General features: G+C 39.0%; 5 protein-coding genes across 6 annotated transcripts; 3 read left to right on the top strand and 2 right to left on the bottom strand.

Annotated features, from left to right (window-relative positions):
* Window positions 1-9467: 9467 nt before the first annotated feature.
* LOC121527362 (guanine nucleotide exchange factor VAV3) lies at window positions 9468-168542 on the bottom strand. Its single transcript, XM_041814298.1, has 27 exons — window positions 168132-168542; window positions 135139-135255; window positions 87065-87123; window positions 86873-86938; window positions 85460-85568; window positions 82706-82807; window positions 79102-79170; window positions 77590-77693; window positions 77200-77299; window positions 75446-75541; window positions 68814-68882; window positions 67419-67505; window positions 67239-67324; window positions 64389-64521; window positions 57864-57973; window positions 49717-49818; window positions 47364-47455; window positions 41809-41831; window positions 40777-40789; window positions 35149-35279; window positions 33902-33967; window positions 33247-33281; window positions 31569-31685; window positions 27152-27239; window positions 26396-26525; window positions 13024-13175; window positions 9468-10739 (listed from the first exon to the last, which is right to left on the bottom strand). Exons 1-27 carry the CDS (start codon window positions 168336-168338, stop codon window positions 10695-10697), a joined length of 2508 nt encoding a protein of 835 aa, XP_041670232.1. The 5' UTR covers window positions 168339-168542; the 3' UTR covers window positions 9468-10694.
* An 8563-nt stretch (window positions 168543-177105) lies between these two features.
* atp8a1 (ATPase phospholipid transporting 8A1) lies at window positions 177106-178668 on the top strand. The gene is given in 7 exon segments (XM_041814730.1): window positions 177106-177215; window positions 177332-177800; window positions 177802-177856; window positions 177859-178421; window positions 178423-178502; window positions 178504-178580; window positions 178583-178668. Coding segments are annotated over 7 exon segments (1440 nt in total).
* Window positions 178669-182078: 3410 nt separating this feature from the next.
* LOC121527450 (crystallin J1B-like) lies at window positions 182079-191692 on the top strand. The gene is made up of 10 exons (XM_041814411.1): window positions 182079-182168; window positions 182577-182646; window positions 182999-183178; window positions 185595-185693; window positions 186111-186203; window positions 186279-186435; window positions 186517-186632; window positions 187996-188073; window positions 188413-188552; window positions 191343-191692. Exons 2-10 carry the CDS (start codon window positions 182580-182582, stop codon window positions 191445-191447), a joined length of 1035 nt encoding a protein of 344 aa, XP_041670345.1. The 5' UTR covers window positions 182079-182168; window positions 182577-182579; the 3' UTR covers window positions 191448-191692.
* A 6936-nt stretch (window positions 191693-198628) lies between these two features.
* On the top strand, window positions 198629-212464 carry sh3glb1a (SH3-domain GRB2-like endophilin B1a). Of its 2 annotated transcripts, XM_041814161.1 has the most exons (10): window positions 198629-198845; window positions 199914-200055; window positions 201403-201531; window positions 203852-203985; window positions 205341-205433; window positions 208716-208805; window positions 209729-209789; window positions 209939-210039; window positions 210298-210535; window positions 211413-212464. In XM_041814161.1, exons 1-9 carry the CDS (start codon window positions 198783-198785, stop codon window positions 210493-210495), a joined length of 1011 nt encoding a protein of 336 aa, XP_041670095.1. In that variant the 5' UTR covers window positions 198629-198782; the 3' UTR covers window positions 210496-210535; window positions 211413-212464. The 2 variants fall into 2 exon arrangements, with proteins under 2 accessions (XP_041670095.1, XP_041670094.1); XM_041814160.1 differs by lacking the exon at window positions 209729-209789 and having other exon boundaries at window positions 198630-198845.
* Window positions 212465-225233: 12769 nt separating this feature from the next.
* On the bottom strand, window positions 225234-234401 carry nrros (negative regulator of reactive oxygen species). Its single transcript, XM_041814409.1, has 3 exons — window positions 234100-234401; window positions 231074-231188; window positions 225234-228647 (listed from the first exon to the last, which is right to left on the bottom strand). The coding sequence occupies exons 2-3, from the start codon at window positions 231173-231175 to the stop codon at window positions 226698-226700; spliced, it is 2052 nt and encodes a 683-aa protein (XP_041670343.1). The 5' UTR covers window positions 231176-231188; window positions 234100-234401; the 3' UTR covers window positions 225234-226697.
* Window positions 234402-238626: the final 4225 nt, after the last annotated feature.

The following is a 238626-nucleotide window of genomic DNA, read 5'->3' as shown; positions in this document are numbered from 1 at the left end:
TTTTCCTTTTTCCCAGGATCAAATCTGTGCTCAAAGGAACACATTTTGAATCTGTGTCAGAAGAACGACAGAGGTTCTGAGAAGACTGTCTGAAGAAGACCTACTGCACTGCTCCGCGGAAGACCTGAATGCAGAGGTGCGTTGATGCAGAATCTCAGTATACTGAAGGAGAAAGACATTGAAAAATGTTTTGGTTCAATAAAATTGCATCACGGCATTTCTTTTATTTTTCAATAGCCGTCCCTCGAACGCCGGCTCGCCACCATGTCAACCTAGGTCCTGTACTGCTCTGGCCTCCTTGTGGCCATCGTCAAGCGTCTATACCCCATCTCAGGTATCCTCCAAGCTGTCTCCTCCATGCTGCACGTGGTCGCCTCCTGCAACTGGACCTGCCCACAGGGTCCTGTGCACCCAGTATGAGGTTAGCTGGATCAGACCTGAAAAAAGCACACCAGGTGCCATTCTGAAAGACTTTTGGGTTGCAAGTTTCTCTGAACAGCAATCTTATAAAGGGGGACCAGCATCGGAATTCTGCCTTTAAGACCAACATGTCTGGTCTTAGCATTGTTAATTTGCTCCTGTATCAGGCAGCCAACCCTTCTTAGTCATGCTTTTCTTAGTACATCTAACCTGACATGCCAGATGGATGTGTTTCACACATCCATCTGGTAAACCTTACATAGGTGGCGTTTGGTAAAGGCAGAGTCTTTGAAAAAAACTCAAGAGAGTGATTGGATGAATGTTCAGTACGCTGATTGGTCCTGTCCCTTTCTAACTGGGCCCAGACGGTTCAGATGGGAGCTTTGCAAGATGGATTGGCCAGTGAGAAACACGGAAACGGGCGAACCCATCTGCTTTGCAAGGTTAACTGTACGTACCAGTTTGACTAAACCAGTATAGTGTGGTAAACCAGTGTCTCTATTGCTGCTCTCTGTTTCTTTTCAAAAGACAAATGGAACACCAAAAGGAATTGAGAAATGTCTGTATTTGATGTCCTGTAAAAATGAATGGGCAACACTCTCTGTGGATTTCAGTTGAAATAATGTGAAGGAAGATCTAAAACTTTAAGCTTCGGGACATACTGATAAAAAGGATCATTGAAATAATATATGTATTTTTTTTTTTAAATCTTTTTAAAGATTTACTCTTTTATGGATAAAGTCTGAAAATGGGAAGGAGGAGAGAGTAAGGATTGACATGTGGAAATATTGAGCCCCTTACAGCATTGGATCCAGGGGGGCACCAAAGAATTTGGGGCTCTGAAGTTGTCAAAATTTGATCTGTATATATGAATTAAAATGATTATAACACACTCGCTGGATGGTTTATAAAAAGTTCTTTTGGAGGTGACGAATGTGTATGGGCCTATTTAATTGGAACTGTAGGTCAACATTTTTCCAATACAAGTACGGGGAGCTCCAAAGAAAAAGGTTGGGAACCAATGCCTTAAGAGACATGGGACACATCTCATGCTTACGGGAAACTATTTTGTCCTCACAAGATTGTTTCTGTTGCGCACGAGGTCGTTTTTTTGGGAGCAAAACTATCTGGTACACTCCCGAAACGTTCTCATGCGCAAGAGAAAATACCTTGTGAGTGGAGAAAGTTTTGCCTGTGGACCAGAAACTTGGTTTTTACACTTCGTACGAAAAAAGGAGCCACAGACCAGATTTGAACTCTCCTCTGCTTGCACCCTAAAATAAAACAGATTTGACCGCTTTAGAACAGTTGTAACTGAAAAGCAAGAAAACGTTAAAAGCTTTGGACTACCTAACTTTGATTAAATCTGTTAGAATATGCATCATTATGTCCCAATTCCCAGCCTATATGTGTGTTAGTCTTTTTGTTGGCATTTCAGTCAGTAGATGCTGAGCTCAACATCTTTCCTTGGATATTTCTCAATAGCTGGCAATGTTTCATTGACTGCTGGGAACATGTTTCACAACGCCTACACAGAAAGTTACACAGGTAGAATTAAAGCTGCTCTCTGTGGAGCCTTACCTAAGGTGTCTATCACAACTATTAAAGTCTTTTCTTAGATTATCACGCAGAACTCAGAGAAAGTCTAACCTTGTCTTACTCTCAAACATCCTGAAGTTGTGCAGACGCTCTTCTTCCTCTCCGCTCTGTGACGCAGGCTGATGTCACTCTCTCCCAGCCATCTGTCACACTGGAGCACCTCCTCAGCTGGAGGTGGGCGGGTGCTGGATGCAGGCTGAGGTGGAGCTTCCTGCTGGGCGTTCAGAGCAGAGACTGACCCCCCCTGCAGAGCCAGAAACACTGACTGCTACAGCCTGCACCGCTCATCTTCTCTGCGTCCGAGCCTTCGTCCAACTTTAGCAGCGGCAGGTAACTGAGCAGCAGATGGCAGAGAAGACCACCACCCACACACAAAACCCACACTCAGACACACAGAGCGGCCACATGCACAAGCATCTTGATGAAGAAGCTGCATTAACAAACATATGTCGTGTGTCTCACACACTCTGTTAACAATGCAGGGAGTGGTTTTAAAATCTGCTTTTATTTGAACCTTCTATTTTTAGGAGTTTGGATACTCATCTTTTTTTATTGTCGGTGTGAGAGCAGCAGAGACCCTCTGTTTATCCCCACATTCATTCACACCTTTGAGCCAATCAGAGAGTGAGAAACAGCCCCCCACAGGCTGCAGGTTATTTCAGTCCTGTGGAGGGAAAAGCAACAAAACACACATAACACCACGGCACACATTTAATGAGGACTACTACACTTTAAGGACAGAGGACTTATTTTAGCCTCAAAGTCACTCACAGAGCTCACAGAGAGGAGACTGAAAGAGCCAAAATTACACTTTAATGTCTGATTGATTTACTGATGAGAGTTGGCAACGTTAGGCACAGTGTCCTCATTTGGATACCTGACTTTCATTAAAATAATCACACTGATATCTAAAGTGTTTTTGAAAAACCATTTTAAAGTTGAATAATGTATCTTTAACAGCCTTTTGGTTTCAGTGTACACTCCAAAATCTTGTTTGATATCCAAAGACTTAATAACATCAAAGGTGCATTTTAACGTTGTGAAAAATCTTGATTGCTAAAAGTGGCATCCAACACAAAATGTCTTTGCATTTGCTGAAACTTTATGATGGCCCCCACAGAGTGGGGTTCATCAGAGACTACCTCCAGAATTTCGGAGTGGAGAGGATGGAATGGCCTGCCAGCAGTCCTGACCTCAACCCCATTGAACACTTGTGGGATCAGCTTGGGCGTGCTGTTGGAGCCAGAGTGACCAACACAACCACACTAGCTGACTGGAGACAAATGCTGGTTGAAGAATGGGATACCATCCTACAGCAGTGTGTGACCAGGCTGGTGAGCAGCATGAGAAGGTGCCAGGCTGTTGTGGCTGTGGATGGTTCTTCCACACACTACTGAGGGTCCTGTTTGTTAAATTAATGAATTGTTAAATTGCCAGTTCTTCAAACTTCAATCATCCAATCCACCAAACAACACCACACAAGAGTCAATGGCATAATCAGCTGTTCAACACTGGCAGAGAAGAAATTGTTATGTGTGCAACCCACATACTCAGCTCTGCTGTTCTTCCCACAAATGCATGTTCCTTACAAATATGACACCATTTAAAAGGGAAATAAACAGGCTCTCCAACGGTAGATAATTTTATTATCTAGGTCAGTGGCTCTCTGCTTTTTCAGCCTGCAACCCCCAAAATAAAGGTACCAGAGACTGTGGACCCCCACTGTACCTGAAGATGGTCGAACACAAACATGCACAATCAAATGGGATAAATGGGAGTGTTCTGGGACCCAGCCGAACTGGGGTACCATGGAAATCAGCAAAATCATGGTCAATTGAGAAGTTAAGCTGTGCTATCCAACTTGAATAATTACAACTATCATCAAATAAACATATTTTTTTAGTCTTTTGTACCTCAGTTAACAGCCTTCTTAAAAATGCAAATCCCTTTTCTAAAAAACAGAATTAAGTTGGGTTAAACGTGGCTAAAATTGTTAAAAAATTGCAAAATTGGTGGAAAAGATGGTGAAATGGGGTTTGAAAGTAGCAGAAATGGGTTACAGGTGAGATAAATGAGATATAAGTGGCAAAAAATGGAAAAAAAGGGCTTTCAGAGGAAAAACAAGAAGTTGGCTGTGATTTACGGCCCAAAAGTTATTTAACTTGAATATCAAGTGTCCCTTCTTGCCATATATGACAAAGCTGTCCTCAGAGGATCAATTTCAACATCACCTTCAGGTTGAAATGTGGAGTTATTGGTCCCCCACTCTTCCTTCTAATAGATGTATTACCAGCAAATTATTTCTATGCTGATGACACAGTTATCTTCAAGATGTCACAATCCTACCAACTTTAACTCCCTGGCAACTGTCTAATGGACTAGATATTTTTGAGGACATAAAATTTTCTAATATTCAATAAACTCAAAGTAAATTCCTCTAGTTTGGCTGCCTAATGTCAGAAGTTTCTTTCTGAATAGTCAAGGCGAATTAGGATACAGTAACAATGTGTCATTGATGTTTAACAAGGAGCAGGTAGAGGCAGTTCAGAAGGAAGTCAGGAATTCAGTCATAATTCTTTTCAAACATAGAAGGTAATTAGGATTAGTTTAGTAAATGGAGGGTGTTTTTGAAAAGTAAAAATGAGTTGAAGCACATGCATGCCTCAAGTTCTTCCAAAAACCTGCAAAGTTGTCCTCCAATTTAAGCTGCAAAATTCACCGTCTCCACTGTGCAATTGTCAGCGCCGCTCTGAATGAGTACTGCGCTCTTGCTTTCAACCCACCTCCACCCCAGCATCCACCTGTAGGCTCCAACAGGGGGTATAAGATGTTATCTCATGATTCCTCAAATTATGCATGTAAAATAAATCTGTGAGAAGTGATGAAGCTGGACGACACCAGACAAATATGTTATGCTGCCATAATAAATGAGTACACTCATCATAAGGTACTTGTTTTAAGGCAGACCCTGATACACATTAGTGTATTTTCAACATTTCTAGCACTATGAATTAGAGAACTTCTCTATTTTTCAAACCACCTTGAGTGCTTGGACATGGATCATTTATACTGATGTTCGTTGGTTTTGAGTTTTACTCCCTTTTTTTTAAATACTCTCTTCATTGAGGGACACAATAAATGTTCCTGCTGTCTATCTTTACATTTTCAGTATGTTTCTATATCAAAAATGATAGGATATATTAGAAGAAGCATGTATATCTTTATTATGTGCTATGTACATATTTACAGTATGTTACAGCAACAATACACAGTAATGCTACACAGTAAAGATTGCACAGTTATAGAGTCAGGCCACAGCGGTCGGTACCGAGCTGATGAGACAAAAAAAAAAAAACAACAACCAAAAAAAACGAGCATACAGCGAACATCTTTGGCTTCAGAGGGAGGACAAAAACACAAACCATACAGAGCATGAGCACAGGGAAAGAAACCTTCAGTCAGAGGATGAATTATCAATGAATCACAGAGAGAGAAAGCATTTTATCACATATTTTCAGTCCTGGTTTCTGCAGAATTGGTTGAGGAGATTGTTTCTTTAAACCCTGCTGTGCTGAGACGTGTCCGGCCCTGAATCCTGTCTGAATGTACTTTAACACGAACACAGAGTGCGTCTCTCTGCAAAAAAAAATCTCTGCACATGTATGAGGAGACAGAATAAACCAGTCTTTAAATGCGTCATTTCTAAGTCTATTTATTTTAGTTAAACTAGTCCTTATTTTGCAGCAGTTGTTTGTTGAGATTCAGACTTCCTCTCCCTTCCTCTCCTGATAAATCTAAATCATCGCCTCCCGCCAACATACAGCCTGAGCTTCAGAGGTGAGGGACAGAATACAGACACAGATTGGATGAAAGATGGATGGAGAGGGAGAGCGGTGCAGAAAGAGAGAGAGAGAGGGGAAGTGACACGGTGAGATAGCGGCAGAGCGAGCGGAGCCGACAGAGAGATGGATGCGGAGAGGTCGCAGAGGTGAGGAGATGGTGTAATGATCAGATCACAGATACCCCTCGAGCCTTCCTGCAGAGCACAGAAACCTCAGACTGACTCTGAGAGGAGGAGGAACAGACCTGCTGTCAGAGTTCATGTGGGCGGAGGAGGAGGAGGAGGACGAGGAGGAGGAGTGGATTACAGAAGTCTGAGATTACAGAATCATGCTCTGCCTCAACACCTCTCCCTTGACAGGAGATGAGCTGCTGCTCGATCGCATCAGTGAGACTGAATATTTCCTAAAGATGTTATAAATTTAATGTTTGGCAGCTTAGAGGCTGCAGGAGGCAGAGAAATATCATCTACTGCGCAAAAAAGGTCCAAAAATATCAGGGAACATGTGAAGAAACTTTCCAGAGTGACCATGTGAGATTCTCTCTAGCGCATTAAATGTGTCATCTTTAAATCTGGCTCTGATGCTGAACACTTATTTAAACAACATTCACCTCCTCATTAGATGATGTCATCTCTAAACTTTTTAAGTTGAAGGTTACAGCTTAGAGAGGAGGAGATGTGTTTAGCATGCTGCCATCTAGTGGTCACTTAATGACACAGTGGAAAATATTGGGAAAAGGGGGACGTCAAAATGCAAAAATACATGAATACAACTCTTCTTCCCACAATTCTTCAGTCCGACAATGTAAGAACAAAGTGAGAACAAAAACTCCTTTACACATATGACAACAGCAGAGCGGGCAGGGAGATTATTTTTAACATAATAGCACCATTTAGAGCACACAAAAGCAGTCTTTACAATAAATTCAGCCTTCAATTCACAAAACATGACAGGGGAGGGTGATAGCTCTGAGTGGAGGGCTGTTACAGATGCAGCATTAGGTTTCAGGCTACATGACAGCAGATCCAGGTACTAAATACCAATACAAGCTGCTTCTGATTCAACCACCCCATTATGTGTGTTTCAGTGACAGATAGTTGATCTACATAGCAGGTTATATAATCAGAAGGCCCAAAAAGACAAACATTTCCCTCCTGTGATACTGAGTAAATATGGCTTGTTTTCTCACTTATTTGTCTTATTTTAGGATATTTTCCCATAATGACAAGCTTATGTCTTGAGATATTGACAATAAAATGACTAAATTCAACTCATTATTACATGAAATCCAACTTTAACATAACACGAGACAAATAATCTAAAAAAAAAAGAAACAAGCAATATTTACTCAGACTAAAATAAAATGCATATACGCATGTTCTCTTAGGCCTTCTGTGACATAAATAGTTTCCCTTTACAGAAAATAGATGAGCGCCTCGTAAAATGTCATGCTTAGGCGTGTGTGGGTGTGTGAAAGTCTGGCTGTGTTTCCTATACCTTTCTCCTTAAAGCAGTTTCCAACTAAAGTAATGCTCAGACCATCTTTATAAAAATGGCTCTTTTTATGATTGACTGTCTTAGGGAGATTTCTCCAAACAGAAACCATGACTTAAATAAAAAATCTCTCTATCTACATATTTGAACAAAGAAGTGTGTTTAGTTTCCCAGCAGAGAAATAACAAAAATCACATCCCGGCTGAGATTAAAATGCAGCTGCCACTGCTGCTGGGGGGTTTTTGGCCCCGTCTCCAGACAACGTAAGTTGCCGTCTTATTCTGTCTGAGTCCGTTCGTGTATCTGAGCGTGGCGACATGACGAGTGTTTTTCTGTAAAGGTATTTATTCCCTCAAATGTGGGAAAATCCTCTTTCACTGTGGATTAAGGAGACGGTGTGCATAATGTGAACAGGGGGTGAGGGTGGGACGCTGAGAGAGGGGAGGGGGGGTGAGAGGGAGGACAGAAGGGAGATAGAAAGCTTGTATTAGTTCTGTTTGTTTAAGCATTAAAGCATAAATACCACTGAAAAACTGAAAATGCCCTGTTTTTGCAAAATTACAATCATAAGAGGGAAACCTCTAAAGTGGACACCATTAGTAGCATCTGATGGAAAATTTAGATGCGTAAAATGGTAGGATAATGTTGAAATAAAGTCAAAAATTTCAATTTTATGCAATACTACAAATGCAATATATATCAATGTAATTATAGCTCATATCAAAAATAACTAAAGCTTTAAAGAATTGCTGAACTTCAATCATATTTCTGACCAAAACCTAGATCTAGACTAAATTTCACAAATACATTGGTGTTTTATTTCAATATACACTGCCTATCAATTACCCTTTTATTGATTTTACACATTTTACAAATCAAATCATGGTCAAAATATATTTTAAGGAAAAAATAACAAAAGAAATCTCTTTAATGTCGAAGTGAATAAAGGTTTCTACAAGTTAATATCAATTAAATAAAAAATATGTAATGTAAAATAAGTGACTGCATAAATATTTGGCCCCTTTAAAGTGACTGACCTAATTCAACAGAGGTCTAGCCAGTTGGTCCTAGTAGTCTCGCAGTTAGTGAAATAGGGACGTCTCAAATGATTGTAGACACCTGTGTTGAAAGCCCAGTCCCTGGTTAATCAGCATTCCTAGCTACCATTACACCATCAAGACAAAAGAACACTGAGCAACTCAGAGAACAGGTTAATGAAAAATGGGACGGATACAAAAAAAGATCCAAGGCACTGAACATCCCCCGAAGTTCAGTTAAATCCATCATCAAGAAATGGAAGGACTATAACATGTGGAAATTGAATAGATCATGCAGTCCTCACAAACTGATTAGCTGTGCAAGAGGGAGACTAGTGAGAGAGGCCACCAAGACACCTGTGACTACTCTGAAGGAGTTACAAGCTTTATCTGAGATGGGAGAGACTCACATACATACAACTGTTAGGGGAGAGTGGCAAAGAGAAAGCCACAACTGAAGAAAACTAAGATTAAATCCCCACCAGAGTTCACCAAAACTATGTGGGAGACTCCATGTCAACTAGGAGAAAAGTTCTCTGGTCTGATGAGACAAAGATGGAGCCTTTTTGCAATCAGACATTATGTTTGACACCAAACACCGCACATCACCACAAACACACCAAAAACTGAATGTGGTAAAATATAGGAAAGTCCTGGAGGACAATTCTATTCAGTCTTAAAGAACACTACAGCTTGGGAAATTGATTTTCCAGTGAGACAATAAAGAAGCATTTAAAGCCAAAACTACACAGAAATGGTTAAAAGTGGCCGAGTCAAAGCCCAGACCTCAATCCAATAGAGAATTTGTGGCTGGACTTTAAAAGGGCTGTTCACCCCTGATCCCTGTGCAACCTGAAAGAGCTTTAGCAGTTTTGCACAGAAGAATGGAGTAAAATTGCAGTGTCCAGATGTGCAAGCCTGACTGAGACCTATTCACACAGACTCAGAGCTGTGATTCCAGCCAAAGGTGCATCTACTAAATACTGACTTGAAGTGGGTGAATATTTAAGGAGTCACTCATTTTACCTTAGTTTTTTATTCAATTGACATTACTTTGTCGAAATCTGTTTTCACTCTGACTTAACGTATTTTTAAATTTAAAAAGCCAAATTATTTTGATCTTGATTGATTTATAAAGTCAATAAAAGGGTAAAACATCCAAGGGCTAGAATACTTTTTATAGGCATTGTACTACCTTGTTGCAAACATATCTGTGCAATTTATTCTTTATTTTAGTCTATAAAATGTTTCTCCAAATATAGGACATTAGCAACAATACTATTAAGTAGTATTATATCTAGGTTTAAAATTATGGTACTTTGACAGCCATATCTCACAGTTATTCTAAATTTAACTATCGGCCAAATTCCTGATAAAATAAATAAAGGGGATATAAAAAATATGCTAGAGACAGATGGAAAAAAGAAAATAAAATGGAGCTCAATGTCCATGAGTTTATGTATATTTCCTCAGGTACTCTCTGGTTAGTGTGATTCCCCGACAAGCAGCTAATGCCTCCAATAAGATAAACCCTTGGCGAGTGGGCTCCTGTCACTGATAAGAGCCGAGGATTGCTAACGGCAGAGACACGTGAAAAGATGAGAGTCTGGGCTGCAGATAAAGAATGAAGGAGGAGTGAGGAAAATAAGAACAACAGCGATCAATGCCAACTGTGAAGTGATGCTATCCTTCTACTACATCTCCTGTGAGAGTGTGTGATCATAATCTGAGGCTGGAGAGGTGGGTGGTGTGTTTTTGTGTGAATCTGGGTCATCGAGTCATCAATAAACAGCTGCATTAGTGGAGGAAACACAGACTGAAATCCTTTAAAGGGGGAGAGGGATGAAAGAAAGGGTCGACTCTGATTCCACAGAGGCTGCGAGGATGGGTGGATCAGTGCATGGATGTAAGGGTAAAGTTTGTGTCTTTTATGGACAGCTTGGGGATGGCCAACTTGGCAGCAGAAACAGGTGGGAGTTCAAGGATGAGAGAGAAGGAGGGAGAGATAAGATTGTGAATTATGGATGGACGAATAAGGTGAGTAAGGGGTGTCTGACTGGGGGCTTGTGTCCCGCTGTCAGCCAAGCTGCTCTATGGTGGAGTCCACACACAGCGAAGCAGAGATGACGAAGTGGCGTTCCAGTGGTCTGTAGCCCTTTTCTCTCCCCTGAAGGCCTCGGGGAGGTTTCAGATCCTTGGAGGAGACTGAAAGTTTCTCTAGAGGAATCAGCAGAAAGTCTCTGTCTTTGTGCTGCAGCACTTCTTCATTTATTCAACTCTTCTTCTCACCATGTGAGACCTGTCACTCCTCACCTTCCTCTACGTACGTGGATGGGAACCAGCCAACCTGAGGAGGGGGACACAGATGGGGATCAGTACTTATACAGGATAGGACAGTGGCACTTGTTATCGGTTGCATTCTTTCTTTACCTCCTTGCATTTCTTCCTCAGATTTTCTATAACAACCAGAATGCTTTTAGACAACTCGAAGTAAAAAGAAAGCCTCTGTTGAAGAAAACTCAGATTAAGTCTTGACTAAAGTTCATCAAAAGGCATGTGGGTGACTCCATGGTCAAGTGGATGAAAGTTCTTTGGTCTGATGAGACCAAAATGGAGCTTCTTGCCAGACAAGACACTCCCCACCTTGCTTTATATCAGTGGTGGCAGCATCATGCTGTGGGGGCGCCTCTCAGAAGCCAGTCCCAGAAGGCTCATAAAGGTAGTGGGTAAAATGAATGCAGCCAAGCACTGAAAAATCTTATTTTTATGACTTATGTTTCCAGCTTTGTTAACTATAAAGTTCAACAGCATGGTTCCACAAGCAAAAATCCCATTCATTCGCTCTATAGCGTGTTTCATTATTACCATAATGTGTGAAACCTCAAAGGTAGACTTACAACCAGCTACTTGAGTATGACATAACAATATAAGTTCCTGAAGTATTCAATGGTTCATCAGACCCTGTGCCCACCTGTTATATTATTCTGATGAGCGCATCTATTTGGACCAACACAGCTTTTTGACATTTACAGAAATCTATTTGGACCTGCTCAGCTTCTTTCATCCTTTTTTAAGAAAAACAGTTTATTTGTCATTAGCCCAAAATACTACAGTGCCTTCAACTGTAGAATCACAGCCAAATCTCTGATTGTTGGTTCCTCTGAGACACCTACTGAGATATGGAGTTCCTTCATCCTCACAAAAAATATGTTCATATTCTTGCACCACTACCTTTTTCTAAAATGTTGTGGTGGTCCAGTTCAGATAAAACTGATGCTATACTATGACTTCATCTGAACTAATCACCACAATAGTGGCAGACATTGCTACCAGCTTTCACTACTACTAAACCCTGCACATAACTACCGCCTCAGTCTCCTCAAACTTTGCTGATTGGTCTTTTCTGTTATCAGACCTGGAACAACTGTTTCAGAGTGGGGCTTGGCAAGATGTATCAGCCAAATGGCAGACATAGAATTTGGCCAATCCAACAGCTTTGCAAAGTTATGTTGGATTTTGAGATATGTAAATGGAGGATCTGAGTGGCGAATTTTACTTCCAGAACAAGAGCTGCCAGAAAAGTGGGCGGATCCTGTTGAGCTGTATAACAAATGAGCTCCGACTCATCTTTATGAGGGAATACAGAGTGTGAATGACTTACAGAGGAAAGTAGATGTCAGGTTACTTCTGTAACTTCACTGGGGAGAAGTGCTCTGAAACTGAGGTTATGGATGCAACTGGCACCATATACAGAGGCCCTTAAGGTCCAAAATATGCAAAAGTGTTGTGGATAGCTTAGAGTTGAATAAGAATTATCCGAAAGTGTCTTCTGATGACAAAAAAAAATCATGTTTTAATGTTGCATGTTTTCTGCCCTTTTCACGACTTTAACAGCTTTCCATGACACTAAACTGATATCTTCAGGTTATAGTGGTGTCATACAGTGTCTTTCTGTAGACATTTAGACAGTTTGTCTACAGCCTGCAGTTCTGTGTGTTGTTGTTTTAACTGTGTGAAGCTCTACAGAGACTCCAAGAGCTCTCTGCAGACTCTACACATACAGTTTAGTTTGCACCAGAGAAACATCACACACACATAACAAACACCGTTCATTTAAGACAGCTGTTCACAAAACACTGCAGCATGTGTGGGAGTAGGAGGGTGTACTTATATCTCTCTGCATTTAGAATTGGAGCTGCATGCTTGATTATAGAGCGCTTGTGGTTATTGGAGGGAAAATTAACAATTTAAACCACAGAAGAAGAAGTGAAAAAAAAAGAGTTGGAAAAATTTACATGACCGACTAAATATAGAAAAGATTAAATTTGAAAAGACCCTTCCGGGTACCTGTAGAGGAGTGTCTGCCAATTTTCTCCTCTGTAAAACATCTTGTTTTAAGTGTGTCCTATGATTGGATTTAATACTCTGAAAGTCAGCAAAAACAGCAAATAAAGTTCTCAAACTCTGCTGAAAACGAGACAATTGAATGACAGGTAGTATTTCATAGCCAGCTAACTTTTAATAGAAATGCAGGATGGATTTGTTGCCACTTCTTCCCAATATTACAAAGACTAAACTGAGAAAAAAAAGAGGAAAGACAAAAAAAAGAGAATAATAATCCTGTCACTCACTCTGCCGTTGACCTCGCCCCTCCACCAGCCGTTTGCGCCCGACTTTGTGTAGATTTTCACCACGTCACCTTCCTGCAGAGACAGCTCCCGCGTGTCCCGAGAGCTGAAGTCGTACCGTGCTATCGCTACGCCGATCACCTTTGGAGTAAACACTGAAAACAGAGGGAGACAGAGGGGAGAGTTAAAAATAGTTTTTAAAATGGTTCAGCGTAAACACCTACATGTACACATGCACAGATGGACATATGATGGTGATATTTTGATCTGAAAACCTGATGACCTATCAAACCATCATCTCTCACATACTCTCACATGTACCCCCCTTATTTGCAGAAATACAACACAAGACATCAGAGAAGAGGGTACTTCCATTACAGTATTTTAAATGCTTGAATAAACCCCTTGACAAGAAAAAAGAACAATGAATACAGTATGTTTGCAGTCTTTATTCAAGGTGATATCTAGCCAAGCTCTTCATCATTTCAACATCATCACATTCATTGTGATGGCTGTTCAGACACTATTGTAGTCTCTCATGTCTGTCGTTCAAGTCACAAGTCAAAGCTTTGGCTGTCACCTGTGCATCATATAATATGGTAAAATTCCATCCTTGTACATGTACATTCACTAGGGATGCACGATTTGGACCATTAACAGTATCAAATATGTTTATATTTCCACACTCAGTTTAGCCAATACTGCTTCCAATATATACACACAGTGTTTATCGTAAAAACCACCAGGAATCTCAAGTGGAAAGAGAGGCTCAGCCAAACAAATCTGAGAGAGAAAGAGAGGGAAGTAGACGTGCATGTCTATATGGAAAACAAATAAACAAACAAAAAAAAAAATGCATATTCAAATTAACACTGTTAGAGTTAATACTGACACTTTTACAGCGTCTATATGGGTCCACACCACAGAAAGTCGATGAGACTATTTTTTGAAAATTGGTACCTTAACACTTATTAAATGTCATTATGGACACTTCTGGAGTTGGAAATAAACTCTTCTCAGCAGTAGCCAGTGTTACTTTAGCTCAACACTTCTTTTTAGCGTTAAAAATGTACTCTCCAAATGGATTATTTAAACGATTAAAGTGTTATCCACATATTAATACTGTAAGTTGTAAATAATGATGTAACTAATTACTTTTTAAAAAAGCTAATTTTAACAAGCTGTTCATAATTACTAAAGAGTGATGTTTTGTCCTGGACACCTGTGGCTAAGTCAGGTGTTTTCTGGTAGGAATGGAGCAAAGAGACAAACGCTGAATAGATTCAGCTCACCGCTGCCCATGCCACTGGTGGGATCCCAGTAACTTGGTGAATAACTTCATGCATGGTGCAGAAGTGTTTAAGATAAAAATAAGCAAAGAAAAACCAGCAGTGATTGCTGTAAAACAGGCAGAATTTAAATATATTTAAACACAGATACATATACTGTATTTAAAACATCTAAACACTTTGTACAAGAGCATGATGGAAAAACCTGCCCCCAAAATATGGAATCGCAGTGGGCAAAGCCTAGATCAATTGACTCTACAGAGCAGAATTAACACTCCATGCATTTACACTGTCAGTTAACTCCATCATTAAAGGCTGTTTAACTCAGAATGGAATTAAAATTACACTTTGGGGGTTAAAATCAACACTGAGAATTCAACCCTCTGGGTTTTGCTGTGTAATGTAGTGGTTCTCAGCTGGTCAGGCTCAGGGCCCACCAGCACCCCCTAAAGAGAAACTGCATCTTTTTTTTTTTTTTTTTTTTTTTAATTGCTAACCACTAGAATGAAAAACATTGCAGTTTACACCCGAGATAGATCAAAAAATAACTAAACAAGGGACAGGACATGACAAACATGTTCAAACGCCCTTTATTACAGGAGAACATGCATGCATAAACCTAATTTTACTTAATTTTTCTGGAACAGCATGAAAATTTGGTAACTTCTTGAGGAACTTCCTTTTTATTTTAACTTTATATTCCACAGAAAATGAGATAAACAAGTACATCTCTTGAGGCAAATACTGGAATTTACTGGTTATTATAAGAAAACCTAAAAATACATGACTGACTTCACTCTAAATCCATGTAGGGCTTGACTACATAGAGTTTTTGCCATGTTTTTCCAGACACATATTTTCGGCCCACTGGAAAGAGCTTTGCAACCAACTTTTAAGTTCCCAAACCACCAGTTGAGAACCACTGGTTTACTGTGTGTATGGCCGATATAGCTGCCAGAAATATTAGCAGAAATTTTTATATCTGCAGATCAATATTCAACTTTTTTAGCTAAATGCTGATACTGATATCATGCCAATAATATTGTGCATGACAGATAAAAACCAGGTATGTGTATTTGCAAAAAACACATTGATGCATTCGAAGAAAGGGAAACTGTAGTAAAAAGTGCATGTATGTTAAGTATGTTGGAAAAATTCTGGGGTCAAATATTCTATAAATACATGCTAAATTTGTAGTTGTGCAGCTTTCTCTAGAATTGTAAAGGTCCAGGTGAGTTTATCTAGCAGCAGCTTGTGTGTAAATGTGTGCATGTCAGTGTGTAACAACACATAGTGTCAGGCAGACAGCAGTATAACAGACAGCTGTGGAGCAGGTTAGCTAGTTAGCCCTGCTCCATCCCAGCCCGCAGACTCTGAGCGAAACCAAGCTGAGCTGACAGGTGGAAATGGAGTGTCAGACCTCTACAACCTGACCAGGGGGGTGGAATATCTAATATAAAGGAGCTCTGTGTTTGGACACCTTTACCTTTTCTCTGATTGACACACACAGACACATTCCACACTAAGTCTCACACACTGGCATTTCCATGCTAAGTGCACAAAGGCACATATATAAACAGAACAGACATGCATTATAAAAACAAACAGCCGCTGTATTCAGCACACTTTATGATATTTATGAGCACACGACTATGCATGAGGTGAAATGGTGCAATGTGAGGCTGGATGGCAGATGTAAAGGCAGAGATGGAGGCGATGATGTGATTGCACTGAGCTGCAGCCAGCATGCTAAGCAGCCTGCAACATGAAAGCAAAGAGAGAGAGAGAGAGAAATACGGATACAGAAAGAGAGTAAGCGATACCTGTACCTGACCAGAAGGGAGCAGAGGAAGGAGGTACAAAGCTGTAGCCGGCGGGAGATACTAAAGAGAGGCCGCAGAGCAATGGAGCTATAGCGGGGCAGGCCAGGCAGGGAGCGCACGGGTGAGAGGGGGGAGGGAGGAGAGAGAAGCAAAGAAGAAGAAGAAATAAAACATGTTTTTAAAAAATCCAAAATCTTCAAAAGGTATAGAGAACAGAGGAGCTACAGCGAGCAAGAAACCATCCACACAGCTGCTTATTTTTCACCGGTCAACATTTCTTTATTTTTCCTGTAAGCAACTTAAAGAAAGAAAAATTAAAAACACATCAAGGTGGGAAGTTTAAAATTACTTTTTATTCCAACCTTGGTTTTTAAAAATCTTTTTTTTTTATCACTTTATCTATTTTTCCACCTTAAAATCTGGCTTCATCCTACTGTTTGTTAACCTGAAACGCCAGATGGATTTGTTTCACACATCCACCTGGAAAACCTCCCATAGCCAGTGTTTGGGAAAGGGCAGAGCCTTTGAAAAAAAAAACAAAACAGAGCAACAAAACATGAGATGTTGTCGCCAATACCGAGCAGTAAACTCCATAGTGAACTGCATAACGTGAACCATGGCGACTGTAGACATGTCAGTGTTTTCTTTGAAAAGAAAACAACTCAGTGCTGTTCTTTGTTCTTCTTTAACGAAGAAATGTCTTCAAGCTCTGATAAAACTGACACTATAGCAGCATCCATGCTAATGTCTTCCGCCATAATTGCACCGGCATCTTATTGCTGTTTGCTTGCGTCACGACTCTGCTGCGCCCCAAAGTACTGCCCAAGTTTTCCAGTATTTGTAGTTTAGACGAAAAGACGCTTCACTGATTTGACTCCCAGAAACTCTTTGGCAGTGTTAGTTAGCGTCTTACCCAAGGAGATGGAACCTCTAATCCTGATAGTTTCAGTTTTTTCTCCTCAATGATAAATTTGAGTCTACTGGGTTTTTTCTAAAAATAATAATGCCACAGTAGCATGAGTTCAGTTGGGAGAGAAAGTCGATACTTTTAAAGAGTTTCTGGATGGCATCATGACAGTGAGAGTAGTTTGCAAAATAGACACCAATGATTGATTTTATACTGAAAAGTTTAATTGGGTAAAAAAAAGTTAAATTTTGATGTAGGAATTAAAGCATTCACACATGAAAACTAAACTTGAGGATTTTTTCTTACTGCATCCCTGTTGTGACAAATAAATGTCTGAACTATATGAAAAATGTGACGCCCCAAACAACACTACAGGCTTATTAGCAGGCTCAGGTTATTGATATGCTGTAAGGAAAGCAGTGTATTTAATGTGAATGCTAATCAGCTGACTGAGACCGATCAGAAACCTCTGAAGGTGTCGAGATACAAACATGAAGAGAGGCTGTCAAATCTAAACACCAGCTGCAGTTACACGCTTCATTTTAACCTGATTAGTTGACCACAGAGGAAGGCATAATGTGATCTACATGTGCATACACAAATTCATCGTATCATTTCACTGGAGAGAGATGAGTCTGAATCCAATCAGCAGCTCAGAGTCCCTCACAGTTTGTTCATGGACACATTAATTTATGTCAGAGTTAACGCTGCTCGTATTGTACTTTGTGAAAAAAAAAACATCAATCAGTCGCTCTTCTTCTGCAAAGAGTTCCAGGAAACATAAAACAGAGCGTAAACATTAATTAGCAGTCCTCCAGCAGAGCTCCAGAAGATGGAAATCAAAACAGAGAGAGATTTAAAAGAGAGACAAAATGAAGTGTGCACACCAGGAGGAGTCTGCAGACGACACCGAGGACCTCACTGGAACAAAACTCATTTAGACTGAAGCTGTCTGCGTTTGTTATTCAAGGCAGAGTTTGAGCAATCTGTTCACATTTTTTTCCCTTCAGTATCATCGTCAGCAGGCTGAGACTCTTTTTTTATTTCTACTGTGTGGTGAGAAACACAGGATTCAAATGAAATCTTATTTAGCCACTGATGGTGATACACATTTTAAGCCTGGTGCTGCTCTCGTTCACTGTTTCACAACTTTTCTTATGCTTGAGGTCTTCAGATTCTGCAAGATCAACATAAGCCTGATAAAGCATTTCCTATTGTTGAGTTCCATAGTGAATTTGAAACCGACGGAGCTGTGCTTAGTGTACAATCAACAATAATTAAAATAAAATCATACAACAAAACAAAAATGCATTACATGGTTTTACAAGGACAGATCATCCACTTACTTGTCAATGTGGGATTGTGTTAATCTGTAGAATAGCACAGAGATTTTTTGCATGTGTCTTAATCAAGGTCACAAAGCTACTTTACCCAGATATGTGATGGCATTGGAGTGCTATCAAGCACTAAATATGTATCAAACTCAAGGTCTACCTTTTTAGCCTGGCTTTAAGCAAAATTTAGTTTATCCTCTTAATTTTGTCTGTGTTTTAGGTTTTATCTCATTATTTTCTAATTTTAGGATTGCCTGTTTGTAGTTTATCCTCTTATTATAACTTTACCAAGCTTTCTTTTTGTGTTTTATACTCATTTTATACAGTTTTATTGAGCTATATTTTGTTTTTATTCTTATTCTAGTATCTTCTCATTCTGTTTTTATTTCATTTACCGTGAATTTGTTTTAAGATTCGAGCCTAACCTCCAGTGTTTCCTCATTCTGAATTTTAAGACAGCGTTTCCTCGGTATGCATGTTCTGTTTGTAAGGAGTCCATTATTTATGACATAGTTGCCGATGTTAGATGTGGACTGGACTAGAGATTGGGGAAGAGGGTGAGGGAATAGGGTGGGATGGGGGTAATGGGTGAGGGATGGGGGTGCGAACTCATGTTTTTCTTTTAATTTTTTGTTTTGTGTAAATCATTTTGTGCCACATTTTAATGTATGAAAAGTGCTATACAAATAAAGATTAACTGATTGTTTGATTGATTGATTGATATTTTTCACCACTGTGATTGGTAAATTGAAATGAATAAAAAAAAATGTTGACAGCGCTATTACATATATGAATAAAAAATTGAAAGGCCTAAGATTAAAACCCTGACCTCCATTTCCCACATACAATGGCTACGCCACAATCTGCTGGTGGAAAAAATGGTTCCCTCTCAAGACAATCGGAGCCCATGCTTCTGTCCGGCCTCAGCGCGTGCCTGAAGTTCCACTATGCTCATTTAGTGGGAGATTCGCTCCAGGTTTTATTTTGGCACTGGCCACTGCCAAACCACGTCAATCCCCATAGAGCAGATCAATCCAAACTTGCAAACTAGAAAAGCACTCAGAGAGCGCAGACTTCTGCCATTAGCCCTATCTCCCAATAGTACAGAATCCTTTAAAAAAATTCCTGGATCCAGACGGTGATCTGGATCACTCCCAAAATCTAATCAGCTCTTCCTTATGCCATTTCTGACATTTCCTGAAAATTTCATCAAAATCCCTCCATAACTTTTTGAGTTATGTTGCTAACAAACTAACAAATAAACTAACAAACAAACTAACTAACAAACCCTGCCGATAACATAACCTTCTTGGCGAAGGTAATTTTCCAGTCAACTTTAACATACAGCACAATGCACAGACTCTGCATCAAAAACCTTCAATATATCAACATCAAGTCCAATCATCCTGCAGCACCAGCAAAAGGTCACTGGGAGGTCAGTGGGTCACAGCTATAACAGTGCCACTGACAAGGAAAAGTAAACTTTTGGGGTAAAAAGTCATCAAATTTTACAGATTGTTTGTAGCAAACATGAAACTTTTAACTTAGTAATGTACTCCCGCACCTTCAGTCAGAGCAAAACCACAGCACTGTGAAGCAGGGTATGTGGAAATTATGGGTGAAAGACTCCACAACAGAGAGTCATTGAGTATTTTCAATACAATATTTTGATAACATTGTTTATAATCATCATCATCGGTATCAATAAGTGCACAATTATTCATGTACAAAGGGAACTGACTGGAATTTGGAATGTGGTAACTCTTTCCACCAGATGAAGCAACAGAGGAGAAAAGTTTGTGATGAAGCGCCTGGTGTTAAGCAGCAGCTGGGAGCCAGTGGAGGGAGATGAACTATGGAGTGGCATGCAGTTTTGGGTAGATATAATACCAGTTGTGTTCTGGATCTGCTCTGGACCATCTGCAGAGCTTTGAAACAACTTATTAAGAACACAATACATTCATGCTTCTACACTGGCATTAGCCGAAGCTACAGGCATTATCCGTCCATCTGTGTGTACTCCTGTCCAAGCCATTCCTGTGAATGTGATACCTCAGAAACGTTCTGTGGAACTTCCTTAAAACTTTACTTTCTACTTTCTACTACTTTGCTTTCATTGTTTGGTAATTGTGTAGCTCATGGAGGCATTTAACGGATTCAGTGAGGCTCTGATAACCTGGAGTCCGACAGCTTGCATTAGCATCTGTAGCACAGTGTTGCAAGAGCGTTTGAGCTTCCCATCCTTGGTGTGAAAAGTCCAGACAAGAGAAAGAAATACTTTAAAGCAGAACTTTTTATGGCAACACAACTCTCGTGTAAAAATAAGGACTTTATGGTCCAATTTTTCAAAATACTTCAGTTCACAAGCTTCCAGACAGTTAAAAGTGAGGGTTTACAACAAACTTAGTTTTTTTGTTCCAACATATTATCAGCCAAGCCAATTTAAAAAAGAAAGAGATGTTAGTTTTCTTCTTTCGTTAGAATAAACTCTGAAACTTTTTTTTAACCCTTACAAAAACTTTAAATCGATAAAAGACTGTAGAAAGCTGAATCTTTTGCTGGAGAAATGTCTGTATCCTCTGGTCTGTTGACTGAGGGAAGGAGCTCTGCTCTTTCATCTGTAGCTTCATTTCAAACTGAAACATCCTCTCATTAAAATCAAGGTTCAAAGTCAAACAACCCACACCTGTTAAACTCAGAGGAGAGGAGAATCTCTCTGTGATGATAACATGCATCTGTAACACCTGATTGTTGAGAGGATTCAGGTTAGAGAGGCTAATGAGTGACAAAGTGACAGCAGCTGCATGAGGAAATAATCTCTGATGTGCTGTGTTACAGACACATGTTGCTGACAATAGCTGCATTCTCTGAAAGTGTTGAAAGGTTTAAACAAAAAAAAAATCACAGTTTAAAAATAAAATCACACAGCTTGAATCTTCTCACTGACAACAACTAGACAGCAAGAGCCACATGTTAAAAACTCTTTACACAAACACTAATAGATTGCTGAAAATGTCTAATACTGAAAAACACAACATATAATTTTAATGATTGGTTTCCTTGGGATATCACTGCAAATCCAGTCAAAGGGAATTGTAATTGTGTCAAGTAGCCTGACAAAGAGTAAGTCTGAATTCTTTCTACAGTCTATGGTCTAAAAGAAGAACAAACAAGTACGAAGGAGAGGAGGAATAAGGCAAAACAAAACACACGAAGAAGAAACGTCAGCTATGGGTGCAGCAGCAGCAGAGCAGCTTCCCCATGCTTCCAAAAAGCCTTTGGATGTAAAAGCAGAGGAGGTCAAGGACTTCAGTGACGCTCACGTATTTTAAAGGCCACACAAATACATACAGAAATAAAATACAGCTGCTACAAGTAATACACACTGTAGCTGGTGTTCTCTGCCTCTACATATCCCTGCATCACCTCTAATATGCTGTTTAATAACAACTACATGATGGCGTCACAGTACACCACATAAATCATAATCATGATAAAAAGGTTTTAAAATACGTGTCTTATTGTCATCATTACCTTGTATTAATTTTATCATTCTAATGTGATATTAGAATTTTCATTTGTCTGATGCTTTTTATTTTTCATCTTTTTAAAGTTTTTTTTTTTTGCTCTTTTTTCATGTTAAATACACCACAGGCTGCACCAACTATCACACAGTTCTAAATATAAGATCAAACTGTAAGCTTCACTAATGTAAGCTAAGGAGTAATAAATGCAAAAAAAACCTAGATTTAGGTCAGTTTATTCGGGACTTTATTTTTCTTTATTACCAATTAACCAATGATGATCCGTGACCTCCATGAACTGTTACACCACTACAGTCAAGTCGATTAGTCTAGAATTCAGTAAACACTCAGAATCTGCCTCCTCAAATGACTCTGACTGTTCCAGTCTTTCTCAGATCAGGCACAAATGTTTCAGACTGAAATTTTGCAAGATGGATTCACCTAATGACTGACATGGAACCTGGCCAATCCATCAGCTTTGCAAGGTTAGGAGATCACTGCATCAGTCAGTAAATGGTTTGCATGAATTGGTTTGCAGAGTTTGGTGGCAGTGTTAGCATGTAAACAATCACATTCTTGCTCTGAATGTGGTTTCTTATTCACCACCATTTTCTAGATCAAAATAGTGATAAACGTTGGTGTTCCTACAAGATGCTGTCGATGCTATCGTCCATCGTTGTTTACTGTACATAGATTCAAGAGCAATAGGGTAGCAAAGCAGTGGCTATTAACCCCAGATAAAGTGACCACTAGTGGACTAGTAACTCTGATGCTATCGATGCTATCTGTCCACCGTTGTTTACATAGATTCAAGAGCATCATGGCAGCAAAGCAGTGGCCATTAACTCCAGGTAAAGTGACTACTAGTGGACTAGTAACTCTGATGCCGACAGACATTCAATTGTTAAGCCAGCTAATTGCACACATCCCTATGATACAATGAACTGATTTTAATGTATCAGCAAAGTAAACCAATATAACTGATGCTTAAACACTTCAGAGAAAGGACTCCAGGGAACTGGAGATACTTTGACAATCCAAAAACACTTCAAAAAACAGTGGACACGGACAGAATGTTGCACCAGCTGTTTGCATTCATGTAGGCCGTGTTTTGGACCAAAGAATACAAAGAGAAGCAAAACAGAGGATACTATCAAAAGAAAGAGAATAATAAAGTATGGTTTCTACTTTTTGGCATTTTGAACCTTAAGCTGGAAGTTAGTCAAAGTTTTGTTTTAAAAAGTTTAAAACACATGCTTGAAGACACTTACTGGTCAGCATACTCTCATTGAATGCATTAGGTTTTTGCATGGCTCCTACTGTATGGCTCCTATACTAACATGCAGGTAAGTGTTTTCATCTCCTGAAGCTTTGCAGGTGAACGAAGACCACGCAAAGTAGCTTATGGCAACCGTTAGTTGGTAAATGTAGTAACACAACAACCAAAAAGCACTGGCAACTAGACGGTTTTGGTACTAGACCGACCAAACCTCAGATGTTAAAAAATGAAGCCAAAGCAAAGGTGCAAAATGTATCTTTGCATAAATGCATCTGTAAAAGTTATTTTTTAAGTTACTTTTCAAAAACACACAATTTGAGTTATTGAGAACGGACTTTCCAGTTACTTATACTTCTATTTTGAAGATAAAAGTGAAATAAAAAAAAAAAAAAAACAGTATAAACAAGTCATATTTGAGGTTTCAAAAGTACAAATCATAGAGGACATTTTTCCCACAATGTTGATGAGAATTAAACTCTCTTTCCCCATCATGGGTAAATGTCTGTAAACAAAGAGATCAGATCCAATAATAGACTGAGTCTGTTCTCAAACTATCGTCTGACAGTTTAGTCAGAAACAATAACTGTCAGACAGAACTGGACTGTTTTTAACTACAAATAAAAACCTATCATTACGGGGCTGTGAGGACGCTCCCATGTGGATTCAAACAGAGAGACAGGGGGTGATGGGTGAGAAAACAGAGGAGAGAGGAATCTGCAGAACCAGAAACAGCAGAATGTAAAAGGAAATAAAAACTATTAAGGATGAAAGAAGCGTGAATAATTAGTGAAGCAGATCATACAGTAACTGTTAAATGGCTACAACTAGGAAGGAATGGCAACAGATTTAACATTTGGAAATATGTAAATATTGGTATATTTGCTACTTGCAGCCTCTTAAATGTTTCAATGTCATTTTGCATCTGTTTGAATTGATATAAAAATAATACTAGGTTGCCAGTTGTGCCACATAAAAAAACGAAAAGGCTGCAATTTACAGTTATTTCCATTCTTGACTGATCTATTGATTAATTTAGGCGCTAATGTATTGGTAGTTTAGTAAGATAGTCATTATAATTCCTAAAGTCCAATTAGGTGCCAATAAATGTCCTCATTTTTTGACAACCCAAAAACAATTATTTTACTGTCATAGAGATGTAAAGAAGACAAAAATGTTCACATTTAACAACTGCCACTACTTATGAGCTATGGCTATTAAATAATGAGACTGCACTTATAAGAATAAAACCATGCAGTTCACTGTCACACTGAGTGTTATATATTAAAATTTGGGTATTTATGCACATCCTCTGTAACTCTGAAATAAGTGACGTCTTTAGTTCACTGCTAGATACTGACTGAAGTGCACATGTTTTTGCAAAGGCATCAGAAAATGACTAGCTTAAAAGTTGAGCAATGCACTAACTTGAAATTTTGTCTGAATTTGAACAAAACAACAGCTGAATCCTTTCCTTCATTAACTGAGGTGTAGGAATACTGCATGTCACGTGTATTTGAATGGCACGAAAGATTTTGTGAAGGCAGAGAGGAAGTCCGAGATGATGGATGTTCTGAGCGCCTATACATCAGAAACTTCTGAAAACATTCAACAAATTGAACAAATCATTCGAGATGATTGATGACTTTGTATAAGAATGATAGCAGAACTGTTCTCCATTGATAAAGAGACAAACAAAAAACAATTTTAGTGTGAAACTTTGAAAATGACAAAAGTGTGTGCCAAACTTGTCCTTAAACTTCTGACTCCTAATCAAAAGGAAAAATGCTAGCACATTGGTGGAGACATTTTGGAACAAATCGAAGGAAACCCAAATTTATGGGAAGGAGTGATTACATGTGATGAAACTTGGATCTTCAAACATGATTCTGAGCTAAAGACAGTCACTGCATTGGAAAACACCGTCACCAGGGATAAAGAAAGCATGTCAAAGCAAGTCCAAATTTAAGGCTATGTTGATCATTTTCTTGGACATTAAGGATATAACTTTGCAGGAGTGGGTTCCAGAAGGGTCAGCGATGAATCAGTCATAGACTGTAAAAAGAACTGGACAAAACCTGCGGGACGTCAGCTGTTTGATTACAATAGACAGACTTTTGAAGCCAATTGGTGGCAGCCTCCATATTGAAATTGCAGTCTCAACTGAACTTTGGATCAACCTAACAGCTCGACTTCCTGTCAGGTAAAGCCGGCCTTACATCAGAGGACTTTGCTAAATCTCTTGAAAGACTCTAAAAAGGTTGACACCTGAGACCCTCTCACATCTAGAGACAATTTGTTGGCAAGACTTTGAGTTTTTAGTCTCAGACTAAAAGTTTGCAAACACTCTGGGTCACTAACTACAAGACTAGAATACAAGTCCTCTTTAGATTATTTCCCATCATGCATATGGTGGAAATTCACAACAACAATTTTTGAGCAGAGAACAAGATGTAGATGAAGATCAAGATCGCATTTGAATTAATATCTCTTATAATCCAATGTTTCTAAACCATTTACATCGAGTAGAAACAAAGGGAAAGTTAAGCGCAACTTTGCATGTTACTGCAACAGGGAACCATCCTGGAAACACTTCAGAATAAAAGAACCATTTTTTTGTGTGTGTGTGTCTTTTTGCTGTTCCCTATGTTTTCCATAATACTGATGTTTATAGCATGTTCCTTGTGATGCCAAAAAAGCTGTTTTCAACCACTAAACTGACACAAAAAAGATACGTGGGAAGCTTTTATCAGTCTGCATCAGCATGGTGGTGTTGCATTGCCATTATACTGAGCCCACATCAGACAGGTAAAATGTGCACATGCTACTTTTTTTTTTTTTTTTTTAAATATATTGCAATATATTCAGACTTTGTGATTTCCCCTAATGTGATTTTGAGAGACTAATCTAAGAACTGCCACAGTGCTGAGGTCTGACCAGACTAGATGGACTTTTAGTTGCTGTTCTCATTCAGATATTCATCTCTTTGGACTCTAGATCTTAAACCTTATTCTGTCATATTCAGATTAAAATGTCTCCTCTCTGGTTCCTTAGGCTGAAAGAAACTAAGATAGCAGTGGCCGAAACAGTGGTAGATAAAAGTAACAATGGCTTTGACCACTGTCTACGTACAGACTTTATCAGCAGTCAGGATTTCACTTAAACCTGCAGTCTCTATTGTTGTATTATTCTTGATCTGTGTGGCTGTCCATATTTACTCACTATTACTTCCAGGTCTGTTGAGTCGTTGCATGGCGGCGTTTTCCGGTTCCCTGTATGGAAACTGCAGCGTTGTGTCCAGACTCCTGAAACCTTCCCTTAGGGAGTGATGTTTGTAGTACTCAATGAGCTCCTAAACACAGGAAAACAGAGGTATTAAAATCAAATTGAAAGCTATTAGAGAGCATTTACATGTGTATTTATGGCACATCATATTTCTATTAAAATCAGTTCATAAAATCAGATGAATGAATCTTTGATCAGCATGTTTTTTTTAACTTGTATGACAGCTGTTAGGATCAAATATTTCTACATTTATATGTCTGTCACATCATAAAGAGCCTTATTGAAATGTGAAAATTACAACACATAAGTTAGAAAAAGCCGGTAGTTTGACTTAGTGTACTGAACATATGACAGGTTTTTTGATCCAAAGTTAAAAGCACTAAATGGTATATTCTAGAAATACTGTTTAAACAGTCTTTGAAGGCTTTCCTTGGAAAAACAGTCTTCAACTGATGTGAAATATGCATTAAATAGTGAGTATACAGTCATAAATAAAGCTGTTGAACCCTTCCCTCTATGCACCACACTTCTCTATAATGCTGAGGCCCCGGGGCCCGTATAAACACGCCTCTAATCATGGTTATTTTTGTGCAAAGAGCTAAAATAAAATTCAGGGTTTGACACTTCATTAGGCTCACACACTAATTTATTTATGAGCTGCGGTGGTGGAATTTAAAAAATAAAGAGACTCACTAATATGCTCCTGAACTTCTTGTTCTCTGCGATGTGGAAGCAGCCCTCTTTGGTCAGGATCTTTATGTGCTTCACGTCGTTGTTGTACCTGTGGGCCATTGAATAAGTTATGAGTGTAATTTCCCTCTCTGATCACCACCATCGATCGGCCGCCCGCCCCCTGGCCTCTGAGGGGAGCGCCAACGTTGCTCTAATGCATGAGGTCCCAGAGGTCTGAGACATGTGAATGATGGGTGGGCAGAGGGAAATGTGGCCCCCCACCTACTTCCCTAAACACACATCACACATTCACAGAGGCACAAACTTGTGTTTGCTTTAACAGAGAGGCTGATGGAGCTCTGAGACTGTGGGAATAAAACTTTACACACACTTGAATCAAAATATAGCAGCCGCACATAAATACTGTATCTGTTACTGGACACCTTCACATGTTGTCTAAAAATAAATTAATACATTTTAAAAAACACCAAGATCACATGATGTGTCTGAAGGCCTTAAGATTCACTGGTCCTCATTTATCAAATGTGCGTACAGCCATTTTCATAGAAAGGTTGGCATTTATCACTTTCACTTTAGGCGTGAACGTACGCACACTAAAATCCAGTGTGGGCTCACAGCCTGAATCTGTTGGCGTTCGCTTAGATATGCCTTTAAAAATTTATCATCACACAAAACCTTTTACAATCCTTGCAAGGAACATTTCTTTAAAATGAAGTTGAACTGCGTGAGGTTTCAGCTGATTTCCTCACTATTTGTAATATTTAATGAACTAATGTTCAATTTACCTTGAAAATAAAATGGACAGGTTGCATTCAGTAATAATTTTTAAGCATTTAAGCTGAAAATGCAGTTTTTCAGAAAAAGAGGAAACAAATTAAACTTTCAGCTTCTTAAATAGGGAATATTTTAGACCACTGTAATTGGGTTAAGGGCTCAATGGGAAGGGGAGGGATTTATTCCAAATAATTTAACTGTATAAACCTGGAGAGAGTGTTTAAGAGCTGGCAATCAAAGAACACAAAACATCGATTTCCATTGGATCATAATCAGTCAGCATGTCTGAAAATTTAAATAGTCAATCTAATCCGCTGTGCTTCATGATGTGTGTAGATGAACGGACGGAGGCTGAAAGAGATAAGAGCTCGACCAGCACTCTGGAATATAAATATTACAATTGATATGTCTGAAATGAAGGCTATTCAGATTATATAGATTAATTATAACTTCATCTGTGCTACTGGCTACCCAGTATTTGAGGCTTTCTTGAGTCTCTCTTAAAGTCTCATGAACAGTCAGGAGAGAGCAGTTTATCTTTGCCATAAACAGGTATATCACTGTCTGCCCCTCCCTACCTACAGTATAACTAGCCCACAGACTTCCACTGACTGATGTAAGTTGCACATGGACAATAGATCCTCTTCAGTACAAGAGTAATTACAGGCCTTCTGCAAGGAATTGTACCTGTGTATGATGACTAATGTTGGGTTCAGACCCACCACAAGTAAAATCATTCATTACTTTGTGAGTTATTTACACGTAAAGTCATTGTAAAGATGTGAGTAGATGTGAGTTCACCCTGGGCAGCGTGCAAATTTAGCGATTAATTCATGCTAATGAGGCAAATTTGTGCCACTTTCAACACACTGTTAGCTTCACTTGCGAGAGTTGAAACATCTGAACTCTAACTCTAAAGCTCTTGAAAGAAGAACATTAGAATGGAAGCTTAGAGCTTGGACCTCATTAGCCAGAAATCAAGATGAACATCAGACCTATGGCAAGGGGAGAAATTACACTCGCTCTTGTTCAAGGTATCTGTTCAGCAAGAAGGCTTGGCTAACAGGATTAGGTCAGGTATGGGGCGTATGCTGGTTTGACACTTTGCTGCGTCAGCCTTGGTCCTGTACTGCTCTGGCCTCCTGATGGCCATCCTCCAAGCCCATGCCCCATCTTTCCAGGTATTCTACCAGCCCCCTCCACAACGCATGCTGCACCCTTTGCGCCTGGACCAGCCCACAGCGTCCTGGGCACACAGTATGCAATGAGCTGGATCAGGCCAGGGAAAACATGCCAGGTGCCTGTAAAAGCATAGCTGCCATTCCTGTACCAAGCAGCTGACCCTTCCCATCCTCACTCTCCTGAGCATATCAGCATTAGACACATGGTCTTACTGGCGATACCCATAGAGAGTTTGTCACAAAGGTGCTGAGGTCTCACAAGAGTATAGGAAGACCAGACTGAGGACTGAAAGACTCAGATACTGTACCAGAAACACCACACTTTCTTGCTCAGAGAACCCATCGCCTCATGAGCAAGTCTATTGTTGACCTCGGGTTCACAGTCAGAGGATTGACTGATTATTAAGGTAGGCAAACTGTTTTCCTCTTTATCTGGCAGCTAGGGTGCTAAGGGCTTTGCCCTGCCACCCTTATGTGACGTGCAGCTCATCTAACGGCTGCAGTGTCAGGAGTACTAACCCTGCGCGGATCTTTCATTCGTAGGTGTTTACGTGTGATGTAGTTTAAGGGCGTGAGGGTGTAAACCCCATTCCCATGCAGAGGCTCTTGAGGCAAGGGACCCTGAGCCCTTTTCAGCTGCATTAGCAACTGCTTTTAACCGGACACAAAAAGGAAATGCTTTAATTTGTTCTCCCTTTCTCCTCTCAAGCATCTGGATCAGACCCAGCCTGGATTCAGACAGGTTTTACCAATTTAAAGCACTTTTTGGTGAAAGCTAAGAAGCATGATATTATAGCTATCTTTGGTTTGATTTTGTTCACAAACCAAATAAATGTAGATGTAAAAAATAGACAGGCCATTTATCATCAGTTGATATACCTTTAATACATAGTATAGAAAATTGGGATTTTGTTACAGTCCCCCTGAAGAGAAATGCACCTGTCACCACTGACTAGACACCTTTTATGCTGAGCTAGGCTAAATGACACCAGCTGTGCAGTGTGTTCTATAATACAGCTACAAATTAAAAGCATTGAAGTGGAATTTTTTAATTCAACATTAAAAATGTCTTTTTAGAGAAATTCCAAAAGGGTACACATATTTCCACTGTGCGAGGCCCAAACTTTTCCTTGACTTTAGGGGAGAAAAGTACAAATCCAAATTATTCATTCTAATAAAACTTTGCTATCTTGGCTATTTTAAGACTATGTTGAAATCTTGTGCCATCTAAGAGGGAAAGGACATTTCATTTATGTGTACCACTTCTTAAATGTGGTTCCCACAGCACCGTCTCCTCCGTCTGCTCTGCCCTTTCATGAGGACTTTTAAATAACCTTGAATGGTCCCTCTCTCTTTCTCTCTTCACTTGGTTCAGAGCAGCTTGTCTGTGTGAACACGAGCAATTAAGACCTCAGCACAGGAGGACCTGGAAGAAATCCATCCTGAGAGGGAAAACAAGGCTAAATAAAGAGTCAATGTAGAGTAAATGAGAGTTTCTGTTGCTCAGACTCGACAGGACGGCTTTGTCTTCACTGTCTTGGTTTCACTTACGTCATTTATGCAAACTGAGAAGAAACAAGCAATGGCACAGAAACCCACGGGTCCTGACATGAACTTTGTTACTTTGTCATTATGAGGAATAAAAAGGCCAGTTTTATTCCAATTATAAACTAATGTGTTTTGTGGGTTTGAGGTCAGACCATGATGTTACATAGTCTAAATCCCTGCAGCATAATTAGCAGTCACTTTGGTCAGCTGTGGTTAACCACAGACTGAGCCTCCAAGGACGAGAACATCATCCTGCAGAGAAAACTATAAATCGCCCCGTCAGTTTCTGTATTTCAACTGGGAGTTCATGTAGAAGACGCTGCAGCTCGGTTAAAAGGATCTGATGAATCCAGCAGCGACACAGAACAAGAGAAATAATAAAAACTATTATAGCAAGTCACATGTCATCTGAAATCTGTCTTACTACAGTGCTGTGAACCCAAAAATAAACTGCTACTGAGATTTAATTGCATATAACAGACCAAAGGATGTTGAAATAACTACATCAGGATGATGGATATAAAAAAGTCTGGATTCACACGTTTGGAGTGTCTGACAGCAAGATGAGAGCCTGCTTTTAAGTTGTTTTGAATGGAGTGTGGTTCAACTGATTCTGATGCAACCTAAGGATGTCAAGACTCTTAAAGCTGTAGGTTTTCACAACACAATGTCATGAAAATTTCCCTCATACTTAAGAAAATACAAGCTGTGCCAAGACAGAAACAATAAAAGAACACAAAAACTTATTTCTGGGGATCCCTATTAAAAATGTTATTACAGAGATCATTTATTTTCTAGAAAAAAAATTTTTAAAACCTTGTTGATTCCTGCACACCATTCATTTCAATATGTATGCACTTTCGGTAGAAGGTAGATCTTTCATTAATGGCTTAATAGATGATTGTCAGACTCACTTTATACTGATGGCGTACTCTGTGTACTCTCTGCTGCGATGGCGGACCAGGTATGTGCTGTTGACTCTGTTGATGAGTTCTGCCTCTGCCTGGAGTCTCTCCATCGGACCTGCAAACCTAAAAAAAGGACAACAACAACAATGAAACTCGAGCCACATAAACAGCAGCTATGAGAAGTATTCACCCCCTTAGACTTTTTAAAACTTTCATTGATCTTATAAATTAATCATTATCAATATAGTTGGCTTTTGGACATTTAAACAAAAAAGTCTTTAATGTCAAAGTGAAAAACAGATTTTTACAAAGTAATGTGGATTAAATAAAAATATGTGTAGGCCTATGTAAAATAAGTGACACCTCATTTCAAGTTACTGACCTAATTCCACACAGGTCCAGCCGGCTGGTGCTAGTAGTATTACAATTAGTGAAATGTGGATCACCTGAGTGCAGTGTCTCAAGTGATCCAGTCACTGGCTAATCAGTATTCCTGGCTAACATCATACCATGAAGACAAAAGAACACCCCGAGCCATTTGGATGTCTCAGAGTTCAGCTAAATCTATCATCAAGAAATGGAAGGAATCTGGCACATATGTAAATCTGCCTAGATCATGTCGTCGTCACAAGCTGAGTGACCGTGCAAGAAGGAGACTAGTGAGAGAGGTCACCAAGACACCTATGACTACTCTGAAGGAGATACAAGCTTAAGAAGCTGAGATGGGAGGGACTCTGCATACAACTGTTGCCTGGGTTCTCCACCAGTCAAAGCTTTATGGGAGGGTGGCATGATGAAGAAACTCATATTGAATCTTGCTTGGCTAGAGTTTGCCAAAAGGCATGTGGGAGACTCCATGGTCAAGTGGTACAAAGTTATTTTTTGTCAGATGAGAACAAAATAATGCTTTTTGGCCATCAGGCAAGACGCTACATATGGTGGACACCAAACACACCCTCCCCACTGTGAAACATGGTGGTGGCAACATCATGCTGTGGGGATGCTTCTTGGCAGTTCCTTCCTATGCTGAAATGCATAGGAAAACCCTGGAGGGTAATCTTATTCAGTCTGCAAGACTAATACAGCTTGGGGGGAGATTTATTTTCCAGCAAGAAAATAACCTGAAGCATACAGCAAAAGCTACACAGAAATGATATGAAGACAAAACAAGGTGAATGTTCTGAAGTGGCTGAGTCAAACCCAGACCTCAATCCAGTAAAGTATTTGTGGCTGGACTTGAAAAGGGCTGTACACACCTGATCCCTGTGCAACCTGAGAGAGCTTGAGCAGTTTTGCAAAGAAGAATTGAGTAAAGTTGCAGTTTTCAGATGTGCAAGCCTGACTGAGACCTATCCACACAGACTCAGTGCCGTGCCAACTTTAAGGAAGTGAATATTTTTGCAATCACTTATTTTACATGACATATTTCTCTTAAATTGACATTACCTTTTAGAAATCTGTTTTCACTTTGACATTAAAGGGATTTTTGTGAATTTATTTTGTCAAAAAGCCAAATTGTATTGTGCCAGAAACAACAGCCTGTTTCAATGCTGCAGGATCAACATCTGGAGAAAGTCATTTAAACCATAAAACATGTCAAAATGGGTCAGTGATGTAAACTTACTGGCATAACCCTTTAAATATTCATGTAGTGAAATGCTTCAGTGGTGTTTAGTGAACTCACCAGGGTTGAGTGGAGTAGTCGACAGGTTTGGGGACCTTAAGCAAAGGGCACAGTGGTTTTTATTACTGACATGAAGCTTTCACTTTAAAAACCCAAACACAACATCATAATAAAGTCTGCACTGGCACCAGCTCAACAGTCCTGATGTTCTGCTCTTCAATAAAACTTTATCTTTTACAGTGTAAAAGTCCAATAAAGCAGCTTAATGCTGCTCTTATCTTTACAGCAAAGCAGATAACAGCAGGTTATCTGCAGGACGCATCATAATCCTGCAGTAGCTGGACACAGTGCGAGGTTCATTTTATTAAATAGAACAAGACAATCTGGACACGGAGACGTCTTAGAGCAAAAACAACTCTCTACTCCCTCTGAGCTTCACAGGTTCATTTCCATAACAAAAGTATTTCTTATTTTTTAAGAGAAGTTCTTTTGTTTATTGCGTCTTGTTGATAAAGTGAATTAGACAGAAAAACACCTTCATCATATTATAACTTCCTTATTCTGGGAACAGAATCTTTATCTTTGTATTCCAGGTAACACGGCTTACCCCTCCTCACACAAACATATTCCTGCTCTGACAATAAACATGCACAGCCACTTATGAGCAGCAACAGTAACTCTAATATAAAACAAAGGAGAGAGATACACTGCTTACACATGGGCACGGCTTCACAGCATCGCTGGGAAAGAAGCCGATCTCCTTGGTGGACAGGATTCTGCCCTGAAAACACAACCACAAATAATTGTGTTAAAATATGCATCGCTCGCTGTGTCTCCTTGATTCAGGAACAATTAGCTCAAACATAGAGCAATGTGTGTTAACAGACTGGAGGAATAATGGCTGACAGGAAGAGGAGGAGAGGAAGAGAGTTTATTAGTCCCGTGTTGACAACTCATTAAGTTCAGAGCTGTGATTTATCAACATGGGGAGACTCAGGTTCACTAAGCAAGTTTTTTTCCTCAATCAGAGATGCATTGTTGCATTATTGTTTCGATTCTTTTTCTTCTTTCTAACATTCACAGTTTGCTACTTTATCTGTCCAAATTACGATTTACCACGAAAAACATCTTTTGCAAGGTATAAAAATGTGTCAAATGCATTGACAGCACTACTACTGAACAGCATCTGCAGTGGCAGCAGGCCTCACTGCCAGATTTAAACATTTGACTTGATGTTTTAGGTTTCCCAGCTTGACAAGTCAACAGTGAATAAGAAATTGGTTCATAATTTCTGAGACAGAGGCAACAGACAACCTGCTTGGCCAACACCACTTTTTTTTTCTGATCATCAGCAGACACGTCTCTACATCCTCAGGTTTGTATTTTTTTAACATGTCCTTGTGGAGCTCTCCGCTGCGTCCTCGCTGAGGGTCTGATCATGATTACAGCGGCAAACATCGACACGGTAAACAGACGGCAGCTGGATGAAATGAAATTACAGAGATCGATTTTATTTGTCACACAGCCTCCGAGCAGAAATGATTTCAGTCTACTGATACAGAGGTGAGGGAGAATCAGTGATTGTTTACTGAGCGGCTGCAGCAGAAACACAGGGTTAACATGGGGTTAACAAGGGGCCAACATGGGGTTAACTGGATGATTTACCCTTCAATATGAACTAGAGACTGATTTGCTGTTGGTTTCAATATTACACATTGTTTAAAGTACAGCTGCTGCAAAGAATTTAACCTGTAGTGTAGTTTCTACGTAGTGTGTTTAACTGGTGCAAGAGTCTTTAAATTAATGAGGTATAATTTTTTGTTGGAGGTAAGACCTACTGACTGATGCATCAGGTTTACTAATCTGAAGTAAGCATGAGGGATTCATACATTAAAGTGGAGGGAATTAGAAATGTCAGGTGTGCTGTTAAATCTAGGATAAAAGCAAAGTGTTGCCTCTTACCTGCCACCAGGGGCTGTGCAGGTCAGCACAGATTAACTCAATGATGTCTCCGGTCTGGACGCTGAGAGCTGGACCAGACGTGGGGCTCGGAGCTCCAAAATAGTTCCTGATGACGAGCATCTTAGGTAGACCTGCAGAAGAAAAAACGTCAGGACCCACTCACTGTCTGCACAACAGGTAGAAGTGCCTGTAATTTGTGTTGAAAATAAAATGTCATGCTGCATCCACCTTCTGAATATTAAATACTGTTTTTCATGTATATACAAATAAACTTGACATTTTTTTCTTTTAATTCTATGTTCACGTTTTAATTATTGCACCAACATATATCACTTTCCTGCTTGTTTCAGTCTTTTAGGATATTATATATATTTTTGTCGGTTTCTGATTTTATTTCCTGTATATTTCTTATTAGTGGAGCACATTGAAATGCATGTTTTTGTGTTTGAAAAATTTCATACAAATAAAGAATATTTAAGCTGTGTTTAGTGGAGTGTTTTTAATTCTACAGTTGCCAAGAACTGGCTTCAGAAAGACTTTGGTACATTTTGTCTTTGCTGTAACATTATTTCTTGGCAATAAATCTTTGGAAAACCCTTTATGTCCCTTCTAAATGGTGCCACATTTCTAAGGAACATGCATTAGTGGGATGAGCAGCAGAGCTGAGTATGTGGGTTCCTTCCATGAAAAATTTTCCAAAACTTCTCTGCCAATGCTAAATAGCTTATTCTGTTGCTGACTATTGTTTTGTGCTGTCAGCCTGGTCACACACTGCTGTGGGATGGCATTGAATTCTTCAACCAGCCAATGTGGTTGTATTGGTCACTCTGGCGTGAACAGAACGCCAAAGCTGATCCCACAAGTGTTCGATGCGGTTGAGGTCAGGACTGCTGGCAGGCCATTTCATCCTGTCATTTTAGCTTTGTAGTATGAAAGAGAGCTACATTTTTAACCACCAAGCCAAATTTCAGTAATGAAAAACTAAGTTTCATAACAATGAAAAACTAGGCAGTAATATCTGACCTAGAACTGTCAGCATTGGTCGTCGCTGCACCAGAGGCTCTAAATGTGTATGGTGTAAAAGTGGGGTTAAAAAATTTAAAAGTAGTTTCTAATGTAGATTTGAGTTGATTCAGAAATTAAATATGGAAACAATTCTGACTTACATTTGCATTTTGAATTTCCTCTTTAATCATGTGCAGACATTAAGTGTGTCAGAGGTTTGCCATTCTTTCTTTGTGTTTTTCACTACTTAACTATGTAGAGTCATTATAGTTGATAATGAGAGTGAGTGTGCATGTATACACATATGCACACATACCTGCTGTCACCTGTGTGCTGCTTTTGCAGATAATTTGGACCCATTATAAAAGTACTGATAAGAATGGTGTACTATACTGTCTGCAGGTTATCAGCCAGAGATAAAAGATAAACAGGAGTGTGTTTCAGTGAGGACACTTTTTACTGCTGCACCAGGTGATCTGTGCTGCAAAAGTTCAAGACAATCAGTCTGTTGTTTTCAATTTGTTTCATATAGTTAACATTTCATCATACCTTTTCTCATATGATGTCTTAAATGTTACATTTTTGTTTTATCATGCATAACTTTTGCAATCCTATGGCCTTACCTATGGGGATTTTAGGCACTTTAAAACTCAAACATCAACTTTTGTACACTGTGTTTTAGTCTGAAAACAATACTGCTCGTATGAACCATAATAGCTTTATATAGCTACTGTTAACCTACACAGATACCTTCCTAAAGGTTTTGAAAACTTGTTGTTGATGCAGGCACCATTTCTAGAGTTGAATTCTCATGTGAGTATTCAAGCAGAAGGACTACAGTCGTTTTAAGTGGGAGAACCAGGGCCTGTTTAGACTGGCACATGCATTCCAAGTAATATTCATGTGATTATGGGTTTTTGTGTGTTAGCTCATGCAGAGATTAGATCTGAAATGTTGCCAAAATGTGAAGGATTGCTTCAGTTTTAAAAAGGGATTTAAAATTAAGAACAAAAAAAGTTGAAATGTAGCCTCAGCAAGCTCACTGTTTGCACATAATTCCCCCCTTTTCTGCAGTTACCTGTGCATGAACTGAAATAAACACACCTCTCCACAGGTGATAGATCACATAGCAGTGAGTGTTTGCACTGGCACTGGTTGGAGGACATTTAAATCAAGCTGAAGTTGTTTGTTGGAATGACCTCACTCAGCTCCACTTGATTCTGCACCACTTTGATCCCATTATTAAGCTGCATATCAGTGAAATTGAAATATAAAACGACTATTATGAAGCTTCACCCATGCCAAACACATCCAGAGCTCATATCTCACATGCCTGACACAATAACATGAAATGTGCATTTCTGTGTTTGCATTGTGCACAACAATATGAGAGGGAGAAATTCATGTGAGAGCATGACAAGAGGGGGAAAGCTTTAGGCAAACAACAGAGGAGTCAACAACAGCGCGTTGAAAGCTAATACATCTCTATCTGCACCAGCCCGACATGTGCGAGCTCGCCTCAGTGCAACTTCTAAAGACACGGGGCTGTGGAGAATCGAGTCTCGGGGGCATGAATTGCATTCCTCTCCTCACAAGGACGAGCCGAGTGTTAGTGCACCTTTGAAAACAGACAAAGAGCGGCGGCGAGTATTACAAAAAGCCGAGGGCCGGGGCAATCAAACGCCTATTGATTTTAATGCGTCTTCAGTCAGAAATGATTTTCTGCTGTATAATGGATGGAGAGGTGGAAAAATGAGAGTTGAAGGCAGGTTTATGAGAGATTAAAGGCCCTGCTGTGGTGTAGGAACACGCACACAATACTAAAGAATAATGTGAGCTATTCATAATGTGTGTGAGGACGTGAGGAGGGGGGCATAAACACAGTGACTACATTTACTGTACTCTCCTGTTTTATGCCCTCTGGCTTTAATCCAAATTAAACTGTTTACATGAACCTTTTATGAAAACATACTACATTTACACAGTGAAATATTGAGTCTCTGCTGTACAAATTGGGTCTTTTCCTCCTCTATGATTTGGCTAGGTCACTTTCTGATTCCAGGAAATAGAAATCATGTTTTAATGCCAGGAACAATTGATGCAAAAACACAGCCAACCCTGATTGACAAGGAAGGAGTGTGTGTTCTTGCTAATTTATATAATACAGGGTTGTAGGCTGAGGCATACAGGAAAAGGATTCAAATTAATCCAAAAGAAAGAAAGTCCTGACTTTAACACAAGAATTTGATGGCACTCCTACAGGTGCAGTGCTAAAAAAAATTGCCTGCTTATTCATAACATGAGAAACAGAAAATGCAGTGCCTTAAATGTGATTTATTGTGTGTTTCCTACTTTTTTACATTTGATAACCATACATCTGTATGTCTTTTGGCTTTTTCAAATAGGCACCTGAAGCTTTTTTGGTTTGTGAGTAGACTTTTTAAGTACTTTAAAACTGCTGACTACTTGACTAGTCATCAATTTGTCATCAATTCATCCATTTTAGCACCTATTTAAACTGGTTAGAAATACTCTTGACTGAACAACAAAACACAAATAGGCCTGATCTATTTATATATATCGCTTTTCATTGAAAATTTTTATATGATAAGGGAAAAAAGCTGTCAAAAGAGGCCTTCATGGGATGTAGATGGCCTAACTGGTTTCATCAGAACTGCTTCTATTTTTCATGGCATAGTTTCAACAAGGTGTTGGAAACATTCCTCAGGGATTTTGGTCCATACTGACATGATAGCATAATACAGTTGCTGCTGAGTTGTCAGCTGTACATCCATGATGTGAATCTCCCGTTCCACCACATCCCAAAGGTGCTCTATTGGATTGAGATCTGGTGCCTGTGGAGGCCAGTGAAATACAGTGAACTCATTGTCATGTTCAAGAAACCAGTTTGAGATGATTTGAGCTTTGTGCCATGGTGCATTATCTTGCTGGAAGTACTGTAGCAATCAGAAGATGGGTACGCTGTGGTCATAGAGAGATGGACACAGTCAGCAGCAATACCCAGTTAAGATGTGGTGTTTAAAAGATGCTCAGTTGGTACTAATGGGCCCAAAGTGTGGCAAGAAAAAATCTCCCACACCATTACACCACCAGCAGCCTGAACTGTTAATACAAGGCAGGATGGATCCATGCTTTCATGTTGTTTACACCAAATTCTAACCCTACTATCTGAATGTCACAGCTGAAATCAAGACTCATCAAACCAGGCAACGTTTTTCTGATCTTCTATTGTCCAATTTTGGTGAAAATTGTAGCCTTAGTTTCCTGTTCATAGCTGACCGGAGTGGCACCCGGTGTCGTCTTCTGCTGCTGTAGCCTATCTGCTTCAAGGATGATATTCTGCATACCTTGGTTGTAATGAGGGGTTATTTGAGTTACTGTTGCCTGTCTATCATCTCGAACCAATTCTACCAATTCTCCTCTGGCCTTTGACATCAACAATGAAATACATCCACACAACTGCCACTCACTGGCTATTTTCCCTTGTTTGGACCATTCTCTGTAAACTGTTGAGATGGTTGTGCATGAAAATCCCTGTAGATCAGCAGCGTCTGAAATACTCAGACCAGCCCATCTGGCACCAACAACCATGCCACGTTCAGAGAAACTCAAACCCCCTTTCTTCCCCATTCTGATGCTCGGTTTGAACTTCAGCAAGTCATCTTGACCATGTCTACAAGTCTAAATGCACTGATGTGCTGCCATGTGATTGGCTAATCAGCTATTTGTGTTAAGGAGCAATTAAACAGGTATACCTAATAGAGTGGCCCGTAGTGCAAACCAGGAAGGCTACTTTTTAACAGCTATTCTCCCTTATTATTCGAAATACATAAATAAAACAAAAACGTTGGTTTACTATTCATATACCGTATTGAGTGAAATTCTTGTTGAACTGAGTCCTCAATTCAAAACAAGCAGTAAACAGCAGAGATGTGCAGAGCTGAGCAGCACTAGTCTTGACTTGTCATATTTTTTATTACTTAGACTGGATGGCAGAATTTACATTCTATAGTTTACATGTCATTACATTATGGATAAGTACCCGTGTAGCTTTATTAATAATGAACATGTGTTTACCAACGCTTGCACTAGATTTTTGCTTGCTTAGCAACTGAAGCTTCGACTGGAAATACATTGTCAACAAAGTCATGTGATGCAGAGAGAATGCGCTTTTAAGTATTTCGGAACAGAAACCTAACTCCTAGCTCAATATGTGAGGTGAAGTATACATATTTGACTATGTAACTGAGGGAGTAAATACTATATTGTTGTGGATACAGCCATTAAAAGCAACACTAGCAGTTAAAAAAAAAGAAATTATCAAATGAAAGTTTTGTACCGTTTTGTAACATTTCCAATTGATTTTATTGATCATATCAGACAAAAAATCCTTCCTTGTTGCAGCAGCATAGTTATAACATATCGCCTTGAGGTAGTTTTGTTTTGTTAGTTTTATCTTTAAATTATGTAGAATAAGATATGATAAAGCAATAATTTGAAAGCTGGATTTTGCAGATTGACATCACCAGAGAGGTAGAGTTTGATATAAGAGGAGAAAGTGGAGGATTTGTGAAAGGTGGAGGTGTGTTTTGGGTTTCTCACCTGGATCTCTTCCCTGAAAAGAAAACACAAAAAATTACACACAGAAAAAGCAACTTGCATGAATATTCACAGATATTAATGCACATTAAGTATGCATTCTTAATCACAACTACAGGCAAACTGCATGCATGCTGTAGGTGTAACCTTAACTAAAATCCACACGGAGCTTAGTTCTGACTGCAGAGAGGTGAATAAGTTCAGACATGCAGACTAAAGCTTTGAATAAAACCTAAAACTGCTGCACACAGGATTAATATTTCAATCCAGCTTTAACAGTATACCCCCCGACATGCACACATACGCAAGCAGCAGAGCGTGAAGCACACAAGATGACATGTTAAAACTCAGATCACATGCACAGACAGTGTGGGAACATGACTGAGAGCCCTACTACAGCAGGAATGTTCAAACCTGCAGGAAAGTTGTGCAATTCTTATGAATCATGCTTTTTTGCAGATGCAGTAATGCAAACAAAGTATTAAACTCTTTAGGTGACAAACTGCACAAAGCTAATAAATCAATACATGCAATACCATTTATGCATGCATGCAATTTTCTGTGAATTGCCTCAAAGTGGTTGGCTGCAAAGTTTCTGCAGTTTTAGAAAGTTTGCATGTGGAAGTTTTAGAAAGTTTGCATGTGGAGTTTTTGAGACGCTGTTTTGCACAAAGAAAACGTACACAATTCTGACAGCAGAAATGAAGAGGTACTTGTCTCCTTCTGCTGGTTTATTTTATTTTAAAGCTGAGCTGGGATCTCTTTTGCAGTTTTAGCCTCACACTTCTGTAAACAGTTGTAGCCCAGTCTAATTTCCTTCCTGTATAAACTTTTGAGTGCTGCTGCCGTAAAGCAAACAGAAGTTTGACAAACAGCAGAGACAACTGAGGCTAAATCTGCAAAAACATCCTTGTGTCTCCCGTCAGGTGGGCTGCAGAAACTTAAGTCAACCCGAGTCTCTTTGGCAAATAGCTGCAGGAGAGAGCAGCCTTCAAAGTGCAGTACACACACACTGAAACACACAGAGCGGCTCACCTGAGTTCTGACGGAGCCCGGATCTGAAAGAAGTTTGAGAACAGGCATGGTGAATGACGGGTGAGCGGGTGCACACAAACACTTGCACACGCTCGTCGGAACAATACAACAGTCCCTCATTAGTGAGGCGGAGGACGCCCGTGTCTGACCGCGCTCTGCTTTGTTTGGCTGCGTGAAGCTACCTGACAGCCGAGAGAGCAGGTAACGAGGAAGGGAGGGAGGGGGGCAGACCTGAGGTTTTTGCTCCACCAGTTTCTTTCATTGGCTCCCTGAGGGACGGGTTACACCCCCTACATGCACACACATACACAGCTCTACACAATTCACTGCTGTTCCAGTACAAATAGAGCAGTTGCATAAACACTCAACACATTCCTGCACACACAGTACCTGCACACACACCTGCCGTTCTTCAGGTAAACTCTGACCTGTTACACAAACATGTGGAGAGAGAGCTGATAACAGAGACAAATGCAGGTAAATAATGGCTTATCTCTGAGACAAACATGCTGCTGTGACTGTTGTTATTGACAAATCTGCTCAGGTGAGGACTGTCGAGGCTCTACGAGCTTTAAAGAAAGTTGTGCAACCAAGAAAGAGGAAACTGATTAAAGGGCAGTTCTGATGTTTTTTAAACCAGGGTCATACTATTTTGATAGAGTGAGGTCTGAACGACTAATAGATGTGAAATTTGCAGTCATTATAGTTGAGATGAAGCACAGTGAATGCAATGTACAGCTATCTCTTGATGCTGGGGGTGTGAAGAGACACTTTGCTCATGAGAACAAGATGAGATGAGATTTTACACTATTCTTTAATTTTGGTAATAAAATATATGAGTGGAAATTGGTCTTTTTTCAACTTAAAGTCACAAATGCATGGGTCCACTCAGAAACATTTCAACGAATCCTCTTGTACTGAGTATCACTGCTTAAACATAGTTTAGGTCTTGTCCAACTCTGACTCTGCATTCACATAAATATGAACTCTCTTTTTATTTTGAAAGTATTTTAAAACTCTATACAACAGACTGAAAAATAAAAAGCTGCATTATTACAATCACGTTGTCTCATCCTCTTTGAAGGACATCCATATTTCATACATAAAGAAATCTTGAAGTGAAACATACGTTTGTATGGATATAGATTTTTTTCAACAGCAGTTCTACAGCACTCAAACGAAGTTTGTTTTGTTTAATGCTGCATTATACAACAGCCCATTGCTCTACATATGGTAAATGAAGTTTCTGACTGATGGTTCTTGCAATCAACAGCTGATGAACTTTCGGCTGACACTAAAGGTGAGATGACACTAAAGGTTTTTTATTAGGGCCCAACTATCGACCTCAGAGTGAAGACTATCGTATCTGTACGTAGATATTAATTTTCTGACACTTGTTTTGGGGGCCTTAACATGACCAAAATGTCCTAAAAACCTTCCAGAAAATTTGATCCCTGCTAGAAATTTTCCCATTTTAGTGGAGTTATGCAAGTCCATTGCACAGGGGCCTGACAGGGGCCCCAATCAGAAATAGGGGACTGGGTAAGAGATACATGCATTAAAAATCGGTACACATATGTTTCATGATAAGTCGCAAAAACATCTCTTGGGGCTATCCTCTAAAACCTTGGTACCCCCCTTGGGGGGGCCCAGAGATTTCAGGGGGAGCGTGAGGGTCCGTCTGCTCTAAGGTTGTGAGAATTAGGTTCACTCAAACGATCTCAAATCATGAAAAAACACATACAGTATGAATGGTTCGTACAAGGGTTTTTGGTAATAACACTTGTGTTTTGAGCTATTTTGCTTAGCTTTAAACAATAAAAACAATTTAAATTGGTATTTTTTTTTAACAACAATGTGTGTGTGTGTGTGTGGAGGGGGGGTTTCTTCTTAGATGCGTGAAGTGGGGCTCAGTGGAAAAAAGGTTGGCAACCATTGCTCTAAAATATACTGGAAATGCATAACAAACATTTGAGGTCAAATATTCACTGTTTTTTTAATTGCTGTTTTGGGCTGCATCACTGAGGAAAGCATTTCGATTTCTCGCCAAATTGACAGAGAGTTGTACTTATTCTGATATGAAACATCTGATTTGCTTTAAAAATCAAGTGTCTGACCCTCAACCCATGTAAATGTTAAATTTGTGTTTTTGCTTCAGCACCACCTAATGTAAGACACCAGTAGCAACTCTCACATAATACATCCCATTTTCTTTGTATTTTACACAATAAATGTTAGTCCTGCCCTGATCACCTCTACATATCAGCATCTTCTTTTGTAATAGTGCCACCTTCTGTTGACAGGCAGGACTACCTCATATACAAAGTTCCATGTGCTCATTATTTTAAATTCACTGAGCATCCTGGGAATATCTACATGGTCTCTTTGCTGTGCATATGATTATTCCACATCATTATTCATTATTTTCTATCCATTCACGGGTCATGTGCGGCCCCAAGTAGGAGGAGGAATTAGGAGCGGTGATCCGGACAGGTCACAGATCAGCTCCATTTCTTCCCCAGCTGTCATGCCAATGATTTTAAAGTGTCAGGGGCATCTTTGTGATCTTTCTAATTTCCAGTTCTGTACTGTGATATGTCAGGCAGCTGCTGCTCTTCGTTTCTGTGGCATATTGATCTTGTGAGACAGCTTTCACCTCAACAAGAAATCTTGTGATGTTTCAATCTTGCAAGATCATGGGCATGAGATCTCATCACACCCCTACTTACTGTAAAAGCCACTGGCCAAATCCTCCACCAGAAGTTGTTGTTTTTGCCACTTACAGGCTTAAACTGTTATTCTAAGAATCTGACATCATAACAGAAAGGATCCCTACAAAGATAGATCCTTTTCTTAAAGAGAAAGAAGATTTTTTTTTTTTAACAAATAGTTGTTATTCACTCTACAATCACACCAAACTACACTGAGAAAAAAGAACTTTTAATCAGCAGATAATTTTCCATGCTGGGGCCTTTCCCATGAAGCAGAAATCACCATGGTAACTTAGTCTGAACACCTCTCCTGCTCCGGGGCAGGTACTGCTCAGGATAAGACATCAACCTGTATGACACTCTGCTCACTGACCAATCAGATCTCTTGATCCAGGAACTATGTGAGCTGATCAAAAGTGGGAAGGAAGGAAGGAGAGGGACCGACAAACACTTTGTCCTCTATGTATAAATTTACATATAAAGCAGCCCGTATGGTTGTGAAAGATATTACTAGTTTTGCAGTTATCATCTGAGACTAATCAAAGCACTGACCTCTTTATGTGTATACTGATAAAAATTAAATCAAGCATAGCCAACGAAGGTTTATGTTAGTAAACATGCTGGGGTGAAAGTATATATCTTAAGCCCAATAGACACCTATGACACTTTTTTGCACATATTGAAAAATGTTTAATAAATGCTGACATTCCTTTGTCCCCAAGTCTTCATTTGTTGTTTTGGGTTTTGAGATTTTGATATAGTTACATTCCTAATCAATATACATACACACAGAGATGAGTATGACAATCAGGTACCAATATGGTACCAGTACCAACACATTGGATACCTTCTGAACCAAATTACAACACAGGTATCAATACTTTCATTCAACAACCACCACCCCAAATAAGAGGCAAGAAAATCATTATGGAATTTGCGCAATTTATGTGTTAAGTTACACCGGTTTCCATTTCTTATAATATAATCAACTGGCACTTTACAAATATGTTTCTGTGACTCATTTACCATACCCAGACAGGCTTTAGTCTCCCACTTATTTTCAACGCACTTGTTTGCTGTTAAAGTATCAATTCATTCACCAGTAAATGATACCTATCCCTACATACACAGTATTAATGCAGTATGCAATATCACAAACAGACCAACCAATCAAAGCAGGGTTTGATTTGCAAACCTTCTTCTTAATGTAGCTCTATGGTTACAAAATAATCTCTCTCTTTAAAAAAAGTCTATTTCCTTAGGGATCTTTTCTATGATGGTGTAAGACACTAAAAAGTCATTTAGGCTCTGCGTCCAAGTCCAAAATAAAAAAAAGACAGAGCTTTATTCCCGCTCTCTAAATTTAACCTGTTTATATTTCTGCACATTTTCTTCAACTTTATGAATGCAGACCAAACATTACAATTTTAGCAGGAATCATGGGGGCAGGGTTGAGCAGTGTAGCCTCCAGTTCAAGCCAGACCAACAAAACACAATGAAGAACTTTGGAAATGGTTCAGAACTGTTAGATATTAGCTTGCTCAGGCGCAGGGACGATTATCTTCAAGAGAACAACTGGGCCAAGATCTGACAGGAAATGAATGTCGACTAAAAAGGACTGAAATCATGCCCTCTAGTGGATGATTGACATCCACACCAACATAAAGGGTCATCTGATAGTGGCAGTTTAATTGCTTTAATTGTATCTATTTGACCTAAATTGAGCATATATGAGCCTTTGGAATAACAGTCAAAGCCTGTCAGTGACAACTACAACTTTTAGTTGACAACAATATGATTCATTGCAGACATTACAGCCTGTTTTAGTGCTGCAGGATGAGGAAATGAACTGGGGACATATAAATCTTTAGATGTATCTACAAGGTATTTGGACCTACATATGTCCGGAGTTCCTTTCTTGCTGTACTGGCGTATATGCTACGTTTCCTATCTTACCACTGATTGGGCGAATGCCACTGTGAATTCAGACAGACATCTCAGTCTGCAGCAGCTCTCCTGTTGTTGGTTGGTGTTGGCATTGCCTGATTCTGCTCAGGTACACTCTGAGCACAGGTGGTTCTGGCAGTGGCGTTATTGCCTCTGCGACCTGAAAGCACCGTGACAGATGTCCGGTCCAACCGGGGCTGGCAGCTCGCCACAGGGAGCACAAACACCGCCAACACACATATATACTGAGTGTTATAGGAACAGTGTGTGTGAAGGTTTTTGCAGTTTTGGTGCAGTGAAAACACAAGCCTGCAAATCAAGATCATTCAAACTTCTGCAAACAAAAATGTAGTTTTCTAACTCTCTCTCTCACACAGACACACGCATGCAGAGGACATGCTAAACTGGTTTGTGGCGGTCTTCTCTCCCCTCATCTCTCTGAGCTGTCAGACTCTGCTCGGGGAGCTGAGTGACAGACGCACCACAGAGGAAGAGGAAAAGAGTTTCTTAAACTCTTCAGTAAAACTACGATGAGGCTGTTGGGGATCGGGAGTGCTGACACTCGGTGACATCGCCTTTAAGCAGCTCTGAAGTGTCAGAAACACCCAGAGGAGCGGGGGAGGCTTGGTGAGAAAATCTGAAAAACTGATCGAATACGTGGACGACCTTCATGAGCACGAAGACGAAAACTTTTATTTAATTTTGGAATGCCACAATGCGACAAACCTCCCTGAAAACAGTAAAATTTTAAAGAAAGACACATTTATATCAGTGCTCATGCATGATGATGTGTCACCTGTCATCATGTTCATATACTGCTTCATAAGTTTCAATTTAAAAACAAACCAACGACTGCTGCAGCTTAAATGAAACTGAAATGATGAAATACTGTGCTACCTGTTTTTCCACAGGAGCCGAAGCGTCCCAGACATTCTTTATGAGCTCCTAATCCACACTTGGAGCACAGGTAGCCTTGATTGAAGATCCCCCTGCAGAAGAACCAACAGGAAACTTTATCATCTGAACTGTTTGGCATCATCCACACAGCTTAAGGATGAAAAAAGAATCAAACTTTAGTCCTTAAAACACACTTTATGGAAGGAGGCTGAACATAGAAAAAGACCTCAGTGAAGGAAAGTCTGTTGGCCCTGCCTAAAACTCCACTCACTTATTCATACAGTTGATACTGCCAGTATTTAAATGTATTTACCTCCATCCTTGAGGTATGAATGCAATAACTAGGGCTATCAAAAGATTATAGTTAATTGCAATTTACTGCAGCCTTTTATAGTATTTTAAAATTCCACTATCTTTCATTTTAAACTGTTTTTGTGTCACAGGGCTTCATACATTAAGGATGACGCAAATAAAGGCCATGAAATGCATTTAATCTGAAGGTGAATTTTGTCGTGCCTTTCTATGCACATCAGGAGCACTGTGATTTTGCAGATTAATTACGTAGATTCTAAAAAAACATTCACGCCGCTCCTGGCCTATGATAAACAGTGATATACAGTATATAAGAACAGGAGATAAATGAGGTTTCTCCCTCTCTCTCCTCTAGTCAATGCATAAAGACCCCCTTACACATAGCCAGGAGGTAAGTGCAGTATTGTTTCACTTTTTCATTTACTGTGCCAACCCAGTTTACCAGGAGAAGGGATTGGCTTTTCATTCATTCTATGTTAAATATTATTAATAACAATATAAAAGGCAAAGTTGAGGTTCCCTGTGAGAGGAGTTCCCTTCACAGTGAACCGCTGGCTCACCTGTTTGTGTTACAGACTGGTCAGAGGAGTAATTTCAGTCAGCTGACTGATCCATCATTGGAAATGTCACACTGCAAGAGTGTTTGCTGTTCCTGACGCTTATATTTGGACCTAATGTCTAATACAGACAATACAGCCAAAATTGCCTGAATTGTTGTCATCTAAGCCTGCCTTAAGACACATTCTGACCTAAGATATGCAATACAGCAAGACTGTTTTAGAGCATGACTGGCAGCTATTGCAGTTGTCTGACCTAAGCTCTGATGATGGCCTGATTTGAGCTTATATGATTATATGATTTGGGAGTGCCCAGGGAGGGGAGTTTGCACTTTATAATCACGTATCTTGGTCAAACCCATTCCATTATCACCATGTTCTTTGTTTAATGACAGCTCTGATTCTGAGCTTTCAGTTAAAGAGAAATGTGTCCTTTTTGCTGGCCTCACCACTGTCTAAAGACTTCCTTCTTTCACCTTACTTTTCACCTGTGCAGGAATGCACCATGCCAAACCTGATAATTCAACATTTTGGTTTGATACCATCACTAAGGCATTACTGTGCGCAACTTCTTTACTTGGTGTATTTCCTTTAACTCATTTGTGCGTCCGTGTTGTGACGATCGTGAGCAGAGATACACTACAATCCTGGTTTTCCCTGCAATCGCTTTTCGCCTACAATCTATCGATTCTTTCTCTGATATTGCTGCTCATAGATGCAAATAATCCCTCTTTTGTATACTGGTTGCTATGTTATGGCACTCTGTTCATCCTTATTGTGAATTTCAATAGAAATAATTAAAAAAAATGATCACAAAAAACTGAATATTCATTGTTCTTTATGGATTAATGCACTAATGATGCGAGACAAGTTTCTGAGTTAACTGACATGAAAGCATTTTCTTTATTTATCTAACCACATGATCTTAAAAGTCTAACTGTGTTTGCTCCGAGAGCTGTAATAACAGCCAATCAGGCATCAGTTTCACCTCTTCACTGTAATCTTTGGTTAAGTACAACTTTAAATTTCTGCATCAATACAACAAAAAATAAAATGAAAAATTCCTAAAAAGGCAACATGCTGCAGAAAATAATGAAACGCAGCTCTCTGAATGCAGTTTGAGAATTTTCATCCCTGTTTCTCTCTCATCCTCTCCACAGAGAATGTTCCAGCTCTATATTTTCACAGAGCTGTACCTCTCCCTCCTCTGTCCATCGCCGTGAAGAGGTACTCGAGTGTGACAGACGTTTTTCTTTGAGCCGTCTGTAGGTAAAGGCATCCAGTGTTTCCTCTCAGAGAGAGAGAGAGGCTGAGAGTGGTCCTCTGGGTGCGGGAACCATTCAGAGAATTCAAAAGAAAGAACTGTGTGACGAAGACGAAGAGAGCGAGAAAGAAGAGTGACGGATAGATTTTCAGGGTCTGCGTCTCGTCCTCAGCCTTTATGTCTGACCCCTGAAGACATCTACGTGCGTGAGCTCTCTCACCTCAGCAGCATGTGGCAGGAGTTACACGAAGTGATCCTCTCAAACGTGTGCATGCGGAACTCGTGGAAGTTGTTGTTGGCGTTCTCAGGATGGATGTTGGATCTAAACAAGACAGAAACAAGACTACTGAATACAGGAATTATTTGATTTACAGAACACAAATCTTTGACGCTGCTGTAAACATTATGTGATTGACCAAACAGCAAGAGAGGAGAGGTGGAATATTAACATAGTAATGCTGTAAGATATGAATGTTGAACTACAAGCACAGACAAACTGGAAAAACATGCAACATTAAGATTTAACAATGAAGAACTGAGCTCCATCTATCCATTTTCGTCACTGCTTATCCCATTTGGGACGGGGCAAGAGGTGATGAACACCCTGGACTGGTTGCCAGTCAATCACAGAGCTGACATACAGATGAGGACGGGGCAAATAATTTAGACCCTGGTGGTTTTTGTTTATTAATTTTGTTTCTGTGTGAAAATGATGTAGGCATCTAAAATAAAATAAAATGTTTAGAAAAGCTGTGTTATAAATTCCTTGCTCTGTTTGATAGCACTTGGGAAATACTTCTAAAAAAGTGCCATTTTCATAACCTGGCACGTCAGATGGATATGTGAAACACAACCACCTGGAAAAACACTCAAAGACAGCGTTTGGGAAAGGGCAGAGCCTTTGAAAAAAACTTGGAGTGTGATTGGATGAACGTTCTGTCTGTCACATCTTTACGGGCCAATCAGAGCAACAAAACACGTAACATAGCCGCTACTAAGCTGCACCCCTACCGAAGGAGTAAACTCCTTACAGAACTGCATAACGTCAACCGTGTCAAGTGTAGACATGTCAGTACATGTTTGTCGTTTTTTAAAAAAGAAAACAACTCAATGCTGTCCTTTTTTCTTCTTTTAACAGAGAAATGTCGTCAAATTCTGATGAAACTGGCACTTTAGCAGAATCCACGCTAATGTCTTCTGACATACTTTCACCGGCATCTTGTTGCTGCTTGCCTACGTCATGACTCCGCTGCGCCCGAAAGTACTGCCCCTCAACGCTGTGTTGGTCCTGTCACTTTCGGGCCCGAACTGTTCAGACGGGAGCTTTGCAAGATGGATTCGCCAGTGAGAAACACGGAAACGGGCGTATCTGCTTTGCAAGGTTACCATTTTCATAGAGGGGCTAATAATTTTGTCCTAATCCGTATAGCCACTCATACATACACCTAAAGGCAATTACTATTTAACCTTGGACTCTGGGAAGAAGCAGTTATATCTTGAAAGAAGCTGCCTATGCACTGGAAGACCATACAAATTCCAAACAGAAAGGTCCTGTCCAACTTGGATCTGAACCTTCTTGCTGTGCGGCATCAACTCCTGTACCACCAAGCTGATCTATTATCAATGGCACTTAAAATCAATGAATATTGCCATTTGATTGTTTTCAGGCTTGTGTTTTCATCATGTGTTCATTTTTGGTGTGATAGGAGCTAAAATGAGAACAACTTCCTGTTTCATGGCGAAGCATGAAAATTTGAGGGCTTGTCACAGCAACACCGTTTGAGTGATGAGAAATATTTGACAACTTTTAATAATCAATATCTTTTCCAACTTTTACACATTTTTTTTAGCACCATCAGATTCTTCCTTTAGGAGACTTATTTTCAAGTATGACAGCTGGAAACAGGCAAAAAATACCTCAAATATCAACTTCCTGCTGGACTTCCCACTAAGTTTAGAGTTTCAGAACACAGGATGTTTTTGTACTACTAGGAATCATACATATGTCCACCAAATTTTGTATATGTAGGTGAAACACACTGTGAAATGTATTTGATGGAGGATATAAATTCTCACCACTTCCTGTGCAAAGTTTAATGAGCTTTGGAGTATGTTTAGTTTGTCACTGACTTGATTCATATGGCAAAATTCAGTAAACTCTTTCCAGATAACAAATAATAGGGCTTTGACATCATTGGGACTTAGCAGTTATTAGTTAGCACTTATTGCTATCGTGTATGTTAGTGGGTGTGGCTGTTCTGGGATCCCCCTGCCCTGCCATGAGTCTTCGTGGAAAGCATTAAGCAAGATCAGAACATGTTCCTGCTCTTCCTGCACTGATAAGGAAAGCATAAGGCAGGGAGAGGCAGCAAAAACCCAGAGCAGGGCAGGCATCAATAACAACAGAATCACATTGATTAAGCCAGAAGCAGAATGAAGGAGGAGCTGGGGTGGAGGAGGGTTGCAAGAGCAGCTTGCAGAGTGAGCGTAGCCAGGCAACAACAGTTTAAATAAGGCAGCATGAGAGAGAGAGCTATTAGCCAATAGGGTGCTTGGAGCATATCAGCTGGCTTTCAGCTGATAAGGGCTTGCAGGAGATCAGCTTATCTCAATTATATATCCTTGACTCTGTGGCCTGCCTGAACGATTGCTAAACGCTCAATATCAAGAACAAAGAGAGAGAAAACACTACATTGTCTTAATTTTGAGATTGGATTGTTTCATGGTTAAATTCATGTATTAAGATCAGTGTTTAAGATCTTTCTTACCCCTGAAAAAGATGGACTCTACTGGCTTCACACGTCTGTAAAAATAATAGAAGACTAAAAGCAGAACATGATGCTGTGTTGGACTGCAGAACAAACACTGAATACTATTTTAGCCTGGACCGTAAGTGACAGGTGAGTCTATGAATTAAAATGACCTTTAATTTGTCTATTTTGATTCAAACAGCTTCATTCTTTGATGTAAACATCTTTAAAGCAAAAGCAAATATTTCATTTGAGCAGTAATTGCAGGAATAAAGCTGAAACAGGAACATGCCACTGACACTTTGAAGTGAGAATAAAATTACAAGCAGACACGTACATGAGAGCAAAGCCCCCTGGGATATAGATGCACGCATGTACAGAATTTACATGTGGGCAGGAATGTGTGTCAGGATGTGTGTCGTTACTATGCCTGCAGCAAAAGTCCTGTCTATTTTAATTAAAATGTTCTTTTCTTGTCTTTTTAACGAGTGTAAAAACTGTAATTCTTGTTATTTTTCTGCTTAATTTACTCAGCTCCTGTTGTTTCTATTCACATCTTGAAACTGACAAACTTCAGCTCTCATTTATCATTTACAGTTTTAATTTTTGTTGGACTCACTACTCAAAAACATGACTTTTAAATGAGACATGACAAATAGGATAGTATTTTTTTATGTTTTGAGATCACATATTTAAAAATGATACAATTGCTGATGTTTGCATGACAGATTGTTAACAATAAGGTGTTTGGAAGAGGAATAAATTCTTCAAAAATTGCAATCAAATTTTTCACTGATATACTGACAATGTTTTAGGGAAACATATTCTTTGAGTTCTACTAGAATCATCCATCAATCGACTATGATGTAAATGATGCTCAACTGGTGGGTTGGGTCCTGAAAGTGGGTCACAGAGCTTTACGGTGGTTTGCAAATATTTTAGAAAAAAGTCTGTGATGAATGGAAGCCCTAAGCAGTCATACATGTTTGATGTTACTCCATTTCTTGCATGGTTACAAGTACATTTTGGTATTTTTCACAAGATATATCTTACTTATCTAATTATTATGTGATAACAAAGCTTATTTTCTCATAACTGTGAGTGATATTAGAAAGTGGAAGCATTTTGGAACAAGAGCAACTCAACCTCAAAGCGAAAGACCGCGTACAATCACAGTTAGGGTCAATGACTGCTGAGGCCCATGGTGTGTAAAAGTTGCCAATGCTCTGCTGTTTCCATAGAGTTCTGAACTTCCACTGGCATTCATGTAAGCACAAAAACAGTGCAGCGGGAGCTTTATGGAACGGTTTTCCAAGTAAGCCCCATATCACCAAGTCCAATGCCAAGCGTTGGAAAGAGTGGTAAAGTACACCAACTGGACTGTGGAGCAGTGGAAACATGCCTTGTAGAGTGACAAATCATGTTCTCTGTTTGAGTTAGTCTGGGTTTGGCGAGTGCTGGAAGAACGTTGCCTGCCTGTCTGCACTGCGCCAACTGTGAAATTTGGTGGAGCAGGGATAATGAATGGGGCTGGTTTTCAGGGTTTGGTCCAGGGCCCTTGTCTCCATTGAAGGTTAGTTTTAACGCTTTAGCATTTCAGACAATGCTTTGCTTCCAACTTTGAGGCAACAGTTTGAGGAAGCCTCTTCTCTATTCCAACATGACTGTGCCCTAGAGCAGTGGCTATCAACTGCTCTAGTCTCAGGACCCACCAATATCTTTGATGACACATTGCAACCCAAATTTCCAACCATTTTCAACAGTGCACATTTAAATAAACAGAAATATTGGACTTAAGATCTTGGATGGAACAGAAATTATGACAGTAACAAGCAACAGGACAAAACTCACATTTTACACCCCAATTTCCCCATGATAACATGTAAATTTTAGCCAATTTTCCAGAGATTTTGAAAAATTACTCCATTATAGGGTAAAAGCAGCTCTTTTATTGCAAGAAAATGAGATAAATAAGTTAAAATATCAATAAAGCACTTAAATTTACCCAATATCACAATAAAACAGAGTAAAATAAACGGTATGGCTGCATGTTTTTCATAGACTTTTGCATCCTTTTCCCAGACACACATTTGCGACCCACTGAAAACTGCTCCGCAATCCACTTTTGGGTCCTGATCCACCAGTTGAGAACCACTGCCCTATAGAGCACAAAGCAAGGACTGTAAAGATATGGTTTGGTGTGAAAGAACTAGACTGACCCCCATACACCCTTGACCTCAACCCCATCAAACACCTTTGGGATGAACTGGAATGGAGATTTATGAAGTCAGGCCTTCTCATCCAACATCAGTGCCTGACTTCATAAATGCTCTACAGAATAAATGGCCACAAATTCACACAGAAACATTCTAAATTCTTGTGGAAAGCTTTCAAAGAAGAGTGGAAGCTGCTAAAGCTGCAAAAGGGGGACCAACTCAATATTAAAGATATTTGAATACATTACAATCCATGCTGGTGTGATGGTCATGCAGCTGAATACTGTTATCCATACAGTGTACAGCCCTTTTTACTTAAAAGATCACTAATACCCAAAAATATTGAATCTTGCAGAGGAATGCATTCATCAAAAGTTACAGGCAAACTCCTACATACAGTCTATATTGTGAAAAATATCTAAGTATTTCAACTTCTGGAACAGCTTGACGTATTTGTGAATTGAACAGGCAACTTATTCTTTTTCATAAAACGACTGAATAAGTTGCATCGTACCAACAAAAAGGAGAGTCCATTTGTGCCATTTAAGAGAAAATGTCTTTAAAAATGTTGAATCTGCTGCTGTGTTGGGTTTAAGAAACCTCTTGAGCTTCTCCTTCTTTAACTTTTACAGAAAGACCGGCCTCTCCCAGTTCTTCTTCTCTCTGAACCGAAACTTTAAAACCCGTCCGTTGAAACTTTGCACCTCTGAGAGTTCATCTGTTTGAGTCTGTAGGGCTCAGAAACATGATGTGACTTTATTCACAGTCTCCTCCTGACTCAGAGAGGAAGATTTCACTCTGAGCTGCAGATCAACAGTTTGTCTTCACTCTTTGTTTGTGCGTTTGTGCAGAGCTGTGTGTTTTCTCCCTCCATGCCGCTGAATGTGAGCGGAGCAGTAAACAGTGGGAGGTTTAGAAATAAAATCAGCGTGTGAGGAAACAACTGTTCACACATTAGCTGCTAGAGAAACGTCTCTCTGCTCTCACAGCTTGTTAGTTTAATCACTAAACTTTAATCAAACCGAGGCGCTGTTTTTAACACGGCCTCATTCATCTTCATCATCCTCACTTTCTGTTCGGGCCTGTTGCTCCTACTTGTAGCTTTCCCTCTTCTTCTTGTTGTTTGCTTCGTAGCTTCTCAGTTTGTGTTTGTGAGAATCTAGTTGAAAGTTTTTAGGCCTGTTTTAAAGAGATCCAGGAGCTGTAGAGGATTTTTTTCATTCTGTGAGGGTTCAGAACAGAAAAAAGCACACACTTATAAGAGTTTACTTTTTCTTTTCAAAACCACTTAAGGTAAGCAATGTGTTTCATTTATTGTTCATTTTAAAAGTTTTGTTGATTTCCACTGTAATATTTCCTGTATGATGTTTGCAATGTCAGTTTTATAAGGAGCAAAACACTGCTTGTCCTTTTTTTGGTAGTTTTCAAATGCAGGCTGCTTTTTACCGAGAGTTTGGGATCTTTAAAGGGAGATTAGTGAATTACTCATCAAATATAAGGGGATTATAGATCATTAGTTCCCAACTTGGGTTCTGGTCACCCCCAGGGGGGCACCAAAGATCTCAGTGGGGGGCTGTCTACTTTGACATTGTCAAAATTAGATGTGCACATGTATGTTTTTTCTTTTCCCAATATATTATTAGGACAACCCTAAAAGAGGAAAAAAGAGTTTCTGTTAATCAAAAAAAAGAGTTTGAGATTATGAAGTCTGCTATTAATAAACTCAGTATTTCAGAGTTTAAAAACTAAAAAAATCTATTTTAAAAAGCCACACATTTCTAAGAAAAAAGGGAAATTTCCAAGTTTAAAAAGTTGTAAATTTTGGCTTTATAAATCAAGACTTTCAACATTTTAAAATCATGAATTAAGAACTGTAAAAGCTGTAAATCCACAAGAAACCAAAATAAAATACATACTTGGATAGCTCCATTTTGCAACAATATTTCTTCTGAGTCCAGATGGTAATAATAATGTGATGATTCTGGGCTAAAACCACAAGTATTTCGTTCATGTAGGGTTCGTTTCCACAAAGCAGTCCGATTGGGTTCAGCAGTTTGCCATGGTTTCGCTCATAAATCTCTGATCCTGCCCTCATTTCCTCAGCTGATATCCGTCTAGAACAGTGTTTCCCAACCATTTTTACTTGGAACCCCCCTACATGTCCCTAAGAAAAGTGAAGCCCACCCCCCCAGGACCCAAGAGACAAGAAAAAGTGACACACTGCTGCCAAAAATCAACACAGATTTGATTTTTTCACTGATAAATCCTAAAAAAAAAGGCCTGTGCATTCTTTCTTATCAAAAGACCCTTGTATAAACTACTTAATAACTGCTTAATCATGGTTCTAGTCAATAGATCTTTGGCAGGGTGGGGTCCCAGACCCCAGGTTGGGAACTAATGGTCTAGAATATCCATCTCTTGAAAAAGATCCAGATCATCTGGCTCAACTCAGAGCTGTTTGGCCCCCTAAAACAATTCGGCTTTTTAAATGTGGACTGAATAAGACAAATGATAGAGGAAAGAAATCTGTCACTGCGAGCTAGCTAAAGTGGCTCACATTAAAAAGAGCCATTTCGTAGAACAGTAGATGCAGCCAAAGTATCTTTGGCTGCAATCACAGCACTGAGACAGTGTGGATAGGTCTAAATCAGGCTTGCACATTGAGACACTACAATTTAACTCAATTCTTCTTTGCAAAACTGCTCAAGCTGTCATGTTGCACAGGGATTAGGTGTGAGTCCTTTTCAGGTCCAGCCACAGATTCTCTATTGGATTGAGGTCTGGGCTTCGACTTGCCTGTTGTCTTTAAAACAATTTCTGTTACTCTCGCTGTATGCTTCAGGTCATTGTCTTGCTGGAAAAGAAATCTTCTTCTAATCCATAGTTCTTTTGCAGACTGAATGAGATTGTCCTCCAGAATTGTTCTGTATTTTAGTACACATAAAGGCTTTCCAGGGAAGGCTGCCAAAAAGCATCCCTACAGTATGATTCTGAATCAGCATGTTTGAATCAGGTGAATTTGGATCCAGTACATGATGTGGTCTGGCTACTGCATCTTAACATTTAACATTGAATCAAGCATTTCAGTTTAACTGTTCTCTTCTGGGTATGTTGCCTGAAATTCAACAATTATGGGAAAAATGGACCAATTTTTCTCAAGCATGAGTGTCAGGGGCCATTCAGGTCTTCATTTCTGCACTTTCAGTCAGTTTTTGCTTTGACAGTCCTTGTGTGGATCCTAATCTGCTCATTTCTGTGTCTCTGCGTCATGTCGCTCATAAATCATCGAGCAGCCCGACTCGACTGACAGGATGAGCAATGATTGTGCGCTTTGATGCTGAGACAAAGTGACACACACTCTTATCACACTGTCACGCATGAATATGCACAAACACACTCACATGGCCATGCCGAACTGCTCCAGCCACTTCTTTTTCAGCTCTTTGGTCTTGAAGAAGAACTCGAAGCCGTTCTGGCCCTGGTTGTGTGTGAGGTAGAATCCGTAGGACCACTGCAGGAAGAAGGAAACACAAAATCACATTTAAAAAACATCAAAATAAAAGTATGAGGAATAAATAAAGCAAAGGTTTTACTCATGATGCAGCAGGAGGAGGCGGGCGCTGGAGGAGACAGGAAGCAGGGAGACAGATGGAGACAAAGAGATGCTAAATGAAAGAGGGACGCCTGAGGGAGAGCAGACGCAGGCTGAAGAGATGGAGACACACTGAGACAAAACAAAGAGGGAATGCATGAAGAGGAAGAGAAGTATTAAGTCTGAAGGGTTGGAGGGCTGCAGAGCGAACACAGAGACAAAACAGAGAGGAAGAACATGAAGAAGAAGAGGAAGAGATTGAGGAAGCAGAGTCATCTATCTGCAGGGCATCAGACAGCATGTGCAGACCTAGCAGCATGCAGGCCTGTAATCATCCACTATTAGCACATCAAAGGCTAAGTATTAGCCTGTTAGCCTTTGTGTGGACATGTGTGAGTAGGCTTCATAGAAAGCAGCACAAACAGATGCTCCTGAGATGAACTTTTTTTGGCTCCTGGTTGCGGTTTTGAACTCCTAGCACTCAGCTCTGAAGGCTGAAAACACACTGAGCTCACAGTGCTGTCAGACAAACTCGTCTTTTCTATGAAAGCAAAGAGAAAAGAGAAGCAGCTCTACAGACGCACAGTCCCAGTGGACATAGAGACGAACGCTCTGAAAAGATGTCTCCAGCTACCAATTTGTAAAGAAGAGCAGGAGTTTGTCTTTTTCTGTCAGTTTAGCTCCTCTTTTACTCAGTTTACCTTTGAGTTTTAAATGTTCACACAGAGACAGAGTGGAAGGTTTTTCATTTTTCTTGCTAAAATACAATTATTCTAACCTTTCCTCAGGTCATTCAGAGTGTGGATTTTTATTCCCTGGTTATCTAAAAAAATACAGTTATCATTTGACTTGAATAAACAGCTTGAGGACAGCAGAACAAACAGCCATGACCTATTGTTTTCCTTTGATTTAATAGCATAAACTAAACTTACATGTGGACATACCCTTCCTTTAAAAAACGAAAAAACCCCAATGGTCACTGGAATAAATTGAAACTGACAAAAGTAATAAAAAATAAAAAATTACAGATAATTGACTGATGAAAATCAGACATTGCTTTTGAGCTGTGGTTCAACAGAATCATTAAAAAAAAACAAAACAATGAAACCGGTCTAGACAAACAAACAAACAAACAAAAAAAAAAAAACAAAGGCAATAACTGCAATCAAGCAATTCCTGTAACTCTCAGTGAGACTTCTGCACCAGTCCACAGGTATTTTGACCCACTCCTTGTGGGAGTGGGTCAAAATACCCGATGTCTCGGGTTTGAAGAGTGCCTTATCCAGGCTGCACATTTCAGCTCCTTTCACAGATGTTCTATAGGATTTACATCAGGGCTCATAAAAGGCTCCTTCAGAATAGCCCAATGTTTTCTTCATGTTTTTAGCTGTCTTTTGGGTCATTATCCTGTTGGAGAACCCATGACCAAGCTTTCTGACACTGGGCAGCACATTTCACTTCAGAATTTCTTGATAGTCTTGAGATTTCATTGGACCCTTCACAGATTCAAGACACCCTGCGCCAGATGCAGCAAAGCAGCACCAGAACATCACAGAACCTCCTCCATGTTTCGCAGTACTTACAGTCTTCTTTTCTTTGTATAATTCATTTATGCGTCTGTGAACATAAAGCCTCGCCAAAAAGCTCCAGTTTTGTCTCATCTGTCCAAAGGACGTTCTCCCAGAAGCTCTGTGGCTTGTAAATATGCATTTTGCCAAATTCCAGTCTCGCTGTTTTTATGATTTACTTTTAACAATGGAGTCTTCTATTAAGTCCACTTTGGCTCAAACAGCGAAGGATGGTGCGTTTTGACACTCATGTATCTTGACCTTGGAGTTCACCTCTAAACTATTTGGAAGTTGTTTTGGGCTCTTTGGTTACCATTCTTATTAACCGTCTCTTCAATTTTCCTCTTACCGTCTCCTTAGCTTTCTGTGCTCCATGTTCAGTGTGGTACCTGCAGAGTGAATACTTTTCACCCAATAGGCAGACTGAATGATTACAAGTTTGAAGACACTTGCGATGCCTATTTCAGGACACACCTTAGTTTAACATGTCCCTATGGTCAAATAATTTTCAATCTGTTCTAGGGGTACCATCAATTTTTTTCCAGGCCAATATCATTAGTCTATTTTTAAAAATAATTCTGTTTAACCAAAATTCAAAAGAAATGTCTGATTTTTATTTGTTAATTTTCAGTATTTTTTATTATCACTTTTGTCAGTTTCATGTTATTTTAGTGACCCTTTTAACCATTGTATGTGTAATACTGCAAACTAAATTTAGCACAAAATGTAAGGAAATTTGTGTTTGGTAGATTATTTCTTTGTTGTAACAATGCTTCTTGGCAATAAATCTTACACTGTTGGAAAGCCTGCTCATTCTTCTTTTAAATGGTGCCACATTTGTAAGGAACATGCATTTGTGGGATGAGCAGCAGAGCTGAGCATGTGGGTCGTGACCATGAAAAATGTGCCAAATCTTCCCTGCCAATTTTAAACAGCTAATTTTGCTGTTGCTATAGAATCCTGAGTTGAGCTTCTGGTGCTGACAATCAGGATCCTGTCACACCTTCCCTCACACACACTTCATTACCCTTATACATCATCAAGCAAACATCACGTCCATTATATTCCCATTACACTGAGGTAACATAGAGTTTACTTCTTTGAGTCTGCTAATGTGTGCTGTTTACATCATTATTACACCGTCACTGTCTCCTGGCAAGCCTCACATATCACTCCTCATTATGATTGGCAACATTTTCCCTGCCTGCCACTTAGCATTCGCTGTATGTGTTCACTGAGCGTGTGCGGATGTGTTTTAATGATAACACCATCTGGGAGGAGGCAGGCTGCTGTAGTCTGACACTGTTTCAGTGTTGTGCTGCTAAATGAACAAGACAAAGTAAAACACGAGCCGGAACAAGCGTGCACCAAATTATTAAACACTCCGTCTGTGTATTCATCATGTTTTTGTTTGTGATCTGAAGTGGAAAGATCTCTGCATGTCGCTCATTTCAGCAACGCGTCAGAGGATTCAGATCACAGAGGAGGGTTTGATGATTAAAAAAACACGTCCTAACTGTATTCCCCCTCACGTTTACAAACCTGCATTTATCTGATTAATTGTTCAAGCTGCTCATTACGCTGCACTAACTCTGATAATTGGTTTGTCAGCAGTCCAACAGGGTTCTGGAGCTGTGCTGACTCAGTCATAAAGAGGCAATAATGGACTCAATAGTGCAAGACGTCCCTCCATTAGAGCTGATTGGATATAATAAGAGATGCTTGATTTGCTCTTTTGTTTTACAGCATGTTAAGTAGCATGTTCAGCTATTAAAATATAGTTTATGTGTAACAGTTACAGTCAGAGGGAAGGTAGAAAAGAGAGCATGACTTCTACATCTGGAATGACATGGAGGGAATCATTCAGTGGGATCAGACATTTTTATGTTGCTTTAGCTTTAACAAAGTCAGAATAAAAAGTATGATTGTGGTCATTTATACTGATGATTGACTTTGTAAGCTAATATCTGCCAATTCTGATATCATGCTGATAATATCATGCAATCTTAATGATCTCTACATGACAGTAATCTATAACGTAGTTTATCTCTGCGTGTACCTATGAGGACATTACATCTTAGCCTTTTAACAAATAATCATTTCTGCTACTAGAATTTTTGAGATACAGTAATTATCCAGAATGTTTGAAGTTTAAGTAATTTGCTTTAAATGTTAGGAGAATCTGCCAGTGCATTTTCAGGAATTCTCATTTATAATTTGGGGAGTTTGCTTGCTTTTCAAGTATTTCAATGGAAATTTTTGGCACATGTTTCTTGGAGTAGGAGAGTTCCATTGAAAGTTTGGGTTAAATTCTACTTGTATTTTTTTAGTATTTTTATGGGAATTTGGGAAATTTGTTTGGATGTTTTATGGAATTTGGAAAATTTGAGGGGATTTCTGTATAAATTTTGGAAATGCATTTGTAATAATAAGGAAATTTATTTGAATTTTTTGAGGAATTTGCTTTAAAATTGCTGGTATTATTCACAGAAACCTGTGATTTATTTTAACTGTTGTGACTTTTTTTTGGAATTGGAGGTGGTCTTGTTCCTTGCAATTTTGATCCAAAAAATTATAGAATTTGGAATTTTGGAAGAATTTCTGGCTTTTTCATGAAATTCTGGGGATGTTTTTGGAAGTTATTGGGGATTTTTGACAAGATATTTTGGGGGGAAATTTGCTTTGAAATTTCAAGGAATTTCTGTGAAATTTTCCAGGAATTTACATGGATTTTTTGGAGATTTTGAGAAAAGTTTTGGGGAATATTTGAATTTGGGGTATATTTTATGGGATACTATAAAAAAATCAGAATTTTCCAAGAAATTCTAGATAATGCCTTTGAAACTTTCGGGAATTTGGGTGAATTTTGGAGAGGACCTATCCCAAATAGTGGAAAAAACTAAAAATGCAAAAGCTCAGGTCTCAGGAATAATGATTATGATGTAAGTATTCAGAACATTCAAACAGCTATTCTACATGATGTGCTTTCTTTAATTTTCCTGTTTGACATGGATAAATATGGTCTCATTCAAACACACTTACATTTGGTCGTTGAGATCAATATTGTCATTTACACTAGATTTTAGGCTTGTCTTATCTGTCATCTGCCAAAATGGTATTTGATGGCTAAGGAAGCTGTGAGTCAGGGAATTTGTTCAAAACCTATATTTAGGACAAAAGTTAAGATTGTTTAGTAGATTCTTTGTTGTACCAATGGTTCTTGACAATAAATCCTATACTATTGGAAAGCCTGTTTATTTCCCTTTTAAATGAAGCCACATTTGTAAGGAACATGCATTTATGGGATGAGCAGCAGAGCTGAGTATGTGGGTTACGCCTATGAAAACTTTGCCAAATTTTGCCAGGTAAGTCTGCTGTTACTATCAACTTATTTGGCACTTCTGCTACTCTCAGGTGATGGCAATCAGATGCCTGATTGTCATCATCAGAGGCAATCATAATGCAGGGACATATTGAGGTGAGATTTTGCAACCAGTGGCAATCCCATCCCTGGGACTAAACTCACGCCTTACTAACATTTAAGATGTTGCACCAGATGAGGTAGTTTCAGTGTAAGCTGAGGTTATAACATAAGTATCACACCTATGTCCTACTCGGTGTAAAGTCCTACCCAAAAAGTGGTTTTGAAAGTTGAAATAACTCAGAGGATAATGAGGAGCTGAGGATCATAAACACTGTTTCCATGAGCAGAGATATTTTCCGCTGTCCACAGTTGAATTATCTGGTGTGATTGACAACAGCAACACTTTATGTCAGAGTTGTTATTTCATAATGGTTCTAGGTTTAGGCTGTAGGCTTTAATAACCACCTATCCGTAATCCTTTGTCATATTTTTCATATACTTGTGGTGCTGTTTAAGGATTAACCGAAGTTCACAGAAGCTATTTTCATTCCTTGTATGAAGTTGGATAAATGATTTTAACAAAGTTTGTTTTTATAAAGAAGTAGAAAAATGTTTAAAAACAAAGCATGTGCCAATTACAAAAAAATAAATGTCTGAAAGTTTGGCAGGAAAAGCTATGTGCATTGGACTTGGGTTTGATTTTATTTGAAGATAATTTTTCTGAGGACAAACATCCTGACTGTGTCCTCGCCAGGAGGCAATCTGAGATGGTCTTTGCAAGAACCGAAGGAGAAATGTTCACAAAGACATGAGCTGCAGCCAAAACACAGAAATGACTGAAAGATGTGCAAATATCTTTGTCAAGGTGAAGACCTCATCTGAAACTTTAATAAAACTTTAAATCCTTCCTGAATTTCTGCAGACGTGTGCAGACTGTGATGTGTTAGACAGTATATGTGCTTTTCATGGCTTTCAGTTACAAAATATGAGCCATTGCATGACCCAAAGTGGTTTTTTGTTCTTTTTCTGATTACATACTGGAGTGTAATTTATCTCTGTCTTGTCATACATGTCTGTGATTCACTTCTCTTTCAGGCAAAACCCTTAAAAACTCACTGTGTGAGTTAAAAAATGCTTCTTATAGGCACGCACAGGGTTCAGTTACACAGGCTAAACCAAAATCATTAATTTCAAGTGTCTGCAATCAAAGGTTTAGTGTAATGAAGGGTCTGTGAACATAAAAAGACAGGGCTATTATTCATGCTGTCAAAATGTCTGCAGCACAAAAAGCCATTTTCCCTCCGCGCATGTCCTCATCAGTGTATAAAAAGTTCTTAAGCAACATTCAGACCCTTCTGATGCTTAGGGAACATTAAAAATGCATGTCCATGTGCTCTCTGACCTTTCTGTTCTCCCTGTCTGACGTAGGGTTGTTGGTGATCTTGAACAGATGCAGGTCGATCACCTCCTTCATCTCATAGTTGTCTCCTCGCCGCTTACAGACGATCACCGCCGCATCAAACAGGAAGATGTGTCTGCAGGACAAACGGCATCAAATCAACATGAAGTCACAGCCACTGAGAGGAGACTTTATGAGGTGTTTTTCAAAGGAGCAACTTCCTCTGAAGCATTTTTAGCCACTTTAATGAAAGGATGGCTGTGATGATCTGAATCATCCACCAGTTGGTTAAACTGCCCCAAATACATCCACAACAACATGGAGGACAGCATAAGAGACATGTGTGGTGTTTGTTGAGTTTCATGACAAAAACAAAGTTAAAAAGGAGACAAATTTAGATTCCTTTGTTATTCCATCTGTTCCTGTTTGGGTCTGTTTATCAAGGCTGGAGTTGTTTTTGAAGACGCTTGTTGTCTTTTCTGCATCTGCTCATGTGTTTCACCAATCAACACACACTTCTGTCATTTAAAGTTCCACTTTTTATCAGTTTTAAGGAGTTCTTGATCTTGAAGGCCCATAATTGCACTGTCTAAATTCATTTAAAAATGGCGACATGTGGAACAAGACAAGATAGGAGCTGCTACTGGAAGCTGCTGTTCTGTTGCAGTATCTTGTGGGATTTTTGCCAACATTGACACTTTTAGGGATTTGTATCGCCTATGTTTGAAAGGACTATGCATGCATGCAAAATGCTCTTCTACTTATGTCATCTAAACTCATCAAAACCCCACACGGTGATAAAAGTAGACTGTACATGTATGAATGGTTGCCTTTAATCAAACATAAGCACAAAAAGATTGCAACATGAGTTAATACAGAAAGCACACCCCTCTTTTCTGTTTATTCCTTGGACTGTGAGTTCAGACTATGAACACACATTCACAAACAAATTAGATTCATAACAACAATAAGACTGGAAAAAGTATTCAACTATAAATAAGAAGTTATTCTTCATGGGTCACTGCTGTTTGCAATGCAAAAAGGCATCTGCACAGTCATGTATATTTTTTTTTGTCTGTCTGCATACATTTGCACGCCACACCTTTGCTCCAATTGTCCTTGATGCCTCTCAGAAGATTTCTTGGGTGTACTAGTTCAAAAATGGTGCCATAAGAAAATCATAAATATGTACAGACTTTCAATAAAATTCTAAAATATCATAATTCAGGGACTCCCTCCTGTGTTATGAAGTGACTAGAGAATGTTATTGCATCTTAGTGCCAACAGAGGGCACCAAAACAATATGCAAAGTATGGGTGATATGTGGCAGAACTGAGAAAGCTGGCGCAGGACTGTAACTTTGGTGCTCCATTGACAATGGTGTTAAGAGATTGTTTGATCTGTGGCATAAATGAAGACAGGATACAGTGGAGGCTGCTGTCAGAGGATGGACTGTCTTTTGAAAAAGCACTCAAGTTTGATTTAGCAATTGAGGCGGCAGACTGAGAAATTGTGTCTTTACATGGCATGAAAGAACATGGTAAATGGAACGGAGCAACGGGGTTGGTTAACAAGGTCAGCGACAGATTCCCAAAGCCCCTGCTGGACAGTTGAACATGCTACAGATGCGGTGGAGAAAACCACCTGGCCAAAGATGACACGTTTGCCAGTGAAAAATGTCACAACTGTGGAAAAGTGGGAAGCACTAAAAAAGTCAGCAGAAACAAAACAGGGGTAAAGAATTTAAATGACTAGGACTGACATGAAAAAAAAAAACGCAAAGATCTAGCCTGTTCAGAAAAGGGGTTTGAAATTAGTGTGTATAACATTCCAACTGTTTTATTATACTTATATGGTTTATATCTGGGGGTTTTTTGGTTCATTGTGAGCTTTATTTTCTTAAATTAATCAAGACATCTAATATTTGTGTTTTTCTTACATTTTCTGGTAGAATTATAAGGGGAAAAATCTATAAGTAGTGAAATATATGTGATTTTAGTCAGTTTTACAACAGTTTAACAAGTTTATTAAACTTAAATGGGATAAATCAGTTCTTATTTTTATTGTGAGTCTCATCACTGCTTAAATTCACTTAGTAATTCAACATTTGTGAGTATTATATGTCCCCTGTTTGAATTATAGGATGAAACCAGTGGTACCATCATTACTTATTCTAAAGCCAGTCAAGTCCTGTCTCCAAAGGAGGTCAGAATATGAAGACAACCTCACCAACTCTGATGTCTGTGTGCCTGTCAGGAGACACTGCAGCCATCTCTGATGACTCTGTGAGTTGTCTCTGTTCCATGTCCTAAGTTTTCTGGAAAAGCAGCGTGTTGATTCATATCTAAAGTGTCATTATGTTCCTCAAAATAATTGTGTATAAAATGTTTTGTTTTTGGATATTTTTATGTGTAAGTAAATACTCTTTGACTTTATATATGTTGAATAACATTTTTATATGCATACACTCCATGGACTCTTTTTTTTTTTTTTTACCACATAGGTACAAGGAACCATATATGGTCACTTCACTGACCTTTAAACTTACCCTGAATATTTTTGAAAAGCCTTTATTCTGTGAGTCAACAAAGTTTGTCTTGCTGATTTACAGAGTTGAATCAGGTCAAACTCCTGCTCTCTGTTTATTGTAAACACATCGAGACCGCAGCGTGCTTCTGACAAACGTAAGCCTTTGGCAGAAAGACAAAACTAACACTACAAAATCTGCATGATGAAAATGTTCACCTTCAGGACACACAGGTTTAGTTTGTTGTACAGTTACACAAACTCTGGCACAATTTCAAGATGAACAAGACTCTGTTTTACCACCTGTCAGCAACTGTGACACCTCACCTGTCCTGTTTGGCTCGTTTGTCCACTGAGGCCACCCGTACCTCCCCGTCCCCTTTGGGTCTGCCGTAGTTACTCAAAGGCTGATTCTGCAGAAATGAGACCCAGAAAAAGACAGAAGATTTTCAGAGAACTGAAGGGCTGTGATTAACATTATGTCACATAGAAAAACATGTGGCTCACCAAGTTCTCGATGGATTTCTGATACTGGTCTATTTCTCGTAACGTCTCGTTGTCTCTCTTCACCTCATTTACATACTGAGCCAGGTCCTGCACAAAGAGCAGGGAAATAAAACACGTCTTTGAATATCGAATCCACGAACACCCCCCACCCCCCACCCCACCCAGCGTTCAGAAAGATGCATTTTGTGTGTTTTCCTATGCTTGTACAGCAGTTGTCTTTCTCTTTTGCTTATTTTTCTTCACTATCTTGTGCTCCACTGAGACACTGTGCATAGCTTTAAACCTAAAAGTAAACCATGATATATCTGAAGACTCAACTCAGCTTAACAAAAATATGAAGCATTCAGTTAAAGACTCACTTAAATATTTTGCACATGCATTCATTCACAGTTATTGTGCAATATTTTTAAGTCTCTTTTTAAGCATTAAATGCAAACCTATGATATAAAATAAGCTGTTGAAGCAGCTTATAAGAGTACATCCCAGGTATTGGTAAAATACATTTGAAAACACGTATCATAACTGTTCAAAGGTACAACCAAAGGACCAATGGTTCTAAACCTTAAAGGCTGAAATTCTCACAAAAGCTAATTGAAAGCTATTTGAAAGATGCAGGAAAAAGGCTAAAAGTAAAAAAAATATATATATTTAAACTCTATTAGGTGAGTTACTGGGACAACATTTGTTTCTGGAGCTGTGGATGTAGCTGCAGCTTGCAGGTGTATGCTGTGGTACAACTGGATAAGCAATTATGGCACTGTATGTGAAAATAAAAGGGTATGGTACTACATTGTTTACAATCATGTCTTATATGTTATTATTTGTTATTGTATGTTATCATATGGAAGGTATGGTATGGTTGGCATGGCATGGAATGGTAAGGTATGGTGTGGTGTGGCGTGGCGTGGCGTGGCGTGGTGTGCTGTGGCGTGGCATGGCGTGGCGTGGCGTGGCGTGGCATGGTGTGGCGTGGCATGGTATGGTATGGTCATATATGGTATGGTATGGTATGGTATGGTACGGTATGAAATGGCATGGCATGGTTTGGCATGGTATAGTATGGTTTGGCATGGCATGGCATGGTATGAAATGGTACGGCATGGTATGGCATGGTTTGGTATGGTATGGTATGGTATGGCATGGTATGAAATGGTATGGCTTTATATGGTATGGAATGGACTGGCATGGCATGGCTTAGCTTGGTTTGCATGGCATGGCATGGTATGAAATGGTATGGCATGGCATGGCATGGCATGGCATGGTTTGGCATGGTATGGTACGGTACGGTACGGTACAGTAAGGTGAAATATTATAGTATGGTATGGTTTTATATTGTTTCATGATGTCTCGTTTCATATCCTATCTTATCTCGTCCAGTGAAATCATTTGTTCTACCTTCATCGCATCTAAAGCCGTCCTCAAGTTACTCTTGTCTGTAGCATCATGAGTGTGTTTCACCAACTCCTGTTGGACAAAAACAATGAAAAACACACAAAAATTAGGAAGAAAATATCAAAAAGTAATGTCTCTTCATAAAAATGTATTCATCGTCAGTCTTAAATGCTGAAAACAGGAAATGTAGCAAATTTACTTAATAATCATAAAAGGAAATAGGCACATTGTCAGGCAGGTGCTCCTGTCCTGTCTTGTTACTACAGGTATGCCACACTTAAAGGGAAGAAGCCTTTAAAGAGCATATTTGATGGCTGATTACAAACAAAACGTCAATAACTGTCCCGTTACAAACGCTCCTTTAAATATGGCCAACAAATGCATCTTTCTTTCCCATCCAACAGAGGACAGATCTAGTGGATCTTTCGTGGCCCAACATAGCCCAACATTTACAGCACTTCCTAAGTATTTTGCACAGTCTGTCTTGACTGGTGAGCCAGATTTATGAAGGAGCTGAGAGTTGCAGAAAAAAGACATAATTTCAAAACAATCTGGTGTGTTTTTATTGTAAACCCAAAAGTAGAAATTGAAAAAGCACAGCTATCGGTAAGCTGTAAATAAAAAATGTTTAAATTCATGAACACTGTTATCACACTGCAGACCCGCACATGACAAAGTAAAGCTTTCACTCCAGATATGAAGAGAAAACTGCAAAACAAATCCTGTCCTGGAATAAATTAGGTATCCTGTGTGTGTGTAGTTATCTATTTTCCCCGTGTGTGTGCAGGAGTGTGTATCTTAAATTGGCTGCCTGTGTCGCTGCTGCGGCGTAAACAAGACATCTAGACCCCAGCAGAGCAGGATAAGGCGGGATACCAAGCATGTCCTTCACACACACACACAACCGCACAGCCACACAGCCACTAAGGGAGATATATACGTCTGCCCTGTACTGTTTAAATCCCCGGTGTCAGTCAAGCTCAACCTGGGTGTTATTATCAGCAGAGTCCGTTTATCTGAACCTGCTCCACCTCACAGCTGATACAGGGCTGTGTTGGCAGGGGGGGGTAGCTGGGACCACATATGATGGAGTCTGTGAGCGAATCATGTTGATGTGTGGAGAAATGATGAGCAGAGGCAGTGAGGAAGAAAGAGAAGATGGATGACAAAAAGAGAGGAAGAGGGAGTGAGAGTGAGAGAGGAAGTGACATCACATTAGTTGGAGACATTCAGGTTATTCACTTGAGCTCATCAGCAGAATCATATATGCTCTGTTTGCAGAATGCAATGACTTGTGAGTCAAGTCAAGTTATGAAGTACTTTACAAAACAACATGATAAAAGAGCAACAACAAAAATTTGTACAATGAGTTTTAAAAACACAGAAATAGTACAAAAGACTTAATTAGATTTGAAGGACTAAAAGGTAGACCTTGATCTGAGGACCGTAGGGTTCTAGGGAACACAATAGACAAGATGTAAAAATTCAAAAGCATGAATGAGGTTTTCTACCTTGGCTTGTATGTTAATAATTTGACAACTTTATCAAAAAAAAGATTGGTTTAAAGTCACTCCAAGGTTTTACAGATTTGATTTTACTGTTACATCCAAAAGACATTATGGCTTCTTTAATGCTTAATAGCAGACAGTTGAGCAGTACATTAACTTTCATTTCGTTAAGCTTAAAGGAAATTCCCAGGTGAATGTCATCAGCATAAAAACAATATGATATACCCTGAAATCTGCTTATAACATGGCCTAAAGGCAGCATATACAGAGAAAATAAAATAGGGCCAAGGACAGAATACTGAAGCACACCACAGGACAAAAAAGACAACCCAATTTTGGGACATTTTTAGGACATTAAATTTATATGAAAACAAAAGATCAGTGGCTCCAGATAGCAAATACAACAGCTTGAGAGGTGAATGACAGACAGCGCATTCAAATACTGGAGATCCACTTTCTGACTTACAACAACATATAAAGACTGAGAGACATCAATGAAAACAACACTTTAAAAAAGGAACTTAGTGTTACTTCATGCAGGACACGATAGTCATACGCCTAGCTGTGATCAGCTGATGGCCAGCTGATCCCAATTATCGTCTCACAGCTCCCAGAGCCAATCACAGCTCTTTCTCTCAACACAGCGGTTTATTCAAACATGACGTTCTTCTCACTAATCCCTGCTTGCATTAATGCTGGTGCACTCTGCTGCTGGCAAAGCCTTACCTCCTCCACCCCAGCATCCTCCTTTATAGCAAAAAGCTTGTTGCACCCTTATATTCAGATTCATACTATTATTGATTAATTGCATTTGAACTAATTTTATTGTATACAATACATATAGTAATAAATGTATGTATCCATACAAGGGTTTCTAGCCATGCACTCCCTGGAAAGTCAAATTCAAACCAGGAACCGTCATGCAGCTAACTACTGCAGCATGCAGCCCTCAAGGAAATATGTCCTTTAATGTTTGTTCAACCTGGACGTTTCCTCTGTTTTACACAACAGCGCATTGAATGTGAATGAAATATGTAACATATCACTGGTGTCAGGACAAAACCACATATCTCCAAAATCACCACTTTTCAGGGAATTAAAAAAATGCTGAGGATTTCAATTAATTAAAAACTGAAAAGTAATTTCTGACATGTTTTTGACACTTTTTATTGCTTTAAAATTGTTTAAAACTCACTGACAGGCAACAAAGTGACCAATAGCATTGACTTATGGAGAAAAAAAAAAAAAGAAAAAAGAAAAATAGAGATACAAGGTTTTGGCTCAACACCAGCGATATGTACTACAATACACAATTATCATCACTGAATAATAATTAATGAAAATCCTCAGGGACAATGATAAGTTGAGTTCTTGTTTTAAAGAGCCAAGTCCCATCATGCATTGCTTCCCCAGCTTTGCAAACATACAATTCACCATTTACTCTGACTGAAATAATCCATCCATCCACGGTCTAACCACTTGAGGCGATGGTATTAACCACTAAACCACTGTGCAGCCCTTGACTGAAAAAAAACTCTGAATTTGCAGACAAATTAATTCTGTAAAATATATCTCACTCCATATCATCATAGTATCATAGTTTGATTAAATGTTTCCACATCAAATCAAATTAACTTTAAGGTATCAGTGTCTTTACAGCATCAGGTTTTATATTTGCTCTGGCTGCAGAGACACAGGAGACAGAAGTCTTTATGCGCTAAATATCAACATTTAAATAGAAGGATGGAGTTCTCTGTTTGTATTTACTGTAATCCCTGTTAAACTTTTTAAAATTTATTGAAATGCATGCCTACTTTAAGCATGCAAACCAAGTGTTGTTCAAATCACTGCAGAATAAAATTCAGGTTTGGCACAAAATTGGCAAATTTCTTGTTTAAAAATACATCATGTGAATTAAAGGCTCAAAATTCTGCCCTATCTAAAAGGCATTTTGCACTGGTTAAAAGTTGCACACATGGAGATGTTTCCATCTTCAGAACTTTCCACTGACTTTGTCTTGAGTTTCAAAGCCTTGGCTTTAAATTCTGATTAAAAAATATTTCACCTTTCTTGCAGTCTTTAGCTCTCTGTTTCAGTCAGCACCTCTCCCCACTTCCCTTCACTGTTAACTGTTTTGTTCTGATAATTAATACATGTGGGCCATAGAGAAACTTCAGACACAAAATCAAAGGACTCTGAGAGCCTGGGGGACGAGAAGCATGGATAGAAGCATGATGAGCAGCACCACCTAGTGGCAGTATTTGTAATTACTCCTAAAGTCTGATAGTCAATGAGAAAGCCTCTGATGATCTACATCTCCTGAAGGAGCTCTGATACTGAAATTTCTCTTTAAACTCAGTAAAGACATCAGTTAGGGGTGACCCTAAATAGTTGATGACTTGTTCAGAAGAGCTATGGACCCGCCAATCTTATGGTGAAACATCTGTCTATGACCCATGGATCGTTCCATTCAATCTATATGGGGGTGCGTAATGTCTAGTTTTACAAAGATTTGCCTGTTCCTCCAAAGAAATAAATACTCATGGCCTATGCTGGAATAAGTAATAACCCATTAAGAGTTACTAAAGCAGTGCTGAAAATAAATGGAATCTTTAAATCAATCACCACTGCAACATAAGAGATAAGAGACCACATAATGAAGCTCAATAATTAAATTCATTGGACTCATTCTGTCTCTTTGCTGTTTTTTTGTTTTTGTTCTTGCTTTTTCTTAAAGGTTTGGTGTAGTTCTTTCAAAAGAATAAAAAAGTCACATTTTTTCCTTTTATTCTGCTTTGTGTTGCCGGTGCTCTACACTTTACAGACAAAAATAAACATAAAATTTGTTTCATGTTTATGTGAGGTTATCCCTGAACACATAATGTTTATTTCACATTATTGTTGACTAAAAGCAGGGGTTCCCAACCTTTCTCGTTGAGGACTCCCTACTTGAAAAGCTAATCACCCCCATCCAGTATTAAGATGGCAAATAAGGGCCACTCTAAAAATTAGGAGCCTGTAATTTTCAGGACAATACTCAATTTTTTTTTATATTTAAAAAGCTGGAAATTTACATGAAAAAAACCCTTGTAGTTTTCCACTTTTAGAGCCGTTCATTTATGTGAGCCAAAACGTGAAATTTTTGAGATCATAAAGCCAAAAACAGCTGACTGCATGGAAGAAAATCAGACCATATAAAGGAGCGTTCCTGCAGTCGAGAGCCTAATGAAATTATAGTTTTACTGGAACTGAGAGAGAAGGTGGTACTTGTGGTTTTATCCCAGAATAATCACATTACCGTTATCATCTGGATTTAGAAGAGACATTTCTGGAAACTGGTTTTATCCCACCAGTATTTTCAGTTTGGTTTAAGTCATGAATTTTTGACTGTACAAAGTCATAAATTTATGACTTCAAATACTTGAAATTTGGGGGTTTATACTGTCAAAATGTACAACTTTTATAACGTGGAGATTTAAATTTTGTTCTTGTAAATGTACAACTCTATAATCTCAAAAATGTCTTTTTTTTCTCTCAAAAATATTTTAGTATAGCACTCTGAGAACAATCTGCCCTTTCAGCGGTGACCTTCTGTGGCTTACCCTCCTAGTGAAGGGTGTCAATCATTGTCCTCAGTAGTCTCCCCTATCATTGCAGTTGTGTGTACTGAGCCAGACAGAGAGAACGAAGGCTCAGGAATCCTTTGTAAATTGGACTTATCCACAGTATTCTAACATTTTTTGATATAATGTTTTTTTTGTGTGTGTAAGTGAGCTGTCCTCTGTAATCCCTATAATTCAAACAAAAAAAAAAGTTATTGAAATATTTAACTTTGTATGTGATGAAAAATGAACCCTGGCCTTCTTGGGTGTTGTTAGTTAAAGCTATGAGCCTTCTGTATCATAAATGGATGTGGGTTAAAAGGTTATAAGGTCAAAATAAGGCTAAATTAATCTGTGAAAAAAAGGATGAATCAAGTCCTAAAAGATTCAATTTTTAATCCAAGACTCAAAAATATATTCCTCAAATGAAGTTATTATCTCTTATGTTGCAAATCACACTATGGATCAATAAGCAGCACTAATAAAATAAAACAAAAGCACATTTTAAAATATATTTTCACAGTCAAATCTGACCAATCACATTCAACCATGTTAATCCTAGTTTGGGACAACAGGGATATTGGATTACTGGATTACATGCAATCATGCTTTAACATGAGAAAAACATTGTAATATTGCAGCTTGGACTGCTGAAGATGAAACTGATTTTTAATCTCTTTTTACAGAGGCAGATTGTTGTGCTTTAAAACTGGCGGAACCTTAAGGATAACATGTAGAAAATACAGTTTATTTTTCCCCATAGGAAAGAGAATATAAAACATTTAAGTCTATTAATATTTAGTTTTATCGCTGAACTTTAACAGTCAAAACAGAGTATATTTGCAAAACGAGTGTAGCAAGTTTACCTGACTATGAAAATGGATTTGTATGCTATGAAAAGGACATTTTAAAGGCTTTTAATCAAGAGATGAAAACAATAAGCCCACGCAACATTAAGCTAATGTAGGTTTCCCTTATCTTTGATGGTTTCTATGTATGACAAATGTAAACAGGATTGTGCAGAAGGCAGTCTGCTCTGGCCAGACTGCAGCCACCTCCAGACACCTGGGCATTGTCACCTCATTTAAATTTAATCTTTTGTTATAAAACCATTATAAATCCCACAACGTAATGAAAGAGTCAATGATGTCTGTTGCAGAAGAATAAATATTCTGTTGTTGTCATTTCTGTGACTGTCTGGCTAAATGAATCACAGAGAATATAAATAATTCAAAATAGAGTTATTTGGTAGGTACAAAAATCAGTAAACTGTGAAAGTCTAATATCAGCACTGAACAAGGGTACTCATATTCTCTGTACAACAGAAAAAAAAGCTGTCTCTGTAAATTAAAGTAACCTGGTGTGTTTCTAAAATGTCAAAAAAGTTTGACCAAAATATAAAGTCACTCCTGTTAAAGCTGTCCTGTTTTATATCAGTCAAAACACCAAAAACACATGATTTCCTGGAACAGCAAAAAAGAAACAGTGTATAAAGTGAAGTTAACATTTCAGGTGTGGATTTTACCTGCAGGAGGAGGTGATACTTTAAGACTCTCTGCATAGGAACCACCAGCAGATCTCTTAGAGTGAACTTTCCATAGTTTGCTCTTTTTGAACACTCCTATAAGAAGAAAACAAAGGATATCAATACATCATATTTTGAGTTAAAGCTTTATTTAAAAGGGGGTTTCAATTAAAGTTAAAGCAAACAAATACAAGATAACCGCATACTTGCTAGAAATGAGTACAAACAAAGAGAAAGTCTCAAACTCTATCTGAGCTCTAGTGAACTGTTATATTTCCCTGTAGTACCCAAGATTCACACTGGAGGGCGCTCTCTGACTGTGTTCATATGCTGATAGATGAGAACCAGTCACAGTCACTCTAAACCAGTGATGGTCAACTTTTGTTGCTAAGGGGGGCACATTTATCTTATAGTCAATATCGAAGGGCAAAACTGCAAGGACTGTTGGATATTCTCATCTTAACCCCTGTGATTACTATAAATTCAATGAAAGGAATAATATGTTGCTTTCATGATCATTTGCTTTACCAAAAGGTAGGTTTGTAGGTTTTTAAACCTAAGAGCAAAGAGAGATTATTTAAAGAGAAAAATTGAGAATTGAGTCCATTTCAAACTGCTTTGTTTCAATCCAGAGAATATTACACAGACTTGGTATCTTACTTTGATATTTTTTATAACTGAATTTTCTATGCATACAAAAAATTATGGAAAAAATCCAAGCCAATTAAATCTACTATAAAGAATAAAGAAATAACTCATCAAAAACAAAAATAAACCATGAATTAATTAATAAAAAGATTGCATATATCATCTAAATAAAATAAAGTATGAATAAATACATTTTCAATTTTTAATAAAATCAAAAACTAAAAAAAAATCAAATTGAAAACAATTAAAAAAGAAATTCACACAAATAAGAAATTAATAACAAAAAATAAAAAAGATAAAATTTAAGGACAATTTCAAAATAAAGAAATAAAAAAAACTGAAATAAAATAAATTAAGAACTAATACATTTTAAATTTGTAATGACGTATAGGATATAAATAATATCGTACACAAATTTAAAAGAAATTAAAATTTAAAGAAAAATTAAGACAAAAAATGAAAATTAAATAAAAATACATATAACAGATAATTACAAAATAACAATTACATTACACTTTTTTCATGAAATCAAAGAAACTAAAAAAGTATATTTAAACAAATTAGAGAAATTAAAACAAATTAAAAATGAGCAAGTTACTACAAATAATATATATATATATATTTTTTTTTTTAACTGACAAAGGATGGAACACTGGTGGCCTAGAGGATAAAGGCTTGCCCATGCATGTGGTATGTGGGGTTCAAACCTGGCCTGTATCACTTTCCTGTATGTCTCTCCACAGCTCTCTCACCTCTGTTTCTGATTCTGTCCACTGTCATCCTCTATCAATTAAGGCCTAAAAAGCCCAAAAATAAATCTTTAAAAAGAAAATCAAAAGGTATTAAAAACAAATTTTTAAATTGTTTAAATTAAACCATCAAAATTAATTGACCATATATCAGTTGTGAAAATCATTAGATAAATGTTTGTTTTCATACTTTCATGGCAGATTTAGTACAGTTTTCTCATGATTTATGATTTATTTGGATTTGAAATTTACTTTGGGACGGATTGAATTAGGTGGAGAGTCGCATGTGGCCCCCAGGCCGCCAGTTGCCCAGCCCTGCTCTAAACCACCATTGACTGCCATAAAAAGCAGCTTTACCTCGAGCTTCATGCGGACGTCCTCTCTGTCTTTACAGATGTGGTCCAGAGTGGCAATGGCTGTCTCCACATGGCTGCAGTATTTCCCATAAATCAACAACCTAGGAGACGGAATAAAAACCCATGAAGAAAACGAGGGCAGAGGGGCAAGGGCGGGCTTGTTCAAGGAATCTAGACTTAAGTAGATATTTAACTTGAGACTTAAAAGATCCTTTCAAACTTTAGAAAAGTTAGAGTAGAGGGAAATGTTGCTAAAAAGCTTAGCTCTGAATAGATTGACAAAAAATCAATATGAAAAGATAAAAAAAAAAAAAGATTTTTAAGTCACACATGGATGAAAATGACATTAAAGACATTTTAAGATCTGTCATTTGACCCAAACACATCATACCTCTCTTTGAAGGTGATGAAGATCTGGTAAAGGTCCTGAGCATTTCTGCTCAGCACCGACTCCTTGATCTCATGCAGCAAACATTTATGAACTTTAACCAGATCCTGAAACACAATAAAAACATTCATTTCTGTATCTACAAATAATGACAAAAGTAAGTTACAGTTTGTTAAAAAGTGCTTTAGAAGTTAAAGTAAAATGGCAACAAATCAACAATAATAACAAAACATTTAAATATGAAACATAAAGAAAATGCAAGTGACCAAATAATGTTATAAATCAGTGATACTCAACCCAAATCAAGGTAAACTCGATCATCAGCAAAGATTCATTACAAGCCACATCAATAAATCTATTTCCCAACTAAAGACAGACTTTAATTGCAAAATTTAAATGAAAACCTTCATTTTATTATTTTTTCCATCTGTATATTATCACTGCCGAGTGAGTGCACAACAGGGGAACATGCATAATCAAGACAGTAGAGGAAGTTGCTGGTGGTGCATCTCTTCACTAAGTTAATTTACTGATGTGTGCTGTCTTGTGTTCAAATTGAAGCTTCACATGTCCTTGTTTTAACATTTTTCTTCACTCACTTCCTGCTGATGCTCTCACACTCATGTTTTATGATGATTATTGCGATACGGGTCTTCATCAATGAGCCCTTTGCACACGGATCACATGTTGAGTTACTTGTCCAAACGCAGCTCTCTTATTTGAGCTTTAATTTACTACTGATAAGAAATATTGTCAAAAGAGCAGAAAAAGAAATCCAAAGCTGCAAAATGAAGCAGGGCAGAACAAGACGATGTTAATGGGAGGGCTGCAGCTGAGTGTGTGCAAGGGTAGTTTTAGTCATTTGGAGGCCCAGGGCAAAGACCAGTACCAGTCCGCAGATCTTCATAAAGGTAAGCTTCTGATCACAATTCATTCCATGGAGATCCAGCTTACGGTCCCAGAGATATTGTAAACAACACATGCACTGTCACTTGGGATCCCCTGTGATCCCATGATGTTCAAAGTGTTTTAAGTTAATAAAGCCAGAGAACTACAGCAAGCGTCAAAACGTGAGGTATAAAACAGCCAATCATAATTCATCAGCTCTTTGAAAAGCATCTAATAGCTCAAACGTGGGACAACCTAACATGTGGCGAGTCTTAGGCCAGACTAAACTTTAGTGGTATATCAATCTTTCTGACACTACAGTAGCCTATATAGACACTTTTCTGCCTATTGCATCCCATTTAACCACACAGTAATTCACCAATTCCTTGTTTACTGGACTTGGGGTCTACCTAACTTAACCCCTGCTCCTGCTTTTGGATCGTGGCTCTCACAAAATAATTTTTCAGACACTATGGCTCTATGGTAGAATCAGGTTGAGTACTACAGGTATAGATATTCAAAACCAGTCTGAAAAGATGCATCTTAAGCTCCTTCTTGAAAATATCTGCTGAAGCTGCTGAAGTGGAGAGACTTCCAAAGAGTTGGCAACACAACACAAAGACTTACCGGTATGTTCACAAACATCTTCTCCATCTCTGCCAAGGTTAGAAACATGGCGAGGGGCGTCATAAAGTGCTGCGGAGAGAGAACAGAGAGGGGGGAGGTGAGTGTGGCTCGTCCCCTGTGCAGTGAGAGGAAGAAAGTCATTTTCAGGGAAGTTATTATATCATAGAGCCGACTTTAAAAGAGCTGCAGTCAGCAGAAACAAGCAGACTGTGTGTCGCCACAATAATCTCATTTTCAGACTTTAATGATTTCCTCTCAGAAACTCTCTCACCTCCACATCTCAGAGGAGCGAAGAACGCAAACTAAAGTCCACGAACACTTCATATCCAAAGTCATCTACAGAGAGAGTCCGCTGGGAAATCTACAGCGCTCCTTCTACAGACGTGAGGTGAAGTGGGGGGGGGGACGCCTACAGTACAGTGAAAGTTCAGGCCAGGAAGAAAACATCTAACAAACAGCTTCTCTTCAGTTTGAACTTCAGTTTCCTCTGCTGGGATCACTTATAACCCACAGCTAATTTAAAAATAATAAAAAATATATTTCCTCTCTATTACTGCTTTCTGGGAGCACAGATTTGTCACTGAACTCATTATTTTTTTCATCATCATTTCTTTTAATCTATGTGATAAGGACACAAATTTCCACAGCTCTGTTTAGAAAGTTAACTTCATTTACAGTAGTGATTAACTACAGTCGATAACTCAGATTATGGGAAATGTTAAAGGTAAACAGTTGATGTCCAGGTATTTCAAATGGATTTCTATTTCATTAAAAGTTATAAAAATGCATTTTTGTTCTTTTGATTAAGTCCATAAATATGAGAATCTGACAGAAAGCTGTATAAAAACAAGGTTTCATATTTCCAAGATAAGAACAGGTTGTATTCTGCTTTCAGGGAGACTGAGCTGAAAAATGGGCTTGAAGTAAGTAATTTAATTTAGCCAAAGAGATCACATATCAACTGAATCATGACTGAACTATAACATAAAGTTGTAGCACAAGTGCTTTGGTTATAAGACAATCTTAAAAAGAGAGAAGCTACTCTTACAAAATTAGACGCATTGAAAGAATAAATACAGGCCCTTTAAAAAAATTTCACCCACTTGGACGTTTTACTCTTTTACTGGTTTAATAAATCAATCATGGTTAGTCACTGGTTAATCAGGATTCCTGGTTACCATTACACCATGAGGAAAGGAACACCCAAGCAACTCAGAGAAAAGATCATTGAAAAGTGTAAGTCAGGGGTTTTGGATACAAAAAAAACAAATTCAAGGCTCTGAAAATCCCCCGAGACGTCAATTAAAACCATCATTAAGAAATAGAAGAAATATGGCGCATGGTTAAATCTTCCTAGATCAGGCCGTCCTCACTAACTGAGTGACCGTGCAAGAAGGAGACTAGTAAGGAAGGCCACCAAGACACCTTTGACTACTCTGAAGGAGTTACAAGCTTCAGCAACTAGTCAAAGATTTGTGGTACAGTTGCAAAGAGAAAAGCAGCTGTTGAAGAAAATTCATATTAAATCTCGACTAGAGTTAACCAAAGGCATGTGGGAGACTCCATGGTCAAGCGGGAGACAGTTCTTTGGTCTGGCTGGCACACGCCAAATACACATGTCACCACAAACACACCATTCCCGCTATGAAGCATGGTGGTGGCAGCATTATGCTGTGGAGATGCTTCTCAGCAGTCAGCCTTGGAATGCTTTTAAAGGTAAAGCCAAAATAAATGCAGCAAGATATAGGAAGATCCTGGAGGACAAACCTACTCAGTCTAAAAGAGATGTACAACTTGGGAGAAAAAAACGATTATCCAGAAAGACAATGACCTGAAGCATGCAGAAAAAGCTACACAGAAATGGTTTCAAGACAACAAGGTGAATGTTCTGGGGTGGCCAAGTCAAAGCACAAACCTTTATCCAATAGAAAATTTGTGCAGGGACTTAAAAAGGGCTGTTCATGCTGGATCTCTGTGCAACCTGAGATTAAGCAGTCTTGCAAAGAAGAATGACGTAAAACTGCAGTGTCCAGATGTGCAAGCCTGATTGAGACCTATTCACACAGACTCAGTGCTGTGATTCAAACTGATTCACATTACTTTGTAGATATCTGTTTCACTTTGAAATTATAGATTTTTTTTTCTTGGTGAAATAAGTAAAGTTATATTGGCCATGACTAATTCAAAAAATCATTAAAGGTGTTAAACAGCCAAGGGGGTGCATACTTTTTATGTGCACTATACATGTTAGTCTCTATATTGAATAATGCTGCAGGTTTTTTGCATTTGTTCATGGTGGGTTTGATACTACTACTACTAATAATAATAATAATAATAATAACAATAATAATAATAATAAAAAAAATAATAATAATAATAATGAAAAAAATTATTTGTGTCCTTTATGATGGAACTAGAAAATTACTTCACCAAGGTCACAATGAACTCTGAGTCCTCACAGTCAAGTCTGCAGATTTGTGAGTCTTGGAAAGTGTGTAATTTGGCTGTGTATTTTTTTTTTTTAATTAGTCAACACAAACCTAATGATGCGACAGTGGAGCGACACTGAGCACACACACAACAAGCCTCAAAGTTAGTGAGTCTGTGAGCATGGAGATTGGGCTTAGGCCATAGACAGCTGACATTTCTGTGTGTCTGGTGGGGCCTGTGGTTATCTTAAAGGGACTTCCAGTCTTCCTTTTCTGCATGTTGGCTTTGTTTGCAGTCTGACAGCAATTTTAGAATGAGGATTTTTAGCTGCACAAGCACAAAGATGTCTGTTTATTGGCAAATATTAATTTAAGTTGTCCTCAAGTGACCACAGATAGGTTTCAGGAATGCATCACAGCTGATTAGTTCTGCCGCTTTTTCTCTGCTTACAGACTTTAACTGTAGTCATTTCAATTCTGCATACTATGTATAGAAGCACTGCAGCAATTTAAAGGGGACATATTATGCAAAAATCCCTTTTTCAGGCTTTTCTAACACAAATATGAGCCCCTGGCCTGTCCACAGTCCCCTCAAATACCAGAAAAATCCATTCCCTTTCCCCCTCTCTTTCTCCACCTTTCAGAAAATGTGTGCTGAAACAAGCCATTCTCAGATTTTACACCTAGTGACCTTGCCACGAGCATAAGCACCCACCCCCAGATTTGGTTGGCCCTTCCCCACTTGGAGGAAAGATCCACCCTCCTCTACTGATCCTCCTCTCAGCTACCAGCTGAGATGCTGGATAGCTCAGTGGGTTACCCTGCTGACTATGGTCTGGGAGATAGATGTCAGTCAGGTCCTGAACTTTGGATAAAAAGGCCTGTAACATCAGGAGTGCTGCATCCATTTCCTGAGAGGGGTGTGGTCAGGGGCGGAGTCAGACAGCTCATTAACATATAAAGCCACAGACACAGAAACAGCTTGTTCTGAGCAGGGCTGAAATAGAGGGGGTTTTAGACATGCAAAAATTCAATACTGGAGTGTTTTTTCAGCAACAAACTCCACAGGCATGTTTTGAGGACCTCTGAGAAAATATGTCACCTTTAATGCATAAAGTGTTAAATTTGGAGCCACAGTGTTAAGATGAAGGCATGATAATGAGCCCTGTCTTTACCTTCTCTATAGACTCCAGGGTCTCAGTGTATTTCTCCTCCGTCTGTTTGATCTCTGTTAGACAGCAGCTCCTGATGTCAGTCTCTGCCTGCTTCTGAAAGGCCTGGATGCACACAAAATCACACATATACACAAACCCACACAGACAAACACAAGGATAGATTGTTAGGTCTTGAACCAGATGTTTCTGTTGAGCTCTATAAGCAAGGTCGGACCCATGCTGCATACATCGTCAGCTTTATTCAAAGTAATGGTAGGACAAATGGCTAAACCATTTACTTAAATCAAATAGATGACAAAATTAATTTTCAACCTGAGGTGGGACTACATACATATTAATTTCCAAAATATCTGTTAAAAAGAAATACTGTAGCTTACAGATTCATGTAGGCAGCATCATTTACACACATATCTTATTTCACAAATACAGATTCCAGCAACAATAACCTCTTTCAAAAAAATCATCACTATCTCTAATATTATAAATTAACTCCTAATTGCAATATAAGTACATAAATCAAAGCATTTGTATGATCCTATATTGCACTAAACAGACGAAAACAAAAGAGAACACATACAGTGCAGTCCAGAAAGTACTCAGACCCCCTTTACTTATTTTGTTTTTTCTATGTTCTAGCCTGATGCTACACTCAATCAAAAAAAATCAACTTTATTCTCATTAATCTACACTCAGGAAGAAGTTTGGTGTCACCAGGACTCGTCACAGATCTGGTCGCCCAGCCAAACTGAGCGATGAGGAAAGAAGGGTCTTAGTAAGAGAGGTGACCAAGACCCTGATGGTCACTCTGTGTGGAGATGGGCTTGGCTTTTTATTTACAATACAATACAATACAAGAACTTTATTTAACCCTGAAGGGAAATTCAATATATATATATTTATATGGATATACAGATATATATCAATTTGGAGTGTTTTGCAAACTCCAAGGGGCTCTCGTGTGTTTTGCACTGAGGAGGGGCTTTCATTTAGACACTCCTCCATAAGCCCATACTGAAGGAGGACTGCAGTGATTGTTGTCCTTCTGGAACTTTGTCCCATCTCCACACAGGATCCCTGGAGCTCAGTCAAAATGACCATTGAGTTCTTGCTCTCCTCTCTAACTAAGGTCTTTTTCCCTGATTGCTTGGTTTGGCCGGGCGACCAGCTCTTGGAAGAGTCCTGGTCCTGGACCTCCTCATTTGGAGGATTATGGAGGCTACTGTGCTCTTGGGAACTTTCAGAAATTGATTCCAGCCTTCCCCAGATCTATGCCTTGCAAAAATCCTGTCGCTGAGCTCAGAGATAGGAGCCTTTGACCTCATGGCTTGGTTTTTATTCTAATATGTATTGTCAGCTGTGACGCCTTCTATAGAGTTGTAGGTGTGTTTCTGAATCATGTAAAATCAACTTCAATTACCACAGGTAGACTTCAATCAAGGTGTAGAAACATCTCAGCAAAACTCAAGAGAAATGGGAGGAACCTGAGCTAAATTTCAAGTGCTTTTTTTTAACCAAAATTCTGAATATTTACATCAATGTGTAATTTCACTTTTTTTACTTCAATAGATTTACAAACATTTCTAAAAATCTGTTTTCACTTTGTCATGGTGGGGTAATGAGTGTGGATTAATGACATTAAAAATACTTTTTTGGACTGTAGCATCAGGCTGCAACATAAGAAAAATTAAAAAGAGAAGGGGATCTGAAAGCTTTCTGAATGTTCTGTAATGTGTCTAAACAGGGAATAATTTGGTGTAAAATCTGACAGAAAATGTGTCTGTATGCAGGATGACACAAACTACTGAATTGTTAAACCCTTTTATAAATTTCTTTTAGATATCTTGAACCTTTGGTGTTTTATTTTTAAATATGATTTTCTTACAAATGTATGCATTGTGAATGTGTTTTATTGTATTTAATTCATTACTTTATGTATTTTCATGCTGACCCATCTTGTATGAATTTAGTGGGCTTTCTCTGCACACTGCCTAATGCCAATTCTCTCTCTTGACACAGAACATTTCTAATCTAACATAGTCTAATGCAATGCTATCTAATCTTATGAAATCAAATATAAATTTACCTCATTATATGTAATCTGATCCAATCTAATTGCTTGTTTAATGGAGTTTGTGTAGCTTGATGTTGCAGCTTCAGGAAGTGAGGAGAGTTTCTCAGCTCACATAGGTTTAAGTGAATTTCACTGTTAGGTTGAACACATCCAACTGTGTTTAATAAATTGCTTTTACAAAAACTAGTTAAGGGGGCAAGATTCATTTTATTTTATTTTTTACAGACTTATAGGTTATAATTTAAGCCACTGGATTGAAACTGTTAGAAAAAAGAAAATGGCTGAAAAAAGAGTCAAACATGTGACCTCCAACAGAACCAAAAGTTTTCATGTCAGTTTTGAAGCAGAGAAAAGCTGGCCTCCAGGGTTAATGCTGAGCTAAGCCAATCATCTCCTAACTAGATTAAACTAGATTTACTCTTTTAGGTCTTATTGTGTGTTTTAGCTTACACTTACTACTGCTGTCTTTGTCACTGTGTTTTTATCTATGTTTTTATGTACAAGCTGCTCTGAACCAGTTGCCCCTTGAGGGATTAATAAAGCTGTTGAATTGATTGAATTGAATAAAATTTATTAAGAAATGAGAGTAAAGCCAGTATTTCACTAAACATCGAACTACTTTATCATCTGAACAGGTATTTTGTGGAGTCATTGGGAGAAAAGGAGTAGAGAAGAGGACTGACTGGAGGAGGGAGAGCTTCAGTCTTCATCAGGTCCTCGTAGATTTCTCCTCCTTCTTCATCATCATACACGCAGTCATACAGATCCTCCTCATCCTCCACACCCTTCTCACTGCAGAACACAGGAAAAATTATTTTTTTAATATCAAATATGTATTGATGCCTGGTGAAAAATAAACATCCTAAAAGCTATTTACTCTAAGGACAAATTGTGTGTCTGAGACAATTTGTACTGAAAGTTATCAAAGTATCCAACATTTTGATAACCTCATATATGAAAGCTGAGGTGTCTGACTGTGAGGAATTAACAGCTTTTTTACTACAGAAAAAAAAAAATCACACAAGTGGATTTAAATATGATGCTGTGAATCCTGTTAGTCAGGGCCAACACTTAATCCACAGCTGAAAGAGGCTCACGCTCACACTGAAGTAGAGACCTTTATACGTGTAGCCACAGGCCTGTTCTCTGTATTCACATCTGAGCCAATTACAGACCGAACCTAAGCGTCTGTGCTAACATGATCGCAGCCAGGGCTCTTATGTGTTTAAATACACAAAAAAGTTTTTGGAATGTCTCTAGTAGATGCATTCATCCTGCAGCAGTAAAAATAGATGTAATGTCTGCACCAGTCCTTGATGGATCAAAGTGTTTCCACTAGAAACAGCTGAGTAGATGGTGACATCTACTATTTCAGCTAGTTATTGTGGACCTAATAAATAAGTAAGCAGCTAACATATACTGAACCATAAAAAAGAGACCAAAATGGTGCTTTATGGCCATGAGACAAGACGCTAAGTGAGGCAGACACCAATCACTGCACATCACCACAAACACACCATCCCCAATGTGAAGCATGGTGGTGGCAGCATCATGCTGCAGGGATGCTTTTGGGCAGTTGGCCCTGGAAGGTTCGTAAAGGTAGAGGGTAAAATGAATTTGGCAAAATAAATTCTGAAGGACAATCTTATTCAGTCTGCAAGAGAACTACAGCTTGAGGGAAGATTTATTATCCAGCAAAACAATGACCCTAAGCATACAGAGAAAGCTTCACAGAAATGGTTTAAAGACAACAAGGTGAATGTTCTGGAGAGGCTGGATCTAAACCCAGACCTCAATCCACTGTAGAAATTGTGGCTGGAATTGAAAAGGCCATTATTGCCGATCTCTGTGCAACCTGACAGAGCTTGAGCTATTTTGCAAAGAAGAATGGAGTAAAATTGCAGTATATAGGAAACCTACAGAGCACTCTGATGCACAGCACTATCCACTGTGCTGTCACTCAGACCAAGCAGTTGAAGTCTGAAAATAAATCTTTTGTTGTTGTTGTTTTGGTTTTTTGGATAAATCACTAAAGTTTGCCAATGTTAGCATCGTTAAAACAGTAAATATGTTAAAAAAAATAATAATAATAATACTCTATGAGGTCCTCCAGGTGGTTATAAATGTCTTCGTCTTCAACACTCTCCTCTGACGGAAACGGCCTGAAAACACAAACAGACATGAATTGAGCCATATTTTATTCTATTTTAATGAATTTGAAATTTAAAGTGAAATATCTGTAAATCCAGTGTCATTGTAAAGTAATATATAAATTCACATGGTTGTACCTGATTCCAGTCTGCTGAGCTGTGGCTGTGTGAGACAGTTTGGAGAGAGTGTCCATAACCTGCAACAGAAACAACATTTTATCAGTGCTATCAACATTACCAAAATAAACACAATCATTCTGAAAAGAAAAAAGATTTTCTTTACTACAGCTGAGATAGGAGGTTCTGTTGAGGTCTTCCATGGCATCATGTGATGCTGTGAGTATCAAAGGAGGACTTAAATGTTCTGGTATCTGAATCAGTTTAAGGGGAATTATGCCAATAAAGATATAATGTGTTTTTAAACAATAGCTACTCCAGCAATCGATGCATTGCTGTGCCTCACTGTTGCAACACTCAGAGGAACCACCAGAGGGCAGCATTCTCTAACAAAACACCACTCTGACCACTCACACTTCCTATTATTGTGGGGTTTAAATATCTATGTGAAAAACAACAGATTCACACTGCTCACCACAGACAAATACTTAATAAGCATTTATATTAGTACACTAGCATACACATTGACTATTTTTACTTGTACCCAAAATAAAAGAGTGACTAGAGTGAGAGTTAATTCAGTAAGTTGACTATGAAATAACTCACATCTTTAATGCAAAGAAAGAAATATAAATATTTTATAAAAGTAAAACAGCTTGACAAATGTGAATATTTTTGTTCTTTCTCTGGACACTGAATATAATGGAGTTGTTGATTAAAGCAATACATTTAAGGGTATTTTTACTGTAATGCTGACCAAAGATTTCTGATTTTCTGACATTTTAAAGACCCAGCACCAAACAATAATTTGATACGGAAGTCATTTTTAATATACTACAAGCTTATATCACAGGAGCAATCGTCTGATTTCACATAAAATTTCTCCATATGCAGAAGAAGCATTTTATTGCCTAGAATGAGTAACAATTATCCAGTTCAGCAAGCTAAATTCTCTTTTTGAGTTTCTTAAATCAGAAGTAACTCACTTGATATGATAAGCAATTCAGGCCTTGTTCTTGCCTTTGTAAATCTTTAAATATGAAGATTTTCTAGATTCATCAAGACAATGTGGCTTGAAATAAGAGCAATCAGATATTTTGGACTGAATTAAACAAATACATTTGGTTAGGTTGATGCAGAAGACAAATGATGCAGCTGCAGATAAAAAGCCTGAGTGAACGCACAATAAAGCAGTGTTAACACAGCGATCATTAACCGATCGTTCTGTGAAGTTAAGCGTGTGCTCTCATTGGCTGACACAGTTGTTATTAGTATGACATGTAATTTCACGCCGCTGTGCTCCGAGCTGCTGCTGCCCTTGACCCCTCGCTCTCGTGACCTGTTTGACTAATAATCACCTGCTGCATCATGAATACAAACAATACAGAGGAAGAGTTTACAATTCAGCTGCATGGATTTATGATCTGGATGCACTCTCTGCAGGGAGATCACTTCCAACATAAGCTAGTCAACAATCAACACATGCTGATATAACATGCAAGCATGCTGCACATTCCCTCTAACACTCAGATGTAACAAAGACACATTAGGCTGGGAGCACAAGCTCTGAGAGATCAATACTGATCACACAACAGGCTGACCCTCCCCCATAGCGGACACTGCTGACTACCTTTAGACTGTAAACTCAACAGTGAGACTAATAATGATTCATAGTGAGAGTTGAGGCTCATTTAGGTTTCAATCTTGAGGGTTTTTAACCACTAAGATTTTTAATCTACATGAGCAGACAAGTGTTGATCAAATGGACAACATGTAAACAATTCAACTGCATCACATCCATCAAATAAAAGCTAAAAAGACACTGACTAGTGTTTTATAAATTCTAATAAATCATACGTATTCATGCAAAGGTGTGAAAGTAACACTGTGAGTTCATCAGGAGTTGGAACTGTGCAGATCTATGAGTGGCGGAGCTACGAGAAGCTCTGCAGAGATCAGGAGAGGAAAAGCAGAGGTGTTTCAGACCTGCACTGATATGTTTAATAAAGTCAAAGTGAAAATACATTCTGAGGATTGTTCACTACAAATCTCATTCAGATTCAACCCCCCCCCCCATACAAAGGAGTTATGTAGTATTCTTTAAAGCCCTACTGTTTACAGCTCATCCTTTTTTGCAGCATAATGACTTGAATGCACCCTTTGAGGCAAAGCCCAAGGCAAACAAGGCTTCACAACTGTTCTGTGTGCACTTTGCATTGTTTCATTTATTTATTTAAAAGGATAAACACAAAAGCACCTCCTCTGTGAATGTACCAGTGTAAACCAGTCTCCTCATTTTAAACAGAAGTCCTATGATGAGTTTATTTTATCCAATCATAAGAAGAGAAAATGTTTATGGGTCTCAAGAGGTTAGAGGTCTGCCTAAAGGGCTGGCTAGCAGTGGCATGGACCCACTTGAAATCTGACTGGAGATTCTCCAGTTATATTCTCTGCCTAAACCTAAGCCTCTGACATGCCATGCAGCCTGGAACCAGGATGGGCCAAGATCCCATCACCCTCTCCCGGGTCCAGGCTGGGTCAGGCTTGAAGGGAGTCAAAGGTGGCCCGTCAGACATGGCAGCACAACTACATTTGACTTTAGATTTGATCTACTTTTCTGGCAAAAACTTCAGAACACAATTCAGTACAAGTCCTTGTACTTTAAGATTTAACTATAAAAGCCAACTTATTAATCAAGGTTCAATGGCTTGGGTAGGATCAGCCTGGAATTTTTGGGACTGATCTAAAGCACTGAATCCAGCTGACACCTAACAACCATCAACTACAAATATCTATTAGCCTTATAGAGGGAAATCTATGTTTAAATCAACCATTTGGAATGTGCTGCAAAAGATTTCTTTGGTGTTTATATGTGGTAGAGTTTCTTCTGTTAGTGCTATGAATTTTGACTTTAAAGAAACATCTTCTGAGTCTTTAAATACAACCCACATTCCAAAAAGGTTGGGACGTTGTGGAAAATGTAAATAAAATTCAGTGATTTCCAAATCTCATAAACCCATGTTTCATTCACAATAGAAAATAAACAACATACAGGATGTTGAAACTGAGACATTTTACCATTTCATGAAAAATATTAGATCATTTTGAATTAGATGGCAGCAGCAAATCCCAAAAAGTAGAGACAGGGCAATGAAAGGCTGGAAAAGTAAGAGTAAAAGTAACTAAAAGTAAGTAATTAGGACTGGCATCAGGTCAGTAACATGACTGGGTATAAATTCGCAATTTAGAGGGCAGAGTCTCTCAGAAGTAAAGAAGGGCAGAACCTCACCAGTCTGTGAATAACTGTGCCTTAAAATTGTAGAAAATTTTCAGGAATATGTTCCTCTGTGTATAAATTGCAACGACTTTCCCACCATCTACAGTACATAATAACACCAAAAGATTTAAAAAACAAACAAACAGAAAAAAACCCTGCACAAGGGTTAGGGACAAAGGTCAAAAGTAGATGCTTGTCATCTTCAGGCCCTCAGGCGGAAACAGGCTTGATTCTGAAGTGGACAACACACCATGGGCTCAGGAACACTTCTAGAAATCACTGTCTGTCAACTCAGTTTGCTGTGCCATCCACAAATCACTGGCACTGGGTCAAAACCTTGTACTTTCAAAATAACTCTTTTTCAGGGAATGAAAAAACACAGTATTTTTCAATTAATTTACTACTGATTGGTCATAGTCAGTATCTCTTTTACACTTTTTATTGCTTTAAATTTTGTTAAAACCCACTGTCAGATGTAAAGGGTGACTTCTCGCACTGATTTATAAAAAAAAATTTAAATAGTGAAAACCAGCACAATGCTAAAGTTGTGTCATGCAAAGAAGAAGTCATATGTGAACACAATCCAGAAACGTCGCTGTCTTCTCTGGGTGTACAAGCTCATTATAAATGAACTGAGACAAAATGGAAAACTGTTCTGTGGTCAGATGAATGAAAATTTGAATTTTTTGGGGGAAATTATGGATACCATGTTCTGTGGACTAAATAGGAAAGGGATCATTCAGCTTGTTATCAGTGCACAGTTCAAAACCCTACATCTCTGATGGTATGGGGTTGCATTAGTGCCCATGGCGAAGGGCAAGTTACACATCTGGAAAGGAACTATCAATGCTGAAAAGTATATAGAGGTTTAAGAACAACATATGCTCCCATCCAGATGTCTGGGATAACACATATTGGCCCTGTCCCTACTTTTTTGAGATGTGTTGCTGCCATCAAATTCAAAATGAGCAAATATTTTTCATGGAATGGTAAAATGCAACAGTTTCAACATGTCATTTGCATTCAACTATGAATAAAATGAGTTAATGTGATTTGCAACTCATTGCATTGTTTTTTATATTTTACACAGTGCCCAAACTTTTTTGAAATCTGGGTTGTAATTCAGCTGAAAAAACTCACCACTCTGTCACATGAAATGTTTTTAAAGCAAATATATATGGGTTAAAGTAGATGTGACGACTGGTGTATTCAATCTTTATGCCTCTCCATGCTAATCCAGTGCCTCAGATGTGCCATCCTCATTCAAAAGAGCATTTTAAACCTCATAGAGCTCTGAGTTCTCGCTCTGATAATCAACAAAGTCCTCTGCATGCGGAGGCTGTTTGGCTCGTACAGCAGGTCCAGAAGCTGCAGAGTGCTTATGAACACGGCTCTGGACCATCTCCAGTCTGAGCTGGCAGTGATGTTTGAGTACGAGCTGTGATTCTTTTGCTCTGTGGCTTCACTGAATCCTGAATGAGTCACACTCTCGCTCAACAGATCTGACCATCTGCACACAGCCAGGATGAGTTTCTGAACAGTGACAGGCATCACACTATCTGTATAAATGTCCAGAAAAATGTCCACAAAGGAAGAGAGAGGCTTAAATCACCAGGGGGGAAATGTAGTCATCAGTCAGCAAACATAAATATAGATGATTACAGCTGCAAGAGTTAAAAATAAATCATGATTCAGAGTCACACGGACTCAAATGCAACGCCGGTTCAGTTTATGTTCTTTAACGCTGCGGTGAGCAACTGTGTCAGCACAGGAAAGCACAAACTGAGGACTGTTTCAGTGTTTTATGCATTAGAAAGGTCAGAGGTCATGCATTACAAGCAGAGGAGTGGGGTTTGATACTCTGTTAGAGGCTCATAAACCCGCAGCACTGCTGAGTAAATGATGGACAGGAGAGTGGATAGCAGGGTGAGGGATATGTCTGTAATGACAGATAGGAGACAACAGTGTGTTGTGTGTGTTTATGCATGTATGTCAGCAGCAATCCATCTCTAAGTGCTAAGGTCATGAATGATTGATGTGCTTAAGTCAGGAATCATGGCTCCATCAGTTAAAATCGTTAAAGTTCACACTTTTTTAGACAAAACAGCTAAGAAGCAATGCACTTAGATTCTTCCTTAAAATCACAGAAAATATTCTAAGCATAAAAAACACTAGTCATAGTTATTTTTTAATCAGCATGTAATCATACATCCAGTATGATCGACCGCAATGACGCATCATTAAATGGGGCTGCAGCAAACACGGATGACTTTTCATTGTTTGCACAGAAAAATCAATAATGTCCTCAGTTATCCGACACCACTGAGCTTCAAAATCTGGTTTATAAGTTTAAGTAATCAAACTTGGGATGGCAAAAAATATTCAGTGTCACTGCTCAAGTAACACTTCCGCAAAAAAAGTTCAGATAACTCTCATCTCTCCTTCATGAGTGAGGGTAGAATAGAGTGACAGATGGATTGGTGCAGCATGGCCTTTGCAGGCTTTATAGAAGACTCTCATGGTAAAGAGGGAGCTGAGCTGGAAGGCAAAGCTTTCAATTTACCAGATGATACGATCCAGCCTTCACCAATAGGCTATAGAGACCAAAAGAATAATAGTCCAGATATATGCAGTCAAAGTGACATTCCTCAGAAATGTGTCTGAGCTTAGAGATAGGGTGAGGAGCTCAGACATCCAAAGGGATCCCAGAGAAAAGCCTCTGCTCTTTTGCAGTGAAAGAAGCTAGTGCAGGCATCTGCTCAGAATGCCTCTTGACCCCCCAGGAGGAGCTGGAAAATGTCGCTGGGTAGAAAGATGTCTGGATTGTCTTGCCTCAGACAAAAAGAAGAGGATGGCTGGATGGAAGTTTAGCTGACTTGCATGCTCCATGTCAGCCATGAGCAGGAAAAGTGATTTCTGGAAGTGCTTTGAACAAAAGACTACAATAACATGCAGCGACTAACATATCATAGCGATAACACTTAAAGCACAGGCAGAAACCAACAGACACCCAAGTCAGTCAGTGCTTCTTGTTTATTTTCAGTGGGAAAATTCCCATACTACAACTTTTAAACTTTTACAGTGACAACCACTGGAATAGTTATTGGGTCATGTAGCCTTTGCCACCCTGATTTGCAGAAGGTACTGTCAAATTGGTATTTTTAGCTGATACATGTGAAACATGGTTTATGACTCAACATTTCTTTCTATATGAAATGACGGAATGTTTTCAAAAATGCCATGATTAATAGAAAAAAGAGGAAGTCCTAGACACCCAGTATTGGGCTTTTTACCATCAAACATGAGAGACAAACTGTGATACACTGTCTAAACTGTAAAACAGTCTTTCAAGGCAGTCAGGTTGCAGACTGCAGGACCCATGCACACCACTGCGGTGAGGTGCCACTTCTGTCTAGATGGAAATACATGCTAAACTTTCAAAATAAAATTGGATTAATGTTCCAGTTAGGGTTAGGAAAAGAGTTGAGGTAAGGATTAGGCTACCAAAAGTTATAAATATAAACTTTATCTGCAAAACCTAATGAAAAAAGGTTTAATAAATCCAAATCAAGTTTGCTTACAGGAAGAAAAAGGTCATCCTCCATGGAAAACACTCTAACACAGCTAACATAGCTAAGGCTAAGCTGACAAAAATAGATTAGCTTCATAGTAACATAACTATGCAATTAACATAGCAAAATCTAAAGCTACAAAAGCTACATTTACTATGTAAGCTATATAGGTTACAGAGCTAAATCTAAAGCTGATGAAGCTTGTTCACTACATAAGCTACATAGGTAACATAACCACATAACTGACATAGCTAAGGCTAAGCCGTCAAAGCTTCATTAGCTTCATAGTAACATAACTACAAAACTTAGCTAAATCTACAGCTTTCCAAGCTTCTGAAGCGACATAGTTATGCTGATTATGCAGCTATGTAGCTAATTCTAAGCTACCGAAGCTATGTTAGCTACATAAGTAACATAACCCCATAACTAATGTAGCTCAAGCTTAGCTAAGTTAACTGCCCTGGATAATGCTATATTTGCCAAAGCTAGACCTGTTTTAGAAGTAGTTTTGCAAATGATGGCTCAAATTAGCTTTGTTAGTTTTAGCTAAAGCTATAATAGCTATTAGGCAAAGCTACGATAAGTAGCTACGATGGCTGCATAGGTATTATAACGACATAACTTACATAGCAAAGGCTAAGCTTATGAAGCTTTGTTAGCTTCATAGTGAACAGCTATGAAGCTAATGTAGCTAAATCTAAGGCGAATGAAATAGTTATGAAATAGCTTTAGACAAACATTAGCCAGTAATGTTCAAAGTAGTTATTTCATGAATGTAACCGCCCAGACTTCGTTTTTTGTAAGTTGTATTTTTAAAAAAACCCTCTTCTATGAGAGATGTGGCGTCTCACAGTTGTAGTCTGCAAGAGGGGGCGAGATCTGCGGTCTGCAGCCAGACCCCTCTCAAAAGGTTGGCAACATTTCTGCAATTCCCATGATTTTCCACACTAAATAATATTAATTTCAAAATGATAAAATCCCCTTTGTTTTGACAACTGGCGGCATCAAAAATTAAAGAACTCTAATGATCCTCAGTCACATTTTTAACAAAAAGAAAGTGAGCACTGGAAAGGATCAATGCTTCTCTACACAACCCAAATATGTCGAGTACAGAAATTTACCTGCAAATGTCAATACTCCTAAATGAAATAAAATGAATAAAATGATAATTACACATAAAACTGAGCAATTCAGTTCAGAATCTTTAAACTTAGTGTTTGGCCTTTTCAATATCTGATTATAAAATACACTGATACAGTATATATTAAGAATCAATTATATTGCCCATCTCTATATGCAAGGTGTCTATGGAACCGCATTGCTTTACTCTGTTTCAATACAAACATCGCGTTATAAGTCCATGTGTTTCCTTCAGCATACTCATTAAAGTGCAGATGTATAAGCTGGCAGAGAACATCTCCAGGTAATGATTAATAAAAATGACACCCCTTTACAACCAATTCTGGTCACATCCCTGAACATAGAGCGTTTCAGATCAGTTATTAACCTAGCGTTAGTTCTGAAGGTGATCTTGCTAGGTTAAAAGAGAGCCAGCATCATTAAAGCTCAACAGAACAGTGTTACACTGTGATCTCACATCATGGTACACCCCTCTGCAGTTGTTAAATGCATCCATTCATGTAAAAATCACACTCTATTAGATCTCATTGCATGTAAACGGTGTTAATTAGGAATCTCTAAATAGAAAAATTTCACTTTGACAAAAACAACTTTGCAAGTATGTGCAGCTCCTCAGAGAGCGTCTGATATTAACATGCAAACCCACCAACAGCTCATCTTTATTTATTCTGAGACGTCCTCTACTGTTTCTCCTGGTAGAGGACAAACACAAAGAAACAGTGTGATGCATGTTAGATGTGTGTTACTGTGTTTCTGATTTCACACAGCAGTATGATGTCCCAGATTCACACGCTTCACTCCCCCGCTCTGTGGCTCCTTTATTTCATTTTTTCCTTCTGTTTTTTCCTTTAAATTACTGATTATGAGCTAAAAATACAGCCAGCGAAATAACCCAGTGAGATATGGTATTTCTTCTTGTAATTGAATAACTTTGCCTTATAAACCCAGATTAAATATATATACACCTCTCTTTCAGACATTTTAACCAAGCTCACCTTCAAACCCTCTGCCACACATCAGAAGGCTTTTAAGATGTTAGAAGGAGTCAAATCTGACCCCCTCTTACATCCAAAGACTAAATGATTTAAAAAGAAGGTCACTATTAAAAGAGCACATCTAGCTTCATGTAGAATTTATTCTCCATCATGCTTGTACAGGACTAAAAATGAAAAAATGGAGCAGAAACAGGAGCAGCTATTGTCTACAGCTGTTGTATGTGGTTTCAGTTCATGTCGGCTAGCACTGAGAGCCATTTTCTTCCTCACCGCTTCAAACTTTCACGTTTGAAACAGGTAAAAGTTTAAACAGACGTCCAACTATCACATCACATGACAACAGCAGCCCTCCATGTCTCTGATCAATCTGGTTTACTGTGATGTGTTTAAGAGCACTCTTATTATCTGTTGCTGGAGTACATGCCATTTAATTTCTTGAATGAACTTGAATGAGCTGAAATGAGAAATTTCAGATGATGGGACAGGACAGGGGAAACTCAATTTTAATACAGCTCTCAAAATGTTCTTATTATTTATTGAAATAGTTTACAAATGCTTGTTTGGAGAGAATTTTTGTGAATCCAAAATTCAAAAGCACAATTCAAATCTGCCTAGATCAGTCCAAGCAAGAAGGAGACTAGTGTGAGAGACCACCAAGACACCTATGACTACTCTGCAGGAGTTTCAAGCTTCAGCAGCTGAGATGGTAAAACTCTGCATACAACTGGTTTCCAGGTTCTTCACCAGTCAAAGCTCTATGGGAGAGTGGCAAAGAGAAAGCCACTGTTGAAGAAAACTCATATCAAATCTGGACTAGAGTTCACCAAAAGGCATGTGGAAGACTCCATGGTCAAATGGAGGAAAGTTCTTTGGTCTGATGACAAAAATGGTGCATCCCCACAGCATGATGCTGCCACCACTGTGTTTCACAGTGGGGGGGATTTTAAAAAATACCCCAGTTCCCCATCATGTTTTATGCAGAAAATAACTCATTTTTTCACATGTGTGATTTCATACAACAGTGACACCATGTATTCAAACTGGCATTTAAAATTCTGGGATAAAATCCTGAAAATGATTGCATTTTTTGCGTGTTTTGCTCTGAATTAAGTTGATTGAAACATTCAAGCCAAGTAAAGAGGAAAATATTCATCTGTAACATTTTCATAGCAGTTTTTGTAGGTGGATATTTTTGTCAACAAAGGAGTTAAATTTTAAATTGAACACTAAACATAAAACCTTTGATATATCCAGGATTATGCTTATGACATTTATTGTTCAGAAAATAACTCCGTTTCAGTTTTTTTAAAACTTCTTAAGACTTCTTGCAGTCAAAGTGGCACTTAAAGGGTTAAAATCCTCCAAATACTCAAATATTTGGTGGTTTTGGACAGGACTGAAGTTAATGAAATAATTACATAAAATGTGAAAAAAATACTTAATATAATTTAAGTAAAGTACTTTAAAAATAATTTTGAAATTTCAATATAAAGAAAACAACCTTCCTACAAAAATCAGGCCATTTGCAGCACCACAGACAAAATTATTGCAAAATAAAAGTAAAAAATTCACTCTTTTGGACAAAACAGAGTCAAATCCAGAAAGTTTACAGGGTAAAATAAAGCCTAACTCACAGATTTTTTTTTTTTCTACAGTACGAACCACTGAAAAACATTCACATGAATGCGTGCTGTGAGTTTGTATCTACAGTAAGTGAGACTGCTCTGGGATCAGCTGTTGGCCTCAGGGTTTCTCACCATGGTGTATGAGATAAACCATGAAGGAAGCACTCTGAGGGCCGAAGAGACCACAGCTAACATGCAGGTGAGACCACACCTTCAGAAAGTGTTAGCATCATCTGCAGCCTCACTGACCTGACAGCCATACAGCAGATATTACACAGCGGTGTGTTTGGAACCCAAACTCAGCATGATGCATTCAGAGAAGTTTATCTAACATCCGTGCAAGAAACTCTCCAAAGACCCAGGAGGAAAATCCATTCAGTTGGCATTCAGTTTGTAACCTCTCACTGCAACAGAATGAAATTCAAAGGTTCTTGTTCTCAGCAGTTCTGCAGAAGTTTGTGCATGCATTAAAACCTGAAAAACAGATAAAAATGTGTGCTGAATTTGAAAACAGTCTGTCAATTGCAAAAAACACCAGTCAAAATCTCCTTTCAGTACAGTGTCTTGTATTTAGGCCGTGCTTGATGAAACATTCATAAAACCCAGGAAAGCCGGTCAGTTAAAGTGTGTTAGCAACAAACAGCTCAAACATGTTTTACATCAAATATTTTGCTGCTGGAACAGAAATCAAAAACACATGAATGTTTAACAGTCTCCTCTCTCTCCCTGTGTTTGTGCCCGATGGCAGACAATTCACTGAGACAATTAAAAACACAACATTTACATAAAAATACAAAAAAGAGAGGGTGCCTGCAACGCCTGCTGGTTACAAATATGTGTGGTTGTGTGTTAATGTGAGTGCTAATTGATTTATTTTGTTTCCTGTGTTATGTGTGTCTCTACACGTGACATTGATTACTGTCATTGTGCGTACATGAATGTGCGCTTGTGCTGGTGTGACAGATGCAGCGTGTGTGTAACTCACCCAGAGAGGGGCCAATAAAAATCTGATTGGCTCCCAAAGAGAGAGAGAGAAGAGAAAGACGCTAATGTTTGCAATCATCTCCTCAGCTCATTAACCTCCATAATACATAATTAGAGTGTTTGGATTTACAGACGTGATTTGAAGGCGACACACGTTCACTCAGTCCTCTTCTTCCTGCATCATTTAAACCTCAGCTCTGCTCAGCTACCACACTTTACCTGCATTAACCTGCATGCATTAAAAGAAATGATACCTGTCTCCATCATGTCAAAATAGTGTCATGTCTAAGACAAAATCAAACAGCTTCAAAGAAATTTTGTATATTGCATAAAATGCTTGTGCACTTAAAGTTGAATCCAGGGAAAGTGGTAAAGCTGTGTAAGGCTGGTGAACCTGCTGAAGTCACCAGTGCATTAGAAGGATGACAGAGACACCTCTGAGCAAGGTGTCTCTTCTCAAAACTACAGTAGGTGGCATTTTTACAAAGAAAGATGCTAATATGTGGAGGTAATCAGGGTAGGATCAATATTTACTGGGTAAAATACAAAGAGAATGGGATGTATTACGTAAGAAATGCTACTGGTGACTTACAGGACGTGGCGCTAAAGCAAAACCATGTAGAGGGCCAGACCTTTAACACACAAGTGAAATTTTAAGCAAACCAGAGGTTCCATACCAGAATTAGGCCAACTTTCTGACAAATTGGCGAGATATCCAAATGCTTGCCATCTGCAGTAGGGCATCCTCTAACAAGACGTGTGGGTGTAGTGGACAAATAATGAGGGTTTTCTATCAAAATCTGAGTTTACTGTATTCAAATCAGTTACACAAATGAAGAAATTGCCCAATTGTGTCACTTCCTGTTGCCAGTAGGTGGAGCTAACGGAGATTGATAAAATTAACCTTTCAATGTGAACTTGATCACATATGTGAAATGTGAAGACGTTTCACATCGGAGTTAACTTCCTGTGATTTTTGGTAAATATAGAAATGCTTGCTTTTGCCAGTAAGGTGTCTATTTATCAAACATGTCAGTGTTGTGGACAGTTATTGAGGACTTCAGTTGAACAATCTGAGCTTTACAGGTTCAGCACAGTAAAACAAAATAACCATTTTTGTAACTTCCTGATGCCAGTAGGGGGTGCTACAATGAGATGTTTGCATGTGGGAGTGTTCAGTGTGTCATTGCTGTCTTGCCAGAAACTGTAGAAGACCACAGAATGATGTACACAAAGGTTGAAACAGGTTAAAGTCATTTGGCACCATCAAAAATGCCTTATTTTGAAATAGAGATGAAGCTGGAGGACTTCCTGATGGGATTTGGGCATGAGTCCCAGAGGCATTTTTGTAGGTCTGATGATGATCCATAAGCAGACTGAAAATCATAAGCCTAGGTTGCATGGTGTGCAGGGGCTGGATGTTTTAAAGTTGTTTTTTGAAGGAAAAAATCAAAATTCAAAGGCCGAAATGTTCAACTGGCAGAGGGGTGGGCTGTGTCAAAGTGATGATATTGATGGATAAATGTATTCAGGATCAACGTGTGATTATCCCTGTGTAGTTTGGTGATGATTGATATAAGCCCTGTAGAGTAATCAAAACAGATAGCACACTTGAAAAATATCGAAACAAGGTTTTCCATCTTAGAGCCCATTTACGGCCCTTCCCTATGTTGTAATCTCACAGTTTGCACAACTTTAGATGTCTATCTTGTCTAGAATAAGCACAACAATCTTTCTCTTTTACTTCGTTGCGTTTGTGTTGTGATCTGTGTCTCCACACCTGCACTGCAGGTGAAATACCATGTAATATATCCAATATTTTTTTTTAACAACTGCATTCTTAAGGCAGCTGAAGGACATCTTGCACCCTTTCAAACGAAAGGTTTTTATTCTCAAAAAAGGAAATAAAAGGCATCACAAAAATACCACAGTTAAAAAATAACAGATGACAGAAAAATAGTTTTTTGAGGCAATCTCCTCTCTAAACCTTGACAGAAACTAGATTAAATACACCTGTTAAAGATGCTTCATACTTTTTCTGCTCCCCAGCATCCCTTCTGCTCTTTAGTTTCATGTCAAATTACACTGATCATGACCCTGAAAGCAAACACTATCTATAGTGTCAAACACCGTGGTTTTGTCGGCTGTTTTGGGTATTGCGTCAACATTACGCTGTGACCCTGCCTCTTAAGAATCCTGCATGTGTAAGAGCAACTCTGGAGATTTCAAAGAAAGGCATATGTGCCTCTGTGCATGGTTGGAATCAGCTTTAGTCTGAGGCCCTTAAACGCTAACTTCCAGATGCCTCAAAAGTATGCCATCACTCCCAGAAAGTCAGTTTTCATCCGATTACAGCCAGTGTGCTTGAAGATTACTCCCTACCTCAACATGAATATTCATGCCTACACTGTTACTAGTGGAAGGAGGAATATTTTTATCGACCATCTATGCTCTCACCAGAACTGACAGTTCTGTAAATTAAAGATCCATTACAGCAGACAGCGTAAGGGACCTCTAGCTGAAGTAGAGACTGAACTTTAGGTGATCTGTAGTCGAGTTCAGGAGGGCTAACAGCAGACTGAGCTCTACGATCCTGAATCATATTACACAACAAACAACACAGCAGCTTCAGGTCAGACAACAAGGTCATCTCTGCTGTCCAGGTGCATCACATCAACCTGCAGCCCCCCTCAGGAAACACTCACATGCACATGCATACTACCTGAATGCATCATATCACACATTAGCATGGATTTCACACACAAACACCCCACAAGCATTCTAATGTTTCCCGTGCAGCTTCAGGCCTTGAACACATCCAATCTGACACATCATCACCTGTCTGATTCAGCCGCAACCACCATCTGGATCTCACACTGCCTGATTGAGAGAAAGGCTCACTACTGACCAACAATAACCTCCATCATAATCTACACAAACAAACACAAATAAACACACAGGAGGCTTACATGGTTATTCATTTAGTCAGAAACATACTCCAAGGGTATGCAATCATTTGCGCTTTTATAAATCTAATGCTATCTTATATTTCACTTTCATTATCTAATTTTTGTGTATGAATGCAGACATAAAAATGCAAGATTCAAAGGTTTCTCTTTATCTAATATCACACTTTTTTACACTGTTTAGAGGTACAATCCCAGAGATCCCAGTGTGATTCTGGGAACTGGTTCTAACTGCAAACATGAGTGTATGAAGCTAAAAAAAGTGGACAGGTCCATTTAATGAGGAGTCTGAGGGTCTTCCATTCTAAATAAATATTGAGTCATTGAGAGACTTCCACGTGCCTTAAAAAACACGGTCAAATGAGAGGCAGTATGCACCAACAAGAACAGAGAAGTCAAGGAAGCAAACATGGCGGACAGTCACTAAAACAGGCTAAAATAGTTGAAAGTGTCCCCATCACAAAATGATTTTATGCAAGGCGTGCATCATTTTGCACAAGAACGGTTAGTTTTGTACAACATTTTAATTTAGATTTTAATTTATTTTTATACGGCCAGAGATCTAGGATCCAGAAACTAGTTTTATACTTACTTTAATGCTTTATTAAAGAAAATGAGCAGTAGTATTGTATTAGAATTCAAGTTCAGAGATTGAAGATCCAGGAGTTTGCTTTAACTGGGACAATTTCAATATAAAAGAGAGTTTTTGTATATTTCAGAATGTTCTCCCCCCTTAACACTTAATTTTTAACATTTTTGTCATCAAAACTGTTTATTTTAGCCAGTAACAGAGCTGTGCTTGTCACTGACTCTCACTGAAGGTGGCAGGCATCTTGTTCACTGTTCAGAGAGAAAGAGACTTAACAAAATTTGCGTTGTTAACAGTGAAAACCTATATCATCTACTTTTTCCACAAGAAAATTCATAGGAAGGAATCAATAAGGGACTCGATAAAGATCAATAAGAAAAATTGATGATAGCATTAAGATCAATCAAATCTTATCATTCCCATCCCTAACTATTGGCTAATAGCTCTCATGCTGCCTTATTTAAACTGCTCTTGCCTGGCTATGCTCTGCTGCTCTCTCTGCAAGCTGCTCTTGCAGTCCTCCTCCACCCCAGCTCCTCCTTCATTCTTCTTCTGACTTAATCAATGTCATTCTGTCAAAGAGAGAAGCCTAATAAATTTCTCCACAGAACATGTTTCCACTGCTCCACAGTCCAGTGTTGGTGTGCTTTATAGGACTCCAACCGACACTTGGCATTGGACTTGATGATGTGAGGCTTGCTTGCAGATGCTCAACCATGGAAACCGATTCCATGAAGCTCCTGCAAGTTTTTGTGCTTATATTAATGCCAGTGGAAGTTCAGAACTCTTCATCTATGGAAACAGCAGAGCATTGGTGACTCGTACGCACTATTTGCCTTAGCAGTCGCTGTGATTATAGGTGGTCTTCTGCTTCATGGCTGAGTTGCTGTTGATCCTGAATGCTTCCAATTTCTAATGATTTCACTTACAGTTGACTGTGGAATATTCAAAGGAATGAAATTCGACAAACTGTCTTACTGCAAAGTTGGCATTCATCACAGTACCACGCTTGAAGTCACTGAGCTCTTCGGAATGACCCAGTTAGTATCACAAAGGTTTGCAAATGGAGACTGCATGGCTATGTGTTTGATACATTCGTGGACAACTTCATTGTAAATGTGACACCATCTGATGTACTCTTACGCCTCTGTTTGCATCAGCTCAACATATAAATACATTTATCTCTCTGCAAGAGCAGAGAAAGTTTACAGGGTAGTAAAGTGAAAGCAAAGAGGAAAACTGCAAGGAAATGCAGAGATGCTGTTGATTATATTATGCACCAAAGTCATTTTAAAAAGCTATGGCTCAAAGATTCTTCTTTAACAATGCAATGTTTATCCAGAGTCTTTGAATTATTGATTTACGTTCTTTTATTTCCCCCAGCCTTTCAAAACATAATGGTTGTGTAAATGTGACTACAGAGAACAGACTGATTGTTCTGTTCAGCTGAGAAAGCTGGAGTGGTCCCACAGCTCCACTCTTGGTGTTCCTGCTGTTTTTATCATTAATCCTCTGTGATCGTCGAGCTAAAGACATAACCTCATCTCTACTCCCACACTCAAGCTAAAACACATCTCTATTGTTTCATCATGTTGTCATGATGATCTGAAACTGGATCCTGCAGTTAAGTGACAATGAAATGAAGCAAACAACGTGAAATAAGTTTCCCAGTGGAGAGCTGAAAGCTACGATACAGTCTCTCAAACGGCAGCTCCAGAGTTATCAGGAAACAGTATAACAGCAGCTCCTGGTGGGCATATTTCTGGAAAAAAAAAGACTTAAGAGACTCCCAGAAACCCTCACTGAGAGTGTGAGGGATTGTGAGTGGGCTGCTCGCTGTAAACTCAGTCCTGAGGCAGCAGTGAAAATCCATCTGGACATTCCTCAGACTCTCTTGACTCTTTGATCTCAAGCTTCATGGACCCCACACTGTAGATTTACACTCAAACTGGTGGCATAGATGTGGGCTCTACTCCTCCACAGTGTCACATAATATGAGGGTTAACTGATGTTAGCATTACTGAGCATTATGAATATTTCTACTATAAATGTTTAAGCATGTCTTTCATGGTAACTGCATGACTGTACACTATGACATTTTTATAGCACATCCCACAAATAGGCTACAAAATGCACTACAACATTAACATACCATACTGCAGAGGTTACATGATGTTGGGATTGATGGCCTGTCTTATAAGTGGTTTCATGACATTACTCCATGTTGCTCAGGCAGTTTCTTAATTTTTTGGTGAATAATATTATTCGGGTGAACCCAGCCTTCACCATCCAGACCGCAAGTTTAACTAATAACTTGCTCTTCCTTGTACTATTCTCCAGCTTCACCTGGAATTCTGTGGATGCCCAGATTGCAACAAAACATTTTCTCTCCTCAGCAGACCCCTTTTCTCCATTTTCCGCTCATCTTCACAGCCTAGAATATCACACGCCCACTGATGATGTCACGGTTCATGAGGAAGGACCAACCACTTTTTGGTTCCACCTGAGAATCGACTTTTCAGGTTCCATAGTTGGGAGTTAGAATGCGCTGGTCGGTTCAAAATTAGGTTTGGGAACCAGAACTGGGACAGAGCCCCGCTGGTCTGAAAGGCCTCTGAGTGAGGCTTTCACTGCAGCTCTCTAATCAGAGCTGGTGTACACCTGAGACTAGAGCTGAGATTAATTACTGTAAGTCTGGAGCAGGATAGACAGAGGATCGGTGCCGTTTAAGAAACATTCACATACACCTGTAAATGTATACAATTCTCTTACACCCATACAAGGCTGCCCATAAGAGGCAAATGAAGAGGAGAGAGAGCTTTCTGGGACCCAGACAAACTGGGGGCCCATGGAGGTCAGCAAAATCATGGTCCCCTGGAACCTGAATAATAACCACTCTTATCAGAGCAGCAAAATTGAATTCTATTTATTTATGCTGTAGTAAAGTAAAGCCTTTTTCAAAATATAAACTCTTTTCTTAAAACATAGCTACCTTTTTATTGGTGGTGTTAACTATGTGGATGGGCACACTGAACTAAAACATCAGGAAAGTAATATCAGACTTCAGAGCTCAGCCATGCTGTGCACAAACGTCAGGATGCCAGACGACAGGACAGAAAAAACTGAGACAGCTTTAATGGAAAATAAGGAAATGTTATGAAAAGTGGCAAAAATTGGTTAAAACTGGCAAAAAGAAGTATCAAAGATAACAAAAATAGGCATAAACTGGCAAAAAAATAAACAGCAAGCAATCGAAACAGAAGCAAAAATGGTGGAAAACCAGCCAAATGGGTTAAAAGTGGCAAACATTGGCAAAAAGCCCCAAAATTGGGTAAAACTGGCAAGAAAAGTTGTAAAGATGGCCAAATAGCAACAAAACCTTATTGAACCTAGTAAAAAAAAGTGAAAAAAAAGGCCAAATAGCAGCAGAAATTGCTTAAATCCACCAAAAAGTTGCAAAAATGAGCAAAATGCAGCTTGTATGGGTGAAAAAAAAATAAAAATGCGGCAAAAATCCATAAAAAGTGGCAAAATGAATTTAAAGCAGCCAAATAGTTTTAAGAGCAGAAAAAATTGGCAAAAAGCAGTTAAGTTAAAAATGGTAACAAAAAAGTGGCAAAAATCAGTAAAAAGTGGGAGAAATTGATTTAAACCAGCAAAAAAGTGTTAAGAGTGGCAAAAATTGGCAAATAGCAACTTAACAGGTTAAAACCAGTGAAAAAAAAAATGGCCAAAAATTGAAATGCATGAAAAGTGGCAAAAGTGCATCCACCATATTGATTCAGTTAATAATGATAACTGGGGAGGGCCCATTCTCTGTCTTTTTAGGGGCCCAGTCAATTCTTTGAGCAGCCCTGCACCCATAGCTCTTCACCTCCTCATGGGTCTGTCTCTGTGATGCTCAATAGAAAACAGATATTTACACTAAGTCAGTAAACAGTGGTGGGAAGCATCACCAATTATATGTTATGTACCAATATAGCACACAATCATGCCAGCAAACAGAAACACAACAGTGCCCTGAGCCAATATTAAAAAATACACCAACTTGTAGAAATATAGCAACCATATAAGTACCTTTATAATGGAAAACAGACCACAAATCTCCTTTTTTTTTCCTTTTAAGTTCAAACAGAACACACACCAGGTCAGCCTCAGCCTCAGTCAGCATCAGTCGTCCTACTTTATTTTTCTTCTGAAGTCACGTTAATCAGTGTCTGTGAGATCTCATGTCTGTGACATTGACTCTGTGAAATCCTTGCAAACGGCACATGTGTGGTCTGGTCTCATGGTCTGGCCAGATCATCGTTCAGAGGGTTATGATGTTGAAGTTCTGTCGAAACTGTCCTTATGTCTGTCATGAGATGAAAACCACCCAGTATGTAGGCAGCCTAACTTAACAGGGACTGAATAACAGTGATATGAGGATATTCTGCTTCTAAGAGAGAATAATGAAACGATCTTCATCTGTAAGACCGTGATTAAATTAGTGATAATAATCTAATCTCATCAGATAAAACTCTAACCAGTATTGTGACGTTAATGAGCTCAGATAGATATAGTTTTAAACAGCAGACTGTGTATCTCTGTCTGTGTTAAATTACATTTACAGCTTCACTGCATGCAGGTAAACAAAGTCCAGAGCAGGGTTATCCATCTCACTACTCCTCAGTCTGCTATTCATCACACCGGTCTACACGTCAGCCTTTTTATCACCCTCCTCCCTCCATGCTGGATTATTGTGTGGACCAGAGTCATAACCAGCAGACGCTCAAAGAAATGGAGACATAAATCACAAACCTCTGTGGGGAAAGGTAAACACAAAGACACCTGACCCTAGAACGCCTGCAGAGGAAACGAGGAATGTGCAGCATTAAATTTAACATCTTCTTTTTCTCTGTCATGAGACGCTGTTTTTATGATCTTCTTTAGAGTATTAAATATTCAGAGGGAGCTGTTAATATGTAAGAAGCTTCCCGTCTAATCACCAGATCAGAAAGTGGAGCTGCAGCAAAGTTGAGTCCACTCACTGATGTTCAAACTCTGATGTAAGTTTTAGTAAGAGTTTGAAATCCTGATGATCATAAACATGACACATAAAAAGATGAAAGAGAAAACTGTCTTCAGATCAGCAGGAAACATGAAAAACCAAACACTCCTCCACCTCTGGATGTGCTGCTGAAGCTGTGGCCACAAATAGCCCGGCTGTCACATCTATATGGCAGAAATGGGTTAGCATCACTTAGCATACCCTGAGGAGTTCCCATTATGATCATGAACAATTAAACACGCACTGTTTCAGTCGCACTACGCTGCACGTTTTGCATGTTAGTCATGCAGCTGTTTCCTTCTGGAAACTCTCCCTGACTTTCTTGCTTCAGTAACTTCATAGTAAAATTCCTCACTTTAGTACAAGTGTGCTCTTTTTACAGAAGCTATAATTAAAGAGAAACATGTTTGTTTCTCCAAGCATCCTGAACATTTAGGGGGATATTTTTAGTCTGTCTGATCTTTAAATGGATGATATGGAGAGTGACTGCAGAAAGCATTGATCTCATTTGTCTTTAAACCAAATCCTCCTCTGTAAATTAATTCCTCAGCCAATAAAAAGCTACAGTGCACTATCGTGGGGACTTATCGGATGTCACTCTGGTAAATTATGATAAGAGCAAATGCTTTCCAACTGGTAGGTGTCAGGGTTCACATCGTTGACGTCATGTCAGGTACCTAAGTCGATGATGCAAGGAGAAATCTGAGCTGCTAGTCTTGTTAGATCATGGTCCTGGGGCTTCTAGGACATGTTGTTAATCATGTCACAATACTGTTTGTCATTCCTGATGCTCATAATTCAGCTTGATGTTTGATGTTGAGCTGCAGCGTTGCAGTTGAGCCAAAATCTGTCTGGCATGTAGTCTGAGCAGGCCTGTATCTTGGTAACTTTTAGGGCTGCATATTGGCAAGAGTCTGGTGATATACGTATCACGATACAGGAGTGCCAACACAATATTTTGCAATACCATGAACTGGGTGATATATGTGGTTAATATCCGATGAGGTGTAGCAACATGAGGGCTTGACTAATACCTGTAACAGTCATTCCAATCCCAAAATGTTATTAGGGAATACATAGTTCAGTACTGCAGATGGGCCATAGATATAAAGTAGCAATGGCACAAAAAACATGTCCACTCAGCAAACTTTCTGAACAGATTTATCGATGAAAAAGGCATGAAAATGAGGGAGACGGAGAGTCATCTGTGATCAGATCTCTGTACTGCTGTTTATCTTGTCTGTCCATTCATTCCAGGCTGACATAAAAGGTTTGGTAAACCTCCACTGGGATTTTCAAAGTAAAAGCCTGATCAGCTTGTTTCTGTGGTGAGACTACTTAAGTTTTCCTATGGTACTTTTATTCTGAAGTGTTTCTGGGATAGTTCGTTGGTTGTTAAAGTATTGTGCAAAGTTGCTAAACTTTCTTTTAATTTCTACTTGATGTAAATGATTTAAAAACATCGGATTATAAGAGATATAAACTTATATGCCATCTCCATCTGCTTATACATCTTGTTCTCTGCCCAAAAATTGTGGTTGTGAATTTCCACAAGATGCATGATGGGAAATAATTTCAAAGGGAACCGTACCCTAGTCCTGTAGTTGGTGACCTCCAGTCTTTGCAAAATCTTAGCCTGAGACTAAAAACACAGAAACCTGCTGAGAAATAGTCTTGAGAAGAGAGAGGGTCTCAGATGTTGGTCATTTTAGGGTCTGGTGTTTTGCCGGCATCAACGACCGCTTGGTGGAAATGCTGTTTTACTGCAAGTTTGGTAGCTTAGTTTGGTAGCTTAGCACTTAGCTGCTGAAGTGAGTATTGACAAACAGAGCACACAAGACGCTAAGCCTGAAGGTAAAATAATTAAGTCTAGTTAAATAATGAAAAAAGATTTTTTTTTTTAAATTAAACACGTTTCCCTCCCCTTCTTAAAATGTGCAATCCTGCCAGATGACCTCAGTGCTCTCTGTACAGTTCTGATGTGATAAAGACTATAGATGAACACTTTGCTGTAGACTTAAGCTGATTTACTCCAAAGAGTCTATAACATTCAGCTGGTGATCATAAATGAAGCTGTTGTGTAAATTACTTATTATGTAATGGTAAAACATTGTGTGTTCATGCAGAATATGGAAATGTAGGTTATTGATTAAAAGAATTAGGAATTAACTGCATTAGGATTCATTTAAGTGAAAGTTTTTGGGTCAAACAGCCGTAAGACTGAGGCATAAATCCTACTAAATCATTATACTCATGTAAGCCCTCCAGTAACAAGCACAGTGATCGGGTTTAAGCTGTTTCTGAGCCTTTGTGGATTATTTCTGGTTAACTAATTTAAACAGAGATGAATAGTTCAGTGTAATCCTCATCAGTAAAGCTAACCACAGCTCCTCATGATCCATAAATCAAAGCTTCTGCTCCATCTATTATTTTATCTCCTGCATGAATTCAAACTTCTCTCCCTCTGATGTAAACTGTTTCGTCTTTCTGGATATTACATAACACAGAATGAAAAGATGAGAGGAGCTGATGGTGTTTCTAAACAGAGAGTGGAGGATGGAGATTAGAAATGTCCCCACTCTGACTGACAGCTCATCCACCCACTCCACCTCCATCCCTCTAAGAAGAAAAGACCCCAAACCCCTTCCTCATAATAAGAGCAGCAAGCGCCTGGAAAAAAACATCTCTGACACACATACGGTCCCATACACAGCTCATGAACAATCTTTGTTTTAGAGAAGAACATCTCGGAGAGATCAGGAGAACATAAACGTGTGAAATCGCTCCTCGCTGCACAGATGACAGACGCCACCTCCGGCTGCTCATCAAACATTTAGAGCAAAGTTTGAAAAATGTGCCAGACACAAAATAAAATCTCCCTCTGCTGGCCTCTCAAGAAGAAGCCTGCAGGTGCTGGAGGAAAATGTGCCTCGCAGCGAGGAGAAAGTGGACCGGGGAGAGAGAAATAAACATTAATCCATCTGAGCGCATCGTCCTCCATCTGGAAGAAAATGCTAAACGACAGGCAGCTCCTGATCTGAATCTAAAATCACCTCGTACAGTCATCTGAAGCCCGTCTGTGTCTAACGCAGACAGCGAGGCTGTCTGCTGTCTCTTTTAAAAGTCTGGTAAAAGCTGCCAGCAACTGCAATGAAAAGATCTGATTTATTATCAACAATATTCTAAAAACTATGCAGTGAAAATAACCACTGACATTTGAAGGCCATTAGTGTTGGACTGAGTTCTCTGATGGAGAACTGTTTAGTCTACACATTGCCACAAATATTTCAGCCACAGATCTGTCTTTTCAGTTGTTTCTGCAAGAATGGCTAATGTGCACACTTGCATGGTGGGATATCATCTTCTCTACAAGCTAAAAAAAAATCCATTGATGAATGTTACATTGCAGGTGGGGTGCATGGTCTGTGGTGACTGGCTCAGTAGGTAGAATCCCTTGACCAGGTCTATCCCCAGCGCCTGCAGTCACATGTCAATATGACTGCAGGCGCAGTGATCAGTGATGAGTCCAGATTCTGCCTACAGCAGTTGGATTGTAGCGTCAAAGTGTGGATGGCAAGCAAAGAACGCTATTGTGATTGCTGCACCAAAAGAGTAGCATCTTTTGGCAGAGGCAGACTGATGGTGTGGGGCGGCATCTCTCTCACTGGGAAAATGAGAATTGTCATCATTGGAGGCCCTTATCTCCACAGTCTGGGACAGAACTCTATCCTCCAAGATGACAACGCTCACCCCTACAGAGCGGGGTTTATCAGAGACTACCTCCAGAATTTGGAAGTGGAAAGGATGGAATGGCCTGCCAGCAGTCCTAACCTCAACCACAATGAGCACTTGTCAGATCAGCTTGAGCTGTGACTTATATTAAATGCTGGCTGAAGAATGGGATGCAATCCCACAGCAGTGTGTGACCAGGCTGGTGACCAGCATGAGGAGAAGGTACCAGGCTGTTGTGGCTGTGCATGGTTATTCCACACACTACTGAGGCTCCTGTTTGTTAAATGAATAAATAGTTAATTGCCAATATCTCTTGTGACTTCAGACTTCAATCAACCAATCCAGCAAACAAGAGTCAATGGTAGAATAAGCTGTTTGATGTTAGCAGAGATCTGGAAAATTTTTCATGGGTGCAACCCACATACTCAGGGAAATAAAAAAGGCCGTCCAGTGGTATAAGATTTATTGACAAGCAGCATTGTCACAACAAAGAAATGCTCTATCAAACACTAATATCCCAACATTTTGTGCTGCGTTTATTAGCAATTTGGTTTGATGCATTTTGGTACTCACTGAAGGTCTCCAAGTGCAGCTGCATTTATTTATTAACAATATATATCACAGAAGGAAGTTTTATCTCAGCGTCACTCTTTTCCAACACCCTTCAGAGCGATTACAAGTTTGTTTCCTTTTGAATCAAACAGCATCACCTGTGAACCCTGAGAGGAACAGATCAGAGCAGAGTCAGCATTCACACATCACTTTATTCTGAGTGTGTTGGTGTGAGTGAGCTGCAGGTCTGTAGTTAAAGGCAGCAGAGGCATTTGGTTAGAAAAAAAAAAAAATCAGTCAGAAAGTAGGACAGCAGGGGGTGGCAGGGGGTGTTAGACCTGCTCTGAGTCTTTGTAGTCTTTGATCCTGACCATGGTGGCTCAGCTTCACACTCAGCAGAGGACAGAAATACCTGCATGCCTTCTCTGCTTGGTAACCTCAATACGGACTGTGAGATGCATCAACACACCCTGAGGTCTCTGCAAGAAGTAATACTGATAACTTCACACAGAAGTTCCAATAAGCAGAATAAATACTGACGGCTGCCAATCAATGCTGAATCAGGACTACAGAGTATATAAAGATATAATTATATGACATTACTCCATCTCTAGTTAATAGTTTGTGTTACACAGTGTTACAGTAATAAACAGAAAAAGTCATTATGCTTTCCATTATTTACACATGAGCAGACTCAGCATGTCCCTCCTGAGTCTCTGTAGGATTACCTGCAGTGTTTATGTGATACTCGCTCTATGGGAGGCATCCTTTGAACTGGTGAGAGGAAGAAATGAACAACAAACACTTTCCAACACACCTACATGCAACTCTTTCAAACATTAGACGATGTACAGTTTCCCTAAGCCAGTTTTTCAGCTGGAGCACAGTTTGGTCTTTCTATTCCTTTATCCCTTATGTGTTCAATAAAAATTTTTCAGGCCCTTAGATGACAAGTATAATATTCAAAGTTACAGGGGATGGCGGTGATATTCAGGTTAAAAAAATCCACAATTTCAAGATTAATTTTCTAAATTCATAACAAAAAAGATTCAATATTTGTAAGGAAAGAACCTAAACTGTATCGAGTCATATTTCAAAAAACGTATTCTAACATTTTGTGTAGTTTTGTGGTCAAAGATTACAATGCTTTGGTTTTGAAGTGTTAAATGGAGAAACTATCGGTTTGATTTCTCAGAGGAGCAACTAGCTGTTTGTTTCAAAACCCATCAACTAGGAAAACTAAGATTTTCTTGTAGCTTGACTTAAACTGTAAACTCAGAGTGCACCTGAGTACATTTTTCCAGTACTGGTATCAATACTGTCACTGTAATCTTTTCTGCCATGACATCTTTCTTAATACCACGATCATTAGCTTAAACACAAGCAGTTGGTTGTGGTGAACACGCCAGGAAAAATCAATGCCAAAGACAGTTCAACTTATTACATCCAAATTTGACTTGCATGGCTGCGCCACTTCCTCTGTACTCAGTTGGAGCAGTTCCTCTGCCACTCCGCGTAGACAAGATTTTTCCAAACAGTCGGAAAAACATGCAAAGTAACCGGTCATCTAACAAAAGATAACACAATGCACCGGCTCCCAATCGTAAACCACCACTATATCAACTTTATGCCTCATCCAGCAGCAAGAGCAAAAGGTCATTGGGAGATCAGTGGGTCACAGAGCTACAACAGCACCGTTGATGAGAAACCTTTGGGGTAGAAAGCCACAAAATTGGACATGAAACCAATTCTTTGTAGCAAACATTAACCCTTTTACTTCATAATGTGCTCACCCATGGCAGGAGAAGTAAAATTTGAGAATCATATCAAAACTAGAAAAGCACTCCGAGAGCGCAGACCTCCGCCATTAGCCCTATCTCCCAATAGTAAAGAATCCTTTAAAAAAAAATTCCTGGATCCAGACGGTGATCCGGATCACTCCCAAAATCAGTTCTTCCTTATGTCATTTCTGACATTTTCTGAAAATTTCATCAAAATCCGTCCATAACTTTTTGAGTTATGTTGCTAACAAACTAACTAACAAACAAACAAACAAACCCTGCCGATCATAAAACCTCATTGGCGGAGGTTATATGACATGAGAGGCAGGCATGTTTAGTCTTGGAGCAGCGCTAAAAGGCATGAAAATTTACGCACAGAGGTGGCCTAGCTCATAACGCGTGCACGGATGTCAGGGGGATTCAGAGGGAACGAACATGCAGAAGAACGACTGTTGGGGCACAGACATGTGCTTTAAAATCAAGTTTTCACTCAACAGGTGAGGGTCAGTAGCTCTATGAGTAGTATGTGTATTTATATATATATATATATATATATATATATATATATATATATATATATATGTATATATATATATGTACCCGCATGTTGCTAAAAAAAAAATAGCCGTTTTCATTGGTTTCATAATGCCATGTTTCCTTTTTTCAATGAAAAATAAATAGATTGTCTTTGTCTCTGTGCTGACAAGGTCAGAGTGATTTGAGACGGACAAGACTACTGATCTTCACCACACCACATCTTCCTATGATGTTAGCAAATTACAGCACCAGTGTCCTCACTTACAGTGTGTCCCTTAGACTTTAATTCTTACTGGACCTGCACTTTATTACAATGGTTCTTCCTGTTTGATTCGATGACTCTAATCTTATGTCCAAAATGAGTAATAGAAGCAGGCTGTGGCTCTGATGGTGGACAAAGAAGTCACTGTAAATAAAGTACCTTTCAAGACTCACTGCTAACCATAGGTCTGCTAAAGCTCAGTTAAGTCCCTATAAGAGCCATACGGGAATAATATTTTCAATAGCAACATCACACAGAGAAACTTAACTTAAAGCCACAAGGATTCGGCCGAATGCAAAAACATAAATGAACGTGCAATGACTAAAAGCATCTTCCTTGGTTTTAATGCTCAGACATAAGATGAGAACATTTCCACCAGGCGTGTTTGACAGTTTTATTGCAATTATTTCATAAAGTCTTCTTTGATATAAATTAGCCATATTAACCACTTCTTGTTTGTAGTTTTGGTTGCTAGCATGCAAATTCTTGTCTCATTATTTCCTGGCAACTGCAGACTTCATTATGTTCAGAGCCTTGTGTCCTTAAAATTGAAAACTATAATCATCTTAGTTTATATTGTATCTGAAAAACTCCATTTCATGGCATTGTGTCTTTTAAGAGTGAATGATGACAAAATGATTACAGGCTTCATTCACCAGTATTTTGTGGTTGCTCCACTGAGTGCAAGTAAGATAACTTTCCAGAGTATTTTCTTGCAAATAAATTACATAACTTATGTGAAATTGGTCTCACTTCTAGCAAAGCTGCTCCCTTTTCCTGACGATTTTACTTTTTCTTCTGTACCCAAAAAAGAAGACTTAACTTTTCCGTTCACTTTGTCACAGTGACACACTTATTTCCAAATCAGGGGCTGGGGCCCAGTTACAGGAAGAGAGGATGAACTCTGACAGTGAAACCAGCTCAGAAAACCAGGGGGGAAGTCCAGCTCTCGCTGTCTGACTCTCACACATACAAAATGTAGGTCCTGACTGGCTTGTGTATCCCATGAGGTCTGGAGAGTGTTACAACATAACAGGAGTTGGTTCTGATTCCTACATCATGAATTGTGTTGAATCTACACATGCATGGTCAGGACGGCGGTTACACTAGTGTGAGGCTCAACCTGAACAAACACTCCGTCAGTGAGAAAGGACTCTGGGGGGGTCCTGTGTGAATGTTTCCTCTTCCTGTTTCCTGCTGAGACCTGAGATGAGTCAGTCCTCAGGAGAGACATTTACATGTCGGCACTCACAGACCCACGACAACGCTAACCACTTCACTTATTCATGTCTTGTCCCACCTTTGTTTCTGCAGTTGATCTCAGCACCATAAACTTGGTTTTTTGACACGTACAACTCTAACAGATGATTAGTTTTACTCCTGTACAACTTTAAAAACAACACAACAATTGTATTATTGAAAGGTTTCTGTATTTAATAAAAGAAACAATCTGGTTTAACAAAAAGGAAAAAGACAGTACTTTTTCTGAAACCTTTCATAATTTTAATGAAATTTCTTGGCCTCTTTTCCTATTTTAGAATTTTTCTTGCACTTATTTACACATGTGCACTTCAACAGATATCTCTTCCCTGTATCAGTCCTTCATGCCTTATAGGGGCCTCTTAAAGTGCCATATAATTCATCTGTGGTTTTGTAATAAATTATGAAATTAAAATAGTTTTAATCTGTGGGAAATGATGGTAAAGTTATTGTCTTTTTTTCTACAGCAATCTTGATTTTGATAAATGAAGAGGTTAGTAGGGCTGGGTATCCCCACTGATTGAATCAATTCAATTCAGTTCTCGATTTGATTTTATCTGATTCGATTCACTGATTTGAAAGGAATGAATATCTTCTTTTCCTCGGCTGCAAAGTTGAGCTTTTAGCAACTGCTGTTGTCCCTTGCATTTTGAGGATGCTGCCATGGGCGGAAATTGTTAACAGGCATGTGGGGGATTTTAAAATAAAAGCATGGCTTAAAGGTGATGATGTAGATCAATGTTTTGACTTTCTATGTGTCAGTATCAAGCCAACAAGATGCTCATCAGCGGTGCTTATCCCTGATACTTTAGGCACACAGAATCAGAGAAAACGTCATGAGAATAATCCAGCTTGTTTAAAGCATATTTAAAGCTTGGATTTATAATCCTTGAGGGTATGCAAACTATTCTCATCTGTTTCTTTTAAACTGTACTTAAAAGGTTACAGCTTTTAAGGATTGCTAAGTAATTTATTTAGTTGTTATTTTAAAAAAACTGCTGTTGAAAAGCAATACTATCACATCAACAATATACAGATTTTATCTAAGAACACAGTGTATGTTTGCTTTAAAAATCAACTTCAAGTCAAAAAAAGGCTACAGACGTTTATATACTGTATACTACAGATCTCTCAGTAAAAGCAGAAAAATGTATTAACACTTAGAGGAACAACAAAACTCTTCAATGCAACCTCCAGAAATGTAGTAACAAAAAAACTGCAGTTCCTCTTATCTCCACTGGAGGCTATCTCCTGCAGCGAGTCAACCCCTATAGAGCAGGGGTCATCAACTCCATTCACACAAGGGCCAACTTCTTCTCCACAGGTGCTGTGGGGGCCGTATATTGAAATAAACAAAAATATAATTTAAATTTTGGTCTAAACAGCATATTCTTGTAAAAAAAAAAAAATGTTCCTTTCCTTCCAAAATTAATGGAACTCTAAACTGGGAGATCAGCCTCTATCACCTATACTGCAGCCAGCCACAAGGGGGCGATTGAGATATTTTAGCTACATATTTCTGGAGCCCTCATGATGTTTGTCACTGAGTTTGTTGCTAATATGCTGTGTTGTGGTTGGCAAAAAAACACAGCCAGGAAATTGATCTTCTGTGTAGATTCCCAGAAAGGGAACCTGCACTCTCAAAGAGTCTTATGTGAAAAATTGATCCATAGAAATGCAGCTTTTATCAAGATAAGAATGATAAGTCTGCCTTTACTGTAATTACAGAAATAAAATACTTGTGTGTTTTTTGGTTGACGTGACTAGGTTGAAAGTCTAATTTGAACTTCAAGAAAAAAAGTTAAACAATAGCATGCCATAGTTTTCCTTCTCAAATTTTCTGAATTTAACAATCCTCTAGGGGCCAGATAGGAAGCCATTGGGTGGCCTGATTCGGTCCCCTAGCCTCTGGTTGATGATCACTGCTGCAGAGCATCATGTAAAAATGTCCAACTTCACAGCAAAAAAAAAAACATGTTCACAGCATGGTACAAAAACACTCTTAGTCTCTATAGCTTATTTCACTTTTCATGCAACTGAGATGTCTTTTTTTATATTTATATATATACAACTCACCTGTTTACTTCATATTAAAGGCTTAAAGTGATGCAGAATTAAGGGTGTGGCTTCATTGAGTGACATGTGGATGCTGTTGGCCATGCAAGGTGTCACTTTAGCCGAACTTCTGTAAACTTTTGGGCAGTGTTTAAACTGTTTTGGTGATGTAGTCTCATCTGAATTGACCACATAATGCTTTTTGTAGCTTTATTGAAAGAAATGGGAAAAATGAAGTTCTGGTTTTGTAACATACACCTCACCTTAACTCATTTTTTTTTTTTGCTGCAAAAAAATCAAGATAATACCATATGTTTTGTCAGCATTCTAAAGAGGAATATCAAATATCATATTTCTTTCTTTCCTGCATTTGTTGGAGTGTGTGTCTGAGTGTGTTTTTTGTACAGCAGAAAGGGCATTCATTTACACATGAAAAAACCAACAACTGTATCAGTAGGGGTTGGTGGTTTGAAGCCACGCAGGGATCAAACAGTCGTCCGCATGCATCAAAGAAGTTCCCCTCTGACACCCTGAAACAATCACAGAGATGACCCAGCTCCACAGCAAGCCAACACCGCGCCCTGACTGAGCCATCTGAAGAAAGTGTGTGTGTGTGTGTGCCTTCACGCTCGAGGAAAGCCCGCTGATATGAAAAGTGTTGGTCTGTTGAAGCTGCTGTCAGTCAGTGAAGTCCATAAATTATCCACAGAGCTCTAAGCAGCTTCCTTCACATTGTGGAGGAGAAAATTCCAGAAGCATTGTGGGTGAAGGTAGGTGAAGCGTGGAGGCTTTTTCTCACACAGCACGAGCAGCGAGTAGGAGACTCATTGTGAACTCAGAGCAAATATTTCTACAATAACAGACGGAGAAGGGTGTTTTTTTTTTACAGTGCTGAGGGCAGCTCATGTTGGATCACTGTGAGGACTGACTCAAAGCTTTCACTACAAAAATGTGAGTCACGGTGGATTACAGACCCACAAAACACCCAGAGGACTGACTGTGAGAATGTCTTCACACTAGAAAATCTGAACTTTACACGAACAGGCTGTTGGTGGCTACAGATGGAGTTTGTGAGCGTGTGGTTACATCTGAACCTATGTAGGCAACTTGCAAGAGAAGCAAACTGAAACTTTTTTTCATGATCTTCTTTAAGAAAGGTTATGCGCTACATTTTGTAGACTTGCTGCATAAATGTAGCCATTTTCCATATTTTTCTGCCCTCAGATTATCCTTTGGTTATTGTTTTAGGGGGGGAAATAAATTGAAGAAGTGGACAAAGCCGCATTATTATGTCAGACAGAAATGTGTTTAACAATAGCCAGTCAAGAGGGTATTTCTACTTTAACTGGTACTATGGTGTTTCTCTAAATCTACCAACTATCCATCCATCCATCCATTCATCTTCAATCGCTTATCCAGAGCCGGGTCATGACTCTATCCACTGTCCTCCTCTATCAATAAAGACACAAAAAGCCCAAATTCAATCTCTAAAAAAAAGGCCCATATCTATTTTCATGTGTGCATAAACTAATGGACCAACAAACTGGAGGTATCAGCCCTTTGAAATGCATTCTGGCCCAGCATAAATAATGGTACTTCTGTCGTCTACTGCAGTGAGTAATGTCATGGTTTACATATGTCTAAAAATGTCCATACACTATACGAAACACTCCAGGGACTACAGCATACCTCAGTATTATCATTAACAGATAAATGTATATAGAAGGCCAGTGTCAGCTTTGAAAGAAGCATGCTTAACTTGTTTGTTTGGTCTTTCTTTGAAAGGTATCTTTTGCAGTGATTTAAGGGATTTACAATGGAGTATGGGATGCCTAACAACTTTACTACTAAAGGAAAATTTGTCCAGTGTTTATTTGCCCCATTTTCCAATCAGTGTTTGCACAAAATCGAACGTTTTTTCTAGTCATGAGTATTCATAAACCTTTTTGGCTTTCAGGATTAAAAATATTTCCTGAAATGGGCAAATTCATTCCAAAAACCAGAACCAACAAAATGGTGAGCAGTCACTGTTGAGCTCTATCAAAAATGATCTAAAGTACAAAGTATCACATCTAATAGAACTTACAGTCTTTATGTTGTATTGGTTCATTGTTCAGGTTCTGGGTACATGAAACATTTGAGATAGTTCGAGAAATAACCTCATAAATAGCAAGACTGCCAATGCAGGAGTTGGATGACCATTTTTTATTGCAGAGGGTTAAGGGTTATGTGCTAGCGGAGATTACTCCATTCAATTTATCCAAGCGTGCATGATAAAATACAACTGGAACACAGCCATCGGTGCTTACTCCTGTGTTTAACAAGTGAAAATGTCTGCAGAGAAAGGTCTGCAGAGCGTCTGCCAAAAGAATCACACTAATTGTTTCTGCATGTGTTGAGCCAAGAAAACAAACCTGCAGGACACATCTGCAGAAAGCAGCACAATCTGAAATCATTTCACTGTTTCTCTCAATGGATAATAAAGCATCTGGAACAGAAGTCATACCATGATGATAAAGTGTAGCTCTGCTCTAAGCCCAGACTAATGAATGTGCTCAGGAAGGTTAATGGCTCTTTTAAGGTGACGGCTTAATTGCATGTTTAACCGAATGACACCTACAGAGCTCTAAATTCAAACCTCCACCACCACGCTGAACACACTGCTCTGGTAATCCTCAAGAAGAGAGCTTTGTCTGGGAGGAACCTCCATCATTTTTAGAGGAGGGGGATTCAGACAAGCTTAAATACGACCTTTAATAAAAGGACTTAATTAACTGGATAAATTGACCATCCGTTATAAATGCAAACCTGCCTTTAACGCAGTCTTTCTGCAGCCCAAAGATTGACCCTGAGTGTCCATTAGCACGTAGCAGACATCTGATATCTGATCACACAGATCTGCAGCAGGAGCACAGCTGAAGGACAAAGGAGAGACAGGGGGAGGGGGGTGAAGATGATGATGAAGATGAAGAAGAGAGGGGATGCGTCGGCCTTTGGAAGTTAAATTTATCACAGTCAACTGAGCAGGAAGACACTAATCAATAAATGCTCTCTGTCTGTCTGCATCCTGTTTCCATCCCATCCCCCAGTCGGCTGTTTTCCATCACCACCACCTAAAAAAATAGCAATCAGCATCTTCATCCTCTTAAAATGTTCCTGTTAGGGGACTGGAGATGGCTAAAAGGACACTGTTTGTATGCAGAGGCTTATTTAGAATCCATCAGCGGAGTGAGTCTGCCTGAGGCTTTCTAACATGTTGTACTCATGACTATTTATGCAAAAATTTCCCTGAACATTTCCTTAAATTTTCAAGTGACCTGCATACTGAAACACAAATGGCTAAATTTTTCACCAGTGACCATGCTCTTTCTATCAGCCCCCTGTGGTTAAATTTCCACACAAGATGAGCTGATCAGTGAGCACAGCAGAAAATAGTCACCCTTGCTCATGGTGAAATTTCCCTATGACGGCTGATGAGCAACTAGTGCAATCTTCATGCACATAATGAGGCTGCACCATACTCTTTTCTGCTCATTACTGTATTCTTTAAGGCTGTTTACAGTGTGAATGTATTCAGTCCCATGTAGAATTGATAAAAAGATGAAAACTTCTTCAGACTCCTGCAACATTTTTTTTTCTAAATCTACTCCAAAGCTGACTAGGGTAGAGATGGGGATCTTGGGTCACTGTCAGACTGAATGAAATTGTCCTCCAGGATTTTCCAATATATTTTACTACATTAATTTTACCTTCTACCTTTACAAGCCTTCCAAGGCCTGCTACTGAGAAGCATTCCCACACATGATGCTACCACCACCGTGCTTCACAGTAGGGATGGTGTGTTTGTGGTGATGTGCAGTGATTGGTGTCCGCCAAACATAGCATCTTGTTTGATGGCCAAAAAGCACCATTTTGGTCCCAGCAGACCAAAGAACTTTCTTCCATTTAACCAAGGAGTCTCACTCATGCCTTCTGGCAAACACTACTCGAGATTTAATCCGAGATTTCCTCTACAATGGCTTTTTCTTTGCCACCTTAAAGCTCTGACTGGTGAAGAACCAAGGAAACAGTTGCTGTATGCAGACTCTCTCCAATCTCAGCTGCTGAAGCTTGAAACTCCTTCAGGCATAGGTGCCTTGGTGGTAGCTCTGACTAGTCTCCTTCTTGCATGGTAGCTCAGTTCGTGAGGACGTCCTGATCTAGGCAGATTTACACATGTGCCATATTCCTTCCATTTCTTGATAGTGGATTTAACTGAACTCCAGGGGACGTTCAGCCTCAGATTTTTTTTGTATCCATCTCCTGCCTTACACTTTTCAAGAAGTTTTTCTTTGAGTTGTTGGAGTGTTCTTTTGTCTGCATGGTGTAATGGTAGCCAGGAGTACTGATTAATTAGTGACTGGACCTTCCAGACACAGGTGTCTTTATACTGGAATCATTTCACTTTATTATTAAAGAGTTGTGTTTTTGGGTAAAGAAGCCAAATTAAATAGACTATGATTGATTAAAAAAATCAATCAAAGGGTAAAGCATCCAAGGGGGTGAATACTTTCTGTGGGCATTGTATTTATTTGAATAGATGCACAAAAAAAAGTCAAACATTCATAAAATTTCATAGATGGTGGTGTTGCAGTTACAACAAGGTAGGAAAAGTAGAAAAGTTATGGGTTAAGCTGCAGCCACTCTAAAAAAGCCTGTATGTTTTTGTGGTAAACTGACATTACACAACAGATTCAGATCAAACACATATTTCTTTCTTAAGTTCTAAATTCACACATCACAACTCCATTACTGTTCCAATGAGCTCCAAACCAAACGTTTTGCCTACTATTTGGTAATAAAAACATTTGCCACCCTATGCAACTGTGAAAAGAGGATTTCATCAGCTGCCCATCCTGAAAAGTGATTTTTTTTAAAATACCTCTTGATTTCATACCAACTAATTTACTGTAACAGAATTGCTTAATTTACAGCAATTCTGTTCAAGTGATTAGTTCTGTCTGATCCGTGTCCCCTTATTTCATTAGCACTACATCAGTGTTAACCAGTGCCTATGTGTATGAATGTATCAGTTTATCACTGTGATAATGAGTGCAGATTGAAGAGGTGGGAGGATCATTTAAACCTCTTTGTTTCTGATTAATGGTTTGTCTCACTGTGTCTGCAGACGTATTTCATTCCAGATGAACAGCATGCAGCTGCAGAGTGCATTAGTCTCTTATTACACATTATTTGCATATTAAACGGATAAATGCACGCAGGTGTGGCTCCTTCTGACACATTTTAAGGAAGCTGTAGAGAGAAAAAATTTTGCATGAAACTTAACAGATGATCTGGGGTTACTTTAGCTTGAAGCCCACAGAATTCATCAATCATCCAGGTGTGCTGTTGTGTCTCCAATGCCTGACTTTGACAGTTTAAGTACAGTCTTTCATCCCAGCTTTCATGTGGAATTCAGGTTTTATTAAAATCTAAATAAAAAATGGGTGATTCTTTGAAAGAAAAGATTGTACTGAATGCATATGAATGTGCAAGTGTGACATTTACCCGGAGAAGGTCTAATAAGTACTTTTAGATGGAGGAGGCAAAAAGAGTGCTTTTCAGCACTCTTGTGTGCGTCTGTCAGCCATGCACATTTGAGAATAGTCATGTGCAGACAAGACCTTTCGTAAAGGAGGATACAGGGGAGAGTTTTCAGGGGTCAAGCCAAACTGGGGGCCCATGAAGGTCAGGAAAATCATGGTCCACTGTAAAGTTAAGCTGTGATATCCATGTTTTATTTAATAATAACCACTTTCATCAAAGCCTCAAATACCATTCTTTTATAGATTTGTGCAGTAGTATGTAGCCATCTTAAAAATGAAAAAAAAACTGAATCAAAATGAGTTATAAATTGCTAGAATGGGTTAAAGTGGCAAAACTGGCATAAAAGGAATATAAGAGGAATATAAGGGGCAAAGATTAGTTTAAAGTGGCACAAATGGGTGGGAAATTTGGTGGAATGGGATTCAAAAAAGGGGAAAAAAAGTGGTTTAAACAGGCAGAAATGGGTTAACTGAGGCAAAAAAACAGGCAGAAATGGGTTAACTGAGGCAAAAAAACAGGCAGAAATGGGTTAACTGAGGCAAAAAAAAACAGGCAGAAATTGGAAAATTGGCAAAAATGGGCATAACAAATAGTAAAATGCGGTTAAAATGGGGAAAAATGATCATAAAAAGGGGTCATAGTGGCTATAATGGGTCACCAGAGGCATCAATAGGTGGAAAGTAGAATGAATTGGTTTAAAAGTGGCAAAACGGGCAGAAAAAATGGTGTAAAGGGTTAAAAAGTGACATAAGTCATAAAGCAGGAAGAAATGGGCAGAAGAGGTGGTAAAATTGGAATAAAGTGGAAAAAATCTGTTAAAAATGCCAGAAAAATGGTGGGGAAAAGTGATAAAAACTGGTAAGAATGTGGACAAATTGTGTGAAGTGGCAAAAATGGGTAAATAGATGCAAAACATGGGCACAAATAATTTAAAATTGATGAAAACTAGGAAATAATAATGGCAAAAATAGGTGGGAAAAGTGGTTAAAAAGTGGCACAAAAATACTTTTAACATAGGAACCCAATAATAGTTTGATGCACTTTTCAACTGTTATTCAGGATTCTAGCACCAATGTTACCGATAAAACATGTATCAATATTATCAATAAATCACAGCAGGGGAGGCCCATTCTCTAGGTTTGTCAGCCAATTCTGTGTGCAGACTTACTTTTTACAGCTTTTTTGATTACTTTGATTTCAGCATAAATCTCACTAAATGACCATGTTTTAATGGGTAAAGTAAACAATTTGAAATCATTTAAAAATATTCTTAGTTTTTTAAGGCATCTGGCGACCCCCTCCCAGTGTCTCACAACCCCCACACTGATGTAGGGAAGGATGTTACCATTCAAAGCTTCTCATATTTACTGATGGGCGTCTTACAACCAAGCAGCCTGCATATTACCATGACAATTAAGGCCTTTATATTTCTGTTTTACTGTTAATGAAATACAGAATAAACTGGATGCTTTCACTGCATTGGCACAATTTTGCATTCATAAGGATTTAAGGATGACAATATGTGTGACTGAATGAGATTAATCTGTGACAGCAGCTGGAAGGTCAGTAAGGACGTTGTACTGTCGGTGTCAGTAGAAAGTGGGCTGCATTATTTAACAGGTCAGTCCATGACACTCACTTTTTCCACTCACATAGGAAACTGTCCATCATGGGACTGAGAGAGTGGAAACCTTCTGTCAGCACTTTGATTTCAAACAAGCTGATTCAAAAAGACTGAAATTAGCAATAAAAAAGAAGTGGACACTTAGTCATGATGATGGCAGCATATTTTTAACAGGAAATATGACGTCTTTAACACAACAGCAGAGGTTAGCTGTGTTAGAGTTACATCTTTGAAATCTGTCTAATAAGAACTTTATTTTTAATCAGTGGAAAAATGACAACAATTTCCTCCTGGCAATGAATACTTTAAAAAGCACTCATTGCTGTTTTAGCCAAGGCTCAAGGAAAATCCAACAACCATCCTAACACCATGTACGACAGCCAAGGATAACAACAGATAGAGAATGAGCCAACAAGCCAGGCATGGTTCTTACAGACCCAGGTTCTAATTGTTGCTGTTATGTTATTAAAATACTGTTATAATGAAGCTTGTTGCAGTTACTTAAATAAAAGACCTCAAGGCCAATTATTGGTCTCTAATGTTTGACACGGTTTTCTTTTTTGGCCCCCAAGATTAAAGCTTGATTGGACTATAGATGTGGATCACTCTGACACCTTTTAAGCTGGGGATGGGTGCAATTAGATGGCCGAACAGTGAAAGTCAGATCGCTTTGTCGTCGGCAACCGAATAACAAGTTGGCTAAACTCATTATTAAAATTTTTTAAAGTTATTTAAGGAACACAGTCAGACCCATTGCCACTGATGTTTAAAATCAATCACTTAGTCATGCAGTCCATATTTGCATATATTTGTGATGCAAAATGAGTCGTTCTAAAGAACTTAGTGACAGTTTGTGAAATTTCATCACTTACAGTCAACTGTAGGTGGTATTATTAAAGTGGAAGCATTTTGGAATAACAGCAGCTCAGGCATAAAGTGGAATACCAGGTAATATCACAAAATTAGGGTCAACAATTTCTTAGGTGCATGGTGCATCAAGGTCGCCAATGCTGTGCTGAATCCACAGCTGAAGAAATTTGAACATCCACTGGCAGCTCCATGTAGGCCTCACATCACCAAGTCCAATGGCTTATGCCAGGAGCAAACTGTGAAGTTTGGTGGAGGGGAGGTAATGGTATGGAGCTGTTTTTCAGGGTTTGGGCTAGACCCCTATCTCTGGTGAAGGTCAACCTTAACGCTTCAGCATAACAAGACATTTTGGACAATGCTATGCTTCCAACTTCGTGGATACAGAGAAAAGACAAACCTTTTAAAACATTTCATGCATACGCCTTGTTTCACTCCATTTTCTCAAGACATTTATTTTAATTTTGGTAATTTCTTGAGGAATTTCTTCTTATCTTGGGAAAACCGGCTTTAAAATCAAAAGCAAAGTAGATAGTAAAGTAGAAATCTTGAGAAAAAAACTGAAATTACTCGTCATCTTAGAAAAAAAAAGGATGTATCAAGTTACTGTTTGTCCACTTTGAGCATCCTTACATAGATTTTTTTCCTCTTGGCACAGATTCACAAGGTACTGGACTGAGCTCCGCATCCCACTTTTGGGTCCCGACCCACCAGTTGAGAACCACTGCTTTACAGAATGAATGGGAACAAATTCCCACAAAAACTCTCAAAAGTCTTGTGGAAAGCCTTCCAGGATGAGTGTAATCTGTTATAGCTGCAAAAGGGGGCCAGCTCCTTATCAAAGTGCATGTATTTGAATACATTGGCATTACAGTCCCTGTTGGTGCAATGGTCAGGCGTCCAAATACCTTTGTCTATATAGTGTACCTGCCTGATGAAATAGATGTATTCTAAAATATTTGATGGTATTTGATACCGTCAATCATGAAAACAACAGCTATTTTGGCATTCTAAAAAAACTACTGAAATAATATTAACACATATTGAAGTATGAAAAACTTTAAGGCATATCTCACCACCTTGATCTCTCTCTCTCTCTCTCTCTCAGGTGTGTATCACTGTATGTGTGTGCATGTTTTCTGCAGCCAACTTCCTCTTCTCCCTGCAGACTCTGAAACCCTGCATGTGTCTGTAAGACAGATGTGCAAACCAGATGTTGGTGCACTGAGGGGAGACGGCTGAGCACAGACAGACAACCGTCTGTGTTTGTTTCTTCAGACAGACACAGTTTGGATCAACAACCAGTCAGAATGTGTTTTTCAGCTTTGTTAGAACAAATAAAAACACACCGTTTCTTATACCTTTAGAGACGCGAGACTCATCAGGGAACAGAGACGAGTGTGTAGGAATGCTCAGACTCAATGTTAAAGTTTGTGTTCTGTGAGTTCAGATGAAAGCACGTCCGGTACGACAGCAGGCAGGAAAACACCTTCAGATGATGAGAGAGCTGACCCAGCTCTGCTCCCTCCAACATACACACACGGTATCAGGATCAACACTTCATGTTTTATTCACAAAGAGACCAGCAGATATTTTTAAAACTAAAATAAAAGGAAGGACCTCAGGTGAATGAAAGCCTCCCTCACATCCTCCTTTCTCTCTATGAGTCTCTGCAGAGTCAGTCAGGAGAGGATTACAGGGCAAAGTTATGATGCTACAGATTCACTCTGTGCATTGTGGGATTCACTCAGGGGAGTCTTTAAAGTGCTGAGGATGAACAAACTACAAACATTAAGGGAGAAGAATCACACATTATTAAATTGAATAGGAGTCTGTGCAAACTGTTCACCATGTTTTTATAAAAGATATCAAAGAAATTATTGATCATTTATGATCAGATTTCTCAGTGATCAGTCCAACTACCTGTTGAATGAGATTCTGAGGGTCCATGCTTATTACAGTGTACATTCTGACAGCTATTTTAAAGTTAGTCTTAGTCAGATTGAAACTCCTTTTAGTATTAGTCACATTTTAGTCATTTCTACCCTTGATATTTTTTGTTTAAGTCAACAAAAGCTAAAAAAAAGCCTAGCTTTATCACATAAAAACTCTTCTATTTAAGCCAAAAAAAATTGTGTTCTCTGCGCCCTGCAAAACCTGGGATCCCTGCTTTCTATAGCTTAAAGGCAGAAGAGCTGCATATTCAGCCTACCTAACTGCTTGTGCTTTCTCATATGATTTTTGAATGTCCAAGGAAAACTGAATTACATTTTAGTGTGATTTACACCCACCAGCTTCTTTACTAGGTACACCTGTTCAATTGCTTGTTAACACAAAAAGCTGATCAGCCAACCACATGGCAGCAAATCAATGCATTAGGCATGTAGACATGGTCAAGACGACTTCCTGAAGTTCAAACCGAGCATCAGAATGGGGAAGAAGGGGATTTAAGTGACTTTGAACATGGCATGGTTGTTGGGGCCAGACGGGCTAGTCTTAGTATTTCAAAAATTGCTGATCTATTGGGATTATCACTCACAACCATCTCTAGGGTTTACAGAGAATGGTCAGAAAAGGGGGAAAATATCCAGAGAGCAACAGTGGAGAACAGGAAGACTGGTTTGAGATGATTAATGCAACATTACCTCAAATAACTACTTACAACCAAGGGATGCAGACTATCATCTCTGAACGTACAACACATCAAACCTTGAAGCAGATGGGCTACAGCAGCAGAAGACCACACCAGGTGCCACTCCTGCAGTTTGCACAGGCTCACCAAAATTGGACAAAAGAAGAATGGAAAAATGTTGCCTGGTCTGATGAGTCTAATTTTCAGCATTCAGACGGTAGGGTCAGAATTTGGCATAAACAGCATGAAAGCATTTATCCATCCTGCCTTGTATCAACGGCTCAGGCTGGCGGTGCTGTGATGGTGTGGGGGATATTTTCTTGGCACACTTTGGGCCCCTTAGTATCAACTGAGTATTATTAAAATGCCACAGTCTACCTGAGTATTGTTGCTGACCATGTCCATCCCTCTATGACCACAGTGTACCCATCTTCTGATGGCTACATCCAGCAGGATAATCCACCATGGCACAAAGCTCAATCATCTTAAACTGGTGTCTTGAACATGACAGAGTACACTATACTCCAATGGCTTCCACAGTCACCAGATCTCAATCCAATAGAGCAACTGTGGGATGCGATTGAACGGGAGATGTGCATCATGGATGTAAAGCTGACAAATCTGCAGCAGCTGCATGATGCTATCATGTTAACCCAGTACTAGCAAGGCGTACCTAATAAAGTGGCCAGTGAGTGTAGTCTCATTGACAAAAACATACTTTTTGTACTTGAGTTTTTGTCTTCAAAGAGCTACTCTTTCTCATGGAAAAAAAGGTAGTCGACAAGCAATTTTAGTCAAAGTTTTAGTTGACAAAATCAACACTGGCTTATAAGACAGAATGTGCACTGAAATGAGACAAACAGAACAAATGCACTGATATTAAACTGGGGAAGCTGAGCTCTGTAGAAGTTGATGGACACTCATTTTTCTACCACATTCTGTAAATATCAGGAACAGAATCGCCACAGTCAGACAAGGAACGTATTATACTGTATATTTGCCAATATCCGATATGCAAATATTTCCATAGTTATTCTTCCCATATTGATACAATACACACACTTTTTATTATAAAAACCACCAAGTGTCTCCTGTGTTAAGCATCCAATGATAGCATCATTTGGAAAACACTGTTTGTTGCAGCATAAAAAAAAACTTTGTTAAATCACTGACACACAAAAGCAAGGTAGAGATATAGAGTATAATTTTATCTATCTAAATAAATTTGATTTAACCCCATACTAGAGAAAACTGGGCTACTATTATTATTATTCCCTGGATGTGTATTTTTATACATAATGATGCAGTGAACCTCTGTTGTGAGAAGATCTCCCTGTGAGGGGTAAAAGGAAACCTGCCTGCAATGTTAATGTGTTTAATTATAGATGCTGTAATGAACAGATGAGTTAATCTTCACAGCTACTTAATTCAGCTCGGCACGACACAGAAAATGAGCAGATAAAAAACTGCTGACCGTATCTAAAGCTCTCTCACTTTCTCTCCTTTATTCTTGGATATATCTGCATTAATGATCAAGTTAGCTTGTACTCATTTATCATCAACACTTAATTTCAAAGCCACCACTAATATAGCTTTATCAACACTAAGCTTCAGTTACATATTTGAAAATATATGACAATATTTGAGTGTCAGATAACTTCTTTTTACAAGACTAAGAGCAAAACAGTCAAAATGATCATCAATTTTGTTCTAATCAATAAATCGGTGATTAGTTAAACAGTATGAGCCAGATGAATAGATGGTGTACCTCGTAAAGGTGGCGGTTTCATGCAAATTCAACAAAATATGCTTTAACTATTACACAGGCTGTTTTTGTACTGCCTGATGTTAGCATTCGTGTGAAAAGGGAAGTTATTTAGTCAAATATTTATCCCCTACATCATAAAAAATCATAGTAAAATTAACATTTATATAAGTTCCCCTGTATTCTAATCCAGGGCACAGTCCATGTTGATATGGTGCTCTCATAAAAAAAGTAGTGTACTGTTCCTTTTTATCGACAGTGGGTTCAATGTTTAACTTCTGATAGCATGGAAATGAGGCTGCAGGTCAGCTGAATTACTCTTCATGCTCTGTAATAGAGCTTTTTCTATATTTCAGGGTTTCAGATAAAAATATGGGCTGTCAAAAACAGCAGTTATTACCCTGAGATGCTCATTTATAATCCTTCTAAATCTAGTTGAAATTAAAACCCAATGAAATATAGTTTTTGATTGAGCTATTATGAAGTCTCTAGTGAAGAGTGTAACTCTAAAAATTATAATCACCATCCTCACTCTTGCCACTAGCCTCTAGTGTTGCCTTTTAAGGACAATCTTGGGGCGGTAATCGTGTTAGTTCCCTTTTATTCTGAAATAATCCATTTGAACTGAATGCATTTATTCTTACCAAAATAAGCAGGCATGTGGCATTGCCATGGAAGATTTTGGTTACATTTCTCCACGCTTCACCGCCAGCTTTGCCAAATATAGCCCACCCAAATCAGCCACTCAAGCATCTCATTAAATAAATAAATAAGTAATGCTTACAGGGAAAGGCTATGAATAAAAAGTTAATGTATAAATAAATAGCAATATTTGTATGCGTGTAGACAAGATGATATGCAGATATGTCATTTGAACAGATTTAATCCCTTCTAGGGTGCCCCACATTTTTGAGAAGGGCAATCGAAGTGATAAATTAAAATGGATACTGTTCATGAATGCCTGTGATGACCACAAACAAGACAGAAATACTCTGAAGTTCCTCCTTCAAGTGTCGGAATGACTGTGGGTCTATCTGACAGAGTTACACAAGCTCAAACACAAAAAAAGCGATTTTGTTATTGCCTGAAAAGATGTATTTTTTAAAAATGTAAATAATTTATTGATGGCTGTGATATTAATGGAGCTACATGCCTGATCAGATTTAAGTTGAAAATTTTATGTAAAACCTCCAAAAAATGACGATTGAGCAAAGTGTTAAATAGAAATGTCCAGGCGAATTTCTAAATGACTATTCTGAGATTGTGCATGGACACCTGGTGACAAAATGACATCAGAGCTATGTAACATTACATTTGTGCGTCAAAACAAAAACATACTTAGTCCATTTTAGGTTTTATTTCTTTTTCGGTGACATTGTACCAACAAAAAGCCCTAAAAATTTGGCCAAATACTAACATTTTATGATTTCTTGTATTACATTCATGATGAATTATTTATCAAGATAAACAAATGACCACTTCATATATTACTTCATATTTGCATTGTTGATGAACATGAACTGTAAGGGGTTCACCACCATATGGTGCCCGTACTGATGCACCGGCTCAAAAGAGTTAACAGGAAATAAAAGTGATTCACACATTAGAAGTATGAAAAGGAAATTCTAATCCTGTGTTGAAAAATATTAAATTTAATCTAGAATAGTTCCTTGTACACTCCTTTATTTCTAGCAGGTTGGATTCCTGCAGCGGTTAGTTTGCTTTTCTCTTCAGTGTGTTCAAAATGCAGCTGCAAGAATTCTTAAAAAAGCTAATATGAGCACATTACTCTACTCTGGCTACCTGTTACACAAGGAACTGATTTTAACATATCTGTATAAAAGCCTCTCCATGGTTATAATGCTTACAAATGCTATTTCTATATGGCCTGTCTAAGCCATGTTCCAACAACCTTTGGGTTTCCCATTACAATCTGCAAGACAGAAGTGCCAGTACACTCTGTGTGGAGTCTATTTTCAACAGTGCCTGCCCATTTTAGCCTCACACAGCAGATGGATTGGTCAGATTCCATGTCTGTCATCTGGAAGATCCATCTTGCAAAGCTCCAATCTGAAACAATAGTGCCTGGTCTGAGAGCAGGCCCGACCAATCAGCATCATTTGTGGAGAACGAAGAGGTCGCTACAGGTGGAGTTTAATTGTACAAAAAGCTGGTAGCAATGGCCGCCCCCCATGTAGCAGTTAGGACAGATATAGCGGCAGTTTGATCAGAACTGGACCACAGACCGTGGAAAGGATTCTTTTACTCTTCTACCCACCTGCTTCAGCATGAGTTTACAATAGTTACAGGTAGGATTTAGTTGTACTTGTATATGTAAGGGCTGGTGGTGTAGCAATTAGCTTGGATGCAGCTACAGCGGCAACTTTTTATCAAATATAGATAGTATTTCTTTAGTGAAAGAGGAGCAAGGAACTATATTGAAACCTTTCCTGGGGGAAAATATGTTATTGTACTTCTGAGTCCTGACTGACCTCAGCATGAGTTTTATCCACCAACAAGCTTCATTGTTCATGTAGCCTAGCTGCTGAACTCATGTAACACATTGGAGATACAAATGTATACCACCATATTTTGTCTTCTTGCGCTGATTGGCCCATATTGAATGACAGACAGAATGTCCATCCAATCACCTACCTAGAATTTTTTGTTACACTTTATTATGGGAAGTTTTCCAGATGAATGTGAAAAATATCCCATTTAATGGCTAGTTCTGTAGTGCTCTGATTTAAGGGTTTGCTGGAGGATGAAGACAGCCAATCCATCAGAAAGTCTCCATGTCTCCTTTCCTCTGACATAGACACATAGAGTCAAAGGAGTCTCATAAACCCTCACATCATGTCCAGAGTGTCTCTCTACTCCACTCAGAGCCTCTCCTTCTAATTAAACCTCTGGGGGTTTCAGAGCTGTCAACGAGCTGCAGACAGGTTCGCAGCAGAGAGCGACAGTCCGATCAAAGTAATGAACCTCGGGGCAGATTTTTTAACCCCTCGTAAAGCTCAGACAGTCTCGCTCTAATGAGAGAAAGCGATTAAACTGCTGGGTCATCCTGCTGACTTCAGCTGCACAGTTTAACAGTGAGAGGAAAAACAGCCTCAGAGTGAGTTTATTAGCACCTTTAATGAGGGCTGCAGGGTAAAATCTTCCTGATACAGGATCACTCTAAAACACCCTTAATAATGATTAGCTTGGCATATTTACACTCAATATTAAAGAGACCAAACAGGCTCTCACAAAGCAAGAAATAAAGCTGATAACACATCCAGCCAACTGTTTTCTCATGGTGAAAACTACCTCTGAAGTGGATGAAGGGTTTCACTCAGATGCAGTAAAGTTGAGCTAAAGATAACAGCAGTTCAGCTCACAGCTCATGCATTTGAGCAAAAGTGTATCAGAAATACATACACATAAATATTACCCAATAATGAGGCATTTTACCACTATTATAAAGAATGTCTGTATAAAAGGAGGGCTGCACAGTGGCACAGGGGTTAGCACTGTTGCCTCACAGTAGGAAGGTCCCTGGTTCGTTCCCTGGTCAGGGCCTTTCTGTGTGAAGTTTGCATGTTCTCCCCGTGCACATGTGGGTTCTCTCTGGTTACTCCACCTTCCTCCCACCACCAAAAACATGCTCTTTGGTTAATTGGTGACTCTAAAATTGGCTGTAGGTGTGAATGTGAGTATGCCTGTCTGTCTGTCTCGGGACAAGTGGTATAGATAATAGATGGATGTATAAAAGGAGGTGACCTCTTTTGATCATTTGGCTCCAGGCAGAAACTTTTTACCATGAACATTTAAGGAATGACAACCTAAAACGCATAGAATTACAATGGCAGCTCAGATAGAGGCCCCGACTTCATCGTCTGCACTGTAAGATTGATCAATAAAAGGTTGTGTTAACTGAAGCACACACAAAACTTTTGCACCCAGTTAAACCAGTGAGAATAAGTCAGAAGAAACCATCTAATTTAAAGCACAAAGTGATGGTTCATTGCTCAGCAAACTGTGCTGCAGAGCAGGGAAATGACTCCCTATTCATTACAGAGTTAATATGCCATTTTGTTGTGTTGGTCGGATTCTGAAAGAGCACTGTAATTCTCTATATAGTGCACTCATTCTATCCTATAATGCATTGTGAAAAGAAGGGAAGAACTGATGTTTTCGATACACAACCGTTGTCACTGACATCTAAAAGCCGTTGCTGCAACATGTTTTAATTTTAAGACGGTGATGACGGCATTATCTGCAGCTGGAATAGTGTCCAAAATAATTTTCGTGTGTCCAGATCAATCTCTTTATGACCTACATGAATATATGACTTTGATATTACTATTAAATTATGGGGATAAATCATTTTGGGGCCATCGACAGTGGTGCACTTCATCCACATGTATGGAGACAGCCTTGAGCCTTTACAATTACAAAGACGTAAGTGTTGTTTTTTTGTCTTTGATGCTCCAGTTGGAGCTTTGTTTGAAACAATGAAAACATTTAAGTGGCTGGACTCTAAATAAAGCATAAAAGTTTACCCTCCCCTTTTATCTCATCATGAAGACAGAACTGAGCTCCATCAATATGAGAGCTACAGAGTAAAGGAGCAAGCAAGTTCTCTCAACTGATAGGCACAAAACAAGAGCAAACTGCATGGAAAACAACAACTTTCTTGGTGTGTTTGGATATAAATACTTTGTAAAGTAGATGTAGACAGAGCAGACAGTGGAACAAAATGACGCACTACTTCTGGAGCTATTGGCAGCCACACTCCATTCTTTGTAATTTAGACCCTTTATGCCAAAGTTTAGATTAATACCATCTGGTTTCTGCAGACCTCTGTTGGTATTAGGGTACTCCAAAACTGGCTGCATCATCACTTTTATCAAAATATATCCAAATAAATGACAAACAGATTGCATGCCTGACTGCTCAGTCCTTACAGCATCCTTCTGGGGATACTGTAGTAATGAGCCACAGGCCACTGAAAGTGCTGGTGCAGTGTCATAAATTGACTAAGATGATGCAAACTTTAGTGAGGATATAAAGAACAAGCTAGCATAAACTCTGCGATAACATGGCCACAAACAATGTATTCAGAAACAAAGATGCAATCTAAAACTTATGGAGCTCAAAAGGAGCACAGAAGTTCTAAAGTGTTCACATAAAACTAGAGCAAGAGTTCAGCCACTCTGTGTTGGTTTTTGGATTTTTCACTTAAGGATGCTGTCTCACCTTTCCGAAGTCTCTGAGGTCAAACAGGTCAAAAGCCTCGAACAACTCGCTCTTCCTCATACTGAATACGTCGCTGCATGCCGCCAGGAATGTCCGGATGTTCTTCAGACACAGGAACTGTAAGAGGACAGAGAGATTTGTCTGTAAGCATGATATCAAGAAATATGACCTGCAGAAATTATATCATGTGCTATTATCCTTTTTATCCTGTATGTGTTCTTTTGGTTATTGTTGCTGTGTCGTGCTGCAGATGAAGTGGAGGAGCACAGCTCTTTAAAAGAAACATGAATCAGTGTTTATTGGCTCCATGAGAGCAGCCTGCATCATTAATGTGATGCATTTGTGCTCAGATGGTGCAGAGGAGTGGAGTGTAATTAGAGAACGATAATTTACTCCTGTTGTGGCTGTACAGTGCAACCACAATAACAATCAAAGATTGAGTTTTTTCATATTGTATCACCCTTTTGAGCATCTGATATCTTGCTTTTCCCTTCTTTGTTGCAAATTAATTGTAATAAACAACTGTGTTCTTGGAGAAGCTAATAAAAAAATCTGAAAAATAAATTAGATCTACTTTAGTGTTATTTCTTCGTTCTATACTTTATCCTTATTTACAACAAATTCAACTGTTACAACTTAATTAGTCCAGTTAAGGCATACAAAGATAAATCTCTTGCATGATCTTTATGGTTATTTTGTCTGACTCATCATTTCTTGCTTTGTGCACTTGGTCATGAGTTTTCCCTCATTCTGCTTGTCAGTGTTCATTTCCTTATTTTATTCTTGTTACTCTCCCTTCTTGTTTCAAAAGTGCAGACAGAACCATTTCCAGTTGACTTGACCCTGTTTTTGAGTTGCATGAGTGAATCTGAATTGGGCCTGATTTCAGTCTTATTGCACGCCGTTAGTAGTGCACTATACCAGAGAGCACTACAGCCAATTAAGGCCTGATCTGTTGCTCCCGGTCAGACGAATTTCTGGCGTGTTTGATTTTTTTTGACTGCACACACTCGCTCAGCGAAAACAAAGAATGACCTGATTGCAAACTTGAGGGCTTTTTTCCTGATTGCAAATGCGCAAACTGTCAGACAGCATCTGAAATAGCAACAGCTGGCATGCCTCAGAACAAGCTATAAACACAAGAAACATTGGTTGAAGATTTCATCATACCTCCAGCTGTAGGGGAAGATTTGTGTTTGTATTGTAGCCATTCATATGAGACAACTGAGGGACCACTGTACAGTGCACACCAGGCTTTACTTTATTGTAGGGATGTGTGCAACTAACCAGCCAAACGGTTTGATTTGGACCCCATTTTTTATTGGCACTAGGATTACCAATCGGTTAAACAAATTCTCACATTTTTTATCAGTTTAGGCCCAAAGTCAAACGCTACATTTAAACTGTAATACAGCAACCCACCATTACTAGCCACTATGATTGGTCCTATTGACTACTGCCTTGCTGCCACAATGCTCTTTAATCCAATATAAACAACCACTAACTGCATAAGCACTGGATATAACCTGACACAGCTTCTATGTCAGGTAATACTCATGTATACCTGAAGCACTAAGTGATATTCAGCTTAGGAATGTGGATATTCATCCGCAAAGAGAGTCGAAGGCCAGCAGTCAGGTCAGGTCAGGTATGGGAGCATATGCCGGTTGGCATGTCATCACGTCAGCCTTGGTCCTGTACTGCTCTGGCCTCCTGATGGCCATCCTCCAGGCCTGTGCCAGACCCATGACCTATCTCTTCAGGTATCCTCCCAACTGTCACCCCCATGACGCACACGGTTGCCCCCAGGCTCTCAGGCCCAGGGAAGCGCGCCAGTTGCCTGTAAGGGTGCAGCTGCTGTTCCTGTATGAGGCAGCTGACCATTCCCATCCCTGCTCTCTTCAGCCCGCCACCATTAGTTACACAGTCTTGCAAACAACACCCAAAGAGGCACCGAAGAGAAGTCGTCACAAAGGAGTCAAGTCAGCGCCTCTGCAATCAGTCAACATCGCAGCCTCATATGAGAATAGTAAAACCAGGAGGACCAAGACCTGAAAGACTGACTTAAGTCTGCATGCTCAGATTCCAGGAACGCTACGCTCATCGAACCAATCACCCCATACGTGAGTTCAAGTCATTGGTTGATCTCAGCCTTGCAGTCAGTGGATGGGTGGATTACACTGCCAAGGTAGGTGAACTGCTTCACAACTTCTACACTCTCACCATTCACAGACACAGATTCAATGGCAGCACCCAAGTTGTCCCCAAAAGCCACATTCTTTTCTTTGGCCCTGGATGGCATGTCCCAATGCTTCAGCCTCCTCACTTAGTTCAGAGCAAGTATCACAGCATCATCAGCAAAGTCCAGATCAGCCATAAGGACAACACCAAATGACACTCTTGCTAGAAGCACCCCTTCCTCCCCTAGGGCAGACATCAGCTGGATGAGCACATGTGGTATCCCACAGAGCTCCAGAATCCTCCAGATGCTGTCTCTACCCACTGAGTCAAATGCCTTCTGGAAGTCAACATAGCCTGCAAGGCACCCTCTATTGAATTTCCAAAAGCGCTCAGTGAGGACCTGAAGTGCCAGGATGCAGTCTACTTAAGACCTCTAAGGTGTAAAGCCTCACTGTTCAGACTGCTGGTGTTGAAGCCCGGATCCTGTTCAGTCATATCAGTGCAAAGTCCTTGCCAGGCACTAAGAGAAGTGTAATCCCTGGTAGTTGTTATACTATTGCACATCACTATTGCCCTTCCAAATTGGAACAACAATACCCCTATTCTAGTCATGCCTGTTCTCCTGTTCTCCTGAACATCTCAGCCTGGATTCTGCATGCACCTGGTGCTTTCTCTGTCTTTCGTGTGTTCACAGGCTGTTGAATCCCCTCAACAGTTGGTGGATCACTGTTTACAGGTGGGTGAACAGTCACGCTGCTGGCGTTAGCAAAACAAAGTGATATGTGACTGAGAGCAGCTCAGTCTGAGTCCAGTCATCAGCACGTTTCACTTTGACCTCCACTAAAGAGCAGCCAGATAACAACCCTTATGTCACCCACTTGTATCCGTGTGATAAATGTGTTCTCTTGCCCTGAAGTAATAACAGCAGTATGAAGCAAGTGTAAGTTTTTTTTTCGTTTTTTTTTTTTTTTTTTAATATGGTTTCAGATTATCCTCAAACATATCCTTGGGGATGCACAGATGTCATATGATTTTTCAGGGAACAGACTTGGATATCTGAATAAACTTACATGTTTCAGATCATGTTAATATATGAGTGTATAACAACTCAGATGTACCAAAGTAAACATTTGATTAACACTGGCAATTGCATTCATAAATGTACTCTAAATGACAGACAGTGCTGTCTGCATTGTCAACAAACTTCCACACTCAGTATTTACGCTATTGTTAATAAAATGCTACTGTGACAGACAAAAACAAAGGAGTCAGCAAACTCTTCCTCATTTTTATCCACAGTGAGCTAAATTAAAGCTGAGTGTGCATTTTGACCTTGGAATATTCAATCAAATAATCAATGAGTTCCTCCTCTCAGACATGAGGTCATGACCTCACAATGAGAGTGTTTGGTGCCTAATCAGCAGCTCAGATCTTTCACTAATGATGTTAAAAAGCTTCATTTAAAAACCATTCATCCACATCTACTAAGCATTCATTGACATGACACTTCAGTCAGCACAGACAGAACAACTGAACCTGAACCGACTTCTGAGGTTTGAAGAGACAAGCTAACAGTGTGAAGGTGTCCAGATTACAGTAGTTAGCCAACATGCAGGAACTGTGGTTTACACCAGTTCCTGTAGGTGATACAGGAACACAGAGGGGTGATGATGAAACAGAAGAGCTTCTTAACTGTCCACCACAGAGCTGCAATAAGATTTCAGCTGTTAATGTGCATTTTGCCGCATAAATGTTACAGTGAAATAGCTCTTCATTGTCTCTACCTGCAGATATTTGCTGCAGTTCTCCAGCTAGCCATTACTCTTGGGTAAGATGTTGTTATACAACATGTTTGCTCTAGATGCTCTCTGTGACATCACACTCAGGACTTTTAGCTCAGAAGCTGCCGTTTGAAGGATAAAGGTATATCAAAGTGTTCCAGGTAATAAATCTACGAAATACAGCATCTGCCAAACCTGACAATCATTGTAATGCCTTAATATGGTATATTTGGTATATTATCAAAACTACATATTTGAATGAATGAATACTGCATGACCATAGGATGCAGCACAAGAACATTTTTAGACAGAAACATCATGTTTGTTATACTTCCAACCTTAATTGTAAGGTTCCGAAATGGTTTTAGACACAATAAGGGGTCATGTCATGTCAGTCAGTCATGTCTGCTATGGCATTGGTTCCCAACCAGGGGTCTGGGACCCCCCAGGGTCCAAAGATCTCAGGGGAGGGGCACAAGGCTTTGTCTGCTCTGAGGCTGCCAAAATTAGTTTTGCAAATATTGACTAAAACCATGATAAAGCAGTCATTAAGTAGTTTATACAAAGGTCTTTTGATACGAAAAGCATGCATAGGCCTTAATAAGGGTTTTATCAGTGATACAATTAAAATCTATGTTGATTTAGGGGGGGCTCCAAGGAAATATGCTTGGGGAACACTGTTCTAAAGTATGTAATCACAACAGATTTTAGACTTCAATATGATTCTAGTAGAGATCAAAGATTAAATACGTAGATTTTTTTGCACTGAATTATTAATTAAAAATTTGGCCGTTCCTATGTTATATAGTGGTGTTGAAAATGATGATTTCTACGATGTATTGCAATACAGATGTAAATGATTCTGCATCAATGCAATGGCAATCTAAAATAAATGCATATGGACGATGCTTGTATATTTTCTCCCTGCAGCTGAATCTACTATAGGTGCCCGTGTCCCTGCCAACAGGGCTGCTTTCAATGCCTTTCAACACTAGTCTATTTTAACGGCAAAGCTTTTTCTGTCTTTGTGGTTGTGCTAAAGTTTACACAGATGGGAAATTCTTAATTTTATAACTGCAGCAGGACATGTCTTCTCAGAGTGGCTGCCATAAGTTGCAAGTTCAATCCCCCAAGCTCACCTCTGTGACATGCACCCTCCACATCCAGCATTTCTAGCGAGTTTAGACCAGCACCCCCCACCTCTGTGGCCTCCTTCTCTGTACTACTTGCTTATTTGAATTGGGAACTCTGGTCAATGTGCAGTGGAATAATGTGCTGGAAGTGACTTTAGAGCTGTGACACACATGGGTAACAAAAAAGCTCTCAGACTGATTTAACTCCTGGATATGGCTTAGCAACAGCAATGGCAAGTAATATTTATCACCCTTATTAAAATATATGTTATCATCATTCATTTACAAGCCACACTGAGGTGAAATTGTTTCCTGATCTCTGGAAAGTGTGTGTGTGATAAAAAACTACAGCGCATTTCAGTCAGCTCTCACAGACAGTAGGCTAACCTTTACTCTATTCACGCTGTGCTATCACTGTCCCCATCATTTCATTAAAAGGGGTGTTTTTCTCAGATAACTGCATATGAGCTCATTGTCTCGGCGCGCTGGTGCATATGTGCGGTGTTATGCCAACAATCCAAGAAGGGGAGCCTTAATGCTGTGCCTTTTGACTAATTTGGTGCGCACACATTTATGCGTAGCTTTAAAAAAACATCAGACGGCCCACCTGCTGTGTGATGTGGCTACGAAGAGACACAACCATATTCAAACATGTTTACACAGCACTGCAACTACAGCTGACACAAAAGCAATTAAACCATGATTTCCCAGTGAATGATTCTAACAGCAACATGTGACATATTTCCTGTAATATCTTGTTTAATATGAGCATAGAGAAGTGCTTTAAAGAGAACCTGATCGGGAATTGTGGCGCAGGTGTTACCATCTCTTTTTGTTCCGTTGTTTTCCAGCTCTTACTCTGACAAACTCTCTGCAAATTGAAGACATTTAACTTGAGTGTGATGTCATTCCCAGCTTAGTCATCCAACATAAATGGAACAAAGCAGGAATCCCTGAATGATGACTTTTCAAAACATATTGGGTTTTTATAGAAAATCTGCACATATTTGATTTTTCACGGCTCTACTATTAAACCAGTTCATCCAAGAAGTTTTCTGAGAGGTTTCAAGGACAGTTGGAGCAACAGTGTGGTGTGCAAATCAACACAGACACTCCACCAATTATGGTGTTAAAATTTTATCAATGAAACCAAAACACAGGTTCACTGTTCAGGATGTACAGAGTATAATCTTTTGTTAAATTGAGTCCAACAGTTAATTACATCTCTACTCGTTCTCTTTTGTTTTATTTTGTTTTATGTTGTTAGTATTGTTTTCCTACATTTCCTCTCTCAAACATTCCATGACCCCCTCTATGCCCCCCTGGCATCCTCCCAGGAGTCAGGACCACCACTCAGAAAAAACACTGACCTGGAACACCACAGTGCATCACTAACAGCATGGTGACAGAGGAAAGCAGGTGCCATGAGTTAACAGTGAACACTGGAACTAATGCAGAGCTGCATTAGTGTCAATAACAACATGCGGGAGACAAAGAAAACAAAATACTATTATAAGTTCTACAGGACTAACTGGGTGCTTTGTGTAAATCAGCAGCATTGGTGTTGATACAACTGCTGCAGAAAATATGAGCCATCATGTAAACCAAGACAACAGAAAACACTCAGCAGCTGAGTAGGAACAGAGCACAAAAAGTCCAACTGGCAGCTGAACAGGGAAGTTAGCCTAATGTGAATATAAGTCAATGTCAGCTTTGAAAAATGTCACAATATTATGTAAATCATAAAAACATGCTGTTGCCTAGCAGCAGGGGAAAAACAGCTGTTCATAACATCATTTCATCCTCCCTCAACAAGTAATAATGATATTTTCTGTTTCTCTAACACCTGCTTTCTGAATTTATTTCACATACTCCAGAGAGGAGTTTCCATAAAACAACAACCCTCCATCATCAGCTTCTCCTTCTTCTTTCTTCTTCTTGGGTAACAGTTTACAGGATGTGGATTTCATGAGCTCCTTCCTGTTTCTTAAAGAAACCTTAGCTGTTCTGTGAACACATGAGTCAGTCAGTTTTATTTTAGAGACAAAGGAGAGCAACAGCTGGACTTGTTCTTTTACCCGCTCCACACCGTCAGCCTTTCGTTACAGAGTGATATCAGATGAGTGTAAACAGGCTGTGTCCATGAATCAAATATGAAACATCTCTTCAGATGAATTAGTCTGCACACAGAGAGAGGAGCCCCCAGCTGCAGATAACAGGCAACCAGTGAGTAGCAGCTGAATAACACTGAGTGTTTACACTTGTTCACATCACTTTCTTTTATCAGACGAGCACATCTTGTCAGCCTGGAGTGAGTGTGCACGGTCCCACAGGAGCAGCGAGGATTATCAGAGGGAAGCAGCTCCTCGTACCAAACACAGAGTGTGTGCACGCCGAGCTGCAGACAAGAATATTATTAGCAAGAGTTACTGTTCCACTGACAGCGCTTCACTGCATCACACTGTCTCGAGGGCATGGGGGAGTGTACTGCTCAATATGTGTGTGTTTATGAGCATATGTATCAACATGCATGTATTGTAGCTACATGTTTAAGTGCACAAACTGATTCATTCATGCTCATAACAAACCTAAACCTAGCATTTTACTTGTAAAAGTTAGCTTTCAGAGGTCAAAAAGTTTAGGGTGTGACTTCCAGTTCTGAAAAAGTTTCTGTTTGTGCTAAGCATCCTGTTTTTAATAAAATACACTGTTTACAAATCCTGCTTTAGCTGAAAAATATGCATTTATTTGACAAATTACCCTAATTGGTACTCTGCTTATCCAAATAGCACTAGCTGATATCCTAGCATTTGCTAATTTCTCCTCTCCACCTCCACCCTCCAAATACAGTCACTATGGCTCTAAAAATCAAGAATGCTTTAGCCACAACGCCAAGCTTGAGGCACTCTATACAGACAAAAGTATTCAGCCACCTGACCATTACACCAACAGGAACTGTAATGACATTTCATTCAAATACATTTTCTTTAATGTGGAGTTGGCAGCTATAACCATCTCCACTCTTCTTGGAAGACTTTCCACAAGATTTTGGAGTGTTTCTCCAGGAATGTGTGCCCATTCATTCTGTAGCACGTTTATGAGCTCAGGCGTCGATGTTGGACGAGAAGTCCTGGCTCACAATCTCAGAGTTACAGTTCATCCCAAAGGTTCTCAGGTCAGGAGGTCAGGGCTCTGAGCAGGCCAGTCAAGTTCTTCCACACTAAACTCATCAAACAATGTCTTTACAGTCCTTGCTTTGTGCACTGGGGCACAGCCATGTTGGATTAAATAAAAAGGTCTTCCCAAAGCTGTTGCCACACAGTTGGAAGCATAGCATTGTACAAAATGTCTTGGTATGCTGAAGCATTAAGATTGTCCTCCACTGGAGATCAGGGGTCTAGCCCCAACCCTGAGAAACAGCCCATACCATTAACCCTCCTCCACCAAATGACTTGCCCATCTGACTGCTCCACAGTTCAATTCACTCCATCTGACATTTGGCATTGAACTTGGTGACATGAGGGTTGCAGCTGACCTTTTCCATCCCCACTCTCATTAGCATGGCAGTATTAGACATATGGTTTTACCAACGATACTCAAAGATGCCCCAGGAGATGTGGTCACAAAGGAATCCAGTAAGTGCCTCTGGCCTTAAGTCCACTTCCAGGCCTTACAAGAATATAGTAGGACTGGAGGACTAAGGACCAAAAGAGACTTGACTTTTGCCTGCATGATCCGATACCGTGAGCACCACACTGTCTTGCTCAGTGAACCCACACACAACTCCAAGTCTGCAGTTGAGCTCAGCCTCGCAGTCAGTGGATAGATGGATTACGCTGCCAAGGTCTCACAAATCCAGATCTCTAAAAAGAGTTGGCATTCCTTCCACTACAAACATAGTATGATGGACATAAATCAGAGCTATGCATTTTGTTTGACACCACAGACATCCAGGGGCGGTCTTTAATGCGTGCCATTACACTCTGGATTTACCAGTCCAATCCAGATGAAGGCATCCTAGACCACCTCATGTGCAGACATCAAACCGTTCTCAAAGCCAACTGAGGTTTGTCTACACAAAGCATTTAGAATTACCACCTTGCATATAAATGCCCAAAAGAGATATACATCTCTGTATGAATGGCATCCACCTTCAGCTGAGCGCCATGCTTCTGGTTACTATTTTGAAAAAGGGCAAGATTTTTCCATAAATTCTCTTGATATAGAAATGAAACTCAAATGTGCTTTTTTTCTGTTAAGCAGAAATATTTCAAACCTTTTTTTTTTTTTTTTTAGTTTTCTAGAGCTAGGGTTGCCCTTAAAAATAACGGTCCAATTATAACCCTGGAATTGTTCAATGTGCCTTTAAAATGGCAGTAAATCCAAAGCAAACATGGCCAACATTATTAGCATGACTAATTCTGCATTTGAATGAAAGCTGTAAATAACCCTATTGAGCAATAAAGGCATTAAAGATAGATTATACAGCACCATCTCAGCAGGATCCTCCAAACATTCACAGTTTCTATAAAAAATGAAAATCTTAAGAGACCATTCTTCTGCTGAGGGTGGAGGGCTTAAATCCCAGCAGAGTATTACATCTCTCAAACCAGCCATCTGGAATATTTAAAGAGGAGAAGTATTCCTGTAAGACAAGCCGTCTCTGCTGAGTGGTGATATGAGCCTGCAGGTCGTGTTCTGTGTCCACAACAACCATCCGTACTTTCTGCTTATGTATTCATCTGAACCCGTCACAGCTCCATAGCAACAAGATGGAGCCTTTTTACGGCCCCCAAGAGTACCGTGGAGCTTAATGAAACCCTGCTCCTGCTCCCTCGTAGATCCACACTGTGACAGACTGTGTTAGAGGGACTTAAACCCTGTCTGTCGAGCTTCATTAGCGGCATCAAACTGACGTGAAAGTCAAGGTCTGTGCTGGGAATCTGAAGGCCTTTTCTGTGGCACAGAAAGATTTGTATGTCAGTTTGAACCCCTCCTGTATGACGTAGCTCAGATTGTTTGTACTGAATGAGCTCATACACACTGATCTGTTAAAGTCATTTCCAGTAAATGAAATATCACAATTCAAACCATAAGGTCACTTCCGTGTCATGTCGGAGCGTCCGACCAGGAAACAGGGTCTGCATCTGTGTAAAGGTGTGTTAAAATGTGACCTGATGCATCTTGCTGATGTTTTTCCAGTCTCGCTTTACCCGCCCCACCCCCCCACCCCCCCCTGCCGTGACTCTGAATATCCTCTGCTGGTCACTGACAGCCTCTTTATCACCTCTTTATCTCATCATGTTTCCGCTCAGGGACTGCCGTGTTTTTTCAGGAGTTTTTGGTTCACTGGTCACCTTCCTCTCAAGGTGAGGCTAGAAAGCAGAGAGCTGTATGTGAGGCTAATGTTAAAAACAAACAAAAAAAACATCCCAGAATAAGATAGAAACATGCATGACGAGGATTGGCTTCCAAGTTAGCAAATCCTGCTAGAATGTGAAAGTTGAAATGGAGCAGCAATTTGATTTTTCTCCTCTGGTGACAAGCTCAAACTTGCCTAGGGGATGAACCAGTGCCTGAGAGCAAGGCTGCCCACAAGGGGAATAAATGGGAAAGCCATGGGTAAGCAAAAACTTAGTCCATTGTAAAATTAGTCTCCGAAAACCATATCTTATCTTTAACCTGAATGAAAACCTCTCATAACAACGCAAAAAAACGTGAATTTTATTGATTTATGCTGTAGTACAATATAGCCTTTTTCAAAATGCAAACCCCTTTTCTTAAAACATAATTGCCTTTTTACTGGTATTGTTAACAATATAGCTGGGCAAATTGAACTAAATGATTAGGAAAGTAGTACAAAAAAGAGCAGAACGCAGCAAAAAAAAAGGGGAGGTAAAGTTGAAAGAAGTTAAAAATTGGAAAAAAATAGGCTAGAATGGAAAACTGGTTGAAGACAAGGGAAAATAACAAACATGGGTTGAATGTAGAAAAAATAGGCTAAATATGGCAAAAATGTGGTAAAATGGCCAAATAGAAATGGAAAAAAATAGGTTCTAGCTGGCAAACAGGGGCAAAATTTGGCAAAAATGGGTTAAAAGGGGCATAAAGAAGTAGCACAAATGTATGAAAGACAGCAACAAAGGTTTTAAAGTGCCAATAAGGGCAAAAAGGGTTGAAAAGCAGCCAATATGGTTAAAAAGCAGCAAAAAGGTGGCTGAAAAAGGTCAAAAAGTGGCAAAAATGGCTGTCAAGTGGCAAAACAGTGAGGAGGAAAGTGTCAAAAAGGGGTGAAAAGCAGCAAAAATTGGTCCATTTGGAAAAGTAATGCAAAAAGAGCAAACGCACCAAAAAAGTGGATTGAATTGGCAAAACAAATGGCAAAAATGGGCAAAAGCAGCAAAAATGGGTTAAAGGGCAAATTAGTTGAAGAAAAGGGTGAAAAACAGCAAAACTGGGTTAAAATTAGCAAAAATTGGCAAAACGTCGGTAAAATGTGGTAAAAGTGCCAAATAGAAACAGCAAAAAAAGGGTTTGAAGTAGCAAAACTGGGGCAAAAATTGGCAAAAAATGGGCTAGAAGTGGTCAAAGAAGGTAGCAAAAATGAAGCAACACAGCAAAGAGGGGTAAATAGTGGTAATAAGGGAAAAAATGGGTGTAGGGCAGCCAATATGGATAAAAAGCAGCAAAAAAGGTTTTTGAAACTGACAAAAAAAAGAGCAAAAAGTGGCAAAATTGGCTGTCAAGAGGCAAACAGTGAAGAGGAAAGCGTCAAAAAGGGGTGAAAAGCTGCAAAAATTGGTCCAATTGGGAAAGTAGTAAAAGCAAACGCAATAAATGGGTAAAGTTGCCAAAAGAAACTGCAAAAAATGGGCAGCTCAAATAGATTAAAATGGCAAATTAGTTGAAGAAAAGGATGAAACGTAGCAAAAATGTGTAAGGGTTGCAACAATGTGCAAAATATGTCAAAAATTGTGTAAAAGGGCCAAACATAAAGGTTTGAAATAGCAAAATTGTGGCAAAAATGAACAAAAATTGGCAAAAAGAAATAGCACAAATGTGTGAAAACATGATGAAAAGAGGCCTTAAAACGTAGCACAAGTAAATAATTCCAATATACATATAACCTAACAAAGCTTCACACACTTTTCATTTTTATCACCACTAATAATGCAAACAAGCATTTGTTTGTTTCAGCCCCTAAAATTGCTGAAATTAAACACCTGGTGGCTGAAATGGAGATACTTACTTTCCAAAGAGATGAAATAATTTAGTTATGCAATGTTTCAGAGAATGACTTTGATGAATATAGCTGGAGAATAAATGAGGTTAGACTGTGTGCATATAAACTGCTTGATACATCACAGAAAAATGAAAGCGACAGTATTACAGCCTTCAAAAGTTTGCTCAAAGAGCTGCTTAAAATACCTGGAGACTTTCAAGCCTCTATATATAACCTTTCCAACAGCAGCAACACAAAGAAGAAAACTAATATCACACGGTTGACTTTTTGGGATCTGGAGTTTGCAGAAATTAAAGCAGACCTAAAAGAAAACTGACACTGGACCTTCATGAGTCAGGTGACCTGGGGTCTTGTAGACTGATGCAGGGCAGTGGCCCAAAGTCATGTTTTCAGATGAAAATAAATTCTGAATTTCATTTGCAAATCAAGGTCCCAGATCCTGGAGGAAGATCAGAGAGACATAGAATCCAAGGTGCTTGAAGTCCAGGGTTTTCAGTTCACTCATTCAGTGATGGTTTAGGGTGCACTGTGCTTTATCAAGACTAGAGTCAACGCTGTCAGCCATCTACCAGGAGATTTTAGAGCACTTCATGCTTTTGTCTGCTGAGAAGCTTTATGGAGACACTGATTTCCTTTTCTAGGAGGACTTGGCACCTGTCCACAGTGAATCCAGAACCACCAGAAACTGGTTTGCTGACCGTAGTATTGCTGTATTTGACTGGCCAGCCAACTTGCCTAACCTGAACCCTGCAGAGAATCAAGAGTTTGTCAAGAGGAAGATGAGAGACACCAGAGTCACTAATACAGACGAGATGAAGGCTGCTATCAGAGCAACCTGGGCTTCATAACACCTAAGCAGTGCCACGGACTGATCGCCATCCATGCCACATTGCATCGCAGTTATTTGTGGAAAAGGAGCTCCAACTAAGTACTGAATGCACAAATGAGCATCACTGTTCAGAATGTCATAATTTCTGTAATGTACAGGGGATATGATGCACCTTTTCATGATATTCAGATTTTCTGAGGTGCACCTGTACATCCATCTAGTTCAATGCTGCACTGTTTGGGTACATATTTTGTAACATGACCACAGACTTTTAGCTATCAGCTCAGCTTGAAATGCCCATCCCTATAACTACTTCTGTTCCAGCTCTGTTTTAAGTTCCTCTTGTTTTTTCCCTTTTTGATCAGTTGTAACACCTATGAAAGAACAATCCAGAAGCATTCCTCCAGAGTTTCCTCACAGCAGTTGTGTTGCCAACTTGTCTGAAAGTCTTCTGTAGTGCATGCTGCTCTCTGATGTCTCATGCAAAGAAAAATTTTTTCTGAAACATACTTTTTGTGCTTTGTTGAAGTACTTTGTTCACATGGTGAACATGCATTTACAAGTCTGCAGCAAACCAAAGTTTAAAATAGATCACTGTACACAAAGGCACGCAGCAACTGCGAAGGAACCACTGAACCTCTTCCTTTTTCAGAGCAAGCATCTCAGCTGGTTAAACCTCCGCTGTCTGCTCCTCTTCTTCTCTGACACTGTGTTAACCAACATGATGCAGGTGTTTTCTCTGACATAGTTTAATATTTACATGGCTGCTGATCTCTCAGTCACGTTACGTCTCAAAGTCATGCTCAGATATTTCCATAAATAAAGGTTAAACTGAATGACTGACAGCTCAAATGAACAATCACAGAACTGAAGATGACAGAACCCTGGCCTCTTGACATTTCTGCTCCACTGATCATGTATGAGCAGCTTTTCTGTCCACACAGGAGCTGAAGCTGTGCTCTGAACATGATATACAAAGACACAAATATATTGCACAAAAAAGGTCCCACCTGAACCTCAAAATCCCTTATATATTAAACAATAAAGTAACCACCCCTGCCTTCCTGTGTGTCTCCCGCACATCACCACTAACAGTCCCAGGAGCTGTTTTCCATTAAATCCTGGTTTTAACTCCCTGACCCCCCCACACGTATACACAAAGCTCCTCCCTCCCCCAACCTGATAAGGGAATTGAATTATAGCTTCTGTGTGAGATATAAACCTTGCAATAGATTCAGCTCTGCTGTGTTTGTTTGGCTAAAAAAAAGACAATTTTATAGAGAGTGATGGAGAAAATGGAGAGAGGGATGTCATATAAACAGTGTGGTACATAATGAATGTAAAAACACTGAAGCATGAATGGTGATCAGATTGAATCCTCCCCCTCCTCCACTCGTTCTCCCTCTCAGCCTCTTGATCCTCCTCCACATTTCTCTCCTCCTCATCCTTCTTTTCATTCTGCTCCTCATCCTTCTCAACCATTTCTCATCCTTTTCCTCCTGATCCTACCTGGCCTTGCACTCACCAGGCAGAGCAGTAACAGTAAAGGCAGAACAACTGTCAGTGCTGATTTAGGGTTTTAATATCCATCATTTATGATTTGAAATGGGAATTTGTGCTCTTGCAATAGAGTAAAGTGTCCCTTAGGGTCATACTGTATGTTGGTAACCATATCTTTCAGAACACTGTTGAAATCTACCCATCACATGGCATATAAAGTAAGCACTAAAAGTAAGGAAATTTGTGTTTGGAAGATTATTCCTTTGCTGTTTCTTGGCAATACATTTCACACTGTTGGAAATTCTGTTCAGTCCCCTTTTAAATAGCCCCACATTTGTAAGGAACATGTCTTTGTGGGATGAGCAGCAGAGCTGAGTGTTGGTTTCACACATGAAAAATTGCCAAATATTCTCTACCAATGCCAAACAGCTTATTCTGCTGTGGCTATTGACTCTTATTTTGAGCTTCCAGTACACCTGTAAGCATGAGCCCTGCCACAGTGGTCAGCAGGTACCTGCTCCAGGAATCAGCATGCCACGTTTGACTGATCTGGATAAGGCAACTTCAAACAAGTTGCGGCATTATTTGGAGTGAGCCCTAGCACCATCTCCAAACTGAAGGTTAAGCTTCATCTAACAGAGGATGTCAGGGACAGGCCGAGAACTGCACATCCCAAGAAGACAGCTTCCTCACCCTGTCAGCTCTTAAAACTGTAGGTTGTCTTCTACAGATTTGCAATCAAGGCTTGCAGGATAATATGGCCGATAGTTCTCTGCCCAGACAATCCAGAATAGACTGCAGCCAATCTCCAGTCTCTAAGAGCTGCCAGGAGGTCTGCCATGACTGCCTTTCACCAGCAAGCCCATTTGAGCTGGTGACAGCAATACGAGCACTAGAATCTGAACATGTGGAACATTATGTTCAGCTGTGTGTCCAGATTCTACTAATGGATTGTAGGGTCAAGTGTTGAGAAGACGTGGAGAATGCTTTACTGATTGCTGCACCGATAGCGCAACATCTTTTGGTGGAGGCAGTGTGATGGTGTGGAGCGGCATCTCCCTCACTGGAAAAACAAGGCTTGTCATTACTGGAGAGCGAGAGATCGAGATGAGAACCAGTGCCAATCACACACCTTCAGAGTCTGGGACCAACTAAACTATCCTCCAAGATGAAAACTCTCGCCCCCACATAACAGAATTTGTCAGAGACTGCCTCCAGAATTTTGGAGTGGAAAGGATGGAACGGCCTGCCAAGAGTCATGACTAGAGCCAGACCAATATGGGATTTTTTTAGCCGATGCCAATACCAATAATGGGGGCAAAAAAAAAAGCCAATATCCAATATATCGGCCGATAACCCATACATCCAACAATTAACAGTTGCATATATCTTTTTTTATCTCACAAAGATGCAACTTGGACAACGTTAAAACGCTGTATAATAGTCTTATATTAGATAATGGTGGACATGTGAATTACAGTTGCATTTATCATCGTTCATTTCACAAAGATGCAACTTAGATGACATTAAAACGCTGTAATGCACGCTCTAAAACTTGCGTGAAAAAACTAGCATGTTCTCCTTGACGTGCCCTAACAGCGTGTTTCCACAAGGACATTATTGACATGGGGCACTAAAGTGTAGTGTTACATTGTTTTATAAAGTCACAGCCTACCACGGAGTAAAAAAAATGCGGTTTCTCTCGCCGTTTCTCTGGTCTTTGTCCTCTTCTCTGCTGCAGCCGAGGCTTGTGTGTAAGGGGGAAGGGCCAGGCACTCGGGCTGAGTTCAGCAGGGACACACAGGAGCAGAGCGACAGAATCCCCACGCAGCTAAAAAGTTTATATATCAGCTACATACTGTCCGATGTTGATTAATCTGTGATACGCTACAATCGGCCCGATTAATCAGCCAGCCGATCAATCAGTCGGGCTCTAGTTCTGACCTAAACCTTACTGAACACTTGTGTGATCAGCTTGGGCATGCTGTTCATGCTAGAGTGACCAACACAACCACACTGGTTGACTTGCCACAAATGCTGGTTGAAGAATGGGATGCCATCCCACAGCAGTGTGTGACCCAGCTGGTGACCAGCATGAGAAGGTGCCAGGCTGTGGCTGTCTATGGTTCTTCAAAGTGTTTGACCAGAAATGTGGGCCTGGACTGAAAAGAAATATATTAAGAAATTGTTTTTCCAGCTTGTTGGTTTGGTGCCAACTACCAACATAATGATCTTCATTTAACCATTAAGCTAGCTATCTACTGTATGTAAATCCCTGATTAAACAGCTATTTAAAAGATACTGTGTTAGAAAAGCATCAGGTGGTATACAACGATGGATTTTGAATTATACACAAGGTACCAACATGGATGTGACTAAAGTTCATGTAAAATAAGTTTAAACTTTCCATGCTGTTCTTAGACACTTGATATGTCAGATTAAAAATATAAAGGTATTTATTTTAAATCTTGCTTTTTCAACATGTTTAACTATAAAGCTGATGAACAGCCAGATGATTTTCAATAACAAAACATATGCACAATATGAAGTCCCATAATAGATCAAAATAAGTCTTTTTCTATCTTGCTTTCAACCTGCTGAGCACTTCAACACATCAGTATTAGAGACCTGGTTTTATATATTTCCTTTTTCCTGGCTTGTTTCACACTTTATGACTACACTGCACAGGTGATAACCCTAATATAGCCCCGTACATACAAGCCCTGTTGGTTTCTCATTCTCCACATATGTGTAAAGCATGTAAGGAGTCATCCCTCCTCCATGCTCTCTGTCTCCATCACACAAATAAGGACATTCCCATTCCAATAGACAGCACTCATCCATCAGCTCCACCCTGAGGAGGACGCCCTGAAGAAAAACACACAGCTGTATTAATCTAAAACAGAAGGTATCACATCCAGACTATACACCGTCCCACTGTATCTCACTGGTTTAAATCTGACTGTACAGCTTCTGTTTGAATGTGTATTTTTAGCTTGATTTGGAGCATGGCTCCATGTTTCCAGCACAGTGATGCCAAGAGGAAAAGGTTGCACACAGACACAGTCTGCTATGGTCGGTTTCACCCTGATGTAAACCAATGATTCCTAACGTCTTAAAGAGCACCCTGACATTCATACAAGCTAAACTGCTACTAGTGATACAATTTAAATGTTAGTTATTTCACTTTAATCCTTAGACTCCACTTTAAATCCCTCCTGATGATGTTTGCCAGTAAAAACGACAGACAGAATCGACTTTCTAGATGCTTCCGAGCACTCGGCCGTGATTAACTGAGCCTGAAGTTAGTAACATGATAAACATTGATCTCAGGTGCATCATCCCCTCCTGAATATCTGCTAATAAAATCACCTTTAACATTATCCATACTTTAATGTGCACTGGAGCCAAGCCTGTGCTGGTTGGCTATGGTGCAAGCTGGTTACCGTGGTGACGGTGGAAAGGTCAGTTCTGTATGTGCACGTGTGTGTGCACATGTGAGGTGCAACATAATCCTATCTGTGGAGATGCTTGTGTTTGTGTCAGAGTGTGTTAAAGCTGCACATGGATGTGATGTGAAACCAGGGCAGCTGCCTCACGCTGAATCACTGTGAAGTCAGTGGAACCTCAATCTGATGGTCTCACACCTGCAGACAGGTAAGTCTACCCTGACTACTGACAATGTTGTCACAATACCAGAATTTAAAAGTTTGACATGATACAATAACCTGGCAAAGATAGACTGTTTCATATATACATTACATGGAATATATTTCACATTTACCTGGGAATTCTCGGAAGGTGACTGGGCTAACATTCTGTCTGTCATATTCCTTACAAGCCAATCAGAGCGACAAGACTAAATGAGGCACAGCTTCAGTCGTGACCTGAGCTCAACAGGGTGGAGCCACCATAGTTTATGAACAGTGGAGCTTCCTGATAGATAAAACTCAAGGAGTAGTGTAAAACCATCTCGGATTTTTCTATAAGATCCTTATAGAGATCCTTTTCAAAGAGGCGATGGCCTTTGCTCGCAAACACACACGCTTCAAGACAGACACCACTGTACACCGTCTCATTTGTCCAGGTCATTCTCAGACCTGGCACAGTTGTTTCAGAGTGGAGCTTTGCAAGATGGATTTGCCTGATGACAGACATTGAATCTGGCTACTCTATCTGCTTTGCAAGGTTAATGATACATGTAAAAAATACTGAAAATATAAATACCAAAAACAGCGGTCTGAAACACCCAGCGCTGTTTTTTTATATTTTAATTTTTTTTCTTAACTAACAACATTTCCAAGAAAATCCCTGTAGAATATCTAAACTGCACAAAAATATTTCAGTGTTTTCCATGTGGAAACCCAACATAATTTTCATGTGCACCTGACGTAGTTTTATAAAGGATTTGGTGCTGTCTTCATACTTTCCATTGATTGAAGCAACCAAAATTTTAACATTTTCCAAAATGGTATCAAAAAGTATTGAAAATTTTGACTACCTTTACACTGACAGATGCAATACTCATCCTCAGAATGAATGTGGAGGAGAAGCAGAGCCCCAGAAACACAGTAGGAGTAATCAAACACACAATGCATACCAATAACATATGAGTATTATCTTTATGCAAATATGTGGGTGTGCATACAATATAAATGAGAATATTAACTATGAAGTGTGGCACCATAAATCTGACCCATGATTCTTATTAAGTATTATTGTTCCCATGGAAACAGGATGGTCATTTCTGCATGAGGAAGAGGACAATAGAGGAAAGAACAGTGGAAAATACGAGCTTCCCTGCAAACCCTTACTTTCCCATGCAAACATCCACTTCCATTTAAAATTCTTATTGCATGCTGCATAATTCAGACTCGGTGCTCGGTGATCCATCAGTCTGTCTGGTCACTTTCGACCCATATCTACTTAATAAAGTCAGGAAAACATGTCAGTTAAATAAATTGCCAAAAGTTCAGTGTTTGTTTGAAATAGGGCTTCAACCCCAGACTCCAGTGAAAGGCATGGCTTTCTTAATGCTTATTGCCTCACAGGAGAACTACATAGAACTACTGTAGTTTCTCTGAGTCTCTTATAGCATTAGCATTTTTGGTTTTCATTGCAAAAGCATCTGCAGGAGGTCCAAACACAAAGCCCGATGTGACAAAACAATATAATGGCTAATGCTAAGCTAGCAGCAGAAACCATCAAAAATGGATTAAAACTTGATTTAAAAAAGACGTTCAACACTGGAGTTACAGGTGTGAATTTAATCTTTAAATGCCCTTGAAAGTCATCCAAGTTCCAGGTTCACTACAAAACATCTGTAAGGGCAACAAAGGCATGGCTAGCATCATTAGAATGGCGAAATGGATGGCTTTTGAAAGTTAAAAAAAGAGGCTAAGACTTATGGTTCAAAAGATATTTAGCTTTAAATAACCTCTGTCTCTGTTTAAATGTTAATGTATGAAAAAAAAAACTTGGAAAGATAAATAAAAGAATAAGAATAAGTAAGAAGACAGTATCACATACAAGCAAGTCAATAAAGAGAGTTTTAAGAAGTGTTTAAAAGCAGTCGATTCTGCATGCCTTATCTCTTCAGACAGGCGGTTCCAAAGTCAAGGGCCTTGATAGAAAAGGTCCTTTCACCTTTAGTTTTAAGTCTCGACTTTGGAACGACCAAGAGGCCCCCATCCAAGGATCTGAGGCTACAGGCTGGGTATATAGCTTGGAACCAGACCCTTTAGTGCTTTAAAAGTAACAAGTATAATCTTAAAATCAATTCTTAAATTAATAGGAAGCCAATATAGAGATGCTAAATTTGGGGTGATGTGATGCCATCCGTTAAACCAGTTAGAATCCTAACTGCAGCATTCTGTACCGAATAGAGGCAAGAGATGGATCTTTGAATAAAACCAGAAAGAAGACAGTTGCAATAAATAAAATGGGAAAAGATTAAGTGACTTTTCCATGTCTGACTGGGGAGGATCGGATTTAATTTGGAGATACTGCGTACATATAAGAAGCAAGACATTACAACTTTCAAAGTGAACTCCTAGAGTGGACCTGTTGACTTGAATGAAGGTTGCATTTGAATGTTTCGACGGATGTGGAATATTGAATTAAATTATTTCTGATTTGGAATAGTTGAGTTTTAGGAAATTCTGTGCAGTCAAACAGTTAATATCGTCTAAAAAGTCTTTGACAGCAGCTAGGTTTCTAGGGTCCTCAGGGGCAGGTATATCTATGTGTCATCTGCATAGCACGGGAAGGAGACTTTGTGGTTCTGAATGATTTGGCCAAAGCAAAGAAATAAAAAATAAAATCAGACCGAAAACCAAACCCTGCGGTACAACACAGGTAAGGGTAGGGTTGGGTATCATTTGGTTTTTTTCTGATACCAGGGCTAAATTGATACTTTTAATACAGTGCCAGTGTCTTAAAGATCCCTAAATCGATACTAAATCAAACAAAGCCCATAAAATATTTCTTGTCTTTAATTTGGGGCGGCAGGGGTTAACAGAGGCGTGATGGGGTATCAAAACTAAGTATCAATACATGTGTTGTAATTTGGTCCCAGTATTAATTTTGATGGCTGTTTTTTATTTTAGTCTCAGTCCTAGTCTTTAGATTGGATGCCTTTTAGTTTTAGTCACATTTTAGTCATTTCTACCCTTTATAGTCTGTCGACGAAAACTAAAAAATATTTTAGTCTAGTTTTAATCCATGAAAAGTCCTGACATTTTAGTCTTAACTTTAATCCAATTTATTATTTTCTTGCCTGAATTTGGTACTAAACCATCGTAGTGTGTTCTTTGAACCGTGCCAAACCTGGGGTCCCTGCCTTCTATAGCTGAAAGGCAGAATAGCTACAGATGCATTGTATTTTGACTGATTTTGAATGTCCGATGAAAACTAAATTTCCTTTAAGTCTAGTTTTAGTCATTTGGAAAAAAACTAAACTTACTTTTAGTCAGTTTTAGTCATCAAATATCTATTTTTGGCAAGTCTTTCTCATTATAAAAGGCTCATCTAACTGATGAACAATTTTAGTCATAGTTTTAGTCAACGAAATTAACACTGCTTGGTCCAGTAGGTATTGGTTGTGTGGGTACAGGACCCATGTTGGTGCCAGATTTTGATACTCATCCCTAGGTAATGATGGAAGTAGAGGAGTGATCGCTTGTGGTTCATCAGGTTCTGAACTTGTTACATTTCTAAATAAGCTCTTAACAATAGGCTTCAGTCATTTGTATTTAAGCTCTAATCTCAGCCTTTACCCTACGATAGTCACACAAAATGTGTCCTAAAACTAGCTCCTTATGCGACAACATTTGGAGCATCTTGTTTCATCATTAAACACAGAATCAAAGCCTGTTATGTAACTAAAAGTTTTAACTCCAGTTTTTCCTGAGGTCTCGTTCTGCAGAATGAAAAGAGAAAAAGGATGCTCTGAGTCGCTCTTGTTTCTCCCACGCTCTCTCTGTCTTTTGTCTCTGAGAGCGTTGTCTTTGAAGCTGCTGTACGGAGGAGAAGAGTTCTCCCCTCGCTGTTTCAAATCACTGAAATTTGGTCACAGCCTGATAAAATATACAGGCGCTCAATGTATAATGTAAAGTGAGAACTATGAGTAGAGATGTGTTACACCTGATGAGGTCTACAGAAGTCAAACTCAGGTCATAGTCATCACAAGTGAAGTTTAAGATCACATTATGTCATATATGTGCATGCTTTAAAGCCATATTCACAAATATATGCTCTGGTTGTGAAACATGTATTCTGCATGAGTTTAAAATAAACACATGATTAAGAATTCATGGCTTTTCTACATGAATCAGTGTTGTGCTTCAGCAAAAACTGTTAAAATTAGCCCTGACTATCTCTCTCTCGTCTTCTCCTCACTTTCTCTTTCCAAACTGACTAAAAGGCCTTGATGTCCTTGAGCGCTGCATGATAAAAAGAAGAGAGAAGGGTTTTATTTTTTGTTTCTCTCCGTATGAAACACGAGCCGTGTTCTCTCCTCGTTCTCTCTGACGTCTCATTTCTTCGCTGTGAGCTCGATCGAGGGCATGTTTAGTTTCACTTCCTTCCTCTATTCCATTTCCTGATGTTCTCGCTCATGGTCTGTGTGAAGCGCTCAGCAGCTCGAGGCTTTGCAGTGGTGTTTCTCACAGTTTATGATCCCAAAAACAAGACAACAGGAGGCTCAACAAGTTCAAGCTGTCAGAGCAAATTCATAACATCATTATAAACTATAGGAGCCAAATAAAACCTCAGTTTGATGTTTCTAAGCTGCTGTCTGTGTGGTGAGCCAAAATGCAGTGTCGTTGTCCTCTTCTGGCCTCTGGGCTAGTTTCTGTTTGCTGCTCCTGTGTTAGCATGATGACAAAAAATACACCTATTCAAGGTGGCTAAAGATGGTTCTAACATAAAACTCCAGGCTCTATATTTTATATATACAGGGGTCCAAACATTGCTGCCTCAAACCAACGTCAGTGGCTGGTTCACCTAGCATATCTAACAGCTGGTTCAGAGGAGAGATTTATTATTGTTACCTGTTGGACATACTCTGATCAGTTTTCATGGTCAAACATGAGAGAAAATGTTGGCTTGTGAGAGTGTAACACAAAAAACATCTGCATGGGTATTGTCTATCAGCTAAATTCTCCTTTTAGACATAGGTATCGGCATCAGCCTGTTTTCTTGTATTCGACTACACACTAAACATTCTCAAATTTCTTGTTTTAAAGGATTAAAATTCGCAATTACCTGGTAAACAAACTCGTTTGACTGTCAGAATTGCACCCATGTATTGCCAATATTTCTGTACTGGAATGTAGACAGGGTGTAAGAGTAACGCTGCAATTTTTAATGGGCTCATTCCTCTTAAGCTGTGCGAATTTTATCTGATTCAGCCACGAATTTTGAATCGCACCACTCATTTGGAAGTCGCACCAACTTTCAGTCCGATCGGGTGTTGTTTGGTGCTGAGTACAGGGGATACGACAGCTGGCAGCGACCCGATCATAGCCTGACCAGCTGCTCCTGACTGGTCATGTGGATTTCCGACATGTTTGATATTTTGGTCACACGTCTCCAGACACGTAAACAGTCAGAGCAGAAATGCGAGCAGAATAAACAACTTTGGGGGATTTTGTTTCCCTTGTAAACTGTCAGACAACATTCTAAACTACAATGACAACAGCTGGAATGACTGTTTTAAAGGAAATAAACAAGCAGGAAGTAGTTCTACCAGTGGACCTGCAGCAGACATCGACGGTGATGCTGTTTGTGTGTAGGATAGAGAGAGAGAGAGGGATAGAGAGGATATGACTGGAAACACTTCATCCTCAGCGTGTGAAACTTTTTTAAAAAGGAAACTCCGTTGTTCAGCAGGTCTGCTTGTTTAGCCACCAAATGGCTCTTCATTTGGTACCACTTTGGATTTTAAAGGTGGATTAAGTAACAACAAAGGATGGAGGAAAGGAAACTGGCACTCAAATGGGAACTAGCTACCATGGCTAAAATTAAAGAGCCGTTTTGTGCCAAGGAATGGTTTGTAAACAGATCATTATTCAGTCTTTTACCCCAACAGGTTTATCGGTTGAGACTCTGTTTCAATTAAAGTATTCTTATGAAAAAATGAATATTTTTCTAATATGTTAAAGGGGCTCAGTTAGCCTCTTAGCTCAGTACAAGACTCGTCATTCCCAAAGTCTGGGCTAGGGCCCAAGGGTGGGTTGCAGAAGGCGCCAGGTTAGGATTTAGTCTGGAATTAACGGGACCCTACCAGCTGAGGACAGCACAGAAAGAGGGCTTGAAGAGCACAGTCGTACGGAAAACAAAGTTGTTGGGTCACGATGGCTTGTACCTTCTAAAAAGTGGGTCACCAGGAAAAAAGTTTGGGAAATACTGCTCTAGACTCTTGTCTCACTTCATCTGGCTAGATGACACCAGACACTAGGAGGTCTGCAGGACTGAGTATTTGTTTTATTGAACATCCATGCCAGGAAAATCTGTTGGACTGTGGAACAAATCACTCTTTGGTCTAGAGATGCAGCGTATAGGCCCATTTTGAATTGTTCAGCATTAACTTTCCTTCATTCCCAATCATTCCTAATGGCTGTATCCCACTTCCTGACCTCCAATGGACATTTGGAATCACGTGATTGCAAACAACCTATACTTCATATGAACACAGGGCTATAGGAAATCAGGCATTAACCTGTGCATTTTTCTGAGACTTAAAAAGGTCAACATCAATATTTGCCTACCTAAGAACTTCTTTTTATTCTATCAAATATACCATCATCAAATATATCATCAAAATAACTGAGATTTCATCCTCTCAAAAGATGAAGTACCTGGGTGCCAGTTCAGCTACATTGTTAGAGACACACCCTAATTACAAATAACTCTGACCCATGGAGTAGTTTTACAACTATTTCCCCCCTTGTCAAGTGTGAACTGACTGAACCTTTTTATAAACCAGGCTGTAAACAGGTTTTTTTCTGCTGTCAAATGGACATTTTAACATGGAAGTTAAGTGGACTTCCTTGATTTAAATGGACATTTAAGAAACTGCAGTTTAAAAAAGCCATCACCAGATTTTACAGTGCTGAAAGTGCTTGGTCAAATGTTTATCATTTCCTGGTGTGTGTTTTCTTAATTGAATTATCCTTGGTATCAGAAGACACTCAGTATGTTTCCGAGTTTTATCAAGGACGGGAATTATGTCAGAATATCTTACAATAATTATATAGTTAATTGTATCAAAAATATTGCAAAAACACCAGAATTACTTTGTTATGGCCCCACTGTATTACTAGGGCTGTCAGCAGAAGCAGACTTTACCATTAGGCAAAGGTAAGCTATCCTCTGGGGCCCTGGACTACCAAGGGCCAAATTAACTTAACCCTTTCTCCTGCACCAGCAGGTATTCTAGCCATTTGGAATTCAAAGTGGTTAATACAATCGTTAAAAGTGTAAAATATGAAGTTAATTTAGTCATGTTTTAGACTGTTAGAAAGAGGAGAATCTCAAGATTGTAACTAAGTCCACCAATAATGGCTAAAAATAAAAACAACAGAAACAAGCCCCTTAGTGTGACGAAGACACAGGACAAAAAAAAACAAACTCTGCCTTCTCTGTCATATTGTAGTGCGGAAGTCAGTACAAATCCAGGTAATTTTGGCTGATGAAGATAAGGATCCAATAAACAAAACTAACAACTTTTAATCTCATTTAGTCCCAAAAAGTGCTAGCTTTTGCTCAAAAACACTACAAAAACTAGGAATGCACGTGGTTAAACAGTTCAATTCATGTATCAATATAGCCGGTGCAAATTGTACATGTTGGTTAAACTAATTATTCATCTTTTTTTATAAACAGGCTTGAATCTCTATTGTAATGCTCTTTTAAACTGTAATGAACCTCCCACCATTAGAAGCCACTGTAGCTTCAGTTGTAACAACTCAAGCAGAGCGATAAAAGGCCACATATCAAAGCACAATATTCATCTTCAAGAGGAACGCTGGCGGAGCTAGCTCCTAATGTTAGCCATAATCCACAGAGTATATCAGGCTCGCATCTTACAAGCTGACAGTTACAATCTAAATGGTAAATGGAAATGAGCTTGCACTGTATAGTGCTTTTCTAGTCATCTGACTACTCAAAGCATGTTTACACCACAGGTCTCATTCATACGTCTCCTATCCATTTAAACACCACTGCAAATTGACGCAAACTGGAGCAAATTGGGTGTTGGTTTGGTCTGTGTATCATGTCTGACAGGGGTTGTTAATTTAAAAAGTTCACTCTGTCTGTGTCTCAGAGACTCTGAGGAACAAAACAAGCGCACCCATCACCCTGTAGCCTGTTCTAACTGAGAAATGCTGGCCACTTTTTGAGTGGTTTTATTTGGTAAAACATGACCAAAAAGGAAAAAAAAAATCCAAAACTGAACAAGTAAATTGTCCTTTTTTTAATTGAAATAAACATGCTAACTTAGTATGCTTATGATAAATGTCATTCAGTTAGATTCTATTTTGAAATCACCTGGACATTTCTGTACAAAAACATTGCTAAACAGTCATTTTTGGTTTGTATTGCAAAAAATTTAAACTTGAATACGATCAGGCATGGGGCTAAGTTTTAAAGTTAAAATATCACAGCCATAACTAAATAGAATTTAACAGAGTTCAAAACAAAATACTGAAAGCACTGCAAAAAGAAAAAAAAAAATTATTTTACACTAGAAGGTAAAAAGAAATATAGACAATTATATATTTAAAGTTTGTATAGTGAGTACATTTGTTTAACTGTTTTCATGTTGTTGTTTTTTTACTTTTTAACCCAGTTGGAGACATCCTTACATCATTGCTGATTAAAAGAAGAAGTTACAAGGAGGTCTTTCTTTGATAAATAAGAATTTAAAAAGGGGAGAATAAAGGATGTGGAGGGCCCCCATGCCTGTGTTCACCTTGGGGCCCAACATTGCTAAGTCCACCACTGGCTGATACCAAAGGTAAAGATGGTCAAGGTAAAGTAGAGATTTATAACACTAATTTGATCCAAATCGCAGGTTTTTTTTACATTTTATAGATTGAACAATAATTAGCGAAAGTAACCGAACATATTTGAAAAACATAGGCCAGTGTATTTAAAGGAAAAGGGGAATGGAAAAACGGCATGCTGCATGTTTGACCACACGGTCCACTCTGTTTCCTCTTAGCGTTGAAGAAAAAACTGCTGATTTTTACCGAGTGAGACAAAAAAACAACCTCTGATTATGTGGTGCTTTCTCTGAATGCAGCAGTGCGGTGGCTGAGCTGCGTCTAGACTGAGTAATTGTTTCATTACAGCCTGTAAAACTACGATCAAAGACATATTTGTTAAAACATCCGTTTTGGAGCTTTTTGTTTTAAACAATTAAAGCCATGTAAGTGCAGATATATGCACAGAGAACACTTACACAAACTGGACATGTTTCTTCATATTTCACCATTGTTACATCAGAAAATAGAGTGGTCTCAGAGGCTTTTGGGTTTACAGTAGTTTGCAGACTACTGTCTGCGGCCAGTTGAAACAGAACTGACTCACAAAAAGCTGTGAAGTTAATGTTGCAGAAAGAGAAGCAGCCCATCCTGATGCTTTAATAACACAGCCAACATCACAGCAGGTTTTAACCCTTTAGGGCTATCTTTATGCCCTCAGAGGAGCGTCTGTGGAGGGCAGACAGGCTGTTTGTAGCCCCGCCCCCTTTCTGCCTTTGTCTCTGCCTCCCAGAGGTCCCCTGGGTGACGTCTCGTGCGTCCCGTGTTCTATTAGTGGCCAATGATAAAGTAGCTGCCATGCTGCTCATGCATTATGCAGGATGAGGGGGAGCAAATGCACCCTCAGTTATGTAAATTTAACTTTGAGGCGGCACAGGAGGGAAAAGTTGCTGGGGGGGTGTTGACATCCATTTTGAACCGAGCAGGGATGTGTCACGTGGTGTATGTGAAAACAGAAAGCATGAGTCTTGATCTACTGACACACATTCAAGGCAAAGTTCAAGAACTTAAAATCATAAATAAAAGTACTATTAATATGACACGTAAATGAGAATTTTACAATGTTTTATCTCTCACAGATCCTAAAGACAGGTCATGACACAGTGGTGAACTTTCATTAACAGTTTCTGATATCTGCCCTCTTGTAAGCAGGAAGTAATAAAGTTGACATCACAAACTAAGGACAAAGTACACTTTAGAGGGAGTAACCAACACAAAAAACGATAAAGAAACAAACTGAAGGATTAAATATCCTTTACTATCTCTGCATTAAGAATTCTATTTTCATTTTATTTCATACAATTTTATTTTGACCACAGTACCAGAGCCTACAACAGAGTTTCTTCATAATCCGTTGTTCTTTGGACGACTACACATTTTCCAAAATATGTGCCAAATATGTATTTTTAAAGGCTGTCATGATATCTAACTTATATATTTCTGTATGAGTCTAGTAAAAATCTAATGTTATGGATACCTGCTGGCTATCAGCATAACAAAGATAGAAATCCCTAAACCCACTTACCGGGTACTTCACAGTTTTATAATTCCCAGAAACTGCAAGCAAACTCTTGCTCTCTAAATCACACAAAAACAGTGGCAACGTTTTTCGTACACCATTGTTGGATAATCTTACTTATGTCTAACTGATGTAATAGCATTACGTACTGAGACAAGTAAAGCATTAGTGTGCTTTTATGTTACGAAAAATTCAAACCCTTTTTGCAATTTCTATGTCATACATGTTGGTATTTTCGTGACGGCATGTAGGCGACTGTCCATCTATACCTTCAAAGGTGTCAGCTCATAATCTGTAACTCTGCAGCTTAAAATCAGGAATCATAAATGTCAAGCAGAGGGGCCCTTGCACCCTGGTGCAAGTCAGGGTGTGTTGCAACTGCTGATGTGTAGCAACTGCTTGCAGTGTGCTTCAGTACAGCAGAGAGACCATGTAGATCATCCCAGGACAGTCATTAAATCATAAATAATGAGCTTGTTGCACTTTGGATATGAAGTAATACTGACTGTCAACACTAGGTGCCAGTATGACAAAGCAAGATGGTAATCTGTACGATTTATCTTATAAATCAAAAGAAGATGAGACAAATTATCTTAACGGTGTTACTGGCTTTGTCCAATAGGTGGCGCTATGGAAAAATAATGAAATAACATTTAAATGTGTAAAGGGGCAGACACTGATCATACATGTGAAATTTGAAGGCAACCAGATGTTTCACATGAGAATTGTGAAAACTTCCTGTGAAAATGGCGAGATATCAAAATGGAAAACCTGGATGTGGGTTGGACAATTTTAGAGGCCTTTCTCTCAATATAAAAGCTTAAAAGGTTAAGCACAGCAACAGGAATGAAGCTATGACCCATTTGTGTCACTTACTGTTGCCACTGGGGGAGTTATGATGCTTTGTATGTAGATGAAGCTTGTGGACTTCCTGTTGGGGTTTGGGCACGGGTCCAGGAGGTGTTTTTGTAGGACTGATGATATTGATGAGGTTGAAGGGTTTGGGGATTCTGAATGATAAAAGCTGGTTTTGAGATAAAAATCAAAATTCAAAGGAGAAAATTTCCAATGTCAGTGGTGTGCATTGTGATAGAGAACTGATATTGATGCATAAAGGTATCAGCATCAATGTGTGACCATGCCTGTGAAGTCTGATGATGACTGATGTAAGCACTGCAGAGTTATGTACAATAATTCGACCTAAAAACAGCAATAAAGAGAAAATAAACAGTTTTCCAACTATGGCCCCTCATGGTCCCACCCTCAGGCAAAAACTCAAGCTCTTGATAACTTTTGATCTCTAACTTGTCTCAAGTGAGCAAAAATTAAATAAAAATCTAGTGCTGGTCAAATGAAATCCCTCAGAGGAGTATGAACAAATATAAAAATTGTGAATCAGCAAATAGCCTATGCCTAAATCTGACAGAAAATTGTTTATAGTACTTTACCTGTACATTTTAGAATATTGTCACAGAGACCTTTTTTGCCTTGTCATGATATATTTGTGTCCCCATTTTCATATATTGCTCTTACCCAGTCCCCTATCTCACGTTTGGGGCCCCTAAGGCCTTGCACAATTCCCCTATTGGATAAAAATTTCCACTGGGGGACAATTTTCTGGAAGTTTTTTTGGACTGATTAGGCGTGATTGGCCCCCAAAACAAGCTGCTAGGGGATGTACTAATAATGTCTAAGAATGCTAACAGTTTCAAAAGGGTTTTCGCTCCAAGGTCGGTGTTCAGGTCCTTACAATCGTTGCAGCACTTTCATATGTTCACAATCTGACAGTGAACTGTGCAGAGGAATTCTCTATTAGCCACTGCGATGAAAACAGTAACTTGGGTACTTAATGTACATTTCACCTTGATGTTCTTGCCACTGTCATATAAAAGTTTCACATAATGGGGATATTTCCACAAAGTAAATGCCGTCCTCTGCTATAGATTTTTGCATAAAAACAATTTTGAAAGCACACGTTTAGTGGTTGCATATCTAAAAAAAGCAGAAAATGAGGGCAATTTTCACTTTCTATGCCAGAAATGATCTTGGATCATTATGTAACATCCATATTTACTGATGCATAAGAGCTAGAGTTGCAAATACAAACTTGCACACACCCTGTGCCCACAATTAGGATAAACTACTTCATATTAACAATGTTCCTTGAACTTTGATGCTCTTTCTCATATTTCTGTCGCAGTCTGTTGTCCAAAATTTGAATAATGTTTTAAACAGTTGCATTTTAATACAAAATGCCTTTTGGAGAGCTCACCAGTCACTGTGACATACTTTCTGCTGCACAGAATTGTGGGTAAGAACAGCCAAAAAGCATGCTGGCATTCATTCCACTAAATGTGACAAGATCCAGATGGACATCCTGGTATATTTGACGGACATGTATCAGGACATACTGACTCAGTTTCTGGCTCACTGCTGAGTTTTAAAGTATGGATTTTTGAAAACAGGGAGATGATTTCTGGATAATGAAGTCCACCAACATTAAAAACCCTCAGCACTAAAAGTTATGCATGCATACACACACATATATGAATTTGCACCTGAGCTTTGGTTTGCATAGCTCTGACAGTAAGCTTTACTACAAGTGATTTGTGTTTCTGCAGCTTGATCACAGGCCGGGTGTGAGTAAGACACTCAGCCATGCATAAAACAAACCCCACTATAAATAGACTAACCCGGTCTGGACCAGGCTGAGCATACAAGATCTATAAACACATGTCATTATGTCACCACTGACAGAAAACTATGATTTATTCATGATTCCTCATCACTGATTATATTCGAGGACATTTTACAGTAAATGGACCAATCAGCTTCTCCTCTTTCACTCACAATCTTGTTTCACTGAGATCCGAGTAAACAGATCCTGGGTCAGTCCCCCGTGATGATATTACAATCCAGTAAGCTTTTCAAATTATCCGCCTACAGGTTGAACAGCAGAGACTGGGATGGACTGAGAGGAGCAGTAACTGCAGATCAGATCGAATGTGATATGAGAGCTTTTACCAGGAAATGAGCCTAATATGATAATAACCTGTCTCCATCAGCTGTGCAGGACATCCATAGTCCTCATTTTCAGGCTTTAATCACCTGTTTCACATCAGCTGAGAGGATGAGACAGCTTATTTCAGAGTAATACTGTATACTGCTGCCTGCATAGGCAGCAGGTCTACAGCTCAGTGGGTGAGTGTCGACCTCGCTGTTTCCTGACAGTGAGCCAGACGTCCAGATTCTCTGTTCTGAAGGAGAATATTAATCTGGTCGAGGCTCCGGCTGTCCTGTTATTGAAGCAGATGGTATCTGACACACAGGAGCCACGTGGACATAGTGCTCAGCCTTCTCTGTACATATCCATAATGCTACATAATAAAAAAAAAATAAAGGCACAGACCAAAACTGCCAATCAGAACTTTGGCAAACCAAATGAAAAAGTTTACCCCCATAATTTAAATACTCAAGCACAACTTGAATATTTCAAGTTGCTGTTAAGCCTTTGAGGTAAATCTGTGATAAAGACTCCTAGCCACAACAAAGCCCTGTCATCGCTTCACTTTTATCCCCTCTTCACTTCAATGAATGACTGAGCAGGTTCATCTTCCTCTGTGCACTCAACTTTACTACTGACCTACACTGAGTCAGTGAAAATTACATGTGGCATATATTTTGACATATATTCCAAAAAAGTTTAGAAAACAGGCGAGAAAGTTTAAAAAATCGTCGTTTAGCTGGTTTTTGCACGGTCACAATAAGTCCACAAAATCCCATAGGTTTTTCCATCAATTTATTGTTCAATAGCTTTCTGTTCAATAAATCCAAATCAAACAAAAACAATTAAGAGCTTCACACATAAACAAAGACTATAATTTTCATTCGGCGTATATTTCACATACAATGATAAGCTTCAAGTGATCGAAATTTGTCTGAAAATATGTAGACAGCATGGGCTATCCGTGCCTATCAAAACAAACTGAGGGGGCGGTCACGAGCGGTGTTACTAAGATTTTAAAAAGTTACATTTCACCACCAGGCAAGAGGTTAATCCGAGGAAATATACTGCCGAACTTATTATGTTGCTATTTTTATGTGGACTAGGCTTCATTCGTGGCAAAGTATGTTTTCTCTGCTTTACAAGCAGCCATGAAACTTCAAACAAGCACAAGTCTAATGAGGTCTGGTAACACTCGGTTGAAGTTTGGCTCCGAAGAGAGAGGAGCACACATACTGGTTTGTCAGCCTACCTGTGACATCTGTGGTCGGAGGTTTATCTCCTTCAGGTTAATGGACTGTGGTCTCAGGTTGTTGAGCAGGTGGCAGAGGAGGACTCCATCCCGGAGAGTCTGAGCCAGGTCGAACACCTGAGCGGACTCCCAGGTGACGCGGTGGTTTGCCGGGAGCACCTTACAGTTGATGAGCCACAGCGCGCACTGCCTCCAGTACTCCATCATGGTGAGCAGCTCAGCAGCTTTGACAGGAATTATGTTTCTAACAGCGTGAATTATCAGATGGCGACCCGGTGCTTCGCTTCAGAGTGGGTCCATGATACATCCGAGAGAAGAAACACGAAGAAGAAGGAGAAGAAGAAGCGTAGAGCGCGAGCTCGGTGGAGAAGGAGCACGGGCTGCTCACAGGATGACAGTCCGCGAACTGAGGCTGTGGATGGAGAGCAGCCTCTCTCTCGCTCTCTCTCTCTCACACACACACATACTCTCTCTCTCTCCCCTCCCCTTCACACACTTCCTCACCTCTTCCGCTCTCCACACAGCTGACTGGATGTCAGTACAAACACAGAGCTAAATAGTTATTAAAAACATTATCATCACAGAACAAATTTCTAATCTCCATAAAAATATCCTTACGCATTTTAAACGATTAAACAAACCAAATAGGTGTTTTATTAGCTACTTAACAAAGAAACAGGTTTCATCTTCAAAGAAAGAACACTTAAACAACAAACGTGTTTGTGGGGTCATGCTTTATCAACTATAAACAGTGTTTGGAAAGTGACTTTTATGTTTTTATGCTACCAATGACGTCACACTGACAGGAGTAATACACTTAAGGAACGTATTGATGGAATATATGTTAGATAAAACTGAATAAAACATTATTGTTGGTTGTAAAGCGTCACAATGAATTACAAACATGATAAATGAAACATTGAACTTCCTGTTAGTTTAATCATATTGTGTGAAAAATTCCATATTCACTATGCAGAGTAAGAAAATGTAGGCTACCCATACCTGTCCTGGATTCCCAGATTAAGTACAACAATACATTCCAACTCTTAAACTTAAAGACAGAAAAAAATAATGGAACAGTTTATATTTAGTGAGACTCTTTGAATCGAGTAATGTGACTGGATCTGATGAAACTCGTTTGTTTGTACTGGCCTATATTGTTCAATAAAGATATAACTGTTTGAAAAAGTTGTTAAGCTAAAGTAAGAAAACACATTTTAACTGAAAGAACAAAATGTCAATTTTGTGATACAAAATTAGCCTAATTTTGTCTTTTTAAGGTAGTTTTAAAGACAAATATGCTGCAATTTTTTGCAAATGTATGTTGTACAATACTGAAAAAAAATTTTTTTAAGTTTTTTGTTACAAATTAAAAACATTTTAATAAATTCCCACGAAGCTAATTATTAAGTTTCATGTTTTTAAATCCAGACTCTTTACTTTAAGTAAATCATTAATAGACGACTGCAAAATAGCAGTCGTCTTTAAAATTCATATCTGATGAACTGTTAACAACTAGCAGGCTATAAGTCCTTATATGATAACGTGATAGTACACTTTTCCCTAGAACTCCTTTATTTTGATGTCATTTGAGTTTGTAACCTTAGACTATGTAAGGGCCATTTTGACTCCATCATTTTCTCATTTAAAAAAACAAAAGTGGCACAGTTTCAGGAGGTTGAGCTATTTTCAACTGCTTTGAGGGGCCCCTTTGGCTCAGGGGAAGGATTGGGAAAATTGAAAGTAAAAACCTGATTACAAAATGTTTAATAAAGCTAAATAAACAGAAAAAAAAGTTTGTCCTCCGTGAAAACACTCCAAACCAGCTACATTAGCTAAGGCTAAAACTAACAAAGCAATGTTAGCTACATAAGCTTATGCTGTGGTTACTAAAGCTAAAGTAGCTACATTAATTTAAGCTACATTAGCTACTTGCTACGTTAAATTTAGCTACATTTGCCCAAGCTCACATCACATTGCTAAAGCTACAGCTAATGTAACTAGATTGGTTTATGTGGTAACGTTCACTACATAGCTTTAGAAAATAAGAGCACCATTGCTGTCATGGTTTGGAAATAACCCTTTATAAAAATGGCAGTGATTACACAAATTAAAACATTTCCTAGGCAGAGGCAAACAGTCTTTTTATTAAAATGGTAAGACATTACCATTTCTCACATGTTCCTTCTGCACATAGAAGCATAAATGTCCTGAGCCCATAAATGTTCTGACTGAGGCTGCTTTATCTTTTATTGCCTCTGTGAGAATAAAATGAGGAAGCTCTGCTCTGCTCTGACTGCTCTTGTCAGAGATCACATTACATCTTTAAATGACTGCAAACTACAGGGCATGTGGGGCGATATGGAGAATGCAAAGCTGCATTTTTTATTTATCTATACCCTGCACCAGTATGTTATTGACACTCACAGTTAGCAGATGGGCCGAGCTCTTAAAAGCATACAATGAAAAGCAAACTGAGTGGATCTGCAGAAAGTGAGGAGAGGACTGCAGGGCTTTCAGAACCTGCAGTACAAGTTTTATTGATCCCTGATGGACGATTAGCACCACAAAAGAAATAGCCAGTGTACATAAAGACTGTGGAGTCAATCAAGAACTGGTTCCAGTGTGCAGAAAGAGATGCAAGTGTCACAGCAACTAACATCGCTAAAAGCAACAAAAATGACAGAAAGGCATGACGAAAGGTGGGTTGATGATAGCAAGGACAGGTGTAAGAAAAAGGATGCAAATAAACAGAACTATGTACTACTCAAGCTGTGCTGAAATGTAGCACTCATTACATGAGCAGAGCTTTATGAGGTCATACTCACAGTTTATGCAGAAATAAAAGAAAACAAGTGAAAAGATTGCACAGCTACCAGATAAATGTCCTTCAACAGACAACCATAAAATCTGCAGAGGAGGAATCTCACAGAAACAATGTAAGCAGATGAATCATACCCAGTATATTTACATACAATGAGAGAAACAGGCCTGTGAGAACAATGGGGATTAGACTCAGTGTGACGTAGAACTGCTCAGTCTGCAGTTTCTCTTCATGTATTATATCATTCAATGGAACATTTTATCTCTTGTAAGGTGTCAGAAAGCTCACAGGATTTCAAAAATTCTTCAGATCTTCACTCATATTTTCAACTAAAAGCTGCAGTGATAGAAAAAGAACAATATTATGCAATACTGGGTGCCAAGGACTAGGGTTGTCATCATGGGTGGTTTTACCATAAGACAAAGGTAGGAAAATCTGTGGGGTCTTATGCTCTAAAGGGCATTACGATTTTAAACTCTGTACAAAGCAGAAAAAGTAAGGAAATTTGTGTTAGTGTATTTTTTCTTTGTTGTAACAATGCTTTTTGGCAATGAATCTTGGGAAGCCTGTTTATTTTCCTTTCAAATGGTGCCACATTTGTAAGGAACATGCATTTGTGGGATGAGCAGCAGAGCTTAGTATGTGGGTTGTGCCCATAAGAATTTGCCAGATCTTCTCTGCCAATGCCAAACAGCTTATTTCTCTATTGCAACTGACATTTGTTTTGAACTTTTGATATCCAGGTGCTGCACTTGTGAGCTACAGTGGTCAGTTGGTGCCACACGTTGGTATTAGATATCATGACTTATATGCTGTTATTTGTCGGTAAGTCGCTGGTGCTGTGTAAACATGTTTGAATATACTATATGTCTGTCTCTGTGCAGCCAAACTGTGTGATGCTTTGTTAGAGCTCCATGGTGTCCTCTAAAAACGTTGTAAATAAGTCAAAAGATACAGATTTAATGCTCCTTTTATTATGTTGTAGGCCAATCATTGCACACATGCACTGGTGCACTGAGATGCTGAGACATTATGCAGTTATTTGGGGGGGAAAAAAAAACACCCTTTTCCATGCAAATTGGCCTTTGCGATAAGCATCTTATGATGAGGATGGTAACAGCACAGCATTCATAGAGTAAAGATTAGTCTACTGACTATGAGAGCTTATGAAAGTGAGCTGCAGTTTTTGTGACGCATGAACTTTCCAGGGATCAGGAAACACTTCCACCTCTGTATGACAAAAAAAACTGATAATAAATGATGTGTAAGGTTGGTAAACATCACTTGAACAATGCTGTTACTAAGCTATAACCAGGAGTTAAATCAGTCTGAGGTTTTAAGCTGTTTATATCCATGTGTGGCACCTTTATGCATGATAAGGATGTGACTGTTGTTACTGCATTGAAAGAAAGGCAATTGGCAGGTCTTTGACTTAACTAAGATTACATGAGTTTATGTAACACAATAAAATCACATTCCTTATGTGAACATCGTTTAATCAAGTAAATGTAGCATGTTAAAGAAGAATGTATAATTTATGTATTTGTTTTGAGTCAACTGAAAGTGATTTAATCAAAAAAAAAGAAAGCCATATAAGCGAGTTTGATCAACACATAGCCAATTCAATGACTGCCAGGACGTGCCATTGGACAATTCTGTGTGGTGGGTTGTGGTAAATAAAGAGGCACACCCTTTATCAGGATACATTAACCGCGAAAGTCATGGAGCAGTGTGGAATCACACAAGCTCCCTTTCCAAACAGACTAACTGAAAAAGTAAGTAAATAAAAATATTTTTCTGCATTTGTTTTGTTATTGCCACTAGTGATGCATAGTTTGAAACAAATTTATGGTTTCTGTACGCACTTAATCTACTGTAAAGAGAAGTTTATACTGGGTTTATGAATGTCTTTGCAGTCATTAATCTGTCCTGAGGATGCTTTTAAAAGCATAGTTGTAGCAAAATAACAATGTGTATTTGGTATCCACTGCATCTTATGTGAAACTTGCAGTATTTCTGTTAAGCTATCACTCTTACAATAGTAGTGCTTTACTGTTTTATTAAAAATTCACTGCTGTTGATGCAGGGTTTACAGTTTTGAGCTTCAATACTGAAAGCAGAGCAACTGCACTGAGAATACTTACTCTGTTGGGTAAAGTATGTCTATTAGGCCAAGTTTTAAAACTCTACAGAAAAAAGTTGAGTACATAAATTGTCTGACTGTTTGCTTGTTTTTGTCAATGAAAGTTATTCTATCTGTGGTGATTGTGCAGTTTCAATTTTACTTTGTTGACTTCCGGTTTGACCACTTCCTGCATGGAGTTTCTGCTCTCTCTTTACAGAGATTGGGTGCCCTCACTTGCACTAATTCTCCTGGCTCCTGCACACCTGTCATTCATCACTGCAATCACCACCCTGCTCTTAAGCTCTGCTCTGTGCCTTCACCAGTGCTAGACGATTCCTACTCTCTCAGTGGTATCGGCTGACTTTTAGTGCCTAAGTGTAACTCTGAGTAATTCTCTAGTGATTGTTACTACATGTGTTTTTACCTGAGACTAATCCTGCCTTCTGCTCGGTCTTTTCCGGTGCCTCCATGAGCCGTCAGTGCTAGCCTAATCTCCGCCACGCTGCCGCACTCTCACACCAGATTCACTCACAGCCTCTCTCGCCCTCACCTCATGTCTTGAGCCCTCTCTCCCCGGACCTTGGATTCCCCCCTCCCGCCACTGCCTGTTTCCCCTATAATAAATCCTTTAACTGCTTCACGTTGTCTGGTTCTGCATTCTGAGTTCAACATTAAAACCACGATCATCAGATCATCAAACTATCATTGTTTCATATTTGTGATTTTACATTTTTAAACATAAAAGTGCCTATAATAAATTTAGGTAGATCTAAATGTAATTATCCAGTTAGATCTACATTCCTTACTCTTGTAGCAGAGACATAATACATGTGCTTAGAAGTAATGTAGTACCTTTGTGTATTATGAACATGATAAAATTAAGTTGACGTTCCATATGAAAATCAAAGATCCTGGACATAATAAATTACATTAGAATTACACTGTTGATTGGAGCGATAGTAACTTGAAAATAACACGTTGATTCAAAATGATTCTTTTGAACAGTCTAATTTGATTGAAACATTTTGGTCTAAAGAGTAATAGTTAGGTTGTGATAAAGAGGAAAGGGATGTCAGATCTACACATTTTGATTGTGTGGGACCGATGTACACATTAAAATGAATCTACTTAATTTTAATGTGCACATTAAAATTAAGTAGATTCAAAGAACTTTTTCTTTCAGTGTGTTTTTTTTTTTAGACTTTTCCTTCATTCAGTTAGGAAACTTTGCCAGGATGGTACTTAAGTGAAAACATTAATATTACCATTCATTTAAACACACTGTCTGTTATTCTGAATATCTAATATGGATTGTCAGAATCTCTGCAGGATGTAGGCAGGATTGGACAGACCTGTTGCAGGTGTGGGCGGGAGTTGATGGCATATGCTGTGTGAGTGGGCGGTAATGGCCAGAAATCCTGCAGGAGCGTGTGGGAAAAATGATTCCCGTACAAGGCTCTAGTATAATTTAAATAGAGTAGGTTTGAAATTTGAATAAAATGTAAAACGGATGACCCTGTTAAATACCAAAAGCCAAATCATGGTAGTCTTAAAAAGTATTCTCTACATGCAAATGTTGCTGTAACTATTTGCTTCTTTAAGACTTGATTCATCTTCTGTGCACCCTGAAAGTTGATGTTGTGCCAGAAAACCTTCTCACCAAAGGCAGACATAAAAGAGGCATTTAAAAAATAGTAAAACCCTCAGGCTGTGCTGAAATGTCCTGTTCGCTGAGTAGATTTACATACAATGAGTGAGTAAAGGCCTGCATGAACATTGAAGATTAGACTCAGCGTAATAGATCTGCTCAGTCTGTAGCTTCACCGTCTGTTTTCTGTCATTTAGGACATCTTATCTCCTGTAAGGTTGTAAGGAATTACCATACATAGATACTTTTTGAAACCATGTTTTATCATGACATAGTATTATTTCAATTATCAAAGTATTTTAAAATGCATTCAGTCAGACTTTTAACTAAAGGATGGACATCAGCTATAATGTGTTCAGAAAAAAATGGGCAGAAAAAGGTGAAAGCTGTTGAAAAGTGTCAAATAAGTTAACATTGGCAAAAATGTATTAAAAGAGGCAAAAACAAGATATTCGATGCAGAACTAGGTTAAATAAGGCAAAAATAGTTAAAAATAAAAAGTAAGAAAGAAAAGAAAAACTGTGAAAAGCAGTTAAAAAGCATCAAAAATTGGTTGAAAGTGGCACAAACAGCACAACAGGTGCAGAGATGGAGTAAGATATGCAAAAAATGGATAGAAAATTTGTGAAAAGCATTTTTAAAAACTGACAAAATTACCCTTTTATTACTTAAGTTAGCAATGTGGGTGGGCACACTGAACTTAACGATTTGGAAAGACACGTTAGACTACAGAGATAGGGCATGTTGTGCACAAGCGTCAGAATGCCAGAAAATAAAACTGAAGAAACTTTAATGGAAAATAATCACAAATTTGATGAAAGGAGGAAGAAGAAGCAGCACACATGGGTAAAAAATGGCAAAAAGAAGTAGTAAACATAGGTAAAAATGACCAGAATCAGTGAAAAAAATAAAATAGCTGAAAAGCAGCAAAAATTGGATATAAATGTCTAAAAGAAATTGCTAAAATTGGCATAAAGCAGAAACACTGTGGAAAAGTGGGCAAAAAGTGGCAAAAATGGGTGTAAAGTAGCTAAAGAGCTGCAATGGAGGGCAAAAAAAAAAAAATACTAGAAAAAATGGGTTAACAGTGGCAACATAGAAAAATTGTCTCAAAGGGGCAGAGATGGGTTGAAAGGGACCAAAAATAGAAAAAAAAGCCCAGCCAAAATGGATTAAAAATGGCAAAAAGTAGTTGCAAAAATGGGCAGAAAAAGTGGTGAAAAGGACTTAAAAGGTCATAGAAGATAACTCTAGCAAGAACCCAGTAACAGTTTAACACACTTTTCTAGCCCAAAATGAAGTAACTCTTAGCCAATGCTAGCGCCAATTGTGAAAAAAGAAATGTGTCCATTTAATGCAGGAAACTGTACAAAAATTACAAAAACAGAAAAAAGAAAAAAAAAGCCAAAGTGATTCTCAGTTAATTGTTATTACTTGTTTACATCACACCAGAACAGTTTGCACCGAGCAGCTTGTATGAAGCAGTTTTCACTCCAGACAACATAGAAAGCACATGTCTGTTTTATATATATATATATATATATATATATATATATATATATGTATATATACATTTTTTTGAGTAACTGTATGGCTGTGTTGAAGTAATATTTTTTATTTTTTAGACTTTTTTGTGAATTTCTAAGCTAAAGGCAGGTAGCTGGGCGGGTAGGGGAACTGCTGGGGGTTTGCTTGGGGGATCTGGGGGTTTTTCGTGCCTTCGGCGGCCATGTTTGGAGGCAGGTTGAGGCCCTCGGCTCTCATGGCCATGCTGCCCTGCTGCTGGACCTGCTGTGCCTGCTGCTGCCGTTGCTGCAGGTGATTACTCAGCAGCTCCCGCTGACGCTGTGCCAACATCTGAGCATTGATGGTCCCCTGGGAGCCAAGGAGAGAAGAGATGTGCGAGAAAGGAAGAAAACAAAAAGGCGTCAGAGATACTGTATTCATTATTTAAACATAAATGTGCATCTGAAACTAAAGCCTTAAACATCAGTCAACAGTTAAACAAACATTACCTTAAGTCATAACAAGTCTGTGCAGATGAATGGTAAGTCCATGTCCACTCCTAATACCGAAGGCGTCTATCAGCTTTACAATCCTCCGTGTCAACCAGGATGCAGGCAGATCCATGAAGCCGTGGGCTCCTGGGCGTGTTTCTGTTACTATCAGGGAATGAATGTTGTTTATAAAACCTTGCCTTTACCTCTCATTAGTAGTGAACATGCAGCAGTATCCGCATGAGAGAGACTCCACTGTTGATTTTTTAGTCATTAGTTTGAAATTCTTTGATGGTTGTGAAGAGCAGCGGCACACATGGAGCAGAACTAACAAGCCACGGTCGCTTGACAGGTGCCGTTGCCCAGCTCTGCGTGGAGAGATGCCGCCCATCCAGAGAACGATGTCCAATCTTCGTACCCGGGCAGAGGGGCATGAAAAGACAGAGGACACATTAGAAAAGACGTCCTTAGCTGACCAAGAAGATGCTCGACTGATATATTATATTTATTATTCTTTATATATTGTTTATTATTTTTGATGTACTCTGCTTTGGCAACAAAAGTGTCAGCGATTCATGCCATTAAAGCATATTTTGAACTTTGAACTTTGATATACCTCAATCAGCTGCAGTTCACCAAGTTCTGCAGCAATCGGGTCAGCACAGCCAAATATACTGTCCTCACCTTCCTCCTCAGGTTCCTCTACTCACAGTTCAGGAGGGCGGCCAATGCCTTCTTTCTCTTCATTGCACTCTTGCAGCAAATCCTAGGTGTGTCTCCCACTGATCACTGGACCACACTGGTGCTGCTGCCCTTCATCCTGATGGTGGCTGCTGTCAAAGAGATCACTGAAGATCTGAAACGACATGCTGACAGTGTTGTCAACAAAAAGGAATGCCAAGTACTGAGAAATGGTGCCTGGGAGATGGTGCACTGGGAGTAGATTGAAGTTGGCGATGTTATTAAAGGAAATGGCAGTGATTTCGTTCCTGCGGATGCTGTCATTTTATTGTCCAGTGAACCACAGGGTATGTGTTACATTGAAACATGGAATTTGGACGGAGAAACCAACCTTTAAAATAAAACAGGGTCTCCAAGTGAGCACAGACTTAAAGGACATCGACAGCCTGATGTGCCTGAGTGCAAGAGCCCAAACCGCCACCTCTATGAGTTTGTTGGAAACATCCATCTGGATGGGCAGAGCACCATACCACTGGGTCTGGACCAGATCTTATTGAGAGGAGCTCAGCTGAGGAACACCCAGTGGGTGCATGTTGTGGTGGTCTACAAAGGACATGACACTAAACTCATGCAGAATTCCTCCCTTCCTCTGAAGCTGTCCAACGTGGAGCGCATCACCAACGTTCAGATTCTTGTTCTGTTTGGCCGCCTGCTGGCCATCTCTCTGGTCTGCTCCATTGGCCAAACCATCTGGAAGCACCAGTATGGCCACAATGCCTGGTACATGGATCTCAACTATGGCGGGGTGGCAAACTTTGGCCTCAACTTCCTCACCGTCATCATTCTCTTCAACAACCTGATCCCCATCAGTCTACTGGTCACCCTGGAAGTTATCAAGTTCATCTAAGCCTTTTTCATCAACTGGGACACTGATATGCTTTATGAGCTGACAAACACCCCTGCCATGGCACGGACATCCAATCTGAACGAAGAATTAGGCCAGGTGAAATACCTTTTTCTCTGACAAGGCTGGGACCCTAACCTGCAACGTGATGCAATCCAAGAAGTGCACCATAGCTGGCGTGACTTATGGGCATTGCACGGTCATCAGACAAAGTGGGATTCAATGACCCCAGCTTACTGGAAAACCTCCAAAGTAATCATCCTACAGCTTCAACAAATGGCTAACAATGAGCAGCATTGCACACAATCAGGAAGAGGAAGAAAAGACAATGAGGATGGTGCCTTTCACATCCACATAATATCTCCCTAAAAGGACTCATGAATGACTTTATGTTATAAGTAACAGTACATTAGTTTGGATCTATATTTCAAGAGCCTGCAGTAAAAGGATAATACTTTGGTTACTTTTACCTTAACTTGACAACCCTGGTGGAGTGGGGGGTTTCTTACTACCCATCGGTCTGCACGGTTGACTTGTGGAGGCAAATAGTAATGGATTAGGGACTTCTTCACTGAGCGCTGATCCTCTTTATAGGGCACAAGTATCTTGTGTTTTATTCAGAACTGATCAATAAAATCACCTGGGACTTAATACACTTACAAATCTAATCTATTTTTAATAAAGCTCTTGACTACCATCCAGTTTATGTCTCATTTTAATGCCAAACTTTCATTTGTGACCTCTTGAACAAGATTTTGGTTCATATACCAACTTTAAACCCCATGTGACACCACAACCATCAGTTTTCTTGCAGTATGACACTCTGAGCCATGTCACAGAGCACACAGTGAAGCGTAGCAGCTTTTATTCTCTGTTTTCTCACTAGTATTGACTGTCTGACCCATCCCTTGCTCTCTGTTTTGCTGGTTCAGGAAGTTAGAGGAGAAATCGATGGATGGTTGGCCTGGGAAACCTGTGAGAGGTCGGGGATAAGTGGAGCCCTGCCAGGCCTGGCAGGGTTTCATCAGAGCTGGAACAGAGCAGGGATCAGCTGTGAATAAAACGGATGGAGGTGATGGAGTGGAAGAGATACAGACAGAGAGCATGACTAATAAAAATGACAGACATTGACGCTGAAAGCTGTTTCAACTTAGAACGTATTTATTTTTCTCTCTGCTGTAGCAGTAGAGTTGTAACATGAAAACAGACCCATAAATAAAATGTTACAAAGATACATCAACTGAAAACCAGGCTGGGTTAGATGGCTTCAGAAAAAAACAAATTGGAATGATCTCCTCCAGCGTCAGACATCATTTTCAAACTCAGCTGCTTGAGTTCTCACTTGATTAGCAACATGAAAAGTTGGATAGATTGAAAAAATTGTAAGTTAAAGTATTATGAGCCAGCTTCACTGAAAGGACTGCACAACTTGCACAACTGCCAAACTTGTGTCAAAAAGACAATCCATAAAACAAAAGGTTAATTACTCCCCTAAAGCCTCATTTATGCAGATGTGACTTGCCAGAAAGCTCCAATTTTGTTTAATTTGTCCAAAGGACATTCTCTTAAAAACTTTGTAGCTTGTCAATATGCACTTTGGCAAAATCCATTCTCTCTTTTCATGATTTTCTTTCAACAATGGAGTCTTCCTCATTAAGTCTGACACTGATGTACCTTGACCTTGGAATTCACCTCTAATCTCTGGAAATAGTTCTGGGTTCTTTGGTTACCAGTCTTATTATCCGTCTCTTCAATTTGTCATTAATTTTTCCTCTTGCACCACACATCCAGGGGGGTTGGCTACAGTCCCATGGACCCTAAACTTCTGAATAATATGCGCAACAGGAACTTTAGGCTGCTTGTAGATGGTCTTATAGCCTTTACATTTAACATGCTTGTCTTTCTAATCTCCTGGGACAACTGTCTCCTTAGCTCTCTGTGCTCCACATTCAGTTTGGTACACACCATAATAGCAAACAGCACAGTTACAACTTTTCAGCCTTTCAATAAGCAGACTGACTGATTACAAGTTTGAAGACAACTGTGATGTTAATTACAGGACACACCTTAGTTAAACATGTTTCTATGGTCACATTATTTTTAACCTTTTCTAGGGTGCAATCAGTTTTTCCAGGCCAGTTTCATTAGTTTGTTTTATGAAGTGATTCAAAATTCAAAAGCAATGTCTGATTTTCATTAGTTAATTTTCAGTTATTTTTAATCTGTTATTGCTTCTGTAAGTTTCAACTTATTTCAGTGACCATTGTGGGTTTTCTTTCTTTAAAGGAAGTGTTCCAACAATATTGTCCATATATGTATTTACACTAGTGGCTTTTTGTGAAACAACTGGTGAAAAATGAAACATATTTTATGTGAACTGACCTAGCCAAATTAGTATGCAGTTGCCTGAAAATGTCAAAATTGTTGTTGTTTTTTTTTTTTTTTTTTTTTTAATCAATTAATAAGGCTTTTCATCACATAGCCTACCATGGAGTCTGCCATCCTGGATTTTTGCATCTTGCACATTTTCACATGTTGGTACCCTTTAACGGAAGGGTACCAACAATTTTGTCAATATGTGACTGTGCTGCAGACCAAATAGTGAATCTCTGCCCCGGTGTTATCTATGTATATCGAAATTATCACTGGGCCCGTATGCATCGGTGTGCAATACCGCTACTTCTAAAATTCACCCCTCGGTGGACCAGGACTTTTTCTGACATACTGGGACTATTTACCAGTTGCTGGCATTCTCTCCTGTCTTCTACATCGGCGATTCCCAACCTTTTTCCATTATTGCCCCTTCACATTTTTAAGAAGAGCTGAGGGCCCCCAGGACCCACATGAAAAAAGATGGCATATTGCTTTTAAAAATACACCTAAATTTGAATTGTTTTCATCGTTTAAAGCCAAACACAATAGCCCAAACCACAAGTGTCATTAGCAAAAGACCCTGGTATGATCCATTCATCTGGGCTTTATCATGATTTTAGGTGGTTTGAGTGAACATAATTTTAACATCCTAAGAGCAGACAGGACATCGCCACATCTCTGACCCCCCCCCCCCCCAAAGGGGGTCCCGAACCCTGGGTTGGGAAACAAGGCTCTACATCTTATTGCCTTTATGAATGATACATGAAAGAATCTAAATAGATGCATTGCCATGGATGTTTGTCTCTGTATTCACTCTGAATTCCGTCTTTATTCACTTTGAATTCACTTAAACTCACCAGTTACTGTGTTGGAGGAAAACCAGAGTAATAAAAGTTTTTTTTTGCCAAATATAGAGATTTAACAGCCACATCACTCACTGCCTCCCTGAGTCTCTGCTGTGTTTGTTAACTGTGCCCTCTTAGCCAGTGGTTCTTTGAGCAAAAATACTGCCCTTGATCATTTAAACAGTCTGGCCATTCATTAGTATATTATTGATGTCTCTTTTGGCTGCAGTTTTGGCAGGAGCAGAGGAGCATCAGGCTCCTTGATGGAGGCAAGCCCGCTTGCATGCTGTGTTCATTTCAGTTCTGTCCAGATAATAGTAGTGTTGGTGCGTCTTACGCATCTACTCTTTATTTCAGCCTCAATTTTTGGCCCAAACTTGCCTAAAAGGTTTTTTACAGAACTGCATATCTAGTGATTCTCCTTCGACTATATGGCTTAAATCTTAAAAATGAGGTCTAGTCCTCCTCCTCACCCCCTTCTTGGCGTCCCTCCAGTGATAACAGTTTTTCTCGGGCTGTCATTGGTGCATGTGTCTTATCAGTGTGCAGATGGTTCTCTCCCCTCGACAGAAAAGGGACATTTTGATAAAATTTTCACCACACTTAGAGTGGTCTGTTAAATGGTGTAGACAAAGCTAAGGTAAGGTTTAACAAATCTTTCAATATTAACAATAATTTATGCATGATTTTGTTTCAAGGACTTCTGTAGACATGAAACATTAATACTCCAACATTTAAAAAGCATTAGTGTGTCTCCTCTGGAAAGTTATTTGATAAAGGGAAGAACTACTTTTTAACTATTTTACCAGATATGTTATCCAATGTGCTGTGCTTCATAAGTCAATATTTTCCTATTAAATTATAATGCAAAACAAAACAATGTTGGAGGCACCTGAAAATTTGCATAAAGATACTAAATAAACAGTCAGTCAGAATGTTTGAGTTAACTAAACTGTTTCCAACAACTATTAAGTGTTGTATTTCTTTTCTATGACCATAATCTCTTTTTAATTGACATATTTTCATGTAATTCTGTGTGCTGTGGTAGGAGATGTCCCTAACTGTGGCGGACAGAGCCGTTGGGGCCATTATCGGGGCTGCAGTGTCAGATGCTGCTGGTGAGATAAGCTAAGTGATGTAATGATGATGAAGCTGAGGCCGAAACGCCTGAAGCTTCTGTTTATAAAAACAAAAAATAAGCTGATATTGGGTGTGTATGACCCCATACATTCTGTTATCATCTGTTAACAGGCCGGTAAAAAAATTTGATTTGAAGTGCTATGTTAAGCTATTTACAGAAATTAATCTCCCTTAGTCTGACATGTTATTTTGATGATCCTGTGTTGCATATGTCTGTTTTCTTTTCCATGCTGTTATCCATGCAATATAGGCCTGGTCAGGTCAAAAACAGACATAAAACTGTTTAATTTTCCACTATTTTCCTTGCTCTTTCCTGTGGGTGTGTCTCAGCCCAGCCCATGCACTGGATCTATAATCCCGACCGTCTCAAAGAGGTTCTGTCTGATCTGGAGCCATGTCCTGAATTTCGTCCTGAGTCGGCAAATCCTTTTTACTGCCGGACGACAGGCGAGCAGACATGTTACGGAGACCAGGCGTTCGTTCTGCTCCAGTCTCTGAGCACCTGTGGAGGTAATGCCATTCTCACAGACATACAAATGGAGACGAGACTAACACCTACAGCACTGCCCCCTGCCATTCAGCCCATCTGTGATCAATAACATGCTAAATTATCTGAAGTACCAACATGTCAGGAGGACTCATTGAAGGAGACAGCTTGCTATAGACACAGGAGAACTACTTTTTATTCACTCCTTCACTGGCTTCTTTATTTTAGGTGGAGTTTGGTCTATTTGAGAATAAAGAAAGAAATCTGCTATGTAAATAACATACCAGCTGCCAGATACATCCGACTCTCTGCAACAGGGAGATGATACTGCATGAGGGTGATTCATCACTAATTCTCTGGTGTAACCATGTGCAGTGCTATTTGATACACATATCAGCCCAAAAATACTTTGCTGGCTCAGTCTTGTTATAAATGAACAGCCAGTGGAGGGGATAGTTGTGTTTATCAGGCTAAAGTCTCCATGGGAAAATTGTATTTCAAAGAAGGCAGATGAAATTATTTCTAAAGTTCACAGCATGGTTTTATCAAACCAAATATTCAACGTGGGGGAAAAAAAGTGTGTTGGTGTTTATAGCCTTTCAGAACAGGATTTCAATTTCCCTTTTATCTACTTGCAAACACCATCAGCCAGCTTGATTCAAGGTGCAATGGCCCAGTTCACACAGCTGCAACTGTTCCCTGCAGCCAAGGCTGCCCATAAGGGGGGATAATCAGGAATTCTGTCGGGGGCCCAGCCAAATGGGGGGCCAATAAGAAGGTCAGCAAAACGAGGGTCGATCGTTAATCTGTGAAAACCATATTTTATAATTAACTGGAATGTAAATACTTGTTATAGTAACAAAAATGAATCTTATTTATCTATGCTGTAGTGCAATATAGCCATTTTTTCAAAATTTGAACCCCCCTTCTTAAACAGAGTTACATTTTTTCGTAGTGTTAACAATCTGGATGGGCACAATGAACCAAAACACTTGCAAAGTAGAGATGGACTTAATAGCTAAGCCATGATGTGCACAAATATAAAGATTCTAGAAATTAAAGTAGAAGGAACTGGGACAACTTTATGGGAAAAATAATGTAATAATTGCAAAATGGGTTAAAAGTAGCCTAAATAGGTTAGAAGAGGCAAAAATGACAGGAAAAGTGGTGAAAAGGGGTTAAAGAGTCACAAAATACTGGTTAAAAGCAGCAGAAAGTATCATAAATAGGTTAAAAGAGGCAAAAATGGCCAGATAAAGTAATGAGAGGGGTTATAAAATTGGGGGAGAAAGGGGCAAAATGTTGAAAAGAATGGTTAAGAGTGGCAAAAATGTTGTGAATATGGCTGGATAAAGTAGTTAAAAGGGGTTAATAAGTGGTTATAAGAGGCAAAAGTGTCAAAAATTGTCAAAAAGTTGGCAAAGTTTGCAAAAATGACCAGGTAAAGTTGTAAAAAGGGTTTAAACAGGGCAAAAAAATGGCAAATGGGATACAAAGTGGATAAATGTTGCAAAAATGGTGGGTAGAGTAATAAAAAGTGGTTAAAAAGAGCAAAAGTTGGCAAAAATGGGTTAGGACTTACATGATGTTGCAAAAATGTCTGAATATAGTGAAAGGGAGTTTAAAAGTGGCACAAATGGGCAAGAAGTGGCAAAAAATGGGTTAAAACAGGAAAAAAGTTGCATAAATTAGCTAAACAGTGATGAAAATTGATTTAAAAGTGGCAGGATTAAATTATTTTGACATCAGAACCCAATAATAGTTTGACACTTTTCAGCTCCATAATGAAGTAACTGTTAGCAAGGATACTAGCACCAGTGGACTGATCCAACACACAAGCCATAGTATCATCAATAAATCACAATTACGGAGGGCTCACTTGATCAGTTTTTCAGGGGCCAGGCCAGTCCTGTAGGCAGGCCGGCCTGTAAAATTGTAAAATGGCCTTGTTGTGTTGCAAATCTTTGACCTGAAGTGGCCTTTAAAGGAATGAAAGCTGATCCCCTGATTAGTTTATATCATCTTTGTATGATGATCAAGTGACTTATCCAACCTCTTTGTTTTGTAAATAGCAAAATGATGTTGGACATACCTCAAAGTATTTTGTGACATGCGCTATGACAGCATGATTCAAGCTGTCAAAATAAGGTTGTTGATGCGAAGCTGACCTAACCACTCAGCTTTCACATCAAATTTATCTCAATGGTGCCATCTTCAAGTTACTTCTGGCTTAAAAAAATTTCTTCTTGCTTGATATCAAGTTTTTTCTTGAAAGACTTTTTAAAAAATGTAATCTTCTTTAACAAGGGTTGCAAAATAATGCAACAGTGTACTTAATTGAGATTAAACAAAAAAGGAGTCAAACATGTCCTTTAGAAATACACAGCTATTAGAAATATATAGTTCATAAATGGATGACAGTGTGTGATGTGTTCACAGATGTGGATGTGAAGGATCTGACCGAACGTTTCTATGAGTTCTTCGGTCCAGGAACCGTGTACGATCTGCCTCTGAATGATCCCTACAGGAAGAAAGGAGGTACTGCACCATTATTAGTCTTTTATCATAACACCAGTAATGTCAGTTTATCCATCAGTCATAAACCAAACAGGTCTGAGAGGATGTTAGAGCCTCTGTCTCAGTCTGATAAAACATGTTTTTCCACCTGCTGACAGGGAAATCCCTCTGCACGAAAAAGATCCTGCACAGTCACACTTCCTGTTAAACATTTGTGTCCATTTAAACACAGAGCTGCTGTTAACCAGCACAAGAGGCTTCTGGGTAAAATAAACTGTACAGCTTTATGTCTGTGGGCTGTGTTACCATCAGGACTGAGAGAAGAGCTCCACCTGCAGAGAGGAGGAATAAGGCTTGGTTTATCCCTGACTCATAGTCTCTTATTCTGTCTTAGTATGAGGCTTAAAAATAAAGTTGCATGCTTGTTTCCTTTGTTAGGCCCTAAAGCCGTCCTTCCTCTCCCTGGCCCTTGGAGAAACGGGAGCCTGAAAGCTTTCATGAGAAATGTTGATGCTGGAAAAGAAGAAACTGGTAAAAAGAATATAAGTAAATGAAGACCTCCATGGTTTTTTAGTTGGTTGTAATGTATTTCTAACTGTGTTTTAGGCTCTGATGTGGACTGTCAGATGGATGGGGTCACAAAGCTTGCTCCACTTGTAGCCATGTTTGCAGGTCAACCTGAGGTGTTGGAGAAGGTGGAGAGAGCTGTCAGAGTGACGCAGAACAACGACATGTGTGTGGCTGTGACTCTGGCTGCTGCAAGGTAAATGTTTAGTCAGAAACAGTTCTAAAATGATTTCAAAGGAATTGAAACAGTGGTTAATTTGCATGTTTTCTTGCTCAGGATTTTGGAGCATTTCATCCTGAACGGGCCTGATCCTGGAGTTCTAGATAAAGTTCTGTCTCAGATGAATGACCCAAAAAGACAAAACCCACAGGAGCTGGACCGAGCTGTTGTTGGTGAGTATACATGTGGCTTCAACTCCAACATGTCAAATATCTCATAATTGACTCTACTATGGAGACAGCTATAGCCTGATTCCCACTTAGGCTGTCTGCACAGTGTCTGTGCCGTGCACTCCAGAGATAATCATAACCTTTTCAGGCAGTCTTTGGATTTCACTAACACGCACAACCATCTGTCTTCATCTAATGCAAGAAATGCCATCTCAAACAGGAAGTCCAAAAGAGGAAATAACACATAAACACACAGTTAATTTCAAAATATAACACCATGCACTGACTGTTGATCATATTTCCCACCACTATACCAAAGTTGCATCAAAAAAAGGGAGCAAATGGACAGCAAGTCGACCTCAGACAGGCAAAGTAGCACACTGTTTGTTTGCTGTTCTCTTTATTTATTGTTTTTTGTCTGTTCGCTTCAATAACAGACATGGTGGTTGAGGGCATGAGTCAGAGAAAATTCTTGCCACAGACCAAAAGCCACAGGCACGAGCCCTGTGGAAGTTGAGGGTACATATATACCCCCAATTGTCAATTTTAAAAGACAAAAGGGGATAACAACAGGGGAGGAGCCAGAGGTGATTAGCCCAAACTAAGGAGGGTCCAGGGGTATGCTTCCCCATTATATACACTATCAATCTTTAAAACAAATTTAGATTTAAAACATCAACAAATCTTTAGTTCATTGGGGCAAAAATGATGCAGTTCCATCTTTAAAAAGCATCCTTTACAGCCAACATCATTTATTTTAGATGCTATTGTTCTCAGAGTGTGCCCATCATTCTAAAACCACATTACACTGTATTGAAGATCACTGATTTTAACTTCTTTTACCTAAAATTGGGCAGAAACTGTCTGTTATTGATTTATTTTTAATTAGTGTAACATGGGTGGGTATGAATTTCATGTTAAAGTTTACAATTGGCACCATTCATTTGAAAAAAGGGAGAATAAAAGCAAAATGTGGGGTCTAGATTTAGATATGTATTTTTAAAATATATTTAATATTAATATCTTAAGCACTGCTTTGGCTCTGTGTTAGCTGTTTGGTAAAAGATAAACACCCAATTATTTCCACAAATAGCTCCAGCATCAAGCTTCAGATTAACTGTACAGATATTGTATTAACCCCTAAATATACTCAAAAAAGCAACTGATTTCTGCTGAACTGGTTTCTTTGATTTGCCTCGGAAAAAAAACAAGAAAACTTGCTTTACAGCATCAAGACGTGTTTGTGCTAAATGAGCATCAAAATAAAGATACACTTTTATGCAATATGTTTTAAGATCCATGATGTGTGATAGGACAGACCGCATATAATTAAACTGAAACTATCTCCTCTGTCCTCCTGCTGCAGCTCAACTCCAGCAGGTGAAGGAGAACCTGTCAAGAGGCAGCTCTCAGCTGATCCCTGCTGTCTTCACCAATACATGAGGTGAGCTGGGTAATGCAGTTCTGTTAACCTGGCATGGTCTGGAGTGGTTCGCATTCCCTCTCTGTCTTCAGAGAATCCTCTGGTGTTTGATCTCAGAATAATAATCTCCCTCCTCCTCCATTTCCTCCTCCTGCTGGGAGCAAAGTGTCAAGTTTAACAGGCAACTCAATGTTCACCTAAAAATCTCTGCTAACCAGATCTGCCAATGCTTTGAAATGTATAATGATCATATTGTAAAAGAAAATTAAGTTAAAGATTTTAAAACACTTAGAAGACTTGATCCTCTTTATTGCATTTGATCCGTTGCCTTACTACTAAAATGCCTCCCTCTGTGTGCAGCTCTGCCTGGTGCATTCCAGGGAGCGCTTCACGCCGTCCTGACGCTGACCCAGCTAGATGAGGCCGTCAGGGACACGATGAGGCGCGGGGGATGCACCGCCAGTAGATCCTCCTTCATTGGAGCATGTTTTGGAGCACAGGTATTGTATTAAGAAGGTGGCTGTTAGGGACATTAAACATTTTGTAATGGCAAGTCATACAACAAAATCTGCTTCTTTAAAACAAAACCACATCACATACATCCATAGTAGCTATATAAAAAGTTAGAAAAGTGGTAGATGAATAGACAGGTATTAAGAATAATGCTAATTAAAGGATTACGGGAGTCTCCGGTAATATTATGCATGAAATATTTCCATAAACAATTCTATATTTATGTATGGGATACTTCTCAAAATCAATATAATGTTAAAAAAGTAGGTATATTGTCAATTAAATGTTACTGTGCCTTGAATCAATCACCAATAATTTTGGCATTTTTTGATAAACAGTGTTTTAGATTGTATCCTGTAAGTATTGAGTAATTATTTGGGGCATTTAGGGTATGTATGAGGTTTTCTTAAAAGGCACAAAGGAGGTCACATCACATAAATTGCACAAACACATCTTGTATATACTTAAAAACTACAGGTCTTCAATCATTTTTTAAACCAAAAGGGTCCAAGAAATGTCTAAACTGTACAAATACATTGGCAGTGTTTGGATAAGAGGCGGTGGCTGAACAGGAGTATGTTTTTTCCTCACTTCTCGGGGCAAAGAACCACATATGGTTGCTTTGGTTGACTTTCTTCGTTAACCCCTCCCAACTCTCTGATACAGTAGAACCAGAATGATTTTCCTAAGCCAATCAGTGGAGACCAGTCAACATCACAGAAAGTGACATCATATAATTTAACCAATCAGCAGTGGCCCAGATCTCGAAAAATGCAGTTTTATATCTCTTTGTTCCCAAACAAATGGCCCTAAAATCATAACTGCCCATGATAAGCTGATGAAACTAACTCATTTTAAAGATGAATAGTAGTGCTAAATGTCATGATAGGTTTTCTTTGTGAAGGATTTCAAGCAATTACTGCAATTTTATTGTGACAAATGGAGCAGCCATCTAAGCCCATTTAGGGGTGTGAAATGTTTGATAATAAAAAAAATATGGCCATTTCATCTAGAAACCGTTCTAAAGCTGTTTTTTTTTTTAAGTTATTGTGATATAGGATAATAGTCATTTATAGGGTAGTTAGATGTTATCACAGGTTTATAAAAAAATTAATAGTGATCCAGTGGTAAATTTGACTAATTTATATAAAATTTCAAAGTATCAGTGGTAAACTAGATGTGACTTTTTGTCTGTTTTATAACCTTATAACATGTTTGATATACTTGTGTGGTATATGCAAGTTTTAATTTAACTGTGAAGACATTTTATATTTGAGATGTTTTTTTTCTGGTGGAATTATAAGGTAAAATAAGTGGTATAACAGTAAAATATATTAGTTTTTAGTCAGTTTTACATAACGGTTTTATTATACTTAAATGGAATAAATCAGTTCTTATTTTTATTGTGAGCCCAAAATTCAATTATTCAATATTTCTGATCATTTTAGGTCTCCTGTTGGAATTATACAATAAAGCTGGTGGTACCACCGTTACTTTTCCTGTATTCTGAAGTCAGTCATGTCTCGCCTCTAAAAGAGGTCATAATCTAAAGACAACCATACTAGCTCTGATGTTCCTAGCCCTGCTAGGAGACACTGAAGTCATCTCTGATGTCTCTCTGAGGTTTGACCTTCCCGTTCATGACCCATGCTTTAAGTCTTATTGGGAAGCGGCATGTCGATTCCTCCTTATGGTTTCATAATGTACATGAAATTAATATTTTGTATCTAAATAACATTTTAATGTGCAAGTAAATACTCATTAGACTCTACATGTATGTATTTTTCCAGTACTAACATTTTGATATGCATACATTTCATGGATATTATTAAACTATATATGGTCACTTAGTTTATCTTGATTTTCACCATATCAATGACAAAATAATTATAAGTGACAGAAGTAAAATGTCTTGGGATGTCCACTAATAATTTTCTTGAGCTTAAATTTAGAAAATTGAAGTATTTAAATGAGTGCACTGTAAAAGGGTAATTATAAACAAAATTATCCAATGGAAGGACTTCTATTTTTGTTGCCATTATATCAAACAGGCATTTATATTATTCGATGTTAGCAATGAAATATTGCATCATGTTTAAAGTGTCAGTATTGTGACAAGTTTAGCTTTAACTACAAAATACATCACAATTAAAAGGTTGTTTTAAGGTCTAAAAATACATTTCCTCTTTGCTGTAACTGTAATTTGGCCACAGAGTACTTAAAAATTAAAGTGGCACCTGTTTGACCTCGTTTTGAGGCAAAACTGTGTTAAAAGGTCATTCGCTCAGTCTTCTAGCACTGTGTTTTTAAATTATTTGCTCTGTGATGTAAAATTTAAACAGTTCAGATGCTCTTTCATTTTTCATAGTTCTTTTCCAGGAAAAATACTACCAGTGCTTTGGAAACAAGGATACTCCTAGTTTCATTAGCCAACAAAATATGTCATCTTTGCTGCTCTGAGTAAAATATTATTTCATATTTACTGTTAAATTTATGCCATGTTATATCCTCATGGAATTTTTACAACTTATTGTAAATGCACTCCAGCTAAAAAGGAAAAAGTTTGCAATGTTATCAACTTAATAAGCTTTAAACTTTACACATTGAACTGGTGAGACAGCACGTTGAAATGCCAACCTCTCCCCTGCAGAATCTGAAAGCAGCACATGAAAATGAATAATATATCATCCTGTCATGTGTTATTGCTCTCTAGTTGAAAGGGAGCTCATATGTTGTGAGGTGTTTATTTGCTGATCATCTTGATTTCTTGTTATCAGACTGGTGTCCAGGGGATCCCTGAGTCATGGAAGGAGAGGACGCTCAGATTTCCTCTGCTGATGGAGCTTGCTGAAAACATAGTCAGAAAGAACCAACAATTCTAGTTCAGCCATGATTCTGCTCTAAATACATTTATTTATCATGAGTGTGCATAAAGTCTATTTTTAGAGGGTGTTTCTCTGGTTACAGATGCTCTTGGACATGAGCATTTATGACAGTCTCATTTGAAAGTCTCACTGAATGAAACTTGAATCCTTTTGTTTTGTCTGAGATGCATCGTGTAGGAGAGAGAAACTCAATCTTCAATAAATGCAATGTAAGTTGGAAATAAATCACTTTATGAAATCAACATGCCTGCATTTCTGTGTATTTTTCTTCTTCTGAAACATTAATGATCACCTAAGGTCAGGAGTTACTCTTGTTTACTTAAAATATTCTTACTTTATGCCTCCATGTTGATAGTAGTCACGGCTGGAGGCGTAACAGTTTCAGGTATCCCACTTATGTATGTCTGGGCCTTATTTCTGAATGTAAAATCTCAAGAATCCTGTGACAGATGCACTTTAAACTTGGCACAAATATTCATTCTGATCAAAGAATAAACTGATTAGATTATGGAAAGCTCCGACTGAAATGTTTTAGCCAGGAAGGTGTTTCCATTCTCCTCCTGACTTCAGTAGTAATGACTGCCACTGGTAAAGCTATTAGCTTGGATGCATCGTGAGATTTTTTTTTATCAGCATTTCTTCATTGAGAGAGGAGTTGATGACTTTTCATGAAGTTTACTTTGGGGTATATCTTTTCACAGTTGACATTCTTTACTATGAAACTGAAAACAATACAAACAGCTCCATTAATATTTTACACAAACATAAAATAAGGCAAGTCTAGACATGAATCAACACAGCATTAGCCTAGTAGCTAGGTGGCCCTAGCTTATTAGCGTGTTAGCATTAGCTTCTCTGTTAGCTTAATGCTGCTTCAACTGGCATCAGATAAACTTAAGGAAACTCACAAAACATAGCAAAAACATAACATGCATACTGTAAACATTGTTCTTACTTACAGACATTGCTTCAGCATGCAGAAAGGAATGAATTTAAGCTCAACTGTGAAGCCACTGACCACGAAATGGCTAAATAGTGATACTTCAAGTTTAGACAGGAAGTGCAGGTAAAAATATGTGAGAACGGAAAATAATGCTTCAGACTACCATCGTGGCGCCATTAAACTATAAACGGGGTAAAAAGAACATTAAAGAAGTTGTGAACTCGAACATTTTTTTCAGCTATACACTGAAGTATCTGACTGAACTATGATAAAAAACATCAATGCTGGTGTTATCTCTGACATTTGACCAAAACTGATTTAAAAAATCAGCATTTTACAACTTTTAATTAGCTCAAATGGATATCTGCTTTGAAAAATCTTTTCTGAAAAGGCGGGGCTTATGTGACGTAGAAACCTATCAGCAGGTTTCTACGTCACATTAAAGGTAGAATATTACCGCCTCTAACTGACCATTCAGAGACCACTCCCATCCTCTCCTGCCTGCACCTGCACTGCTTCGGCTCCGAGAGCTCCGGCTTTAGTAACGCTGGAGCAAATGGCCCAAACAGGTAGTGCTTAGGACCACGGTCCACCACCACACCACAGCCTGCTTCAGGGGACTCTGGAGGGTAAAAATCCTCCACCTAAAAAGATCGCTCTGAGGCAGCAGTGCTGCAGGACTCTGTGTCACTTTCTGGCAAGGGGAGTCACTTTCCTTATGAAAGCGGTATCTCATAAATGCTTTTAGGGATTGTCTTCAAATTTTGCACAAATGTCCACTGTTACACTGTTTTTTTTAAACAGGATCTAGTCCTAACTTTCAGGGTAGATTTTTAAAAAGTCAGGACTAAGAATGTTTTTTCTGAATTTTGTCACTTAAAAAAACTGTTCGTACAAGCTGCACTGTGTTCCTCTTGTTTATTTACTCACCAAAACACCAAAACTTGAATCTACTCCTTGCTGAGAGAATCATTTTTACAGAATTAGCTTTTTCTTTTCCCTGAGTGCTCTCTGTTATTATGAAGAGAATGAGCAGATAAACTTTAATTCACAAGTTCAGACTGCAAACTCTCCCTCCCTCCAAGGAGCTCCTCTCTCTTCCTAAAAGTGCTGACTGTTATATTCTCATGTTTAAAGCAGACGCCCCAACAATTCCACATGTTGGCCAAGCGGAGAGCGGATCCAGAGGTTTAATAACTTTGACATGGTGTGGTTGTAAAGAATGCAGCGTGTGGGCTGCTGCCGCAGGCCTCTCTCTGTTTTACAGCTTAAATTTGTTGACAAATGATGAATAGTTCAGGATCGTTTAAATCATTTCATGGTCAACACTGTAAGTCAAGATGTAAACGAGTGTAACATGTCATTCTGGCAGAGAGATTTGTTTGAAGGGAACAACCCACAGCTTTTTTATTATATAGCCAACACAGGCGCAGGAAAGTTGTAGTAGGTTTGTCACAATAATAGAATTTTAAATTTGATACGAAACTAGCAGAGATCAGATATCAATACATGGTGGATACCAGGACAACAAAAAGAAAAGACTTGTGCAACCAGTATTGAGCAATTTTTCTATGAAAGTGCAGGCACACTGCCTAACTTGCACAAAAACAGTGACAATGATTAGTTTTCTTGTAATGTTGATGGGTTTATTCCTCTATTACACACCTGTCTTATGAAATGCATATCATTTTTTAAGCTTTTAAATTACCTATCATAGATGTAAGCAATAGTGTAATTTTAAAGCATGTTGTGACAAAAACAGTATCAAAAAGCTTTGACAACCTTACCAAACAGTTTGTAGCTGCAGTGGTGTTAGCCTTCAGAGGAGGGGAAGCTGTTTGAGTCCTCTCTCTCTTCCTGACTTCCTCCCACGCAGCAGGTAGCAGCGTCTGTCTCCATAATCACATCCAGACCTGAAGACTGTTTTTGTTTTTACTAAACCTGCCAAAGCCTTCTCCTTCAGATGTTTTCTAAGAAACAGGAGCTGGTTGCATAAGGAATTATGATGCAGAAATATTATCCCACTGTGTCAGAACTCATCAGCATGCACAGTGCCAAAAAGAAATCCCGGCATGACAACAGAATACACAATTATCATAAGGAAATCGCAAAAGCAGCAGCATAATGTTCTGACTGAGCTGGATGGAAAAATACCCTGCAGGATGATGCTATAAAACATATTCCAAAGGTGTGGATTTTTTTTACATCAATTTGAGTCACTCATTTTTACTTTCAATGAAATTGCAAAGTCAAATGTTTAGACCATTGTTTTCGAATTGACATCCATTTAAAAATATTTATAAATGTAGGCCAATAAATAATGATTATTGGCCTAACTTACCATGCCTATAAAAAAAATTTCCCCCTTGTATGTTTTACCTTTTAATTGATTTTCTAAAACAATCATGGTCAATATAATTGGCTTTTTTATATGTATACATTTAAAGACAAACCTCTTTAATCTCAAAGTGCAAACAGATTTCTACAAAGTAATGTCATTATCAAGTAAAGTGGCTAAGGTCCAGCCAATTAGTATTGGTTCTTAAGAGATAAAGATACAGGTGTCTGGAAGGTCCAGTCACTGGTTAATCAGTATTCCTGGCTACCATTACACCATGAAGACAAAAGAACACTCCAAGCAACTTAAATTTTTGAAAAGAATATGTCAGGGGATGGAGACAAAAATTAATGTCCAAGGCACTGAACATCACCAGAGTTCAGATAAATCCATCATCAAGATATGGAAGGAATATGGCACATGTGTAAATCCGCCTCCCATCAAAATGAGAGACAGTGCAAGAGGGAGACTAGTGAGAGAGGCCACTTAAGGCTGGTTTATACTTCTGCGTCATGTCGACAGCGTAGCTACATGTAGCCCTCAGCGTCAATGCAGCCTCCTATCCCGTAGCCTGACACGCACCTCCAAAACAATCCCAACTACGCGTTGCAGCAATGCAGACCTCAAGGGCTGTGATTGGTCCGCTCAAAACGTCACCCATTCTCAGCCTCGACTCGTTTGGTGGTCATACAGACCACCTCTGCAAACGTCTTCCCTGTCGCCTGCACTTCAACATTCGCAACAAAAGAATTTGTTCGTCGATATTGATGAGCTCTAACTCCAAACACACCCGCTCCACCTCGGTCGCCATTGTTTACTGTGACCCGAAGATAAACAAGGATTCGGATGTGACCCCTCTGAAACCACACACACACAGCCACACACCCCTAGCAGCATGGCAGTGAATTGCAGAGCCATGTGTTCCCTCGAAGCAGAACTTCGAATGGTCAACGATTTCGTCACGTTGACGGCGTAGCGCCGCAGAAGCATAAATCAGGCTTAAGACTCTATTACTACTCTGTAGGAATTACAAGCTTCAGAAGCTGAGATGGGAGAGACTCTGAATATAACAACTGTTACCTTGGTGCTTCACCAGTCAAAGCTTTATGGAAGAAAAGCAAAGAGAAAGCCATTGTAGGAGAAAACTCATTAAATCTTGACTGGAGTTCACCAAAAGGCATGTGGAAGACTCAATGGTGAAGTGGAAGAAAGTTCTTTGGTCTAATGAGAGCAAAATGGTGCTTTTTGGCCATCAGACAAGACGCTATGTTAGGCGGACACCAAACACGATACATCACCTCAAGCACACCGTCCCCCTGTGAAGCATGGTGGTGGCAGCATCATGCTGTGGGGATGCTTCTTGGCAGCCAGTCCTAGAAGGCTGGCAAAGGTAGAGGGTAAAATGAATGCAGCAAAATATAGAAAAGTGACTTGAGGCATACAGCAAAAGCTACACTGAAACAGTTAAAATACAACGAAATTGATGTTCTGGAGTGACCGAGTCAAAGCCCAGACCTCAATCCAATAGAGAATTTGTGGCTGGACTTGAAAAGGGCTTTTCACACCTGATCCCTGTCCAACCTGACAGAGCTTGAGCAGTTATGCAAAGACGAATAAAGTAAAACTGCAGTGTCCAGATGTGCAAACCTGTTTGAGACTTATCCACACAGAGTGTGGGTTACAGCCAAAGGCTATTTTTCTAAATACGGACTTGAAAGGGGTGAATATTTATGCAGTCACTTATTTTGCATTACATATTTTCATTTAAATGACATTACTTGGTAGAAATCTGTTTTCACTTTGACACTGATGATGTTTTTGTGGTATTTTTATGTTAAAAAAAAAAATATATATATATATACATTGGCCATGACTGATTTAGAAATTCAATAATAGGGTAGAACATCCAAGGGGGTGAATACTTTTTAATAGGCATGTATGTGTTCTCAGCTCTGTCAGGAATGCAGATCTTGATATGATCCTTTACATGGTGAAAAGGGGCCACGTCAAGCTGTATGAGTGATTGTAAAAGTTATAATTCACTGTGCTTCTCAAATGTATCTCATTATACATAAATTCCCTTAAATATACTGTATATATGTTTTTTGTATATCTATATATTGTATATACTATATATGTGTATATATATGTATACATATATACTGTATGCATATATATGTGTGTGTAAGTCGATCTTCTATTTTCCGAGTCTATGTATAAGGGGAAAGTATTTCCCACGTGACATGGTGTGTACAGCTCTACAAACAGCTGCTAAATGATTGCACTCAGGAAACTATTCATGATCATTAAACCTCTTTTAAAAATGGCATTTGAACAGTTGCGTTTAATTCACACTAGAAATATTCAAGTGAATTCTCCTTATGCTTAAAATCTGATAAGAAATCATCAGAGGAGGCTCAGAGTAAAGGTGTCCGCACACTAAGTCTGTTATTCTGAGACTCTTAACAGGTCCATAATCCAATTTTTAAAAACGCCATGTGCCCAAACCTTGCACACTGAGTCTGATGTGTTTTATTTGTATTACCAGCAAAAATCTGTAGAATGTGGCAAATGTTTTCTTACGCCAATGAGAAAACAGAGTGAAGATGATTCTGTGGCTGTTTCACTCCTTGAGAAAACACACCGGATCCATCCATTCTGACAGAGAGCTTCATCTGGCACAGCTTAAAGTGCTGTGTCAAGTTGGAGAGATGGAAAGCAACTTTTTAATTCAGTCTCTGTTACACAGCTGTGTGTACAAAACTTTGGCACACTATCACTTATGTTCCATGGTTGACAGCCAAAACACATGGGTAAATCAGTGTTTGAATTTAAGTTTCAGTGAGGGGTGGGGTCTGAGTAATCAATAACTCATTTAAATGACTTGGACTGATGCAAAAAAAAAAAAAAAAAAAAAAAAAAAAAAAAAAATGCAAAAACATCAAACCTGTTCACAAAATAGACAAATGAATAATGACGAATTAAAGTTTCAGCACCAGTGTGCTTTTTTGACTTTCTCAACTAAAGAGGAAAGGGATCAGTAGTTCTCCTAGGTATGGATTGTGGAATTAACCTGATACAGATAGACTTTTATATATCCAATGCGTGGATAGTTTTCACATTCATCTGGTAAGGGTTAGGGTTAACCCTAACCTGTCCAAGCAAATAGCCTCACTACGACTAGACCATATCAATGGTGAAAACAATATATCATGTAAACATAAGTATCATAGAAAATACAGAATATAAACAAATGTAAACAAAACTTTTTACTTACCTATTGTTGTGTGCCCTTAATCTAGTGTATCTCCATTATTTCTACTTTTTTGTTTTCCTCAGTATTTGCTTTAAGTGTGTTTAGTGGTATTAAAACATAATCTTGTTAAATTGATGAAGTTAGCTGATACTGTTGTTTAGGTAACTGTATCATTGTTTCAAGTAAGCTATATGTTATTGTCAATGCAAATGTGTTATTCTTTTCATCAAGCTCTACTTGTTTTTTCTTGTTTTATTAAAACCTTTAAAATAAAATTTTCCATCAAATGTGATCTTTCATGCTTAAAGAGGTATTTGCAAGACATTTCTGCCTTTGCATGAAGCCTGAAGTTAGCATACATCCGTTCATTTTATTTTAATCAATGTTCACATTGTAATGAGTAAATTTAGGTTGTTTTGTTAAGACTTGCACGTATTTTGGTTGTTATGAGATGCTTGTCTTAAGGTAAAAGCTATCTCTTTGAAACTCTAAGCGTAAGGTAAACACGAGTAGGTTGGTCAACATAAAACTTCAGTTACAGCCGGTTACAACCATGCTTCTGTCCTGTCTAACGTCTCTGAATTTTCCGTCAGCGCGCGCATGCGCAATCTTCCTCACAGGCCGTCCTGGGCAGTGAATGCGCTTGTCCGTTTTCACTCTCTTTGGCAGGATCAACAGCTGGGTGGAACTCCGACAGAAAAAAAGTTGCTTCAATGACAGTTTCTGCAGTGATGGCAGTCTAACTGTGAAAAAATCCCAACTGTAGTTTAAAGTGTTTATCTCCCCAGCTGTAACATGGACTTCAACGTGAAGCGGTTAGCCGCAGACGCCGGTACTTTCCTCAGTCGTGCCGTGCAGGTAAGTTTAACCGTTTAGCCTGGAAGCTGTGTAAATAGATGCTAACCGACGTTAGCCGCTAGCTCGTTCAACAGTTACCGAGCCTGGTATGTTGTAGCGTTAGCTAGCTAAGTAGCATCTCAGAGGAAAATCAGTATCCTGGATTGTTAGCTTTCCAGAAGTAGCTTAAATTTTAACTGTAGCATCTTAGTCTCTGTTGTGGCTTCAAGTTTGTTAACGTAAGCATTAAGTCGTGCCCCTGGAAAAAAAGAAACAGAGCTGTTAGTTAAAGGAAGACACATAACGTTGTTTTTTCTAGCTAAGCTAGTCCGCCCAGTACAAGTCGGTACGGCAACGTTTGGGGTTTTAACTGTGTCAGAGTTGTAATCTTATTTCAGACACCAGTGAAAACAAAACTATACCATTTATGAAATATATATAAATGTACTTTCGACACATTCGTTACGACAGTAAAAATATCTGGTACTTTTCGTCACCAGTTGGATAAAAACGGTGCAGTCTGTTATTGCAATGATTGATGATATTGCAAAATATTGAAGCATCAAACAAGTTGCATCTGCTGTATGAGTGTGTAAGACCGGAATGAGTCCATCTTAAAAAACAAGAAATACCCCACACGTTCCCTAATTTGCAAAACAAATACACAATGATTGCGTAAATTTAAAAAAATGTGCCAGGAGTTTACCTTCATTTTTGTCCAATGAAAATAAAGATATAACCCAATGTTGTTGCCATGATATTAATACAGGCATTGATAACGTTTGATCTTTACAAGAGTAGTACCAGAGATTTAGAGTTTAATTCTCTTTATCCTGGCAACCTTAGTCGATAGAGTAAAGACAAACTCCTACACACTGTCCTCATTGCACAAAAAAACTAAGAAAATTTTGAAATTGCATCTAAATTTAAAAAAAAAATGTACATCTTCTTGGCTGCTTTTGTAGGAGGGGAGCCGATCCATCAAGCAGTCCATCCTCCATGACACACCACCATCATCTTGTTCTCTTTATACTCCGTTCCTATCCAGGTGATATGACAGAAATGATGTTTCTTGTGTTGTTTTTTCAGTTCACAGAGGAGAAACTAGGTCAGGCTGAGAAGACAGAGCTGGACGCTCATTTGGAAAACCTTCTGGTTAGAGCTGAAAACACAAAGCAATGGACGGAGAGGATCATGAAGCAGACAGAAGTCTTATTACAACCAAACCCAAGTAAGAAAACACTCATCTGGCTGAGTCTGTAAGAATAGATGTACTTATTCAAAAGTCATAGTAAGATATTGGTTACAATTCTGTTTAAATGACGTAGTGATTGACTCCATGCATGAAATGTTACTTAACATGATACCAAGTTTATAACATTTTCATAAATTGTAACGAGTTTCTAATTTTTATAGACAGGAGACTGAAAACTTGTATTAAGTTCTCCAAAAATAAACATGCAAATGACACATTTTTCTTTCTTTTCTTTTCTGAATAAAATACAAGTCGTACATTTTTTATATTTTGAGGTGGTGTAGTTATTCAAAAGACAATCTATATGTTCTATTTAAAATAACTGTGACTGATGAACAATTTTGATGAGAAAAGATTAGAGAAACAAATCCTGCTGATGACATAGTGTTGCATTTATATTTCTGTCATAATAATTAAAATTTACTATATTTGCAGCAATTTTCATTGTCATGAAGTATCATAATCACTACAACCCCACTGTTTAAATGATACAAACGCTGTATTTAACTCTACTGAACAAATGATTGCATAAAATATTTATTTTACTGCAACAGGCAAACATTGTCTGAGACTGATCCAATATTATGTTTTCAACAAGCCTTATTTAAAAGTCTGTCAGTTAAATTCTGCACAGTTAATTTCACTCCTAGATAAGTGCAACATGAGCACCAGTGTTTTTAGTTTTGTTAATATCCAAAACTTTTTTCATCTTGATTTTCAACTCACCTTTCACTGTTTATTTGGAAACAAGCTTCTTTTATTTAAGTAAAATCAGCTTTGAAAGCTAGTGAATCTTGTTTTTACAAAAGGTAACTGCTGCAATGGAGAGCAGGCTGATAATTGAGAAAATATTTGAGTTTAGACATCCATATTAGCCAGTCAGAGGGGTGAAATAAGCCTCTTTAATATCTGAGTTGTTGTTTGAGACTCATCAGTCTGTGGGGTGTATGTGTGAAGTCTGTAGGCTCAGCTGTGTGTCCTTCTCGCCTCACACCATGATGTTATTCTGCTGCAGCACTACAAACACACACTCAGACCAGCTGCTGCTCACACTCGTATGCTACAGTCTGTGTAATGGTAAAGTGGATTTGTTCTACCTCATGTCTGACATACCTCAGGAATGCTGCCTGTGATTGTCTGTCATGTGACGAGATAACATGAAACTAATTATATTAAAGTCAGAGGAGAACTTCATTTCTCTTGTTGTCCTATGAAAGCTTCTTTATTTCTTAATGTCTGTCCTGAAGTCTCTGTCTGCTTTTGGCTCCATCTCTAAGGTCCTATGACTCAGTAATTGAGTTTTCTCGTTGCATTAATCTTCAGATGTCCGGCTAGAAGAGTTTGTGTACGAGAAACTGGAGAAAAAAGCCCCAACACGGATGAACAACCACGAGCTGCTGGGACAGTCCATGATCGAATCAGGGAATGAATTTGGTCCAGGAACTGCGTATGGTGAGTAGCGGACTGGGCTGACATACTGCCACCTGAATGAACAGTTAACTTGTGCTGGAGTCTGGACACCAAATAACTTTGGCTGTGGCTCACAGCTACCTTTTATAATTCTTATCAAGAAACACCACCTTCCCATGTCATAGTCCTTTGAGTTTCTCAGTTAAAAAAAACATCTTTAAATTCTCTATATTTGACTGAAGTGTTTAAAAAACGCTCTTGTGAACTGATTCAGTCATCTGTTTTTATGAAAGAGAGGTGGAAACGGCACAGTGAGACTTTGGTATCAAACACAGGAATGATCTAGAAAAAGTCTGACACAAACTCAAAACCAAAGAAAGTCATAGAATTTCTAGGCATGAATCAAAGGTGCACTAAAGTGACCAGAGTGAGATAATTTTCAGCCTCTTCTGCCCTAACCGTTGACCGGCTCATCCTCTCATATAACTGATTTTGTGCAGATTTTTGGCGCATGTGCACAAGCTGTTACATACAAGTGAACCATATGCTTCAACCACACACTCACAGGCTAACATGTTGGTGTTGCGGCTGTGAAGTGTCCATCAGCAGAGAAGAGAAAGCTTTGAAACATTTGAAGATAAACACAGACTGTTTCCCTGCACATGCTCCTCTCACCTGAAATTACCTCTTTGCTTCTCTGTCTGTGGCACTGCCATATTTGCACACTCCCACTGTCTCTGCCTCTCACAGGCTGGGGTGGTACGACTCAAAAATGTTTAACTTTGATTTATTCTCCATAAACAATAAAACCTCAGTGTGTTAGCTCATGATTTAAAGACTTACAGACTTACAGAATTTTAAAAGACTGAGGTGCAGTCATATATATCTCTTTGCAGGAGCTGTTGTAGATCAGTGTTGATGATAAGCAGAAACAAAACATGATAAAAACTCATTGCAACTGGAGATATCATTTACAAACCCTGTAAGCAGGAGAGCTGGAAATTAAATGCTTTTAAGCAATAGCTGAAAAAAGAAGTGAGTGTAGTTATTTGTTTTTATTCATAATTAGTTTAGGATTGGGGGAGATACAGCCTAAACAGGTAAGGCACTTAAAGTCTATTTTTCGATGATGTAAGTTATTCATGATTTACATGAAACAAAAATGGATAAAATTGTGTTGCTGGTGGCCATTTTAATTTTTTGAGACTCTGAAAATGAAAGTTACATAACTCTTAAAAGATAAGTATTTTCTTTAATTTTTACTAAACTAATATAAAAACTAAATTTGGCATTGGCAGAGAAGATTTGGCAAATTTTCATGGGCGCAGCCCACATACTCTGCTCTGCTGGTCATCCCACAAATGCATGTTCTTTACAAGTATGGCACCATTTAAATGGAAATAAACAGGCCATCCAGTGGTATAGGATTTATTACCAAGACTTATTGTTGCAACAGAGAAATCATCTACCAAACACACATTTCCTTCCTTTTTTTGCCAGGTTTACACCTCATATCTGTGCTGCTCGGTGCAAACAGCAAGCCCACGTCTGTGCTGAATGATCTTCTGATTTTATGTTACCTTTTATAATTTCAGTAGATTGAAAACATATTTTTCGGTCCGCGTGGATCATGTGACAGCCTTGTAGTTGTTATTGTGCAGTTTGACCACTAGGAGTACAACTGAATGATGACGTGATTCTGTAGCATTATGTGATCAGTGGCTCATGACAGTGGTAATATCAGAATACAACAGTTGTTTGATAATCTATGAATTTGAATGCTATTTCATGATGATAAATTACAATATCTAATAAAAGGTTGAACAAAATTCCCTTTAAAGAAACAAAGTGCAGAATTGATTATTCATCCATTGCAATTTGATGTCAGTTTCAGCTGTTACCACCATTGTCCTTTTTTTTCTTTATTCCCAATTTTCAACTTTTCTTTGGTCCTGATAAAATAATGCAGTGAATCAGATAGAAAAAGAAATCTATTAAGAATACTGTAATGAGATATTTAGCACCAGCGATATTATAACTATATTAAATCAGTTTGGAAGTTGTTAAAGAATAAATTGTTACTTTTAATCCTGCCACCCTTCATCATCAAGGGCATTAAAAACATTTATGTCCCCATTAAAAAAAACATTAATGTCACCAGTGGTTTCTCTTATTCTAAACAGTCAACTTGCTCTAAAATCATTTCATCTTCAGTTTAGTTTCAGTGCAAACCAGAATTCTAGGTGTGGTTATCAAACTGTCAAAAACATGAAACATTTCCTCTTGTCTTGAAGGCCTATTCTAAACCCTCCTGTATTGTTTTAAATCTGTTATTTAACTGTGTTTGTACATCTGTTCAAAGGAAACGCTCTGATAAAATGTGGGGAGACGCAGAAGCAGATCGGAGGGGCAGAGCGAGAGTTAATCCAATGCTCTGCTATCAACTTCCTGACACCTTTCAGGAACTTTCTGGAAGGAGACTTTAAAACCATCCAGGTGAGTCAGACCGCTCTGATTCACTGTTCACTTTCTAATTAACTTTTAAGTTTACCTGGAAATGATTCTAAATTCCACGGTCTTTTACCACATGAGTATTACACTTTATATTGAACTCTGCCCCCCACCCACCAAGGAGACTTGGTGGGTGGGGGGCAGTGGTGGCCAATCATGCATAGAGCATTAGGAAAATGATTTTGTTCTGACTTTTTTCACACCCCCAAACCACACAAAACCACACCAACACCTCAGCCCAGTAGTGTAGGAAGGTGCAAGCATGTTTTTTTTTTTTATAACTGCTGCAGTCATGAGTTAGTCTGTTCCAATCTCTATCGCTGCTCTGCCCATCTGTGTTTTATTCACAGGTCAGCAAATACAATTTGTTAAAGGTGCACGAGGCCTAGTAGCATTTAACAGAACAAACTTAGTCAAATGACATACAATATTTATATGGAGGCATATCTAGATATGTTTTTAATCACCTGAATACATAAAATTGTTTTTTGTTTGTTTGTTTGTTTGTTTGTTTTTTTAAATCATCTTAGAATAAGCCTTTTATTCATAAATAGGGAGGGCCCCCTCCAACGATGATGCCATCTTGGATGTTTGCATTTTGCATGTTTCAGCAGTACCACAGAAGGGACCAAATATCAGATACAACTATTTTTGATTCCACTGGTTGCCAAACTTACCACCAAAGAAGTGAGAATCATGATTTAGAACTGACTGTTAGATGTCACTATTCCCAATTTTACACACTCCACTCCACACAGTCCCTTCATCCTTTCACGCAGGAGAGAGATGTCACGGTCTCCTGGTTCCTAACAGTTTTTCTTCATGTCCTGACCTGTGGACTCATTTTCAGTTTAGCTCAGGAGACAAACCTCTATTGTGTTCTGTCGCTGTAGTTTGGAAAGTACTCAGTATGGGCTGGAACAACTGTGTCCTTTTAATAATTGTTTCAAAATAAGACAAAAATATTTATCTGAAGTAGTGGGCTAGTTATATTTCCACAAATCATATAAATATAGGAAGGTGCACACTGGTCTGTGCTCTCTGTCAGCTGTTATTTCAGTACAACATAATGAGGTTATAATTATTCCTTTTGCTGCAAAATGCTGTTATATTTCTGCTTATTTTTAAGCTAGGGTGCACTAATTACACTGTCATTGATTAGGGTGATCTTGCCTACAGATACCATGCAAACTTCTTTTGTTTGTTTGTTTGTTTTTTGAAGACAACTGATCAATTGATCAGTAAGTGGCTGCAATTTCAGTCAAGCAAGATGTTATTTGGTTGACTGCAGCTCTAGTTAACTCTCTGTCGACTGCTTGTGATATTTTGTGTGTGTGCAGAAAGAACGGAAGCTGCTGCAGGTCAAACGTTTGGATCTGGATGCTGCAAAAACTCGGCTAAAGAAAGCAAGGATGTCGGACGCTAGGGTTGCAGTAAGTCAATGAACACACACAACGTTTATAATAGAGCTACACATCGGAGAAAGTGTTAAATTACAGTATATTTCCATCAGAAATATACTCTACTATGAAAATATAGAAAACTGAAATAAACTGTATATTTTTTTGCACATATTAGACTTGCATTAGAAAGAATTTCTGCTGAAAATGATCAAGTTTCTTTGTCAGTCTGCAGTTTTTCATGTTTTACTCAATACTTGTGTTTGCAACATAACCTCCAAATCCAAAATGAATCCAAAAAGCTTTTTTATTTAGTATGATGGCATCAATTTATCTAAACATAGCTGATAATTAACCTTGTCAGTGTGCATCAAACGATTTGAAAGTATGGCCATTATTCCTGGGCTGCCATCCAGCTGGGAAGTAAGCAAACTGAGTAAAAAATAATTTCTTTACAAAAATAACTTTCTAATATAACAAAAAAAATCTGTCTTTTGTGATGATTCTTTTTATTGCAAATCCTCATTCTGGGAATATAATGACATTTCGATTTATTACACAGTCCTAGTCTGTATATTTCATGGGTATTTTAATGCTTATAATGAGCCGTGTTTTTCTCTAAATTGTTGCCAACTTCCCATGAGTCTGCAAGGGCGTTTCCTTCTGTCCGTCTGTCACACCATCTTGACTGACACACAGCATTACGCAACATGAAGCTGCGCACTTTATCTCCAGTGACTCACACACGCTCACATGATGAGCAGCTATGGGAAGTTTACACTTCCCTTTTCTGGAAACTTCTTTTATTCTGTGGCGTCTTCTTTTTTAATTTTGACATCTGTATTCAGTTTCTCTTTTTCTTCTTTGTAACACAGCTCCTCTTATTAAACAGTTTTTTCTAAGAAATAATTAGTTTCACATATAACATACATCATGCATTAGATGAGGTTATTTTATTTCTCAAGCATTTGACCAGTCTGACTTTACAACAACTAAATCTCAGCCTGAGAACACATGTTATCACTCCCTTTGGCATTTTTAGAGCTGAGTTATCTCAGAGAAGATCTGAACAATTTAACTGCTCCAAAGAGCAGGCTTTAAAACTGTTATTGAAGTCTAAATGTGTTTAATCTAAACAGATATGAGGATTGTTTGCTAAATAAAGAAAAGGCTTACTAGTGTTTACTGCTGCTGAACAAGCAACAAAAGCTTTTGATTCATCCTTGTTGAAATCATGGTACTCTTTCACACAAAGATCATACAGAGTCTGAAGATGAGAAACAACATTCCTTATTGCTGAAGCGATCAAAGTAATGATTATTTTTACAAGTACCATAAAGTTCCAGATATAAGTCTCGTGTGTACACAAGTCTGTTCAGGGGAGTCTCCAGGGGGCGAAAAATACTTTAAGTGTGATGATTTATACTATGTCAAGTGTAGTCCACAACAGTCAGTTTCTTTACAGCCCTCCCAGTACCATCTGATTTCACTATGTTGAGTTTGCAATCCTGCTGGAGAGAGGAGCTCTCAGCCTATCAAAATAACTAGACCCCTCTCTCTTCAGGCATGATAACTTTTGTCTCACTGTAAAGGTAAAAAGGAATGATTAAAACAGAGTTGAGTTTGTACAGAGGTCTCTGGTAGATTCAGAAAGTTCTGACCAGATTTAAAATTCTAACAGAATGTTTAATAATAATACTCTAATTCTTGCAAAATTCCAGCTTCTCTAGTTTTGAAAGTAGCATCACTGGTAGAGAGGAACCAACCACAAAATTGCCTTCCATAATAAGCCAAAAGGGAGTCCCTAGAGTCAAAGTACCTGAGGTCTCGTGCTACTAGAGCATCGGAGCTCTGGCATTAGCAGCCCAATAGTATTGCTTAAACTCTTTTAGACCAAGTCTGCATTGCAAAGGAATCCATTAAAGCAGCGCTTCCCAAAGTGTGGGCCAGGGCCCACTGTAGGCTGCCCCAAGAGGTAGTTTACTGTAGCTGAAAATTAAGACATTGAAATAGAAAAAAAAATCTTTATCACTTTTTTATGATAATAAAACCCTTGAAAAACACAACCATTTGTAACTCATGTCACCTTTTTACTATTCATGTTGCCTGATGTATACAACTGATGTGACTGGTGTTGGATTAAGTGGTGACATGTTAACCCTTCTACAGTGCCACTCGCTAGTACCAAAACTGTAGACAACGTGCAGGATTTTTCTTGTAATAATTGGTTATTAAACCAATACATTACCCAGTATTGGGTGCAGAGGACTTTTTGTTGGTGGTATCAAGAAAAAATCAGTAATGTTTTTGATCTACTGATATTGTTACAACCTTTTTTAACTCTTATTCTTCCCACCAGAGGCTGTTTATTTAATTATATTATTTTTATTTCATTGAGCGCCTTGCTGCTGTTCTCTCCATGCAAAGTGTTAGTATGTGCTCTCTGTGGTGGAGCTGTAGCAGCTGTAGCTCTAACGTTGTGTGTCACTGTCTCTAAAACACAAAGCAGCAGATGTGAGCGCAGGAAGTGACAGAGGTGAGTGGAATGTTACAGCGGCCATGTTTGACTTCAACACACACACAGACACACTCCAAACCCCCTGGTAACAGCAGCTGTCTCATGGAAAACTTTGAATCCTTAAAGACGTCCTTAAGAGCCAAACTGCGAGGATAATCTGCTCCTCTCTCTGCCTGTTTGTGAAGAATGGGGACAGTTTTGTCTGTGTTAATCTGTGTTCCACAGTGTGTTTATTAAACTTTATAATAAGCCTGAAGCAGCCATTGTTCCTGCAGCTCTCTGACTGAATGGTTTGGCTCCATGTGAGGAAAAGGAAACATTTCTGGTACAGGACACAGATATTGTCACATATTCAGATTTTCAGTCTTCTCCCTTCTCGACACACACTGATGTCTGACATGTCACAATCACATTTATGAAGGCATCAGTTGTGTTGTGGTTCACATCATTTGTTCATTTTTGTTTTTGAGTGCATTATATGGATAGAGTTGTGCTGTGTTAAAATGTGATTATTTTAAAACATCGAAATGTTCTCAAATGTTCTCCTAGCAAGTATGTTTGTCAAATTTAAAGTAAGATATTGTCATTATATTTATTTTTCCCACATTCATCTTGCAAGTCTACATAGGCATGTTGTTTTCAAGTTAAAACACAAAGTTTTAAATTCTGATATCAAGAAAACCTTATAGTAGTGCCTTCATTATTAAAACCTAAACATTTGTCATAAACCCACCTTATCCAGACTCTTGTTTGATGGTTTTTATTTTATAATACTGTATTTTTGTCCTCATCCTCAGGCAGAGCAGGAGTTAAGGATGACCCAGAGTGAGTTTGACCGCCAGGCAGAGATCACCAGACTGCTGCTGGAGGGAGTCAGCAGCACACATGTATGTACCAAAACTCACATGTACATCATCCACAACTCATGCATGTCACCCCTCAGGAAAAGTACCAGCTCAAGTATTTTTAATTTTCTCAGCCATCATCAATCATCATGGAATTCTTAATCAATGTTTTTTCAAGGGTGCATGAAGAGAATAAAGTACTATAGAATTAAGTAAAGAATAGGAACTACATTTGATCCTCCACCTCCCACAGTGTAACTCTACAGCAACCTCCCTGTGCTAAACACTCTGAACTGTGGGATAGGGATCCAAGCTTTTGTTTACATACATACATGCTTTTTGTTTGATTGTGTTTATTATGCATATTCTGACTCATTTTCCATGCTATTGTCAAATGTTTCATGCTGCAAGTCAAAATACTAACAATTAGCTACTGAATTTTGTCATAGATTTAAAACTCCCCCACACTCTGTATAAAAACACAATTTCCAAGCAGTTAGTGTTAAGAGACATTAACGTTAACAGGAAGGCATTTGTAGAGCTTTTTGCCACTGAAAAGATGACAATTTAAAATCGCTACTCCTATTTATATACCCTTAAGCTGAGCACCCACTCTTCAAATACTTGTAACAGTTTTCCAATTAAGAGAAATTCTTAAGTTTTTGTAAGTGTAATGGTCCGTTCCTTGTCAGTTGAACAACAGACATGACATGTCTGTCATTGGCATAGAATAATTAATGTATAGCACCATTTTTTGTCCCTCCCACTTCCACAATGGGGCGGCTGCACTAGACACTTCTAAGTCCAGTAGCGAGGTAGAAACATACCGCTCAGCTTCACCCACCCCCAAGGCTTCTTTTGTTTTGAATCAAGGGCTCCATTCAGTAAAAACTGTGCACCATAAGGTGTACTTGCTAAACAATAAACCATTGTTTTTGTGTCATGGATGAATTTTATGTAATCAGGGAGAAAAGCTGTTTAAAGTGGCCGTCCCAGTTCCCAAAGCGAGCAATCCCAGAATGCATTGTGAGTTGCTCTTCAACACAGTGCATACAGCTATTGATTTACATATGAAGAAGGTTTCATATGCTCAAAAATCTGTCACATTATAAATTATAAGAAAGCAGTAAATACTGCTGGATCGTTCTCTCATGTCCTCTCATGTGTGTTTTCAGGCTCACCATCTTCGCTGTCTGAACGACTTTGTGGAAGCCCAGACGACGTACTATGCCCAGTGTTACCAGTACATGGTGGACCTCCAGAAACAGCTGGGCAGGTGATTACTGATACACCAACACAATGTTATGTTTCATAGAAAAATAGAGGTCTAGGCATTTCCATATAAGTAGGCTGGGTTTATTGCTCATTTCTATAATGTGTTTGAAATCAGCAGTTCACATAGCATCGGAAATTTTTCACATCTTCAGTAGAAGAAGGAAAGTGAGTTATTTTTTTAGAGATCACAGAGGACACCTTCATATGATGCACGGAAAGAAAAGTCACTTTACTTAGTTTTTCCTCTCTCCTCCTTCAGTTTCCCCTCCTCGTTCTCCAACAACAATCAGTCATCTGTGTCAGGTGGAGCCAGCATCTCCGTTCCCACCATCCCAGTGTCAGCCTCTCTGCCCAGCGTCTCTGCAGGCCGCAGCAGCTCTACAGGAGCGTCCGGAGGATTCAACGAGCTGAGGAGCTCCAACGGCAGCCGCAAAGCTCGGGTTCTTTACGACTATGATGCAGCAAGCAGCAGTGAGCTTTCTCTGCTGGCTGATGAGGTCAGAAAGTTAACTTGGAACACCCTTTGTTCTTTTTTTCCCCTTTTTTTCCACATTTCATTCTGCTTCTGTCAAAAGTAACAAAAAAAAAAAACATCTTCTGAAAAGGTTTGAAGCTTGTCAATGGACAAACTGAACATCAACGTGTGCTCTCTCTGAGTCCAGTGTTAGCAATGTAGTGACCTTCAGCAAAACACTTTCTTTAACATCTGATCTGAGAAAAACAGTCATTAATGTACTAATTACCAATGAACCAGGTTTATTTCTTTGGTGAAAATACATTCAGAAATGTGTTCCCGCTTTCTCCTGCATTAAGTGAGTCTGCACTGCAGCATAGGTTTTCTGGAATTTGCAGGATTTTAATTTTTAATTTGTTAGAATATGTTAAATTTTTTAGAGGAAAAAATGTAAAAATTAAAATCTTTCTGCTTCCTGGCATAAGATCACAATAACAAAAAAGCTTCTGGTGAAGACTGTGGAAGTTTCATTTAAATCAGAAATAATTTGATCCAATCATAATAGAGTGATATTAAAGCTGTGTTTGCCTCCAAAGATAACAAAACTGATGGTAAAAAGAAACACACTATCAACACACAGTTGCAAGGTCAAGCACTATTTTGATCTAGAAAATGGAAATAAAGATGTCCAATACAATAATAATACTGCCAGAGAAGTAAGTAATGTTCAGCCACAAAAACAGCATTGTTTGCAATTATCATCTATCTGTAAATACAGGAAATTCATTTTTAACCATATTTTAAAGGTGAACTTTGCCAACCTTCATCATCCATATGCTCTTCACACTGGCAGCATTATCAAGATTTTGGATAAATGTGGCTTGATGATTAACGTGTGCCTATGTGTCTCTTGTTCTTAGGTGATCACAGTGAGCAGTGTCGCTGGTATGGACTCAGACTGGCTGATGGGAGAGAGAGGAAGCCAGAAAGGAAAAGTTCCCATCACTTACCTGGAGCTGCTCAACTGAAGATCTCTCTCACCTCCTCACCAATGTCCTCCCCCCTCCCTCTGCCCCCCCTGCCGTGATCTCATATTTATATTATGTTGCAGGGACAGACCTCAGTTTCTGCTAAATGCAGTCATTTCAGTATACATTTACATCCATTAAGTTTAGCAAACTCAAGTTGGATGGAGGGGACATGAACCCCCCATCCCTGACTCCATCCCCCTTGTGAATCTACATTACATTTCTAAAACCCGCTTCACGCCTTCATGCATCTGTGTTTGATGCCATATAATCTGCCATATGTGCCAGAACATCTCCCAAACTGTAACTTTTATAAAATATGTTTGTTTACAACATTTCTGTCAGACGCTGAGCTGAATGCTTCACTGTGACTTTAATGATAAACATGTTTTTTATGCAGGCATGCTCTTCAGTATGAAGTGATACTGATGCTGATTATTTTATTTGATGATATTGTGGTGTAGCAGCTGTTTATTTTATCTCTAATATGAATCTTTTAAACAGTTTCTTATGTATTAGTGCCTCAGATGTACTGGACTGTGTTCCAGTATGTTTATTAAATGATGATTCAATTCAGACAAGTGCCTCCTAAATCTACAGCAGCAGTATTGAGACAGTCTATTCAGTCTCCTCTTTAGTATTGACCCCTGATACTTCTTTCCAAGTTATTGGAAACAATCAGAAACCAGCAGGAAGTTATGAACCAACACTCTTTTATGTTTGCTTAACATCTGTATTCAGGAAAGAATGAAAACCTTAAAGTAAAAATATTTACTTTTTAAGTCATCTCAATAATTTCCCCCTTAAACTTGCATTTCAGCTCATTTAAAACAATTTTGTTACATTCTGGGAGATAAAATTTTATTATTTCATGGCTGCTTTTTGTTTCGTTTGTAACTGAAAACAAAAAAATGTAAAATAAATATACATTATGATGCATTAAATAAGAAAATGCATTGTCTTGAGTTTTATTTCTTCATGTTTTCAGGCGAGGTTTCACTTCTTTCTCCAAAATAGATGTTTATGACTCCTGGTAAAACCACTAGATGGCAGAAAACACAACATAATCGATGTTACATACATAGATGTGTCAGCATCTCTGAATTTATAGAACAGTGTGATATAGACAAATGTAATATTTAAATGCATAAAGATGGCAATTTCAGAATAATGAACATTTTTTTCCTTTATTCAATAACATTATGACTTCTACAAACCACAAACAATTTTCTGTTGATCTTAGATATCAATCTATTGTGAATTTGTGCCCAAAAGGTTACTTTTGTAAATTATTAAGTTGTGTCAGACCGGTTTCAGGATGACAGAAAAGGCAATTTTGACCTTTAAATTTGTAAAGTAGAAGAATGGCAATCAGTGCTATGCCACTTTATTAAAATGTTAACTAACTGAAAAAGTCTAATTCTGGGGTACAGATGACCTAGTACTCTGGGGGACCCATATCAGACCCCACAAAGACTATTTCCATCAGAAAACATTTGGTTTTTAGGGTATTGTAGGTCTTTATATCCCTATAGATGTTAAATCAACCCCAAAAATCATTCCACCCATTTTGTACAGTAATCCACCTGTCAGCCTAACCTTGCAAAGCAGATGAATACGCCAATTTCCATGTTTCTCGCTGGCAAATCCATCTTGCAAAGCTCCCATCTGAACAGTTTGGGCCCGGTTAGAAAGTGACAGGACCAATCAGTGACGAGGGGCAGTACTTTAGGGCGCGGAGGAGATGTGACATAAGCAAGCAGCAACAAGAGGCTGGAAGAGATTAGCGTGGATGCTGCTATAGCGCCATTTTTATCAGAACTTGATAAGATTTCTTTGTTATAAGAAGAACAACGAACAGCATCGAGCTGTTTTCTTTTCAAAAACAACGAAAGTCGTGTACTGACATGTCTGCAGTTGCCATGCTTCGCCTCAGGCAGTTCTCTATGGAGTTTACTCCTTGTTAGCGGCTACATCACGTGTTTTGTTGCTCTGATAGGCCCGTAAAGATGTGACAGACAGAACGTTCATCCAGTCACCCTCAGAGGTTTTTTTTTTCAAAGGCTCTGCCCTTACCCAAATGCTTACTATGAGAGGTTTACCAGATAGATGAGTGAAACAAATCCATCTGGTGTGTCAGGTTACCTGCCAGCCATCATTAGTAAAAAAGGATGCACAATGAGCACATACCATTCAAATTCTAATTAAATCTGCAGTTTTTTGTGTAAACATACCATTTCAGGCTCTTGGAGAGTACAATTTTCCTTAGATTTAGAAGACAAGACTTGTTTTCTTTACATATTTCTCTTCAATCAGGACCCAGTGTAGTAGTGCTAAAGCTAAAATATCTCAATCTGATCTCATTTTTAATGCCTAAAAATTTGAAGGAAATACAAATACAATTTGTTAATTTAAAACCTATGTTCACCTTTTCCCTTTTTTTATTATCTGTTTTAACTTTCTATTCTCATAGAAGCCCTTCCAAGGAGAGGTGTTGACAATGATACTCACATGGGATGGCTGTTCTCAGTTGTATTTTATGTCCGTTCCTAACAAATCAACTATAAAAAAAGAAGTGTACCTAATCCAGTGGTAAAAGGTGGAGCTAAACACACCTAGCTTACACTCTACCTAGCAAGAAAAGGTAAATCAGTGGAAAGTAACTACTTACATTTACTCAAATTACCATAATTTAGTAGTTTTTGGGGTACTTGAACTTCTTTTTGTACATTTTTAAATCAGTTCTACTTAAGTAAATTTTAACCAGAGAAACTATACTTTTACAATAGTTTTGTACTTTATCCACTTCTGTTGACTAAACACAGGGAGAATGATTCTACATCTCATCTCAAAACAGCTAGTGCACTCAGCAAAAACTGGAGTGTTGATTTTAATTCACAAAGTTTGATTATAACTCCATCCTGGGTGAAATGATCTTCAGTGTTAAAGTTATGTGACAGTGTTGATCCACCAGTGTTCAACTCTGTAAAGAGTCAATAGATCAAAGCTTTGGACATAGTGTTTAGATGTATTTCAGTCAGGAACACTCATCATACATTTAACCATTTTATTGCAAAATGGATGTGCAGCATTACTTGGCGGAGCAGGCTCTGCTCTAATGATGCACTCTTGGTTGGTCAAGCAGCATGCTTTGACTTTCCAGGGAGCACATGGCTAGAAACCCCAATGGTACACTTATGACAATGCATATTGAATACAATACAGTTATTAAACTATTAATCCATAGCAGCATGAATCTGAATATGAGGGTGCAACACTCTTTATGCTATAAAGGAGGAAGCTGGGGTGGAGGAGGTTAAGTTTTTCCAGCAGCAGCAGCAGTGTGGTGCATCAGCATTAACCAGAGTAACAGTACTTTTACTGGAATACTTTTCCAATCTCTCATTACTGTTGGCTGTAGAATTGGATTTACCACACCAAACTGGATTGAACCAAACTGGCCTGCTTGGTGGAAACACACCCTTTTTAAATGTATCTATGTTTGGCCCTGATGCTCTGAATATGTACAGTCTCTAAATACATGGAAGCATATTCCTGTTAAGAGTATGCTCACAGTGGTTCCCCTCTACTCTGCTGTTATTTTAGTGTTCTCTGACCCCGTCCTCAGACTCCCTGTGCTGAGGAGTCAGCAGCTGTAGGCCTGAAACTCCAGGAAATATTCCATAGAGTAATCAAGACTATACTTAAGAGGTTCTCTACTATATAACTGACTACAGATGTCCTCTCTGATCACAGCTTTGTTAAACAACCTCTTTTTTTGGTCTTTCTGTCCCTTTTAGCAGACCTGACACAGTCACACATTAACATCTCATATTAAGCTCTTCCTGTCCAAACGATGAGTCCGGCACAGCGTGTCACATCCTCTCTGTCATGAGTGCACGAAGGGTTAAGAGGAAGTGAAGTGTTGCAAACAGCCTTCTGAGAAACTTCCTGTCAGCTTACAGCAGACCATATTTTATATTTTTCAGCACACGCCCAAACTTCAGCTACAATCACCCTTTAAAGAAACTAGAGCCTCACCTTACACCTCAGTGACTGTGTTTACATTTAGAGAGAGATCTTTTAGAATATGGCATTTGAAAGCAGAAAGTGAATATAAAAATGTAAATATTATGATACCTGTTTAATACTATAGAAAGCAAATACATTATCACTCATTGTATAATTTCTAGGGTTCCCGCAAATTCCTGCACACTGTAAACTTTACTAAAACATTGGCAGTGTTTCAATGCAGAAACATTTTTGTGCAATTTAGACAACATGTAAGAGTTTGCTTGCATTTTTGATGGGTTCATTCCTCTTCTACACACCTAGATCTAGTTTCAGAAAGATTCAGTACATTTTGATAATGGCAGTTTTCACAAAGTATTGAAAATTTTGACAGTCTTGGGCTAGCAACAAACTCTAAATTACGTCTATAATTAGCGGCGTGTCTGTCTGTGTTGATTTGCACACCACACTGTTGCTCCATTGTTCTTGATACCGCTCAGAAGACTTCTTGGGTTTTCTGGTTGGAAACTGGTGCCCTAGAAAAGAATCCCAATATTTACACTACTGCTCAAAATTTTGGGATCACTTTGAATTTTTCTTGTTTTCCATGGAAAAACTCATGAAATTAGTCTAAATAGGAAATACAGCAAATGAACTGGACATGCTGACATTGTCGGAGTTAAAAATAATGATTTTAATGAAAAATATTCTTTAAACTTTGCCTTCATAGAAAAAAACATCTTATGCAGCAATTACATACGTGCAGACCTTAGGCATTCGAGCTGTCAGTTTTTCAGGGTAATCTGATGAGATTTCACCCCATGCTTCCTGGAGCATCTCCCACAAGATGGTTTTGCTTGATAGAGTCTTCCTTTGTACCGTATTGTTAAGCTGCTCTCACAACAGCTCATTATGATTCAGATCCAAAGACTGTGCTGGCCACTCCATTACAGTCAGAATTCTGGCTGACTGCTTATTCTTTAAATATTTCGTGGACATTTTGGATGTGTGTTTGAGGTCATTATCCCGTTGTAGGATGATATTGGCTCCAAGCAAGTGCTGTCCACAGGATATGGCACAGCACTGCAAAATCTTGTGATAGCTTTCCTTCCCCAAGGTCCCTTCCACTCTTTACAAATCTCCTATTCTACCACCTCCACGGCCCCCCAGACCATCACATGGCCTTCGTCTCGCTCGACTGATAGTTTTAAGCACTGTTATTTCATCTTCTCATTTGTTCTGTCTCACAAACACTCTTCTGTTTGATCCAAAGACCTCAAACTTGGACTCATCAGTGCACAACTCCTTCCGATCTTCCAGTGTCCCATCTTTTTGCTCCCTTATTAGTAAAATGATTTTTAGCTGTGCAAAAGAGTACTAGGATTAGCAGCCATACTAGGGGATTGATGCAGAGGACATGGGCGTGGCTTCAGCTCATTCACCAGACACGCCCACACCGTCCTAGAGCAGACTTTACTGCCTCATTTTTCATGATTTTGAAGCTTAATTATATAAACTTAGAGATGTTTTGTTTGACTGAAATTTGATTTAGGGGTTCATAACACAGAGACCTGTCACACAACAAACCATGAATACAGATTAATTTTCACTTGACAGGGTCTTTAAATAGTTTTGGTTACAGTTTGTATTATTACACCTGTGAGTATAGAGAGACAGTGGTTGATTTGGACTGGTTTAGCCAGCTAGTGCGTTAACTCTAGTCTTAACGAATGTTAATTATTCGGGAGACCACAGTCTTAAGGACAGTTCTAACCCTTTTTTAAGCATTATAATTCTCTGAACGCTGACACCAGAGTATTTGGCCAGACCACAAGACCACATGCCTGCTGTTTATAGTGACAGTTTCACAATCCTGTTTTCAAAGACACAAGACTACATAGAAGTCGTGTGATCAAATGTGACTTAATAACCCTCCAGTGTAAGATATAATCCTCTTCTGATGAGAGATAACATGCCGAAGATAAAACCTTCCTCCTACTCCACTTTAATATCTCTTCTATGTATTTCTACTTGTTCAAATCTGCCATTTACTCTTCATCTGATTAACTCAATGTACACTCATCTTTAATGAGGCCATAACCAATCTTTGCAGGGCCTACTATCATATTCATGTTGACAGCTAAGAAGATAGGGATGACCTTTAGGGCAAAATGAACTTTCATGTTTGGTTGCAAAATAGAAGACTCAACTCCTTTTCAAGTTGTTAACAGGAAAAAACAAAAGACCTACAGTTCTTTATCTGATGTGTCAGCTGAAGATGCTGGTTCACAAATAGTCTTTGTATTATCACTCTTTAGTGGAAACATTTTTTCACCCACCACCAAGAAAACCATTTCTCTGCTTTAGTTGTACCTACAGTGAGGCTTTGTTCATGTAAATGTACAACTTTCTTATTTATTCTAATTTCAACACAGATTTGCCTGTGAAATCAGTTCATTTTTCAAGGTTTGAAAGAAAAAACAAGACTTAGTTGTTTTTGACTTGTTGCAGCTCACACCCCTGCCCCCATAGACTCCCTAGTTTCCACTGTGGACTCTTTCCACTTGCTGGTGACCCTCATCACCCAGGACCCACTCATCACCCTCAAGTGTGAGCTGCGTCTCATCAAAAAAGTCCAGCAAAGGATGTACTTTTTGTGACAGCTGAAGAAATGAAACCTACCACAGATGATGACAGTTCACCTCTACATCACTGTTATGGAGTCCATCCATCCAGTCTGGTACTTTGCAGCCACAGCAAGGGACAGGAACAGGCTGCAGCGTACCATGCGCTCTGCAGAGATAGTGACTGGCTGGAGTCTACCATCTCTCGACAACCTGTGTGCCTCAAGGAAACTGAGACATGCAGGTAAAATTGCAGCCAACCTCTTTCATCCAGACATATTGAGGCCCTCCCCTGTCCAAAACCTCCCTCCACAAGAACAGTTCCTTCCTGTCTGCTGTCAGTCTAATGAACAATACACTGGCCCTCCCTCCTCCTCCCATAGACTCTCACTGAACCCCAGGACCAGCAGACAGAATAATGCACGTTTATGTTTACACAGGCTGTGCATTACATTAATGCACACTGGACTTTGTCATTTAATTACAACTGCCCTCTGTGTGTTATACTCCTTTAGAAAATTACACTATAATCTAACCACCAGTAAACCTGCACACCTGTACAGTTTCTCCTTTTTTTTGCACCTTTTGCATTTGTTTGTGATGTTTTTATATTTTATATTGTGACTATTTTTTTTATAATAATCTCTTTAAGTTTCCAGCCGTTTTTATTAGCCTCTTCTGTTTTCTGTTTTGCACCAAGGTGGATTCTTTGTACCGGTATTTGAAAAAGTACTTGGCATTGAAACTCGATTCTGACTCTCATTCTCATTCTGAAAGAGGATCAAAGAACTATACTGAAAGCCTTTCCTGGTGCGGAGAACATGTTTCTGTACTTCTCCAGAGTCCACTAGTCTTTGCATGAGTTTAATCCACCTACTGGCTTCACCAACCAGCCAAACTCATGTAACTCACAGGAGCTGTGCACGCCTACCTCATTTTGTCTTGACGCTCTGATTGGCTTGTGTTGAATGTGACGGACAGAACATTTGTTGAAGGCCACTGCCAAAACCCGTCAATCCCCATGGTGCAAACTGACTTAAACACGAATGAAAACACTAAAGCATCAGTCAAGCAATCCTGTTTTTTTTAAACTCCCATAGTGTTGATTTTAACACTTTTCTGAGTTTTTTATAATTCTCACCAGTACCAAGTTGAATTTAGTGTTTTGGAAGTGTTGATATTTCAACTCTCTTGTAGTGTTGATATTTAACACTCACAGTTGTTTTTTTTTACACATGAAAGAATACTTCAAACACATTACTGTGTTTATTCAAATTCGCTGCTGTCTGGCAAAAAAAAAACTCATATCTCCAAAATCACTGCTTTCCAGGGAACAAAAAATTGCACTGTATTTTTACAGACAAATAATGAAATATTGACTGGTCATAGTAAGCATCTTTGTGAGTTATTGGTTTAAAATTGGTGAAAAAGAAAAGTATTGATGTAAAGGTGACCATTATCCCTGTTTTACAATAAATGAATAATTCAAACTGGAGTTATGAGATTTTGGCCTTCCCAGGGTAAAAAGAAACCCCATTTGATTGAAATTAGCATTCCATCCTTTACTGAAAGCCATACCTTTCCACAGACAGAGACTTGCTAACCCAGTGGATGGCTTCACCCATGGTGCACAGCAAAAACAACAATAATCCACCAGAAAGACGAGGAAAGAATCCCAAAAGTGATCAGTGTAAAAAAAGACAAAATGTTAGCACATCCAAACACACCTAAACCCATATAAATATGTTGAAAACACTCTGCCCAAGGGCATGGTGGGAAAAACTCCAACTTCCAAGATTTATTATAGCTGTAGACAGAGCTTAGTTAAAAAAAAAAAAAAAAAAAAAAAAAAACTCATTTGGACTAACACTCAATGGATCAACAGTGACAACACAACGGCGTCAGGCCAGAAAAACTTGTATCTCCATTATTCACAATTTAATTTATTTTTTAAAATAAAACATTTCTATTGGTCACTCTTTACATCTGTCAGTGGGTCTGAACTGATTTTAAAGGAATGAAAGGTGTCAGAAAGATCCTGACTATGACCATTCAGTCTATAATTAATTGAAAAGTGATGCATTTTTTTCATTCCCTGAAAAGTGGCTATTTTGAGATAAGAGGTTTTGGCCCGATGGCAGCGATATACAACACTCATTGTGACTGTGAACCACATGATTCTATCATCATAAGTGCATTCTCATTATTTAATAGCCATACCTCGTACAACACCATGGATGAATAAAAGATACCAGACATGTTAACAAAAATGTGAATGCCACTATGGATTCCCCCTTAGTAAAAGCAAAGAATAATGGAATTTTCCTGTTCACAATAAGGTGAACTGGAAATAAACCTCTAAGAGGCAAAATAATCTTTTTTCTGACATTCTATTCTCACATATTGTGCTATGGTATGATTGTGAAATTCCCACACAAACTCCATGATCTTGTGATCGCTCACCTACCGGCTGTTTTGGTTGTGCTCCTCTGGGCATCGCCCAACAAACACATCCAAGGGGAGAGGGCATGAGCACCAAGTGGAGCAAACTGTGGCGTGCACACACCCCTGCTGCCTTGGAGTATGTGGAACTTAGAAAGAGGTTATAAAAGCCTGTGTAGGGAAAGGCACTGCATTGGCTGTCACTGCTTTTGCCAGCCAGTGTCCCTTTTGAGGCTCCGTAGCATTCCCATTTTGCCCTTTTTTTAAGGTTAATATACAGTATGTTTGAATTGTGTTGGATCCAGTTGAACAGTTTAGAGCTCAAAAGTGGCTTTGAAGAGAGCGGTGAAACTGCTTTGTCTTGTTACAAATCAGATTTAATCCTTAACAAATGGTCTTTTTATTTTGTTAAAATTCTTAAATTTAAGTTGTGTTCATTTCAGATTCTTGGATAATCAAAACATCTAACTTTTTCGAAGCATTAGTTGTTGACTTTTGCATAGATCATCATTTTCCTTTAAGTTTGCCTTAAAGCTGTTTGCTAACTTTCTGACCTTTTATGGCTGAGTAATCAAATTAAATTCCTCTTGGTCAACAACCTGGGATCAGGGACAAAGTGTCTTCCGCAAATTAAATTTTGTTTCTGTTCAGTTCTTTCCCAATTCTTGCACAATATGTTCAAGCTCATTTTGCCAGAAGCAGCACTTTATTGCTGCTGATCTGAGTCTTACATCTATTTAGAACATCAAAGTAAAGTCAGAGGAAATTTTTTTTAATTCAGTATCTCCCATTGATTATTTTTATGATTCCTCAACACAACTATTGACAGTTTTGCTTCCATGCAGGACTAAAGCTGCAAATTAAGATGAATCCACCCATGCAAGACTCTTAGTAATGGTGGTTTTGGGTGTTCAAACCAGAAACTTTCAAGTCACACGGCTGTCACCTCGACCTACAGTCACCTGCTAATCTCACTTCCCTGTTTAAAACCCATTTTTAAGCTTAAAAATCTGATCTTTAAAAAAAAAAAATTGTGTCTAAGGTTCTGACAAAGCTTCACTTGGTTTCTCTTTTTCTGTTCCAACCACCATGACCCTGAGCATCACCACAGTGGTATTCTGGTTACTTTCTGGTTAGGCCTCCGATTTGCACGTCTTCATTTTCCTCTACCAGCCTTCACACTTAAACAACAGCACACACAGAGCTAGTTAATTGAATTCATCTCAATGCTGTATGTCACTGATTCTTCCACTTGTTTCATAACATTTATCATCAGATCGCTGCAGATTTAGGTCAACCTAAAGGCTGATCTCTGCAGAGCTGCAAAGCATAAATAATCTGGGATTATTTTTTGTTCTACAATGACTTCTTATGCTGGATCTTCATGCCAAAGTTTTATCTGAGCTTCAGTCATGGGAAGGAAACCTCACACCTCCCTCTCTCAGATACAGAACTGGGCAGTTGCTGCACATCTGAGCAAAACAGGAAATTTCATGTTTCCTCTGCTGCTTATAGCAACAGTTGCATCACAACTTCTGCATATGTTCACACACCAAGTCCCACAACAACGAGGCCACATTTTTACATCAGGGTATGAGTGTGAGGGTCTGGTGTTTAACCACGGTTTAACAGTACAACAACGTGCAAACCCTGATGGTTTTTAAGGATTTCTGACAGTACCTGACATGCCAGATAGACAGTGTCACAAATACAGTGCATGGATGTACTTCACATTCATCTGGAAAACCAATGAAGACACCTGTGTCTGAAAAGTCCAGTCGCTGGTTAATCAGTATTCCTGGCGACCATTGCACCATGAAGACAAAAGAAGCAACTCAGAGAAAAGGTTATTAAAAAGTGTAAGTCAGGGGATAGATTAAAAAAAATTCCAAGGCACTGAACATATCTGCCTTGATCAGTCTATCCTCACAATCTGAGTGACCATGCAAAAAGGAGTCTAGTCAGAGAGACCACCTAGACACATATGACTACTCTGACAGAATACAAGCTATAGCAGCTGAGATGGGAGACTCTACAACTGTTGTCTGGGTTCCTCACCAGTCAAAGTTTTATAGAAAGGTGGCAAAGAGAAAGCCACTGTTGCAGTAACTCATTTTACATCTAGATTAGCGATGTAGGCATGTGGGAAACTCCATGGTCCATTGGAAGGCAGTTCTTTGGACTGATGAGACCAAATAGTGCTTTCTGGCAATTGGACAAGATGCTATGTTTGACAAATACCAAATACTGCACATCAACACAAACACACTGTTCCCACTGTGAAGCACAGTGGCAGCATCATGCTGTGAGGATGCTTCTTGGCAGCCGGCCCTGGAAGAGACTTGTAAAGTTAGGGAAAAATACAGGAAAATCCTAGAGGACAATTTTATTCGGTCTGCAAGAAACCACTGCTTGTGAGAAAATGTATTTTCCAGCAAGACAATGACTTGAAGCATACAACGAAAGCTACACAGAAAAGACAACGATGTGAATGTCCTGGAGGGGCTGAGTCAAAGCCCAGCAAATGTTCAGTTTGCATTGTATGTAAAAATGTGTTTTCACTTTGACATAGAAGATTTTTGAAAATGTATTTTTTGTCAAAAAAGCCAAATTATATTGACCATGATTGATTTATAAAATCAATGAATTTGCCCGAAGACAGACATGGCATCTGGCAAGGATAAACAGGACAGTGGATACAGCTGAAACTGGGGAGACAGTGTGGCGAATGAGATGCCAAAAAGGAGCCACTGGCCACATTTCAACATAAACTGTCCTTTTTCAGAACAACAGCCTCAGTACATGGGACACACAGACATTAACACTAGGCCATGAATGCCCCAACTTTATGCTTGACCCCAGTTATTCATTCAATACTTGACTTTGTTGTTTATTTCCAACTAAGGATGTTCTAAGTAGATTTGAAAAGGCATTTATTTGACTAGTCTAATGTTAAGAAAACACTCAAACAGTCAAAATTGAACACAGTTTATTTAACAAAGGATCACAGTGTCTGCGGTGTGAAAATTGCCAACCGGAGTATTGCTAACATCAGCAGTGTTAGCGTTACCAACCTTCAGTCGTCTTGGCAGGTCAAAGTCTACATGACTGAGATGTCTTAACATGCCCTTCCCCCCGCGTGGCAGTTTAAGCTGACACAGCCTAAATACAACTTTGTCACAATTTTCTTGATCAAAACAAGTAAGTGGTGCTATTCATACACTGTAGGCTGCTACTGATGCTATCTCCTAGCTGTGCTGGTTTACATTTGGGGAGTAGATAACCATGCCAGAAGACATTAACTGGAGCTCAAGTAGCCCCTAGTATTCAGTTAGGCTCAATCCCCATTCATCCCTTGCTCCTACTAGAGCCCTACCTACAAACTCCACATATTCCACGTCTGCAGAGTTCCGTGTGCGCTTCGGTTTTGCTCTGACTGCTGACACTGCCCTTACCCACCGGGTGGGTTCCTGAAGTATTGCACAGCAGAGCGCTGCCATGAGCAGTTGGAAACAAGAGATCACAAGATCACGGGAAAACAAGATCACATGGGAGCAGTATGCAAATAACAGATTATTTAGCCTTTTTTCTGTTTATTTGAATATAATTCCATGATTATTTTTGCTTCTGCCATGGATGAGTACACTTTAAGGTTAAAAGGCTCATCTTGGCTACAAATGATGTGTGGTTTCATATAAATTCTGATGTTTTCCAACTCCAAAGTTAACTTTTCTTTGTCATGGCACTGTAGTAGCCCTATGACCAGTATTCTGTAGCCTGTGCCAAAGGATGGGACATAATGTTGGTAAGTGATGATTTACTATCTAAAATCTGTGCATTGTGTTTTATTCTGAAGTGCATAGGATACTGGATGTGTGCAGTGGAACTGCATAGATTGACTAGAAAGCTAACGATTTGCCGAGTAGTGCATGTAACAAGCAGATCACGGCTCAGGCGGAGTATGTGGAAATTGGAGGTGAGGATGCCTTGCAAATCAACGGAAATCTTGATTTGATATTTATGACATCAGTTTTTATTCTTTAATGTCATTTTAATGCATCATGGTCTTTTTTATTTCAAACAAGTTTTTAAAAAAATTCTCAGTACTGTCGAAGCCTCTGTTTATGGTGTGTTGTCAATGACCATTGATGGTCTGAAGGAACATGAAGCGTTGTCCAGTTTCATCAGGGAACATTTCACGACTAGCCCTCATTACCTGGTGGGCCTGTCTGGTACTGTTTTTAACTGGTTTTATTCCTATCTCACAGATCGCCGGTTTTTCGTAAGTTTGGATACATGTTCCTCAAGAACCCATGAAATTAAGTGTGGGGTGCCCCAAGGTTCAATTTTAGGTCCAATACTTTTTAATCTCTATATGCTTCCCCTTGGGGACATCATCAGGAGACACGGCATCAATTTTCACAGCTACGCTGATGATACACAGCTTTACATTGCCGTGTCTCCTGATGATACAGGGCCTATTGATACCCTTTTAAATTGTATTTTAGATATAAAGTCATGGATGGCATGGAAGGCAAGAGAGAGAAACTTTTACCAAAACTAAAAGATTTTAAACCCTCACAATGTGTTAAAAATCTGGGCATCTTTTTCGACTCTGAACTTGATTTTATTCCACATATTAGAAATATAATGAAGATAGGATTTTATCACCTTAAGAACATAACCAGAGTACGCCCGTTTCTCTCTCTTGCCAGCACAGAGGTGCTAATGCATACTTTTATCTCTAGTCGTATAGACTATTGCAATGCCCTGCTTTCTGGTCTCCAAAAAAAGAGTATTTCACATCTTCAGTTACTTCAGAACTCAGCTGCACGTGTGCTGACGAGGACCAGAAAGCGGGCACACATTACACCAGTTTTAAAATCATTGCATTGGCTCCCTGTGTGTTTCAGGATTGATTTTAAGGTTCTTTTATTAGTTTTTAAGTGTCTTAATGGCCTTGGGCCTTCTTATCTGTCTGACCTGCTTTTACCCTATCGGCCCTCGTGCACCCTGAGGTCCTCCGGTGCTGGTCTTTTAACTGTTCCCAACGTTAGAACGAAAACTCACGGTGAAGCTTCATTCTATTATTATGGCCCACGTCTGTGGAACAGCCTGCCGGAGAACCTCAGGGCTGCCGAGACTGTTGATGTTTTTAAGGGCAGGCTCAAGACCCACCTTTTTAATCTGGCTTTTAACTGATTCCCTTTCACTCTCTTATGCTGCTTCTATTGTTTTATTGTTTTTTTAGTTGCTTGTTAAATAATAATTTTTATGTTGTTATATTGTTTTTTTATTCCTTTTAGTATTGATCATATTTTACTCTGTTGTCTTTCTGTTTTTAGCTCCAGTGTTTTCCTCATGGGGGCCCTCCACACCAGGAGCTGTGTCTAGCCTGCCTGCGGGGGTGCCGTCCTGGGGGTTGTCCGGGCCTGGATGGTTAGGGGACCTGCTCCAGGGCCTTATGGCCATGGTGTGGGCTCCTGTCTGTCTGGGTCGGGATGGTCTCTGTGGTGGCACCCTCTGTAGTCGTGGGCTGGGGCATCTCCCGGTGTGGATGGCTCCTAAAGAATGAATGGTGTTTCCTCATCCGGTCCCTCAGTGCTCAGCCATATTTCAGCCATATTTTATTTTATCTTTGGGTTGGGGTGGGCTGGGGTGTGGTGGGGTGTATGCCTGGGGTATGCATGTGTGGAGTATGCTGTATTTGTGTGTGTGTTCGTGTGCGAGTGCTTGCGAGGGGGTGGGGGATTGGGGTGTATATCTTTTAATGTAAAGCACCTTGTGTTGCATTTCTTTTATGTATGAAAGGTGCTATATAAATAAAGTTTGATTTGATGATTTGATGATTACTTTATTTTAAGGGGCATGAAGCACTCAAAATCAAAGAACAGGGTTAGAAATAGAAATGGGACTGAGTCATGGCATTTGAGCAGGATTTTGGACATGAATTAAAATTAAAACATTAATGATTACTCCCACCAACAAGTAATTCTGCTGCTGACTAGCGAGGGTGCCACCTTCATTTCCCTAGCTGGATAATTGTGCACATCCCTATTTTCAGCAAACACTCAAAACTGAACAAACACCTTTATAAAGTTTAGTAAGATGTAGGCCTCAGACACTTCTTTTTGATTGACTTTTGGAGGATTTCAGGCCTGAAGGTCAGGAGGAAAACAACCGAAACAGCCATGAAAAACATACATAAAGGAACAATCAACAGAATTAACCACAGCAGCGATTCCCCCCCTTCCTCTGAACACAGATTCCAGTTGAAGCGTTCAACTTTGTGTGTGGTACGGAAGAGATCCTCACATTCAATGTCTGATTGTGCGACCATGTGGACAGTCTCAAACGTCCTGAACCATTCGGTTTGGCAGCAGTTAAACGGATTTCCTGTGAGGAAGATTGTGTGCAGTTTGGGAGCTAATGTGTAAGCATGAGCTGAAGGGATGGTGGACAGCTTGTTGTCCCTTATGTCGAGAGTTTTCAGGTCCAGGGTTGTGAGAGAGGGTGGAAGATTGAGGAGAGAGTTTCTTGATATATTTAAGAACTTCAAACTCTGAAAACGTGAGTAGTCAAAGTTTTGTATTTGAGTGTTTCCTAATCCTAAATGTTGTAACGTTCTGCTCAGACTTTGTAATGATTTGTGGATAAGGAGTCCTGGGTTGTCTGACAGATCCAAATGTGTTAAAGACAAACCATCAAAGGAAGATGCTGGAATTCTTTCCAGGTTGCATCCCTTTAAGTAAAGCTGACGAAGGGATTTAACATCTGCCCAGTCAACACAGGTTGAGATAAAGTCTGTGCTGATCTCAGCTTCATCATGAAGGCAAATGTCTATGCTGTTATAGCTGAGATCTGCAGACCTGAGGCTGCTCAGAGAAGAGAATAATCCAGATGGTAGCATTGTGAGATTATTCAAGCTCAGGTTCAAGTATGTCAGATTACTGAGAGTGCCCAGCGTACCTTCATCTGCGATAATCTCATTGAGCCTGTTGTTGCTAATGTCCAACTCATACAAGCTTGCAGGGAACTGCTCTGACGTGAGGTTCAAGGCTCCCAAACAGTTTGTGCACATTCGTAGCCTAGACAGAGCGGGCATCTTCTGGATGAATCCACGAGGGAAGTACTCCACCTGGTTCCATGTTAGGTCTAAAATCTGCACTGAGGAAATGTCACCATGAAGGCTGTCATCCCACAGCTTAGCCGTCACGTTGTTTTGAGTGTATTTCTTCAGATTGTAAAACTCAACGGTTGAAGAGTTTTGGAGCGTGTCATTTTCCGCCAGTTGTTCGTAAAACCTGATTGTGTTGTGGGACAGGTAGAGGTTCAGCAAACGGCTCTGGTTTGGCAAGAAAGGAAAGAAGAGCAGTTTGTTGTACGACAGGTCAACCGTCTCCAGCTGGAATGTGTCGTTCATGTCCTGTCTGGAGATGAACCACTCGATGAAGTTATGGCTTACGTTCAGGACGACCAGCTGGGTCATGTGGAAGTCCGTCAGACAGGGCAGGTAGTTATAGGCCAGGTTTAGTCTCTGGAGTTTAGGATTGCTGTCGAAGGCTCCGTCGATCTCGAACATGATGTTTCTCTGCAGGTCGAGCTCTTTGAGCTGATGAAGATCTCTGAACGACGTCTCGTCCAGTCTCTGCAGGAGGTTTCCAGAGAGATTCAAATACTCCAGAGATGTCAGGTTCTCCAGGAGAGTGGCGACCATTTCGTCATCGAGTCTGTTCACAGAAAGGTCCAGAACTCTGAGTCTGGGTACAGTCTTTAATGCTTCACTGCTTTCTTGGTACCCAGTATAAAGGTTGTTATTAGCTAAGTTGAGGTTTTCTAACAGTTTCGTGTTTTTAAAAGTGTTTGACTGTAATTTCTCTAAACTGTTGCAGGCTAAACTCAGAGTGTTTAATGACGGGTAAAGAAGCAGAGAGTCATCTTGTAGTGTTTGGATCTGATTGAAGTTCAGCTGGAGCTCCTCTATGTGGTCTGAGAGTCCTACGGGAACAGAGTTGAGTTTTCTGCTGTTGCACAGAGCTGTTCTTTGGATCTGCAGGGAAATCAAAAGCACATAGATCTAGGTTTAATTGTAATATTTCAGTCAAGAACACTGTTTTTATAGATTTAAGCAGTTCTTGAAAAATGGATATGCAATGGAGGCTCTTTTCAAAAGATGCTTCCTGGAGGGGCCAAGCATCATGATTTTACAGGGTCAATCATGGTAAATATATTTTGGCTTTTTTTTACAAAAATATTACACAAAAACTCTTTAGTTACAAAGTGAAAACTGATTACTAAAGTGATGTCAATTAGAAACAAATCTTTATGTTAAGTAAGTGAAGGGTGAACAGTGCTAACGTCACACATCCCCAACCCCCTGCCCCCATGATTTAATGGTTTCAAAAAGTCATAAAAAAGCCCCCCACCGGAGCAAATGGTTGTTGAGTAATTTCAAGATGAGCCAGGTATATAACTGTAAGACACATTTATGAGTTTTTTGAGAAACAGAAAATAATTTTGGCAGTAATGGATCACTTCCCTGTTTTCTATCCTCATGAGGCAAAGTGGGAAATATCATAACACACAAAATATCACCACAAGTTTCCTGCAGGGTCTTCACACAGACATTCTGACGTAAACTCATACTTAAAGCATCAGGATCTTAAATCAAATCTCAGTTTCTCCTCCATATTTCCTCTGAAACTTTTACATACTGTCCAAATTCTATGCCGTCATGGCATGGTGTGAGTCAGTTTACCCAGAACTATAATCCCCCTGATCAGCTCATCAAAGGTTACGTAAGTACAGATTATATTAGACTAAAAAGCCAATAGTGTAGTGTTGCCTTCAGAAGTGGGTATACTCTTAATTTATTACTTTTTTAAAAATATGATACGTCCAGCAAAGGGCAAATGACATCTCTTATAGACCCTTCTTGCATATTTGGTACACCTAAAAATCAGCCTTTTGTATTTGTGCACTCATCATGTGCACTTGTCAGTTAATTAGCGTTATTATGAAATTATGATGTGGGAAGAAAGCTAATAGAAAGAAGTGCCAACATCTCCATTTGTGTTGCTCGATATATATCGCAGACAATCAGAGGCAGAGTAAGGCTGGTCATGCCTTCCCCATGCTAGGAAAAGACTCAGCATATGACTAAATGATATGCATTGGATGTTTTAAAACTGGGAATACTCTAATGAGACTACAAAAATAAGCTGATCTACTCCTATACTGCTATATCATCATAAATCCTCATAATTACTATCCACAGCCAAGGCTGCCCATAAAGGGGGATAAATCATAGCCCATTATAAAGTTAATCTGTGATAACCATAATTTATATCTAACCTGAATAATAACCACTCTTATCAAAGCAACAAAAAAATGAGTTATATTTATTTATGCTGTAGTACAATATAACCTTTTTTCAAAATGTAAACCCCTTTGCTTCAAACAGAGTTACCTTTATTGTTAATGTTAACAATTTGGATGAGCACACTGACGAAACTACAAACACAAGGATGCCAGAAAATAAATCAGAATTAACTCAGACATTAAAGGGAAACTTATTAAATAATTGCAAAAATTGGCAAAGATTAAAAGGCAAAAGGGATAAAATTGGCAGATATGGGTTACCAAATTGCAAAAAAAAGAAGGGAAAATAGAGAAAAGCGGTTAAAAGGTGGCAAAAATTGGTTGAAGGTGGCAAAATATGAGCAAAAAGACACAAACACCTGGCATATAACAGTATGATATGATAAAAGCTCTTCTTCCCAGATTGAGAGCAGAGAACATGGCCATAGTGGGATTAAAGTCCACAAAGCAAAATTTAGCTTTTAATTTGGCGGTATTACTAGAATTAGTTGGTAAATTTTTAGACATTGGGGCTTGAATTTTATGACCCTCAATGACCCCCAACTTGACCAGCCTCATTGGCAGATTATTATTATTATTATTGTTAATATTATTATTATTATTATCATTATTCATGTTATTATTATTAGCCATTCAGGCCTTATTTTTGCTTATTATATCTTAGTGTAATTTATATGATGACTGTGTAATCAGATATCTTGAAAAGAATTTGGACAAACACCCTTGCTCACATTTGAGTTTTTGCAGTGCATTTTTCTTGGTATGATGCAGATGAAATTTGACCCATACAGCCTCAATTCATACAATTTGTAACACATTTAATCAAGCATAAAACTTGAAGTTTACTATGAGTCCCTTTAGGAAAAGTCAACATGTTTTTGGCTAAAACAAAGATATTCAGGGTGTTTTTTTCTGCTTTCTAATATCAAAATGAGTCAAATTTGACCTGAACGGTGCGTCAGGGATAATTGAGATCAATAGTCTATTCTTTACCAAACCATCTTCTGTGTTAAAAGCTTTAAAACTGTGCTCCCCCTCTCCACATTAGCAGATGTGCTCTATGTGTTATATGAAGCTGACAGAGAATAGTCTCACCTGCTGACATGGTCCATGTTGTGGATGACCTGAAACCAGCGTCAGGAGTCTCCAGAGTGGAAGCAGGCCAAGCAGGAGGGGAGTGAGCCTGTGGACGAGCATCTTAACATCCTCACTGTTTACAGACAGACACAGAGAGACAAACAGACTGAGAAAAACACTTGACACTGCTTATTACTGATTAATCAATGTAACCATCAGCTCTGCGTATGGTAAATAAAAGTTAGCACAGGAGCAGAGAGGCTGATTGATATTAAAATGTTACAGATCCAAGGAAGATATATTCAAATACCAAAATACTGATGTCCAACACTTGTCAATTTAACAACAATGATGAAAAAAAAAGACTATTTCTTCTCAAGCAAAAGTACAGTTACTCTGCTTGAAATTTACTTAGGTAAAAGTAAAAGTACTAGTCTATAAATGTACTCAGGAAAAAGGAGAAAATATTCAATTTAAAGTTTAAGTACTTAAAGTTTAGTTTTAAGTACTGAGTAGCTACTAGGGCTGAACGATTTGGGAAAAAAAACCTAACTGTAATTTTTTTTGCAATACTGTATTTGTGATTTTTTAGTTCATCATCTTATATATTTTTCAACAAACAGAAATAATACATCATTCTACATTGTAACCCACACAATATTAGATAGATTAAACTTAAACTGTCCTTTCCTTTAGGCCGAGGCTATTACGGATGACCTAACGTGATGCATGAATCAGTATGAATTACAAATCTTTACTGAGCTTTTTTGATCACAGTAGTACATTTACTGGTATGTTTGAATTAAAGCCTAGTAGCTATCATCACAATAACTTGGGCTGAAACTTTTGCAAAAATATCAGATTGTGATTGTTTTGACCCATATTGCAGATACAGTGTGGATTTTTGTATTAAAGGGAATGGTCATGTTTAGGTCACTCTCATTTTAGATAAGAAAAAAAATTATATTCATTTCAAGTCAAAAAAATATTGCAGCATCTGCAATTTGAAAAAAACAGTTCTGCAAGAAAATTGCCGCAGGTCATATTGTGATTTTATCTAAATTTAGATTAATTTCTCAGCCTTAGTAGCTGAGGAGTTAAACAGTAATATATCAACTTTCCTTATTGGCAATTACAATGTGAGAATATAGATGTACAACCAAGTTTTTCAGGTAAAGTCACACCTCTATAATAAAGTAAACTACAACGGCTGTTTTGTGATGTGGAATCATTTTCTCATCATGTGCTACTGTGTAGTCAACAGAGGGGGAAAAAGCACACTCAAGTAAAAGTACAGTTACTCTGGTTAAAACTTACTTAAGTAGAGGTAAAATGACTAATTTCTAAATGTTCTCAAAAAAAGTATTAGTACCCCGAGAAGTACTCAATTACAGTAACTTAAGCAAATGTAATAAGTTACTTTGTACCCCTAATGTGAAGCCAAAACCTCTTTGGTGACTCTGTGATGCTATTATGTAAATATGGACCAACATTTCTAAGGAATATTTCCAATATCTTGTTGCAACTATGCAATGAAGACTTAAGGCAGTTCTGACGGCATAAGGGGGTCCAACCTGATACTAGCAAGGTGTACCTAATAAAGTGGCCGGTGAGAGTAGAAATTATTAATCTAATAAGATAAACACAGAACTAAATCGATTTCAAGCTGCTTTTTTAATGCAGTGGATGCGCTAGTTACTTGTTATCTTTATATATTTTACTTAAAATATTAATTTTTTACAAGTGCATTTAGTGATGCAGAATTTTTTATAATGAACAGTTGTAGGCAGTTATATCTGCGAATTTCTTTCAAATAAAAAAATATAGGACAATAATCAAAGATTATGAGAGAGATATTTCTATTTTCATGGCAGATTTAATCATGTTTTCATTAAATTTTTAATCTATTAATATCTGAAACTGATTCGGAGGATTGTGTGATTGTGTGAAGTGGAGGGCTGCATTTGGCTGTGGGCTGCCAGTTCCCCATCCATGCATTATGGAAAAGATTTTCCACTCATGGCAGGACTTTTATGAGATGTAAAGATATTTATGTTGACTTTGATTTAAAAAAAATCTCTCTAAAAAGAAAAAAGGGACCTCATATTTTTGTGTCTTCATTCATGAAAAAGTAGCAATGTGCAATTAGATTAAAAATGAGGATGCAACCCATCATTGTGCACTGTAATATCTATTCAAATCATAAACAGTATAATTGTAATGAAATTGAAACATGACACCAGTGAGAACACACATCCCTAAATGTTGTATTTTTAGGTGATAACTTATGTATTGGAATCTGAACCACAGCATTACTGAAACATGCAGCTCCCTTGTTCCTTTTTTGCTCGAACACATTTTTTTTTCGCATTGCAATCTTGAAGACAAAGGGGAAATGTTTTCCTTTTCTTTTTCTTGACTTTGAATGAATATTTGTCTCTAACTGTCTCTTATACAGGACATGTCACCTTTTTATGCACATTTTAAAGCTATAGTGGTACAAAGTTAACCATCAAAGTGAGAAGTTTCATTGTCACTAGATGGGAAATGGACATGACATCTGATGACAAGAAGATTAATTATATATGCAAATGGAATAAAAATCACCATTTCCAATGATCCGTCTAGTATCAAATGGCATTCAGCATGTTTACAAATACATTTTAAATGAAATAAATCAATAAAAAGAACTTTAAAAGATGTAATTATTGAAAGGAAATCATTCATATTGAAAATCTGTTTTTCTAACATTAATTCTGATTTATAAATGGGATTATTTCAGTGGAATATAACACTGATACTAAGTCCACTAGCTTTGCATGTTAGAAAATGTCATGCCTGAACTTAAACATGTTAAAGCTGTCTTATTTCCACAGTCATTGATACAGGATTTATAGATCACAGCCCATGCACATCATCCGTCACTAAAGATAATATATATTAAACATTCTTATCTTAAACAAATCATCTAGTTTGCTCCTTCCCTTAGTCTCCATATGAGTGCAGTCTGCAGCAGTAGTATGGTGCATGGTGCATTTACTTACTCTGGCGGTTAGGTGTGGATTTCCAAAGCCACTGACGGTTGATCCTCTGACCATATCGCTGGTTGATTCTGCGCTGCAGAGCAACTCTCTAGCTCTGTGATGTTTGACTGCTCTAAACTCTTACTATTCACGGAAGCAGCAGCTGAAGCAGCACCGGAAACTTAGTCACATGGACACTGCAATCAGAAAGAGGTTCTCAGGCCGAGGCCACAGGAAGAAGCTAGCAGCACATGACAGAAGCAGAGTGCTGTGAACACAGATCGCACAACTGACACCACAAAAACCCAGCCTTCTCACACACCCATCACACCCCTCTCACCCTCGAGCTGCTCTGATCAGAGGACCTGCTGCAGAGGAAACCACTTGACACACACCCTTCCTGCTCGTACTTGCATAAACACACAGAAAACACGGAGACTGGAGGGTGTTAATGCATGAAGGGTCAATGTTATTCTGGGACAGATGTTATCTCATATAATCTAGAGAAACAAGAATGCAGGAGCACAACTAAAGCAGATCAATGCAACACTTTCTAAGAGATTAACGGAGAAGGCTTTTAGTTTTATACTCAGTCATTAGAAGGATACAACACGGCTGATTTAAGTACCTGAAGTCCCTTAGCAGTCTCCTGGGTATAAGAATCAGGAATAGGAATCAGGAAGTGATGATGCCTTCCTGTTTTCACTCAGATCATCTTCACCTCTCATGGCTGACTTTATTTGCAACATCTCTTTAATCTAAGACTCTAGAGCTAGGGTTACATTAAAGAGGATACACTATACGGATAACAGTATTTGGCCACACCAGTTAACTATTGAATTCAAGCACCTAGCCATGCAGTCTCCATTTGCAAACATTTGTGGTGCAAAATAGGTCTTCTGAAGAGCTCAGTGACTTCAAGCATGGTACAGTGATGGATGCCACCTTTGCAATAGGACGGTTAGGGAAATTTCATCCCTGAACACCAACTGTCAGTATTATCGGAAAGTGGAAGCATTTAGGAACAACAGCAACTCAACAACTGCTTAAGTTGCATTGTGCATAGGTCGCCAACGCTCCGCTAATTCCATAGCCGAAGGGTTCTGAACTGGCATTAATGTAAGCGTAGAAACTGTGCAGTGAGAGCGTCATGGAATGGGTTTCATGCAAGCCTCACATCACCAAGTCCAATGCCAAGTATCAGATGGAGTGGTGTAAAGCACACTAACACCTGACTGTGGAGCAGTGGAAGTGTGTTCTGTGGAGTGACGATTCATGCTTCTCTGTTTGGTAATCAGATGGTTAAGTCTGGATTTGGAGGATGTTAGAATAACATTGCCTGACCACATTGTGCCAACTGTAAAGTTTAATGGAGGAGGGGCAATGGTATAGGGCTGTTTTTCAGGATTTGGGCTAGGCCCCTTATCTCTGGTAAGGGGCAATCTTCACGCTTCAGCACTTTGTGGCTTTGTGGCAACAGTTTGGGGAAGGGCCCTTTTCTGGTCTAACGTGACTGTGCCCCAGTGCACAAAGCAAGGACTACAAAGACATGGTTTGATGAATTTGGTGAGGAAGAACTTGACTAGCCCCCACAAAGCCGTGACCTCAACCCCATCATACACCTTTGGGATGAACTGGAACAGAGATTGCGAGCCAGGCCTTGTCCGTCACCAGTGCCCGACTTCAGAATGAATGGGCAAAAATTGCAACAAAAACACTCCAAAATCTTTTGGAAATCCTTCCAAGCAGGGTGGAGGATTTTATAGCTGCAAAAGGGGGCCAACTCCTTAATAAAATACATGTATTTGAATACAATGTTGTGACAGTTGCTGTTGGTGTAATGGTCAGGCAGCCAAATACTATTTTCCCATACAGTGTACAACCAACATGGCTATATCATTGTTCAGAGAACGCCTCTTTTGTTGTTATTTATTTTATATTGTTGAAATCAGCACAATACCAAAGACACAGCAGGCTGTCTATTATATTTTTGATCAGTTAAGAGCATAACCACCCCATTCCATCCCAATCAACAAGCCTACAGAGAAATCTTATTTAGATTGAAGATCCTTAGATGGATGTGTTACTCAGTGGATGCTAAACAAACTTGTCCACAAATTCCCCGTGGTAATCTGTGTAGTGCACGCTGTGTAAACGGAAAGTTTACAAAGTGATACCAGCAAATCATTTTATGAAGTGTAATGAGAATATTTCATAACGACAGCTCATTTAAAACAGGAGTACTGAACGGGCTAATGCTACCGTTGGCAAGCGCTGGTGTTACAGTTTAAAAGATAACCCTTTCTCTAGTGACTAAATGAGATATTGAAAACAGAAAGAGTACTCACAGAAGCCTCTTTGGGTCATCTTATGAGTACATTTCTGCTGGAAAGGCTGGCTCTTGTGGTGGCAATTCCCTCTGCTGGCAAAGAGCATATTCGCATTTAAGAAACAACTGAAGAACAAAGAAGACATGATTATGGACTCTTCCTTTTATATCAAGAAGAGGATATTATGGAATAGCTGTCCATTAAATAGAGCTAGACATGCTAGGAATGTGGTAACATGTCAAGAAATAAGCCCAGTTAGCTACAGTAGCTATGTTAGCTTCTCTGTTTGTAAACTTTGTGCTTTGACTTCACTATAAGCCCACTTCCATTTGTAAGAATGACTTTTTGCTTTATATGTGAACTAAACAAACACTGCTGTTTCTGTAATAAACTAATGAGAGGGGGTTTAGCATTGCTTACCTTACACCGCTACCTGAAGCCTTCATTATCAACACCACTGTTTGGCACGTCTTCACAAATGAAGAATAAAGTACTGTTTATGATCTTCTGATCTTGTTTAGTAGTTGAGGGAAATTTTGACTTTATGGCATCATTCAATACTGGTTGGGACGACAGATTAGCTTGGTGTAGCCAGCCTAGCTGTTGTTGCTAACTGCTAATTATCCTGGTGTAGTATGATGAAGATTGGTATTTCTGCAGAGTTTTACCTTGTTTATTGCACGGCTTGCATTACTCATCGCTGCCTCCTGGCATTCTGGTGTTTGAAGAAATGATCCAGTTATCTTTGCTTTTAGTCTTGCTGTCTTAGTCTTTAGAACCAGTAGTGAGCATATTTGAAATCAGAGTGGAGCTGGAGAGAAGTGAGGGACACCCTGCTGTCCTATTGTCAAAATTTGTCCCCTGTTTCTGGTCTCTTTGCCTCTGAATGGGACCATAACTCATTAAACTGTAATGGAGAAGACTTGAAATGAGACCATGAACTTATAAGGACAATTTTTACGAATACATCTACTGACAAGAAGAAACAATTAGTCATAGGCTTTTACACAATTGCACTGCTTTTCATAACCAGATGAGTCATCTTCTGCTGGACATTAGATAAAATGAAGGTATGTCTTCTCTTTTCAGACTACAATTTCATCCACTTCTCATACAGTGGATGAAATGGAGAGAAAATGAACAATGCTGAACTTCTGGACCTACTCTAGACTAGTCAGATCACCCCAGCATGACTCCATCTCTTTGCTCCCATCCATCCATCCATCCTGACTCTTGAGACCTCACCTCTGCAGTGTAAGATTATTAACATGTTTGAAAAAGGAGGGTTTCTGCCCTCTTGTGGACATAAGATATACTGCATAAAATTACTAACCAGCACAGTGGTGTAGCTTTAGATCTCCAAACCAACTCTGATTCACCTGGACATAAAGTGTCACATTATCAGTAAGACACTTAAGATACAGGAGATCAACTTTTTCCACGCCTGATTATGCCCCAAAATATCTACTGCAAAGACATCATTTTATATCTGGAGGCAACTCATGTTGATATGACACAGATAAAAAGATATACATGAGCAGGTTAATGGGCCTCTAAATGCATAAAGGAGGCTGTAAAGAAGGAGAGACTGACACAAAGAGACAGACAGACGCTGATGTTCAGGGTCAAATCAGGACAAAATGACATGAAATACTGTCTTACTGAGGGAAACTTAAACACAAAGACACAAACAGTATAAGGCATTTAATTTCTGATTATCTGCAGCATATTCAATCAACAATTTTTAAGAGATGATGTGACATTAATCATCTCTTTCACTGCATTCTTATTTCTCTGTGAGCTCATGGCTTTTTTTTTTAGAAACTATAAAAATAAAATCAGATTGGTATGATTCATAAATGTGTAATCAAATTACTGAAGCCTACAATTTAAAATTGTTCTCCTCTTGTGTACTGGAGGATTTTTTGTTCCCCCAATTAAATAAGTTTAGACGATAATAACCATATGTGCTTGTCTCAGTTAGGCCACTGTAAATCCATGTGCTTTTCCACATGGCTCAGCAACAACAAACTCAGTAAACCGTCTACAGGAGGTTAAAAATGCTGCAGCTTACCTGTTGAAAAAATCAACTGATAGATCACTTTACATCAACTGTTATGTCTTTACACCTTTTCCACTCAGTTAAAATTTCTCGTGATTACATACAGAGCGCTGCATGGTCGCCCTCTTATTTTAAGACCTCATGAAGTCATACAAA

Source organism: Cheilinus undulatus, linkage group 19 (genome assembly GCF_018320785.1).
Source record: "Cheilinus undulatus linkage group 19, ASM1832078v1, whole genome shotgun sequence".
Lineage (NCBI taxonomy): Eukaryota > Metazoa > Chordata > Actinopteri > Labriformes > Labridae > Cheilinus > Cheilinus undulatus.
This window is presented reverse-complemented; position numbering and strand designations above follow the sequence as displayed.

Excerpts from the sequence above, each read along its gene's own strand:
- LOC121527362 (XM_041814298.1), bottom strand. The coding sequence starts at position 168,338 with ATGATGGAGTACTGGAGGCAGTGCGCGCTGTGGCTCATCAACTGTAAG. Across the intron at positions 86,939-87,064 it reads GCTCAGCAGACTGGAATCAG|GCCGTTTCCGTCAGAGGAGA; the intron begins GTACAACCATGT and ends TTGTGTTTTCAG. Across the intron at positions 57,974-64,388 it reads CAGACAGGGAGAACAGAAAG|TGGTCCTACGGATTCTACCT; the intron begins GTCAGAGAGCAC and ends TTCTTCCTGCAG.
- sh3glb1a (XM_041814160.1), top strand. The coding sequence starts at position 198,783 with ATGGACTTCAACGTGAAGCGGTTAGCCGCAGACGCCGGTACTTTCCTC. Across the intron at positions 200,056-201,402 it reads CTTATTACAACCAAACCCAA|ATGTCCGGCTAGAAGAGTTT; the intron begins GTAAGAAAACAC and ends ATTAATCTTCAG. Across the intron at positions 205,434-208,715 it reads TGTCGGACGCTAGGGTTGCA|GCAGAGCAGGAGTTAAGGAT; the intron begins GTAAGTCAATGA and ends CCTCATCCTCAG.
- nrros (XM_041814409.1), bottom strand. The coding sequence starts at position 231,175 with ATGCTCGTCCACAGGCTCACTCCCCTCCTGCTTGGCCTGCTTCCACTC. Across the intron at positions 228,648-231,073 it reads AACATGGACCATGTCAGCAG|ATCCAAAGAACAGCTCTGTG; the intron begins GTGAGACTATTC and ends ATTTCCCTGCAG.